Below are 288,358 nucleotides of genomic sequence, written 5' to 3' on the forward strand. Positions count from 1 at the left end.
ATAATAGAGGAGCTTGATAACTAAAGGCTCTGGTTCCCAATCTACTTTTGAGAACTCTAGGAACCACAAGTAGCCCTGCATTTTGGGAACGCAAAGTTCTGGTGGGATAATAGGGTACTATTAACTCTTTAAGATAGGATGGTGTCTGACCGTTCAGGGCTTTATATGTGAGGAGGGGAATTTTAAAATCTGTCCTGAATTTTACAGGTAGCCAATGTAGAGAAGCCAGAATGGGAGAAATATGATCTCTCATGCTGGTTCTTGTGAGTAATCATGCAGCAGCATTCTGGATTAGCTGGAGAGTCTCTATAGATTTACTGGGGCAACCTAATAGAAGGGAGTTACAACAATCCAACCTGGAGGTAAGGAATGCATGGACTAATTTTTCTGGATCTTTCTAACTCAGAATGTTTTTGCAATATTGTGGATGTGAAAGAATGCAGTCTTTGAGATATTCGATATGTGTGTGTTAAAGGACATGTCCCGGTCAAAGATGACTCCTAAATTCCTTACAGTGGAGCTTGAGGCCAAGGCTAAGTCATCTAGCATTGCTATATCACTGGATAATTTAATTCTAAGGTTTTCATGGCCCAGAACAATAACTTCAAGCAGGACCTCTCGGCCCTGAGGAGGGTAGTCCGCTCAATCAGAACAACTTTACCCGACCTGCAGGACATTTACACCAAACGATGCAGGTCGAGAGCCGAGAAGATCCTCAGGCAGCCCCATCACCCCGGGCACTCACTCTTCTCCCTGTTGCCATCAGGCCGTCGGTTCCGCTGCCTGAGAACCAACACTGAGAGGATGAGGAGAAGCTTCTTCCCCCAGGCCATCCGTCTGCTCAACAGTGAGCGTTAATCTGGACAATCCCACTCCCACCTGCACTACATGCACTAGATGTAAATACCATTCATGTAAATACTGCACATTTTCACTTTTTTAAATGTAATTTTAATTTTATTATTTTTCTTTACAAGCGTTCTCTTTTGCAATATTTAAATTTAAATTTTTTATTTACCTATTTTTTGGTAGCAGGGACATAAAGAATTTCATTGCACATTGTACCGTGTATGATTGTGTGTGTGACAAATAAACCTATCTTGTATCTTGTAAAAAATTGCAAGTCATCCAGGTTTTTTATGTCTTTAAAACATGCCTGAAGTTTGACTAGGTTTCATTGACAAGTACAACTGTGTGTCATCTGCATAACAATGAAAATGTTTTCCGATAATATCGCCGATGGGGAGCGTATAAAGGGTGAATAGTATTGGACCGAAGACAGAACCTTGGGGAACTCCATGGCTAACTTTTGTGAGCGTGGACGATGTATCATTAACATGAACAAATTGAAATCGATCTGATAAATAAGACTGAAACCAGCTTAATGCAGTTCCTTTAATGCCAATTAGGTGTTCCAATCTGTGCAGTAAGATGGAATAGTCAATGGTGTCAAATGGAACACTAAGGTTTAACAGTACAAGGACAGAGATAAGTCCCTTGTCTGATGCCAATAGGAGGTCATTTGTGACTTTGACCAATGCAGTTTCTGTGCTATGATGAGCTCAGCTCTTTGTAGGGATGAGGTCTAAGAGGCGTGTTCTTGGCTTGGATGAATATATAAGTGAATATAGCTGATATGGGTCAATGGCAGAAAAGCAGTCAAGATGATTATCTAGTTCTACTGTTTTTTCTAAGATTCCAGTGTTTGAATGTTGATCAGTACCAGCTGAGGTCAGTAAGTGTTGAATGTTGTCTCTGATGTTTAAAATTTTGTCATTAAAAAAGGTTATAAAGTCATTGCTGCTGGGGGTCACAGGGATACAGGGCTTGATAGCACTATGGCTCTCTGTCAGCCTGGCTACAGTGCTGAAGCGAATTCAATTCAGTTCATTCAATTTATTCAATTCAATTATTTCTCAACACTAGACCTATTGACAAGCCACTACTAGCCTCCTTCACACCCACCTGTATCACAGACGTACCAAACACTGCTGCAATTCACTCACACTTACGCACTCACTTTATATATACACAATGTATATATTGTTTATACACATGTACATACCTGTATTTTAAGATTTTAGATTTATACTTATCTTGTTTTGTTTATTCTATTTTTATACCTTTCACTTTTCTTTCTTGGTCGTGAATACTGCAAGTGAAATGTCTGTACGAATAAGAATTTCCCTTCGGGGATAAATAAAGGAATTCTGATTCTGATTCTGAATTCCAGACTCCTCAGTTCTCAGGGTTAGGACTGGTGTTCACTATACAACACAAGACTGCACATTTCCACTTTAGTCTATGCTGTTTAGCACCACCGGTCCTGGGTGAACCCCGCCTCTCGCCCATAGTCAGCTGGGATAGGCTCCAGCTCCCCTGCGACCCTGACGGATAAGCGGTATAGAAAATCGATGGATGGATGGATGTTTAGCACCATGTACCAGTACAACAGAGTGTACTGATTTAAACGTTAATCCTGCAGAAATTGATTCTTTTGTTAATAACACTTATTGTCGGAAGGTGGAAGGAATACTTCGAGGATCTCCTCAATCCTGCTGACGTGTCTTCCGTTATGGAAGCAGAGGCTGAGGACCTTGAGGCGGGTCCATACATTGCCCAAGCTGAAGTCACTGAGGTAGTTGGGAAGCTCCTTGGTGGCAGAGCACCGGGTGTGGATGAGATTCGTCCTGGGTACCTTAAGGCTCTGGATGTTGTGGGGCTGTCTTGGTTGACACGACTCTGCAGCATCGCATGGCAGTCGGGGACAGTGCCCTTGGACTGGCAGACCGGGGTGGTGGTCCCTCTTTCTAAGAAGGGGGACCGGAGGGTGTGCTCCAATTATAGAGGGATCACACTCCTCAGCCTCCCCGGGAAAGTCTATGCCAGGGTACTGGAGAGGAGAATCCGGCCGATAGTCGAACCTCGGATCCAAGAGGAACAATGCGGTTTTCGTCCCGGTCGTGGAACACTGGACCAGCTCTACACCCTCCGCAGGGTGCTTGAGGGTTCATGGGAGTTTGCTCTTCCTGGGGAGGTGTTCCGGGCATGCCCCTCCGGGAGGAGGCCCCGAGGAAGACCCAGGACATGCTGGAGGGACTATGTCACTCAGCTGGCCTGGGAACGCCTTGGGGTCCACCCGGAAGAGCTGGAGGAAGTGTCTGGGGAGAGGGAAGTCTGGGCATCCCTGCTCAAGCTGCTGCCCCCGCGACCCGGTCCTGAATAAAGCGGAAGAAGATGGATGGATGGATGGATGTTAATAACACTGCAGCCACATTGCACACAGTTTTAGATATGGCTGCTCCCCTGAAAAAGAAGGTTACAAATCATAGGAGGCTAGCTCCTTGGTATAATTCAAATATACGAACACTGAAACAAACATCAAGACGGATGGAGAGGAAGTGGTGCTCCTCCAAATCAGCTGAATCCCAGAGGGCCTGGAAAGACAGCATACAAAAAGGCCCTTCGTGAAGCCAGAACTGCCTATTATTCAACATTAATAGAGAAAAACAAGAACAACCCACGTTTTCTCTTTAACACTGTAGCCAGGCTGACAAAGAGTCACAGCTCTGTTGAGCCTTGTATTCCTGCAGCTCTTGGTAGTGAAGACTTCATGAGTTTCTTCACCAATAAAATCAATAACATTAGAGAAAAAATCAATAAAGATCTCCCCAGAATAGCTGATATAGTGCCATCTCTAGAAACCTCTTTTAATCCTACTCCGTCTCTGGACAGCTTCCTGCCCATAGACCTCCCCGAGCTGACCTCCAGCATTAACAAATCTAACCCAACTACATGTCTTTTAGACCCCATCCCAACTAAGCTCCTCAAGGACGTCTTTCCCTTGATTGGCGTTTCCTTCTTAGATCAGATCAACTAATCTTTAACTACAGGTTATGTACCACAGGCATTTAAAACCGCTGTCATTAGACCTTTGCTTAAAAAACCTTCACGTCAAGTGAAGACATCTTTCCAAACTATAGGCTGATATCCAACCTCCCATTTTTATCTAAAATACTTGAAAGAGTGGTTGCAAATCAGTTAATTGATCACCTACAGAGGAACAGTCTCTTTGAAATGTTTCAGTCTGGTTTCAGAGCCCATCACAGTACAGAAACAGCACTGGTTAAAGTCACAAATGACCTCCTCATGGCATCGGACCATGACAAAACTGAGATCATTGTTCTAGGCCCCAAACATCTTAGAACTAGAACAGCTGAAAATACTGTCTCTATGGACGGCATTACTTTGGCCCCCAGTACGACTGCAAGGAACCTCGGCGTTATCTTCAATCAGGACATGTCATTTATCCATCACATTAAACAGACCTCTAAGATTGCCTTCTTTCACCTCCGTAATATTGCTAAGGTTAGGAGTGTCCTCTCTCAGAGTGATGCTGAAAAACTTGTCCATGCTTTCGTTACTTCTAGGCTGGACTACTGCAACTCACTATTGTCAGGATGTCCAAATTACTCTATTAATAACCTGTAGCTGATCCAGAATGCAGCAGCTAGAGTTTTAACAGGAATCAGTAAAAGGGATCACATCTCCCCCATCTTAGCTTCTCTTCACTGGCTTCCGGTAAAATTCAGAATAGACTTTAAAATTCTCCTACTTACATATAAGGCCCTAAATGGACTAGCCCCATCATACCTGCAGGATCTAATAGTCCCATATATTCCCAATAGAACACTCAGATCACAGAGTGCAGGTTTACTTGCAGTTCCCAGACTTCATAATAGTAAAACGGGAGGACGAGCCTTTAGCTATCAGGCACCCCTGCTGTGGAACCAGTTGCCAATCTGGGTTCGACAGGCAGACACCACCTCCACTTTTAAGACTAAGCTTAAAACCTTTCTGTTTAGTAAAGCATATAGTTAGCCTCAAATAAAGTGTGTAGGGCTGGTAGGCATAGTTACACTCACCTCATGATATATAGCCACAGGTAGAATAGGTCTGACTAACTGTTAATCTTTAAATCTCTATCATAGCTAAGCTGCTATAGGCCTATGCTGCCGGGGGACACAAACATGATCCACCAAGAAGTTCCCCCTCCTCCTTTTCCTCTTCTATTCTCTCCCCTCGTCAGATTAACATACAGTTCATTATTTTATGTCACTAACTGTGTGTCCAGTTCTTCTCGTAGTTTTGTCTCTCTCCCTCCCTTTCTCTCTCTCTCTCTCTCTGTATCTTTCTGCAGGTATCTCTCCATCCAACAACAACAACGATGGCGCCGCGGATGGTCGTCTCGGAGTTTCTCTCCACCCTGTGGACGATATTTTTTGTACTTTTTGTTAGTTTTCCAGTAGTCTTCTCATTTCAATACACCAGAGAAGAACTCTTGAGCATAAGAGATACATCTCTACCCAATTTTCCACCACTTTTCCACAATTCTGGAAGTTTTCCGGGATTTTTGGTCAGAGGCGCAGCGGCTCTCTATGGAATTACGCAGAGATGGAGACGCCGTCGGGGAAAGCGGGGGTTACGCACGGCGCTCCCGTCTATTCACCTGGCAAATGTTCGCTCCCTGGCAAACAAAATGGACGAACTGCTGCTTCTAATCTCCAAAAACTCCGACTTTAGGAACTCCGCTGTGTTTCACTGAAACCTGGCTCAGCGAACACATCCCGGACGCTTCTCTCCAGCTGCGCGGCTTCCGGCTTTTCCGTGCGGACCGCAACTCGGAGCTCTCTGGAAAGAAGAGGGGAGGTGGAACGTGCTTTTTTGTCAACGAAGGTTGGTGTAAAGATGTCACAGTGTTAAGGAAATCATGCAGTCCTCATCTTGAGTCGTTATTCATAAACTGTAAACCATTTTATTCACCGCGGGAGTTCTCCTCGTTCATCCTGGTCAGTGTTTACATTCCACCTCAGGCATGTGTAACGGAGGAGTTACAACACCTAGCTGACCAGGTATCAGACATGGAGGCAAAACATCCAAACTCTCTGCTCATCATTCTTTAACAGAGCAAACCTCAGCCAAGAACTCCCAAAATACAGACAACAGATAAGGTGTCCCACCAGGGATGCTAACACGCTGGACCACTGTTATACTGTTTTAAAGGACTCCTATCGCTCTGTTTCCCGTGCTGCCTTGGGACTCTCTGACCACTGCATGGTCCATCTCATCCCAACCTACAGGCAGAAGTTAAAATCAGCAAAGCCTGTGGTGAGGACAATTAAGAGATGGACAGCTGAGTCAAAGCTGGAGTTACAGGCCTGCTTTGACTGCACTGACTGGAGTGTCTTCGAGGCTACTGCCACAGACCTGGATGAACTGACTGACACTGTGACATCCTACATCAGTTTTTGTGAGGACTCATGTGTGCAGACCAAAACCTTCTGCACATACAACAGCAATAAACCATGGTTCACCAATAAACTCGGGAAGCTGTGCCAGGCTAAAGAGGAGGCCCACAGAAGTGGGAACAGGGCTCTGTACAAACAGGCCAGGAACACACTGACGAGGGAGATCAGAGCTGCAAAGAGGTGCTACTCTGAGAAGCTGAAAACCAAGTTTTCAGCCAACGACCCTACTTCAGTGTGGAAGGGCCTGAGAGACATCACCAACTACAGGAGCCCATCCCCCCCACCCTGTGGGTAACAAGGTACTGGCAGAGGAGCTGAACAGCTACTACTGCCGTTTTTCACACCCTTCTCCCACCCCATCCACAACACTCAACCTCTGTGCCATACCTGACACCTCCCCCTCCCCCCTCAACTCAGACCTCCTACCAGCACTGAAGGTCAATGTGGAGGAGGTGCATCGGCTCTTCCAGAGGCAGAAGACCAGGAAGGCTCCAGGACCTGATGGAGTGTCCCCCTCCTGCCTGAGAATCTGTGCTGACCAGCTGGCACCCATCTTCACCCAGATCTTCAACAGATCTCTGGAGCTCTGTGAAGTACCCTCCTGCTTCAAACGTTCCACCATCATCCCGGTCCCCAAAAAACCCACCATCACGGGGTTGAATGACTACAGACCCGTCGCCCTGACGTCTGTGGTCATGAAATCCTTTGAGAGGCTGGTGCTGAACCACCTGAAGTTTATCACAGGCCCCCGGCTTGACCCCTTGCAGTTTGCCTACCGGGCAGGTTTTAAACCGGTCGGTGGATGACGCAGTCAACATGGGACTGCTGCACTTCATCCTCCATCACCTTGACACCCCAGGGACATATGCCAGGATCCTGTTTGTGGACTTCAGCTCTGCATTCAACACCATCATCCCAGAAATCCTCCGCCAGAAGCTCTCACAGCTCACAGTGCCGACCTCCACCTCTCAGTGGATCTACAGCTTCCTCACTGACAGGAGGCAGCAGGTGAGGCTGGGGAGCATCACCTCCAGCACCAGAACCATCAGTACCGGCGCCCCCCAGGGGTGTGTTCTTTCCCCACGACTGCTCCTCAGGGGACCCGTCCGTTAAACTACTTAAGTTTGCGGACGACACAACAGTAGTTGGCCTCATCAAGGACGGCGATGAGGCTGCCTACAGACGTGAAGTAGACCAGCTGGTCCTCTGGTGTGGTCGGAACAACCTGGAGCTTAACCCGCTCAAGACTGTGGAAATGACAGTGGACTTTAGGAAGAACCCACCCACCATACCTCCCCTTATAATTCTCAACAACACAGTGTCTACTGTGGACTCCTTTAAGTTCCTGGGAACCACAATCGCCCGGGATCTCAAGTGGAAGTCCCACGTAGACCTCATCAGGAAAAAGGCCCAGCAGAGGTTGTATTTTCTGCGACAGCTGAAGAAGTTCAACCTGCCGCAGGAGCTGCTGACCATCTTTTACACCTCCATCGTCCAGTCTGTTCTCTGCACTTCCATCACTGTCTGGTTTGGATCGGCCACCAACCAGGACAGAAACAGACTGCAACGGATAATCAGGTCTGCAGAAAAAATCATTGGGACCGACCTGCCCTCTATTCAGGACTTATACCAGTCCAGGGTCAAAAAACGGGCAGGAAGCATCACTGCAGACCCCTCACACAAACTGTTTGATCTGCTTCCCTCTGGTAGGCGTTACAGAGCTCTGCATGCCAAGACTACCAGACACAAAACCAGTTTCTTCCCCCAGGCTGTCTCCCTGATCTCCCCGTAAACCACCTGCCATTGTGTGAACCATCACACTGTTTGCACTACATCATTCCACTGTTTGCACTATATATATATATATATTTTTTTTCTTTTTCTTGTAAATACTTTATTCTTCATTTTCTTCATTTTTATTATTATTATTATTGCTATTTTGTATTTTGTATGGTGCATAGGACAGAGAAAAATCCGGAGTCAATTTCCTTGTATGGTCACACATACTTAATAGCAAATAAAGCTGATTCTGATTCTGATTCTGATCCAGATCTTCATGTTGAACTGTAGCTGGCTCTATGACCAACCCAATGTGTACTGTTGACATCTGCCTGTCATTCATTCTTTTGTGCACCGACTATCGGCGGGGTGGTTCTCTATGCGGGCCGAAATTGAACTGAATAGAATTGATAGGACAGTGATTTTCAACAGCACATAAAACATACATGAATGTTACAGCAGTTCATTATAATTTCAGTCCTGTGAAATGCTAAAACCATATTGAGGTGGTATCAAAATTGAAACTAAACAGTTGAGATTTTGTTTTACTTGTCTTTTTAGTAATGTCGTTCTCATGTTGTTAACTGCTTTCCTGCCTGTACAACATCCATTGCACGTCTGCCCGTCCTGGGTGAGGGATCCCTCCTCTGTTGCTCACCCTGAGGTTTCTTCCATTTTTTCCTGTTAAAGGTTTTTCTGGGAGTTTTTCCTTAGTCGATGTGAGGGTCGAAGGGCAGAGGATGTTGCTGATGTTATGTTAAGCCCTTTGAGACAAACTGCTTGTAAAAATGGGCTATACAAATAAAGTTGACTTGACTTGACTTGACTTTACAATAACTGTCCTACCTGCACTTTATGGTTGTCTCACACACTCCACACAGAACTGTGTTCTGATTGGTGCTGCACCTTTTGCATTTACTGTTTTCTCTTCCACTGTGCATAGCCTTTATGCACAACAGACTCACAGTCATCCAGTTGTCAGAGTTGCAAATTGGGAAGAAGGCTACTGACCCCATATTGTCCCCTGACTCTTCCATTGGTGTGTGTGTGTGTGTTTGTGCATGAATGGGTGTTATTCCCAATGAGTTGGAGTCTGACATTAAGGTCTGGTTAAGATGGGTAGATACTGGCTTGTACTGTAAAATGCCTTGAAAGGCCAGTAGAAAAGTGTTCTATAAATTTGAAATACTGGATTTGCAAATACAGGATTTAAGAAGTTAAAGAACTTTTTTCTATGCACAACATTTCATGTAAATCTAATAAAAACACAGACTCACACATGCTTGCGTGACTATGTCAGAATCAGAATCCAGCCTCTATATGAAGCATATCAAGCAATAAAGCTCAAGTGCTAGCTGCTGGTTAGAGGACAAAACACATTCACTTACAATTAAACTTTCTGTGTGTGAATGTCAGTCTGTTATCAAGCAACCACTGTGAAAGAAAACTTTCCCTGTGTGTTCTACCAAGGTAGTGCACAAAGTGCACTGACAGCAACTCTCTCCCTGCCACTTTCAGGGTAAAAGACTGTCAAGTGGGGAGAGAGAGCTAAAGTTAGAGAAATAGACATACACAAATAGCTTGTTTCCACCAAGCAGTACCGTACAGTTCAGTTCATTACGTAATGGTTTGGTACGGTTTGTGTACAACTGCCAACGCTACCCTACTTGATAGGCGGAGCACATGGTGGATGCCGATTGCTGCATCAGTTAAGTAAGCAGTGCGACATCATTTAAGCGCACAAAGAACATGGTAAACAAAAAGAACAAGAAGAAGAAGGAGAACAAGAACAGGACGGTAAACAACAATAGAGGATTTCATCGTGTTCTTCCTTCTAGGAATGTGGTTGTTTGTCACAGCAAGAAGGCATGCTCTGTATAAGAAAAGGCTGCAGTGTGTTTTTATTGTATAATAGTGTTGCATGGACGTGACGACTCCCCATCGACCAGCAAACAGATGGCAGTGGGTGTGGCTTAAACCGTACCATACCGTACCACTGTACTTGGTACCTCAACAGAAGGGTGCCAAAAACCAGTATGGTACAGTATGATACACAATTAATCGTGTACTATACAATAATGTACTGCTCATTGGAAAAAAGCCAAAAGAGAGAAAAGGATAAAGGTGGAGTGGGGGGTGTGGTGTAGGACTGTTGAAATCGAGGCCTGTTTTTGTGATACCCAGCCCTCTAATCATTTACATCAAGTTGACATTCGGAGAGTTTACTCTGGGGTCTGTAATTATATTCTTTCACCAGTTCTGCATTGCCAACCATGAAAATGAAATCTTATCAACCCTGACCAATTTTTTAATGTAGAAAATGACTTGGCAGGGGTTCAAAAAAAGGGTAGCTACAATTCAAATCAGGTGAATAATACCCCCCTCTCTCCACAACCTTATCATCCCCACCCCCCAGGCACTCTGAACTGTCATATGGATTCATGCATTCTAATATGTATGCAGACATAAATACCAGTGTTAATCCTGTACGTGTGCAGGTTTTTTCTACATGCTCATGCTGGGGGATAGGAGATGCCTGGAGGACTTGTTTTAGCACAATGGCACAAGGTGTATATGGATAGTATATCCAAAAGGCTGCACTGGAATTAGAGGACAACTCTGGTTTCTTCAACTTGGCTTTTTGTCCCAGTTTTGTTCATCATTTCTCAATTCTGATAACGTTGTACTGACTAGAGTAACTGCTGAGATTTGAAGCAAGTGAGGAATGCTGGAGGGAAGCCAGTGTGTTTTCTTAACACTGCAAAGTAACTGAAACCGTGAATGCAATGTACAGGGCTCCTCACCATACATTAATGATAGAGGTCCACTGAATTTGATTTATTATTATTATTGTTTTGTTTTTTTAAAAAATTATTTTACCTTTACTCAAACAGAGACATTACCGGAAATTTGGTTTAAGTGATGAGAGGTTACATTCATCAAAGTTTTCTGGCTGGACTGGAACCAGATGTTGTAGAATAAGATAAGATAAGATAGACCTTCATTAGTCCTGCAGTGGGGAAATTCTCATTGTCACACCAGCACAAGGATATGGTACAGATAGATAGAATAAAAAATATACAAAGTAAAAAATACTGGGATATTTACACCTTTTTTAAAAAGAAACACACACAATATTTATAATATTCCACTGTTTTTAAATTACTAGCAGTAGAAACTGTATTGCACTAGAAGACAGGGGTTTATTGCACAATGATTTATTGGAATTCAGTTTGTTGTGGAGTGCATGGGGTCTGCCAGAAGCAGTGCTGGTTGTACAATCTCATGGCAGCAGGGAGGAAGGACCTGTGGTAATGCTCCTTCACACACTTGGGGTGAAGCAGCCCGCCACTGAAGGGGCTGCACAATGCTGTCAGAGTCTAATGCAGGGGTTGTGGTAGTTGTTCTCCACCAGAAAGGATAGCTTGGCTATGATCTCTCTCTCCCACCACCAGCACTGGGTTGATGGGGCCCCCAAGGACAGAGCAGAGCTTCCTAATGATTTTGTCCAATCTCCTACTGTCTGTAGTAGAGATAATGCTCCCCCAGCTGACCACTCCATGGAATAGGGCCGATGCCACCACAGAGACAATAAAGGTCCTGAGGAGTGCCCCCTGCACTCCAAAGGACCTCAGCAGATACAATCTGCTCTGGTCCTTACTGCGTGCTCCAACTTGCCCCTCAGCAGCGCAAGCTGTATGGTGTTGAAAGCACCGAAGAAATCCAAAAACATGATTCTCACAGTGCTCCCCTGCCTGTCGAGGTGAGAGAGGCCCCTGTGCAGAAGGAAGGTAACTGCATCATTCACTCCAATGCCAGGCTAGTAGGCGAACTAGAGTGGGTCCATCGATCGGCTCATCAAATGGTGAATGTGTACGGGAACCAGCCTTTCCAGAGTCTTCATGAGGTTGGATGTAAGTAGCTGTTAAGGTCCTTGGGGTGTGGTGTCTTCAGCATTGGTCCCACATAGCATGTATTCCACAGCTGTGGCAGTCTCTCCAGCTCCAGACTCATGGTGAAGATGTTCTCCACGATCCCCTGTAGCTGGTTGGTGCAGCACTTGAGGAGTCTGGACCTGCAGCCTTCCTTGCCCTTATTCTCCTAAGCTCAGCTGTTTGTGCTGAGGGACATGTTGGAGCATGAAGGTTGTGTCCTGGAGGGAGAGGGGGGTGGGTTTATAGCAGATGAAACAGGCGAGCTGGTTGTGAGCTAAAAGTTGTGGAGAGGTGGCTGGGGCTGGGGGTGGAACAGTGATTGGAGTACAGGGTTGGGGATTGCAGAAGATGGCTGGGTGGGAAAGGGGAGGTGACCAATCAAACCTGTTAAAAAAGGTGCCCAGCAGCCTGGGTCAAGTCAGTTTCTTTAAAGCCTCAGATGGTTTTTAGACATTGGACTCCACTGATCTGTTCTGTTGCAGCTGCTTCTCAAGCGTCTTCCTGTAGCAAGCTTTCCATCCTCATCTCATTTTTGGGGGCAGTCGTGGATCAGCGGTTAGGGTGTCGGACCCGTAACCGGTGGATCGCTGGTTCGATTCCCCGTACCGGTGTCCATGGCTGAGGTACCCTTGAGCAAGGTACCTAACCCCCACTGCTCCCCGGGCGCTGCACGCGGTCGCCCACTGCCCCGGGTTTGCTGTGTGTGTGCACGTCACTTGGGTGGGTTAAATGCAGAGCACGAATTTCGTTGGAGTGAGTTCCCTCCAATGACAAAATATGTCACTTTAATCTTTAAATCTTAATCTCCCTCTGAACAGCCTTCAGCTCCTCCTTGTTTCTAGACTGAAAGGCCCTCTTTTCTCCTGAAGTAGGGTTTTTTTTACAGGAGTGATCCATGATTTGTTGTTGGAGAAACACAGCACAACACAGTCCTGGCAGGTACTGTGTTCTCCACACAGAAGTTTTATATATATATATATATATATATATATACATATATATACACAGTATGTATGAGATATATGAGGATCACATAGCAGAATCAAAATAGTCTTTCAGAGGGCAGGTGACGTACTGGCTGAAGGTGAGCAGAGTGGTGGAAGGAGAGGCATGACTGAAGTCCCCAGAGATAAAGGTGAGGGCCTGTGGGTGCCGAGTCTGCAGCCTGCCTGTGACAGAGCGGAGGACATTGCAGGCTGCGTCCGTGTTAACCGAGGGGGAACGTACATAGCCATCATGATGAAATGCAATTCCCTCAGTAGATAATATGGCCTCATGCTAACGGCTAACAGTTCAGTGTTTCTAGCTTGCCCATCTTCCATTGGGGAGAGATCTTACATTCCATATGATGATAGATGGGAGAACGGTCTGTGCTATCTCCTGTTGGCATGGCATTGAGCTCCAGCATGGCTCGCCCATTTCTTCCTCCTCAGCTCTTGGGGGACATCGGGTCTTTTTACCACTGTGTTATGGAGTGCTAACAGCTGCTGTGCACTAGTAGGAGCAATTTGGTTATTGGCAAAAGAGTCAATGATTATGGGGAATAAACATTAAAGCAAAAATCAGTGTATGCTTTATACATGTAAAAATCGGGGCACCACCCTGTCACCAGGGACCAATAGCCAAATTAATTAATAGGAAATAACAATCTCTTAAAATTATGAAGGATGAATCCGAGCACTGACTGTCATGAATCTAGCTGTTATTACAAGTACATGCACAATAACCACAGAAAACGACAGGTTAAACTATAACAGGATTTATTAACCAGCAACAACCATCCATAGATAAGTATCACTTTGTAATAAACACTACTATAATCCAAGTTTTATCAACACACATTAACTATTAACTAGGGATAACACAGGTACAGCAGCAAGAGTATATCTATACATAGGTGTGCATAGGAGTGTGTGTGTGTCTGTGTGTGTGTATATATATATATAGGTATACTACATGTGTGTGTAAGAGGGAGGATTAAAAATGACGGCAGACAACAAACAAGATAGAGGCTAACAAGCTAGCAAGATGGCGGCTAACAAGCTAGCGGCTAAAAACAAACAAGATAGCGGCTGACAAGATAGCGGCTAACAACAAACAAGATGGTGGCTGCTCACGTGAGTGGGGAAACTACAACCAAAATGGCGAATGGGGAAACTACAACCAAGATGGCAACTGACTACATGAGGGGAAATCAGCACACAAAATGAACAACCACATAAAGGATGACTCAGCAAACAAAGCAGCAGATGAACACACAAGAGATGACTCAGCAAAACCCAAATGGCTACAGAAGAACACGCCGGACATGTTATTCAGAGCCAAGGTGGTGATAACCCATGGGGTGTGGCTTACATGTCCACAGAAGAGAATAATGGGCGTGGGCCTTTGGGCGCCACGTACCCCTTTGTTACAGTTCGTGATCACGTACTTGGACTTTCGCCTCACTGTTCAGAAAGAGGAGTTTGAGGAAGAAGATAGAAATGAAAGAGCAGGAAACACACCCAATAAGAAAAAGAATCCACTCCAATTCTTTAGAGTCTCGCGTATCACCACACAATAGCGGAGTCAACAAACCGGAGCTTATCTGCTCAGCTATGGTCCTTACCTAACCGGTGACGCGTAGTCTCGCTGAACTGGCGGAAATGGATGATCGGTAACCCAAAATCAATAAATGCAGCACTTACAAGTTATAGAAAACATGTGTAAACAACCCTACTTTACACTATCTCTGCCCAGACATAAGCCTCTTACTTTGCATTGCTCCGATACTTCAGAGTTTGAGAGTTAATAATCCGCTTAAATGATCGCAGCGTCGTCCTCAGCGGGATGCTGACGATCCGTTATTTCAGGCGATGTGGGGTATTGATCCCTCGGCGGCAGCGGGGAAAATCACCGGTGAAGAACTTAACAAACTTTGTTTCGTCCTTAAGAAAGTCGGTGCGTGGCTCGTTAACGTGCGATCAGCTGATTGCCCAGCGATCCATGTCAGAAAAAGAAAAAAAGGAAAAGTTACAGAAAAAATACAGCAGTCTGTTTCTCGGCCTGCGAGTTGCAGAACTGTGACCCGGGATCTAAAATGATGATATGTTGCTCCCTTTCGGCGACTTGGACACCTGGAGAGCCTGGAGCAGCTCTCACTGTCACAACACGCACGGGAAAAAGCCACGACTGAGGGTCGCAGTGAACTTTTATTACCGTATTTTCTGCACTATAAGGTGCATCGGATTATAAGGCGCACCTGCAATGAATGGCCTATTTTAAAATTCTTTTCATATATAGGGCGCACTGCATTATAAGGCGCATAGGATAGAAGCTACAGCAGTGGTTCGGGTTGCGTTATGCATCCACAGCATGGAGCTGCGCTAAAGAGAATGTCAACAAAACAGTCAGATAAGTCAGTCAAACTTTATTAATAGAATACAAACCAGCGTTCTGACAACTCTGTTCACTCCCAAAATGAAACAGCTGTTTTATTATTTTTCCCGAGGTAATGTCAGCAACGTAGTATTTTTGCGACACAGTTTATCTTTTAACAACAGCAAGGTATAACAGGTAGTGCAACATTTTTATCACGTAGTGGACGGGAACTTTTCCTCGATTCAATAAACACGTAAAAGAAACAGTCTGATACCGTTACGGTAAATCAAACGTTAGTGCAATAACAATATATCAATAACTCAACGTTGTTCAAACGTTAATGTCCATATTCACAATATTACCAACCTTGTTCAGTTGTGAACACACAAAAGAAACACGTAAAGCTCACTTTATCAGTTCATTCCTCATCCACGAATCCCTCGAATTCTTCTTCTTCAGTGTCCGAATTGAACAGTTGGGCGAATACGGCATCCAACATGCCCGGCTCCGTCTCGTCAACGTCGTCATTATCCGAGTCAGTGTCGCTGCTGTTGTCTGGCAGTTCAGTGACGATTCCTGCCTTCCTGAAAGCTCGGACCGCAGTTGAGACTGATATATCAGCCCAGGCATTTACGATCCACTGGCAGATAGTGCCGTATGTTGTTCGGCGCTGTCTCCCTGTCTTGGTGAACGTGTGTTCGCCTTCCGTCATCCACTGCTCCCATGCAGTTTGCAGTCTCGCTTTGAACGCCCTGTTGACACCGATATCTAGCGGTTGGAGTTCTTTTGTCAGTCCACCTGGAATGACCGCAAGCACTGAATTAGTGTGCTTCACTTGTTTTTTGACTCCATCGGTGATATGGGAGCGCATGGAGTCGCAGATCAATAGGGACGGGGCTGTGTGAAAAAAGCCACCCGGTCTCTTGACGTAAATTTCTCTTAGCCACTCACTCATCTTTTCTTCATCCATCCATCCCTTCGAGTTAGCTTTGATGACGACGCCGACTGGAAAGTTTTCTTTTGGCAAGGTCTTCCTCTTGAAAATAACCATGGGTGGAAGTTTCTGGCCATTAGCCTGGCAGGCAAGAACTACAGTGAAGGACGACTTCTCATTCCCTGTGGTGCGAACATTCATCGTACGTGCTCCCATTTTATCCACAGTGCGGTTCACAGGAATATCAAAAGTGAGTGGAACCTCGTCCATGTTGATGATGTTCTCTGGCCGGATCTTTTTATCAGCGATCTTGTCTTTGCAGTATGCGCGGAAAGTGGCCAGCTTTTCTTGGTAGTCTTTTGGCAGTTGCTGCGAAACACTAGTTCGTGTGCGGATGGAGAGATTACGTCTTTTCATAAACCGATAGCACCAGGAAGGACCACCTCTAAATTCACTGATGTTAAGTTCGCGTGCTAGCACTGTTGCCTTCACTCGAATAGTGACTGTAGAGACACTTCTACTTGCTGCTCTCTGTTCAACAACCCACTGTTCGAGTTTGTCCTCTAACTGTGGCCATCTTGCTTTGTTCCTTCGGAAACTCTGTTTAGTCTTCTTTACCTGGCGCAGGTCATCTTGCTGCTTCGTCCACTTCCGCACCATTGATTCGTTAATGTTGAAGTGTCTCGCTGCTGCTCTATTCCCATGTTCGACTGCATGACTGATAGCCTTCAGCTTGAACTCTGCGTCGTAAGTGTGTCTCTTGCAAGGAGCCATTTTGGGGTCTTTACACACACACAAATGGTGTTGTACTGGAATTCCTCTTTACCGTACCGGTACTTAAAGCTGTTACTTCAGCCACGCCTCCTGACTACGGAAGCCACGATTAACCAATATTGATCCATATATAAGGCGCATCGGATTATAAGGTGCACTGTCGCACCTTATAGTGCGGAAAATACGGTACCTGAGTGACGTTGCCTCGGAACCCTGTGGAGATGGCTGACACACCAATGTCAATGTCGCCAATGTCCGTGCCGGTCCTGAGTTCAAATTCAGGATTTTATGACTAGGTGTACGTCATGGGTGGGGGTCTCTAACCGACAGTCACTCTAACTCAGGCTTTATAGTGTACATGGTGGCCGCTCTATTGTTCTCCAGAGCGCATGGCCAGAGATCCCAACACAGCTGATCCCTTCTATAAACAATAGAGCTGTGCCTGCACAACACGGTCTCCAAATGTGACGTAATTTTGGTCTCCATGGTGCAAAGAAACTTAAAGTTAAGTTATGAACATTGGACAGAAATTTAAAAAACAAGTACTTAATACTTAAAAAATACATTTGTATGTAAAAAAAAATTAAAAAATAATAAAAATAGGAGCTGCCACTCATGCAAGCACTATCTATTGGCAAAGGAAAACCTCTTTCTGATATCACTCACTGCATATTTGAAATGTAGAAGAATTGTTATACGTAATCTTTGCAGACCCTGTTTGGGAACTGTTTCTGACTTCTGTAGCAGCAACTCTACCTTAAGTTGCTCCTCCACCTCCAAAATACTGTTCTCAACTCATATCCCATCTTTTAGGTTGTGGGTCTTAAACCTCTGAACAGCAAAGATTCATCACTTCTGTATTCCAGTTCTGAACTCGCAATGGGACATGAGGGATGAAAAAGGGACAGCATGGGGAAAAACAAAGGGAACAAAAAGAAAACCATACATATGCTACAATTGCAGCAGTAAAGATTAAGTAGAAGCTAAAGGCATCCTCAGTCATACTCATGGAGATAATTTCTCTTTTTTAAATCAAAATTAGATTTGGAGGTGAGGAACAAACACAGGGTGAGACTTTGGCATAATATTTTAATCAAATTATTATGAGTGAGTGGATACAATTAAGGAAGCTGTCAGTCACGAAGGCAGGGACCCTGTTGTTGTTCAGCTAGTGAAGAGGCTGAGGGGACGGGGGGGAGGATGAACCCTGAGTGGGAGTGGACAGTAAGTGAGAGGGCAATTAAACCACCCTCACCAGTCTTCCATCTGGGTTGAATGGTAATTGGCAGCTCTGTGGTGAGAAATGTGAAGTTAGCAATAAGGTAGCAACCACTGCTAGTCCATGTAATTTATGCTATTTGTTGCAACAATTTCTTGCTAACAACTACTTAGAACGAATGGGGTAGATTATAAAAAGATTAAGAATAGCATAACTTATAATTTTGTATTTACATAAGTTGTTAGCAGCAAGTGTAGCCAAGGATGCTACAGGTCTGGGTTAATGAAGAGGGGGATTTGTGAATTTTGTTTATTATTTATTATTTACCCATCATGCACGTCTCATCACAGCAATGAAACACATTGGTCTCATGGATCTCATCTCTGTACTCGTATTGTAAGACCGTAGCGCTGCATTGGACGCCATTGACTATTATATTTTATTACACAGATTGAAACACTTAATTGGCATTAAAGGACCAGCATTAAGCTGATTTCAGTCTTATTTATAAGATCAAACACAGTTCATTCATGTTAAAAATGAATCCTCCATACACACAAAAATCAGTTACAGAGTTCCGCAAGGTTCTGTGCCAGTGTCAGACCAATATTAATCACCTTATACGTTCCCTTTTGGTGATTATTATGGATTATTAGGAAACACTCCATACATTTTCATTGTTAGGGTTGATGAAGAAGATGAAGCCAATCAGCTAACCAAACTTCAGACATGTCTTAAATATATAAAAACCTGAATGACTGGCAATTTTCTACTTCTAAACTCAGACGAAACTGAAGTTACTGTGCTGGGCCCTAGACATTTTAGAAGCAAATTATCTGGCTACCTTGGATGGCATTACCTTGGTGTCCAGCCCAACCATAAGAAATCTTTTGATCAAAATATGTCCTTTAGCACACACATAGCTCAAATTTCAAGGACTGCCTCCTTTCACCTTCACAAAATTGCAAAAAAAATGGCACATCCTGTCATAGAAAGATGTAGAAAAAACAGACCATACATTTATTACCTTCAGACTGGACTATTGCACCTCAATGTTAAAAGACTGCCCCAGTAAGTCCCTAATGACTCTCCAACTAATCCAGAATGCTGCTGCGCATGTACCAACAAAAACTCATATTAGAGATCATATTTCTCCTGTATTGGCTTCTCTACGCTGACTGCCTGTAAAATTCAGAAAAGAGTTTAAAATTCTCCTCCTCATATACAAAGCCCTAAATGGTCAGGCACCATCTTATCTTAAAGAGCTCATAGTACCTTATTATCCAACTAGAACTCTAGAACTCCAGAGCCTTTAGTGATCAAGCTACTTTCCTATGGAATCATCTCCTGCTTTCGGTCTAGGAGGTCTAGGAGGCAAACACCCTTTCTACTGTTTAGAGTGGACTTAAAACTGTCATTTTTGATAAAGCTTAGTTCTGGCCTAGGTTAGTCCTTCGTTATGCTGCTATAGGCTTAGACTGCTGGGAGACCCCCATGATGCAATGAGCTTCTCTCTCCTCTAGCTCTCCTTCTGTACACATTCATGTCCCACTAATTCATGACGTTAACTTGACTTCTTCCTTGGAGTCTTTGTACTTTCTCATCTCACAGGTTGCCATGGATTGTGTTTTATATAGATAAATAGACTGAATTGAATTGAATTGATATACAGTAACTGTGATTTACCAAATTAATTTACCAAAGCCAATTCATCACTCTGGGAGACATGCTAAAGAGCAAACTGACATGTTAGCACAGACACTGAGGACAGGTATCTCCTTCAACAAGTGGTACAACTAATTCAACACAATGGATGTCAGATTGAGTGATGGAGGCCAAGCGTAATGGTGCACATGCCATAAAAAGTGAACTCAAGAAAAACAGAAAGCGAAGCACTGTGTATCAAAGAGGGAGGTGCTTCAGCTGGCTAGACACTTTCCTCCATGCTGCTCTTTTCAGATTAAGGGCCAAATTGTGATGGCTACACAGCTGGGTCAGAGCATCTCCAGAAGTACAGGTCTTGAGGGATGTTCCTGGTCTGCAGTGGTCAGGACTTACCAAAAATGCATGTGGGGAGCAAAGACTAGACTGTGTGGTCTGACCCGAGAGAAGAGTTAAGAGCTGTAGCTTAAATTGCTGAAAACGTGAATGTCGGTTCCGCCAGAAAGGTGTCAGAAGGCCTATGCATCAAAGTTTGTTGTGTACGGGGCTGCGCAGCCACAGACTGCTCAACATGCAGATGCTCACTTGCGTTCACTGCCAAAAGCGCCTAGAACAGTGCGCATGCGTCGATACGTGTGCAGCCTGTTACAGACAAGAATTTCCCTCCAGGGATAAATAAAGGAATTCTGGTTCTGATTCTGATTCTGAATGGGCACGTGAGCATCAAAACTGGACCATGGAGAAATGGAAGAAGATGGCCTGGTCTGATCAATCATGTTTTCTTTCTTTCTTTTCTTGCCGTGTGTGTGTGTGTTTCACAAATGCAGTTGTGACACACACACCTACTTGGGGAAGACATGGCACCAAGACATACTATGGGAATTTGTCCTATGACACTAAATTTACAGTTGGAATGTAATGTATATTGTGCAGTTTTGAAAACTCATCCATCCATTTTCAATATCACTTATCCATCAGGCCCAGCTGACTACTGGAGAGAAGGCCCTAACAGGCCCTGACACCCTGGACTGGTCGCCAGTTAATCACCGGGCTTACACACAAAGACAGACAACCACACATTCACACCTAGGGACAGGTTTTTAATAATAAGTAATTGTAGCCAGTTATGCTAATGTGCATGTTTTTGGGATTGTAGGAGAAAGCTGAAGTACCTGGAGAAAACTCACGCAGGCACCGGGAGAACATCCACACAGAAGGGCCCAGACCAGGATTTGAATCTTGGAACCCTCTTGCTGTGAAGCAACAGTGCTAACTACTGCACCACAGTGCCGCCCTTCCAAGATTCATATTTATCAGAAATACACTACCACTTCTCCACTAATTTAACAAGGTCTTTAATGGAGCCAACTGATTTCCATGAACGTATATTACAATATGATATAGATCAGTCAAACCACATTTTCACACCCATTCAATGCAGCTTTAGTGCTGTTTGAAAATATTCAAACGCTAATAGCCTATGTTATATATGCTGAAAAGAACATAAACTCTATCTTCATGTCCATCAGTGAAGATGTTGATGATGAAAAGGCAGCTTTATCAGGGTTTTCTTGGGGAATAAAGCCACTGAGATAAAGAAAAAAAGTAAACACATGTGGCATGACAGTAAAATCAAATGGTATATCCACTGCACTTATGCACTGACCCATTGATCAGATAACACACTGCAGACATTCCTTTGCATGTAGTTGATGGATGTGGTGGAGAACTGAAGTGGATGGAACGCAACCTGTTTGGGATGACTTTGTTGATCTCTGATTTTTCACCCAAAGCATCATCAGGTCAAAATTTAATTTTGTTTATGGACAAATATCAGCCTCAGCTGTACATGTTTAGTGCCAATCAGCAAAAATGTTAACACACTAACAGGCTAAACTAAGATGGCATGACATGGTTGACATGGTCAGAATGTCAGCATTGTCAATGTGAGTATGTTAATATTGGTATTTTTATTTAGTTTAAAGCAATTCTGTGCCAAAGTAGAGCCTTACAGAACATCTATCCTGGTTGTAGACTCTTGCTTAAATTGCATAAACCAGATCCACTCTTTTTCCTTAATTTTAACCATGCTTTAATCCTAACAAAGTGTTATAGTTGCAAATTCTTAGCCATACACTTACCAGAGTCTTTTTTTCATACCTGATTACTTTCCCTTAATCATTAAGCATACTGTAGTTGCCTTGCCCAGATATCAAAGAAAGAAAATGCATTAAATCTTGTTAGATTATACTGTTGAGTATGTTAGAAGGTCTGAGTTTTAGTTTTGCACTAAGCGAAGCGTTGGTTCTGTAGAAAGCAAAGATTCAAAGGTAAACAAATCAGTGCAAACTAATGATTTTTTCACGTGTTGAACAAACATCTGCTGATGCATATGTTCCACTTCAGTAATGTAATGTTTTGTAATATTTTACTTTCTCTACTGTGAAATTTACAACAGACTCCCATAACTATAAAAAACACTTTTGTGCAGCATCACAAAATCCATCTTTGATCCATGCTGGTATTTTTACATTATGCATTGTGTTATCAATAATCATCACCAGACAATATCTCTTTTTATTAATGGGTTGTGCCTCACTGAGGGCCTATTCCATGCCAGTGTGATGTCTACTCATTTGTCTACATCATGGGCTCATGCATCAGGCTAAGCTTGAGCTCCAGCAAAGTTCTATCACTTAATCAACAGGTTAATGCCAGCCTCTGGGGGAAGGGGGCAGAGGAGGATGTTGGCCATATTGGGATTTCAGCCCGTTTACAAAGTGTGCATTGGAAATTACATTACATGCCATTTTTGCCCTCAGAATGCTGTTAAAGTAAGCATGACATGGTGGGGGAAAAAGGTGAGGATGATGACAGAGAGAGAGTGAGGAATGTTATTATGTCCAGAAAAATTATGCTTATCTCACTGTTCCCTGCCTTACATTTTTCCCTGTCTATCCCCTCTGACATTTTCTCTCCCTCTGTCCCTCTCCAATATCCTCCACCTTCTCACTTCAAGTCCTTAACTATCTTTCTTGTCATTCTTCTGCAGTCCCTCAATATTCACTTACACTGTCTCTGTCTTTCTTTCCCCCTCCTTCTCGGTTGTCCCCTTCTTCATCCTTTCCTTTTCTGTCTGCCACCTCTATTTTGGGGGAACATGGCATCCCAGAGCTCCTGTGAAATATAACTGCTGGTATGTTTGTGTGTCCGCTCATGCACACTTGCCTTCTTGCCTGCTCATGCTCTGGCAATATGCTCTCACTCAATCAGATTTGCATAAGCAACCTCTCAGCAGGTCTGCTCCACTGGCCAGGTGCGTTACTCTATTTGCATATAGAACTGTGAGGCTCCCCAGAGTCACTTTAGACTCCAGTGACTGCTGAGTGAGCCCACATGAAATTTGAATTAAAAACCCTCTGCCTGCCCATCTGACACCCTCCTCCACCCCTGCCTATCTACATACCTATTTTACCTCCCTCCATCTCATCCTCACTACTTACATATCAGCCCGTCTGCCTGGATTGCTACCTCCATCTCAGTGCAAGGGCACCCTTCTTGAATTACTCCCAAACACCTCCTATGTCCCTTTTAAACCTCCTAACCTATCTACACAGGCACTTTGATTCAAACTTGTCCATTACCTACAAAAACAAGTACACTATCTCCACCATTCACAGTCTCAATACAAACCACGTTAAGCTAGCTACCAAAACACATCATTAGATTACATCATCATCATTCTTCAAATTAGTCAAAGTCCATTCATTTGATTCTTTCGAAACTTTTGACAGCATTGCGCAGGCTTGGAGTTTGCTCAGTTGTCATGGAACTGTTGTCCGTGAGCTGGAGATGAACCTCTCAGGCTTGGTGTGCAACTGGTCTCAAGTGAAGCTTGATTCAAGTTTGATTCAGCTTTAAATAGACAAAATCTCCAAAACAAATAAGTGGATGGACACTGTATTGACAAAGTTTTGTCAATCTATCTGTGGTTAGGAAAGGGGTGTATGATTAGGGGTACAATCTGTAACTGAATTTGCTCTTCACGTTTCTTTAGCCTACCAACAGTCAGTATTAGGCAGCTGAAAAAAATCTGTTTTGTTGTTTGATTTTGTTTTTGATGTTTGGTTTTCTGTGATAATTAATGTCTGTAATCCCTACTGCCTGCCCAGTGCGAGCTTTAAAGACTCCAGTAATATTTAGCCATTATTAAAATACCTCATGCTGCATTGGCCCTTCCCCCCATTTTAATTTAAGTAATTTGCATTTACTCACATTTGTACACTCTCTTTCAGGACTCTTGCATTAAGATAAATTATGACCTTTTAAAATTTTGAAGTTGTCTATCATTCTCATCACACTGACTATTAATATATATTATGATATATATATATATATATATATATATATATATATATATCTCAAACATATAAAATATAGTTAATGTAATGAGAATAATATATATGTATTATTCTGATTACAGTGTTAAGCACTGTTGCCTCACAGCAAGAGAGTTCCAGGTTCAAATTCCTGTATAGAAAATGGATGGATGTATTGGTCAATAATTTGATGGGTTCAGAGTCATAGCTATGTCTAATCCATTACCAACAAAACTAGAGAAAACTCCAGGTGAGACAATAAAATGGGGCTACATAAGAGTTATTTCTGGTGCATCTGTCAAGGTTAATGGAGGACAACACAATTTTCTTCAACCCTGGGTGAGCATATGTAAAACCATTTTATTCAATAACCACTGACACTATAAAATCTTAACAAATCATTAGAGACAACCATTGCAATACTCCTCCTTTTTCTATTGTAAATGCCAGAAAGATAATATTGATGTATGCCCCACACTTTTCATAGGTTACAGCACCACATAAACAGCATAGGTGACTGTAAATTGGCTCACTGGGTCTCAGTGGTGGCCCATTTTGGGGAGGATAAAACTTGTAAAACAATTCATTTTAATACATGGAGAACTCACAATTTGCTTTAGACCAAGCGAGAATGCATAATTTCCATGCTTCTTAGGTTGACCTTGACTTAAGGGTGTCCTTAAATAAGGGCTATTCGGTGAAAAACCACTGGCTATACTCTATGTCACTTGTTCTTTGTTATATGTTAATACATCCAGGAATTTATTCAAAGACACTTGGAGAAAAAAAGGTAACACCACAAGGGAATACCGATGGATGAGCAATATCCTTTTTCTATGAACAGAGGAAATTGTTCAGTGACCCTTTGAGGTCTAGCCCATTTGAATATGTGTGTTGTCCCTGTCTCTAGCCTAATCAGAATAGATTGGGTTATAGTCAAAACACAACAGTGGTGGTACAATAAAATGAAATGCATTTGTTCTGGTCCTCTCCATACAGATTGAACCAACTAACAAGTTTGCAATTCATAATTTTCAAAGAAGAAAAAAAAGAAATGTGAATATTGCATAATAGAAGTCAACAGCGAAAGTGGATATACAAGAGAAAATGAAGTGATTCTGCAGCTAGGGCTGTGGTTTTGAAATACTTAAGATATGTTTTATGCAACTTTTGTTGAAGTGGCTTCCTTTTGTCTTACAAGCACTTCATTTGCATCTATTGTTTATCCCTGACCTTTCCCATTCATCCTCTTTCTCTTCAGTTTATCTCAATTTCCCATTATACCAAAGCCATTCTGTGGTATATAATAGTGGGTCAGTCAACCTGCTGAAGACACATGAAAGGACACTTGTAATACACAGAGAGTGCAGTGTTAGACACTGGGCAAAAATATAACAGTATAAAAAAAGGTGAAAGCAGGCAGGAGGGCAAGGTCTTCATCTCTCATGTATAGAAATTGGAAACGTCTGACCAGCCGGGGGTTGCTTATCTCAGAGGGCAGATAGCATCACAAAACATGCCTGTAATGGCCACATGCTCCACTTGATAATCCCCTCCTTCCCCTCCCTGCCACCGTCTGTCCGGAGATACGAGGCCCCCGGTCGCAGGGCTTAGAGGCTTGGAGAGCAAGGAAGCATTACCAATACAAAAGAAATGCAGTTAGACTCTTCCAGTGCTCCGGCAAACTGGGTTAACATAATAGCTTCCCTTCCTTGCCCCTGGTCTTGTTTTTGATTGATACTTTTCAATTACAGTCCACTCTAGTCCAAGCCGGCCTCGACACATCCCCTGCCCCCCCTCCCCAACATTCAGAATGCTATTTTTCCCACTGTGCGATAACTTCAAACATTTAGGGGGTACAAGAGCACTGGCAACCCTGTTTAGCTGGTGCAGTAAATTGGTTCCGTGTTCAACATAATAACATTGACAGGCTTTTGCTAGGGAAATCAGTCCGGCAAAGGGACATGCCAACGATAAGACATCCAGCTTTGAAATTCTATTTCTCCGTATCAGAATTAAATCTGGACTTTATATTTCTCTTTGCCTGAGCACAGGCTCTCTCTAGTAGCTTCCCGGCCTGTGCTATTTGATCATTGGGTGACAACTAATACTTGCCCCTGAGATCCTTTGCTCCCTCCATTTTCTGGGATTTTGGACCCTATTTTTTCTTTTGCCTTGTTATTTTCCCCCCTTTTTTTCTACATTGGCAGCAAAATCTCAGATGATTTGTCCATCCCTGATATGTAATGCTTCAGAACATACGCTATGTGGACAAAAGCACTGGGATGGGGTTGTTTTTCAGAGGTTGGGGTTGGGCCAGGCCCCTGACTTCCAGTGAAGGGAAATCTTAATGCTTCAGCATACTGTTAGATCAATTCTTTAATTGGAAACCCAAGAACTGACCAGAGAGATCTTCAGCTCACAGAAGTAAAATTCATTTAGGTCACAGGTAAAGTATGGCAGCGCTGAGCTCAGAGCGACGGAGTTCAGGTTCTCAGTCAGAAGGAGCCTGGATATCCGACTGTAGTTTACATTTATCTTCTTTGGCTGGGTCTGCCCGTACAGAGGTTGGACTTACTCGCAACCGAGGGTCATTGGCCAGCTATCTTTGAGGTGAACAGGCCAACCACTGTTCATGTGAACTTCCTGAAATGTGATATCAAACATGTGTGGATGTTGTTATTGAGCCATGTATGTACTGTAACAGACCTAGAAAGATTAGAGGATCTTGTGGGTACATCAAAGGACACACAGTAGGTTACATGAGTTCAAATGAGTTCAAATACAAATCTAAGTAGAAAAATACAAATCTAAAGTGTACACAGTAAAGGCCAATTATAACAGTACCAAGACATTTTGGATAATACTATACTTCCAGCTTTGTGGCAACAGTTTGGGGAAGGCCTTTTTCTATTCCATTCTATATCTTCTACATTTCCATGCACAAACGAAGGTCCATATAGATATTGTTGGATGGGTCTGGTGTTGAAGAATTTGACTGGTCCGCACAGAGCCCTGACCTCAAACCCCATCAAACATATTTGGGATGAACTGGAACAGAGATTGTGAGTCAGGTCTTTTCGTCCAGTGTCTGTTCCTGATCTCACAAATGCTCGACTTCATGAATGGGCAAACATTCTTACAAAGTGGAAGAGTGGAAGCTGTTCCACCTGCAAAGCTGTCTATGTCATTAAAGTCCCTGTTGGTGTAATGGATCAGTGTCCCAAAAATTTTGCCTGTATATTGTACTCTTTGCTTCTGCAAAGTTTTAAGATATTGCCTTTCTGAACACAACACTTCACAATGGTAGTATGAAGTACTGTTAAAAAAAGCAGTTTAATGTGTTTGATGTTAATACCATGAAAGTAGTACCCAGTTTAGAAACTAAATGTAGGGCTCACTGTGATGCAGAACTGTCACTTACTGCTTTTTATATATACTGTATATATATATAAGCACCACCTTGTGCCACAAATCTCTCTAAACATATTCTGAAGCTGCAGCAGTGCTGTAATCATTAGCAGAAGGAATGCTTTCCAGTGGTATCTGGGCAGATCTGATATCCATGTGGTTCCCAATGACAGCACCAGGCCCTGCAGATAATTAATCTATTTAGCTGGGGGGAGGTGGAAAGCCACCCGTTGCTAGGTCAGATAAGTTTGTGAATTTACACATTTTGAAGTCATCCAGTCCCTCAATGGCACCAAACTGTGTGATATTCTAATGCCATTAATTACTATTTCCGACTGGATGGTTTCAGCTGTGTCTGGACCAGCTGTTTCATCAAGCATTTGTGCGTGTATGGTGGCAGTGTGTGTGCTTGTGTGTTAGTGAAACACCCATTCCCAGATCACCTCACATGCATCCTTTTGTCATGGGGTGTCTGTTATTGTGTGGTATTGTAAAGATAGCTAGCAAATAAACACAATTTTTATATAAATGAGAACTGCAGCAAATTAATTACTATTCTTACTGTTATTATTGTTGCTGTGTTTAAGATAGTAATGTAATTCTTAAATGTTAAACATGTATTGATCTCCACTGAATTGCTGTTTCAAATAATATATATAAATCTGTAGCCGCTATACATACACCAATAAAATAAAGTAGTAGTAGGGTTTTTTTTCTGTATATGTTCAGCGTGACTAATCAAGTTAGTGCAACCAATATTAATTCTACTGCTAACAAAGAAATGCTTAAAGTTTAAGCTGCCTTTTCATATATATATCATAATAATGTATTTCCAGAAACCAATTACAGCAGATAATGTCAAAATCAAATCAAAAAGTTCATATAAACAATTGCATAAATGCTATGTATAATGTGATGAACTCACATTATTCCCATTATCAGCAACTCTGCAGTGCCAATAAACTCTTGGCCTACAGAAGATTTTAGCATCTTTTAGCTTTTAGTTCTGTGAGTAACAGCCAATGACCAATAGCCAATGCTATTCACCACACATAAGCTGGATGACTGAGAAGCTACACAGCTAATCACCAAAGTTTATTGCAACTTTGTTATTGTTCATTTTTGTCATTTACTCATCAATTGAATTTGTAAGGTCTGAGAAAACACCAAAGTTCCCAGTATTTCAATATGTCAGATATTACTTTGGCGAGTACAATATTGCCCGTATATACAGTATATAGCTATCATTACAGTTTTCAAAAACATTTGTATCAGTTACATATCTAAAGTTTAGTAGCCTTGGCTTTTAATATGCAGTCTCCTTTAGCTTCTGTTCACAAAAATAAAGTGGATGCAAAATTTGATGAGCAGCCATTGGAAAAAAATGAAGACCAGTTTCACATGAGACCTTTTTGAAGTCCCTTGCAAAAGCTCTGCAGTTGCATTCTGGGCTACTTGTAAACGAAACAAAAATGGCTCAGTAAGAAAGGTGAAAAAGAAGTTGAAAATGTGCAGAGGCTTGAAACATGGTTTGACTCTCTGTGGCTTAAAATGCCAATGAAAAAGTCCCACTGGGGCATAGTTAGACCAAATATCATTTGGCAGTCACGTATTGTTGACAATTTGGTGATGCACTATTACACTGTCATTTACAGTTGACTGTGAGATGTATAAAGTTAGGCACATGAGTTGCTGCTCTGAGACATACAGCCCTATTGTATTCTTCTTCTTCTTCTTCTTCTACAAATTATATTTCTTTAGCACTTAAGTCTTTCAGAGAGATAATTTGTAATTTGGTCTCATTTGACCACAACGCAACAGCACGGTTTATACAAAAGAAAAGTGTATGTGATTCTTTTAAAAATACTAAAATATGATGGTATTGCAATTCATTTATTGAATTTCTGTGCATTTCATCATGCAAAGCTAGGTAGTTCATATTGTGCTGTTTGTTTATACAGTGAATACATACTGTGTCTATAGTAGTATCAACATTTGTATCTTTTATAGGTGTCAGTGGAACATGAGCAGCTCAAGATTTACACATTCCAGGCATGCAAAGGGGGTGTGGGGGGTTGGTGAAGTGCTCCTGGGTTTCATTGTGAGTGTCAGACTCCAATCACTTTAATCAGAGCAGGGATATGCATGATAAAATGGATAAGGGACTTTAATCAAAAAAATTCGCTGGTCTGGAAACGTGACACACTCTGACAAGCATGCCTCATTCCGCCCCCCTCCATCTCTGACACCCCCATCTCCCTAGCCCCCAGTGTCACTGCCACCACCGTCCCAGTCTGGGCTTCCCATGAATATGCATGGCCCAACCAAGGGTTAGGTATAATATTAAAATGGACAATTGTGTCTTCAGTTGAGGAGGAAATAAAAAACATAACATCCGCAAACATACATCATCTACTTGTGACTCCCCTCCACACACACACACACACACACACACACTCCTCTAGCCCAAAAACAATGGCTGCATGAAAGGAATTCTAGATTTTAGGACTATGAAAACAGAAAAAAGTCTACAACCTCCTACTCGCTCCTTAGGATTGAACTGTGTAGCAGCTGTGGTTCCTCCACATTCCTTCACACTTTATCAAGTGTTAATGGGCTTCATGTTTGCAGTTACAGACACATGTTACTAGCTGCTGTTAATGCTACTTTGTACTGCTGCTGGTTAATGACAAATTACACGTTGTAATTGACATGTGGATACCTGCCCTGACATGAAATAGAAATATACTCATGAAGTTCATATATTCAAATGACATCACTGCTGACACTGTGGAGACACGGTATACAGACACCCAAATGTACGGGAGCACCTATATTACATACATAAATGCATGTGCAAACACACCATGAGTCGCTGGTAAATTGATGCATGTTCTATCTATCTATCTATATATCTAATTTGGTGCTAGTATACTAGGGTCCCAGGGTTGGTTAAAAGATCACTCTCAATTTGGCTTAATCATACACTGATTAAACACACTTAAACAACAAAAATCAGTTAAAATCAGGCTTAAAACTGGCTCTGTCATCTTCTGTATGCTCAACAGCATTCTTATTTCATAGGTAGTGCTTGACATCAAGTGGCAACCATTTTGACCTGTCCAGTTTCAGAAAAACTGCTCCCATTTCCACACATCAAAGCTAATGAGGTATGTTCAAGAACCACAGAAAGACTAGTAAAACAGAGGGAGAGTGTATTTATGTGTTGGTGGGGGGTGTCAAAGGGACCACATCACAGTATAATTGCTTCCTGAGCTATGCTAATTACTTAGCACATACATGCATTTCTGATAGGGTCATACATGCCGAGCCAGATGGTCTAAAAGAAAACATGTATGTGCACTGAGTGCTATCGCGGAGTGAATAAATGGTACATAGCAGGCATAGCCACTGACATTAGCATAATATATTGGTTGCAGCACTGCAGACAATAAACATAATTAACTCGGTGATAGTGGGGATACTTCCTGAGAGGCCACACTACAAAGTGGAATGAAAACTCTGGCACGCTTTCCACTTCCAACACTTTTGGCTCGGTGTTCTCCATTAGCTGCTTGTATTGTCCACAAGCCTCTTGTGTATCAGCAGCTTTTTTTGTGCTTGTGTGTGTCATATTTTTAAAGTCCTCGCTTTTTCTATGTGCTAGTTTGGGATTAAGATTTAGTTTTAATATTAATATGTAATGGTTCAGGATACGATTTGTGTGGCATTATGGATGTGTTGGCACTCACATTCATTGTTTTTCTCACAAAATATTTTGCTCCTGTCAGGTTCAAAATTATGGTGAATAGTAGTTTTATTGCAGGACTTACTTAGATGGAGCATGGGTGAAATCCATTACTGAACAGAACACATGCTCTCCATCACTGTGATCAAAACTGCCTACAAGTATACTTGAACAATCATGAAGATTTAAACTTTATTTCAATCTAGATGACTATTTAGTATAACACCCACAATAATAGTATGGTTAGACAGCACATTAAAGAGCTAACACGAAATGAAAGATTTCTAATGGCTTCTTTGGAATAAGGGATAGTATAAATATAAATAAGGGATGGCCTTATTGACTATTTTAGCGCAATTACTCATCCAGATTTGTTTAGTTTAGCTTTTTGCTTTCGATTTTCACACTTCAGGGCTTTATTTGAGGAAGCTTTTGCACCATGTCAGTCTCCGTTTTGTTTACATCTGCCTCAGCTGCGTCACTATCCTTACCTGGCTATTGCTAGAGCATAGCCAGGTAAGGAAATTTACTACAACTATAGAAATGATTAATATGACATGTGCAGTAAAGTCTGGAATCAGGCATAAAATAGTTCCTTTTAGCCTGGCATTTCAGTGGTCTTTAACAAACACAAAATGTGTTCAGTGTGTTCTGGATTTATTTTACATCTCTGCTTTGTTCATGGTTCAATTTGTAGCCATGTTTTAGTTCTTGTGATAGTGCAATCTTCTATTGAAACATACTACGCGTATCAAACTTTTATGGGTTCCTCAGATAAAAAGCTGCTATTCAGAATCACCATTTCTTTAAATTACCTTCATTAAAAATGTATAAAAGTCACGTAATAAGGAAACGTTTGCTTAGTCCTTTACTTGAAGGTGTAAGTTTTAGTTGGTTTATCTCTGTTGGTGACCTTAGAGTAATTAAATATCACAAAATTGCTCCTCCGTTAATTTGGGGTTGGAAGGCAAACATCCAAATGTTGTTCTTTTCTCTGTCAGTCTCTTTTGAACTTCTCATCCCAGTTACTAGCTCACCATCCAGAACAAATCCCTCTAATTCTGTGAATGATCATTTGGAGGGCAAGGAGCTTGTTAGCCTAATGATTAAGATGATTAAGTTTAACCAGCCTTTTAAGAATATATAGACATGCTTCAGCTGAGCGGAACAGTGTAATGGTTTGGAAATAAGACAGAAAAGGGGGGTAGGAGGTAGAGAGAGGTAAAAATATGGCTTAGTGTGAAAAAGTAGAAGAGGATAAGAAGGCAGAAGAGGAATGAAGGTGTGAGCATCTACTGCTTCTGTTTTTTCTTTCTGCTCCTACAGATCAGTATTATTCTCTCCTATGGGATCCTGTGCATCGATACCAGAGGAGGAACGGCGAGCAAAGGCTTGTGAAATTCACTGGAAAGAAGGCCTTTTGTTGTGTCTGAAAAGCAGTTTGCTTCAGAAACAAACAGTTGAAAGAAAAGAATCTGCCTTGGCATGTATGACTCTTTCAGCAATCCATGTATGTGCTAATTAAATAGCATAGTTCAGGAAGCAAACTTTCAGTAGATAATTTTTGACCACAGTAGGAGTGAATGATTCTAAAACAGCCCTGTGGGAGCACTGCTTTACTGTGTTATGACTAATAATGTTAGCTTCTACCTAAACTAAATGGAATCCTACCGCAGCACCTTCAGTCGTAGACTGAGACCACCGAGGTGCTCCACAGAACGCCACAGGAAGTCCTTCCTCCCTGTGACTATCAAACTCTTCAACTCATCCCCTTTCTCCACGTAGTACAATAACAATTTATCCTGCACTACAGTTAACACTTTTCTGTTTTTTGTATATTATTATATTTTGTGGGGAAAATACTTTCTACTTTTGTATGCTTCTTTGTATTGCAACCCTGGCACAACAATTTCCTGCAGGATCAATAAAGTTCTTATCTTATCTTATCTTATCTTATCTTATCTTATCTTATCTTATCTTAACTTAGACCCCAAAATGAACAGACACTCACAACTACTGAAGAAGTTGGAATAAGTCTTTACCAACAGGACAGAATATTTACAATATTTACAAAGTCTGTAAACAGATGTGGATAATGCAAAAGTCTCAAGGGAAATGGTCCTGAACACTGAGTGCAGATGGCAGGTGAGTGCACGTGGTCAGAAAACAAGTTAGTACAAATCCAGAGGGTCCAAACAATGAATGAGTCTTCAGATAGGAGACACAGGTAACAAGACTGGACCAAAACTGGGCAGGGAGGCAGAGGCACAGATATGAACCTAAACGCAAGAGACAAAAGTTAATTCAAAAGTTACAGAACAAGCTTGACAAAAGGCAAAGAGTTGGCCTGCCTTTTATACCACAAACCTGACAGTTATCTGATGAAGGAGGAATGAAGGAAAAACGCTAGGAAAAGATACACAATCCTCACAAATAATACTGTTGGGAATGCAGACTACAGGGGAAGAACCCAAATGCAGACAAAAGAGAAAGACTGGTACAGCTTAACGATTGCACCACTCATCTGCTACCTGGTGCCTGGAATGTAGCAATAGTTGATGGCTGTTAGTCAGAGAAGGGTGTGACGCAGGTGGACTGTTGGGGTGAACAGTAGGAGGCCAGTGATCAAAGATCTGTGGTCGGTGGTCTGGGTGCCCAGGCAGGACGTTAGCAGGTATGTCTCACTCAGGGTTTGGGAGGCAAGCAGAAAAACAAAAAACCTTCTCAACATATCTAGCTGTCTAGCATCTGCAAGTAACATTGACATCTCGCTATTTCTGATAAGTGCAATATTTACTTTGCTTTAAGTTCTAGTTAGACTTCCATCAGCTCTTGAGCTGCTTTCTTTTTTCATTGTTTTTCTCACAAAATAGGTGATGCTGAAAACTTGATACTGTAGTCACCACTTGCATTAACAGTCACTGAACTGTTAATGTGTTTATCCCAAAAACATGCACTGGCTATTCTACAGTGCCTGTAAGTGTGGGTGTGTGAGCATGTAACCCTAATGGATAAAATAAGAAAGAGTAACTGGATGGATGGACCAAACCAGTGGGCAAAGCCATCAGGAACTCTCTCTCTGTCTGCAACTTCTCCCACCACCTGAGGTCTGAGCCTCAGTTTAATCGGAGATCAGTGTTGTTTGTTTTATTCAAGATGGTAAGATAACTACATTGGTGTTTTGCAAAGGTTTTTGCTATATCATTTCACTACATCATTGTTATCTGAGGAGATTTATGGAGAAAAGATATGAGATGAATCTTGTTTCACAAACACACCATTAAAATTAATGAGAAAAGGTACAGGGGGCACAGGATGGGTGGGTGGGTAATAGCCTTCTTAATTTCTTTCAGTTTGTTATGACAAAGAAATAGATTGAGAAGGAAAAAGAGAATATATACTATTGATGTTATCAGAGTATGTAGCCACTGATTACACAGATTCCATTTATGTGATTTTAAAGAGTCCTTTAATTTTAAATGGGGTCTCTGATACCATTACAGATAAGAGTGAATGCAAAATTACTAAATTAACAACCTGTGATGTGAATTTATGTTATGTAAATACTGATTGTTGGAATGTTTATCCACTTATGTGAAGTATATAATTTATCCATAATCTGTGGATGTAGAAATAGCAAAGGCTGCTTTTCTATCATCATTTGGCAATGTCAGAAAGACATATGCCCCAGTATTTTATTTTGACAGAACTAAAAGAGGAAGTCAAAATTCTACAATGGCATACCAGATATGAAGCTTAGCGAAGTCAGTCCTGCAACCCTTTAATTCCAATTCCATGTCATTCTTCCCTCTTCCAATCACAGCCTGTCACGTTTCTCCTGCAGCCAATTACTGACAAGTTGTTAAACTTTAAAAGTGGCAGCCGTTCAGCTGAATATTTGCATTGCCGCTTCATCGCTTGGAGTGCGAGGTCCTTTCAATGACATTGTCTTCCCCGTCTTCCCTCTTTTCCTGCTAAAGTCGGCCCGCTCCCTCAGTTCAACATAAGCGTCCATGCTGTGTCATCAAATTGGTGCTGCCTCAAATGTTTATGAGTTATTACTTCTTTATTTTAGATCCGAAGGGAATTTCTCCAGCTGTTTCATCTCTCGAGACGGCAAGCCTGATTTTCTGCAGCTTTTCCTCTGTTGCTTCGGCACCTTTTACAGAAGAAACACCAGCAGCAGCCGAGCCTCAGCACAAGGAAAAGAAGAATCAGCTGATCTTCATCCCAGTAGACTAGGCCTTCCTCTTTCAGCATTGTCAGCTGCTTCTGCATGCCGCCGCCACAGCCACTCATATCGCACCTCCTACACCAGCCACGCCACACCTTGACGTTTCCTAATCGCCTGCAGTCTGGCAGGTTCACTTCAAGCCACAGATTCCCGTCTCCAGATGCTCTAAAATGCTTCAACCCCTACGGCTCCTTTGCTCCTCAGTTTAATCAGTTTAGGTAAGCTTTTCGCTCCTTTGGCTGCATCATCTCTCCCTGGTTAAAAATAAATAAAAAATAAAATTCCCATTCCCTAAAATAATATCCCCTCATTCCCTTCTCAAGGAGGAGTTGAAGAGTCATTTGGTTTGAGGGACAAATGCAGAACAGTTACAGCAGCCTGTTGCCGGATGTGCTCACCTGCCTACTTATGATAATCTAATTAATTTGGTTCTGCCAGAATTTCATTTCATGATTTTAACTTTCCATCCCAGTCATTATATTTATTCCTTAAACATTCCAAACTCAAGAGTCATTGCCCCTTCATTATCACCCCACTGATTCAACCTTTTCCTTCAAGGCTATGCTACAAAACTGCTATTTAACACCTTTTTATGTTTCCATAAGTCTTGCATATAACTGGTGGTGGTCCCTCTTGCATTTCTATTCTTATCTTCTCCTTTTGTCTGAATTTTTCCTTTTTTTCATTTTGTGATCCCTTGTTAACATTACATACCTCACCATTACATCAGCTTTTGTACCTTTCTGCAATACCTGGCTATTCCACTGCATTAACAGTCATTTTGCCTGTTGTGTTTCCCCTGCATCATTCAGCTCTAATGCTGCATCAGCATTTGCCCCATTTCTGAAACATATAGCTATTCTCCCACATAACAGCCATATCCCTATGTCACATATTACCCCCCCACTCTAATTACCCCTGGTTTGGTTTTCTGTTTAACTTTTCATCCCTGCATCATTATTTGCATTTCCCTATATCATTTTGGTATTGCTTCTCTGGTTAGCACTCCTGTTTTCTCAGCTTTTCCCTCGCTCTTGGCCTTATTCCCTGACATAGCTTTCATTCTTACTTACTTGAAACTTACAACTTTTTAATTTTTCTGCATCTTTCTAACTCAGAATGTGCCCAATTTTTGCAATACCGTAGAGATGAAAGAATGCAGCCTTTGAAATATTCGATATGTGCGAATTAAAGGACATGTCCTGGTCGAAGATAACTCCTAGATTCTTTACAGTGGAACTTGAGGCCAAGGCTAAGCCATCTAGCATTGCTATATTGTTGAATAATTTGTTTCTAACATGTTTAGGACCCAGGACAATAACTTCAGTTTTTTCTGAATTTAGAAGTAAAAAATTGCAAGTCATCCAGGTTTTATGTCTTTTATACATGCCTGAAGTTTGACGAGCTGAATTGTTTCATCTGGTTTCATTGACAAGTACAATTGTGTGTCATCTGCATAACAATGAAAATGTATGGAGTGTTTCCTAATAATATCACCGATGGGGAGCATATAAAGCGTGAATAGTATTGGCCCAAGGACAGAGCCTTGGGGAACTCCGTGACTAACTTTTGTGAGTATGGACAATGCATCATTTACATGAACAAATTGACATTGATCTGATAAATAGGACTGAAACTAGCTTAATTAGTCCCTCCAGGATTTTGCGGGATTTTTGGTGATTGTTGTGGCCCAACATGCCTGATTTCGCGGCAGTATTTGAAAAAAATTGTAGTGCATGTTGCAATGTTTTAAGCTACCTTGTTGCGATTAAATTGCGGGAAATAGTGAAAATTGCAAAAGAATAGTTGCAGTTTTGTTCTGAATAATTATTTAAAAATCAATCCTTCCTCTTCCTCCTCCCCTCTTCAGACATCTCCAGGCCAGCAGAAACTACCACCATCACCTGGCCATCACAACGCCAGCCCCCTCCACCACCATCAACCCCCCCACCCCCTACTGCCCACTCCTTTTCCCCTCCTCATCCCAGCACACCTCTTCTTAACATCAGACAAGGTGAGGAGAGAACTGAGGCAGCTGAAGAGCAGGAAAGCTGCAGGACCAGACAGGATCAGCCCCAGACTGCGTAACTGTGTGTCTGAGGTGGTGGTCTGCAGCACGGGGGCCCCCCAGGGAACAGTACTCTCACCTTTCTTCTTCACCCGCTACACCTCGGACTTCACCTACAACACCAGCAGATGTCACCTCCAGAAGTTCTCTGACAATTCAGCCATTGTTGGCTGTGTGTCTGAGGGGAATGAGACGGAGTACAGGTCAGTCATCGTGGACTTTGTGGACTGGTGCGAGTGCAACCACCTGTGCTTAAACACCAGTAAAACAAAGGAGATGGTGATTGACTTCCGGAGAAGGACACTACCACATACACCAGTGAACATCCAGGGCTCGGACATCGAGATTGTGGACAGTTTTAAGTAGCTGAGTGTTTCCTTCAATAAAAGTTGCCTCCACCTTCTGAGGACACTGAGGTCCTTTGGAGTGTGCAGGCCCCTGCTAAGGACTTTTTATGACTCTGTGGTAGCCTCTGCTGTTCACTATGCTGTGGTCTGTTGGGAATCAGGCAGCACTGACTTAGACAGGAAGAGACTGAACAAGCCGGGCCAGCTCTGTCCTGGGCTGCCCACTGGACTCTGTGGAGGTGGGTGAGAGGAAGATGTTAGCCAAGCAGACATCCATCATGGACAACACCTCTCACCCTCTGCATCAGACAGTGGAGGCTCTGAGCAGCTCCTTCAGCGGCAGACTGCTACACCCTCAGTGTAAGAAGGAGCTACAGCAGGTCCTTCATTCCCACTGCTGTTAGACTGTACAACTCAACAGCTAATCCTCATTTTCTCCCTATCCTTACAGAACTGATTTGCAATACTTACGCACAATCATCACCTTCCATCACTATGCTGATATGTATGTAGCCTGTATAGCAGTATATTATACAGTGTTTGTTTGTGATATAATTATTTCATTTTGTTATTTTAGCTACTTTTTTGTTATTTTTACTACTTTTATTTTTTAAACTGTTTTGCACACTTTTGCTTTTTGCACTCTATTCTGTCTTTGTGAGCTGCCATAAGTGAATTTCCCTGCTGTGGTATCAATAAAGTTCATCTCATCTCATCTCATATGGAAATATGAGCCTGAATTCGAGAAGTTGTGTTATTATTCTGAGAAAACTATTACATGCTTTACCAACTACATCTGATTTGCCTTTTATGACAATCATGCTCACATATGTTCACACAAATAGCATAGGGATAGTGCTGCACCCATGTTTGTAAAAAGTGTGTCGGAATGGGGAATGTGCGAATGTTCTCATTAAGACATCCAAACCAGTTCATAGAATTTGGAACTTTTAATCATTATTATATACATATTGTTATTGAGTGTGCGTGTGTGTGTTTGTGTTTGCTGCCCTCTTAAGATTAAAATGGAGGAGGTGGGAAACAGTTGGTGACAAAGGATCTTTGAAGCAGGTTACCTTCTGAAGTAACCTGTTGAAGAAGACAAAACACCCCTGGTGCCACTGGCTTCTTCTGCAGAGAGTAATCTGAGTCTCTGTGATTCTTCTTCTGCCAATTATGAAAGTAGGAGCAGTGAGTATCCTATCATCTGTTGGCAGACATCTTAAAGCAACATTGTGGTAATGGCCAGGGAAATGGCACGCAAATTAGAACTAACCAATAATCCTTAAGAAATGAGTACAAGATGGCAATTTAATTTGCCCTAAACTGTTTCTCTTCCTTTTCCCAAAATATATTTTTTTTAATTTCCCTCCCTGAAATCCCAGGTGCCAGAGTGAAGATCTGTAGCTTATTGGCAATATGTATTAATTTAACAGGGGCAATGTTTTCTTTCTTTTTAGAGATTTGGCGAGAAATGGTTTTGAAGGATTTGAGAGGGTTTTTTTTTTTATCCACTCCGGAGATTAGTAGGAAAAGTAATGAATTTGAGACCAAAAGTGGCAAAAGGCATTAACAAGAACTTCATAAAGATTATTTGGGAAACAGATAAGAGGCCCTTGAGAATGCAGATTTAATGTGTCATTACTGTGGAGGAGAGAACATGGCTTCCGAGAAGGAAGCAACTTGTTCTGTAAGTTTTTCTGCATCCTTTCATATGAAATGATTTTTGTGTTAAGGAGATGATTCATGTGGAAGGGGTTTACCCATCTAATAAATGAATGGTACATAAAAATATTGATACTGGTACTGTTTTATAAAAAGCTTTAGCCCCATAGCAGCCAGTGTTTGATAATAGCTTACTATGGTGATGTGAAAACATCATTTTTTTCAATTAATGTTTAAAATATTCACCTGCAGATGAAAAAGTCTGCTCCTAGTTCAATCTTCTACCCTTTGCAACAACACTAGCTGCTGTCCTTGATCTTTCATACTTTCTCTTTCCTCCATCATCCATGTTTGCATCATCGCTGTGACTGAGATCGGGCTCGATGAAGCAATCTCAGATGCCGAAGTCAGCCTAGACAACTTTGCTATCCTCAGGTTGGACAGGTGAAATAAGGGAAGGTAGAGTCTATGAAGGAAGGACTGTCAGTCTTTCAATTTTCTCAGGAATCACTCAATCATTCAGGTGTATTGCTGAGGACCCAAGAAAGTACAGTGTTGAGTGTGAAGTACTTTGGATGATCTTTAACCAATTAAACAGTGAGAATTATTACATTTTGATGAAGCAATTCTTTTTAAATAGTGCAGCTTTTCTAGCCTTTACTGCTAGAAACTAATATCAAATAACTCCACACGATGTACCTCAGCCAAACAACTCGGTACAGTCCAATAGCAAAGGTGGCTATCCCGGTTCGAACATGGATTAAGGTGCAGCTCCAAAACCCTGCCCCAAGAGTATTTTAGACACATACCCAACAATGTTGTGCTCTGTCAGCTCTGCAAATATAGCTTATGTTTTACCATGGCTCACCTTTTCTGAAGGGAACAGAATGGTGTAACATTAGTTTAAGCCAACAGGTAGAACTTATGTTACAGAGTCTGTTCAGTTATTTTCTGTCCCCACACTGATGTAAAAATAAATTTGTCAGTGATTACTTAGGCATATTTCTCAAGTGATAAAATAAATCCATGATGTTGATGATGGTTGAATAAAATATTAAGGTATTAATACAACTATATATTGATATTTATTAATATTATATTAATTGTTTTATCAAGTGATAGAAATACTTTTAGTATAGTCAGTTGGTCAGTGCATCAAAAAAGGATCATTTAGTTTATTGAATGAATTAAGTAATAACCATGAAACATTACATTATGTTATTTCCAGAACCATGAAGAGAGAGTTAACCAACGTCTCTATCAATTAATGTGAAATATAATGTTAACGTTTTTACTTCAAATCCTATGAAGTGTGTAGTGTTGAGTGTAGTTTAGATGCTGTTCTTACGACAGCTGCAAGCACCAGTACCAGAGGCTAAGCATTCACCACATTCTGAACACATTTTGAATGAGCACTGCACTAGTCTAAGCTGGTGGACACTTGAAAATGGACTGATCAAAATTAGAGAACAATTTCAGATACCTCTCAGCTATTGGTGTCAATCTGGCACCTGGTGCTAATTCCTTGATTATCTGACAACCCCTATTTAAACAGCATTCCTGTTTGGATGACGTTCCAATTTTCACAGACTTTGCAAAATGGCAAGCCGCTATAAGGTTACTGAAACCCTGCAACAGCAGGTTGTCCAGATAAAGGCCAAAGAGATGACCCTGTCAGCTAATGCCAGAGACGCTGGTCATTCTAAGTCTGTGATTTTTAGAATACAACACCTTTACAATTACACTGGCCGGTCATCCACATAAGACAAATGCACAAGTGCGTAAAGAAGTCAGTGAAAGGTGGAGGAGGATGCATCATGGTTTGGAGGATGTTTTCTGCAGCAGGAGTTGCGCCTCTATTACAGCTACATGGCAGGGTGAGTGTAAATGTTTATCAGAACCTCCTATGGCAATATGCAGCTCCTTCCCTGCAAGTATCTCCCAATCAGCCTGCAATTTTAATGTAAAACAATTCCCCTGTCACACTGCAAAGTCACACTGCAAAATGGGCCAGTTCCTTGAGGCTAAGAACACTGAAATACTAAAATGGGCAGCCCAGAGTCCTAACCTAAACCCGATTAATCTCTAGAAATCATCAATTCATGGTGACGAAGTCATGACTAAGAATCCTGTGACCGTTACCACACTGTGGTAGAGACTGGAAACAGAGATTAAGAAACCAAGACCAAGATCACACCAGACCTGTGTGAGAAACAGGTTCTGTCCTGCGGCCGCAGATGTGCCAAAGTCATTCAAGCAAAGGCCTCTACATTTCCTTCTGATTTTTGACAGCTGTAACCATCAAAACTTTTAGTTGTAATCTTCTTTTGTGGTACAGTGGTGACTGTTCTCTAATTTTTGTCAGTGTGTTTTCCAGACAATAAAGGTTTTTGTTGAAGTGCCTTGGTTATTTTGTAAAACATGCTAGTAGAACCATAGTAAACCCACAGCTGTTGTTACTCCAAATGTTGAGCGATGAAGATAAACAATATCTCAGAAAAAATCAAGTGCTTCTTAATTTTGATTTCCATTGTATGTCAGTTATTATATTTGATACCTAATTTACCCAACATCTATTCCCAGTTTCCTAGCTCTGACATTGCAGGTAGAGGAAATGTGAATAGTGAGGAAAACAAATTGAAATGAGAGTAAACTTTCTTCTGGTAATCAAGTATGAAATAATCATTGAGCAACTGCCACTTAAGTCACATTATGCCACATTAGGATCCAAGTTTGATAGAGTTGACAGTAATTTACACCCTGGATTTCCAAACATCAGTATCAGCTTTAGAGGTGGTAATAATTTTGCAAAGCAAAACTTGAAGCACTACTTGGATGGAACTTGGAGATTTAAGACTTAAACAAGAACAGTGAAATCTCACCATCCACCATCCGCTCGGCTCTATCCCTGGCATTGCACCTAACATACCAGAAGGCACCTGTGGACTTGCTGATTGAGGGCCCTGGAAGCCTTGAAGCCCATCTGCTGACCCATTCCAAACTCACCCTTTGAACCAAGCCTTGGCACCAGGGGAAAGAGGAGTGGTGGTGGTGGTGGTTATGGGTGGTGGGGGCAAGGCAGTGAGTGGCTGCTTCTGCAGAGCTAGAAGGTCTGGCACTGGCTAGAGTATCCAGGCTTTGGCCCAGGCCTGGGTGAACATGTCACATTGATTTACGTGATGCCTGGCCCTGTAGCTGACCTCAGGCTGGACTCCACCTGTCCCCCATCCAACCAGCCACTGCAACCCACTTCCCTTTGTTCCTTTTGGACCCAGTAACCGCCAAATGCTGGAGAAAGTGGAGAAATGGGAGGAGGGGTAAGGAGGGCAGAAGGTGAAGTCAGCTGCTCGAGGTCATCGATCAGTATTGGGCTATGGGTTATAAGAGGGGAAAGAACATGGAAAGCAGATAAGAGAGTGAGAGAAGAAGGAGAAAGAGAGAGACAGAGAGAAAGAGAGAGAGGGAGGGAAATAGTTCTGGCCTGATGAGATGCTTCAAGAACATGAAACCAAGAACTGGCCAGAGTGAGAGTGAGCTCTTGCACAGAGGTATTCTGCACAATCTTATAACATAGGCTCCTCTAAGACTTTTTAAGGCTAATTTCATTTTTTATATTATGAGTCTTATTTTGATTGTTGTTCTTAGAGGTTGGAGAAGCGGCTTGTGATCGGAAGGTCACCGGTTCGATTCCCCCACCGGTCGGGCAGGAAAAAATTTGGGTGTGGTGGAGTGATTAATGCGAAAAATGCCTCCCCCCCATTAGCCGGCTGATGTGCCCTTGAGCAAGGCACTTAACACACCAATTTGCTCCCCAGGCGCTTGATGCTGCCCACTGCTTCTGTGTGTGTTTCACTGCATGTAATTTGCCGGGTGTTGCATGTGTGTGTTCAACTAAGGATGGGTCAAATGCAGAAGACGAATTCAGTGTGTGTATGTAAAAATATATATACTGTCAATAAAGCTGATTCTTCTTCTTCTTCTGATAATAATGATAAATTATAATCTCTGAGTAAATTCTAGTAGCATTGTTCCATCACTATAAAGGTCAGATGGTCTTAAACAAATCTCAGGTTTTGATCAAACTTTCTTGGAAGAGTCTTCTTTTGCCATTATTATCCACATTTCAAGTGTGCTCACTTTTAGTTTTTCCTCCAAGTAAAGTGATTTACAGGATATCACATTTACAGGGTGACTTACACCCCTCAGGAATTTTCTTGGGAACCAGTAATATATTTCAGGAACTATCAGGATGAAGGTTATAGGGCTCATTGATTAGTCACACACACCTGCCATGACAGTTAAAGCTTCACAAAGTAAGGAGGAACAGGGTGCTAATTGGTCTTATTTGTGTATGTTAAGGTAAATAACAAATTTTGACTTTGTTATGGGCATCCCAAACAAAAGAGTGTGATAAAGAAGAGCATGTGAATGAACTGTGCAAGAGAAACAGTGGGTGAGAGGTAGTTAATGAAAGCTAATCAAAGTCCCTGGAATTTCTGGATCAAAAAGGGTCTTAAGATTTGCCTAATCTTGATCTACTCTTGGCTTGTTTACAAGCTTTCCAATCGTCACTTTTTTGCTGATTTTGTTTTAGCGACAGTGGCCATGTTGCCAGATACTCACATTTGGTGAGTATAATGATATAATAACTGATGGAAAGAATGGCCAAAATCATAAAAAATAAGACTCAATATTTCAGAAATCACAAAGTGTTGTTGTTACTCTGCTGTAAATCTTTCTCTTTCTCTCTCCAATTTTTTTTTTTTTTTTTTTTTGATTTGGTGCTCCATCACCCTAAGAAGTTGATCCAATTAAATGGGGATGGAAAGAGGCAGTCCATGATAGTTCGTCCTGGGGTGTTGGGTCCCCGCCCTCCCAGCAGGGGATGTGATTGGGTTGTTGGGGTGTTCCCGTGATGCGGCCAAGTGGAAAGTGGCAAAATGGAGTGGATCGTTGGCCATCGATACCCAATTATATGACTACAAGGGGTACCAAATACTCTCAGTGATGGCCTGGCGTGGGGTATGTGGGGCCCCCCTTTGCTTTATGATAAATTTGTTTTTCTGCAGGATTATGGTCAATGTAATTATGTCCAACAATAGCAAGTCACAAAATCATTCTCAGAGTCAAGCTGTGATGTTCTTATTGAAGAACTAGATTTAATTTATATGCCTTGATTGCTATACGTTCACATGGTAATTTCAGTAAAGGTCTTTGCACCATGTAGGCAATACACTAAAATGTGGTAAGAAGCATCTTTAGGGGTCAATCTCTAATGTAAATCTAAAATTTTAACTGACAGCACATCAACTAACCTAAAATAGCAAATTTCAAGGTATTTATTAATATAAATGTTACATTTCTTGTATACATTTTAGAGTTAGCTCTGTTTGTGTGCATGATTTACATCACTGTGATGTTGTTTTTAATACATTTAACTGGCAATAATTTACCTACTAACTTCTACCTTTACCTATGCCTATACCTACCTATATTTAAAGGGCAGTTCTGGTATTATTTAACCTTGGTCCTATATTTACAAATTTTGGTTTGAGAATGATTCATACTAACCAGAAGCTTTGGAATTGATCCAGTGGATTATCTCATCTGGCGGATGTGACACAGCTGCAGTGGGTTCAGTGTAATCTTTAACTTTAAACATCATGAACAGTGCTTTTTTGCTACTCATAGGGTATGATTGTTACCCAAAGTCTTGCTCTGCAATTCCAACTGATGAAATGGTTTTGTCATGTTTCAGATATTGTTTTTAGTGTCATCGTACCATTGTGAATTACTATGCATTACTATGAATTACTATACTATAATATAGCATATGTGGAAAATGATGAATTGTAATCATCTTTACTGAGCCAGCACTCTTTGATTAAATGAATGGAAGTCACACCTGAAATTTGAAACTTTAAAAAGCTATATTTAATGTGGATCACCAAAATTTAGCCAGTATGGACATACTTATTTAACTCTGATCTACTGAGCTGGTGAATCTACTCTGAGGTCATTTTATTAGTTTTCACTTTCACTCACTGCATCTTAGTTTGTGAATATTTTTTAGTTTACAACCATACATGCTGAAAAAGCAGTATTTAAAAAAAAGTAAAATAATTTCACAGTTTGTCTATCATAGAAGCAGATTACTGCTGCAGCCATCACAACAGAGTGGTGCACCGGGTTGCTCATAGTGTGTACACGTGGTTATTTGTATGCTTTTCATTTACACATCCCTGATCTGCCACACATATTATTAAATATCATCATATCAGAATGGTGAAAGTAAACTTCATTAGGAGTGGGTGTGACATGTACGGCCTCCGGGCTTCCGCTGTAATAATTAACTCAGGGAGTTTTTACTTCAGCTCTAGTCTCTCTGATCCAGGTCGGTACTGACAACCTTACACCCCCCTTCCTCTGCCATACACATGTCATAGACGGCTGCCCGGCACCCTGAGGTCTCTGTAAATGTGCCTGTGGAGTGATGGGCGGGCATATCTCAATGCCACATTCATTTGCACATCCAAGGCAGACAAGGAAGCTTTGACCCAATTAATGCTGAGGAAAACAGATTAAATAAAGTCTGCTCCCTCATTCTTGGACATCCAGTCCATTGTGTGTATGTATGATTGTCTGTGTAGATTGATAATAAAGTCATGCAACCGCCACAGGATTAAAGTAACAACCAATTACAGAGGGCGTGGAGAGCAGAGGGAGCTTGGTTCAGAGGCGCTGTTACCAGGTGACACTCACATTGCTGTCAGCTTTCTTTAACTCTGCAGCTGACTGAATCAGAGGAAAGGGAGAGTTCTGTCTGGTTCTCTATGCACCCTGCACCACTGTATTTAAGACTCAATACAACACAACTAACCCCAGCTTTGATTTCAATATTTCAGGCCTAAACCTACCTTGAGAATCAAAGTTGTAGTTGTAGTTGTTGTTTTTTTTGTTGTTTTTTTTTTTTTTGTTAGTTTTTGTTGTTGTTTTTTTTTTAAAACTGATTCAAGGATGAGGTTGAAAACAGCTATTTACTGAATAGTTAACTACAGACAGATCAGGTGACTTTGATCACATACAATTCCTGATGTCTCCTAATGAACTTCATGTGGAGGACTCTATGCTGAGTAAATCCACAGAAGGCTGCTAGGCCAGACAACATTCCTGGGAGAGTGCTCAGGGGATGTGCAGACCAGCTGGTGGATGTTCCCACAGACATCTTCAACATCTTCCTGAGCTGTGCCATGGTTCCTACGTGCTTCAAGGAAACCACCATCATTCCCTTGCCCAAGAAGTCACCAGTGTCCTGCCTTGATGACTACCAACCCACTGCACTCACATTCACCATCAAGAAGTGGTTCAAGAGACTAGTCACAAAGCACATGAAGGACTGGCTGCCCCCCACCCTGGACCCTCTGCAGCTGGCGTATCATCACAACCGCTGAACGGGCGATGCCATAACCACTGTGCTCCACCTGGCCCTCACTCGCCTGGACAACAAGGACACTTTTTTTTGAATGCTGTTTAAAGACTTCAGTTCAGCATACACATCATTCCTCCCTCGGGGGCAGCCGTGGCCTAGAGGTTGGAGAAGCGGCTTGTGATCGGAGGGTCACCAGTTCGATTCCCCCAGCGGACGGGCAGGAAAAATTTGGGTGTGGTGGAGTGATTAATGTGAAAAATGCCCCCTCCCCCCATTAGCCGGCTGATGTGCCCTTGAGCAAGGCACTTAACCCCCCAATATGCTCCCCAGGCGCTTGATGCTGCCCACTGCTCCTGTGTGTGTTTCACTGCATGTAATTTGCCGGGTGTTGCATGTGTGTGTTCAACAAAGGATGGGTCAAATGCAGAAGATGAATTCAGTGTGTGTATGTAAAAATATATATACTGTCAATGAGAAGCTGATTCTTCTTCTTCTTGAAACACCTGGTTGAAAAGCTCGGCCTGCTCCAGCTGAACACCTCCCTCTGCAACTGGATCCTAGTCTGGATTGGCAGCAACATCTCCAGCACCACCACTCTTAGCACAGGAGTCCTACAAGGCTGTATGCTCAGCCCTCTGCTGTTAACACTGCTGACTTATGATTGTGGGGCAATGCATAGCATGAATCACATCATTAATGTTGCTGATGACACGACTGTGGTGAGTCTCATCAGCAAGAACGAGTCAGTTTATAGAGAGGGAGTACAACGCCTAATGGACTGGTGCAAAGTCAACAACTCCCTGTCCCTGAACGTCAACAAGACCAAACAGATGTTTGTGGACTTCAGAAAAGCACAGAGTGATCTCTGCTTAACACTGATGGCTCCACCGTGGAGATCGTCAAGAGAACCAAGTTCCTCAGAGTTCACTTAGCAGATGACCTCAGCTGGTCCCTCAACACCATCTCCACTATCATGAAAGCCCAGCAGCAGCTCTTGTTCATGTGGAAGCTGAGGAAAGGCCTCAAACATTCCGTATCAGGACCATGCTCTGACCGGTGCTGCTCCTTGTTGTATCTACAGTCTCTGTGTTTAGTATGTATAGTCTTGCGTCGGTTTGCACTATATACAGTGTGTGTTTAAATTCTAGGGTAGCACCTGGTCTCCAGAGGAACGCTGTCTCGTTTCACTGTTCAGTGTTACTGTAAGAATTAGAAGAATCAGAAGCCTTTATTGTCATGGTACAAGGAATACAACAAAATTGTAACAACCTTGAAGTGGTGTTATTCTAAATATACATTTAAGTATGTAAAAGACAAGACAAAACAATTTCCCATTTTTACACGCAAAGGGATATATATAATATCATAGCGGCATCCCCTGCCCTTCCACCCTCACATCGACTAAGGAAAAACTCCCAGAAAAACCTTTAACAGGAAAAAATGGAAGAAACCTCAGGGTGAGCAACAGAGGAGGGATCCCTCACCCAGGACAGGCAGACGTGCAATGGATGTTGTACAGGCAGGAAAGCAGTTAACAATCATGAAAATATGGCAGAGATGGGGAATGTTCAGTCAGGGGAGAGCTGATGTCGAGATAAATAAGAATAAATAATATTTTTAAAAATAGAATAAAATAAATAAGGTGCAAATAGTAGAAAAATAATGCAAAAACAGAGTGTTAATATGGATATAAATATTGTCTATGGATGGATGCAGAGCTGTATTGCACATTGCCATATTGCACACATATCAGGTCAGGGTGGTGTGTGGTTAGTGTATGTGTGTGTTCGGTATGGTGACTGCTTGTGGATAAAAGCTGTTCCTGAGTCTGTTTGTCCTGGTCCTGTCCATGGACCTGCATCTCCTGCCAGAGGGCAGCAGGTCAAACAGAGGGAAGGCAGGATGGGTGTAGTCCCTGATAATGCTAGTCACTCTGTAAACAGCTGAAATGACAATAAAAACCTCTTGACTTGACTTGATGTGCTATGATCAAACAGTTTCTAAATACTTCTGACATTGTTTTATCGATTACATTTTTTATTCTTCTTTCTTTACAGACAAAAGTATGTGGCATTGGACCATTTTATTTCCTCAGCTCTTGCCATCACATTTTCAGACATTTTTGATAAGACTCTAGACAGCAAAGTAATTGTTGAATTGTGGCAACACATTGTAAAAATAGGTTGCATGGGGCAACAAATCAGCAGTCACACAATCAGACAGGTTTTTAAGAGTTCTTTTAATATTATCTACACCAAAAGGACCACTGGTTTGCTAACACAACTCATTAGCTATGCTGCCTCTTTTCCCCATATTTCCTAATAGGCTTTGCATAAATAACCAACCTATTTTTATTACCAATGTGTCAAATACCATTGTTTTGTCACCTCCCTCAGCATATCATCCAGATGAAGAAGGTGCCCAAAGTCCCAAGAGGGGTGGAGGTCGGTGTTGAGTGGAGGGCCACACACAACCTTAACCGGGCCGGGTGAAGGAGGGGAAAGAAGAGGTAGACAGGACAGAGAGGATGAAAGAGAGAGAGAAAGAGAGAAACATACATCATAAATTGCCGCATGTTAAAAAAGCATTGTGGCACATAGATGCTAAAAGGTACCTTGTACATATGGAGAGTACACAAGGCACCAAAGCTGGAAAGCAGCAGTATCTCATGATTTGGGATGAGAATGCATACATGGGATGTGTCTGTGGGCTCAAGTCAGATAGAAGAAATCTAATGGAATGAGACAATGAGAGGAAGAAAGAAGGAGAAAAAAAGGAAACAGAAAACAGATATCACACTTAATGGGAAAATGGGAGTTCAAAAGAACAGCAGAGAAAGGGGTAGAGAAATGAAGAAAGAAATTGATAGCAATGAAGAGAGGAGGAAAAGAGGTGGAGTCTGGGATCCATGCCTTGTTAGATCTATCATCACTTTAATTAATAGTGCTTTTAGGAAGACATCTGAACTGTGTCATTTCCATTATTGGAAAACCCAACGCGATTAATTAATAAATTTCATTTTTGATCCTTTGTATCATGCTAGTTGATCTCCTTTTTTCCGCACTGCTGAGTGATAGCATCGTTTTCTGCCCCTCGATCAAATTTAATTTGGCCCCCTATTATATTACACTGTTGTGACTGAAGTGTCAATTTTTGTCAGGCAATTAGAAGCTATAAACTGTGAAGCTAAGTTTGATAGGCATTGTAATTGGATTGTTTCAGCAATAACTTGAAACATTTAAAGCTTTTCAACATCTCTCTCTCTTTCTACCTGCCCTCCCCTCTAAGTTCTCATATGATTGTGATTTTTGATAGGGCCTTGGTCTATATATCGAAATTCAGAAATAACAAAAGACAGCGGCAAAAAAATGGAAGAGGGGGAGAGTTACTAAGGATGCACAGTGGAGAGTGACTGTCTGTGCAGAAAGTCAGCATTCTTTGCACGGATGTGAAATGTGCCATTTTGTTCCACGTGTCCTGCTGCAATGGCAGATATTTGTCTGTTTTGAGCCTTTCAAATTTGCAATTTTTCAACTGAGAGAGGTCTAGAAATTAGAAACATGATGAGGATGCAATGGTGCAATGAGGTCCTACATGAGCACAGCATTATCTGTAGGCATTTCACAGGATTTTTTTTCCCTAACGCCCATTTTATTTATTTTTTTTTTGGGGGGGGGGGTTCTTCTTGAAGTGTGTAGGGCTCACACATCAATCAGGATTCAGCTACCATTTGAATTCGAATCTGATAACAGTAGGTTTGCTGACTCAAATTTGATAAAAACTACACCCCCACAAAATCCTACCAACTTTGTGAGTTTTAAACATTTAATAAATAAATTATATATTTTTTTTCCTTTTTTTTGTGTTTCACTGTGAGGAATTATCAGTAGAGGGTCTCTGAGATCACCTTCAGTCTTAGTTTGAAACCTGGACATGCCTTTACAATCTCACCAATCACAGTGAAGTTACACAATGTGAAGTGAAAACTGTACATGTACAATAACATTGACATAAATATTGTAGATTCAAAGTAGTCTCTGGCCTCTTGTGAAGTCATAACTCTCTCTCTCTCTGTGCATTGACTATCTAACTTACATTCTCTCTCTGACTGAACAGTTGTATTGGGTCTACACACAATGAGGTTGTTCTCTTCCTTTTGCTTCTTACCTTGATGCTATTGAAGCTGTTTTCATATAGCAATGTGGCGTATGTTGATATTGGTGAAACTGCACTGGTGGAGTGGGACAGTAAACAGATCATGTCACAGTTCGATGCATAAATAAATTCACAGGCTGTTTTGTGATGTTTGTTAGGTTATTAGGAGTGTTGTGCACAGGTAGGGCACATTTGGTTATGAGCACACTACTTCGTGATTATCACCAATAATCATTAACAAGTTGCTGACAACTAATTTCAATTACGGGAAGGGAGGAGGAAAAAAAACTTGTCTTGGTTGCTCAGTTGGCGAGTTAAAGATGTGTGGCCTAAGTATTAAGGGGAACACAAGGCAAATGATGACCAGGCTTGGACTGGGTGCTCCCTTTGGTGGTGGGGTCACAGGGTAGAGTCAGGAGTAGCTCCGGTAGTAACGGTGTCACATGGGGAAAGGCAGGAAGGTGTACAGTCATCGGAGGGGTCTGGGGTGTCCAGTGCATCCCATCTAGTGAGGGAGCAGAGTTTGAATTCAAACTAAACTTCACAACTGATGATGAGTGTGATGAGTGAGGTTCTGGCGTCCTTTCCGACAAAGGGTTGTAAAACTCTTATTTAGGCCTCTTGGATGACATACACTCCTATGAGATGGTGTATGTGTGTGTTTTCCTGAAGCTGTTTCACAATCTGGCCATAAGAGTCTGAATGCTTCAGTACCTTTTGCCAGATGGCAGAAGAGTGAACAGTTTGTGTGATGGGTGTGTGTGGTCGTCCACAATGCTGATGGCTTTGCAGATGCAGCGTGTGGTGTAGATGTCCTTGACATAGGGGAGAGAGACCCTGATGAGCTTCTCAGCTGTTCTCACTACTCACTGCAAGTCTTTGTGCTCCGCTGTGGTGCTGTTACCATACCAGGCAGTGATGCAACTGCATAGGATGCTCTCCCGCTGTAAAAGATGGTCAGGATGGAGGGGGGGGAGATGAGCTTTCCTTAGGAAGTGGAGCTGCTGCTGGGCTATATGGATATATACAACACACACACACACACACACACACACACATATACTTATGTATGGGTGTGTGTATATGTGTGTGGTACTTCAGCTTCCTCCCACACTCCCAAAAACATGCACATTAGCATGTGTAATTGTCTGTCTTTGTGTGTCGGCCCATCGTTTGACAGGCAACTGTCCATGGTATACCCCACCTCTTGGTCTCTTTCAGCTGGGTTAGCCCCCACACAACCCTGTTCAGATAAGCAGTATAGACAATGGTTTGGTGGATGGTCAACATATTATAATACTTACCCAGTGACGGTGGTCAGCGCAGCTGTCAGCTGAAACACACAGAAAAACAGACTGAGTGGGCTCACCAGCTGTTTCTCAGGCAGGAGATGCGGGTGTCTTTGTTTCTGATACACTGGAAGTCTTAAAAGGTCCCACCTTCACATGTGATTACCCAGTTTTCAGCAGGTAGTCATATATAACAGATAATCACAACAGTACTGTGTGGTATAGGAAGGGGCAGAAATGATACATTTGCTAAGGAAGTTTTACTGGTATGGTGTGGATTCCTTGTGCTTCATGTGTTGAGCTCCTCGTTGACCTGGGCAGCTGTGGCTCAGAAGGTAGAGAGGTTCATCCACTCATCAGAAGGTTGGTGGTTCAATCTCCATTCTGTAGGTGGAAGTGGTGGAAGTATCCATTAGCAAGACAGAGAAGCCCAAATTGCTCCCAATGCTGCATCATCGGTGTGTGAATGTGTGCAGATATTTAGATTACTTGTTGTTATGGATAGTGTAAAAGCCTTTGAGTGGTCAGTACAACTAGAAAAGCGCTGTGTAAGTACAGTCCATTTATCATTTTCTATGTCTGAAATGTTGTGTACATGATGTACTTACTAACTAGGTGGGTGACCACACGTTTTAATCATGGACTATGTGGATGTAGTATAGTATATATACAGATATAGTATATAGCTGGAATTTTTAAAATTTTAGTCCACCATTTTGGGAAATATGTTTAAGAATATGCTGTCTAATAACTCACACAGCAAAGGAATGTAAAAAGAGTTCTGTGCACAAGCTATGTTTTGATCAATAAAACTTTGTATTCTCTACCTAAAACTTTAAGAACTTTATTTTACGGTTATTTTATGGTACAGCAGATCTTTTCATCTCACTATTAGAAAAAAAACAAACAAAAAAAATGTTAAATAAACCTTTAACAATGACTTCCATTAACATCTCCTAAACTTGAGTCCGGAAATACTAGCTATGGAAAATAGCAAATCAAAATTTATCGTCAAAATGTCATATTAAAATTCTCAGTTAATTTTCGGCCTATTCAGTACCCTTGAAACTTAAGTAGCTCCCACAACAGATTTGGCACTATATAATAAATTGAATTGAATTGAATTACAGCAAGTAAAACTTGTTTCAGTGCTTTTATGGGCAACTGACTGAGACAGGATTTACTGTAAAGACAAGAAAACATGGGAAAGCTATCACAAAAGCCTGAAAAAACTTTCGTTTTCAGTCTTCATTCCTAAGTTGTTAATCATCTTGCAAGCCCTTGGGAATTTTTAGTGCACAAATCAAACCTGCCATTCTAACCTGTAAATGAAAATGTAGCGTAACCAGTGATGATCTGGCTTGGTTCAGTGTTTACACTGCACACACGAGCACACCTTTACCGCCCCACATCAGCTCGGTTTAGAAGCATGTGCAGTAGTCAGCCTAGCTATTGCAAGGTGTTGAAGGTTGCGTGTAAGTGGGCGGGGGCACATGTTTGCATTATGTGTGTGTGTGTGTGTGAGAGAGAGAGAGAGAGGCTGTTTTGCTCTATCCCAAATCTCAGAGGAATGTTGACTACTCTCCCTCCCACTCCAAAACCCCCATCGCTCCTGGCATCACCCGGGGTGACAAAGGCTCTGTTGGCACCCTAGGGTGATGGTGGGTGGTAGTGATGGTTGGGCTGGGGGTGGGGAGCAGGGAGCGGCCGTGTCACTCTTGTATATACACAATCACAAACAGATGCGGGCACACATAAACACTAACAAAATGAATGGTTGAGATTTACGCCCCAAACCCCCATGGGAAGACAGGCACCTTGTCAGCATCTCAGTAGGATCACACACACACACACACACACACAGGAAGTGCACATACTCACCATAAATGCTGCTAAAAAATATCCACATATGTCATCAGTACTTTTACATCTATGCTTTAATACATATAGCATCATAAAACGTAGTCGTGCTTTATTACAATATATTAATATGTATTTTTCATTAATTAATTAATGGACATGCTTGATTTTGCCTCTTCAACCTACATAATGACTTTCAGTCTATGACAGTAAAGTGCTGTATTAACTTTATTTCCCTATATGCAAAATATTCAATGACCTCATTTATTTTGAGCATATCATAAATACTTATTATGCCGCAGAACTAAATTAAAGCAAACTAATTATGCTTTACAGTCAAAAAAAGTCAGATGAATAATTGTAATTTTAGGTAGACCCACATTACAAATCACCTGCTTCCCAAGCTTGTTTTCTCTAAACACACTCACTCCAATCACACACACACACACACACACACACACGCACGCTTTATTTTTCTTACTGATTTAGTTTAGAAAAAAAAGGTGCTCCTGAGTGAGAGTGACAGAGTGAATGAGCAAGTGTGTGTGTGTGTGTGAGGGAGACCCTTCTTCATACCAGTGGAGGGCAGAATTACATTTTCTAAATTAGAAGCACAGAGTTTTGATTAGAATGCAGGAGGAGGGAAAAAGGAAGAGAACAGAGAAGGGTGTGTGTGTGTGTGGGGGGGGGGGGGGGGAGCCTTTCATCTGCTCTGATGGACCTGTCCCCCCCCATTTTCCCCTTCTTTGTCTTTTGTTTCTATATTGTGGTGAGACAATGATGACAGCAAGGTAGAAAACTGAAGAAACTGAGCACACAAACATTTTGTATTTTCATTTCTAGAGTTGAAAATTTTGACCATTTGTCGATTTCTCAGGCTTACCTTTATAATGCGTCTTAACACATCGGGGGGGTGGCTCACCTGCAACGCCACCTCTCCCTCTTTCGGGGAAAGGACTCTAAAATGCTTTTATTATTTTCACACTTTATTAACTCAGTTGAATGTTTTTTGCATTCCCTTTATCAAACACATAAATCTTTTTTGTAAACAAATACTGAACCATTTAATTATCTGCTTATTTTTCTGACCAAAAATAGTCAAATTTGACTACAATGTAAGCAAAAATTTGGGAAATTTACTTAAGTTAGCAACCGCAATGTGTCTATTTTATATTACACATACTGGTTCATTTAAAATTCTCAGTTTCTTGCAACTTGTACTCTTTTTTGTTTTTCTTTGCATATGTATCCTGGGGAAAAGAGAATTGCAATTGTGCCTCCCCAAAAGACAACCCCACCCAGTATTACAGTCAGCATGTAAATATAACATTTTCACAGCATGCACAATTTAAAACTCCCAAATAATATAAATACTGACATGTCACAACCTCTGCACATTGCTAAAAAAAGCACAGATAACAAGAAGAATGAATAAAAGAAAAATATCTAACTATCTAAATTAATGATCTAACAATATTATTTAAATTTACATGATCTGTTTTCTGCACGTTGCCTAAATAAAATAAATAATATCCGATGAAGTGTACTCGTTACTCATTTACTGGACTAAATATTGTGAAATTTGAATATAATGAGTAAAAATATTGGAATTAGCCTATAAAAAATGGCAACTATACCACACACGGTGGGTGATTAAGCTGCTTCTATATTATATGTATTCAATGTGCAGCATTAAACAACATGAGAATTCTGCATCTTGTTACATCTCCCTGCTTTTTGTTTATTGTGATTTATTAGGGAAATCGATGAGCAATAACAGCAAACCCAGATTCACCTCATCAATACAAACGTTTTCCTGCAGTGTCCAGGGATGAACCTAAATAATGTGCAGCTTTGTATCATCACATAAAGTAGAGCATGGTGAAATCTGTGCATTAGGATTAGCTCCGGGTGCTAGTAAATGAAATGCTATGAAAACACATTAGAAATAAGGTCATGCCTCATGCAGGATTTCCTGTGTATGCAGCCTCCTGGGTGAATGTGTGATTAGCCTAATCCCAGTAGTCACAGCTCTGCTCCCCTGATGTGGATGGAAAGATTCTGATGGTGATACGCTGCCACTGAGAGAAGCCATGTCAGAGCTGCTGGCAAAATAAATAAATAAAGAAATGTCCTCCGCACTGCAGGAAGGCTTTCATTCCAAAATACTACAAATCAGTTCGGAGGAAGAAAAGATAGCTGACATTCATCACTCATTCACACAAGCTGATTGTTGTTGTTTTTTGTAAGCAAAGAGAAACTGGGATTTGAAATTTGAAAAAGGACATACCTCAAAATGTCCCCTTGTAATTTATGTAGTTACATTTTCAGAATTATGGAAGGAAAAAAAAATCACTTCTTGTTACATTTGCCCTTTAAAATTGAAACCCGACTGTCCTTCAGAACCCTCAATGCTCGTGTTAGGTTTTAGAATAGAAACCAGAGTTTTATAATGTCAGATCTTCTGTGCTGACAAGTCCAGATTCTCCTGTTCCATCCTAACCATCTCTCCTCTTCACACCAAACAAAATTAACGATCAGGGTAAATAGAGAGACGCCAAAATTGAAATTTCAGCCCTTGAATTGTCTCTTTTCCTACATTTGCTCTTCCACCATAACAGGAAACATTTTGGGTGTTCAGTCTGCATTAGTGACAGCACCTCTAACCCAGGAAAACTTCTTCTTTACATTCATACTGGCTAATCTGGAAGCAAACTGCAGAGAAACACTGGCTGCATGGTAATAAATAGAATATGCCAATCAAATTAACAGTGCACAGTGAGGAGAGTGATCTGCTATAGGTGGAGAACAGAGGCCAGCCGTACCTCATTTTATAGGTCATTGGGCTCATTTAAGATAAGATAAGATAAGATAAGATGAACTTTATTGATCCCAATGCGGGGAAATTCACTTTGAAGGCAGGTGTAGACGTCCTGTGAGGAGGAAGAGGAACATGACTGGGTGTTCAAGCACAAATGAAATGCACTTTCTTGAAGGTAGCTGCTCTGTTTGGTATTGGTTAGTTTTGAGGAATTTGGGGATAAGTTTTTAAATGAGTTAAAAAGGTAAAACACAAGGCTGTCAATATAATATTTGTTTTGTCACCTTTGCAGTGGTTCCTAAACTGGGTTTAGGGATCCCCGGGGGGCTGCAAGTTAAATAATAATTTTAATAATAATTTCAGTTGGTTTTATGTGTGCTGCATAAAATCACACGTAACAAATTTGCCTGAAAGGGCTTTATAATATCTATAGTTTTCTATTTTTTTTGTCATGAGTGATTTTTCAAATCCCTAAATTTAAACAGTACGAGAATTAAAAATAGTGCTGTTGGGGAGAACTGCTTGCTTTTCATGATACCTGTCTGCGATGAGGGGTTATGAGTTGCCACTGCTCGGGCTCTAGCCAGGATTTTATCTGAAATAACCTACAGTACCAAATACATTTCTGATTAGCCGCTAAAATTTCTCTGGTGCACTGTTTTCGCAGTTTGTCCTATTTTTACTTTTTTATCTTTACATTTATGGAGTGGAGTCATTAGGGGTGAATGAGTATTTTTCTTTTTATCATATGCATCTTGGTCTCAATTTGTGTAAATGACTTTATATACAATTAAGCTACCAGTAAAACATACCATTAGAGTTCTGAATGAGCGATAAGGTGTTGGAGTGGCCGTGTTCAGGAGGTGTGGAAGCTAGTCCAGAATCGATGAAGGCGATACAGACATGCTTTGACTTTTCATCTCTATACTGATCACTTTGTGTAATGAGTTCCTTCAGAGAGATGAGTGAAGCCGTGTCCATTTTCTGAAAACAAGCTGATCCTTCCTTGGACATGGCGGCTTGGTAGATCCAAAGCTACGTGCTAATGAGACAGCGAAGAGAGCAGAACTAAGAGAACGTCTCCACAGTACTGAGCAGTGACTTAGAAAGGCCTTCTTAGCACCTGCCAGGCACTTTGTGTTCCCCTCTTACCTGTCACTGCTGAATGGATGATGCCACAGAGCCTTATTTATATGAATATGACAGCATATCTAAAGACAATGCCATCTGTCAAACAGTAATTGAAAAACTGCCTCCTCAAACAAGAATAGATTCCCTTCTAAGTCCGTTGAACCACTTCTTAATGAACCAAGCAGTCAAATACTGATTTTTAGATTTTTATGACATCAGCAAAACTAAGTTAATTATTTTTAATAGATCAGCTTTTTTTTTTTTTTTTTTTTTTTGGTGCTTCTGCTGAGACGTTGATGGCGGTGAAGAGATGATATATGGGTGCATCTCGGTGAATGTCATCCTCGCCACAGACATATGATGACTAATCTCTAGACTCCAACTGGCCTTGGCTCATTAGAGATGCGTTAAGCTCACCGGTTTGGTTTACTCCTACGAAGGCAGGGGGAGGGAAGTTGTGTTGTGGCTCCGAGGCATGTGAAAAATAGCGGGAGTGACAGATGAGTTGCAGAACGTGGATGGAAGGAGACTGGCAGCAAAATGGAAAGGGAGGATCTGTGGTCCAGCTATTTTAATAGAAAAGAGAAAAAAAAACGATTGTTCAGACTGACACGTCAAGTTGGTTTGTTAATTTATCTGAGCTGCGTAGACAAGTAGTGAGAACAGAAACATTCATACAACACGTCTGCCTGAGAAAAGCAGCTACACCTCCATTTTGATTACTGGAAAGGTGTGAAGATGTGATCCAAACCTGCAAATGTCAATAAAACTAATAATTAAAGCTCAACTGAAAGGAAACTGCATGATTTTCGTAAAGCATACATATCTACATACCTGCTATTTCATTTTTGGAAGATGAAATTAAAAAATAAAACAAAACATATTTGAACCCCTTAAGATCACATAGTCATATTATACACGTATTTAACAGTATATGGAACAATTTCTTACACAGAGCTAAGACTTTATCTCACCAGGACAACCCAGTAAGTCCTGCTCCTTTGTTTCTTTCCTTTGTTCATCTGGCTCCGCAAACCACCAAACATTCAGCATTAAGATGCGTCATTAATGTCATTTTATGGGCAAGAGAGCTAATGAGTTTGCCAGCTGTGGCACAGTGAACAGCTTCAAAACGTGGCCCAAACATTAGATGTTAAACACCTAATGCTGTGTTTACGTCAGAAGAGAAGAAAAGAGTCCATGCTTTCGACTTGTCCACATCATCAGGACACTTGTATGACCGTCAGTTAAGCATATGAGGTTTACTCACTATCTGTTCATTTCAGACAGACCATAGACTTTGTCTCACCATGTGGTTTCCATATTATTAAAGGCCCTACAAGCATATTTTAAGCAACATGTGAACAAAAAAGAACCAGAGTGTGGGTTTGAAGCACACTCCCACAGCGAGGGTGAAGCGCATGTAAACGTGCATATCAGAACTGGTATGCTGGTATATATTTTTTAGTACTTTATCTTGTTATTATTTGTTCATTTATTTATATTTTAACATTTGTGTTTATCACAATGTTCATTATTTTTCTACATGTATTTGTAAAATGCTTACATAAAACCTACAGGGTACCATGTTGTGAACTACACATAATCTTATCTTAAATTAGCCACATTTCCTTTAGCCACATCAACTCTCCTTTAATTTTGTTGCACTCAGAAACACTTTGAGGAACGCGTGTGATCGACGCGAAGCCGTGCAGCTATCCTTCTGCTTCGCATAACATGTGGCACGGGCCTTGAAGGAGCGAGCAGTCATCAACTTCAAACAAATAAGAAGACAAGAGGAGGCAGGGAGACAAGAAACCGGGCTGCGCTTGTGAGTTCTGCCGACCTTTCATAAGCGATACATATGATGACAGTACATGAGCATATTCAGTGGGGACGCTGCCTTTCATAAGTGACACCTTGTGCTCTTATCTGATGGCAAAACAGGAAGACAGGAAGCTCGCACTGGGCTGTAGTGACAGTGATGGTGGCAGGAGGGATGTGTGTGTGTGTGTGTGTGTGTGTGTGTGTGTGTGTGTGCTGGGAGGCATTGAGGAGAGCAGAGATGTGCCCATGATGAATCAAAACTTCCTCCTTTGTTTACGGTAACTAGGACACTAAGTCTGCTAGGCTCAGCCACCCAAGCTTTCCATTTTTCTGTCTGTCTGTCATTCTGTGTCAGTCTGTGCTATTTGATGACCTCCACCACCTCTCAGAATCATGGCTTTTTCTTCTAAGCCCCCCCCCCTCACCTCCACCACCACACACACACACGCACACACACGATTTCCTGTTTCCTGTGTGGCTCTGTGCCTCGCCACCCACCAGTGCTTGTAGCCTGACTGTGCTGGGGGGGGCGTGGCCACCAGAGGGGAGACGGTTGAAGCGAGCAGGAAGACAGTGACAGAAAGAATGACGGGCTGCCTTCCCCCTTTGTCACGTACCTTCATCTCTTTCTCCTCTTCCACACCTCAGCTGCACAGACAGTAACAGAGAACGCAGCACGTTTCCTTCTTTCATCCCGCTTTCACTGAGCGCTTCTCACAGTGCCGCTTGCCTCCAGATTTGAACTCTTGGTGTGTGATTGTGAAAACTAACAGAAACAAAAGAAATAAAAAGTACTTTCATTTTATCTTTAACTTTATTAATCACTGAATCAAAAAACTTTCCAAATCCAATAATAATCTTTGCTTTCATTAGGTGTAATTGCTCAAATTGTTTAAAATAAGTACTGATTTTCATTAGTATGAATTAATTATGTCTTCATAAATGCTTTAAGTGAGCATGAGACAAAAAAAAAACAATCTAAAAAAAGGAGCAGCAGATGATAGCTGTTTGGGGTGTTCATTAATCATACCATAGCTACCTATGGAAGAATGCTTTCAACATATTTCTTTTCACAATGTAATTATCATCATACATCTGAGTGCTCAGTTGATTTAAATCACTTAAAAGAAAACTTCCTCGACAGTTGACAATTAACTCCAGCTGTGTGAGGCTGCATGTGTGTGCGGAGCTCCACAGAGAAATGTGAGGAAATTATGACAAATAAGGTCGCAAACATACTCATCTGGTCTATGTATGTGGGATAAGGGGGGGCCTTCCCAATTAACAATGCTGTAAACAAGACCAACAAATGCCAGATTTGAGTAAGAGTGCGTCTGAGTCAGGGAAGTCACCAGTTTTTGGTGTGCACAGAGTTTGCAGCGATCGTCTCCTTGTTCAACATCAGAGGAGCTGAATGCAACTCCTGCCTGCAGCACACACATGCTTACATGCTCGCTCCACGTCTTTCTGATAATCCCAGCTTCCTTAAATAATTCATCAAGTGTGTCAATACCTTTGTTTTGGAATAATTCCTTCACAAAGACTCTTTCAATCAGAGGAATAAATATAAACCTGAAAAAAACTTGAAAAACAACAGAAAAAACAAAGGTTTGATACATTGGGATAAAAAATATATAAATTTTACTATATATATATATATATATATATATATGTATATATATATATATATATATATATATATATATATGTATATATATATATATATATATATATATATATATGTATATATATATATATATATATATATGTCTATATATATAGAGAGAGAGAGAGAGAAAGAGAGATGTTTATAATATATATATATATACATAAAATAAAAACATAATTTAGTAAGAGAAATTATAATTTTGAGAGTGGCAATTTGGCAATTGCACAATTTGCATCAGAATGTGAAAGAATCACACACGCACACACACACACACTCTCACACACACACAAACTCGCACATCGCACATAGTTTTATGGCTCTCTTCATCAGTTATGTCTGCATCTGATTGATTTAATTAGTGCAATGTACATGTTCATAATTAATGCCACATATCAACAGTTCTAAATATATCTCCAAACATCTTGAGTGCACAGTTATTTTCCAGGCACCCTGAATTAAATCATACTTATAGTATTTCTTCCTGTGCTTGAAAACAGCAACAGTGAGGACAATACAATATTTACATCACATGGAATGTTTTCAAATATGTTTTTCAAAAGAGTTTGCATAGTACAACATAAATGCAACAGAGCAGAGGACACCAAGCAGGAGTTATAATATCAAATCAATGATTTTATTTAATTTCTGTTGTGTGATTTTTTTTTTCCATGAATGTAACAAGTGTGACCTATCATTTACATGCAATCCATCTGAGCCAGATTTCAGCCTGCCGTTTTTGTTTTTTTTGTTTTTTGGGATGTAAAACCAGAAAAGTGCATTGTGTTGTGTTGTGAAAACTGTGTCATTAAAATCTGTCCCTGTAAACCTGTAAACTCTCACTCAGGCCTGCACAGAATCTCCCCAGTCGATGGTAACTTCCCACATCACCGTACTGCCACAGTCCTGCTTGGTTAATTATTATTAAAAAAAACAAGCATTAAAAAATTGTCTGGAAAATCTTTGTCTGGAAAAGAATTTTTTTTTTGATGCAGCAGAGATTGAGGAATGAGGAAAACAGTCAGTCAGTCTTCAGTCAGCTTTTTGTTCGTTTCATAGCAAAACACAAATGCACTCAGGAACTTAACCTTCTTTCCTGACTCCCACCAGTCCTCACCCAAAAATGTGTTTGGTGGTGAAGATAGGCACGGCGGTTAAGGTTCTGCTGATTTTTATGTGACTGGCAGTCGTAACACCTGGCACTGTGAAATTAGCACACTCTGGGGAAACAAATTGCTTTGTTGATGCAGAACATTACAGACAAGGAAAAAAAAAAAAAAGAAGTTCCAGTTTGATGTTGGCTGTGGATGCATTTGTGTTTGTGTTTTTCAGAACTCTTAGTCAAACTTAAAGAACATACACGACTTGATCTCTTGTGTGTACATGAAATGTTTCTGTTGACGACTAATAAACTGTTTTATTCTTTTTGTTCTAAACTTAAACTAGTGTTTATGAATCATACAAAGAGTGGTAATTACAATTATCTTCATTGAACTGAAGCCTGTCTAGCCTGCTTAGGCCCCTCAGTCAATTCTCAGTCAAACTGCTCTGTAGAATAATTAGTTTCATCCTACGGTATTATAAATTCACATTAGAATATGACTATAATAAAACATATGGCATGTAGAAAATCAGCCATAGTTGTTTACATTTTACTGACTTGACAGACAGGCGTGTGAAATATATCCACTGGATTGCTGCTAAATGTACATACAGCATACTGTCCTTTTAAAAGATCAAAATGTTGATTTTTCAAAACATAAATGAAAACAAAACTAGGTTGACACGTGGAGTAAGGCTCAACTGTGTGTGCTCGTTGTGCTCTTGAGGACACATATGAACATTATTTGTGTCAGTTCATTCTGAAAGAGAAACTGCAACATTGAACCCACCTGTGGTGTAAACTCATGTAAACATGTAAAAGTAAAAGTAAACGACAGACTTTTACATTTAAAATGGAAACACAAAAGAACAGGTTTTCAATTTTCCAATAGATCTCATTTTTTAAATTATTTCTCAGATGTTAAAAATCATCAAATATTAAAATATTTCATATTTAAGAGGAGGAATATTCAAAACAGGGAGGCACGATTTTAGAAATATTTTGGTAATGAGTACATTTCTTATTATTATCTTTATTAATGGTGTCTGATGACTGCTTCAAAACTTAATAAATCTACGCGTGCCTTTGACCCTTTGCTTAGTGACATACGATGCAGGGAGCCGAGCTACCTCCCAGAGGTCCGTTCCCTTCCAAGCCGAGCAGCAACAGAGGCATATTTTAGAGATTTCTCCCTCTCCACTGAGGCATCTTTTTATCCTGTCAATCAGCAGCCCGCCTCCACCTCGGCTCTGCGCAGGGCTGAGCAGCTTGGCGGAGATGCATGGTGATGATGAGAACTCGTCACAACCTAGCAGGGTTTCCTCCTCATCAAGCTCAGAACAAAGGGGGGCCAAGTCCGCTTGGCTGCTCTAAATACAGCCTGCAACATGGCCCAGCCAACTGCTGAACACACTTTGCTTTTATATGCAAGCATCAAAACAGAAGTGTGGATGCCAAAATAAGTCACAGGAAGAAGTTTTGTTGTGTTATGATGTTGGATGAAGTGATTTGTCAAGTTAGAGACCCATGAACGGTTTCAACCCTTAAAAATATTTGCTGTATATAATAAACATTTGAAGTCAGAGAATGTGTGTCTGAACTGAAATGAATTCAAAGTTAAAGTTGAGAGTTAGACAACAGGAGGAGGGAGGTTCATCCAAATCCAACACAACATTTTTTACAAGTGACTCAAATCTGTATTACAGTTTAGGTGATTTTCGGTAAAGATTTCCCACTCTGTGAGTTTGGTCTAAACGTGCTCTAATTGGAAAGTGTTATGAGACAACCTTTGTTGTGATGTGGTGCTATTTAGATAAATTGAACAGAACTGCATTGAATTTTCAATTGATTACTGATTACAGACACCAGAAAACAACTGCTTGAGTCGTTAGATAAGATTTTAGTGTTGATCCAGTGTACCTTCAACACTACGCACTGATTCAAAGCACATGTTGAGTATGTAGCGTTTTACAGTTAAAAAGGGACTAAATTCAGTATCCTGAATAAGGTCAGACTAAATTTGCTTGATTTTTGAGGTTTTAAGGAAACCGAGAAGCTGTCACAATGTGAAAATTTGTAACTAATAATGAATGTTGACAGGACAACAGAAGAGTAAGATCAGTGGAAAATATTTTGCTTTCTCTTTAGCTCCAGCTCCAACAGTGTTTCTGCAGATAGCAATTCAACATACTTTTCTGTACAGTACAGACAAAACATGGAACTGTTTGACACTGTCTGACAAAAGTATTTTTCAAAGATTTGCCATTTGAGTTAGTACAAAGGTGGACCTGAAAAAATGTGAACCTTATTATTTAATTGTTTTAAGTCGTGAGCACCTCCATTGAGTCCGTGTTACACTGCACTGTAGAACAACAGAACCTGCATAAAATCAAAGCCCTGATAAAATTCAAAGCTGAGGGGGACCGTGCAGTTCTGATAATACTACAATGGGTATCTGTATATGGAACTGTGCTTCACACGTTTTGAGACTGCGGGCAGCATCCGAACATTTTAGGCTCCGCCCTTGCATACATGACCGATGACAAAATGAGGATCCTCACAGCAAGGCAGATGTGGAAAGTGTCTTTTAAGCTTTCATATGCACGTACTGGGATGCTGCTTTGGTGAACTGAAATAACTGCAGTGTCATCCCAAAGTTCATCCTCTATTACTTTCATTGATTACTTGTATATTAACTGCAGAAATGGATACCATGACACTACATACGTTGTACATAGTGTATGCTGTGAGTTTGTCGTAAGGAGTTTTGAACTTGCATTGATATGGAAAACAGAAAAACAATCCCTTAAACTATATTTACGTATAAAGGCAGAGTCTGTAGGCAAAGGACAAGATTTTGTGTTTCCACGGGTTCCATTTCTGGTCTGTTTGTAGTTCTAGTAGTGTGGACCAATCACCTTTCAGTGGGCTTTGGGTGCATGTAGGTAAACAGTTTGCATGGAGAGGAAAGAGACAGAACAGTTTGGCCAAAGGGCAATCTCAGAACCCAGTGGCTATAATCTCTCAACAAATTTATCTGGATTCATATGCTCATATCTGTTTATAGATTACTCAAAATGTCTCACAGGGCAAATATTGGCCTGGATATCTGCTGGCTACAACACAGCCCTGAGACATCTGCCATTGACCTAAGAGGCTAAATCATTACCAGACAATAGCAAAGGGGTTCCAAGATTCATCAAAGCATGGTCATGGTCACGATCAGAACAGATCACTCAAATAGACTAATATAGACTATAGTATATAATAGACTAATATACTAATAAATTAGCAATATTCTGTGAATCTGCAATCATTTTCTTTTTTTTCTTTATTTTACTTTTTGTCATAGCTGCAAACAAGACTGATAATAGTACTGAGATTTAATGAAAACAGTGAAACAGTAGACCAGAAATCAATACCAGTGAGCTAAAATACTCCATAGGACTGAACAGTAGTTACCTGTGGTTTGATGAGGAGCACCTTACACAGTAATGATAGTCCTTTGATCTGTTGTCAATATAAAAGTAAGGATTATTATAGTTTTAATATTACATAGAAAAAAATGAACATGAAGATTTTTCATACAATGTTCTCTGTTTTTGCCCTCCCACTGTCAACAACCTTTTCCTTTAAACAAAACATTTCAATCTGAAATTTTTCTATCCACAAACAGCAAAGCAACGACATGTTAAAGTTCATCTCGTCCTGTCTGTCCTGCTGTTAATGTGGAAAGGCATTGCTAAACAGCCCAGCCCAATGTTGGACATCATCATCTGTTAAACTGTCAAAAACCATTCACCACACGCACACGCGCACACACACACACACACACACACACACACCTCCCTTCCCAGCTTAATTGCTGCCCCTCCTTTATCCGTCCTGTCTGTTTTGCTCTTGGCTGGGGGAGCCGGGGGGGGTTTGAGTGAAGCCACCGTGACTGGGACAGACTTCACCTCTTCCTCCTCTCTCTCACTGTAGGCATATTTCTCTCTGTGTCTCTCTCCAGGGCAGCATGTCCCCTCAGTTTATGTCTGTCTGACTAACACTAGAGGAAAGAGCGATGAAGTGTCACGTGCTAAATGGACATTTGTGCTAATCTGGATACAAATGTAAGTCTGAACAGAGACGAGGTTGTGGGTACAGCACACGTCACATTGGCTGTGTCGGCTGTGTTATCTCCATTATGGCCTGCATGCTGCAAGGCTTGTTTCTGTCTACATCACATTGATTTGTATGAAACACATAAACAGGCCACTTTTCTGTTTTCTGCTGTTAGCCCAGGAAGACAAGCTTTCAAAGCATAATTATATTACTTCTGTGCAATTCAAAACAAATCCAGTCAGCCACTGCCACAAAAAAAAATATCACTAATCATGTGGACATCTTTCTTTTTTTCATTTGGCATTGAAGTTTTTATTGAATTCAAAGCAGGAATGTGACTTTTAAGACATAACACCACTCGGTGTAGTTCATAAGCACTGAAATCAACCGTTACACAATTTAGTACACCAGAGGTTTAGCTGATACTGCCCTGTCAGTCTGGTATTACCAGTAGCTTCTGGTGGCAAATGTTAACTAACTTTAGTTAGATTCTGATATGTAACTTAGTTTTTGTTTCTTAGTTTGCTGACTTTATGGGCTTTATGGGTCTTTATAGACCTTTTTAACAGCAGATACTGAAAAGCACAGGTGTTGTGTGTTATTCTGGTAATATAGTCTGGAGCCTCTAGCCTACAGCAGAGATGATGAGTGGGCCTACAGAGGTCTGGTAACTTCACTTCTTTCTAAGTCCATGCCCTCAGATTTATACCATTAGTATTTAGTATTTAGTCAGGCTGTTTTTTGATTCTAATTTTTGTTTCTCTTTGCAGGTTCACCTGCCTGCCAGCTTCACTCTGGCGCTGGATTTCTGGTTTGTCTTGGAGTTTTTGAACACCACTTGGACCCCTGGATTTCAGTTTATCATGTTGAGTTTTGGATTGCCGAGTGCTGACTTGTTGCCTGGTTTGTGGGTTGTTTTGTGTTGGACTTCTGGAACTCTTTCAGTGAACTGTTCGTATTAAATACCCCCCTGCCTCATTCGCCTGCTCATTTGGGGTCTACCTTTAGTCTAAAACTTAACAATATCTCTTGAGGGCTGCGGTGGTCCATCAGGGCCAGCAAGGCCTGCCGTGCTGCACAGTTGACTGTAGCCAATCAGATCTCGATACTTTAAGCCTTCACCAATCATCAGAGCAAATGTTATTCCCTTTTCCTGTTGGTTGAGTAAATATCTTTTCAGGTACAGGTTAGCAGGTGCAGGTGTCAGGTGCATTTTTGCACAGATGGTAATTAAAACAGTTTGCTAAACCCATCAGTACTTGCAAATAACTATTTTATCACAATGGAAGACACCATTCTCTGTTTAGCTAGTACTGGATAAAAAAACAAACAAACAAATAAACAAACATCCACTCTAAAACAGACAAAAGTTTAATGGCTGATGTGTAGCAGGAGCAAGTCTTATTTATATTTCTTTGTTGGAGCTCTTTCAATGTGCTGGCAGATTGAAGCATCTGTTGGGCGGCCCAATCACATAGTGGATGGCCTGAGTGTCAGCGGTACATACCCAGTGCCCCTCCCTACATAACATTAGACTCAATCATGTTTCTGAAACATCTGTATAGATGGTGACTGGAGGTAATGCAGTGAAGAATTCACAGGTAGTACAATTAAAAATCCTAGATAAAAGATAAAATATAACATTTACAGTAACTTTATCGGGGTAATTTAAAATCAAGATAATCATTTTAAAGATAATTTTAAGAGTGACTGGCAAAGAGTTCAATTAAGACAGCCATGTAAAACTCTTATCACATGTTAACCACATGTTGTCCTTATATACTTTGATTTGACACTCAATGGGGGCACAAGTCCAGTGCTGTCTCCTCCCTCCCCAAATCCTTCTGAAGAACCCGGAAGTCATTAGCGCTTTAGAAACACTTGATTAATGATTTATAACACAGTATAATAGTTTAAAGTAGCTCTAAAATTACTATCAATAACAAATAAATGCAGAGAAGTAATTTCCCAGCTTGGGATTAATAAATTAAATTAAATTTAAAAAAATAATAAAAAAATAAATAAACTTTAAAGGACAATACACTCATGCAGCTGCTTGTATACCATTATTTCCCATTATCAGCTGTTCAGAAAAGCAGCAATTTAACATTCACTGCTCAAATCAACACATCCTACAGATGGATTTAAAACTGTTTTGAAAATGTTATAGCTTATCGAGACATGTCAGGATATATGATTCCAGTCAGTCAAGTCAGACTATGTCAACAAGCATTGATTAACTATAAATATATCAGCAAGGGCAGCATCATAGAAGGAGTATAAAATAGGTGTGGCAAAAAATCGTCCTCAAAAAGGGTAGCTACCTGTTTTATTTTTCATTCGGGCTATGAAAAGAAGTGATAAATGCAGGCAGTGCTCAGGTGGAACTGTCATAACTGAGTTGCCACGGGAGAAATTTCCACCCGTGATCAGCTCACGTTTCAGAAGTAGTCACAACCTACCAGTGGGTCTTGCAAGTCTGAGTCAGCACAATTAAGGGTGCAGGCAATATCCCCATTACTATAAAACGCATAACAGTCTTTCACTTCCAACTAAAGACTGGAGCAGAGCATAATACCATGGAATGTTTGATTCAAACATAACACCAAAAAATTTTAGCTACACGTTAGATTGCCATGTGGTGTCAAGTCTGAAGTCGATCTGTGCGAGCACTATGTGTAGCGAATCCGAATTTGACTCTCTTTGACAATTTTAACCATTTAACATGCAGTCCAGTCCTCCCCTCATGCATGACTATCCACTGTCACCCATCACTCACCCACTTCAAATCAGCCTTGGTCCTCTTGGTCCACCAATAAAAAACTGACTGCAAGAAACCTATGTGTTACAGTATGTCACAAAAGTGATTACACCCTTCACATTTTTGTAAATATTTTATTATATCTTTTCATGGGAGAGCACTAAAGAACTGAAACTTTGCTACAATGTTAAGTAGTCTGTGTACAGATTGTATAACAATGAAAATTTGCTGTCCCTTCAAATTAACTCAACACACAGCCATTAATGTCTAAACCGCTGGCAACAAAAGTGAGTACACCCCTAAGTGAAAATGTCCAAATTTGGCCCAAAGTGTCAATATTTTTCGTGACCACCATTATTTTCCAGCACTGCCTTAACCCTCTTGGGCATGGAGTTCACCAGAGCTGCACAGGATACCACTGGAATCCTCTTTCACTCCTCCGTGACGACATCACGGAGCTGGTGGATGTTAGAGACCTGGCACTGCTCCACCTTCCGTTTGAGGATGCCCCACAGATGCTCTATAGGGTTTAGGTCAGGAGACATGCTCGGCCAGTCCATCACCTTTACCCTCAGCTTCTTTAGCAAGGCAGTGGTCGTGGAGGTGTGCTTGGGGTCGTTATCATGCTGGAATACAGCCCTGCGGCCCAGTTTCCGAAGAGAGGAGGTCATGCAGAGAGGAGGTCATACTCAGTTTCTGCAGAGAGGAGGTCATACTCTGCTTGAGTATTTCACAGTACATGTTAGCATTCATGTTTCCCTCGATGAACTACAGCTCCCCAGTGCCAGCAGCACTCATGCAGCCCCAGACCATGACACTTCCACCACCATGCTTGACTGTAGGCAAGAGACACTTGTCTTCGTACTCCTCACCTGGTTGCCGCCACACATGCTTGACACCATCTGAAGCAAATAAGCTGATCTTGGTTTCATCTGACCACAGGACACGGTTCCAGTAATCCATGTACTTAGTCTGCTTGGCTTCTGCAAAGTGTTTGCGTGCTTTCTTGTGTATCGACTTTAGAAGACGCTTCTTTCAGGGACGACAGCCATGCAGACCGATATGATGCAGTGTGCGATGCATAGTCTGAGCACTGACAGACCGACCCCCCCAACCCTTTCAACCCCTGCAGCAATGCTGACAGCACTCCTACGTCTATTTTCCATGGACAACCTCTGGATATAACGCTCAGCGCGTTCTTTGGTTCTTCTTTGGTCGACCATGACGAGGCCTGTGTGGAAGCTCTACTCTACCGTTGCATGGTGTTGGCCACCGTGCTGCAGCTCAGTTTCAGGGTGTTGGCAATTTTATGATAGTCTTGGCCATCTTTATGTAGAGCAACAATTCTTTTTTTTTTTTTTAAGATCCTCAGAGAGTTCTTTGCCATGAGGTGCCATGTTGAAGTTCCAGTGACCAGCATGAAGAGTCTGTGTAATAAGACCAAATTTATTTCCCATCTTCTTCCCATTTACACCGGAGATCACCAGGGAAAATGGCTAATTGGGCCAAATTTGGACATTTTCACTTAGGGGTGTACTTACTTTTGTTGCCAGCGGTTTAGACATTAATGGCTGTGTGTTGAGTTATTTTGAAGGGACAGCAAATTTTCACTGTTATACAATCTGTACACAGGCTACTTAACATTGTAGCAAAGTTTCAGTTCTTTAGTGCTCTCCCATGAAAATATAATAAAATATTCACTGTTGTCACTTTTGTGACATACTGTAACACATAGGTTCCTTGCAGTGAGTTTTTTATTGGTGGACCAAGAGGACCAAGGCTGATTGGTGTTTGGGGATGTGGAGGGCTAAACAGTATGATTTCTGTTTTTGAATTGTTGAATTGAAGTGGGTGAGTGATGGGTGACAGTGGATAGTCATGCATGAGGAGAGGACTGGACTGCATGTTAAATGGTTAAAATTGTCAATAAAAGCCATTTTGTGGAATGTACAGGTGGACTGGAGCCAGGTGTGCAGGCTGAGGATCCTGCTTCAGTACCACAACTAAAAGAGAGAATAGGACCAGAGTCAAGGCTGGTTTTCCACAGTCTTTCAAAACGGAAAGAAGCCTGTTAAAATCATTTTCTGTCTGTTCAGACTCCTGGCAGGATGTGTCATTTATGCTGATGTGAAACACTGTTCTTTCAATGGAGGCTGAGAGTAAGGGGAGCAAGTCCAGAACGGTAGTGACGGTGGCACCAGGGAAACAGTGAGAGATGGTTTTTATGAAGTAAAAAAAAGACATAACACAACTCGGTGTTGTTCATAAGCACTGAAATCAACCATTACCATACTGTATATTTGACTGAAACCTCAGCTTTCAAAAAAAATTGTCCAGTCATGCTTCATCCAACTGCATATGATCTTAAGACTAAAACCACTCCTCCCATGGTCAGGTTAGTCAGGTTAGACTACTGCAGCTCTCTTCTGTCCAGCAACTGCTACAAGTCCCTCTCATGCCTCCAACTAGTTCAGAGCGCAGCAGCTCGGCGTCTCACTGGTTGTAACAAACGACATCACATCACCCCTAGCCTAGCCTCCACTGGTTGCCAGTCCATTTTAGAATTGGTTTTAAGGTTTTACTGATCACTTTTAAAGCACTTCTGGGTCTGGCTCCAGGTTATATAACATAGTTGTTTTCCCCCATGAGCCTGCCTGAGATCCTCGAGTGGGGACCTTCTGGTCATTCTAAAGTTGAGATTAAAAACTAAAGGTGATTGGGCTTTTGCTGTCAGAGGCCCTTGGCTTTGGAACGACCTTCCCAAGGAGATGAGGCTTGAAAGGTCAGTGTTCTTTTAAATTACTTCTCAAAACACACTTTTACAGGCTGGCTTTTACTTGATGTTGCCTTTTTACTGTCCCCTTTAACTTATTGGTTTTAAATTATATATTTCCTTAAAATCTATTATATATGTTTTCATTTTTTTCTTTTTAAATTTAAATCTTAAACCTTCGCCATCTGTCTATTTATTTGTCAGTTTTGTTCCTAATGATTGTTAAGCACTTTTGAAACCTGGTTTTTGAAAGGTGTTGTACGAATAAAGTTATTATTGAATTCAAACTTTAAATTGTTTCTTGGTATAAATACAATAAAGTAATCCTGTATTTTGCACTATGACATTACAGTAGCCCAAATTCACTTTGTGTACAGGTGATACCATGTGCTGAAATGTCACTGGAAGTGGATAAATTCTGAAAGGTACATGTGGAAATGAGGATGCTATAAAAGGAATTAAAGAATGAATGGATTTATGGATTTCTTATGCGTTAGGTCATGCCAATGAAGCCAAGTATTTTGGTTGGGAAATAAAGAAGAAATCTGGATGAAGAATTGAACACACTGTGTTTTATTTGTATTTTACAGAAATTTCTCTTTGTTAGTGTGATAACAGTTCTGGGACCCATAACAAAGGAATTAAGTTTCTGTTTGGCCAGATTACTGCTCTTATTACAAATCAGTCTGTGAAATCAGTTGTTTGCTCTCATATACGTTTTCTACCATGCCCATGATTTCCTCCAAACATTTATAAAGCCTGTGTTGCAAACTGGAGGTGTACAATTTGAAGACATAGGCAATTACTAGACAAAGATGTTTGAACAATAGAACGTTTTAAGTTGCATCATTTTCACTAAATGATTATCATAGCCAAGTAATTTTGCAATAATGATACTACCGAAATATGTATGGAAAATGAAACTAAATCTGTTAAATCTAGTTTTGCTAATTGTGTGTTTTCTTACTTTTTTGGCAAAAAAAAAAAAGGAAAAAATCACTCAAAAGTGTAGGGAGATCGTGAGTCAATCTGTAAAAATAAGAAGGGCGGAGAAGAAATAGAAAGGAATAGAAGAAGAAGAAGAAGTATCCATCACAATTTCCTAGAGTCCAGACTGATATGTTCATAGTTTTCTTGTTTTTTCTTCCCCTCAAAATCGTACAAAACACCAAATGTATTCAATAAATCTACATAGCTGAGAAAATGGAAACCGTATGCTTGGTATTTTGCCTTTTGCCTTAAATTTAAGGTTTACATTATATCTATGTTTTAAAAAATCCCCATGTGTGACCTTAAACTATACAATGTAAACTTCATGTCAGGACCCATATTTCCACAAATAAAATACCAGGAACACAGCGTCTTCAGTGTTAGCTGTATCTCTGTATTCTTGCAAGACTCTTCAGTGTTGATATCCTGAATGTGCTGCAGAAATAAGACTTTGAGATGAAGAGTAAAATAGGGCATTCCAGTGGTGATGTAAATCTCTTCCTCACGTGTCTCATTCATGTACTTTGTCACCTGCCAATAAAACATTTCTGCTGCTAACAATCATGTCTACTGTATTATATCACAGTGCAATCCTCTGCCACTTTCCCTGGTGAGAAACTACTTCCTTGAGTGAAACAGATTTCCACAGTCTAAATAAATTGTCCTTCTATCCATCTTGCCTATATCCTCCTACAGCCTTCCCGTCTTGCAAAGAAACTCACACAGTAACCCCACACTTGAGATGTACAATTAAAACCTTATCTCTGCTGAAGGAAATTAGATTTAATGAGCGGCAGGCTGTGCAACAACAGATGGTTCATCTTATTGGAGGCACAAAGATAGACTGGGTGTTTGAACGGCTTCAGATCAAATGCCAGTGTTTATCAATTAGGAGCTCCTGACAACATGAAACAGAGCCGAGGCCTCGCCGCTGTGACCCTCATCTCTATTGCTGGGAAGGAGATGTTACACTCACACTGTCACTGGGAGAAGAGATAGAGCACTTCCACATGCTGGTGTCAGAAACCATATAAAAGCCCAGATGTTACATAATGTTGAATGAGAAATGTGACCTAATGAATAAAAAATGTGTACTACAAGTATTTCCAGTAATTTTAACAGCCAGGTATATCAGGGTGGAACATTCATTTTTAATTTTTTTTTTTTTTTTTTTTTGTTACCTGCACTGGGAGCCCTCTCACAGCAAGGGAGTTGAAGTTTTCCATCATGTACTTGCCAGCCAAAATTTATTCTTAATCATACAAAAATTAAAAAAATAAGAATAATTAAAAGATGCACAATTTTGAGTACTTTTGGGAGCAGCTACTTCTATATTGTCGTTCTTGCTTCAAAGAAAAAAGATAAATGATGATAACATTAAAAGTGAACTAATTAAAGAACGCTTCTTTTAAGAACTCATTAACTGCAGCCTCATTTACATAATGATGCATATTAATTAAGTTTTAATGGATCTGAATTTCCAGCAAGCTGCATTTCTTTGGCTGTGGAACAAATTGAACAAATTATTTAAAAGTGTTCTTGAATCTACATTTCACACCAAAGGGGAGAAAGAACGCAATCATTTGTAGAAAATCTGTTCCCATCTGTTTATTATTTTTAAATGTAATCATTTACCCTTTTGTTTCGGCCCCTTCCAAACGGATTCCTGAGGTAAGGGAATGGTGCTAAGTACTGCAGAATGTGTAAAAGTCAGATGTGTGATGATGAGGCCGATAAAACACAGTGTTTTTGCTTGTTATGTGGGATGTGAAGTCCTCAACACGGCAGTGGACTCTCTGTTACTCACTAATATATGGTATGTTACTGTCTATACAAGCCATCTTACTTTGAAGTCTCTATGTTTCTTGTCATTTACATCCATCCATCCATTTTCTATACCGCTTATCCGTCAGGGTCGCGGGGGAGCTGGAGCCTATCCCAGCTGACTACGGGCGAGAGGCGGGGTTCACCCTGGACTGGTCGCCAGTCAATCGCAGGGCCAACACACAAAGACAGACAACCACACACTCTCACACTCACACCTAGGGGCAATATATATATAATTAACCTAATGTGCATGTTTTTGGTATTGTGGGAGGAAGCCGGAGTACCCGGAGAAACCAGACCAGGATTCGAACCTGGAACCCTCTTGCTATGACTCAACAGTGCCAACCACTGCACCACCGTGCCGCCCTCCTGTCATTTACAGACATAACTAAAAATGTCTGAATATTTAGGAGAGTTAGCTAAAAACAGTATTAGCTCAATACTCACTAAAAGCAATCTACCAATGGAGATTATCAGTAATATTTTCTCCAGTGATACTGGGGTAGCTAGTAGATGTCATAGCATCAGGGGAAACAGTAAAAACACTGAAAAATGCCAGGGTATGAGAAACACTGAGGCCAAGAGATCAAGATTTTGGGAACAACAATATTAATCATCAGAAACCTTGAGTGACTTCACAGGTGCTACATTCATATTTTATACAGTCTGCAGCCTTGCATGTGTGAGTATTGTCCAGTGTCAGACACATTCTCATCTACTTGAAGTTCTACTTTATTAGGTGAGGATTGGAGCTTGGATAGCCTGCAGGAAGAGCAGGAGGACTCATTTGTAACAATGGCCGCTTTTGCTGGATATCAGTACTGCATGTATTTGGACGTCTATGTAACATCAGCTAATAGCAGCTCCATGCAATATTGATAACAGCCTTACATGTTTGCTGTGAATTTCTCTGAACCATGACCTGCTCACTTCACACATGGGGTTAAATGGACTTTGTAATAGGGAACTGGCAGGGTTAACAATGAGCTTCTGGATTGGGCTTTAGTAGGTTAGCTTTGTGCTAAAATCACCTACTACCATCTACTTCTATGAATAGTAGACCCCCCCATGTAAAGATGCCCTTGTTCTGCATAAACTCCACCCATCTGGCCTCATGGTACATCAACCCACCAAGCCCCCCCCAAACACACACACACAAATACATACACCAATCAGCCGCAACATTAAATGCACCTGTTTCATGCATCATTTAGGTCCTGTGCACTGAGGGTGGGGCCTCCAGGTGGGAGCTGTTTTCGAAATGTGATAGGGTACATTGTCCAGCTGGGGGAGGCTGCTGACGAGAAGAGGGTGGGTGTGTGTCAAAGATCATTGACATGATTGCCAGAGTCAAAGCTTGTAAACAGATGATTCAGGTTATTCACTTCATTTGTCAGTGTTTTTAATGTTGTGGCTGGTCAGTGTGTGTATATGCTGATACTTTCACATTCTAGAGGCATTTTTTCAAATTTTCAGGATAGAGGAAATTAAGCCAAGACTTTGGGGTTTGGTTGCCCCCTGAAAGACTACATTTCCTTTTCTTCACTATCCCTAATTTTCTCTGGAGTGATGGGAAGATTAAAATTCATTTTACCATTGTTAATCTGTTTGTGATGATTCAGATTAGGAAGACTAAAAACACTTTGGAGCCATACTAAGCAGTAGATTGTATCTCTCTTACTGATACTGCATGAAGTCAACAGCTGCTGTTATTTGTAATGTTCACATGGTGTGCTTTCAGGCAGAAAATACAAAAAAACCAAACAACAAAAGAAAACAACTACAAGCCCAGCCTTGTTTTCTAGACACACACACACACACACACACACACACCTGTTTACCTGTGCAGTTTGGGAATAGGACAGAGCTCTGGAGATAGAAGGAGGACTCAGGGTCCTTCATGGATAAAGGCAGGCCGATGCCACTGGGAATGCTTGAACCAATAGCAGCTTAACACAAACAGTGTGCTTCCTGCATTGGCTGTCCCATAGGATGATTGGCAGAGAAGTCTCTGTGGTTTTAGAACCCGCCCACACCCTCCCCTTCATCTTCCCTGTGGTAAGCTGGAGGCCTCAATAGAAAAAAATAAACCGTTGATGGCTTTAGCCAGGTGCTTCTTACAGTGAATGCCTACCTCGGGGGAGGTCAGAAGTCAGCGATTCATACGAGACAAGCTGGCAGCGCAGTGTAACCAAAAATGGAAAGCAGATGTTCATTAATTAGGGGAAATGTGACTGACAAGACTTGGGTGTCGAGGTACATGAGCTCACCCAGCATCCAGCAGCTGTTGTTACCCGATTTCATTGTCAGTCTAGTACACAAGTCACAGCTTCCCCGCCGAGCTGGGCCCAGACGCTCAGCACCCACAATAATCAAAATAGAATTAAGCTTGATTAATTGAGCAGATTTTCTGCTGAATATTTTTGGTGTATTTGTCTGTGTGTGTGTGTGTGTGTGTGTGTTTGTATGGATGAGCAACCATACTATCTTCTGGATTTTGTTTTTGGCTTCTTCCTTCCCTTTTTGTGCTGCTCTTTTGTTTCAGTCAAAAAAGAAAACAGACTCGTCATGGAGGGAGATCATGCATTTTCCTGGATCTACATTTTCACTTCCATCAAAATATACTCATTACTCATGAACAGTGGGTGGTGACTAGGACTGCTCATCTGCATTTTATAGCTCGTGTGCTTGTATCCTGAAAATCTACAATACACAGTGCAGATGCTGAGTGTTCTCTGGTGGATGAGTGAAGTGGATTTCCAAGGAGGTATTGATGAGACCTTTTGACTGAAATTTAAACTCAGTTTTTTTTTTATGAGATTAACTAATTAGTTAACTCATATTATTGTGAATGGTTTCCATATCCACCACATATGTCTGTGATTCTGAGAGGCACACCTGCACACACACACCTCTGGTCAACAACATAATCCTGTGAAACTGATGAATGGCTACACATTAGGCTCACTAATACAGCAAATGATGATTCATGTCACATGAGCATTATCAAATCGTTTGCGTCAGGGAACAGAATATGAATGACACAGATTATGTCCGATTTTGGCCTTCTGCTTTCAAACCCCACCATCCTCCAGGCCTCCAAGCAAAACTCCTGGTTAATGCAGGCATGTCTGTCTGTGTGTGTGTCAGAAAAGTGCCATTATGACTGCATGGAAGAAGGATGATGTTTCTGCAAAAGCACATAGAAGCCCCTTTGGACCAGGAGAATGGTGCCTGATGGGAAACAGAGCTGGGGCTCTTGTGGCTATATTAGAGGCCGTTAGCGCTTGGGTGGCAGCGGCTGCGAACAGCTGTTGCATCTCTAAACATACAGCTTGATGGTCTCAAAAGAACCCAATAGACATTGTTAATCCCTGCACAGCACTGTTTTTGAATTCATTTGATTTATTTTGTTAGCCTACTAGATAGCAGACTGCAGGCCAACAATTTGTTGCTGTCATCACATAACCTGTGATCGGCACATGAGGCAGTGATTAGCACTGTTACCTTCCAGCAGGAAGCTTCTTGGTTGGAACTTTAACCAGCACTGTAATAAGATATGGTTTAAATCTTTAGAGTCCGTATGTCAGGATTTGAAGTTTATGTTTAGTTTGTTTCCTGTTTTATTTTGTAGATTTTCTCTTTTTGTATCCTGTTTAGCTTTTCATTTCCTGTCTTTGTCTGTTTTCCCTCCTTTGTTGATTGTTGCCCTGCCTTGATTGTGCTCACCTGTGTCTAGTCACCCCTATGTTAATATACCTGTGCTCTCCTTGTGTGTTTTGTCAGTGTTTTTGTGCTTCCTAGCTTCAACTCCTGAGTTCCCTTCTGTTCCTGCGTCTGATGTGTTTTTTGTTTTCCGTGATCCCTGTTCTTCCCTTGGTTTGCCTTTTGGATTAATTCTTTATTTGAACAATAACTACTTGGACTCCAGCCAGCCTTCTGTTGTTTCTGTTCTTTTGAGTAAGTTCTTTTAATTAAAGTTTTTTTTTTTTTTTTTTTTGCACACCTATTCCTTGTGTCAGAGTCTGCATATTGAGTCCTCCATTTTACAATTCACAACATTTCGTAGACAACGTGATTCAGATCTAGAAGTAACTTTGACACTGCAAAGCCTTTGTGTACTGAAAAACAAAAATTCATCAAAAAGTTCAGCTATGGATTGATGCCATAGATATAGAAGGAAGGAACAAAACACAAGATATAAATTTAAAACATTTTTACTACTCAGCAATGTGTTATGTACCGCATATTACAATATGAATAAATTGTCCTTAAATTTCTGAGCAATTTTTGGGTTCCTGTTATTAAATATTCATCTCATTGAATATGATGAGCATATGCACTTTTCTCGGTCAAACTCTCATATCACCCTTCCCACTTTTGTTTAGGTCTAAACTGATTTTATACCGCACACAGCAGACTTTCCCAGGGCACGCTCTTGTACTGCTCAGTTAAATCGCATCTTCACAGCTGTAGTGAATAAAAGATGGGCAGGAGTTATTTTTATTCTCTTTGCCAAAACAAATTGAAGGAAGAACAACCCTCTCCCAACTCCTACAACAAGCAACGTTCCCGGAGGGATGCCACATAGCAAAACAAAGAGGAAAAAAAAGACATGTTGAGCATAAATTTGAAATCATGTCCGACTCCAAAGGTGTTGTGCCAACAGCCACCGCAGTGCTGTAATTAGATCAGGTAAGACACGAGGAAAAATTTTACTTTGTGAACCTCTTTGTTTTTAATCCCTTAATGCCTGTGTTTCTCCTGTTGATGAATTCTGAAACTGTTCTCAAGATTCCAAGTGAGTAATGAAGGTGTATCAGTGACAATCAAATGCAGGGAGATTCATAAGCTTTCAGCCAATAATTGACTACAGACTAACAATATCTATTGAATCTTTTGATGTGGAGCAGCCATCTTGCTGCTATGATGGGAGTAGAGTTGACTTTTCATGTGTCTGAAGGTGCTGGCTATCTTTACAGTTGCCCTTCAGGGCACAGTGCAGTATCAGGCATGTGCTTGGCCTCGTTATTCCAGATGCAATAGGATCAGACCACATAGCAGCTGGATGAACATCACATGATTCGCCGTTCATGCCTTGGCTATCTCTTCAACCCCCAGAGTGCTATGTGAGGTGTCAGACCTCCGCTGGACATTTGAGTCCTCAGTGGGGAACAGCAATGTGGCTGTTAGTAGGGGTGGGCGTCATCTAGTCTTCACAATCAGACAGCTGGACACAACATAATAATCATCATTACATCGTGTGCAAAAACATTTCTTTATCTCAAACACTGCCTGTATGTGTCTCAGCCATGCCTTGACCACCCCACGGCAGTGCACTCCACCCCTCAACCCCCTCTCCAGACAGGCCTGGCTGTAATGGGACTAATTGGGCCGGACACCACGGACAGCAGCAAATCTTCTATGACAGGAGCCCCCTCATACTTATTAAAAATCTGCAAAATATGGTTGGAAAATGCGGTTCCTCAATTAGTAACAAGGTCTGACCAATGACGACAACTCGTTTACAGATCAGAGAGTAAAGTTGTCATGTCTTAAACAGCTCATCACAGCTATTGTGAGTGTTTGTGTGTGGATTTGTGTGTGTGTGTGTGTGTGTGTGTGTGTGTGTATGGATGATGATGTTATCATTCCTGACTATTGTAAAGTAGAATGGAGGCTGACCTTAATTGCAGTAATTTAGTTAGTAGACATACTGTATGACTCGGCAGTCGGATCGCAGCCATCATTCATCGACATCATACATCCTCCAGTCAAAAAGTTGCTCCGATTATGCTGTCCAGATATGAGGAACCAATGAACATGGCAAAACGACTTTTGTTATAGCTTTTGTTGTGGTTTGACACCATATAAATAAATAGAATAGAATAGAATTGCAAATTGGCTGTAGGTCAAAGGGTAGAGCAGGACAAAGTGTCAATACATGACAACCTGGGATGAGAATGTGTTGGCTGTACAATGTTTTCTGTGTTTTTGGCAGAGGTCTGTTAAGTCTGAGAAAATAATTCTGATGATGACATCAGGATTTCCCAGCTTGAGTTTAGAATGCACCCCTGTGCACAATTCAAGGCACAGAACAAGTCCAAGAAGTCCAGCCCTCCTCCCCACAACCAGGTGCTACATCTTGCTACAGCTGAGGGATTTGCAGACCAGTTAGTGGATTTTTCTCATAGACATGTTCAACATCTCCCTGAAAGGCTTCATTGTCTTAAAGTGCTTCAAAGAAACCACGATCATTCCAGTGCCCAAGAAGTCACGAGTGTCCAGTCTCAACGACTAAAGACCCATCACACTCATGGCTACCACCCTGATGTGCTTCAAGAAGTTCCCCCAGACCCCTGCAGTTTCTCCCGCATATCGTCCCAACCGCACAGATGACACTATCACCATTGCGCTCCACCACATGTGGACAATATGGATACTTATGTTTGAATGCTCAGAATTCAACACCATCATCCCTTGGCATCTGGTTGGAAAGCTGAGCCTGCTGGACCTGAACACCTCCCCCTTTAACTGGATCCTGGACTTTCTAACTGAGAGACCACAGAATGTCCAGATTGGCAGCAACTTCTTCAGTACCACCACACTCAGCACTGGAGCCCCACAAAACTTCAGTCAGGCAAGTCAGCTTCCAGAGAGTGAGAACAGCCTAGAGCTCTGCATCAGGGACATTTACACCATACACTGCATCTGCAAAGCCATCAGGATTGTGGATGACCCATCACACAGACTCTTCTGCCATCTGGCAAAAGATACCCCTGTCACAAGCCACCATTCCTCACTACCTGAAATCAGCAACAACAATCCCCGTCCCTAACTCCACAAAGATCAGCAGCCAAAGATCAGCAGCCAGCATCAGAGAATCCTTGGACCTCAGTAAGGATGCTTTTCATTGACTTCAGGTCAGCCTTTAACACCATCGTCCCGGATATCCTCATAGTCAAGCTGGTCGACTTCCCCCCTACCACATGCACCTGGATCAAAAATTTCCACACAGATCATCCACAGTCTGCCAAGATTGGAAACAGCCTGACACTCAGCATTGGCTCTCCACAGGACTGTATGCTGAGCCCTCACCTGCACCATCTACACCCATGATGGCACTCCCACACATCCCTGAAACACCATCATAAAATTTGCCAATGACACCACTCTGGTGGGGCTCATCACAAAGGACAATGACACAGCTTACAGAGATGAGGTCAAACGGCTGACAGAGTGGTGTGTCAATAACAATCAATCCCCGCGTAAAAGGTGACTATGTGGAGAGGGTTCCCACCTTCAAGTTCCTCGGGACCCACATCAGGATCTCTCCTGGCCAGCTAACACATCTGCCTTAGTCAAAAAAGCCCAGCAGCGCCTCCATTTCCTGAGCATCCTGAGATGCAACAGGCTGCAGGCTGACCTTCTGGTCTCCTACTATCTGGCCACAATCGAGAGTGTGCGCCATGCCATCCCTGTGTGTGGCCAATAGGAAGAGACCACAGAGGGTTATTAGAACTGCAGAGAAGGTGATGGTGGTCGCCATTGCCAGTGCTAGGTGTCTCACCAGAGCCAGGACGATCATAAAAGATCACCTTCATCCTAACCACCACCTGTTCAACATGCTGCCCACTGGGAGGAGGTTACAGGTACAAAACAAACAGAATAAAGAACAGCTTCCTCCCTTGGGCAGTCAGAACGTTAAATGCACTGGGACAATGATATTTTATTTTTCTTTTGTTGTTTCTTATTTATTATGCTCACACTTTCACTTTGTCACTCACTTTCACCTTGCACCTTTGTGGCCTTGCTGTCTAATTTTGTTGTACAGGCAACTGTTCAATGACAATAAAGGTCTTGAATCTTGAATCTTGAATTAAGACTAAGACAATTAATTAAAATTGCTGCTTAGAGTAGTACATGCAATTCACTTCGATGTTCTGAAGAAAAAAAATGAATAAAGCTGTGAGCTGAATTTAGGCTTTCTATCAGAGCAGCTACATAAACAGTTTTTTTTAGTGTCAGTGATAGTGGGCTGTTGTTTGGAACACAGTAATAAAACTTAATAATGAGCCGAATTCAAAGACATACTTTTCATTGTGCTGCTCTCCCATTCCAACTGCAGCCAATCAGGCAAACAAACAAACAAGCCCCATACACAGACCAATAACAAGTCATCTATGCTCAATTTTCACTGTCCTACTCCTTTCTTTTCCTCTAGGCAATCTTCCACTCCTCATATACATCTGTACAAATTGATTTCCTCTTTACAAGGGAAGATAATGGCTATGGCAGCAGAAATACCTGTAAGTGAGGGATAATTACACTGCAAGACACCACCTGCTGTGTCCCTTTCTCCAATCTCCCAACAACATGAATTTTAAGCTTCAATAGCACTCAACACCGTCACACCATTGAGGCTGAGATTTGATTAAAATTATAGTTCCTTTTGCTCCTACTTCATCTATTAAAATAAGCATCTGGTTTAGAACATTTTTATATACATATAAGGACGGCCAGCTATAATTTAACATTTCTACCCTGCTGTTAGACATGAAAAGGAATGTGTTGGGGTGAGCTACCTGTACAAAGTTGCTGCTGACAATTGTGGGCAAAGCAGTTCTTCCAGCAACTCTTTCTTTAACAAAAGGAAAATAGTCAGGTGTTGTCTTGCCAACAAGATGATGAAACACTGTTTACTCCTTTTTGGTCTTGCACATGGAAAACAGAAAGCTCACAAACTGAAGGAAAGCAATGCTAATGCATGAGTGCAGCTCTCTTGTGCAGCCACAGTGCAGAAGTACAGCAGATATGTTCACATGCAGCAAAATTGGAATTAAATGTTGTAAGCTATGGAAAGCAAAAACTGACTGCACATACTGTATATTGCACTGAATGAATGCTCTGTGGCAAATTATATCTAGCACTTCATAAAAAAAAGTATTATGCCATTGGAAATGTGTGGTGATGAACACTGGAAAATAATTACAACTGCTGTCTTAGAAGAGCATTGTCCTGCTCATTTTGGTTGTTATTACTGCTTTTGGAAAGATTCCAACTGTATTTTTTTAATTGTGCTTGTTATTGTGTTTGATCACTGATTATCACTGTCACTTATTAAGTTCAATTTGTTATTGTACAAATGATGAAGTGAACCAGTTCAAACAATGCCTGAATCGGTAACAAAAGCCTCAGCTCTTACAATGACTATTTCCACACATTAGTAACCATTTCTGAAATCTAAATCAAAGCAGCTCTTTCAACTTTCACTTGTTTTCCTGAAAGTCATCAAATGAGCGCCGAGAACAAGTCCCAAACTTCCAAAACAAGTCTCTTCATGCAAGCAGAAGGAAAATAGATAATGAAAAGGTAAAACACAATAATAAAAAAAAAGGACAAATTTGTGTATTGTGGGGTAAGAACTAAAAGGTATGCAGACGTCTTCTCATCCTTTCCCTTCCCAGGTGGCAGGTATGTCAGGACCCTGAAAGCTCTTGCAGTATAATTACAAATAAATATCTCTAAGTACAGGCCCCCTCCACCTCAGCCTTCACACCCCCCCCCCAACCTCAACCATACTTTCAAGCCATTCTCTGTTTCTCCACCCAAAGGTTTCTGAAGTTGTCTTCTTCTTCTTATTATTGTTATTATTATTACCATTATCATTATTATTTTTGTTGTTGTTACTTAGTAAGGTAATGGTTTGGAATCCAGGGAATGGCATCTAAGTATAATGATGAACATCCTGAATGTCCCTCAAATCCCATTTTCTGTTTCTGAGTGACTGGTCTAATATCTGTAAATTCTCTTTAAAGGGAACATCAAACCAGGAGCTTGTAGAGAGAGGAACGTCACATAACCAAACAAGAAGATGCGGAGGATTGGTCAGAGGGTTCAGCCCATCACTGGATTCCAATACTTTGATTACTTTGAGGCTTGGTGTGTATGTAAAGTCGTGCGTCATCAGCATAGCAGTTGAAGCTGAGGTTATGCAAAAGAATTATGTCTAAGTTGGAGGATATAGATAATGAAAGGCAAGAACTGAGCCCTGGGGGACACCATGGCTAAAACTATTAATGGGGACAAACTGTTGTCAAACTGTTAAGTAAGATTTGGACCAGTATAATGGAGTCAACTCAAGGGAGACCTTCTTTATCTCTGATTATTGTCTCCTTCAGCATCCTACAGTAATCTCCTCCTGTGCTGGAACAATGAGCTGCCTGTTAAGTACTGGCCACAAATGGAAAAGGCGCAGCAGCAACAGTAGGAGTCACAGGCAGAGTGGGCTCCAGACTCGATAGTGGAGTCCACCAACAACAACAAGAGCATCACTGTGTTGGATTGAAGCCTCATCCAGCAGGATCAGGTGGTGGTTTCATAGAGTTAAGGGAGACTGAGGGGAAACCTCTACTAATGCTGCCTTGGAGCCACAATGCATCACCTCTGTCAAGGACTGCTGACTCAATATGGTGTAGAACTGTGAACTGGTCCCCTTGGTCTAGTTCCTGTGGGTGTGGACCCCTGGATCATCTGGTGGTGTCAGAGAGACCTTTAGTGGTGTGGTGGTATCCAGGTCAAATGCAGCAAGTAGTTTTGTCTGCTATTCCCGTGACCATCTCACACTCAGAGAACTGGCTACTATCCTAAGCTACGTGGGCTGACCTGTAGAGTGCCCACTGAGGCCAGCAAGGCATAGTTTTTGGTCAGTTCATCCTTGTTCTGGAGCTTAGACCAGGTGGTGGATAGCATCCTTTAATTGAGTAGATTTGCAGTCCACTTCTGTTAACACTGCTGTTAAAATGGAAAACCTAAGACAGCAAGGTAAAAAGTAATCCAGCAATCTATAAAATTAGTGTTAAAAAGGATGAACGTGACCAGAAAGATATGTTATTACACAAACAACACTTGCACGACCATATTTTTGCAACATGTCACATGTTATCTTGCAAGCAGCCAACCATATCATAAGCTGTTGTCCTGAAATCTCTGTCACCTTTGGATTACTTGCTTCAATAAAACACCATGAGCTGGTTATTACCTGTCTCCATTAACATTGGAGTTTCCAGCTACAAGAAGAAAATGCAAGTTGTTAATTGTTACATTACAAGCCACATAATCAGAAACGTGGATGAAGCACTGAGATGAGATTAAACCATCAGGTGATAGTACCTGGGGGAAAAATCAGTTACAATGACAATTAAAAGTGATATTGAAATGTTGAGCAAAATGTAAACAATATAATCAGATAATTAGAACATAATAAGAAGCTTTAGAAAATAATTAATGATATAATCATGATCTCACAATAATTTCCAAATATTATTTCCAATGTCTGACTGTAGATTTCAGCGTTGACCCAGAGGCACAATTGTGCAATGGGCCCCAATCCACCCTTGCCTTTTTTCACTCTCTTTATACTCTGTGTGTGCTTTTGCCTTTAAGTATCTACAGTCTACACAAGACAGCATCATTATATTTTGCCCACAGCACCAGAAATCAAGCTCTGTGTTTATTTTGTAATACCCCAACCCAGGTTTCCAGTGTGTCATTTAGAACATGGTAATTTGAATATACAGGTATTATAAAAACCAAAATAAATATTTTAAATCTCAAATTTGACCCAATTTTTGGTTGGTGTGCTGTGCATTTTGCTGTGCTATGCAATTAAATGACCTGACCATTGTGGGTCTTGCGCCCTGGGTAGCTGTCAAATGTTGCAAAACCTATGCAGGCAAAAACTGTGAAGGTGGTCTAAATATGTATAGTAAAATGTATGAGACCACCTGAACACAGTATTGTTCAAATACACTGGTGCTGACTATGATATACAGTGTTATGCCATATCAAGGTTAAATTACTAAGAACTGTAAGGACAGGGTGTCCTGACACCACATAATCACAAATTTCCTGGATCAATACAATCTATGCTGCATGCATTAAAGGAAAAATGCAAAAGACAAGAACATTTAAAAAAAAAAAAAAAAGAATAACTCAGTAAGTACTAAGGTATACCATGTAGAATTGTCCTAAAAATTTCAGGAAACAGTATAAAACTGTGAATATGAAGGGTATGAGTTGTATGAATATCTGATGTGTGCAGTGTAATAAAAAAAGAGGCAAAAATAGCATCACTGTGATTGTTACAATTGACTAAATTGGGTGGAGGATTTAAAGGTTCCAGGGATGTCAGATAAGTCAGGTTTGAATATTTCAATCAGTCAAAACATCACATAATTTAAATGAAGAGCCAAAAGAAACTAATACAGAATAGCAATGTAATACTCTGTACTGTAGAACAACAATTTTAACAACTTTAAAAAAGTTATTTGAGGTGAAATAAATTAGGAAAAAATGATTTAAACATATCAACTGTAGAACACCAGAAAAACCTCTTTCTAACAAAAATCTCCAACTGTTGAGCACTGAATATTAGCATGCCTTGTATGGCTTACCTGTCCTAATATTTTAAAGATAATCTTCAAAAAGGCTGCAGAATATGGAAGATGTAAGGTGTGCAGCACTATCTAAGTAGGTCAAACTATCTGCAAGGAAAGCTACTTCACAAACTTTCCATCACTGATCCCATCACACCGAGCGTGGGGAGGGAGGGATTAAAAACAATTCACTTGTCACAAACTTGACACCTTTCTCCTTTTCCAGAGGAGTAGGAGGAGGTGAGGGGGAAAAAAGAAAGAGGAAAAAAAAACCTCAAACTCCAAAGGTGTCTTTTATTGTTTTTAAGTTTCCCTCCCCTTTTGCCTATTCTTGAAATCAACACTTACTTTGTCAATGACAACCAAGCAAATTGTCAGACATAAGGGGTAGTGCACAGGGCCTGAAGCGTGTATATGGATGGAGGGTTTTTGTTTTTGTGTCTGCATGCGTGTGACAGGGGGTGACTGTGTTATGCCTTGTCCCAAGGGCAGTAAGCAGGATGCTAAAATAGCTCCTTGCTTGCTCCAGCTCCAGTGCAGTATGGAGCTTTTGTTAAAATTGTTCCCATTTCCCAACTTGCGCAAACAGGAGCATGTTTTGTCTTCAGGGATCCCATTACAAAGCACATTGAAATTATCTAAGCTTGATTAAACTGACTTAAGTTCTTAGACAAAACAAAAAAGACATCGTCCATAGTGCAGAATTTGGTAAAATTATACAGCAAAGAAGAATGACAAAATAAGCCAACTGCTGTTTTTCAAAATGTCCTTACATCTCACAATGTAGCATTTTTGCTGTCTGTAAAACTCATCTGATACTTTTACCATTCCACACGCAGCATATGATGCTCCCTCCATGGAGGAATAATAGCTGCCATGGCAAATTAATCTGTTTTGCAATGATATTACATTTCTTGTCCAAAACGTTGGCTCTCAAATGTTTTTTGATACATCGATAACTGTATCACCATGGCGTTTTGTCTGTATTCTCAAACTTCTTTCCTCTCTATGTATGGAAATTTGCTGAAGGTCCATGTAAATCCAGCAATGCTGAAACAGACAGGAGAAAAAATATTAGAATGGAAAAAAGCGCATGTTTCTGATTTAAAGCAATACATTGGAAGCTTGCATGAACCCTGTTGTTTTATAGAAAATGGACGTATGGAACAAAATCTTTTGGTGCTACTCTGTATGAGATGATTTCTGAAAACCAAATAGCAGTCTAGTTAGCATGAGGTTAGGGTTAGGCTTTAGGGAATCAGCATGCTTAAACATTTAGCTTGGTGATTGGCTGGTCGGCATGCAGGAAAAATACAAGCTGTTCATGTGCTGAGATGAGCAGCAACTCATTTTAAGCACACAGCTAGTTGTTCCAAACACTCACAAGATAACAGATTCAACAAAACAAACAAATGCTTCATTTTGGTTGAAAAAAAAAACCAAACTGAGCTCTGATCATGTATAGCTATGGTACAAAAGACACATCAACAACAGCATCATGTAAATTGCCAACTGTTTGCAAACATTCTCATCTCGTCTTGTTTTTTACTGCTTATCTTGGTCCGGGTTGTTCCTACTTTCACCAGCTCATCTGTGGGGACACTGAGGTGTTCCCAGGCCAGGCAAGAGACATAGTCCCTCCATCATGCCCTGGGTCTGTCCCTGGACCTCCTCCCATATTGACATGCCCCCAGGGAGATGTCCAGGAGGCATCCTAACCAGATGCCCGAACAACCTCAACTGGCTCCTTTCAATGTGGAGTAGCAGCAGCTCTATTCTGAGCTCCTCCTGTGTCTATGGCTCAGCCCGACCACCCTGCGGAGGAAACTCATTTCAGCCACTTGTATTCGCGATCTTGTTCTTTTGGTCACCACCCACAGTTCGTGACCATAAGGTTGGAACGTAGATTGTCTCACGAGAGTCAATCAAGAGTTTCACCTTGTGGTTCAACTCTCTTCACCGCAACAGACCGGTACAGCGGACGCTGCCCCAATCCACCTGTCAGTCTCCAACGCCATTTTTCCCTCACTTTTGAACAAGACCCCATGTTTGCAAACACAGGGATGCTAAATGTTCCTGGTGAGTGTTGTGCTTTCTAACAGAGGTTTCTGTAGTCAGCCTTCTGTTCACATAAGTTACCCTGGTGTCAATCAAAACCAATGTTTTTCTCTCACCCCACAAGCGTTTCATCCCAGCTTTCTAAACTATCCTGCCAGAAAAAAAAAATGCCATGTGGTCACAAACAAAGAGAAGAAACTCCCAAAAAAGCTCAAGGCACACTGCTTTACCTAGGAACAAAAGTATTTTTTTTAAAAAAAATACTTTTGTTTATATGATCATACTGTCATCCAAACAATGACATACAACGATTCAGGTGGTTTCAGTGGCTTATAAGCATTATTGGATGTAGACCCCAAAAATCTTACTTTGCAAAGGCACAGGGATTTCTGATGCTGATAGTCAGTCTGATACGTACTTGTTTGTAGCATACTGACACTTTAAGCATTCCCAGAGAACTTCTGCATTGTCAAGTTTTTTAAAAAGCTCAGTTTAATTTGGTTTAATTGGCCACTATGCCCAAAAATAGCTGTAATAGATGTGACTCCCATTTTCCTTAACATTTGGCTTTTCTAATTCACTCACACTAATGAAAGGGTGGCATTTGACTATATAATTCAATGGTCTGACTATATAATTCATTGGTCTAGTCCTCTTTTCCTCCCTTATGAGGGCTGTATATAGCTGTATATTGTACTGTGTTTACCGTACTTTGTAAATTGTTAATTTATTTTACTTCTATATTTTTTGTAACTGTTTTTGCACACTTTTTGCTTTTTGTACTCTTTTTCTGTTCTTGTGAGCTGCCACAAGTGAATTTTCCCAATGCAGAATCAATAAAGTTGATCTTATTTGAAAAAAATGATCCCTGGGATTCAAACACAGGATAACCTATGGCAGCCAACATACTTACCACCAGTATAGCATACCAGTCTGCTTCTAATAAAGTACATAAATAAAACATGCAGATTTCTCATCCAGCTGCTCTTGTCAGTTCCGCAGAGCTAAGTCCCGATCAACAAACCCAACACATCCTCTGTCAGCAAAAAGGACCAGAGTCTTCACTTCCCTAAGCTCTTTCCGCACCACATTGCTCTGCATTCATTTCCATTCTGACCACTTTTGCTTTAAAAATCTTTACAATAGTGGCCTCTTTTGCATGTGGCAACTATCCCACACACACAGACACACACAACCTACTACACTCAGGAAAGACACATACTGCTGTCCATGTGCTTATTCAGAAAGAAATGGTCTTTTGTCTCTGCTGCTCCCTGTCACAGAAGGTCACGCAGGCTTACCCCCATCGAATAAAGTCTCGGCCATTGTTATAATTTGCATTGATGCATAGAGAGAAGACATAGGGGCGGCAGAGGGCGATTGTCTCTGCGTGTGTGTGTAGTGGTGGTGTTGGGGGGGGCTTGGTGGGTTGATGCGCCATGAGACCAGGTGGGAGGAGTTTATGCAGAGCAAGGGCATCTTTACATGGAAATGTGAGCAAAGGATGAACGCTGTATTTTTATTTGGCTCCCCTCAAACCCCCAGCTCCCCCACTCACCCACACGCACGCACATACGCACACACATCCACAACACCCTCTTCACTCATCCTTGGGGGAACGAAGGCCCACTCCCAAGGTCAGTGTTAAGGACAGAGCAGGGCCAATTAGTATGTCGATCAGGGGTGTGACGTCGTTTAAGGGTATTGCTCTGATGCAATCACATTAGTTAGGCCAGGGAAGAATCCCCCGTCTGACCTCAATCACACAAGGGCCTCAGAGAGGAAATGATGGGAGGAAGAAAGAGGAAAAAGGCATGGATCAGCTGCAGCAGACTCTATCACTATCTCACCTTCATTCTTATTTCTTTTTCTTATCAATGAATTCACGTGTGAAAGATAAACAGAGCTGACATGGTGTCATTTTAAAGAAAATATGAAGCTACCTTCACATTTTGAACACATTTTTGTGGTTTTGAGGCAATATAATTCACAGTTTGCATAAATATAATATGTCTTTGGATCTCAAAAGAATGTTTTTTTTCCCTTGAAATAGTTCTTTTGTAATTTTTTTTAACAGAATAATAAGATTAATATTGAACTCACCCGTCTGTGGAAATATTTAGCTTTGCTCTGTCCAAAGTTCAAAATACATATACCTGCAACCATATATCTCACTATTTGGCCACGTGGTTACTTTCACACTTCTGTTGATAGAAAGGTTAAACAAACAACATATAGTATTTAAGACCACTTTAGAGGCTCATTCACACTTGAGAGAGTCAGGTACCCGTATTGATTGCAGTTTTTTTTCCCTCAAATGCACAAAATTTTTATTGTTACAACTTACAAATGTATGTACCTGTGTGCATTGATTATATCACCCATGATAACACTGTACTCACAAGTCACAAGCAAGTTAATTTCTAAACGGAGTAAGCAGCATTGCCATATGAGTTATAAACGAGCAGTTCAACCAGATTATCACTTTATGTGGAATCGAAACTGACAGCGATTGTGTAAGATAAGATAAGATAAGATGAACTTTATGCGCCCCACAGTGGGGAAATTCACTGGTCGTGGCAGCTCACAAGAACCGTATAGAGTGCAAAAAAGGAAAAAGTGTGCAAAAACGCCTACAAAAGATATAGAGATAATAAATTAACCATTTACAAGTAAACACAGTACAATATACAGCTATACATATGATGTTTCAAATGCACCCAATGCACAGGAACTCTTATTACAACTACAGTACTTGAGAAAGCTGATCTGTGAACTGTAATAGACATTTACAATTGACAGTTTGGGTAATTGGTAATTTTACTATTAGCTTTAGTTTACAAATAAGTTCAGCTATAAAAGAATCCTTCAGTACAAAGAGATGTGACTTGTATCAGTCTACTCATCTAACACAAATGCTTATATTTCTATATTCTTTAAAAATTTTGACCATATTTTCTAAAGTGTTTGACAAATGTAATAATTGCTGTTTTGTGTTTCCCATCTTCTCTACCATTCAAATGTTGCTGTTATCGACTGCATAGGTTCTGGGTCAGAAAATCCTCCTTCACAAGCTGAATGCTTCAGCCTCTGAGGAAGGAGTGTAATTTGACTGCTCCAACAACAGCCCTCTGTCTTGTTTTTTTGAGAAATCTATGTCTGAGCGGTAAATTTCCTCCAATTCTTCCTCTTTCACTACTTCTGTCTTTCTTCCCCTTGTCTGAATTAATGAGATGGGGTTTGATCAGGGCAGCCAAGTGTTCAGTGGAAAATCTCACAGCCGCCTGTGTCCCGTAATAGAATTTGCATCTAATGCATACATAAATCAAACATCTTTCTGGACATTTTCATATGCATAATGTCATTTCGTCCTGTTCCTTTCCAAGTGGGAAGCTGTGCTGGGCTGAGGGGGAGGTGGGGGAGGGGTGGTGGGTTGTATGTAGGTGGCAGTGGGGGATTGTAGTTGGTGCAGAGAGGTTATTTTGTTTCTCTGTTTTTTTTCTTCTCTTTTTCTGTTTCCCTCAGTGTCTCACTTTTTTTTGACTTTCTCTTAATGCTTTCAGGTTATTTTTGCTGCCTGTGTGGCCAAGGTGTGAAGTCGTGCATTGGATCTTTGGGGTTTTGGTTGCCAGATACTTTTATTGAGATAAAAAAAAGAAAGAATAAAGAAAGAAAAAGAAAATACATGTGGATGTGTGTGTGTACACACCTCCATCTGTGTTTGTAAGTGTGTCTAAGGCATGCTGAAAGGTGTTCAGAAGCAGTAGTGGAGGCTGCTTCATCGCATCTGTACCTTATTCTTGGGGGCTTTGTTATGTAAATGCAAGAGAAAAAACTAGCAGATTCAAAGTGCTTTCTCTTCACAAGGAGGTAGGAGATAAAAAAAAGCAAGTGACAAGGTGTCTTGATTGTCCTTAGTGCTTTGCTACATCTGCGCTAACAAGACTGATATTTTAGAAATTCCATTTGCAACTGTCTCAATTTGCATGTCTTGGACACCGAATATGTGCACAATTAACTTTTCCTGCTTCCAACAATGCATAGAGAAAACACATTTGAAGCTGGACAATTAAATACACTAGACCAGGGGTGTCCAAAAAAATAATTTTGATAATCCTAATTGACCTAAAACAGGAAAAGTTTAATCTGATTTAATGTCAGACAGTGAGAAAGAAAAAGATTATGTCTTTTTATACAGTGTAAACTTCTGGTTTCAACTTTCAATATTTGCTCTAAATTTTGTCGTTTTAAAATAGGGTGTTATGGAGATTGTGACTCAAGTGGCCTTTAGAGGACATACAGGCATTTTTTTGTTTGCTTTATTTTCAGTGCCAGAGGTTGCCACTTGTAGATGAAAGCATTTCCCCTCTTATAACACTGAGGCTGCTTTTCTGAGCTCATGACTTTCTATTTACTATTCGTGTAACAGCCATATAATTATATATATATATATATATATATATATATGTATATATATATATAATTACCTGGATAATATTAAGAAAACTTTCAACTGGATATCTTGGTACAAAATATAAATCAGAAAATGATCATGACTCTGGAAATGACTCTTACTTTCTCTCTGTTAACCTCCTTATTTCCTTATTTGCTTGAAAGCACTTGTGATGTAGGGAGAATTCCACTCTCCCAAGGCTGAAGTAAAGACAATTTAGCATGCGGGACAGTCCAAGACAACATGCCGTTAGTACGGAGTAAGAGGAAACAGTTCAGGAATTTATTTATAAAGGCAAGATTTATAGATTTATATGCTGACAGGCAGGGTTTGGGTTGTGTACTTAGTTCCTTTTGTCTTCCCCTTCTTCCCACCATTTGCCCTGTTTGTTTTTACCTGTGTGGGTGTGTCTGTGTGTCACATCAGAGCTGGGGCTGACACACTTTTCTCCTGCCAACTCACCTGCACAGCTACAACTGATTTCTACAGTCACCTCCACCTGGACCTTGTAAGAGAAATTGACACTTCACCGACACCTCTCACTGAGGACACACCCACACACCCAGGCATCGCCTTTTCACACTTCACAGACACCTCTCTTACTGTGGTTAATTCACTCAGGACAGACAGACACCTCTCATCCTTTGACTCACACAGAGACATAAATACGTTTTGCTCTCAAATGTTCTTGATCAGTCACTTTTGAAATGCTGATCCTCGTGCAGGAGCATGACTATATGCTACCCTACAAACAACATTAAATCAAATAAAACACTTCCTTTGTCTCCGTTGTTTCTCTTTGCCAGACTCAAGGAGATCTGTTTTTTCCACCACAGACCTCACTTGCCTGCACTTCCTGGATCCTTGTCTTCTTCATCTCCTTCTCCTTTCATCGACCTCACTGCTCTCATCTGCCGCCCAGGGCCCCACTCCATCTGGGACTCTTAAGTATCCTACATTCTTTGGACTATCTGGATTCTCTGTGTATTAAGATACAAGTCTGCTATAGTAAATATTATAAATAAACAATATGAATGGAACTAAAGATAAGGATGGTCTGGATAATGGAGATCAGCAGGACAGAAAAACTCAGGCAAGTGTCCAGGGGAATGAAAGTGAGCAAACGGCTGACCTCAAGAAAATCACGAGACTTGGGCTGTAGGCTATAGACAGGACCACTCTGGAGGACAGTGACATAGGACAGCTGGATGGCTCAGAAGTCGGCAGCATAAGATAAGATGAACTTTATTGATCCCGCAGTGGGGAAATTCACCTGTTGTGGCAGCTCACAAGGACAGCAAGAGGAGTGCAAAAAGCAAAGAGTGTGCAAAAACAGTTACAAGAGAGTGTAGAGGTAAAATAAATTAACATAGATGAGATTGCTCTAGAGCAGGGGTCAGGAACCCATGGCTCACGAGCCAGATGTGGCTCTTTTGATGGCTGCATCTGGCTCGCAGATAGCCCTCATAGCAAACTGGCTTTCTAGTCGCAATGGCAACGGTAAACAGTCACCGTTGCACGCTACGGTGGATCTATCGTCCGGTCCGAGTCTATCTATCTATCTTTCTATTTTGCTGTCCAAGGTGGCGGTCGATGTGCGCATGCGCAAAAAACAGGTCGTCATGAGGTCAAGCAGTAAAATTCCCTTCTTTTAACCTAATAGTCAGCTAGCTAATTGCAGAAACCCTTTTGACGAAGAAGATGGCTAAAGGAAAAAACAGATGAGGAGTATCATAATGTTCAGCAGGAAAGGACAGAGGAATTCGCCTTTGTGGAGAGAGCAGGTTCTGCAGTGTGTCTAATATGCAATGATAAAATTGCATCCATGAAACGGTCAAATATAAAACGGCACTTCGACACCCGCCATACTACATTTGCATCGAAATATCCTGCGGGGGACAGCAGGAAGAAAGCATGTCAAGAGCTACTGTGCAGAGTGCAAGATAGTCAGCAGCAACTCCGTGTTTGGGCCCAACAAGGTGACTTTAATTCGGCTAGCTTTGCTGGTGCTTTAGCAATTGTGAGAAACGGAAAGCCAGAGCATGCCCCAGAGGCTAGCAGTGTAGCACTGCAATAGCATCTTCAATGGTTGCTCATGGTATAAACTCAGGCCATACAAAGCAAACATGGCCAACTGAAGATCTGCCTGGGTGCTGGCAGACAGCATTTCTCACTCCTGTTCAACTCTATTGTGCATGTCTTATAGTTTTTGCTGTCTAAAACAGACTTACCTGCTCTTGTTTTCTGCTTTGTGTGCCTCGGTGCTTTCTATCTGTGTCAGACACAAAGACACAGACATCCCCTCCAGCTGACTAAAAGCCTTCCTTACACTGAATAAAGTTGCTGCTCTGAGTTGCTGCTCTGAGACAACCTTATACATATTGAAGTTCATCAGGATGCCAGTGCAACAGCAGGCAGTTGTGACAGGTTGTTATGTGACCAAACAAACAAACAAACAAAAGTAATTCATCTTAGATTATTATTATTCATTCCCGGGTGAAATAGTTAATTTGGAAAAACAAGGTTCATTTCACTCTTTTTCATTACTATTAGTCTTGTTCATCATATTTAATTTCATTATTAATTGCTAGTGTGTGCCAGCATGTTTATTGTTAATGTACGCAGCCAGTCAGGCAAGGAGACGAACAAAGATGGGTGATGCAGAACCTCATATGAGTAGGTTGATTATTCTGTGCTCTGTTGGTAATGCCTTAGAGCTTTGGATAGGTAGATTGATTGCTCAGTGATCTGTCAAAGTTCTGTTTTTTATATGCATTATAACTCAGTACAATGAACGACAGAGCTGCGTGTGTGATTTTCCTCTCCCACTACTATTCCCCTGTTTAAGAGCACAACACAGTCAGCTGTGGATGTGTGTGTTGATGTGTTACATGCTGCAGGATCTTCCTGCTGACCTCGACACAGCCCCGCTCTCTAATATAATTTGACGAGGATGTGTCCCCTCCCATAAATTATGAAAAGAGCTGGCAGCCCCATCTCTGTGTTCACATGGCAATTAGCTGTTGACTCCCTTTGTTTTGATCTTAATTAAAAAGTAATCCATTTTTATTTATATGGCTGTTACACGAATAGTAAATAGAAAGTCATGAGCTCAGAAAAGCAGCCTCAGTGTTATAAGAGGGGAAATGCTTTCATCTACAAGTGGCAACCTCTGGCACTGAAAATAAAGCAAACAAAGAAATGCCTGTATGTCCTCTAAAGGCCACTTGAGTCACAATCTCCATAACACCCTATTTTAAAACGACAAAATTTAGAGCAAAAATGTTATGTATATATATATACAGTTGAAACCAGAAGTTTACACTGTATAAAAAGACATAATCTTTTTCTTTCTCACTGTCTGACATTAAATCAGATTAAACTTTTCCTGTTTTAGGTCAATTAGGATTATCAAAATTATTTTTATTTGTTAAATGCCAGAATAATGAGAGAGAGCATTTTTTTTTTCTTATTTTTTATTACTTTCTTCAGTCAGAAGTTTACATACACTAAGATTGCTATGCCTTTAAACAATTTGGGAAAGCCCAGATGATGCTGGCATGTCTTTCTAAGCTTCTGATAGGTTTATTAACAGTATCTTAATTAGTGACACACCCGTGCATGTATTTTAAGGCACACCTGAAACACGCTGTTTCTTTATGTAACATCATGGGAAAGTCAAAAGAAATCAGCCAAGATATCAGGAAGAGAATTGTGGACTTGCATGCAAGTCTGGTTCATCCTTGGGTGCAATTTCCAGATGCCTGAAGGTGCCATGTGCATCTGTTCAAACAATTATATGCAAGTCTAAATACCATGGGAATGTTCAGCCATCATACCGGTCAGGGAGGACACGGGTTCTGTGTCCCAAAGATGAGAAGTGCTTTGGTACGAAATGTGCATATCAACCCAAGAACAAAAGCAAAAGACCTTGTGAAGATGCTGGCTGAAGCTGGTAAGAGTGTGTCGTTATCCACAGTGAAACGAGTACTGTACCGACATGGGCTGAAAGGCCACTCTGCCAGGAAGAAGCCGTTACTCCAAAAGAAACATAAAAAAGCCAGGTTACAGTTTGCAAATGCACACAGGGACAAAGACCTTAATTTCTGGAGACATGTCCTGTGGTCTGATGAAACTAAAATCAAACTGTTTGGCCATAATGACCATTGTTACGTTTGGAGGGAAAAAGGGGGAAGCTTGCAAGCCTGAGAACACCACCCCAACTGTGAAATCTGGGGGTGGCAGCATCATGTTGTGGAGTTCTTTTGTTTTGCTGCAGGAGGGACTGGTGCACTTCACAAAATAGATGGCATTGTGAGGAAAGAACATAATGTGGAAATACTAAAGCAACATCTCAAGATATCACAAGATGGCGGCGCGGGTGTACGCAGCGGCTCGAGGCTCTCGGCTTTTTGTGTATTTTTTCTTGTTTTTGTCTGTATTTTCACTACTGTTTTCACCAGTCAAAGCATTAATTCAGTACGGAAGGGCTGAATTGTGGGAATTGGGGAATAATTACGGACTGTTTGCACCCCCAAAGCTGGATTTTATCCCACCAGAGCTGCAGCGGACCACAGAGGCTCTTGCCATCCCCCCTCTGTGGCCTCGGAGACGGAGGAGACAACGTAAACAAAAGCGGGGTAAGCGGAGCGGGCTGCGTGCTAGGCTACATGCTAACCCACACAGACCGGCTCTGCCCAGTCTCCTCCTCGCCAACGCCAGGTCACTCGTCAACAAACTGGACGAGATTCGAATGAGGATCGTCTCACGTAAGACGGACAGCTGTGTGGCGATCTTCACCGAGACCTGGCTGGATAAAAACATCCCCGACGCTGCGGTGGAGCTAGCAGGGCGCTCGCTGTTCCGTGCCGACAGGACTGCAGTTTCAGGCAAGACCAAAGGCGGAGGTTTGGCGCTATACATTCACAACTCGTGGTGTACAGCAACGAACATAATAGGAACTTTTTGCTCCCCCGACTTGGAATATCTAGCAGTGAAGTGCAGACCGTTTAAACTGGTTAGAGAACTCAGCTCGGTCATGATCATAGCGACCTACATTCCACCGAGGGCTAACGCTAAGCTAGCGCTAGAGGAGCTATACTGCCTGATTAGCAGCCAAATGGACGCTAATCCAGAGGCGGCTGTGATCGTGGCTGGGGACTTTAACCATGTGGAATTAAAGGCTGTTCTCCCCAAATTCCACAAATTCATTAACTTTCCGACCAGAGACTGCAATATACTGGATCAGGTATACTGTAACATTCCAGGGGCATACAAGGCTGTAGCAGCTCCTCACTTGGGCATGTCAGACCACATCTCCGTGGAGCTGATCCCTGCCTACAGACCTCTGATTTGCAGGACCAAACCCACCACCAGAACCATCCAGGTGTGGACTGAGGAGGCTTCCTCAGCCCTACAGGACTGCTTTGAGCACACAGACTGGGGAGTGTTCAAAGCAGACGCTGACCTGGACGAGTACACGTTAGCTGTGTTGTCCTATGTTCACTTCTGTACTGATGCTGTCCTACCCACAAAGACAATCACGGTTTTTCCTAATCAAAAACCATGGGTGGACGGCACAGTGTGGCCCCTGCTAAAAGCCCGGGATGCAGCCTATAGGTCAGGAGATAGGCTGGCTTACAGCAGGGCCCGGAAAGAACTGAAAAAGGGCATCCAGCTGGCTAAACACAGGCACAAGCAGCGCATTGAGGAGCACTTCAATGACAACGATCCACGTAACATGTGGAAAGGCATCAGGACCATCACGGACTACAAGCGGAATGACCAGCAGGTCAGCCATGACCCGACCCTACCTGACACCTTAAACAGCTTCTTTGCACGCTTCGACTCTCCGAGCAGCAGAAGAACTGCACACCTTCCTCAGCCAGAGGTGCAGCAGCAGCCTCTCGTCCTGCAGCTGCACCAAGTGACCTCCGCTCTGAGGAGGATCAACACCAACAAGGCTGCAGGTCCAGATAAGGTGTCAGGGCGCACACTGAAGTCGTGCGCTGACCAACTGGCAGGAGTCTTCCTGGACATCTTCAACCTGTCCATACAGCTGTCCACGGTCCCGGTGTGTCTGAAGTCCTCCATCATTGTGCCTGTGCCAAAGAAATCAACCATCACATGCCTCAACGATTACCGACCTGTCGCTCTGACCCCGGTTATCATGAAGTGCTTCGAGAGGATCCTCCTGAGATACATCAAGGACGCCATCCCCGTTGGCCTGGACAGTCTGCAGTTCGCCTACAGGGAGAACCGTTCTACGGAGGATGCCGTCTCGGGAGCACTTCACACGGCCCTGACTCACCTGGAGCATCCTAACACCTATGTCAGGATGCTATTTGTGGACTTCAGCTCGGCTTTTAACACTGTCCCCCCGGACATGTTGGCCCTGAAACTCCACAACCTGGGTTTGTCAGACTCACTCTGCTCCTGGATCAGGGACTTCCTCACCAACAGGCCCCAGGTGGTGAGGATAGGGGAGTCTACATCAGCCCCACTGATCCTCAACACTGGCACGCCGCAGGGTTGTGTACTCAGCCCTGCCTTATTCACACTGTACACACACGACTGCTCTGCTATCCACCCCACAAACATGGTCGTCAAGTTCGCGGACGACACCACTGTGGTGGGTCTCATATCTAACAATGATGAGACCCACTACAGAGATGAGGTCCAGAACTTGACACAGTGGTGTTCCAGGAACAACCTCATCCTGAACATCAGCAAAACCAAGGAGGTCATAGTAGACTACAGGAGATCCAGGAAGACTGATCACGCTCCCGTCTGTATACTTGGGGAGGCGGTTGAGCGGGTGGACAGCATCAAGTTCCTGGGCATCCACATCTCCTCTGACCTCTCCTGGTCAGTGAACACCTTACACCTGGTGAAAAAGGCCCAACAGCGGCTTTTCTTTCTCAGGAAGTTGAAACGGACTGGACTGTCTACTCAGCTGCTCGTGAACTTTTACAGAGCCACGATCGAAAGCATCCTGTGTCTCAGTGTGACTGTGTGGTATGGCAGTTGCACAGCACAGGACAGGAAAGATTTAGCCCGGGTGGTGAGGACAGCACAGGGGATTGTGGGCTGCAGTCTACCAGATCTGGACTCAGTTTACACTGCCCGAGTCCAGAAGAAGGCAAGACGCATTGCCACAGACCCCACCCACCCGGGCAACAAACTGTTTGTACCGCTTCCATCAGGAAAGCGGTACAGGAACATTAAAACCAGCACCAACAGACTCAGGGACAGCTTCTTCCCCAGAGCTGTTAAAGCAATAACCCCCCTACAGTGAAACACTCATACACATAGTCTGGCACTAGTGCACTTTGTTTTTATCTACCTCACTCTGTATTCTGCATTTTGTACTTTGTATTTTATATTTCTATATTTTTATATTTTTTTTCTAAGGTGTGCAATTTTTTATTTTTCCTATTTATAAGTGTGTTTTGAAGCTGAGAATCTGCACAAAATTTCGTTATGCTTGCATAATGACAATAAAGACTCTTGAATCTTGAATCTTGAATCTTGAATCAGCCAGGAAGTTAAAGCCTGGACGCAAATGTGTTTTCCAAATGACCCAAAGCATACTGCCAAACTGGTTACAAAGTGGCTTAAGGACAACAAAGTCAGTGTTTTGGAGTGGCCATCACAAAGCCCTGATCTCAATCCTATTGAAAATGTATGGGCAGATCTGAAAAGGCATGTGCAAGCAAGGCGGCCTACAAACTTGGCTCAGTTACACCAGTTCTGTCAGGAGGAATGGGCCAAAATTCCTGCCAACTACTGTGAGAAACTTCTGGAAGGATATCCAAAACATTTGACCCAAGTCATACAGTTTTAAAGGCAATGGTACCAAATTGTATGTAATGTAAATGTATGTGAACTTTGAACTGACTTTGACAAAAGTAATAAAAAATTGTCTAAAAAATTATCTCTCTCGTTGTTCTGCCACTTAGTGAATAAAAAAAAAATTGGTAATCCTAATTGACCTAAAACAGGAAAAGTTTAATCTGATTTAATGTCAGTCAGTGAGAAAAAAAGATTATGTGTCTTTTTATACAGTGTATGTAAACTTCTGGTTCCAATTGTATAGCTAATTCCCTTCATGAGAACTGTACTGGGGGTGAATTTTTATATCACTCAATTGTTTGATATTCAGGCATGAAGTTATACATATTTAAGGACTTTCAGTTGATTTGACTGTTGACCAGAGGGGAAATTTTCTTTACTTAATTAACATTCAAAGAAAAGAGGAAAAAACTCAGAGACATAATAACAGAGACATCTCTGGTGAGTGGTGAGCTTGTGTCAGCTTTATCCACGCTCCATGTGTTTGCCCAGTTTTGGATCAATCAGCAGTGAGTTAGATGAAGTTAGGTGACTTATGGGTGACATCACAGTGGCCTTTCTACTGTATACATACATACATATATATGTATATGTGTATAGAGAGAGGGAGAGAGAGAGAATCCCTCTCTCACCCCCTCTGGGGAGGCTCCTCTCTCTTTTGGCTCAGGTATCTAACACACGGGGACTGCATGCACCAGAGTGACATATATGTAATACATAAACAGAACAAAATAATAACTGTATGTACCTGCAGAAACAATAGAGAATATCTCACAGCCAGCTTGTCGTAATAAGCTGCACAGCTTAAAATACTAGAATACTGTTAAAGTGGCCTTCTATTCTTCATTTTCCTCTGCATATTGGTACTTCAAAACTGTCTTTTTGAATTTCAAATCAAATTGCAATCTGATGGCTGAGACATCAACACACATACACCCTCAGAAAATAAAATGTGGATGATAAGCCTTTGTACAAGTAATTCAAAGTGTAACAAAGTGCAAATAGCATGACGAGGTAGAAATGTAATAGACACCCTTGATCCACCCTTGTTACCTGGCCTGTATTTGGGGGTCAGTCTTTGTATTTTTTCTTGTCAGCCATGACCCCTAGTCATTATCAGAGGCCTGGCTTTTACCTTTTCACCTTGACTACTACCTAGTTTTTGAGTAAATATGATAAGTTGATGCTGACACCTTCAAATGTCTTTTTTGTCTGACCAAAAGAAGGAGGAGGAGAAAAGGGAAAAGGTGAATATACTGCATATGGAGTTGGATGTGCTGGACATGTTCAGCTGTAGCTTTGTTAACCTGGTTAACCAGTGTTGTTTGTTTGCATTGTGTTATGAATTTCACGTGGCACATGGGATCAACATGTGAAATCGATCTGAAGCATCTGAGCCACCTTTGCCTACTTGTGTGGACCTTCTTTCCGCACCCATGCTAGAAGCTCTCTGAGATTGTATTAGGCACAACAATGCACTGTGCTAAATGCTGAACATGCTAACATGCTCACGGTGAAAATGTTAATATATTAATGCTACTTTTTGTTAGTTAACATTAAACACAAATTAGAGCTGTGGCATATGGGAATTTCATTAATTTTGCAGGTAGAACTATTCGGACATAAACCTATTGGAAATGTTGATGCTGGCATTCGACAATCATTCAACATTCAACAATCCATCTAATAGTTATTAAGGACATTCCACTGAGAAAAAGAATAAAATCCAGGAGATGCACTGGAAACTGTAGCTCAGTCCAGCTATATCATCATTCCCGCTAGACACAATATTAAAATGCATATGGTGAACAAACCACACGTTTCTTAAAACAAGACAAAAATGCCCCACATGGTTATATAAGTGTTAAGGTTTTTAACTAGGCTGGTATCCTAAATAAGCAGAACCAGGTAAAGTTTTCCAGACAAGGAGGACAGGGACCAAAACCTGGGCAGGATGGGTAGAGGTGAGGAGATGAACCACTGAGTAGTTGGTACAATCTGGCAAAGTTGGAACTGATTGGGGTGAATGCAGAGCAGGTGTGCAGGTGAGCAGATAACAGGTAAGTAAATTACTGTAGGTTGGCTCTCAGTAGGATACAAACACAAGACCATATAACACAGTGTGCACTTGAGCCATGGCTTAAATATATTTCAAACTAAAACATTATGCATTCACTGACTTCTGTCCTAGCAACCTTTTTCCCGAATAGAGGTGATTAGTACAATTCCACTGACACTCAGAAACTATTTGCCTCCTACAAAGCACTGCTGTAATCTCCTCTGCCTCCACCAGCCACTAACTTGTCAGCTGATATCCTTGCCTTCTTCTTCACTGACAAAGTGGCAGCCATAAGCGACCAGTTTTCTGATCCAATCACAAAACAACCTGTCTCCCCCGCTATGTCCTGTCAATGGCGCTACCCTAGCATGCTTCACTCCTCTCACAGAGGGTGAGGTTTCCAAACTCCTAACATGTAACAGTTCTACTACATGTCCGCTTGATCCCATACCCACTGAGTTACTTCAAGCTGTTGCTCCCTCAGTCACTCCAGCAATCACGCATGTGATCAACACCTCACTGGCTACTGGAACATTTCAAGCTTTGTTCAAACAATCCAGGATAACACCCCTGCTTAAAAAGCCTTCTCTCAATGCTGCTCTACCTGAAAACTACCGCCCAGTCTCACTGCTTCCATTCCTATCTAAGGTCATTGAAAGGGCTGTTTTTAACCAGACCTCCAATTTCCTAATCCTGAACGGGCTACTCAACCCTAAACAGTCTGGTTTCAAGAGCGGTCACTCCACCGAAATGGCACTGCTGTCTGTGACTGAGGCCTTGAAAACTTGAGCTGAAGGTCAGTCCGTGGTCCTGATCCTACTTGACCTCTCAGCTGCCTTCGACACTGTTAACCACAGCATCTTGCTAACTGTACTCTCAAACATGGGCATCTCAGGCAAAGCACACGTGTGGTTCAAATCTTTCCTCTCTGGGCGCTCCTCCAATGTATCATAGCTGGGGAAAACTTCTACACCCCACTTGCTATCCACAGGGGTCACCCAGGGCTTGGTGATGGGGCCCCTTCTCTTTGCAATATACACCACTTCCTTGGGGCCTATGATCAACTCACATGGGTTCTTATATCATTGCCATGCTGATGACACCCAGCTCTACCTGTTGTTCCCACCAGGGGACTCCACTATTTCAGCTCGAATCTCCTTATGCCTTTCTGACATATCTGCCTGGATGAAGGCACACCACTTGCAATTAAATCTCTCTAAGACTGAACTCAAAGTTATTTCAACCAAACACTCTATCCAGAACGATATCAACATAACAATTGCTTCCACCTCTCTCGCTCATACTAAGGTGGCAAAAAACTTGGGTGTCATCATTGATGACCAATTGTCCTTCTCTGACCACGGTTCTGTCTCTATGTGCTCTACAACATACGTAAAATCCAACCTCACCTTTCTCAGTATGCCACTCAGCTTCTTGTACAGGCCTTGGTTATCTCCCACTGCAGTGCCCCTGTGACGTGCCTCCGGGTATGTGCGGTCAAACCTTTACAAATGATCCAGAATGCGGCAGCGCGTCTGTTTTTTAATGAACCCAAGCAGACTCATGTCACTCCATTAGTCATCCAACTACACTGGTTACCTATGGTAGCCAGAATCAAACTCAACTCACTAACGCTAGCTTACAGAGTGACTTTAGGGTCTGAACTCAGCTACCTGAGCGTTCTCATTCAGGCTTACAACCCTTCTCGGTCTCTGCGTTCAGCAAATGAACGTCATCTGGCTCTGCCACCCCTTCACACAAGGCACTCCCAAGCCAGGTTTTTCTCCCACAGCATTCCAGCCACAATAAGAGCAGGGGCACCCCTCTCTTCCTTTAAAAAGCACCTGCAAACTCATCTCTTCCAACTGCACCTTCTTCTCCTAACAGCCCTAACTCTCTAACACCCTTTACTCTTTCATGTTCTCCCGCTTTCCAATCTTGCTCTTCTACTTAAGCACTTTTAATAATGTTTTAGCTCTGTGAGAAGGTGAACACCCCCCTTCTCACTGACGCGTTTTGGTAACGTGGCCTGCGAGGCAGCGTCGGAAAATTAAAAGACTTTTTGGACTTTGTGGCGCATGTATACGCGGATGCGTGTGCGCATACACACACACGCACACGGAGAAATGGACTCTGTCGTCAGTTTATTCATATTTTAAATGCTTGGTGACATGTTTGGCGTGGCGTACGCAATGGACGTGTCGGCGCTGTAAATTCAGACCGCTGCGTCGCTCACTCACCACAACCACAACTAACCCATTTCAGTTTTCTCCCCGGTTTAGCATCCAGGCGTGTAGTGAGGTACCCACTACTCGTCCACCTCTTCATTTCAGTTTGTAAAGACTCTGGTTTGTCATACACTCACAGTCACCTGCACTCCCGGTCCAGCTCTACTGCTCCTCTGCGGAAGCGCGCGCCGCTGCAGGGGCGGACTTTATTGAGCACGGGGCAAAGGGGCACGGCCCATTGCACTCAGGGATGTTTATATTTTCTTATGGTGTTGGCTATGTGGTGTTTGTGAAAAATTATTGTATGGTGTGTAAATATTTGGTGTGTGGATAAATTAAATAATGTATTATTTATTTTTTTTGTATTTATTTATTATGATTAGTGTATTGGATGGACCATTATGTTTGGTAATCCCCTCCATAATGGTTTGGACCATTTGGGCTCAACAAGCAGCCCTATTTAAAGGAGCCTCATTTTGCTCTTGTTGTTCCTAGGGAGAACTACTATGTGCTGCTGTGATTGTTTGTTATCGGTGTTTAGTTCCTGCATTATTCCTGCATTTTGTCTGGCTGTGAAAACCTTGTGTTCTGGGAGAATAAAAGGGCTTTTCCTGGCACCTCACGCTTTGCTGCCTCCTATTTTCAACCTCTTCTGCCTGAATCCAATCTTGCTGAGATCCCGTTATTCGGGGAGACCACTCTGGTCCCTCAAAAGCTCTTATTGCTTTAGTCTAATTCTATTGTACTGAAACTTGTTATTACTCATTCTGTAAGTCGCTTTGGATAAAAGCATCTGCTAAACAAAGTGTAATGTAATGTGTAATGTAGTACCAATTTGTAAAATTGTGTATGTCGACATCCCTGAAAGTTCTTAGCAGACAGATAAATAGCTAACTGGCTAGCTAAAATAGATAGATAGATACATTGCGAGTAGAAGCAGAACATTTATGCACACATATAGTGTTTATGTATGTATACATAGTTTAGTTTATATAGATATATTTGGTAGGTTTCAGCCCAATCATATGACCTGCACAGGAAGCTCTCAATGGTAGATAGAGTTTGCTCTGTTGATATTTTTTTATTGTGTATCGAACATTCCCAAAGTTTGTGTAAAAGTGGATTACTTGAACTTCCTTCTTTCTTTCAGGCATTACCCGGACATTTGCACACTGCCTAAACAGCCCAAAATCTGGGACTCTGAAGTGTGTTATTCGCCACTGTAACCCTTCTTCCTCCCACAGTTCTCATCAGAAAAAATTGACAGCTTTGATATTTACATCCTCCAACTGACCAGTGTACTTCCTTGAGTCAATCCCTCAATGGGCATAAATTTTATAGGTAGGTTTTAGATCAACTATTTAAAACTAGACTCCATATCATCACATAAGTAAATTAGCTCACATAAACTAAGGCCAAGATATTGTTTACCATTCTGTTGTTGTTTACCATTCTGTTGTGAAATCAGACACAAGCAGCCACGTTTAATGTGCAGTCACCCTCTTTCATTTCCAAAGGCAGATATGAGCATATTTAGAGAGTTGTGAGCCTGACAACTTGACTAGTAGAGGTTAGATTTTCTATCAAGTTGTTTGAATTCAGTGAGATGGAACTCGAGCAGAAGCAGCTGTGAAAGCAGGTGTTGGCCACCATGGCGGATGTTGACGTGCCATACCTTTCCTCAGTCAGCTGCTGGAGAACATCTGGGATTTGCTGGTTGATGCTATGCAATGACTTGAGTAGTCTGCGCTGGACCACTGTTAAATGTTGGGTGGCTCCATAATGACAAAGAGGCATCTGTGCGATTTGACCCATTAATGTTCCTACAAGAGTTCAACTGATGTGGTTTTTGAAGGTTTCTTAGTGCAGCTGCCGATGTAGTAGCTGTGCGTGTTTTATACTAGCACTCAAGATACTGCATTTAAATGAATCAGTCTCATGCCAAATAATAACAATATCTGACTAAAAGTCAACTGTAACACATTTATACCAAACAATATCCATCCATCCATTTTCTATTCCGCTTATCCGTCAGGGTCGCGGGGGAGCTGGAGCCTATCCCAGCTGACTACGGGGGAGAGGCGGGGTACACCCTGGACTGGTCGCCAGTCAATCGCAGGGCCAACACACAAAGACAAACAACCACACACTCTCACACTCACACCTAGGGACAATGTAGAGTAGCCAATTAACCTAATGTGCATGTTTTTGGTATTGTGGGAGGAAGCCGGAGTACCCGGAGAAAACCCATGCAGGCACAGGGAGAACATGCAAACTCCACATAGAAGGGCCCAGACCGGGATTCGAACCTGGAACCCTCTTGCTATGAGGCGACAGTGCTAAGCACTGCACCACCGTGCCGCCCTCCATCCATTATCAATAACCTTTAATCCTTTGAAAGGTAAACAGGGGAAATAGAGCAGGCATAGACCATGCACTTTAATATAGTCTTTACATTTAGGTCCATATATATTGGGATAAGTATGATTTTTTTTGGTAATTTGGCCTCTGTATACAACCACATTGAATTTTACATGGAACACTCAAGATGTGAGAGAAGTATTTGACAAAAGTGTGGCATTAACCATTCAGGAATTATACAGGACAAGAACTTCAAGGGAATGATGGTGGCTTCTTTGAAGCATTTCGGGACAATAACACTGCTTAGATAGATGTTGAAAATGTCATGAGAACAACAACAGTGCTGCTCTGCTGTTGCATCATGTACATCTATCCATCCAGTCTTATAAGCTGGAAGTCTAAGTTTCCATTTTCAGGGGACTGAAGTAGATACAGACATTAGGTTGTTTGATTATTTAATCTTAATCCACTTCCTGTTACAGATATGAGATGCAGTTGAAAGCTCCAAAAATGTAGTAATTGTTCTTTTAAATCTGTTATGTTATGCACAGTGTTTTCAAGGTCTAGAATGAACATCTTTACTGAACAACAACTGTTTTGTCAGCCACATGGGGATATTTTTTAAAATGTTCTTTATCATACACTGGTGGGAATATATGACAACACTACGATCTTAGGTTGCATAAAATATTCTTAAGTCCACTTATTGTAATGAACTCATTTTGTTAAGCCGTGATGTAGCGAAATTCCAGCAAAACAAGGAAAAACTTTTATGAATGTAAACAGTGGCCAGTTGCATGGAGACACCAGTATCAGCCGAGGTCCTTGGCTTTTCTTCCACGTTGGGAATAAGAAAAATCTCATTCCATCGTTTTTTTTTTTTTACCAAAGCGATCATGTGAACGATTGTGGCAGTTAAAGACACAGCACGTTTGCACCATGTTTTATCTTGTTTAAACAAAACAACAGAACACAACAGCAGCGTCACGCATGCAGCAGGCTTAAACACACTTTTCAGTTGCCCGCAAAGTCCAAAATGCATTGCGGTTTTCCCACTCTGCTACGCCACACTTTCGAGTCCTATAGCCTTCTAAGCCGGGTGTCTCGGTTTGGCTTTATGAGTCGGTAGTTCACCCATCGCCGCAATATGGATTGAGTTGATGATAGATGATGGAGCATGAAACCACATTAAAAATTGCTGCATGCAATAAAACAAACAAAAGCTATGGTCTCATACATTGAATTTTCTTCTGCAAACCTCAGTCTACATTGAATTAAAATAAGTACAATCATAAATACATTTTGTTTGAACATATATGCACATTACATCATTTGCAAATAAAGTGAGATATAGGCATTATGTCTGGCATATATGCAAAAAGTCTGACATATATGAGCTATATATAAGGCAGTATGTATGACATATATGCACCTGACTGTGGCATATATGTGAAAATATATAAGTCATTTTTGATACATATATTTCCTATATATCCACATACATGCACATATATAAGACCTCTGCCCGACACACACCGGGGATATTTGTGTACACAAGATTCAGTATGTACAGTTTATTTTGCACTTCCTTAGCGTTAATAAAGGGCGGAATATACACTATGATAATGAGTAGAGTGGTGAATTCCCATGGAAAATAAAATGGCCAACAATGAATGGAGACTAAAACAGAGTTCTTGCACCAGTCTTTGTTGATGTAGATACACAGACCACTGCCCCGAATCTTAGCGCTCAGAGTTGCATCTCTGTCGGCCTGGAACAGTTCAGCCCGTTCAGCTGGATGGTGGCATTTGGTTCTCTCGCATGTCTCAGTGAAAACATAGAAATAGCAGTCTTGCATTCCTTGCATTCCTTGCATTCCCACTGGATGGTTCTCTGAAGTTAGATGAAGTCCAGTGTCTTTCCACCCACTTTCCATGTTTCTGCTTATACCCACACCAGTTCCGGCATCTCTTCCCCCAGCCAATGGCCTCAGGTGACGCCGAGGATGGAAGGCCTGATCTCTGTAGCAGGCCAAGACTATATAGTGTTTCCAACAGGTCGCTGTTCAGATCAAATCTGTTCCAACATCCATGTGACCGGAATCGTGCCACAGGCTGGGCTTAGGACACGAAGTAGCACCATGATAGATCCAGAGAGGCCACTGCGTGCTACTGACGTGCTACCATCTTGATTATCTCGCTTTCTGTTAAGTGTGATTAGGGCTCTATCACATTTAATTGAGAATTAAACTGATTACATCTTAAATGTGTAATCCAGCCATTTCTCCTTGTCCAGCTGCACAATGGACATATTCACTTTCTCTTGTCTTAGACAGGAGATACTGATTTGAAAATGATTCCCAGGCAGGCAATTTTTATCATATATCCTGACTTTAAAGGGCAACTTTATTGAAGATATCTTTCATGGTGGCTTCTCCGCCAGGCTCCCTGTGTAGACATGATAAAGTAGATTCATCAGTGAAGGCCCAGTAACTGTAGGCAGGGTATCATGCATGTTTTTGTATGGCTTCTTTAAAAAGAAAAGAAAAAAATTATACTGCCTTTACATTTTCTTTCACATTATTCTGCACATTTTTCATAGGTTAGTATATGTTAGTACAGCTGCTCAGACAGGGCTAATAATGCCATGGTGAAAGTACTACTCTGGCTTCAACACATCCTCTCTCTCTGCAGATGGTGAGCGGAAAACTGCTGTTGCACATTTTAGATAAAAAAATTGTTACTGCAGAACATTCACCCTGACGCACCCTGAATCTTTACACATACATCCCCAGCATGTATTGTGTGAAGCCTGGGCGCCAACTCGAAAATTCAGATAACATTTCTGTTATGCTAATTCCAGCATACAGACCACTCATGTCTAACTGGTTCTGGAGCAGGTGAAAACCTGGCCAGCAGGACCCATCTCTGCCCTTCAGGACTGTTTTGAGCACAATGACTGACACATATTCAGGGAGGCTGCAACCGATGGCGACTCTACCAACTTGAAGGAGTCAGTGACGTGCTACATCAGAAAATGCATTTTTGATGTGACAATCTCCAAGACCATCACAACACACCCCCACCAGAAGCTGTAGATGACTGCAGATGTGTGTGAAGACCAGAGACTCAACTTCTCAACTGTGACAGGGCACCTCTAAAAACAGCAAGGGCCAAACTGTCCCAGACCATCAGAGTGTCAAAGCGTGCATACCCCCAGAGTATCCATAGCCACTTCCAGGACAGCAGCCACACTCTGCACATAAGGCAAGGCATCAAGGCCATCACTAACTACAGAGTAACTCCACCTGCTTGTGACAGTGATGCCTCCCTTCCGGGTGTGCAAAACTGCTTCTGTGCATGGTTTGAGGTCCACCCCTCCTCCCTCTGTGGCTGATGTGAGGAAAATTCTGTGTAGAGTTAACTCACAGAAAGCTGCTGGTTCAGACAACATTCCTAGACATCTCCAACATTTCGCTGAACAGTGCCATCATTCCCACATGCGTCAAGTCATCTACCATCATCTCCATGCCAAAGAGGTCTCCAGTGTCCTGCCTCAATGACTACTATCCAATCACACACACCCATTATCGTGAAGTGCTTCAAGAGGCTCACCATGAGTTATATCAAAACCCTGCTGCCCCCCTCTCTGGATACCTTGCAGTTGGTGTATAGTCCTAACTGCTCCACAGATGATGTCATTGCCACCACCCTTCACCTGGCACGATACATCGATACATCATCCCACAACATCTCATTGGCAAGCAGAGCTTGCTGGGCCAGAAAACCTTCCTCGGCAATTGGTTCCTGGATTATATATTATTATTTTTTTTATTATTATTCCTGATGGGACACTTCAGACGGTATGGATTGGGAGCAGCAGGGATCCTGGACTTCCTAATACAACACCTCAGACTGTCTGGATCAGGAGGAGCATCTCCAGCACCGCCACACTGAGTATTAGGGCCCCACAGGGCTGTGTGCTCAGGCCACTGCTGCTCGCTCGAAAAGATGCAGAAAAATTAGACCATACATTTATTGCCTCCAGGCTAGACTATTGAACTCTCTATCAGACTGCCCCAATAAGTCCATAAAGACTCTCCCACTAATCCAGAATGATGCATGTGTACTGGCAAAAATTCATATTAGGAGAGCATATTTCTCCTGTATTGGCTTCTCTACACTGGCTGCCTGTAAAATTCAGAAAACAGTTTAAAATACTCCTCTTCACATACAAAGCACTAAATAGTCAAGTGCCATCTTAGCTCAAAGAGCTTATAGTACCTTATTATCCAACCAGAACTCTACACTCCCAGGATGCAGGGTTGCTTGTGGTTCCTAGAGTCACCCAAAGTAGAACGGGAACCAGAGCCTTTAGTTATCAAGCTCCCATCCTATGGAATCATCTTCCAGCTTAGGTGCGGGAGGCAGATGCCCTCTCTATGTTCAAGAGAGACTGACCTCTTTCACATTACACAAAGTCATTTGACTAGTCATATTTACACGTGGAGTGAAGTAGAAACATGCATTACTTTTAAGTTCTTGCCAGACAAGTTTACACAATGCTGATTAAACCAATCATAGCCAGATAAATTTCTGTGTATTTCACAGTTCACTGGAGTTTTTAAATCTGTTGAATGCTGATAATTTCCCCGCACTGGCACATTGGTGATGAATGAAACGTAATTATTGAAACTTGAACTTTTACTTTTACAGATGTTTTTTTTTTTTTTTTTTTTAACTGTCATGCCCTTGCACCACGAAGTAATGCTAAATATGAAAAAAGAGAAAAATAATTAAGAGAAACAATTTTACTTCCAATCTTTACAGAAATAGCAAAATAAAAATGATATTCACAGATTTATTCTTTTTTGTTCCTATGGTTTTAATTAGTAAATAGTTTGGACTTTGATCAAGCTTTTAATCTAATCATGCCGCTTTCTATGTAGCATGTCTTGTGCCAACTGTTTCAGCAAAATATGTGCTATTTTATTGGTCGTAAAACTGGGATGTTTTGTATCTTCAGCATTATTATCCTTCTGTTCATAAGTACAAATGGATTTCTGCAGTTTTCCTTCTGTTCATAATACAAATGAATTTCTGCACTGTTTTACCCAGCATGGCCAAGTCATCCATATATGGCTTATTTAAATGAAAAATCTTAAAGCAATTCTCTGGTTTTAGCTCATTTTTATTATTTTTCTTTGTGAAATTAAACATTCTATTCACTCCATAAATTTTCAGATTTTGCCCTCTGTGACACTCAGGGGTGTGAATCTTTTATAGCAAAAAACGGTCTAATAATTGTGGATCAGATGTAAATGTTGGAGAGTGGGCTCCACTGGAGTTCATAAAATGCAATTAGCATGTTAGCCTTGGCCTAGGAATAGAAAGGGAGGGGTGACTCCAGTGTAAAGGAAGAGTGGAGGGAGAGTGAGTGAAATTGACTCTTTGGCAGGGATTAATAAGGAGTAGTGCTCTGGGCAGCTGAGGAGGTGAGGAGCAATGGCAGACAGGAATTGGAATTGTATCTACATGGTATCTCATAAGCACTGAACATACATGTGCTCTGTATGTATGTATGATAATATTAATCTTTATTCAACAATCTCAGCCTTTCCTGTCACCCAGGAGTCTCATGACTAAAGTTTAGAGAATGGAACATTTAAAGAACCATACCCTACTACTGCCAGGAAATCTCAGAGAAAAAAAACACCACTGTGGATATTTTCTCCACTCACCATCATATTATCATACATACAGTGTTTCATAGTAGATAGAGACAAAATTCATTATACTTTGTCCTCAACTCATACCAATCTATCTTCAATTACAAAAGCTTTAGAAATAGCTGCAGGACCGGATATTTATCCTGACTGCTTTTTCAAATATAGTATACCCACCCCATTGCAACATGCCTCTAGTGATGGCATTGTCTGTTGGTCAGTCAATTGTTCCACCACTTTGGATCAGAACTCTCAACAAATATTGTTTTTTATTGCTGTGAAATTTGGTACAGGTTTTCATGGCCACCAGAGGATGAATTTTTAAGACTTGGCAGTCCTTTGACCTTTCCTCAAGAAACATGGGGATAACTTTTGTGAAATTGACTTTAAAGTCTCATAAGCTATTGGATGGCCAAACTAATCAATCAGAATCAGAATTCCTTTAGTCCAGTATAGTCCTTATTTTGGACAACATCCTCATCTCAGACACCACTGTCAGAGAGTCCAGTTCCTCTCCCACGACTGGCCTTCTTGATGATTCTATTGAGTCTGTTGGTGTCCCTCACCCTCAGGCAGCTGCCCAGCAGGCAACAGCATATGTGATGGCACTGGACACCACCGACTCATAGAACATCCTCAGCATCGTCCTGCAGATGTTGAAGGACCTCAGCCGCCTCAGAAAATAGAGGAGGCTCTGGCCATACGTTGATGAATATGGTAAATATTACTTGATAAACATCATCATCTTACTTTTGTCACAAGAAACTGTAATTAGCATGCCGATGTTTAGAGCATTTACAGTAGCTTAAAGCACCACTGTGCCCTAATTGCTGCCTCACAGGGTTGCTAGCGCGGCTGCAGACTCACACCTGGCTCATTTGGAGCAATTGTTTTAAAACTGGGAGAGTCCCCCCCAAAGATTGGTTTATTTGGCTATATGGGTACACAGCAATTTCACCTGAATGAAGGACTAAACAAACCAAGATCGCCAAGAAAGGATGGCCTTGGCTCACTTCCAGACAAACACTGGAGTGATTAGTTGTGTTGTGAAAGCAAATGGAACCACCAGCATTTTTTTATAGTAGTCTACATATGTTTTTGATCTGATAACATGTTTCGTCTAGCAGTTTGACTGCTGTGTTCACATATGCCCTTGTGAACTGATACTGAGGGAGAAACATTCACAACATCTGTGACACCCTTAGTCTTGTCTTTATCACTTATTATCCCCAACTTTCAATGTTTTTGCCACCTTCTAATACACTAAGAGGATTGAACACATGTGGGGAGCTAATTTTTTAAGAAATATTTTGCAATCAGTTTTATTATTTACTGAGTGATGAGCTCTGGGAGATGGCCACCCAGGACCAAAGCAAGTAGTAGAGCAGATCACTGAGCTGTTTATATCTCATGCAACACCACAGTTTCCCAAAGACTCATGGAACACAAAGCCACATACAAACTTAATAAATACCAACAAATTCAAAGTGACTGTGAGATCAAGGTTCAGCCCAGACTCTGGGCATTTCACTTTCCTTCACCATCATGTCAAGATGTAGTCGCTGTTGCTGTGATGTTGTCTCACACATCACAGCAACATCAGCGATAGCCGTGGTATTTAAATAAACTAATGTCTGTGTTTTGAAAGTGGATGGTGTTTACAGTCTTTTGGAGTGGATACCACTGGGTCTCTGTTGTGTTGCTGGCATCACTCGACTTGCTTCATCCGGTCCGTCTTGACAGTCCCTTGCCGACTGAATAATTTAACATTGACTCACGCCTAAACGCCTGAAGTTTGACCTCAAGATTTGTTTTTACTGTGAGAGCTCAAAGCAAATCCTCTCTGCAAGGCATGGAAAGGCAGTATGGAAACTTATGTGTCCCTCATGTTTATACAATGTTCAGCATAACCTCTTTTTCAACCCAATTCCCTCTTTACTTGCCCACAATTTCAGATCTTCTGGACTGCAGATGCCTTTCATACATTAAATTGTGGTCTCTTTTAGTAGTTTGCTCTCTGATTTTGTTGTGCGAACTGATTATTCTGAGCTTACAACTCTGGCCTTGCAACAGGAATACTCTTTCAAATTGACAAACATCACATTCATTCAAACCATCACACACTTTGAACAATTACAGCACCATTTATTCAGGCCTCTGAAAAGCCTCCTGTACCTTGATGAAGCTCTTTAATAAAAACCCACTTTGTATGATATAAATTCACTAGCTCTTAATTATACGTGCATGTGAATAATTTACAGTCTGAAAATAAATTGATAGTACAGCAGTCCATCGGAGCTGCACAAAAAGACAGGAGGCCCCTTTGATTCAAATGTGTGTGTTTGTACCTCCCACAGAATACACAATCACCTCTGATGAGCCTAATCATCCCTTTTGTGGTGCTGTATTAGACAAGGGCCATCAAGAACTAACTGATGCACTGTAACCGATTTATGCAGCTGTGTAGAGACATGATATCAATATTTAAAATCTTTGCATGCATTACGGCTTGTCCAACTTCATTAAGGCCATTCCTCATTCCTCAGGGTGAGGCGTGTTCCGTCCAGAGTGCTTGGTTGTAAGATGGGAATCTTCTTATGTACATGCTCCCCAGCTAATACTGTATTTATGTCCATTACAAGAAGGCTTACAAAGTGTTATTTCGATACACATCCTGAGCTCGTGTTGTGCTCCACCATGGGTATGTAACTAAAGCTTTTAAATACACATGTACCAAAGACCTCTCCAATACCATTTGCACACATTACGTTTATGTTATTGTACTTAAGACCTTTTTTGAATATTACTTTCACAACAAGTTTGGGTCAAAGTAGAGACAGTCTTAAGTTTGTTAAATGAACAAATCTCTTAAACAGATTACATGTTAATTCAATTAGTTCAACCCTTTTTTTTTCAAATACAGCTAAAATAATATGATTACACAAACTAAGTAAAATTAATTTAGGTTTATAATATAATAATGAAGACACACATGAGACAAAACCTGGTTGAGGTGCTTTTATTGGAAAGCAATACAAAAGTCCCAACATTATCTATGAAGTGCAGCTTACATTGTTGTTTTTAAATGTTAAAACTAAGAAAACATCAAGATGGAACTCAAGGAGGTCTTTGACAGTAAGCCTCAATGACAGGAACACTCATTTTATTAAACACTGAACACTGGAATACACACAATCCTTTTTTTCCAAAAAGTTTTTTTCTTTTTTCTTTTTTCAAATAACAGTTTAAAAGGGGAGTTACTCCTGATCAAATGCTCTCGAAGTAGTACTCCCATCACTGTTTGCACTACATGTACATATATTTATATCTTGTTTTTTTTCTTTTTGTAAATACTTTATTTTTTATGATTATTTTGTATTTTGTATGGTGCACAGGAAAGAGAAAAGTCCGGAGTCAGATTCCTTGTATGGTCACACGTACTTGGCAAATAAAGATGATTCTGATTCTGATTCTGATATAAAAACTGGTGAAAAATTTATGTCCTGCTATCACAAATCCCCCAGAGTTACAAACAACAAAGAAGACACTATGAGGGTGAATGCTTTGAACTGTTCTCCAAACAGGGGACATTGTTGGCTGGTTTTGAAATCACAATCATACTCAATCGTAGAAAATAAACAGTTTCTAACAACCAGAATACTAACTGAAGTACAATTCAAATATCAGTTATAAAATATTTAGATGCATTATTCTCTGTATAACTCCGTATGAAAGTGAGTGCTGAAAAATAAAGGTGTATAAAGCATTTCCACTTGGATAACTGCACCATGCAGGAAAATTAAGATAAGTTATGAAATCTGATGGATCGAACATTGAACCCTTGCAGGCACAAAGTCTTACATCTTGTGTTAACATGAAACATATACAAGTGGAAATGGCAAAATTTAGCTTAACTACACTAAATTGTAAATGTAAGTGAAAAACAAAGTCTTTCACTGTATTTGGTACTTACATAAGTGTAGTGTAGCCCTTTGCCTTGAACCTACCATTGCAAAAAAGCAGAAAAGAAATCCCTATAATACGGATATACAACCAATATGGCATATGCACAATTTCCGCTGCTTTGGTCTGTCAAGAGCGGCACAGCTTTGTTTTCTTTCCCTGTAGTACAGATGGCCAGGTCCATTTCAGGCCCAGTTGAGAGTCACGCAATTTGGCAACAGGTAGGAGGAAATGGGTGTGCCTGTTGACAAAGGTTAACAGCAGCTTGAGAAGGGTGAAGAGCTGAGTCCCACTCAAAAAGTCAGGATGGAGAGGTGAAGCGGGAGAGGTGAAGTGAATAGAATTCCAATCCTAAACCCCCATCAACTATAAATGGGAGGAGTAAATACAGTAAGTCACTCAACTCCCCGTGGCTGCATATCATACATCCATCATACATCCAACAGAGGGGGCAGTCGTGGATCAGCGGTTAGGGTGTCGGACCCGTAAGTGGATCGCTGGTTCGATTCCCCGTCCCGGTGTCCATGGCTGAGGTACCCTTGTCGCCCACTGCCCCGGGTTTGCTGTGTGTGTGTGCACGTCACTTGGGTGGGTTAAATGCAGAGCACGAATTTCGTTGGAGTGAGTTCCCTCCAATGACAAAATATGTCACTTTCATCTTTCATCAACAGAGGTTTGCAGTGAAACTTAAAAATGCAGTAAACTACAGCACAATCACATTCTGGTTTGCATGTGCAGCTTAATCACTTCCTTCAAAATGTTAGAACAAGGAAAACATCCATAAAGCCATTGATTGTTGTTGGTGGTTGACTGGGCAGAAGATGAAAGTGAAAAAATGAATGAAAACAACAAGATCTGATGAGGAAACCTGACAATGAACTGTCAACTGGTGTTGACCTGTTATGCCAGGGGTGGGCAAACCTTTTGGCCCAGGAGCCACATTGACTTTTAAAAATTGACAGACGGGCCGGGCCAGAACCAGATGCATACATATCAAACATAAACATATAAAAGTTTCAGGGTCTTGTGTGAAGGGACATGACACTCAGCTCAGGGAAATTGTCAGCTTTCTCAAGTAGCTCCAAAAATGTGATAATCTCCTGTTTGAGCTCCCACACTCGTTGACATACTTTCCCCGAACTTAACCAGCAGACATTAGAGTGGTAAAGCAAGTTAATTAACAATAAACATATTGTGATCAACTTAACAGATATTCCTTGAAGAAAGGGTGAGGATCTTCACTGAGGTAGATGACAGGATGCACTCCCTCTTGGAGTTGATGTCATTCTAAAGCAAAAGTGACAAATCACAACAGAATTTAGCCTAATGTGGGTGGAGTGGTGGCACAGTGAGAAGGTTGTCTGAAAATAAAGGGTTGCATCTGTCGGGGTGTCAGTAAGAAGGACACCTAAACCCTAAACATCTCTAACGAGCTGCTAGTTGCCTTGTGTGGTTTATACAGCTGTTTGTTGGTGTCATTTGGTAAATGAAATGCAAACACTGTACATTGCTTTTGATAAAAGAAGGCCATTCGATGTAAGCAAGCCATTTACCATTGATCAAATGTGTTTAAATGAGCAGCTATGGACAAGAAACCCTGCAATAATCACCCAAAGACAATGAAATGTCAATGTTCTATGCATTTCTGCTAACTAAATCTTTGGCAGCCAGGATGCTCTTGATCCTTTGTGTCTTCACTCCTCTTTGCTTGAAGATCAGTAACAGCTTGTCTGAGAAGTGGTCCAGCTGTGACTAGAAGATGACTGTCATGGTAATGCTGATCAAACTGCAAGGTGAGATAAATACGTATATTAGAGGTATGAGTACGAGTGCTCAAGTGTTCCTTCAAAGTTCACTGACAAGTCAAAACTGCATTTGAGCAAACAGATGAAACATTAATATTTAGAATGGACTAGTAATCATTTTACAGCAACAATGAAGCCAGATCAAATCATGAAGATCAAATCATGAAAGCATAGCAAATTTTGCTTTGCCATTGTACTAAAATATCAAATCATCTTAATAATAACTGTTATCTTTATTTCATCTTTGTGGATAACATGCAGTTTGCAAATGAGGTTCAACAATTTGTATATAAATGTAGTCACATCCAAATATGTCTTTCGTTAAAACTGCAAATACTTTTAAATACTACATTCATTTAAAAGGAGAAATACTTGTGTGATCATCAGAAATACACTATATTGCCAAAAGTATTCACTCACCCATCAAAATAATTGAATTCAGGTGTTCCAATCACTTTCATGGCCACAGGTGTATAAAATCAAGCACCTAGACATGCAGACTGCTTCTACAGACTTTTGTGAAAGAATGGGCCAGTCTCAGGAGTTCAGTGAATTCCAGCATGGTACTATGATAGGATGCCACATGTGCAGTCCAGACGTGAAATCTGCAGTGATATAAAGCGCGTCACCACTGGACTCTAGAGCAGTGGAGACGCATTGTCTGGAGTTACGAATCACGCTTCTCCACCTGGAAATCTGATGGACAAGTCTGGGTTTGGTGCTTGCCAGGAGAATGGTACTTGTCTGACTACATTGTGCCAAGTGTGAAAAAATACTTACCAATTAATGCACTTCAGTGACTTAGTGAACTTCTTGCAGAAGTAGGAAATGGTGAGCGCAAAGAGCACGCGAGCTTGCACATGTGTAAAGGGCAGTTCCCAATTGAACTCATTTTTCTGTCATTTATGAATCTCACATGTGAAACTATGAATGCATTTTAAGTTACATCCACAAAATATACACACATATTGTTTAAATAGATTTATTTAAGTACAGTAAATGATATTTAAATGTGTCACATCTAAGAGAGGCCTTGAATCATTTTTTTCAGTATATGTGTTAAATTCATATGCCATGATATATGAGATATTTTCAGTTAAAACCTTAATCTAAACCAGTATGTAAGGTAAATAAATGCATGCATGTACACTGAAGTGTTCTGATAAACAAAATAATGGATTTTGTATTCTGTGCCTCAGTATTGCCCATTATTTTGAGAAATAATGTGTTTATGCACATATTCCTCCTCTGAAAACACACAATAATAAACACATTAATGTGATTAGTCCTTATTTGTTTTTCCTGACAGAACAGATAAAACAGTTTTAACTGATTGACTGGATTTAATGAGAACAAAAACCTTGAAGTTGGGTCACAAACAATGAGCTGACAGAGGTTAGAAACCTCCGTAGTTGGTTGATAATTGTTTGTGGATTCATCACTTCAAACAATCCAAAATGATTTGCCCTGCCCAAATTATGTCTGACAGTATTACACAATAATTCTTATTCTTGCACATTAGAATATATTTCTAAATTTCCTGATTAGGCTAGTTGATGGCTAATGCCAGGCTGAAAGCTTAATGGTGAGACTAAAGCCTTCACTCAAGTGTGCTGGTGTGAGTGAATGAATGAATGAATGAATAAATAAGTAAATGAATAAGGTTGGCCAGGCACTTACTATCACAACAGAGTTTTATGCAACGCTTATAATCTGCTGGTGGATGAACAGCTTAAATTAAATTAATCTCCAGTCCTCCATTCAGGGGCTAATTGACTGGCCCGGGTTTGTTAAGGGAATTATAAGTATGTGCTTAAACTGGCTACTGATGGCATTTGAAGAAAACAGCAGGAGGGTATTTCACTTTTAAAGGCATGGCATGGTTAATAATAGGTAGAAATATTACACTGACTAAAGATGACATATAAAGTGGGTAATTTCAATTTCACCATGCATTGGAGTCCCAGATTCAAATGAAGAGGAAATATGAAATTAAAAGGCATTAGGGTCTGTGTATGTGCAAGTAATTAACACTACACACACAAATGACTCCAGGATCAGATCTGTGAATACATGACACTCAGCTCTCCAGGTACTCCAGCTTCCTCCCACAGTCCCAAAAACATGCACATTAGGTTAACTGGCTACTCCACATTGCCAGCAGATGTGAGTGTGTGAGTGTCTGTGATTGTCTGTCTTTGTGTCAGCCGTGCGACTGACTGGCAACCAGTCCAGGGTGTACACTGTAAATGGAATGTACTTATATAGCACTCAGCCTGACATATCACCCCAAGGGCTTTACAATGCTGGTTCATCAACCATTTACATGAACACTCATACACTGACGGAGCACTCATTGACAGATAGATAGATAGATAGATAGATAGATAGATAGATAGATAAATTGATAAGATAGATAAATTCACACATTCCAGCAGTACCCACAGACTTAAGATAAAAAAGCATGCAATAAATACTAAGAAAGGCACAGTAAACAAAGATTAGAAGTAAAAAGTACAATGCAGAATGTATAATATTTAAGGTGCATGGTGAACAGTGTGTGCTACAGATTCCAGTTCAGAACAGTGAGGACAGTCACAGCAGCCTGTCACTGCAGTTGCTCCTCTGCCTGCAGATGACGCTGTGCAGTGGAATGTAGTGGATTGTCCATGACTGACAGGACCTTGCTCAGCACTAGCCTTCTGAGGATGTACTCCTCCTCCTGTCCACTCCTGATACAGCCCACGGCAGCAGTGTCGTCTGTGAACTTTTGCATGTGGCAGGACTCTGAGTTGCAGTGGAGGTCCGATGTGTACAGGGTGAAAAGGACCAGAGAGAGCACGGTCCCCTGCGACACTCCTGTGCTGCTGTCTATAGTGTCAGACCTGCAGTCCCCCAGTCGCACATACTGAGGTCTACCTCTCAGGTAGTCTGTAATTCATGCTACCAGGTGTGAGCCTACTCCGCTGTACCTCCTCAGTCACAGCTGGGTTGTTCAGATAATGGTGGATGGATGGATGGATAGTATTTTAAAGAAACACAGCAGCATGTTAGTTAATGATCTTTAGATGTGTTGGTATGTGCATTTTTTTTAAATGAAAAAGTACAGCATAGCTACTGCAGCTTTCTGCAGTCCTCATGCTGGACTAGGCTAACAATTCTTCAACACTGATCTTATTATGTGACTATTTCAAAGATAGGTGAAAAAAAAATCCTAACCGTTGAGTTATTTCTGTTACACAGATAAGAGTATTCCATAACTTGTGAGGGTATACTAATACTAACTGCTGAGTAAAATTATAATGATATACTGTATATATCACAATATATTAACTTATTTCTAGCCAAATAAATTAGCTAAAGAAAAGGAACTGCATTTTGTAGCAGAGAAATAAAACAACAGACTAAAATTCAAAAAAAGTAATCCTTTAATGCACCCTGACTTTATGCAGGACATGTTTATGTTTTTTTTTCCTTCTGCTTTTCTCTCTTTCTATAGTTGCTGTGTGGCATCTGTGCTATATTGGAAACGGTCAAAAAAGTAATTTGAATGAAAGATGAGAAGTAGCAGGGCTAATGTATGCTTGGAATAGCGGCTGGTTTATAAGCCAGCTGATAGAGGAGGCGAGTGAATGGGTGAAAGAGAGGTAGGAGGGGAGGGAGAGAAGGATGAGGACCAGAGATGATACCCATATGAAACAGAGAAAAGCCTGTCACAATGCACTAAGAGGCAAGTCAGCACAGCTGCCACTGGAATTTTGTTTAGGATTTGTTGTATTTTTTTTCTCCACCACACATCTTTTTTTTTAAACATATAAAGCACACTCCCACTTGGACCTCATTCACCAGCCAAAGGTATTTATCTGTGAGTCTTCACACACATTTGCATCAGAATTACCTCCAGAGGTACTGATGTTAAACTCTGAAACCACTGATTCTGCCGACCACTTAAGCCCTAAGCTTATCTGGGTTATTCTAATTTTTTGGAAGGATTTATAAAATTATGTTTCATGAGGGAATCTTGAACTGCAGACTATTGGCAAGGTGTTATTTCCAGCATGCGCATGCAGGCACACATGCAAGCACGCAAGCACACCCTTGTTTACCTATTTGGTGGCTTGGCATTGTGGAATGAAGTATGTATCTTCCTTTCTGCAAAGCTGCTTTACTCTGTTTATGGATACTTCTGTAAATTGTCCCATTGCAGATGAGTCTCAAAGTTTAGAAAGCTGATCACTAATTAAACATTTATTTGTAGTGTCAAAACTTAAAAAAGCTAAAGTGAACCAAGGTCAAACAAACTGTGTTTAAAGAAAAATGCTTTTTTGTCATTGCAGGGGCACAGTAGGTGATATGTGAGTTGCTATACAGACAATATAAAGATCTGGAAAGATATATAAAAGACTATATTTCCATAAAAGTTTAGGTGCTCTACCAGAGGCCTGGGAGTTTGAGAGTTCTGCGCAATATCTTAGCTGTTCCTAGGACTGCGCTCTTCTGGACTGAGACCACCTATGTTGCACCTGGAATCTGCTGGTGCAACTCTTCCAGTTTTTACTCTCCGCATCTCTTCTTGCTCCTCTTTCAGCCCTTGGTATTTTAAAGCATCTTGTGTTCCTTCTTCTTGATGTTCTGTTGCTTGGGATTGCTGCATCTATCACTACTGCCCTCTTCCATTGTGTATCGACGACCACGATGCACGACTGGTTCTCTATCAGTCTTTTGTCAGTCTGGATCTGAATATCCCACAGGATCTTAGCTTGGTCATTCTCAACCACCTTGGGAGGCGTCTTCCATTCTGACCCAGCCTCTATTGATCTTGTACTGAGTGCCTGTTCTTGTGCTGCCATGATTAGTGCTTCTGTACTGTCCTTCAAACCAGCTTTCTCTTGTCATTTGTCGATGGAACATGCCGTGTTCGCGTTCATAGTGGATAGTGGCTCTGACACACACTAGTCCTCAGCCTCCATTTAGTGTACATTCTCAAGGTGCCGGACTTGGGGCAAAACCCTCAATGCATTGTGAGGAGCTTCCTTGTCTTGATTGTCTTGTCACTGATCTCTATCTCCAACTATGGCCAATTTCAATTTATTATGCCAGCAGGGTATCTGATGACTGGCAGGGCATATGTGTTGATGCCCCGGATTCAGAACATGCCTCACTCTGTGTAGGTATTTGACTGCAGCTGACTTCTTGCGGCCTCCTCATGATTTCCATTTGCCTGTGGTATTTATAAGGTATTTGTAGTTGTCCTGAACATCTGTAATGTTGCCTTCTGGTAGCTCAACCCCCTCCATTATGATCAGCTTCCCTCTTTCTGTTACCATTTGACCACACTTATCCTGTCCGAATGACATGCTGATGTCATTGCCGTAGATCCTGGTGATGTGGATCAGCGAGTTAGTGTACAGCTTGATGTCTCGCCCTTGTGTTCAATATATCCCAGAACTTCTGCATGTATCCTGTCTCTGGGATTGCTTGTGTAGTATAGGGTGTGTTGCAGCAATGATAAACCCTGGTTCACTGCAGAACTCAAGCGGCTAAGGAGGTTCAAGGAGGAGGCGTTCAGGAGTTGGGGCAAAGAGAAGTACAAAGAGTGAAAATACAGCTTTAGCAAGGCGGTGAGAAATGCGACTCTCTCTATCACAGAGAGAGACGTGAACAGGCTGTTCAAAAAACAAAAACTCTGAAGCACTGCAGTGATGTGAAGTCTGCTAGAAGATGTGAATGCAGCACTACATATTATTTCTACTAAAAACACAACAGAGAGACCACTGAGTTCATGTACACCATTGTGATCCTAGATATGCTTGACTACAAAATTCACAAGTGAATTTCCCCACTGCGGGATCAATAAAGTTCATCTTATCTTATCTTATCTTGAGAAACTAAGTCTAAACCTGAAGCCCTGGAGACTGCCAAACAAAGATCGACAGCTATGGCTGCCCACCTAAAGTGATACACACAAGAAGCAAACAGGACGTCCTCCACTAAACCATCCAAACTGTACTCTTAGTGGCAGGGCAATAACACAAGAACAGATCCACCCAGGGCTGAGACTGAACAGTACTGAAGAACATATGGGAGAAGGAGGCATCACATAACACCAAGGCTCATTGGCTAGTGGATCTAAGAAGAGACTACAGCAATCTCGCTGAACAAGACTGAGTAACTGTCATAATGACAGACATTCAACAAAGAGTATAAGGCATGGAGAGCTGGAAAGCACCGAGCCCTGACATGATCCACTTCCATTGTCTAAAAAAAGCTGCAAACCACAAATGCCTAGCAGCACAAATGAACCAGCTGCTGATGAATAGGACTCACCCTGAGTACTAAACCCAAGGAAGACAGTCCTGATCACGAAGGACCCTCAGAAGGTAGCAACTCCATCCAACTACTGATCATTAACCTGCATCTGCATGACATGTAAGCTCCTGACAGGCATCATAGAGGCTAAGATAAGTAGGAACATGGCTTAAAAGATGAGCGGGGCCCAAAAAGGAATAGGTAGTAATACCAGGGGAGCCAAGCACCAGCTACTGTTCGAGTAGTCAACAGCAAGACCAAACAGATCAACCTATGCACTGGCTGAATTGACTACTATGACTCTTGGAAATGTACAACATCACGCTAAGACCCTTTAACATGAACTCAGTGGTCCTGTGAAAAACAAATCTAGATCTAGATTGACTGTAAGTTGTGCTGTTGTTTGAGTGCCCTCAGCCAATGACGGACAGAGGTGACTGATGGAGCAACCATCTCCATCAACCATCACTTTTTTTCTACATTGATAACATCAACCTTTATGCGACAGTGATTCACTGATCCACATCACCAATATCAACAGCAACAACATTGGAATGTCATTAGGACAAAGTAAATATGGTTGGATGGCATCAAAAAGAGTGAAGATCAGATTTAAGGGTGTTGAACTGCCAGAAGGTAACATTACAGATGTTCAGAACAGCTATAAATACCTTGGGACCCAACAGGCAAATGGAAACTTCACTTCAAGCTTTATTGTCAGCATATTTTTCACATTCGCTAAAATTCTTGTCTGCATTTATCCCGTCACTGGTTAAACACACATGCAACACAGCACACATACATAAATACACATCCCTCACGCACATTTTTTTCCTACAAGGCGAACCGATGATCCTCTGGTCACAAGCTGCTTCTCCAACCTCTAGACCACCCCAAAGGATGAGGTCCCAACGAGATGAGGAAGATTAGCCACAGTCAAATACCTACAGTGAGGCAGATCTTGATACATCAGCTGATTGAGAAGAACAAGAAATGTTCAAAAGGTGCACACAAAACTAAGTCCATATAACTAACTAACAAAATTCTATAACTACGACTCTAGGAAAGCCGACAAGGTGGGGCTGCAGGTGAACGCATGTGGTCTTGTGGTCTTGGTCGATGAACTGCTAAGAGTATATTTCAGACAGTAGAAACCTGATGATGATGGGGAGACCAATGACAGATCAAATCAGCTAGTCAAGCTTCAGGCATGTCTTAAAGACATAAAAACCTGGATGACCGGCAACTTCCTACTTCTAAATTCAGACAAAACTGAAGTTATTGTTCTGGGCCCCGAACACCTTAGAAACAAATTATGCAGTGATATTGCATTGATAGATGGCTTAGCCATGGCCTCAAGCTCCACTGTAAGAAATTTAGGAGTTATCTTTGACCAGGACATGTCCTTTAACTCGCACATAGCAAATATTTCAAAGACTGCATTCTTTCACCTCCGAAATATCGCAAAGATTAGGCACATCCTGAGTCAGAAAGATGCAGAAAAATTAGTCCATGCATTCATTACATCTAGACTGGATTACTGTAACTCCCTTCTATCAGGCTGCCCCAATAAATCCATAAAGACTCTCCAGCTAATCCAGAACGCTGCAGCATGACTACTGACAAGAACCAGCAAGAGAGATCATATTTCTCCTGTTCTGGCTTCTCTACATTGACTACCTGTAAAATTCAGGATAGATTTTAAAATTCTCCTCCTCACGTATAAAGCCCTGAACGGTCAGGCACCATCCTATCTTAAAGAGTTAATAGTACCCTATTATCCCACCAGAGCTTTGTGTTCCCAAAATGCAGGGCTACTTGTGGTTCCTAGAGTCCTCAAAAGTAGATTGGGAACCAGAGCCTTTAGTTATCAAGCTCCTCTACTATGGAACCATCTTCTGGTTTCGGTCCGGGAGGCGGACACCCTCTCTATATTTAAGAGTAGACTAAAAACTTTCCTCTTTGATAAAGCTTATAGTTAGGGCTGGCCTAGGCCGGCCCCTAGTTATGCTGCTATAGGCTTAGACTGCCGGGGGCCCTCCCATGACGCACTGAGCTCTTTCTTCCTCTCCCTCTCCTTCTGCACACATTCATGTCCCATTAATGCATATTACTAACTCAACTTCTTCCCTGGAGTCCTTGTGCTTTCTTGTCCCGCAGATTCCTATCGATCATGACTGGATCTCCTGCTGCGGTCCTGCTGTCGTCCTGCTCAAAACCTACTGCAATTACTACTGTTTAGTCATAATCTGATTTAAATCTGTTATGACTCAGTACAGCTACTACCATTATTGTTACTACTATTGTTATCAAAATCACCGTAATACCTTCTGTATACTTCATAGTCATTATCATTATCTACATTTCCGATACTTCTGGTATTATTACTGCTGCTATGCGTCTCTGCTTGTGTGCTCCTTCTCTCACACCCCACCCCCTCTGCCTCTCTCCCTTGCTCTCTCTCTCTCTCTCTCTTGCTCTCCTGCTCTCTCTCTCTCTCTCTCTCTCTCTCTCCCTCTCTTTCAACCTAACCGGTCAATGCAGATGGCCACCCACCTTGAGCCGGTGTCTGCTCCGAGGTTTCTGCCTTCTAAAAGGCAGTTTTTCCTCGCCACTGTCGCCAAGTGCTTGCTCAAGGGGGAATGTTGGGCTCTCCCTATTTACAATTTAATTAAAGAGTTTGGTCTAGATCTGCTCAAATTGGAAAGTGTCATGAGATAACTTTTGTTGTGAATTGGCGCTATATAAATAAACTGAATTGAATTGAATTGAATTGAAGTCCCAAGATCAGAGTGGAAGATACTTCCCGAGGTGGTTGAAAATGACCAAGATCCCGTGGAACTTCCAAATCCAGACTGACAAAATAGTGATGGCGAACCAACTGGACATTGTGGTGGTCAACAAAGAACAGAAGAAGACATTAGTGATAGATGTAGCAATCTCAAGAGACAACAACATCAAGAAGAAGACTCATGAGAAACATACTAAGGGCTGATAAAGGAGCTAGAAAAAATGTGGCCAGTAAAGGCAACAGTGGTGCACTGGGGATTCTGACCCATACACTGGAATAGTGGCTCTGGCGGATTCCAGGTACAGCATCGGCAGTCTCTGTCCAGAACAGCACAGTCCTAAGAACAGCTAAGATACTGTGCTGAACCCTTAAACTGTGCATTGCCTATTTGTCTTTATAGAGTCAGGCAACTCCCCCAGCTTTTATGCAAACTTGACAAAACTGAGATATTTACCTTGAACTGGATATTTTTATAATTTTGCGACTTGAAAGTTGGGCAGAGTTGCCCCAGAGGCCTTCCAGGCTCTTTTGTCATCTGTTGTAATGTCCAGAAAAGGGGTGTTTTCTATCTGGACTATTTTTATAGCCTAGCCTAGAATTGTATTTTATTTATTTATTTTAATTTATCTACCTGACAATTTAGATCAGATAAAATTGCTTCTCAGCACTTCAGTGATACTGGAATGACTAAGTGGTACTTATCCAGATGAAACATGGTTAAGTTTGTATGAGCCATTCAACATGCAGAATTATTTGAAAATGTAATTCTGTGTTACTTCTGTAGTTTTGAAAAGCAGAACTCGAGAAAATCCACAGCAGTAGTTGTTTGGTTAAATACCTTCTGTCTGACGAGGTTAGATTTAGGCTTAGATTTAGAGGCTTTATTTGTCACAGAAGCTGTAAAATGTAATTGCAACATTCTGTAAAATGTAATTGCAACATTCCTGACTGTGCAAGTGAAAGTAAGGTATAAGTAGTATAAGAAAGTCTCTTACAGAATGGTAAGTTTGTGGTAGAATAGTATGTTAATAAACATAGCCTAGCCAAACAAAATTATTAGCTATTAATAAATAAGAACAAAACACATTTTCTCTCTTTACCCATTAATAGTATTTGTCTGTTTAGTCATATCAGACTAGCACCCATCCTCCACACTCTATTTATTTATTTTTATTTATTTATTTTATTTATTTATTTCTATTTATTTTTACTTATCTGTTTATTTAATTTTTGTTTTGTGAATAGAATTTCATTTAAAAAAAACACACTGCTGTCTATGTCCTGGCCCAACCATACGTTCACTACCTGGCCTACAGATGCTTTGTTTCCTGGTGCTGGTTTTTTAAATGTGTTTAATGTGTCTTTATCAGTTAAATACACTTTTAATAAATTTCATTTAGCAGCTTTTGAGTAATGATGTGTTAGTATGGGTCACAACTAACTTTTTTAAACTTAAGATGGGTAAGTATAGCACAAGGATAAGCTGAGGCAGTCAGGGGAACACAGAGATGCTTGCATGTCAAAATCCTGAATCTAAAATTGAAAAAAACTGTTGGAACAGTGTAATTCCATAATTCATTTAGTTCATAGTTCACATTCTTTTCACATTTTCCAACTATTTTCTGACACATTTAATGTGTTTTGAAAAAAATTTGGAATTTGCTTTACACGGAATATAAATGTTCATGGCCCGTATGGCTTGGGGGAAGAAGCTTCTTCTCAGTCCTTCAATCTGGGCCTTCACTGAGCAAAGCCACTTCCTAGAGCCATTGAAACAGTTGGTTAGGTTAGTGAGTTTCCTAGATAATCCTCTGCCTGGCTCTGTATTGACGGAGGTAGTTGCTCTTGAAATCAGGCAATGCTGTACCGCTCATGCATTTGACACACTGGATTACTCTGCTCAGGTACTTGCTGACCCGGGAGCTGCTGTTACCATACCAGGCTACAATGCTCCCAAAGACAACAGACTGTATGGTAGCTGTGTAGAATGTTGCAGTAACGTTGCAGATGTTGAATTTCCTCAGCTGTCTGAGGTGGTACAACACTGTCAAGCCTTCTTCACTAATGTGGAGACATGAGCTGTCCAGTACAAGTACTCAGAGATAACTATCCTAAGGTACTTGTAGCCGCATACCTTCTCCATCGGCACCCCTTAGATCCTGAGTGGTGTGTAGTGAGACCTCTCCCTTATGAAATGCACTGTCATCTCCTTGGTTTGCACCAAGGTAGTACTGCCACTTCATCCAGGTAGGCTGGCTTGCCATTGTTGTAGATCAAGCCTACCACCACTGTGGCATTTCCAAATTTGAAAATGGTGTTGGAGCTGTGATAAACTGTCATGGGCGTACAGATAGTAGAGCTGGGTACTCAGGACGCAACATGGGGGAGGGGGGGGGCAGTGTTTAGGGTAATGGTGCTTGAGTAGCGTTGTCTGATCTTTACCCTTTGGAATCTGTCAGGCAGGAAGCTCAGAACCCAGGGGCATAGTAAATGACATAGCCATAGATCCTTGAGCTTGGCATAGTCAGTGCCTTTGTTTGGCAGTGGGCAAACTGCATGGGGTCTAAAGAGTTCGAGAGATGAATATCTGAAGTCATATACCAGTACCTCAGTGCACTTCATCACCACTGATGTGAATGCCACCAGGCGGTAGTCGTTTAAGCAGTCCAGGTTTGCTTCCTTGGCAATGGAATGATGGTAAATCTCTTGAAGCAAGTGGGACCTATAGAGTGGGCTAGAGACATGTTGAAAATGAATGTGAACATTGGGGCTGGCTGATCTGCACAAGTCTTCAACACTCTCCCTAGTATGCCATCCAGGCTGGCAGCCTTTCTGCTGTTCACTCGTCTTAGAGCTTCCCTTATGTCATGCCCTAAGACAGAGAGAGGGCAGTCTTCCCCAGTCAGCTCGAGATTAATGCTGTTTCCTATCCTCAGTAGTGTCATGAAGTTATAGGAAATCAGTGCAGAAAATGAAATGCACTGACACCTACACTAATTACCACATGGTATCTCCCAGACGGCAAGTAACCTGTATACACTTATTGTACAATAAAGGAACACATTCAAACTAGCATTTGGCAAAGGTTATACCACCATGACCACATGTTACACTAAGATTCTAAGTTTGTCTGTCTTTGCAGGTTAAGACTTCATTCAGCCTTGCCTGAGAAGCACCTCCCACATCCACAAAATAAACACCATTAATGCATGCCACAATTCCAATAAAATATTTAATGCTTCTGATTCTTGTCTTATTTCTTTCACTATTACGTATACACGTTCTGTTTCAAGTACTAATGCTACAGAATGAACTGAAATGTTCGGATCACTGGCAATGAAGAGAGCCTTCATTACATGATCTTCATTACATGTTTATAAAGGAGATCATCCTTGGTTTCTTGCTTCCTATCCACACTCCACAAAATGATCTAACATTAGGCAAGAAGACAAAGGTCTTAACAAAGTAGTTATTCTAATTAGGAATTAATCCAATCTGCTGCATCAATGTCGTTACAGGCCTTATTAGAGGGCTCGTTAGAGCTTAGTTTTCGGCCCCTGATTGCCATTGTTGGTTAATTTAGGACTCATAACAGAGCCTTGGACAATTGCTTGCAAAAGTTTAATTTCAGTTTTACTGGTGAAATGGAGGCCATGGTGGAGTGTGGCAGGGGGAGCTGAGTTGTTGCATGCAGTGTAGACTGGCTAGGCAGACATAGGAAGCACCGGGAGGTAGTCGACCACCTTGGCAAAATGAATGACCCATTGATGAGTGACTGAAGAACCAGCTGATACATTGCCAAGAGTTGCAGGTGAGTAGCTGTGAGCAGGTGTAAACAGGGTGGACAGCAACCAAGAAGCTGGACCTCAACACAGACAGACACCTATAATCAGAAACTGAGAGGGGTCCACAGGAGATACATGTTCGGGGAATTAAAGTTTCAGGTTTTCAACATACAACAGATCCCCCATTCTCATAGTCAGTCTACATGATTGCGGTCTACCAGGAGGGAATGGTTGTGTTCATGTAAATGGTTATCCTAATTAAATGCCATCCTAATGAGCAGGTGGCACGTTGCTGTGTATTCTCTGTCACTAGTCTATGCATTGTGTGTGAATGGGTGAATGTACTTTGAGAGGTGTGTCAGACTAGAGAAACACTCTACTATGCACTACACTGTAAACACATAAATACATGCCATTTACTGTTTACCACATAAAGTTCTTGGGTTCTTAGAAAAATCCAATCAGGATAGAGATGTAACATTACGTATCCTCCACCTCTGATGCAAAACCTGGTCACTTCTGGCTCCTACAAAACCAAGATGAAGACAAGGTTTCAAAACCATAGACCACAAACTAAGTGGCTTCATCCACTATTTATAATTCTGAACATGCTGAAGAAAATGCCTGAAAATGTATGACACCATGGAGGTGAGCCCACCCGACCTGCTGTGACAGCCACTGTTGAAACCCAATTGTATCCCACCTTCCTCTGCTCTCAAGCACAATTAATAATGCAACAGGGATCAGCATTATCCCTAACTCTACTGTGCCTGTCCAAGAGGAGACCGATGCTTTTTATCTTATTTTAGCTTTTTTAACATGGGGGTACCTGACTTAATTAGTGGTTATCAGGATGAAGCAGCAATGGATCGGATTGATGAGAAACATTCTGAAAGATTGTAAAGTGGACCAGATGACATAACATTTTCAGTAGTTTTCAGGTTAAAACAACAAAAAAGAAAGTGGGTGACTGCAAAGTAAAACCTGGCGTTTTAAGGGTTGTCTGTATTAAATGCCTGTCTATATTAAGGAGCTTACTCATCATTATATCCAGTTACTGAGAGGTTATTTCAACATTTGATACAGTGTAGATATTGATTAACTGCTAAGTGTAAGCCCAATGAAGATTTTGTGTTTTGTTTGATATTGCAGGTAGGATTTTCCAAAGTTACCTCTATACATTCAATGTCTAAAATTGTCATTTATACAGTATAATCCAAATACAGATATAATCACTACTTGAAATTAACTTTTTGACTTGCCAGCCAAGCATTTTTTTTTTTTTACCAATCAAAAGGTTGCCATATAAAATTTTGGATTTTCATTGTTAAAAAATGTTGTTTTAAAATAATTTGAAAATGATCTCAGAAATACTTGGGGAGCGCCCACATGTTTTGCCATACAAAAAAATGTAGCAGAGACATTTTGTTACTTGAATATTTTGTTGCAAACATTTTCCTGTCAGTGAAGCAGACAGCCTTGCATTTTACACAATGAAAGGAAAAGCTACCCTCGCCTGGCACTTGGAGGATGCTACTTTTTGCCCCATGGCATAATACCATGCCAAAACTTAAAACAACAGCATAATTTTATAAATCTAAATGTTACATGTAACTATAACAAATTTCAAATCAGATTATGTCCAGAGCTTGAACCTCAAAGTTGATGCCAGTAAGGTGGTCTAATGCTTAAATCCTTTTGCAAGTATATAGATGGGAATAACACTGCATACATTTTTACATTTTATTTTCAGTTCATCATTTTGGCGAATGAGCTAGCTTTGCCAAGCTTACTACAGACATTAAATTCATTCAGCATTTTTGTTGTCAAAAGTTGTTAGTTAGACACCAAGTAATTTTGACATTTTTACACATTTTTGCACTTTTTTACACTGCACTTTGAGTCACGGCTTCACAACAAGCTGAGCATTTTTTGGAAACAGGGCTGCTGCTTCCTAAAAAATCTGTTTATACACAACCTATATTCAATTCAATTCAATTCAGTTTATTTATATAGCGCCAATTCACAACAAAAGGTATCTCATGACACTTTCCAATTAGAGCAGGTCTAGACCAAACTCTTTAATTAAATTGTAAATAGATATATTTATCTATATATTTGCAACAGCAAATATGTTTGCAGGGAAATGTCAACAAATTATGTTTTCTATTAACAATGTGGACATGTTGCTAATTACTAAATGTGGCAAGCCACAAAAATGTGGATGTCGAACATATCAGTAAAATATTCACTGATGACATATTCTTTTGTTGCCTAAACATAATCACAGACCAGAGTCTGGACTTCAACTATGGCTTCTGAAGTCCTGTACGTTGAATGTAGGCCATCCACCCTGACCAGCTTCTTGTGACTCTGGTGCAGCACTTAAATGAATCAGTTAATTTTCCCTTATAAAAGTATTTGCTTTTACAAATTAGTGGTAGTTAAACTCCTGAGGGGTATAACTGTATTTTTAGCCAATAAACGCTGTCTTCATTGGTTTGTTGCTATCTCCATCTTCCTGTTATATTCAGTTGTGGGCAGGTGTACCATAGTTGCCTGCTGCTGGAAGCAAGAATGACAAGAAGTGTGTGCTATAAAACCAGAACAATGAGCTGAAAGGTGCTAAAATGCTTTGTAGAGCTGAGGAGAATTGCTGAACTGGTGATAAAGTCTGTGTTGTACATAAAGTCATTTGGGTCATTTCTTCCATTAAAATGCTGATTCATGCAGCTTTAAAGTTAAGAGTTAAGTCTTCATCACGGTTGAAAAAGAAACTTGAAAAAGCATTTGGATTTACCACTGTTTTTAAAAAAATATGTGTAATGAGTCAAGAAATGTTTACCTCCTCTTAATATCATTACCTCCTAACACACTATTTCAGCAAATGCAAAAAATATTTATTTTACTTCAGGCTCATATGATTTGCGTTCACTTAATTCATGGAACTTTGCTTAACATTAATATTTAACATTTAATATTTCACCATCTTCATAGTGGGCGGCACGGTGGTGCAGTGGTTAGCACTGTCTCATAGCAAGAGGATTCCAGGTTCGAATCCTGGTTTGGGCCCTTCTACGTGGAGGTTACATGTTCTCCCTGTGCCTGCGTGGGCCTCCAGGTATTCTGGCTTCCTCCCACAATCCCAAAAAACATGCACATTAGGTTAATTGGCTAATCTACATCACCCCTAGGTTCAGTTCTGAACTGAAGTACAGGAACTGAAGAAGCTTCTTGGATGAGAGGCAAAACATCCAAGTCCAGATGCCCTAAGAATTTACAACACATAATCTTCATAGTTTCCTTAAATGTAAAGGCAGGAAAATAATCCACAGGTTAACATCTGGGTGGAAAATATTCAACTATTCATGTAAAATAAAATAAAATAGAATAAAATAAGCCCTTGGCAATACTGCTGCTATGTTACTTAATTCCTTTCTGGCATCAGGTGAGGGCCAGGGTCCAGCATCCTTATTTAGGAATGTATTCTGATTCAGTGAGGAAAACACAACAAGGACCCCCCCCTCCCAAAAAAAAAAAATAAAATAAAAAATCCCTCACTCCCTTTGACATTCGTTCTGTGCTACAACTCCATCAACTCCATCAGGTCCCAGCTCTGAAAATTTGCATGTCTCTGAATGTGGTGCTTTGAAAAAAAAAGAGTAGGAAAGAAGAAGGAAGAGAGGCTGCAGACGAGGAAGAAGGAGGAAGCAGGGAGGGGAGAAGAAAAGGGGGAATTTGGGTGGTGTGTGTGTGTGTGTGTGTGTGTGTGTGTGTGTGTGTGTGTGTGTGTGTGTGTGGGTGTGGAGGGGGGGGGATGATAGGCACTAGATTAAATTTTGCCATCTAGAAAATGAGAAAAAGGGTCCCCTCTATCTCTGGGAGTCTACTGGGGAGATCTTTATTCTGATTCTTGTTAGAATTGTTTATCACTGAGACAGAGCAGGCCGGGGTGGAGATAAAGGCAGTGCTCCATCACAGCGTTGACAGTGGTAGGACATGCGCTGAAATGAAAGGAGTCAGGGAAATATTATTAATAGATGCTGACTTGATTTGCCTCGATTGCACGTCAAGAAGTGGGGGCGAGGGCTTGATTGCAGCCCTATGAAGTTCTGTCCAAAAGGGAAGCTATTTTTCATTAAGTGATAGAAGTCTCCGCTCTCTCTGTCTCCTCCTTTTTTTTCATGCAGCTGCCCTCCCCTTATGTGTTGCTTTCCAAGGAGCTGATAACTTATGCAGTTTATTCTAAGCATGCTGATTTGTGTCAGTGCAGCAGAGACGAAGAGGAAAGGATGGAAGGATGGAGGAAATATGGTATGAAAGAAGGGACTTATCTCACCTTTCACAAAATAGCCTGTCTTACTGGTACAATACTGCTTTTTGGTAAAATGTATAACCACAGCATTCATAACTGGCCTATCACTGCTATCTATACACCCATGCAGAGCTGCAGCAACCCAAATCCACAGAGACGACTGCAGAACTCCCCTCCATCCCGTCTCTCTCTCTCTTTTTCTCCCAACAACAGATAAAAAAACAAGTATATAAAATGCGATTACACAGGCAACATGTTCATAGGCACTGATATGCCAGAGAACGGTTTATTTTTAGTGTGTTGCATTACTAATGGATATACAGGAAGATGAGCTTTTACACCCGCCCACATACAATGCAGGCAGATATGAGCAAGCAGAGTCTATGCATCACATTTATGTACAAATCATAAAACAAAGTCCTCTCACCTTTTCTATCGCTAAAAAAGGGGCAAAGAAAAGAAAAAAAACACCTCATGGGGGCGGGGGGGCAGCTTTTTTTGTACAGTATACAAACCTCTAAGGCAGAATTTAGGAGAGGTATATTAGAAAACAGGTAATACTCTAAATTTGAGATAGCTGATAAGAATGTTTATGTGTGTGCATGTCTATGTTTATTCCTCAAGAAGAATTTCCAGGCTGAAGGATGACAGGAATCAAGAGAGAGGATGCCTTTAATACTGAAAAAAACCCCAAATTCTCCCTGTTTGCCCGCAGCTTTTTCTTTTTCTGTCTCGCTACCTTTTCATTTTTTCATGAGTAATTAATTAAGTTTTATTTTTGCAATGAGTTTATGCACCAATATAAAGTGTTTGGCAGCACACAGTTTCGGCGTAAACATTTACAGTATGAAATTTTAGCCTGGCAAATATTTCCTTCGGTATATTGTATCAAGTGCTTCTTTAACTTCTACGTGTGACATTTTGTGATATTCAACATTGAAAATATCCAAAATCAAATGTTATCAAAGAAGATTTTACGTTGTTTTTTGTTTTTTGTTTTTTATCTGTACATTTAATTTTCTACAAAGAGAAGAACATTTTATGTAGATGAAAGTGATGGAACAAAAGCTAAATGTCAGAATGTTTCATAATGACTTTTAATGCAATTATTCTTTAAGTATAATTAACTCTAATAATTGATGTTTAAGCTAAAACACCCCTCTCTCTCTCTCTCTTTCTCTCTCTCACTCTCGCTCTTTCTCCGTGTGTGTGTGTGTGTGTGAGAGAGAGAGAGAGAGAGAGAGAGAGACGAGTGCATGTGTGCAGATTTCATTCAGCCCGTGTACATCTGACCTAATTCACCGAGAGCTCAAATGGGCTTGTTCTGTTAACTGGGGTCAACGGTTTCAAATGAGTTATTAATTGACTGCTGAAAGTGACAAATCTTGAAGTGCAATTTGAGAGCCTCTTTAGGTGTGACTTTCTCTCCCTTGCACCCTAATAACTCTCCAGATATGTGAGAATACTATTAATTATGCCACTTAATGCTGCTGTGACACACCCAGTGCTTCACTTATTGCCTTCTCTAATCCTCTGAAGTAGGTGGCAACTTTCATTCCAACGAACAATTGACAAATATTCATCAAATGTCTCATTTCATTTTTCCCAGTATCATTTTCCTTTTTCTTCTCTCCTCCCATCTCTTGTTCTAAAATATGTCTTGCTAAATTGCTGCAGACATGTCTGAATATTTGGTTTTCTGTAAAATATTTGATTGCTTCCTCCATTAAGTTTGACAGGCTTTGTGCCCCCCCCCCCTTTTTTTTCTTTTTCTGTCTCTCAGTAGTGGAGATATTGAATAATTGAACAGCCTTTGAAAAAAATCAAAAGAAGAGATATAGATAGATATATCAATTATATTGGACTGTCAGCCAGAGAATGCAATGCATCAAAATAAATTGAAAAATAATTAATTAATTAATTGATTAATAAAAATTAAGAAAGGAAATAGTGGCAGCGTATTGTTCGTACATCATCAGCCAAAACAACACTAATGCAAGATATTTTCGTGTCTTGGACTGCAGCAGCATCAGAACAGGATGCTGCAGGTAGAAGTACGATCAGCTGTTTTTCTGTATCATAAAGCAGGAGTTTTGTAGTATGTGGTCAGCCGAAAAAACTTGCAGCCATTAATTACATATTGTTGATTGTGTTTTGTTTTTTTTTTCATGGAAAACTAAATGCTGATTAAAAAAAAAATGTTGCCGCAGTTCCTCAGGCATGATCAATTTGTATTTCAGTGCTATGAAGAGAATTTGCCCCTGAGAAGCTCCCATTTGACTGTGAAATGGTTAAATTGTGTAAAGAGTGTTTCCACTCCACTCAAGTTATTAGGTGGCTGTATCCATTATGTGTTATTGTTGCCTCCCCTCTGTGATCAAAAGTAGAATCTGGGTGTAATTCTGTTGGTGGCTACAAAGCATACTCAGAGGAAGAAGACATAGCTTAGTCTGACAACAAAGGAAGAAAAGTGCTGTGTTTTTGTGCTTCAGCTTATCTCAAGTCAAAAAAGACTGACTTCTAGATGACTTCCATGAATTCAGCATTTGTCTGTTCTGTTGCACAAAGTCGAAACACGTAAATGTAGACAAGAAATAGCTGTAACAACAAAAACTGTGAAAATGAAAAACAATGAAATTAGAAAATTTGCAAAAAAAAAGAGGCTAAACTCTTAAGCTCTAACATGAAATACATTTAAAAAATGAACTAAAACCAGTTCTGCTGAATATTAATTAGCAGTGTAGCAGTGCCCATACCACCATACGCAGATTACTTTTTACTTTTCAGGTATCTGGATTAAAATTTATGAGATCTTGCTGATTCAGTTGGTTAGGAGTGAATTGGTCACTTAATGTGATTTTAGTAGACAGATATAGTGGATAGTAATATTTTTGTTTTTGCTTCTATTTTTTACCAGCTGAAGTTAAGACTCAAGGATGTGAGAAACTGACACAGCTTTTTGGAAACTTGTCATTTGATTGCGTCTTGCACTTGAGAAGCGTTCTCTTTGCAAAATAGGTTTTCACTGTACTGGACAGTTGGCACGCAGCGTGTATGGCATTGTGTGTGCCATTGTGTGTGAGCAGGCACATTTTATTGATAGCAGTGTTAATGCACAGCTATGACTACCGCCATTACCCCATGTTGCAGCAGCGTGATCATTTAGCGGACTTCCTGGAAGCTGGAAGTTCCTGCATGGCCTGCATACTCACCAGACATGTCTCCCGCTGAGCGTGTTTGGGATGCTCTGGTGTCACGTGTACGACGGCGTGTTCCACGTTCTGCCGGCATACACTGACTCTGCACATTGAAGCAGAGTCAGTCGACATTCCACAGGCAACAGTCAACACCCTGATCAACTCTACGAAAGGCAGATATGTCACACGTTAGTGGTCACATCCGATATTGACAGATTTTCTAGTCTTTAAACAAAATAAGAGTTTGTTGCCACATTAACGAAAAAATAAAAGATTTCTTAACTGTCAAAATGTACAAAATTACATCTGTAACAATGAGTAAACAGACTTTTAGATATATATGCATAAACACACACAATCACATACACAGGCAGGCACATTCACAATGACAGTTCCCCGCCCCTGTAAAGAGGCAATGAAAGGTAAGCGGTTGTAGAAAATAAGGTGAAAAATTCACTAGTGTGTCTCCCATTTTGTCTGCGCACAAAATTCCATGGGGCCCTTCTCCCTAACTGGGACAAAGGACTGAACTTGGATGGATATCAGTTTGTGATGGTAGCCTCTTTACCGTTGTGGTGAGAGAAAGAGAGTGTGAGAGAGAGAGAGGTGACCTTAAGGGGGTTTTTTGACTGTCGCTGCCCTGTGAAAACCCCACTCACAAAAGAAAAAAGCAAAATTGAAGAAGACAAGCAGGTGGAGGGGGAGGGGGTTGTTTTTCTACATGTTATCTCCTCACTCTACTGCAGCTGTCTCACTGTAACGCACAAACACCTGCCGGCCTTCTGCAGTACCAAGAGAAAAGTCAGTTCTGCCATGTGATAATATGTCCTCATCTGTGCAGCAGGAAAAGAGACCTTGTGGACGTGGTTGAGATGCTATGACATCTCTCTTTCCCTGCTTCACTCAACCACTCAGCCTGTTTCTGCTTGTTTACTCAGTATTTATGATTTGATTTTTTTTTCCTCTCTACACACATGCCTTTCTTTCCTCCGCTGCCTTTGATCTGGGCTTTCAGTAGTGTTTTTTGAAACGCCCCCCCCCCCCCCCCCCCCACCCCCCACCCCTTCTGTCTTTTTTTCCTTCGCTTCGCAAGAGGAGTAAAAGTGTCCAATTCTGTCACATTCCTGTGTCATCTTTGAGTATGTTTGTGCTGGGGTGTGTCTCTGTGTATCTGCCGTACTGTACAGGCCTTTGCAAACCGGCAGAGAAATCGACTGCACAATAGGCTTGTGACTTTACAATAGCTGCCGTGGCATTATCTTGACAGCAAAAGACAGGTCCCTTTTGTCTATGTCATATGTTTCAGCTGCAAGGACTCTGTGTCCAACAGTTCGGCTTCTCTGTGAAGGACTCACATCTGAAGTTTGAATAGATTTTTGAATTCTGTTCAACATATGTGACATAGCACAATTGGAAAATATGAGTTAGTAATAAACAGAGGAAGGAGGGCCAGAGGTCACATGACCTTTAGCTGATACAGTAACTCTTGTTGAGGCTCTTCAGAGTGCTAGAGCCCTTCCAGCATGTATCAGCCTCTGTGATGTGCTGCATGTCTAAGAAACAAAAAAAAATAAGTGACAGTAAAAGCTTCACCCAGACAGCAGGAAAAGATGGAGAAGGTTCACACACAGCACCAGCAGGGAGAGGTGTTGTGACCACAGTGAGTGCGGTACATCTGTATGCGGGTTTTAATATTGCATTCACAGTCAGCCATCAGTCAGGGTGAATGTCCCTTTTGTAATGGAGGAGATTTTGTGTGTCAAACAATGAAAGTTGCAAATAAACTTGATAGACCGACCTTAAATTTTCACTGTCTCAGCCATGCCAACACATATAAAGAATTTGACTCAGTTTCTTAGGAGCTGGCATTGTACTTAAAAAAAAGTGAAAAGAACAAACATACAGGAAGGAAACAAACAGACACGCAGCTATACAAAGATAATAAAGCTAGACAAGAATAAAAACCATAGCTGTAGCTATTATCTATCACAGTAGATTTAAATGATGAGTCTGTATAGGTTAAACTGTTGCTGTGTGCGATAATGGGCTGGTTTAAGGTGTAGAATTAGCTAATAAGCAGAAGTTATGTCTTTCAAATAACCATCATATAATACAGCTAGTCAAAATCTCCTCTTAAAGGTTCTTTGGTCCAAACATATAAATTATGTCTTTAAATACATCAACAACAGGTAGGGGAGGTTAAAATAAATAACATTTTACAGCTTTCAGATCAGATAAACAGGGAAAAAAATCAGCCATGGCTATCAATCATTCACCTCTTGCTCCCTCTGGATTAACTATGTATAATCCCAGGGGTCAGATCATGAGAGCCATTGTCCTCCTAAGTGGATAAACTGGTGTGCATTGGATTTTTAATGCTATTAGTGGCCCAGGGAGCAATGACCAGTAAGAGGATTGTAAACTTATGGGGACCGCTGAGAGCAGATACAATTCTTTAATTATAACACCTCAGGAGAGTGTATGAATGGGTTTTCTCTGACTTCCAACTTTTGAAAATTTTTGGAGAAATGTGAATAACATCACGCACTGTGGAGGCAGTGAAGTGGCTAGACTTTCCTCTCCACTGTCACCTTTCCTCTTTTCTCTGGAGCATGTCAGTCAATGCCATGGAGCAGCCTGAATTTACCTCTGACTGGTTTAACAGCTCTGCTGATTGGTTTAGCTGGATTATAGGCTCAAAAAGAAGTCTAATCAGCTGCTCTCACATAGTAAAATAATACATGTAGAAATGACTCAGAGCAGCAGTGACATTGCAGCTTGAACGATTGAACTGTGAGGAAGGGAAGGGAAGGGAAGTAACCAGTGTGTACACTAGGGGAGTCCTTCTCTACAAAAGTACTCCTACAGCGAGGGAACAGACGGTGCATGAACACTGCGAGATTCAGCTCACAGCCTCCTCAGCCCAGACAAAAGACATTTTAGTGTTGTGACATGAAATGAATGATTTGCCTTAGAATAAATGTAATGGACAACAAATGAATTTATTCATTCAAATTATTATTTAATTATTCAGCCTCATTTAAATTGCTCTGTGTGTTTTTTTTTTTAAAGAAAATACTATTTATGACAATTTATCTTCATTCTTCTTGTAGTTATTTTACTTTGAAGTATTATGTGAGTGGCAAGACCGTGTCTCACTCTACTAAGCTCCTGTATAATGACAACAAAGTTGAAATCTAATTTAACCCATAAGTGAAATACTCTTTGTTGCCATGAAAAATGGCCTAATAGACAGTTTAATATTATTGTATTTTTTTTTTATTACTTTTGCTTGAAGTGAACCAAAATAAATGAATTTCAGATTTTTACAGCATATAGTGTCCCTTATAGTGTCAGGGCTGAATCTGACACTGAGCTACATATACTCAACACAGAGGTGCTTATTGTACTGGCATTTTTCAACTGTGACCAAGACAGGTCAACTAATCATACGGGATTGCTTGTTCATATGGTGAGTGGTGATAACATTTCAAATTTTCTATAGGCCTAATCTATGCTTCTCATGATATGTTAAAATGAGCAATCTGCAGCTACACATTCCCGTGACTCATCAGTAGTGTTCTATTTTTGAGCCATCTTTTAAAGCCAGCTTTTAACGATTACAAACTGATGTGACTGACTTCGGGACACTGCTGCCTGATCAGTAAAGCCATAGAGGCTAATTAGTGGATGTAAAACTCTATACACAATTGATTAACAATTACTTGGTGGTGCATGCATAACCTGCATTTTTGCCACTTTGCCACGCGTATTTTATTTTGCAGTCGTTTAGATTAGTTTTCTTTCTTCACAAAGCACACAGAGACAGGCTCCTTTGTGCGCCACCAGTCACCTGTAGGTGTGCATTAGTGGTAATCATCAAAAATAAATAAATAAAATGCAAATACAAACAAGAATCCATGCAGTGCAGCATTAAGTGGTAGTTAAAATAAAATACCGTTTGGCAGGCAGGGAGGACAAAAAAGATAAAGAAAATATATATTTTCTGTTGCGTTCTCTGACAAAAGAGGGCAGTATGATAACATTGACTAAGTAAGCAAACTTTTCATTGTGTGTGTGTGTGACAGTGATAGAGAGAGAGAAAGAGAGAGACTTTCTTCATGTGTATGTGTATGGTGGTATGTAGGGAGGCGTGTGTGTGCGTGTGTGTGTAGTGTGCCTTCGCCAACATGCTCAATGTATGCAGTTTGTGTGTGTGTGTGTGTGTGCAGCAGTGATATTTTTTTTATTATTATGGTATAAGAGCAGAAAAAGTCTAACAAGTGATTTGTGCTCCTAATTTTCTAATTTGCCTCCAAACAAAAAGTGAGTAAGAGAGTAAGTGCAGATTTATTGTGCCAAAAGTGACTTTTGGGAACAAAGTGTGAAAATTGTTTGGTTTGTGTTGTTATTATTTAAGTGCTGGAAAGTCATTGACCAGGGTAACCCTGATTAGCTTTCAACAATCATTTGTGTCTGGGATGAAAGACTCACTGAAAGCCAGCCTGCTAATGATAGTATACTCAAACAATAATGGCAGAGCACACATTGGACCCAGTCTTGCATAATGACAAACACCAGTCCTAAATACGATGGCATCGATGCTGCATGTTGGAATGGGCTCCTAGTGTGCAGCGCCAACTCGGTCTGTCACTGCCAAGCATTCTTCAGATTGCATTAAGTAATAGCTCATTCATTATCAAGGCTGGGACAAAGGTTGCAGCCCCTATTAAATCCTGATCACACACAATGCACTGGCACGCGCACATGCTACAAACACATGTGCAGCGGAACATAATTGTCACAAATAGGTGGTTCTTACCGAAGGAATGTTTTACCCACCACAGTGGCTAAACCTCCCCCGGGCCCCTCCCTGGGTCTCTTTACCCTCCAGTGAGCACACTTGCTTGGGGACACTTTTTTTCCCCCTCTCTATTGGCCATGTGTACAGGCCCAAACAGCTGGGCTCTGGTTTCTCCTGCTTTTGTCTGAGTGTGTGTGTGTGTGTGTGTGTGTGTGTGTGTGTGCAGGCACTCAATTGTGAATGTGTGTCTGTGCCTGCATGCATGACTGAAGGTCTTCCTGCGTTTGCAAGAGTGAGCCAAAAGGATGTCTTGTACACACAAAATACACAGATCTTTAGCGTTTACATCTGGATGTGAGGATGGGACTGATGCAGGATACTGTTAAACACTGGCAGTCAGTTTTAAGATATGATCATTTTTAAGGGAAACTTTCAGCATGAATTATGATCTTACAAAAATATGTTTATAAGATTTTTCTATGACATTAAAAATTGATGACATAATAAGAAAATCTAAAATCAGATAAGGAAAAAACTTGCTATGTTATAATATTGACTTAGAAATCCATTTGATAAAGCAGATGGAAACATAAGTATGTAATTATGTATAGCAAAACAATCCCCATCTTCAAATCACCCAGAGACAGAAAAACACAAAAAGAATCTCTCTCTTTCTCTTTCTCTTTCTTGTGTGTATCTGTGGACGCATGCACGCATGTACATGCATGTACGCTATACGGACAAAAGTATTGTACCCTTACACCAACATGGACTTTCATGACATTGTATTCTAAATACATAGACAGCTTTGTAGCTATAACAGTTTTCATTCTTCTGGGAAGGCTTTCTAAAAGTTTCTGGAGTGTTTCTGTGGGAACTTTTTTATGTAACCATTTTACACTGTGTGGACAAATAATAATAATAAATACAATTATCAGCAAATGATTAAAAATGTTAAATGTTATATATGTTAATGTTAAACAAATAAATTAAACATCAAATGCTAAACAATACATATCAAATCTAAAAGGTAATTAAGATAATAAAAACAAATAGTGGCTGCAGATACTGAGGTTGCAAAGTGGAGCAACCATCAGTCACCTCTTCTACATGAATGACATCAAGCTGTATGCCACGAATGAGCGAGGCATTGACTCACTGACCCACATCACCAGAATCCACAGCGATGGCACTGGAATGCCATTTAGATGAGATAAATGTGGTCGGAGAAGATCACTAAAAACCGAAGGCGGTTGAAAGCAACATCACAGATGTTCAGGACAACTACAAATACCTTGGGATCCCGCAGACAAATGGTAAGTTCCAAAAAATTCAGCTGAATGGGAAGAACAAGGTCTGAGCTATCAACACATGCCCTGTCAGTCATCAGAAACCCCACTGGTATAATAAGCTGGCCAAAGGAGGAGATAGAGGTCACTGACATCAAAACAAGGAAGTTCCTCACGATGCATGAAGGGTTTCACCCAAAGTCCAGCACTGTGAGATCGTATAGTCAGCGGGAGGAGAGAGGTCGAGGACTAGTGAGTCTCAGAACCAGTGTCCAGGATGAAACAACAAGCATCCAAGAATAAATCAGGGGGATGGCCCCAAGGATACCCTGCTACACGAATACCTCCGACAGCAGAAACCTAATGATGATGGGGAGGAACAGGAGGGCAAACCATCATGGATGGACAAGCTCCTGCATGGTGTGTTCCACTGACAGATTGAAGAAATGGCTGATAACAAGAAATCCTACCAATCGCTGGAAAAGGCTGGATTAAAGGACAGCACAGAGGCATTAATCACAGCAACACATGAACAGGCACTTAAGACAAGATCAATAGAGGCTGGGGTCTACCACAACAGACAGGTTCCCAGATGCAGACTGTGCAAAGGTGCCCCTGAGACAATTCACCACACAACAGCCAGTAGTAAGATGCAGCCAGGGACAGCATATATGGAACACCATAACCAAGTGACTGGCATGGTATAGAGGAACATCAGCATTGACTGTGAGCTTTGGGTCCCAAGATCAGAGTGGAAGATACTTCCTAAGAATGTTGAAAATGACCAAGCTAAGATCCTGTCCGACAAACAACAGAAGAAGGCGGTGGCTATCAGTGGATTGAAGCAATCCCAAGGGACAGCAACATCAAGAAGGAACATGAGAAACTTTAAAAATACCAAGGGCTGAAAAAGAAGTGATATAAAATGTGGCTAGTAAAGGCAACAGCGGTGCACTGGGGGTTGTGACCCATACACGGGAATATTGGCTGGAGCATTTAGCAACTAAAGAGCCGGGAGTTGGTGGAGACCAAAAACAGGGCTAAACCTTAAAATGAATGCAAATGTTGCGGTGTCTTCTGTGGTATGTGGACATATTATCTATATCAACTTAGAAAGTAAAAACACCTTAGATGTGTGTGAAGAAAACTAACTAATGCAACAATGTACTGATTATGACACAATGGGTCATTTCTAATTTCCACATATCCAGGATAGGTTAAGATATTGTTTAGCTAATTGATAAGAAGTGAGCTGTTCTAGCCTTGTTCTACTGGGACTCGAGGGCCTGCTATCGCCTAACTTCTCTTTAACCTGAGAGCTAATACCAGGAAACTACTGCAGCATACATACATGTTTTACTCATTGTCTGACCATGAATACAATATAAATACTGCTCTGAATGGTTAATTTCCAATTAAATTCAGGCAGCAGAGGGGATGTGTGGTGGGATGTGAGTGCTGTTTGAATACGGCCAAGTGTGACCATGGCCACAGCCTTTTAAATGGATTCAGCACAGGAGCCCCTGGGGTTTCCCCGAGAGAGCCCTGAGTAATACATCATATTGCTCTTAAAATAGCTATTAACCACTGTGAGGAGAGATACAGAGAAGAAGGGAGGGAAAGAGGAAATTAAGTAGTGCTCAATGTCATTCTGATACAATAACTCACCATTAACCTAAGCATTAAAACTCTCTCTCTTATGGGTGCCTTTAATTGATTCTCCTAATCCCTTTGTGGGCTGGTGAAGGAACAGAAAAAAGAATGAAGAGGAAACTTGCAGATAAGGCACAATTCTTTTTTCTCCTTTCCTTCCCTGTCAGTGCCTGTAAATTACCAAGTGGATAGCATATACACTATATAGACAGAAGTACTGGGACACCTGACCATTACACCACAATCTAAATACATGGATATTAAAATGGAGTTGATCCCTTCTTTGCAGCTATAACAGCTTCCACTCTTCTGGGAAGGCTTTCTACAAGGATTCTGGAGTGTTTCTGTGAGAAGTTTTACCCACCGATGCAGTCCAGCATTTGTGATGTCAGGCACTGACTTTGGACAAAAAGGCCTGGCTCACAAACTGTGTGTTCAACCCAGAGATGTTTCACGGGGTTGAAGTCAGGGATCTGTGCAGGACAGTCAAGTTCTTCCACACCAAACTCATCCAACCATCTCTTTATGGACCTTGCTTTGTGAACTGGGGCACAGTCATGTTGGAATGTAAAAGAACCTTCCACAAACTGTTGTTAGTTGGAAGCGTAGCATTGTTCAAAATGTCTTAGTATGCTGAAGCATGAAGATTTCTCTTCACTGGAAGAAAGGGGCTTCGACTAACGGCTGAAAAACAACCCCAGTCCAAATACTTTTGTCTATATAGTGTATGTAACCATATCCCTCTCAAGTTGTGCACATCCAAAACCTATTCACAAACTTTATGTCCTGTGTATATCCAATTAAAGATCAGTATGGTGATGATAGAATCAGCTGAAAGTGAGATAAGCAGTGCTAATCTGTGGCTGTGAAGGATGTTGAGGGGAAAGAATGTTATCCACCAATATCTGTAATTGCTGCTGAAACTGTCCTATATACCACCTAAGGTTAATGTACTAAACAAAAACAAACAACTTTTTGATGAAGTTTGCTTAAGATGGTGATGATGATGATTGCTGTCCCATCCTTAAACATATATGCAAAACATATTTTTGATGAAATACTCCAAACATCATGATTTAATCTTGACTGGGAAAATGAAAAAAAAGTTTTAATTAATTTTCCCAGTTAAACCTCATCAACACTTTGAATGGAGTGTAATTAGGATGCCGCCTTCTTCTTTTGTCAAGGGCGAAATCAAAAATCAGTCATTGTTATCACATTTGTAATGTAACCAGTGCATGAGATGAGGCCTTGATAAATAAGCAGACTCCTGATTTTCTGACTTAAAGTGAAATAATGCTGGTAATTGGCACATATTCTAATATTGATTAAATTAAATGGAAAACACTCCTTTCATTAAGGCACTACGACATAGCCTAATTCTGATCATCTTCTCTCTGTCTTCAGGATTACCAATTAAATGGGCTTTGTGGAAGTTTGTCAAACTGATGGGTGAAAGAGTGCTAAATGAAATTACGCCTATAGTACGCCATATCCCTCCACACTGTTTACCAAGGACTGTGTTTGTGTGAGAAGTCATGGTTAATGATGTATTCATCCTTTCTCGCTGTGGAACTCCGAGCCCAACTCAAAGTGTATTGTGCTCAATTATGTGAAGTGGGAGAGCTGATAATGGAAACTAACATGAAGCTCCTGAGTGGATCAAGATGTGTGTGTGGGAGATAAAGAAAGAGAGAAGGTGTGTGTGCTAGCTGGCATAACCGTATTCCCTGTCTTTCATCATGCCCCGGCAGAACCACAACTCCTTACTGTTTCTCAAATGAATTTCAAAGCCTCCAAAACTTTCAGGCTCCCTCCCCATCCAGCTCCCCCAAAGCAGCCGTCCACTTAAGGGTATAAGGAGGCTTAGAGGGGGATAAGACCATGTGAGGTGCTTGAGGTGAGATAACCAATTACCCATGATCACTTTTGACTCTTCTAATCTCCCCGCTGTATCATCGGGATTTAACTGCAGCAGCACCTATGAAACCTGGCCATCTCTAATCTGCCGCCATCCGCCTTTGTTATTCTAATGTCAGCCACTTGACTCCTGCACTTCAGTCAGAAGGGATAAACACCTGCTGGTTGGGGAGGGGTGCTGAAGGGAGTGACCCTGCGACCTTCCAAATAGACAGGGTTGATTGGTAAGTGGGATTTGGTCTGAGACTCTGAGTTTCATCAGATCATTCTCTCTGAGGAATCAATGACAAAGCACTGCTGTCTTTCCCATGGAAACAGAACGACACACATGGAGGCTATAAAAGCCACATGTCACTGCAATGCCATCGTAGCAAAACTTGTTTTTCATTACGTCCACAATGAAGTGTGCTAGTTCACAGATTGGATCAGTTGCAAGTCCAACAGATTTTTCAGTTTCGGCATCTGAAGTTTATAAGAACTTAAGCTGCCACTCTCAAACCAGTGTTTAAAATGCAATCAAGACAGCGTGCCTTCATGCTTTTCTTTGCCATCATATGCCTGTTGGATGACAGGCGGAGACTTAAAAACTATTTGTTCCAAACAAACACTCTGATCCAATTGGTTCGTAGCCCTCCAAACCACAATCAACACTGATGCATCATTTCTTAGTTTTTCTTCACTTTATTTATTGACCTTAGTTTTTTACTCCTGCCGTCAATCATGAAGCCTGAGGTCAATGGGTTCAGCATTTCATGAACTTGATTTATAAATGTAAGCAGGTCTGGGGAAATATAAGCGAGAGTCTTTGACCAGAACTGATGACTTTTTGGATGAGGCAGGTCCTCCCTCTCTCTGAGACAAACTGCTTTTAAAAATGGGATATACAAATAAAGTTGTCTTGTCTTGTCTTGATTTTTACAGACGACTGAATGAGTAAAAATATTTTTTTGCATTCAAACAGGCAACTATAAGTCATGCCAACATACAACTACACTTTTTAAAAGTTTTTTGTTTTTTGTTTTTGTTTTTTTTTTTCCCCCAAAATCCATGAATTAATGCAAAACTCCATGAAACTTACATGAAACTGTTCACAGCAAGGTCTGTGGATTATCTTGTGTAACTCGATCATAATTTTGTGAAAAGGCATCACTTGATTTTTCAAATGTATTTTTATGTGAGCAAATTATAACAAGTATGTCATTAGTTGATGGTTTGATTAATGTATTCCAGGCTCTGATTTAAACCATCCCTACTGGCTAAAAAACCTAACTGCACTCCAGGAGCGCCTAGCAGCACAAATGAACCAGCTGCTGATGGATGAGACTCTGTTATCAGAGGACAGAGCGGTCAAGGCAACCAATGAGGAGATCTTGAGGCAGAGATGATGTACTTCAAATGATTTTATTTAATTTCCTCCAACACCAGGTTTACTAACACCCACATGCACACACACACCATACACAAAATGCTTGCCTTTTATACATGACTCCCTGCTGATGGCTGATTGGCATGTACCATCATAAAATGAAACCAATGAATGATCCCACTTGAATATAAGATATAAGATATTAAAAACCACAACCAAATTATAAAAACATTATCAATAAATATGTACACACTATAACTCAAATAGAAAATACCTGTTAATCATTTACATATTTATATTAAAACAAGAAACTAGGATTTCTTTTGTTCCGACACCCTGAGAGGAGGTAGGTTTAGGTAAGTTTATGCTTCTATCAAACAATTAAATGTTCACAGTTAGCTTACTGACTCTTACTCTATTCTATTCACACAATTCACCACTGTGAATGATGCATTTTCCTTTACCATTGTTTATAGGCAAACCTGGATTGGAATGGTCTGACATCCCCAGTATGGACCATGTGCTCGAGCTAAATGCCACCCCAAGACACAATAAACTCACACACAAGCAAACAATTTTCATCTTAAAAATAAAACTCTGTGTTAATTTGATTAATGTGTACATTCATATTTTGTCCTTTCTCATTCTAAATATAAACACAGACTTGACTAGTAATGGCAGTCAGTCGTTACAGACTCACCCAGCGGGGCTAACCCAAGAAAGGACAGTCCTCATCATGAAGGATCCTCTGAAGGGACCAATTCCATCCAACTACCAGCCAATATCCTCCCTCTGCACAAAATGGAAGCTCTGTCAGGCGTCATAGCGACTAAGATAAGTACATGGATCCATGGATCACTCAAGACTGCAAGGCCAGGCAGACCAACCTATGCACCGCCTATATTGACTACAAGAAAACCTACAACTCAGAGACACACACGGACACTGGAATGCCTGAAAATCTACAACATCAACAGGACACTAACAGCCTTCATAAAGAACTCAGCGGGCTGTGGAAGACAACTCTAGTGATCCACTCAAAGCCAGCTGCACAAGTTACCATCAAGTGTGGCATATACCAAGGTGATGTGCTATCCCCGTTGCTGTTCTGCATAAGCCTGAAGCTCCTCAGCCAGTTCATCAGGAAGTTTCAAGGTCAGAATGACACCTCCCAAAGGTGGTCGAGAATGACCAAGCTCAGAACCTGTGGTGCTTCCACATCCAGACTGACAAAATGGTGATGGCAAACCAGTTGGACATTGTGGTGGTCGACCCCCAAGCTGGAAGACTGGATGAGCGCAGTCCTACGACACACACACATACACACACAGACACAGTTGGCCATAAAGTTTGTAGATAAGCTCAGATTGTGATATAATAGTTATTGAAAGGTTGTGTGTTGTGTTTGCCATGACAGAAAAGAGAGAAAAAGTCAGTGTTCGCTTAACATTACTACGGCAGTCTTCTTGGAGTCTTCATAGCAGACCATGAGAAAGAAGTTAGCAGCTGTGAGCCAGGTTAAAGTAAATTAAAGTAGCCTAAAACTGGAGGTCTTTCAAAGATGGTTCAGAAGAAGCTGGAAGGCCGTGACAAATGTGATCAGATGATTGTTTTTTCTTATTTATTTTTTTATTATTATTATAAATTTTTTTTGTTTGTTTGTTTTTTGACCAACAGAAACTAGTGGAAACACTGAAAAGTTAACACCTGACCTTAAATGTGGCAAAAGAATGCATATGGTGCTGTTATTTTTAAAATAGGCCTAATAGTAGCACAAGTGGAAAAATTTATTAAAATATAATTATTTTAAATTTTGGTACAGCAGCTTGATGAAAAATCCATTAAGAGAATCAAAAAACAATTAAGTACATTATCATGGTTGTCTTGGCATCTGGTTCTTTACCAGCCTTTAAGAAATGTCTTGTGCAAATAAGGCATATTTTCAAATCTTGAAGAATGTCCTTTAGGGCATTCAGGAACTTCATGAATACCAGAGGCTTTAGGGAGGGAAGTGGATAAGACGGAGAGCTTCAGCAACTGATGTAAGTGAACAGTTCTATGGCCTGGCTCAGGATTTATGAAGAAATCTGAAGGGTTTGTTTTTCAAATCTATTGATTAATGTCTATTGATCTTGTCACTATTTAATGAACTATCATGATACTGGCCTGAAATAAGACCCCAGTTGTGTCCTTTAACTTCACATTAAACCCTAAAAGCAATATTATTTTTGTGTACCAAACATGGCTCTCATTTTGTTCAGTGGCTTGGAGTGACAACAAAAAAATCACATATCACCTCTTTAAGGCAGAGTGTGGATTCAGATGTTACACTCTCTGCCCATTTTTCCCCCACACCCTTCCAACAGGGAAAATCTGATCCACGTAAGGATTTGCAAGCCAGATAGGTTAATCTAATGTGCTCCAAGATGACACTGCTGCTCTCCTATCACTCCTTTTTTAAATATTAATAAGCTGCTCACTTGGAATTGAGTAGATTCAGACAATTTCACCGCAAAAACGGGCCAATTCAGTCTCCTTATTTTTTCAGTGTATACAAGACACTGATTTTCTCGCCTTGGCCACTACAATATGGGCCAGTATCCATGGACTCCCTTATTTTTTATTCGTTTTTTCAGTCAAAATCTTCATTTACTGGAAATAGTTTTTGTCAAAAATGAAAAAACAAGGTCTCTATTTTTCAGCAAATCAGAAATAAAAAAAATTAAATATGTTCTGACAACATTACATCAGATAATTGTGCAACACAACACACCAGTGAAAGATAACAATTAAGACTGCAGAAATTCAAAATTACCTGGAGGGTCTAAACACATTACAAAATTCAATACCTGTGACTGGGTTATATTTGCTGATGGTGGCTAAGTTAGCTAATGCTAGTAAACCGACATCATACAGACACTGGTATGTTACTGACTGATTTTAGGAGTTATCATGTGTTATTGCCAGGCCACACCCCATCATTATTTCTCTCATTTCTTTATCGTTAAAAAGGCTGTGTGTCACCTGTAAACAGAAAACCCCTGCTTTATTACATACGAAGCTCCAGGAGTGCAGTAGCTGATCGTAACTTGACCAGCGAGACAGTCGCGACAGCAGCAATTGAAGCAAATACTCATCCGAGACTGGCTAAGTTATGACAGTGAAAATACAATAAAGGTTATGCAATAAGGCTTGCTCCAGAGGCTAACACACATTAGTTTTACCAGTGGCATGAGTGAGCTGACCTTGTGGCTGTTTTGTTACGCCACAAATATAAATGTATATACCCCAAATGTAAATGTTCAATGGATTATTATTGTGTATGTTACCAGGTTGCACCCATGGTGTGTTGGTTGGGTTGTTTACATTGTTTATTATAATGTAGTTGATTGAAATAGTGAACTGTGGCTCTGTAAATCTTGTGTAGAAGCAAGTAGCTGGTCATAACTTAGTGGGACAGTCGAGGCAGCAGCAGCTGAAGCAAATACTCATCTGAGATTGGTTTTTTTTCTGCTGTGTTTGCAGTGATTTACACTACAAATGAAATTTTTGGTGGCACCTGGAAAATACCTGTCATCATTAAGCTTGTAACATACTACTCATACATTACATTTTAATATTATTCAATAATGATAAAGTTAACAGCACAGGCAATAAAATCTGTGTTTATAGGAAAGATAATGGCTTATGCATCTAAACTGCAGCAAGCACCAGAAATGGTTCATCCCAGGGGTGTTCTGTGGGGTTGAGGTCGGTGCTCTGTGTGGGCCAGTTCGGTTCTTCCACGCCAGACTCACCATGTCCACCACTCGCCATGTCTTTGTGGAGCTTGCTTTGGGCACAGGGGTGCAGTTGAGCTGGGGGATTGGAGTGGGGCCTTCCCTGGGCTGTTGCCATGTGATTCAAGCTCACATTCACATGTTTATGGTACGGAATTAGGACTCAGGTCCCGGGAGCAATAAGTAGACCATAAAAATATAAAAGTAGGAGGTAAAAAGTTGAATAAAATAGATATATAAGCTAAATAAAAATAGAATATAAAAAGAATATAAAACTAAACATTTAAATAAGCTAAACATTTAAGTAAAGAAGCCGGTTTTAGCATATAGCAGCATAAATATGCATGTGCAAGTGTGTGCAAGTATGAATTAGTCCAGAAACTAGTCCAGAAAGTAGTCCTTAATATTGCACTTGTGATATTGCACTTGTCCCCATAGCCAGAGTGTTTGTTCGGGATTTGGGTCGTCTGGATCCCCGTCCACCGCTGTCGCCCAAACCACAATGCACCGGCCCCTTCTGAACCCTCTCGCGGGTGGTGGGCCTATGAGAGAGCGGGCCCACGTCGCTTATTCGGGCTGTATCTGGCCGGGTCCCGTGGGCGGAGACCAGACGCTCGCCTGCAAGCCACAATCTCCAGGGTGAGGCCCAGGTAATGCCAATCTGGGTGACGTACACATATCCGGGTGGTGGAGGTGGCTCGGGCATTTGTTTCGGATGCCCCCTGGACGCCTTCCTGGGGAGGTGTTCCAGGCATGCCCTGCCGGGAGGAGGTCCCCTGGGAAGACCCAGGACACGCTGGAGGGACTATGTCACCCGGCTGACCAGCCCGGAAGAGCTGGAGGAAGTGTCTGGGGAGAGGAAAGGATGAAGCGGAAGAAGATGGATGGATGGATGGTATTGCACTTGTAGGATAAAGTGTTTGTAGTGCAGGTCTGTGTTGTCAGGGGTGGGGGTGGGTCAGGGGTGTGTGTGTGTGTGTGTATGGGTGGGGCGGGGGGGGGGGGGACTACAGGGCATGGCTAGAGTTCAGCAGTCTGACAGCTTCGGGGGAAGAAGCTGTTTCTGAGCCTGGTGGTCTTGCTTCATACGCTCCTCAGCCACCTGCCTGAGGGGAGGGGTTGGAAGAGTCCATGTGCAGGGTGGGTGGAGTCCTTCATGATGCAGAGGGCCCTCCCCCTGCATTGTGCTGTGTAGAGGTCTGAGGTGGTGGGGAGGCTGCCCCCCATGGTCCTCTGTGCAGCCTCGTACGTCAGCAGAGTGAACAGGAGGGGGCTCAGCACACAGCCCTGGGTGGAACCAGTGCTGAGGGTGATGGAGGAGGAGGTGGAGTTGTGGATCCTGACAGTCTGAGGTCTGTTGGTCAGGAAGTGCAGGACCCAGTTCCCAAGTGTTTGACTCAGACCCAGGGTGGAGAGTTTCTGTACCAGGGTCTGTGGGATGATGGTGTTAAAGGCAGAGGAGAAGTCCAGGAAGAGCAGGCGGACGTAGGAGTTTCTGCTCTCCAGGTGGGTGAGGGCTGTGTGGACCACTGATGAGATGGCGTCATCCGTGGAGCGTTTTTTTCAGTAGGCGTACTGGTGAGGGTCCACAGTGATGTCGATGGAGTCTCTGATATGTGTCATGACCAGCCTCTCAAAGCACTTTGTGACTACCTATGGGTTGGTAGTTGGTAGAGGCATAGCGTTGTCCAAAATGTCTTGGTACGCTGAAGCACTAAGATTTCCCTTCACAGGACATAAGGGGTCCAGCCCGTTTCATTCGTCTCGTCTTCTTCCACTTATCTACAACTGAGGATTCTCAGTAGAGAAGCCCAGACTGCCATCTCCCTGGCTACTTCTACCAGGTCATCTGAGGGAAGCAACAAAGCTTTCTCAGGCCAGGCGAGAGACATAGGCCTGCCAGCATTAAGTTCCTGGGCATCCACATTTCTTCTGACCTCTCCTGGTCAATGAACACCTCACACCTGGTGAAAAAGGCCCAACAACGACAACGGAAGTTGAGGCGGACTGGACTTTCTTCTCAGCTGCTTGTGAACTTTTATCGGGCCACAATCGAAAGCATCCTGTGTCTCAGTGTGACTGTGTGGTATGGCAGTTGCACAGCACAGGACAGGAAGGACTTAGCCCGGGTGGTGAGGACAGCACAGGGGATTGTGGGCTGCAGTCTACCAGATCTGGACTCAGTTTACGCTGCCCGAGTCCAGAAAAAGGCCAGGCATTGCCACAGACCCCACCCACCCGGGCAACGAACTGTTTGTACTGCTTCCATCAGGAAAGTGGCACAGGAACATTAAAACCAGCACAAACAGACTCAGGGACAGCTTCTTCTCCAGAGCTGTAAAAGCAATAACCCCCCTGCAGTGAAACGCTCACGTCCCACCCCCCTACAGGACTTCACACATGCACCCTCCCCCTTTTAGCCACATACACACACCTTCTCACACACACACACACACACACAATCAAACACCCACAGCATACAGTAGACTAGACTCAAATTATGAGCTCAAATTACAGTGATATCATCAGTTATAATTAGATAAACATTGTTGAAAACAATTCTAATGTCCTAATGTCAGGGTGCCACAGGGTGCTGGAAACTATTACCTCCTGAACATGAAAATATTTTAATATTTCTTTCACATATTTTGCTCAAGTGTTGTTTGAGGTGCAAAGATTTCAGGCTGACCACTTTCTGCTTCAATTAACTCTATATCATAAAATGGAGGTTTAATGAATGCCTTCAGCTAATCTTTTGCACCAAGTGGAAACAAAATCTTAATTTCTAAAATATGAAATTTGTGTTAGTAATCTAAAACATACCATACATTTACCATAAAACCTGGTGAACCCTCAGAAAAAAAATCTTGTCATGTTTTCAAAAGACAGTGCTGAATATGTTGCCAATCCCAAAATTACTTTGACAAATTGAATTTCAAAAAGTTCTGTGAGGCCTTTGATTGAATACTCATTTAATACATTTCTTGTCTAAATTGTCCAATGCAGTGATGGCCTCAACAAAATAGGCTCCAGCTGGATGCATTGGCATGCAGAATGTTGTGATGCTTCTAGTGCATTTAACAGTTATGGTTATGATTAAAGTATGTTTTCATTATATGGCTTTGATGTTATAACTACTACACTTCTGTAATAAAAACACACAGCAAACTATTAACTATTTAACCATTCAGAGGCACATGAAGGTAAACTAAGCCTAACAGCCTAACATGTTTTTTCCATTTTAAGGGCAGCCATTAGTACACTGCATCATGTTTTGTCTACTAGATAGGCAACATAGAGGGGGTTTTATCACATTATCACAGTGTTCTTCAGACTGGCCTGACAGGATTTGATCATCATGTAGCTCTGAGTTACTGGAGCTAATTCCACCTGACATTACGGTTTCCATGCACTGGTCAACGTCACAAGTGATCTTTTACTTGCATCAGATGAGGGTCTTGTCTCTGTACTCGTATTGTGAGACCGCAGTGCTGCATTTGAGACTGTTGACCATTATATTTTATTAGACAGATTAGAATACTTAATTGGCATTAAAGGGACTGCCTTAAGCTGGTTTCAGTCTTATTTATCAGATCAAAATCGGTTTGTTTGTGTAGTGATGAATCCTCCTCGTACATTAAAGTTAGTCACAGAGTCCCCCAAGGTTCTGTGTTTGGACCAGTATTATTCACGCTATATGCTCCCCACTGATGACATTATTAGCAAATACAATACATTTTCGTTGTCATGCAGATGACTAACAAATATATTTATCAATGAAACCAGATGAAGCCAACCAACTAACCAAACTTCAGGTACGCCTTAAAGGTATGAAAACCTGGATGACTTGCAATTTTCTACTTCTAAACTCAGACAAAACAAAAAAAAAGTTATTGTACACATATTCATGTCCCATCAATGCATGTCACTAACTTGACTTCCACCATGGATCATGTCTGGACCTCCTGCCATTTCTGCATTATTATTATTACTACTATCAAAATTATTATTGTTAATACTGTCCTTGTAATTCCAATACTCGTTGCAGCGTTGTTATCCCTGTTTCACACACACACACACTTGTTCTCTCTCTCTCTCTCTCGCTCTCTCTCTCTCTCTCACACACACACACAACCCAATTGGTCAAGGCAGATGGCTGCCCACATTGAGCCGGGGTCTGCTCCGTGGTTTCTGCCTTCTAAAAGAAACCACGGAGTATGCTTTTTTTTTTTTTTACCATGCAACAAGACTCAATAGGTGTATGAAGTGTGGCAGTCCGGAGCTGGATTGTGTTTTAAAGGTTAAATGTATATGTTTTTCATTATTTATATCTTGTAGGCTGATCAAAACTGTATCATATTGTATTATATTCAACACAAAAAAGCTGTTCAGATTCACCTGTGTTTAACTCTTGTCTGGGAATGGGAAAAATCAACTACTCCTCTTTTCTAATGTGATTCAGCTATTAATTAAGAGTGTCTGACTCAAGGCTTGACAAGGGATAAAACAGTGTTGTAAAATGTTGGCCCACCCCACATCTGTAAGGACGAAATTCTAAGATGAGTGTGATGAATTAAAGGTAGACGGGTGATGGCAGAGGAGAGGTGCCACAGTGGAAGGTGTGTATGTGTTTGAAAGATTATTAAAGCACAGTCGTATTAAATACAGTTTGAAGTTTGATCTTTCTTGTTCAGTCTTGTCATTTCTCCACACATGCATACATACATAATGTACACATAAACGCACACTTTGCAGGTTAAATTTTCATTTTAGCATGTGTGTTACAAGTCCTCACCTTGGGACAATCATATCACTTTCTCGGCAATGCTGTCCTCAGTGCTAGCTGCCAGGTTGGGACTGGCAAAACAAAGTTGTGGCCCAATACATCTTCTACAGTTTACAGGAATGTGTCAGCAGTAATCTTTTGGCAGCCATCTTTGGAAATTCAGACCGACACTCTAATGAAAGCATTGTGATGCTCTGCAGCAGAAGGAGCCTGCTCTAATTGTGTCTATTTAAAGCAGCTGTTTTCATAGCTGTCTGACTCGGCTGTGGCCAGAATTCTTCTCCAGTGACTTCATCGGTCACGCTGGATGTCAATTTATTAGAAACTTGCCATCCATTTTTAAGTAAACGGAGGTGGCCAAGCCCAAGCTTTAATCACCCTCCGTGGTTTCAATTAGGTGAGCGTAACTTGGCTTTCTCTGCAGTCAGATAATCGCTCCCTCATCCCCGGGTCTTTTACAGCTGCTGCCAGCCAGCCTTGCCAGAGCAGCGCATGAAATCAAATTTGAATGCTGACCCCTCTGGAAAATGGGAACTAGTGAAAGGAGGACTAATGGCAGTTCTAAAGGGCTAAACGTCATGTTTTCTCTGGAGAGTGACTTTGGAGTTGTGTGCCAGCAGTAGTGTAAACCAGGCTATATCAGAGACATGCATGGCACAGGATGCTCTGAGTTTACTGCCTGGGTTTTTTTAACATATGTATTGTTTTTACAATGACTTCTAAATGATGATTCTTCTTTTTCTTCACACCAATTCTGGTTTGACACAGGACAGAAGCCTTGATGTAATATTCACCTTCCAAACCTCCTCATACCCATGGCTGTGATTGTTGTGTGTTGGCCGTTACACTGGTCTGACTTGCCACAAGTTGGGGTCACCAACCCTGTTGTTTGCAGGCCACAGGCTTCTGTTTGAACCATGGGTCAATCAATCGTTTTGATTCATGTCAGCCGCCAATCACAGATCAGAAATCGCCTGTGGCATTACAAAAGGTCATGCCTGAAATTCAGCTTTGGTTTGTTTAATGTACATGGTTCAGCTCTTTGTCAATGTCATCTCAAATCAAACCAGATAGTACTCGGCAGAATTTTCACTTGGCGTGACTTATACTGGTTATATTTTTGTTGTTTCTTCTGCTGTTTGCCAACATTTTGAGCATACATTTATAATATTTACATCTGTCCCCATCTAGTTTAAAATATTGTTCTTTTTTATTATTATTTTATATTAATAAATTCTGTGTTGGTCCATTTGTATGACCTTTTTTCTGAAGCTGGTGAAAAACTCCAGCTTCGTTCAAGCACCAGCCAGAACTTGTTTATCTCCTCTCTGATGGACCGTATGAGTGTGTTGCACATTTTAGCCTGCTTGCTACAAGATACTTACACTGAATGAGAATGGGTGACTGCTGGTTTGTGTTGGTCAGTCAGGCTAGAAAAGCATTATATAGTATAGTCCATTTACTTCATCACAGGTAACCATTTTGCAAACCATGCTTCTGTGTGGAAGAATATTGAAAGTATTTGTCAAGTAGTCGATTTGCTCGTCAAATTTGAATAAAAGTTCTATTACTGCATGTCAGAACCATATTTTAGTTTACTGTATTGCTATAATAAGATATCTCACTAGGCTGCCATGTTAAAGATGATGTCATTCCACTATGTCTTTATATAGCAAACAGATGTATGCTGCTGTATTAATGATCAAGATCTCATACATTTAACTTGTAAAAGTAAATCATATTTCTCATATATCCTCTCATCTTACATAATACAACATTGAACATTTAACCTTACAGTGTCAAATATGCTATGACATGCAATGATGGTACTCATGCTGAATCATAAAATTCAAGTTTTTCACGTATGTTTTCACATAAGCTCTCCATATATGGAGAGCTTTTGTACTTACATTTCATGACACATGAAATAAGTAGAGTTCTTACACCTATGTCCTAGCAATACCTTCCATATAAAAATCAAACACTTACAACCACTCTTGACTCTTCAGCAGTCCCCCAAGAACTGCTGCTATTGAAGCCCAACAGCCTAAACGTAAGCTCCCCTCATGTCATTAGGGGAATGTGGTGAGGACCCCATGAAAGCACTGCCAAAAAATCTCCTTGAAGATTGAGGGAAAGAAAAGCAAGGGGTATTGATCCGTCTGTCCACGGATATGATACTTGAGCCCTGGTACTGAGAGTGGGAGAGCCCCTGGATCCATATCTCAAAGACTTTAATCCTGCCCCCTCTTACAGAAGGATTGGCCTTCGCCTTAACCTCCCGACAACTGCACCTGCAGATCAGCTATGGAAATTTTACTCTTCTCACAAGCTGCTTCAATCCTCCTCCTGCTTTCTCTCTCGTGCTGTTCTCACTGGTCTGCAATTATTAAGAGTGCTGCCGTGTGTTCCCACCCAATTTAGTAGTGAGGTGAATTAATATCTGATCCTAGTTTTCATCATCAAAAAAAAAAAAACTTATCATCATTGTGTTGCAGCTGAAGTTGGAAGAGAAACTTGAAGGAAAGAAGCAAGCATGCATGAGCATGTGTAAGCCAGTCATTGGCTGCTGTGGTTAAAGGAGATTTAAAGAGAATTTTGGATAAATTAATTTGTTATGTCCATCCATCTAATATATTTCAATGGTCCAAAAAACAACAAAGATGCAACATCTCTTTTTAAAAGAAATAAATAAACATCACATTCATTTTAGGATATAAGCATAATTACTGTAAACAATAATCATCAGTGAGGTGATTGAGGACCAGGGCTGGTACCTGCTCTGAATCCATATTGTTGTTTTTTATACTCCTGGATCTGTAAAATTACTATGGATGTGTATTAAGGGAATGATGGTCTGCATTCCAACACGGTAGTTTGTTCATTCCAACAAAAAAATTTGACTATGTTGTGCCACAGTTTTCTTAGATTCACATCACAACCACTTATGTTATGTTTTTTTGTTTTGTTTTGTTTTAAAATAATAATAATAATAGATATGAATAGTTACGTAGTAATACATAACTTACTAGGGCTGTTAAAACGTTAAGGCGTCAGTGCATTAAGGCTGTGCAAGTCAAAGTGTTATTATCGTGTGAACGCGATTAATTAATTAATGCTGTTAAATTATTATTACAATTATTATTTTTTATTTTATCACGCATTAACACAGCTTTTTTGTGAGCAAGTGAGCAACGCTTAGATAGCTAGTGAGTAACGGAATTTAAAAATAACTGTGCAATAAAATAATTGTCAGCATTAATTAATTATTGCATTAACGCAGCCCTACAACTTACATTATCTATGTGTGAGGGTCGAAGGGCAGAGGATGTTGCTATGATGTTATGTAAAGCTCTTTGAGACAAACTGCTTGTAAAAATGGGCTATACAAATAAAGTTGTCTTGTCTTGTCTTGATGAGTACATCACAACTGAGTTGTCTCCTGGGTCAAAGTCCTGTATTTGTTGAACACACCCACCCACCCTGTCCTGCTCCCTGTGCTGACTTTGTCTCTTTGTCATTTCCTTATTTACATAAACAGTTGTGCTAAGCTGCTTGCATAGGCAACCTCTTTTCTGAGGATGGCCTGTTATTTCCACATTCAGAAGTGGCGTGGTTTTTGTGTTGTTTGAGTGGCATTTGTGTCTACCTGAAAAATGTAACTTCAACAATCAGTCTCTGACTTGAGAGAGGCATACAATTCAGTCAGTCATCTAAGTAACTTTTGATTTATTGCTTTTTATTCCACCAAGTGACATCATTTACAATGAGAATAACAAGGGGGCAATAATTGAGCCCTGTAGTACACCAAACATTATATCCTGTTTTCAGAAGTTTAACTAGTTTAACATGGAACCAACATAATCTTCAACGTAACTGAAAAAGGATATTATGGTCTGTGGTATCAAAGGATGCACTAAGATCAATTAGCACAGTATTTACCCACTGTCATGTTGGGACATAGGGGCATATATTGGAACACGTGTACGTTTTTGGTATATGGCCTCACCACAATGAATTTAAAATTAAACACTAAGGATTTGATAAAAGTGTGGCATTAACCATTTAGGAATAAACTTTTTTATTATTATTATTTTTATTAAGCCATTTTTATAAACCCACCCCTTTTTGGTGGCTCAGAAATGATGGAACAAACAAACAATTACAAATAAAAGGACTGTTGTTAATACTCAGATGAAAATCATATGTAGTCAATGACTGCCTGGAAGCATGGACATGACCAAACGCGAAGTGTCCTCCTTTGAGATGCTTTGCCAGGCCTTTACTGCAGCTGCCTTCAGCTGTTGCTTGTTGTCATTGTTTCTGCTGTCAGTCTTGTTTTAATAAGTGAAAAGCATGCTGTACTGGGTTGAGATCAGGTGACTGATTTGGCCAGTGAAGAATATCCCATTTCTTTGCCTTGTGAAATTCTTCGGTTGCCTATTTTGGGTCTAAACACTTCTGAATTCAACCTGCTAAATTTATGAACAGTCAGATCATCAATAAACACCAGTGACCTGGTTCTTGGCAGCCATACATAATAATACTTCAAAAAGAGAACAATGTATTTAAAGATGTTAAAGATTAAACTAAAGAGGAAAATGCGCTTTATCTCTACATCTGTCATGCTTTTTAAGCGTTTGTAAAAGCCCTGGAAAGGGGGATGTTCATAAGAAAGATGTGCAGATGCAGTCTTTCCTCTGCTCACAAGTGCAGTAACCGACATTTATATATATTTAAACACAACTTAGTACAGTTACAGCACAGCAATACAAATACTTAAGTGACATAAAACGGGCTACGCTACAGCGCATGCTAAAACCCCTTGGGCGACAGCATGGTTAACATCATAACATATGGCTTAACAGAACTGCTCACAAACCAGAACATGGAAATGTAGTGTGGTTAATAGTGAGTTTTACTTGCATTTTCAAATGCATACTATTCCATCCTTCACACATTCACATGTTCTTCGTGTTCTTCTTTCAATGAGGAGCAGCTTGCTTGTGTTCATGTCATCCTGCCTGTGTGTACATTTGTGTACAATTTAAATGCATCACCTACATTAATGTTGGTTGCGCCGTGTCCTTGTAAAGCTGTGCAGGTCAAACACTTCCAGATCCCTGTTGTGTCTGTATGCATGTTTAGATTTGGTTTCACGTGTGTGTGTAAGATAAACACCCAGGCTATAAGTCACTTTTCTCTAACCCCTCCCACAGACAATCATGGCACATTTCCATTCAGATGCCCCTATACATGACCTTTAGGGACCCTTGCAGTGCACATCAAAACAGGATAGAAGACGTAGAACAGGGAGTGGATTAAGGTGAGTTTCACAAATCCAGCCTCAGTGTTGTGTGTGAATGAAGTGCAGGCTAACTGGACAGAAATGGGGGCTCTCTCTGTCTATGTGTCTCCCTTTCCAGCCATGGCCACAACAAATAAACAATTCACCATCAGGAGTTGCCCCTCTGGCAAAAAGCCCAGGTGACTTCAGGACAATTGCGCTCATCCTTGCAGAATGGGAAGGGGATGAGAGCGTGTTCCTACTTGTTCCAAGATGGCCACCATTGTCCCTGTACCTTAAAAGTCTGCAGTGTCTCTTCTAAACAATTACTGCGTCACTCACAGCTGTTCTGATAAAATGCATTGGGAACAGAGAGAACCTTATTCTTCAGAACATTAAAGACAACATCCTAGTCAGTCTAGACCTTCATCAGTTTGCACACAGAATCAGAAACAGATCCACAGAGGATACTACTCACTATTCCCCACATTCAGTCTTTTCACACCTTACAATAACAATACCTACATCATAATGTTGTTTGTTAACTTTAATACAGCTTTTAACACAATGTTTTCCATGAAACTGATAGGAAAACCTAACCTGAAGGGTGCTATATATGTGGCAATGGAAACCATGAGGAGGGCGCTAGGAAGTCAGCTACAGTCACATACCTGCACAGAGTGAGGCAGGTCCCAAGAAGTCAGCTGAATGGTAAGAACAAGGTCCTAAGCTGAATGAGGGAGGCAGAGGACTAGTGAGTGTCAGACCACTGTGCAGCAGAAACCTGACAATGATGAGGAGGAAGAGGAGGATGAACTATGATGGAGGGACAAGCCCCTGCACGGCATGTACCACTAGAAGAAGTGACTGATATCAAGAAATCCTACCAATGGCTAGAGAAGGCACATGACAGCAGGGTGTAAGATGCATACAAGAACAACATACATGGAACGCCATAACTAAGTGACTGGCATAGTATACAGGAACATCTGCAGTGAGTATAGGCTGGAAGTCACAAGGTCAGAATGGAAGACGCCTCCCAGGGTGGTTGAGAATGACCATGTTAAGATCCTGTGAGACTTCAGCAACATCAAGAAGAGGGAACACGAGAAGCTCAAAAACTAAAACTAGGTCTGAAAGAGGAGCTAGAAAAGATGTGCAGAGCAAAGCAGCAATGGTGCCAGTGGTAACTGGGGCACTGGGGGCTGTGACCCCAAGTTGGAAGAGTGGCTCCAGCAGATTCCAGGTGGTTCCTGTCCAGAAGAGCGCTATCCTGGGAACAGCTAAGATAATGAACCCTCAAATTCCCAGGCCTCTGGTGGAGGACCCAGGCTTGAGGAAGACACTGGCAACTGCCAAACCCAGACTCGTCCATCAGATTGCCAGATGGAGAATCGTGAGATTGTGCTTTACACACTGCATCCAACGGTTTGCATTGCGCTTGGTGATGTACAGCTTGGATGCAGCTGCTCGGCCATGAAAACCCATTCCATGAGGCTCTCTATGCACTGTTGCACTGCTGTCATACACACACACATTATGCAGTTACTATAGACTGTATAATTATAGCCATTGTGAAGTTGAAGTGAAGCTTTAAATTTGAGATTACGCAATAATATCAGTTGGGTGTGCAGAACCCCCACCTTAGGCTTTGATAGGTGAGAGCGTCTGCTTCACCATCTCCAGACCAGAGCTCAGGGGAGTTCTCACCAAACCTCCCATCTAGGGTGATGCACTCACACACACACCTCACCATAGAAACACCAAGTGTAAGGTGAATAACAAGAACATTTGCAGGAGAAAGGAAAGAAAAGGGAACAGGCTGGTGACAGTTTATGGAAATATGTGAGGAAAAGGTGTGAGACTGTGCTGTGGCTCCCCTATTGTTTTCTCATTAGTGAGCTGTATATGTGACTCTGGATTCAAGCTGTTCCTGTGCAAAGAAGGCTTGGTGTATGCACCATCAGTATGCAAGGCCTATAGGGAACAGGAGCTTACTGCTTATTACTGCAGTAACACCTAGCAGATAAATTTTGAATATGCATGAAATGAATATCACACATCACACCAGTTTTATTATTATGATTTGTGGTCGGATGACGTAAATAACGCAGTGTGAGTTGTAGCATGGTGGATCTATTTCATTTCTGCATTTAACAACTGAGATAAAATACAATTTAGATTGTGGATAGTGTTTGCTTTTTTTGCCAATTAAACTGATAGTGACATTTTTTGGCTAGATCGCCCATCCCTACCTACATCAGTAAAATGATATTTGAAAGTTGTATAGTTTTATGATTTCTAAGAGCAGCATATTTCTTCATTTCTTTAGCACAAGTCACATCAAGTAGTTCAGTTCAGCAGTTAAGATCTGAGCCTGGAAAGAACAGTTGATAAATTTTGAAATTTTCAGTTCAAGGTCTACTCGATTAAAGCCGAAACCCTAGAACAAGTGAGTAAGTGGACTTACTTGAGATTGTTTCAAACCCTTAACATGGACTAGAGACATATACTACAAAGCAAGTTCGACATAGTCAGGGTTTCTTTGTGCACTCTAGCTTTATAAAACCTAAAACCCCAGTTGGGTGGTCATCATCATTCTTTGTTAACTCACTGCCTCAAGCTCTGTGCTCTTCCCCACAAAACGGGGCATTTGATGCATCATGTGACTCTTCTTCCACTAACTCTCTCTCGCTCTGTGTGTTTCTCTGTTGTGTAGACATCAGGTCTTCATGTTCCTGTGCTTTACCACACAGACTCTGGTGTCATTCAGGGTCTGGACAGATGAACTATTTTTAACGTGGAGATGTCAGATATAAACGGGTTCTCTGTTCGAAGGTGGTACCACCATGATGGCCTCTGGCGCCGCACTGCCTCTGACCACTGGTGCCATGTTGGAGGCACGGGGCCAGTGCTGAGGGGCCCTCAGATGACAGCAGCGGGACAGCACTTCCACTCGGACCATAACATACTGATCTTCCCAGTACTGTATATCAAGAGGGGAAAACAGCAATTAACAAAGTACAACACACTCTGATTAACTTCTTCTGCTCAGAGCAAAAACCCTCTTACTGTTTCCATGGGTGAAGTTCGGGTGTGTGAATCCTCATGATCCTTTGATGCAGACAAGGCAGTGAGTCCATAGAGCTAATCAGTGGCAACCGGCGGCTAACCTCCTTGGCGAGGCGGTGGAGGGATAACAGTGTCAATATGAAGAGGAATAGATTCTTCTTCTTGGAAAGATGTTGCACAAGTTAGCTTGTCTTTTCACATCTGTAGGCATCTGACAGTTGGATAGGGGACAGTTCGCAGCTTTTGTTGTCATGAATCCCGATTCATGAGTTAAGCAGTAGCTTTAATGCACAATTGTGGACATTTTTGTTGGCCATCTGAATGTCATGGGGTCTCTTGCTTCTTTGGCACAGAAGATGGACACGAAATCATACAGGATCCTGTACAGACAGAAGAAGGAGGTCTGTCTATATGGAGCCAAATCTGACCCAAAAGTTTCATTAATTTGAAAAAGCGATTTTTTCTTAAGGTATACAATAAGGTATGCTACAAAAATTTCCCATCACCACAACATTTGGGATAATTTCTCTATTCAAAAATAGCCAACATTTGCCAGGCCTGCCATAGTGCAAGTTATCATAAAAATGAAACGAGTAAAAATCCACTGAACATTTTTGTTTCCTTCTCTATGGATGCCACAGTTTGATGATTTAGTTTACAATAGCTTGTACGGTGTTGCCAGTTTCTGCTAAGTAAAGCACCAGAATGTATGCAAGAACAATTTAAAAAAAAAAAAAAGACACACTGGATAGTGGCTACTGGCCTTGCTCCTCTCTGATCTTCTGTGGTGTGAAACATGATCACTGACTGAGTTCATTTGAGACCATTTAGCACCTTTAGCACCTCCTGCCTGCATGCAGCCATTAAATGGATAGATGTGCATGTGTGTGTGTGTGTGTGCGTTGCCACAGTACAGACCGCTGGTCTCTAAGCTGCAGGGTCAAACTGCCAAAGCTCCATTCACACAAGAGGTGCTGAGAGGTTGAGCATGTGCCACAGATCCTGTCTTTGTGAGGACCATTTATCACCTCATAAAACTGCGTCACAACAAATATGCATATGAAGGCCAGCGGTCAGGTTTAATGCTTTGGCTATTTTTTTTTGGTGAAGGCTTGAGTGTGGCTCCTGAGGCTTTAATATTCTAATATGATTTGAACCTACACGAGAGCTTTGTTGTGAGTCTCAGTTTGTTTACTGTAGCTTTGAAATAGCTGTTAATAATGAGCTTGGTGGTCATTCAAATGCCAAAAAGAGTTACAGCCTGTGTAGATTTAAAAAAGTGTCTTAAACAATGCTAAATAAAGGATAGTTTAAAAAAATATATTTACTGTTGGTTGGGTTGCAATGCTGCAAAAATGCCATTGTAATTATTGCTGTTCATAGCTGCTGACAGGTGAAATAAGACCAGTCTATTTACTTGGAGTGTCTGACACTGAGGGTGGAGTTGAAAAGTTTAATGGCAACAGACAGGAAAGATCTCCTACAGTGCTCTTTGATGTATTTCAGCAGAATTAAATGTACTGAATGTACTTTGAATGCACTGAAACCATGACAACATCCTCTTCTCTGACACCTTTGCCAAAGAGTCCAGCTGCACTGTCGCGTTGTCACTGAGGCCGTTAGCTGCTGCTATCTTCAACCCCCTGCCCCAGAACACAACCGCAAACAGGATACCACTGGCCACCACAGACTCATAAAACACCCATCTTTGCATGTTCTGATCTGTCATGCCTATGTCTATGGTGCAAAAGTCACACGCTGTTACATGGTTACATTTTGCCTGACATATTCTTGGTATATCAATAGCTGTGGCCTTGTCATGTCATGTCATGATGCTGTGATGCTACTTGTGCAGCCATCTTGACCAGGACTCCTTGATCCTGATTGATTTTGTATCTCAATGGGACCTTCCTGGCAAAGTAAAGGATAAATAAAATGTGCTGATGGCCAAGCACTTTTGGTAAACAGGATATCTAAGGAACTACATATGCATGAGCAAAAGCAATTAACAAAAAGCAAAGCAGTCACATTCACTGATGGTTGGACTGCATTGCTGTAAAAATGTTACAGCACTCAAAGGCAGCATGCTGCCAGCTCCAGCATTTTAACTTTCTTGATGCTTTATCTTCCCCTTTAGGTGAAATAGAAAATTGCTGTGATGTGTAAAGTCATTTCAGTCCACACCAATGACTGTCTGCCAGACATAAATTCTTAAGGTAGAGCAGAATCAGCCGATTATTCCCTTTTGTTTTACTTGCATCCTTCAAATCCATCCTCCATCTCTTGCCAACCCCTGAGAGAGTCTGTTGTTTACCATGGAAGAGAGAAATCATATTCAGGAGGGCTTATAGCCGAGGCCTAACGCTCCCAGAGGAAGAGCCTATTACAACAGTAAGAGTGGAATAATTAGAAAGCGTCTCGGCAGAGCCATGCTGAGAACCTGGCTTGTTCAAAGGGGAGACATTAATCGTCTCTCCTCACACAGGGAACAGGCTTGGCCCCGGGGCCCCAGTGGCCCAGCCAATTAATAGGGCTGTAAGTACAAGCCCACCTGTTTGACGCTGCACTACAGCCATTTTCAGTATGAAAAGTGAAGCTGTTTATCTGCCTACAAACACAAGTAAGATGCTATGTGAAGGCCTGTTCTGCTAGGAAAATTTCAAAATAGATGCGACATTGAAAATAACAAAAGCAAAAATACTCTGGTCCATCATCAAGAGTAATCACTAGAGCGAGTACATTATGATGACATTTTACCTTGAGTATTTGTTGATAGCACAAACCACCTGTGACATATGGCAAACAGTTTTGTGCAGAATTAGGTGCTTGCAACACATAGGATTAAATCTTACGTGGACATTCTATATAATAGCAACCATATTGCTAGTGCCTCAGCTGAAAAAATGCTGTGCTTCCAAAGCACTCTCAAGCACTCCCAGTTGGGGTTCCTGTCTGAAGACATAATACCAGTTAAATAACAGTTCACTCGAAGACACATTCATTGTGTCACAGATGATAGCTCCTGCCAATTTATTTTGAAAGAGCAATGGCAAGTGGAAATACATTCAGCTCATGAATTTGCACTAACTATGTAACTTTGTCACACTACTCAGTCAACTTCAGAAATCAAAACTGACTTGTAATTATGACTTACTGCTTTGACTCAAACATTTCTTTCACATTGTAAGCATTTGTTTACAATGTAATGATCTGCAGGGAAACCTTGGGTTCTGGCAGTCATGTGGATGTTCTTTGACACACAAAACCCACCTAAATACTGCAGACCAGATCGCAGTGGTCCTGACCTGATCGAGAATCTGAAGGTTGCATTGGAATATGCGAATTCCACCCTCCCACCTGAAGGCCCCAACCTGAGTGTCCCCAAAATATCCAATATTCTGATGCCAGTGACCACAATACCCCCAGCGGTCCTGTGTCCCTTCCCCTGTCAGATCAGAGCTGTTTTGGCAGGACAATGGGAACCTACAAAATGTTGTGAAAAGTCATAATTTAGACTTATTATCTTCATATGTTGACTAAAAAAGGAAGTCTCCTAACTACTATTTTTTTTTTTATTCAAACTTTTATATCAATTTATTTTTTCAGAAATTCTCTAACTGTTTCATAGTTTTGATTTCTAATATGTGTGACTTGCCATGGACAGTTGTATTTCAATATTTTGTTACTTTTCTCAATATTTGTTTTCTTTCCTGGTAGAAATGGGGTTCCACACAGAAATGAACAGTTATGAATTTTTCTATTTGATGTATTGTATAGATGTATTTTTTCCACCTTTGGTTCTTTTCTCTTTGCTTTTACTTTCTTTCTGTGGACAGATAAATGTCATTGTCCACTCCTCTGTGTATTTTCTGTTTGCTGACCAGTGTAACATTAGGAGGGGTGACAGAATGTAATTCTCCTTTTGAAAATATGAAAAACCTTTTTCTTTTTCTTAATATTGACCTTGACAGTATATGTGTTAGTAAAGGGAATACACTGAAAAGCTAGAATATATGAGCTGACAAGCAAAATTTCAAAATTCTCAGCAGAATTCAGTCAGAATTCAGAATTCTTGGCAGCCAATGCAAAGCTTCAGCATTTGAAGTAGAATACATGTCATCTTTTTTGTCATTAACACAAGCCTGTATAGTATGAGCAGTTTGCACTTGTTGGCAAATTTCCCCTTTCTCCTCCACCTTCTTTCCTTTCTCTTTCATTAAAGACTGCAAGCCCTCCTGCCAAGAGCAGAGCAGGCAGACAGGCAGATACACAGGCAGACACTGACAGACCTAATAGAGCCACTGTGACTGAGCTGCACTGATCTGAAGCCAGTTTCAATTCTCCATGGCAGTAATCTATACACAGGAGCAAAGAAGGTGAGGAAATGAGGGGGAATGTGAGTGTGATAGGGGTCTACTGGAAAAATAAGGAGGTCATGGGATGAAGTTTCTCCATACGGTGATGAAAATCAGGAATGTGTGCCACTAATCTTTCGCTGAGAGGTGAAGCAGCTTCACATTGTAGTGGTGGTAGCATGAACAGGGGTGGACAGGTCAGAGGTGAAGCCAGACTTACGCAGTGTTCCCTGGGTGAAATGGGAAACTCAGAAGTCATATGTGTATCAACTGCCAAACACTAGTTCAGTATTGATGTCTTCTTTTTATGACAAGTCGTGTGATTTAGTTCATTCATTGTGTATTGGACCTACTGCCGATAAAGACTATGACTTAGAAGTAGATGACAAATTATGAAGAAATGGTGGCAAAAATGTCAGAGTCAGCAAATTTTAAGGCAAATAAAATACTGTTGTATACTATTGTATGTGTCAAATTATGTTAGTGATAAACCTATAGTAAAGTGTATGAAGCCTTTCAACTTTATAGACTTACAAAAAATCTTTACTCAAGATCCACTTACTGGCTTGTTCTAAAGCTTTTCGTGGTCTCTGGTAAATCCTTGTCTCTATTCAAATGATCTCTTGTGTCAGATTTGAATCTCCTTCCTAATCTCTCTTTGGCTGTCCACCAACTCCTCGTAGATGTCCTTTGATCTCTTCCAATGGATGCTGTGAGTGGTTCTGATATGGCGTTAAGCGACAGATGATATCTGAATGAAGAAGTCTGATGACATAATACAGTCTTCCTGCCGTTAAATTGTACTAGCAAATATATTAAGGCGTTGAATAGTTGGGTAAGCCCTGAGACTTTGTGACTTGAGTCTAACAAGATGTGGATCTTCACCTAAGAATTTTTTCCTAACTAGATTCTGAAATCAGGAATTGACCTAAACACTCAATGGTGGAATGTTTTAACTATTTAAATGCACAATAAATAATTTCTTCCACTAGGAGTTTCAAAATAACACTAAAGGTGTAGGTAGCATGGGATCATGGGAGTTGAGAATTTCACAGGCACCACAATTGTTAATGAAAATACATATGATGTGACTTGTGTTCACAACTTCCTCACACTCTGACTCTCTCCTGGATGTTATAGTGGCAGCTGAACAAATGAAATGCACCTATCTACCAGTTACCTTGAATAAACAAATTACCTGAAAGAATTTCCCCTCGGGGATAAATAAAGGAATTCTGATTCTGATTCTGATAAAATAAGAGATTTCTCTAGGTTTGAACATTGTTGGCTTTGAGATAATCAAACAGAAAAAAGGTGTAGTTGTTTTCTATTCTGGACATTTTAATGCAAATACACGTCACATGTCTTTTACTGAATTCTGCTTCATTAAGTTGTTAGCTTTCATATTAAAATAGTAGAAATCAAGAAAAAAAATTCCATGCTTTTAGACACACAAGAACCAGCTTTTTTCCACCTTGTGCTGTGTGGCAACTCATACAGAAATATTGGCTACCATACCACCAGACTATAGAGCAGCTTCTTTCCTCAGGCTATGATACGCCTATATTCACCCTCTGCACTCTACAAATAATAATAAAAAGAAAAAAATAATTAACTAAATGTTGCATAAAGGGACTACACTTTCCTAACTGTGCGATCCTATGTTGTAAAATGGCAAATGAACTTTGAACCTTAAATAACAAGGTTGCATTAAGGAACTTTTTCAAACAGCTTGTAGTAAATCAGGACAGAGGACATTGACATAGAGGTGTCAAGCCTGAAACAAAATTACATGTGAGTACAGGACTTCATCACTCCCCAATGACAGAAAAGACAGTATTAAACAGAGTGAGAACCCTCCCTGTGATGTCATACTTTGAAAAGAGAAGTGAAAAGGTATTGATAGGGATTTTACATCAACAGCCGCAGATCTCTAGTCCAGTGAGCCACTGTATAACCACATTTCTCTCCCTCCAGCATCACATATGTCCGCAAAAAATATTCTGATCGTTCTTACCCTTTCTGGGTCCAAAGGTCTCCACTACTCTTCCACCCTGCAAAAAGCTGTAGGTCAAGACAGTTTGTGCTGCTGCCTGATTCCTTAAAGCTTCCATCATACAGAGGCTCTGCCCCACTGGCAGGGCAATGGCAGGAGGACAAGGGAAAATGAAGAGGAAGGGGTGGAAGGGCACCAAGGAGTGAAGGGGTTTGGGTTTTTTGACCCCACTTTGGTAAATAGAAAATCTCTGTGTACTTTTGTAACAACCATCAAAATTTATGTAATACATACATACATAATACAAATATAGTAATGATAAAAATTTGTCATGTACTAAACACTGTTTTTCCTCTGTGACCTGTCAGCACCTGTACTGACTTCAGAGCCGATTCTCTGCTCATTAAAGTGACGGAAAAGCGCGAAGAAGAAGTGCCAAGTAAGAGAGTCATGCAAGTGTTTGGTGAGACCGAGAGCTCAGAGAAACCTGAGAGAGGATAAGTGTGTGAGAGGAGGCGCAGCATCCCTGAGTGTGTTCATTAGCAGAGCTGGATAATTGTTGATTTAACTTTGAAACTCCAACTGGTTTTTTGCTTAGATCCTTTCATAGAGCATGTGAAGCCTTGGAGGCGATGGCGAGCCAGACCTGCGGAAGATGTTTAAGAGCCTTCAACTAGACTGGCCAGCTGCTGTAGGGTTCTCACAGAGAAGTCATCTCACAACACCTGGGATTTCCAGATAAGAAAAGACACATACACTTATACCTACCTGGGGGTAGTGTTCATCAGAGACAAACAACAAAAGAAACATAAATAACACTTACTGGTACAGCAAGAACTGGACAATGAGAACTGAGACTAAAAAAACTTAATTTTAATTTGTTTATTATTGTAAACGTATTTGTTTGTATTCCGGAATAAAACTGTCAGTGGTTTACATATTATCATACTCTTCATTACTCCTCAGAATCTAGTTATCAGTAGCATAAATCGGCAAGTCAGACACAAGTGCTGCGCAATTGTCTCAACTTTAATTTTTTAAATAAAACTAATTTTATTTTAACTCCTCTCTGTGTTAAGACATTTAACACTTGAGACCTTCGGCTTACTGTTTTGTGGATAGCTTGCTTATGTCTCTGCAAATATAAGTGATTTAAGTATTTTGAAACTTTTTATTTTGGAAGTGTTTGAACAATGAAATTACACAATCCTTCAAACACAGCTATTTGGGTTCATAGGATTATGGAGCCAAGTTGAAGGCACTACTGACAGGGAATGATCCCTGCAGCAGAGTTTTGCTGCTGAGTGGCATGAGGAAGAAGATAGTTTTCTTCAGCTTTGTTGATGGTTACCTGATCAATAATATTTTCCACACTCATGCTGGGAATTCACTGATTTCACCACCATGGTACAGGATAATTGGATCAATTTCAAGGAAATTTTGTACCAAGTCTTATGAACTTCAGAGGATGAATTTAGTGTTCAGTGTTTTGCCCAAGGACACCTCGACATATGGATTGCAGGGTCATGGGATTGAACCACTGACCACTCTACTTCCTGAGAAACAGCCACCGAACATTAAGGTATTCCTGGTGAGGACTGTCTTTTACATTTAGATAGTGGCACAGAACACTCAAAAAAGTTATAAACAAAAGGGTATTTTACAGTCCACTGTTCATATAAAACCATTAAAAGCATCCACTTTCTTAGGAAAAAAATTCTGCATAAATAAATCTGCTAGGTCATTCCCTTTCCTTGGTTGGATTCACCTTGAAGACACAGTCGCTCCAAATACTGCAGTTATTGCAGATCATTCCAAAGCAAGGTAGCTCAGTGGACAAATTCACCCAAGGCAAAAAAGAGAAAATAAGAAAGATAAAATTCACGCAGAGCAAAGAAAAACGGGAAGAGAAAGAAAAATAGGAATACATTAATGTTCATTTCTTTGAAAATAGGAAATACAAAAAGGTTTAGAGAAAGACAGAAAGGCTGATTCAATAAAAAACAGTAAAGGATTTGTCAGGAGAATAAAGGAGATAGAATATCCCAAATCCCCCACAATATTAATGTCTAAATTGTAATTAAAAAGCTGGTAAGCATGGCCAGAACCAGACAGCGATGAGAAAGGACTCTGTACAGGAAGGTAGCAGACAGGCATTGTGAGATGGGAAGGCCAGATGATGACGGAGGAGAGAGCAACTCCAATTAATCTTTTATGTATCCTGGTATAGGTGGGGTCTGGTGTAGGTGGCCAGCACAATCAGCTGCCCTGCCTTTCATGAAATGACAGTTCAGGTTAAGTTTTAGGATCAGTCTTAGATTTAGGAGATGGGGAATGAAATGGTCATCCTCCCAGATGCAAGTGTGAGTGTGTGTAAGTGTGTAAATGGCCCTAAAATTCATATTTGAAGTGTGACTTTGCAAGTATACATGGTAAAAAACAAAATGAGCCACCATGAGACCAAAATGATTCTTAAATTTCCGCATAACTGAGGTCATGATTTAAATTGTAAAAATTGTGGAGGAACTAAGAAGTCTGTAATGAATGAACTCTTTTCATTTGCACTACTCTGTCATTTGCACAATACTGCAATACTGTTGTAAATATTATTGTCATCCCAGACACTGTTTATATTTTTTTACTCTGGTTGTTTTTATATTTATATAGTGTTGTTTTATATTTGTAGTAGTTACATATTTTGTAGATTATTGGGCTTATACCGGGACCAGGGAAACTAAATTTGTTCCACCTCATGTTTCTACATGTGTGAAATGACAATAAAACTCCTTGAATACTTCAATCATTTCGGCCTCACTATGTACAGATTAATCCAGTGGTCAACAAGACACACCCTGCAAGTGAAAAACTGTAATTAGAAACTACTGCAAAGAGTTAAAAACAGCAAATATCTTTGCTTTCATAGTACGTTAGGTTGGCAAGCTACAAAGATTATGGACAGTTCTCCAAGATCAATCAGTTCTACAGTTGAATATTAAACCCACAGCAGTCCTCCCAAAAGGGTTTCTGTGACAGAATTAAAGCCAGTAATGTAATGTGGGTCTAACTCATATGAAAGAATTTGAGAAGTCTTGGTCTGGAGCATCAATCAATTCGATTAAACATCACCCCAGAGCCTGAACTCCACAGCGACTGTTTTGTCCCCAGGAAATTCTATTGCCCTTAGCCAAATGACTTGTTCAAACAGAATACTCCCCCTTGATCAAAGCACAGCACCATCCCACCAGCCAAAAATATTCTGTTACATGCTGACCTATACACTGATTAGCAAATCACTTACTTTCCTGCTTCAGAAGTCCTCTTCAGCACCTCTCAGGGTGGTGACTTATGAAAGTGAATACACAGTGCAGGCCATGCACTGATCTCAACGCTTTCCTCTTGGCTTGCAAAATCAAAATGCTGGTGGCAATAAGGATTTCAGGTCGACTGAATCAAACCCTGGTTGTAAGGAAATTGTTTTAACTTCTCACCCTTCAAACAAAAGGTTCACCTGGGTCACACTGACACGCTGGCGTGGGGGACAGCTGGAGAGTCGGCTGATACTAAGGCCTGGACAATAGCAGATCATTGGACCCTCACTGTGCAAATCTTGACTCTGTCCTGTTTTGTTTATTTCACTAGTGGAGTAGCTGCTCAGTCCCTTCCTTATCATCTACTTTGGGACTTTTTGCCAAGAATGGGTGTAACTATCTTGAGCATTTTCTAAGTTATATAAAAGACTAGTGTCGGGGTCTCTCAGGCCAGAACTGGGTGACACTGCACACAGCACTCTGTACTAATGACTCCTGATTTTCCTTGAGCTCAAGTTCAGTATATCTTCCAGTGTCATCTAGGTCGAGCATCATTTCTTCACCACTGCAGTACTGAGATTTTCTCCCTAACAATTAGCATCACAAACAGAATTTCAACAGAATAACAGGAGATAACGACAAAATTTTAATTCCTGCCTTACCTTGACTGTATCTGACAAAATTGAACACTGTGCCGTTTGAATTGGGAGATGGTTGTAGTTGATTGTGTGGTAGTAGTAGAAGTTCTGTGTGAAAGAAAGTTCTGTTTGGAAAAAACAGTGATGAGGATGAAGAAGGTTTAAAGAGAGTGGCACTCCACCTGCTCAGTCATTACAGGTGACGAAAGGAGTTTACAGGTACACTAGGCTACACTAGTAAGGCTGTAACCTGTCATATTCTTCATACCAGCACCACTGTGTAGGGCAGAGACCTGGATGCTGTAGAAAGTTTACTGAGATGTCCGTGTATTTGTCTGTCAGTTGTGTTTAATAAAATCGGTACCAATCTGTCCAAAGCATTAAAAAGACCTGAGCCTTCAGCAGAATTGGCAAACTCAAATGAAAGAGGCAAACAAAAGCAAAAAGTCAACCTGTCATTGATAAGTATATTACATGCAATCTAACATCACAGACCAGTGCCCATTTTCAGGAAATATTTTCTCCACTAGGACCAGCCGGGTTGGTTGGGACACTGAGAGGCTGGAAATACATTTTCCTTTTTCATGGCTTATGCATGAATGGGCGAATGGAGAGTGGCCATACAAAGGGTCTTTTGATGATGACAAGCTAAAAGTACCTGGGGTGAATGTTATTTCTAACATGGAAATGCTTTTTGGGATTATTCGTATATGAGAGAATGCATGCATGTGTGGCTGACTTGCTAATCAGAAATGTATATATGTATATATAGATCAAATAGCTGAATGTGTGTCTGCCAGTCAGATGCCACTGATAGAGACAGCGTTACAGACAAAAGCAAGAGAAATGATGAAGATTAAACAGAAACATGCAAATAACACCAAGGCAAAGGCGAAAGCTATGCTGTATGGTTGGGTGAAGAGACAGCCTAATAGTACCACGCCTCAAGAGCTGCTTTAAATTTTGCGAGAGACTGGATTAACGTGGCCAAAGCTTTCAGGAAGCTCGAGCTATGCTAAAAACTTCCCCAAGCTAAATACAACTGCAACGGAGGATGCAACTGCCTAACAGCGGCAGCAGCCAAGAGAGTTGGGAGGGGCTGAAGCCAGTGTTAGAGTAGGACAGATGGAGGAGGGAGAGTCTAGGGAAGTGGAGAGTAAACAAACTACGAGCCACATAACTGGAGAGACAATCCGCCCTAAGATGTCATCTGGAACATGGCCTCTAACCCCACCTTCAGCTCCAACCCTGTTCTCAATGCCTGACAACACACAATGCACATACTGTCATCTGCACCTGAAAACACATTCCAATCTAGAACATAGGGAGAACAAGGAGGTACAGGATCAGAACCCTCAATTCCAGTTCAGGCAGCAACAATCCAACTTTCCAGTAACCCCCATGAAGATTCAATGCTGTTGGTTCAAGTAAACAGTAATCCTGTTGAGATTTTGGTTGATAGTGGTGCTAGACTATCTGCAGAGAGAGCTGAAGAACATCTATGTATATGTTATTATGTGTTGCATGTGTATAGTGGGGCTGCTGTCTCCTTTTGCCTGGATTCCGCCTGTGATTTTGACATGGTAGGTTGTTGCATTTGTGCACTAGTTGAATCTCCTTGTGCTGATGCTGCCTTCTTATCTGCAGCAGTGCTGGTGATGGGAGCAGCTCACCTGAAGTTAGCGTGGCTACAAAGCGTAGCTGCATGGCGTGGCCTCATGGCGTGGCCTCCTCCTGTCAAACATGACACGTCCTCCCTCCCCTTCTGTTCTGGTCCCGAGTTGTTCTGGTCCTGAGCTGTTCTGGTCTCGAGCGGCGTTCGTTCAAGTGGACTTTTAAATGATCAGAAGTTTTAATATAGCAGCAGCCACTATTTGGTGGGATTGTGTTGATTGGGATTTGGGTTGTTTTCTTGTGTTTCGTTTACCTGACTACTTGTTACTTTGATTTATTGTGTAGGCTTAAGTCTCATTTTCCCTCTAATTTGCATTGGGGTTGGGTTATATTATTTTGTGTGATTTGTATTTACATTTCCTTGTGATTACTTTCATTTTCTAGGTTAAATTTTGTCAGGTAGTTATAGTTACTGGTTTATTTCTTTTTATTCCTTTTTGTTCTTTTATTAGAGTGTGTGTGTGTGGGGGGGGGGGGGGGGGGGGGGGTATTTTTATGTTGCCATCTTGTTGATGTTGTTGGGTCCCTGTGATTTCTGATTAATTTTCTTTTGTTTTGCTGTACAGGAGCTGTGGCCTAGCGGTGGAGGTCCCCTTTCCCTGGTGGTGGGTTTTTTTTCCACATCCTTATTTCATTGGCTTGTAGTGTCACAGGTGTGTAGGTTGCTCCCTTTTGGTTTGTCCCTCTGCACTTGGTAAGCCCTGTTGGTTGTTAGTTCTATTTTCCAAGGCCTCAACTAATCTCATCAGGCAACCGATTTTAGTATTTAGTATTAAACTTGACCTACTGTTGGATACTCTTCTTCTTTTTTTGTAATTAAATAAAAATTGTTTAATTGTACATGTTCCTTGCCCTGTGTGTGATCCGTATCTGTGTGCCTGTTCATATTTCCTGGGGTTGAGACAGCTTTCCCCCAGGTGTCGTTGTCAGCAACCTTTGTCCACTCCCCACTTCCCTCCTGAACCCCGTCACAAGTAAGTGGTGTTTGTATTTTGGTCCGCGGGGATGTGCTGTCCCTGTTCAGTTGTCCAACTCACAAAGCACATTGTTTAATATGAAAGATTGACTAAATGTTGTGCATTGAAACTGATTGTGCCAGCCACACACACAGTCAGTAACACATCTGTGAGACTTGAAAGATGGTGGCGCAATCAGATGCAGCGGCCCCTCTCTCTCATGACTTCATTGCCTGTGTTTAGTGCCTATAAATGCGTGTTTAACTGTATGTTCGTGTGCTTTATGTCTATGTACGTGTAGTTCACCTACAATTTTAACAAGATATGGTCACCACTGCCTTCTGGACATAGGAAATAAGACCAAACATCACTTCTTGGACCAGAAAGTCACAGAGGAACTTAGGGGCCTGGTACTTCTCCACAAGACCACCACATCACCAGACTCGCCTGCTGTATCTCACCTCGAGAGGCTGCGCCGAAAGCGGTGTAAGAGAAGACAGCAGCGTGGCAAGTGAGGAGGCATCCTGGCTGGGCTAGTCGCTAGCCCACACAGACTCACAATACCATTCCTCATTCTGGCCAATATACGCTCACTTGACAACAAAATGGACTACATACCTGAGATCTGCGCAGTGTGATGTGAGAGACTGCTGTGTTTTAATTTTTATGGAATCCTGGCTAAATGACAACATCCTGGATTCCACTATCCAGCTAGCTGGGCTAACATGCTACCGCACCAACCGTGTCTTTCTTGAATTTCCCTCAGGATCAATAAAGTATCTATCTATCTATAGAAGGAGGTAAGACTCGTGGCAGAGTAGCATGTGTTTACATCGGAATGTTACTGCTGTTCTCTGCTGGCAGAGTTTATTATAATTAATGCCTTAAATTCAATTCAATTTTATTTAAAGTGCCAATTCATAACAGAGTTATTTCAAGACACTTTCAAGGTGTGTTGCTTTCAAGGGCTGTTTTAGCATTACAGACTGGGACATTTTCAAACATGAACAGCCACTTACAATGACCACACAGACATAGAGGAATACACTGAGGCTGTTACAGCATACATTGCAAAATGCATTGATGATGTCACTCACAGAAAAACTATCACTGTTCGTGCTAACCAGAAGACTTGGCTGACAGGTGAGGGTCATAGGCTCCTGAGGGCTCGGGACACTTTCAGGGCCGGTGACACTGCAGGACTACCAACAGCCAGAGCCAACCTGTCCTGCGATATCAGGGACACTTCAGCAACACCAGGGATACACAGTCTCTCTGGCATGGCATTCAAACCCTCACAGACTACAAACCCCCACCACAGACCCATGACAGTGACATCACATTGCTAAATAGACTTCGTTGGCTGCTTTGAAACACAAAACAAAACACTGGCACAAAAGACTAGCCCTCCCTCAGATGAACAGGCCATATGTCTGGCTCCTGCCAGCGTGAAGAGGACCCTCTCCAGGATCAACCCATGCAAGGCAGCTGGACCAGACAATATACCTGGTTGTGCTCTCACAACCGTGTATCAACCCACAGTACCAACTACAAGTTTGCAGACAACACGACTGTGGTGGGTCTCATCACTAACAACGATTTGTCTCTCTTGGCTGCCGAGGCTGTCTACCTCCCCCTCTGCCCCCAGACTGTAATAAACCCATTTACACAAGGACTTACCTCAGCTGTTTTGCACATAAAAGACTCAGCACATTCACTGTGTGTGACCCTACGTGCACTACTGCCGTAATTGTACATAGGTTAGATTTTTGTTATACTTTTATCTTTTCTGTTTATTTCTGACTTAATTGCGTGGCATTAGCACTAAGGTGAGAGAGAAACAGTATTTTGATTCTCCTGTATGTCCATCACATACAATAAATCGACAATAAAAATCTTTGAATCTTGAGTCTTTGAATCTTGGAGAAGATTTGTATATGTTGACCCTGGAGGAACACGTTAATTTGCCACCGAGCACTTTTGTTAAACAAAAGCCACCTCCCCCGCCACAGTATGGAACTGCTGCAGGACTCAGAACTCTGAGGTTCCATTTATATTGTGGGCCAAACACAAAAATCATGTGGACCTTGTAACTTCAGTTACACACCACCAAAGGCAATTGCAGGCACTTGAGGTGTCATTCAGTCCTTGATGGATCAAGGTGCAACAGTTCCAGCCACTAGCCCACGTAACACTCCTATACTGCCCATTCCCAAGCCAAACCGCCTGAATGAATGGCCATTTGTTCAAGATTTTCAAGTCATTAATAACATTGTTGTTCCCCCCTGCAGAAGTTGTCCCTGACGGCAACATCATTTGGACTTCATTGACATCTAGCTCAACATACACACACACAGACTAAAGTTCAGCTTTCAATTTCTGCATCCAGACAGTCAGCATCTGTTTGCATTCACATTGAAGGGCAGGGAGCACATCTGAACCCAGCTGCCGCAAGGCCTGGTTTCAAGCCCCACAATTTACACGGCAGTGGTGAGATGAGATCTAGACAACCTCCTTCTTCCTGGTGGCTCCACCCTCCTGCAATATGCCGATGACCTCCTTATTGCTTCATCAACAGAGGAGGCATGCTGCACAGACTGCATCTTGCTACTGAAGACTGACTGAATGTGGTCACAGGGCTTCATTGGCAAAAATGCAGTTTTGCCAGGCAGAGGCTACATACCTGGGTCATGTGTAAAGAAATGGAGAGTCGCCAGACCGTGTGAAAATGTCCTGCCACCAGGAAGGAGATGCTTTCATTCTTGGGCATGACTAACTACTGTAGACATTGGATTCTCATTGGTCTTAAGAGCTGCTACACTGCAGACAGCACCATCAAAGTGTGACAGGACGCAATCGGTGGTCCGATCAGTTTCAGCTGGGTTGGGATTTTGGCCAATCATTGTGGGAGGAGATTGCTTAAAAGCGGATAGAGAGCACCTGCCTTCCTTTTTTTGGCTTGTCAGAGGCTGGGTCGTAGCACTTCCTGGCATTCCCGGCGTGGTGGTAGAGGCCGTTGGGGGTGCGCTATGCTCCACTGCTGCTTTGCCTCGTACCAGAGATCGTTGGCTGTAACAGCGACTAACTGCTCTGCCTCATACCGGAGATTGTTGTTGGTGACGGAGATTGACCGCTTCCGCTTCACGCTGGATACGGCATGTCGTCAGAGGGATTAACGGCTTGACTTGCCTTGGGCTTGATTCCTTCGCCCCGGGCGCGCGCCGTTCCACTGTAGCCGGCTTGGCCTCTGGCTGGCCGTTCGGCGCTCCCGTGGTTGGTTGGGGCTTTCTCCCTGTGGTGTAGCCGATATATATTCATATGTATATGTTTGCGTGCACTACTGTGTGCGTGTGTGTGTATGGCGAAGAGTGAGTAGCGGGAGATTATTCAGTTGTGTGTGTGTGTGTGTGTGTGTGTGTGTGTGTTTGTGTGTATATATATAGTTTCTTTTTTTTCCTTTTTGTTTGTTTTGTTTTCTTGGTTAGTGGTTGCTTGTTTTTCGTTTTTTTATAACCTGTTGATTTTTGTGGTTTCCCCCATTCAGGTGCTGAACCTACGGTGGTGGATGGTCCTGGTGGCGGTGTCCCTTTGTGTTGTTTGCACGCCAAGTGGATTTTGTTGTCCCAGTTTTGGTTTGCTTCATGTGTGGTGTTCCAGGGGTTCTTTTTTTTGTTTGGATCAAACCCAGGAGGTTCAGCCCTGATTGGTTTTCTGTATTATTTGAGTGACAGGTTTGTGTTTTTTTTCTGAATTCATGTATTTTCAGTGTCTGGTTTCTTCTTTTTTTTATTGTAAATAAAATGATTATTTTTACAAGCTACGGGCTCTGCCTCAGCTGTGGACGAACCTGAGTGTCACCTATTCTTGGGGAGTTAGTCCCCTGGAAAGAATTCCCTGGGTGAAATTCCCAGGGTGGCGTTGTCTGGCAACTAGGATTGATTTCCATAGCCCTTTTTCTCTAGCACGCGGCGGTCCCGCCCTTGTGCCGCCACAAAAGGTATAATGGACTGAGGAAATGCACAAGGCATTGGAAAGTATGAAACAAGCCCTCAACACTGTTCTAGTAACTTGGCTGCCAGACTGTCAGCAGCCATTCCAACTTCACGCGCATGAAGAGTGTCCAAAATGGTCCAAATGCATGGGACTCGCTAACATCCCATTGCATATTACTTGCGTCGCTTGTTTACTGTTTCTGCATGAACCAAAAGAACTCTATCTCTTTGAATATCCAACTGAAAGATGTGCTGTTAATGACTGCTACATCGCTCAACCTACAGTTCCTTACAGGGTAAAAGATTGCTGGAATGTGTATGATTTAAAGTGTTACCCCAACAACAAGCCGTGGGTAACCAAGGACATCAAAGCCATCCTCAACAACAAGAAGAGGGCTTTCAGAGCAGGCAATAGGGAGGAGGTGAGAGCTATTCAGCGCGCCCTGAGAACAAAGATCAGGGAGGCAAAGGAGAGGTACCGGAGGAAGCTGGAGTGGAAACTCCAGCAGAACAACACGAGAGAGGTGTGGAGTGGCATGAGGACCATCACAGGTTACGGGCCAAACAGCGGAGGAGTTGATGGCAGTGTGGAACGGGCGAATGAGCTGAATCAGTTTTTTAACAGATTCGACACAGGGACCCCAATTCACGCTTCAAACGACTCCTCAGCAGTACGGTTGCAGCAACCAGCCACTCCAGCCTCTCTCCCTCCACCCACATTCCATCTGGATGGCCTCGCTCACACCTCGTCCCCAGAAGCCTGGGTGGACCACTCTCACCTGGGTACCACAAGCACTCCTCTCCCACCCATCACCCCAACGATGACCTTCACAGCTGACCAGGTGAGAAGACAGCTGCAGAGACTCCGTGCAGGCAAAGCTGCAGGCCCAGATGGTGTGAGCCCCAGGGTCCTGAAAGCCTGTGCCCCCCAGCTAAGCGGAGTACTCCATCATGTCTTCAACCTGAGTCTGAGTCTTCAGAGGGTCCCCGTGGTGTGGAAGACGTCATGCCTCGTTCCTGTCCCGAAGACGCCGCGTCCCAGCGACCCCAAGGACTACAGGCCTGTGGCTCTGACGTCACATATCATGAAGACCCTGGAAAGACTCGTCCTGGAACAGCTCAGGCCCATGGTCCAACCACTTCAGGATCCCCTTCAGTTCGCCTACCAGCCCCGCCTTGGAGTGGACGATGCCATCATCTACCTGCTGAACAAAGTCTACACTCACCTGGACAAGCCGGCAAGCACTGTGAGAATCACGTTCTTCGATTTCTCGAGTGCGTTTGACACCATCAGGCCGGCTCTGCTGGCTGAGAAGCTGACAGCGATGCAGGTGGATGCCCCACTGGTGTCCTGGATCGCAGACTATCTGACGGGCAGACCGCAGTATGTACGCCTGAAGTGCTGCCTGTCAGATGAAGTGATCAGCAACACCGGGGCTCCACAGGGGACTGTCCTCTCTCCCTTCCTCTTCACGATCTACACCACAGACTTTACGCACTGCACAGAGTCCTGCCATCTTCAGAAATTTTCTGTTGACTCTGCAGTGGTTGGGTGTATTACTGGGGGGGATGAGAGAGAGTACAGGACGGTAGTGGACAACTTTGTCACATGGAGCGGGAAAAACCACCTACAGCTCAATGTGACAAAGACCAAGGAACTGGTGGTGGACCTGAGGAGGACTAAGGCTCCAGTGACCCCTATCAACATCAAAGGGGACACTGTGGAGGTGGTGGAGGAGTACAAATACCTGGGGGTGTACTTAGACCACAAACTGGACTGGTGCAAGAACGTGGACATGGTCTACAGAAAGGGCCAGAGCCGCCTCTACTTTCTGAGGCGGCTGAGGTCCTTCAACATCTGCAGGACGATGCTGAGGATGTTCTATGAGTCGGTGGTGTCCAGTGCCATCACATATGCCGTTGCCTGCTGGGGCAGCTGCCTGAGGGTGAGGGACACTAACAGAATCATCAAGAAAGCCAGCCATGTTGTGGGAGAGGAACTGGACTCTTTGGCCCTTAGTCTGGTGATTGATTTTGAACAAGAGCAAGCATTGAAGAGCACAGCCTCAGTAATTGTTGGTTGTGTCAAAATATGCCAACGTCTATTAATTTGCCTGTATCCAATTCAGTTCTCTGAAGCTGATTATAAAGAGTCTAATTTGAATGATTTGGCTACATGATTGGACGATGACACTGATGCCAAAGAGAATGTGTAGTAGAATCAACTCAGAGATGCCAAATGACTGATTGTGTTTTATTTTTCATATTGGTTGCAACTTCAGAATAGTCTCTACTGTGATTTAAGCTGATTTCCTGCTTCTAAGTAATTAGCCTTAATTGCACATGTTCATGCTGTTTAATGATTTAGATTAGGGTAGCTAATTTAATTCCAATCACCTGCATGTTATATATTGCTTTTTCTCAATATTTAAGTTTATCCAGTTTGAATCATTAACAAGCAGTGAATCATGTTTGAATTACTGCAGTAAAGTGAACTGGGGACAAGAGGGGTATCACACACCATCAACGCATGGAAAAGTAGATGGTGGCCATCATGCCACAACACGTTAGAGTGTGAGCAACCTCTCCGTGAAGTACATGGATGAAGAGCAAAAGAATACATCAGTTGATTTGTTGTAATTAAAGTTGATTTGATGTTTTTGTTTTGTGTTTTAATTATCATATCAGTTGATTATTATGCTTGATTAATGCATACACATAGATCCCTCCTTAGGTGGGTTGTTATAGGATGGGGTCTTTTTCCCTCCCCACCATAAAGGGTGGGTTTGGTGAGAGTTTATTTTCAGACATCTAACATTTCTGCTCCCATCAAATCGACTACAGATTATGTCATATACATCCAATATTGTAATTTACTAGACTAAGCTATATAAAGCCAGATACAAAAAGCAATCATTTCACAACTTAAGCATTCTTATTGCCTTCTCCCATAGTCTCTTTGTTATAGTAATTTGACATATAAGTGGTTTTGCATATATATTAAAGCTGTCATGTCGTAGAAATTACTAAATTACTTGCTTTAATTGTTAGCTAAAAATAATTGATGATGTGTTGGAATTGTCAGCTAAAACGGATAAATGGCTAATGACTTACAGTCATAGTCATATACATGCTAGATATTGACAAATATCTGGCACTTCAGATGGCAGCACATGCTAACAAATGTCTAAACTGTCCTAATGCAGGAAAAATATTTTTATAATGTCCACTTTTATATCATCAAACAAGCAATGGATAATGATAAGAACATATTCAGAACATGATAGGCGAGGTCTGAAGAGGTGCTTAAGTTTAACTGATAAACCTACTGTATGGACTGTATAGACAAAAGGATTCAGAGCCACAGCTATAACAAAGTACTCATTGTGTTGAATCTTAACTGTTCTCCGGTGCAGTCAGCTTGTCACAAAATCAGGCCACAATCAATTGAACTCTGATGATTTGCCTGGAGTTTAGCCTGACTTTCATCCCAAACAAAGAGGGGCAGCTGTCAGTTTGGCTGGTGGTAAAGAGTGACCAGAGCAAAGTCAATCAGTAGGGAGTTATGAGTGGAAGGATAGATGGATGAAGGGAAGACTGAATGGTTGATAGGGAGGTGACAGGTTTGGGCATCATTGAGTCCCCCTGTTTATTTTGTTGTTGTTATGTTTGTTGTGTATCAGGTGGTGTTGTTGCGGCATGGCTTCTAGGACCTGACCGCAGAATGAAGACGTCAGTCAGTGGACAGTGACAGCAACAGATAAGAGCTTGGAGGGACAGGACGACAGATGGACCTTGACCTTCCCCCTATCTGTACCCACCCCCACCCCTTCTCACACACAAACACACACACAAAGAAAAAAACATGACATGATTTGTGATTCACTGGGGGACTGTGCCCTGAGTACTGTGCATGGAGGATACAGTAGCCTGATGGGAGAACAAGCTGTGGTCTTTGTCCTTCAGAGAACAAATACATACAAAACATGTACGAAACCATCAAAAATGATTGTGCATGTGTTTGATGTTAAAGTAAAAAACCTTTTTTCTTGGGACCAGTAGTTGGACATATTGCCAAGTCTAGAAATCTTTTATTTAATTTGTGTTTTTAAGAAAACATGTCTTTTATTGCCTTAAGTCAGAATTTCATTTAAGAGTAAGCAGCAATAGCCATCAGGGGGGTTACCACAAAGCAAGTTTGACATAATAAAATAATAAAAAAACGCCTTCTATGTGGATTTATATAGTGTAACAGCAACAGCACAGCTGAGTTACACTGTGCACTCCATAAATGCATTATTAGCTGAAATGAAACCTTCATTGTCAGCTGAACCAAATGTCATAGCTGTGGAGGAACATGTATGCAAGGTTTCTTCATGATGTCCTCATCATGTCTTATTCACATAATGGTACGACTCTAAAGCCAGATCTAATTTGTGCTTCTGTAGTTTAACCTGATAATGTTAGAATCCCAGATATGCTCAATGCGTGACATGTCTAGTGAATACACAGGCCATGCAAGAACTGAGATGTTTTCAGCTTCCAGGAATTATGTGAGATTCTTGCAGAATGGACCTTTATATTACCATACTGTAACCTGAGTTGATGGCAACAAATGAATGGTGCACCAATGGGTCTCTGTGTATTCACATTATAAAATGTGCATTCACATCAATAAAATGCACCTGTGAGCATATCTGTCACTTATGTCTGCCCATACTATAGTGTCATAGTGGAGACACTTCACACACTGTATGTCATCTGCCTGGTACAATATAAACTGTGAATCAGCCATGAAGAGAACACTTCTCCAAAGAGTGCCAGGCCCACTCAAGTTGGTTACCACGACAAACTGCAATCAGGTCAAGGCTCTATCAGATTCAAACACTCAATTATATATATAAATAAGTGGATTATCTTGGTAAAGCAGTCACTCACCATATAATTTGTGCTTAAAGTTTGAGCACAATAAGACTTTTTTGTGCACGTGAAAAAAGTCTCAAATTTTTCCTTTCTTGGTCCAAAGGGTGGCATTGTCCAATTGCCACCACTGAACCCCATTAATAATACTTCAAGAAAAAAGGAAAATGAAAACAAAAACATAGAATTTAATACAAGTGACAATGATGAAGACAGTAGCACATCAAGAGCATTGCTGACATCCATTCCCTAGCCCTGCTTGTTAGAGGTCTGGTGGGCCAGACTCATAATGGGACACAGATTTGGGCCAGTGTCACTATGGAATTCAGCAGCACGGGTGGTGGTGGTGAGGGGGGGAACCCAGGAGGCTGGCTTCATCTTCTGCCAAGTCCAGCAGCTTAGCAGTGTCAAGTCAGCAGAACTCTGCAGACACAGGAGCTCCATCCACACCCACAGAATATGAAATCTCTACTGTTGGGCTTCTCTATCTCCTCTGGCATTGGATCAATCATTTCATGATCCCCATCCACAGTTTGATTGGTATTCACAGTAAGAACTTAGCCTTGCCCTTTAACTACAACCAGAAGAAGGACTAAAGGTATTTTTGAGGCAAAGGACATAAAAGAACATAACTTTTGCTGTAACATTCATTCACCAGTCCCATAGGGAAACAGATTTTTCTTCCACTGCCAGCATCCTCAGTAAACCAGAATGCAATGCAGCACAATACATTGTACATACACTCTCATATAACAAATGATGCTCACATTTTCTTCAACACAAAGCCTATGCCTCTAGTATCTCTCTTTGCACACAAAGCCCCCAGCTGAATGCAACATGTTCACATCTTTTCTCGTGGGGCTGCTGACAGGCTATGTAGAAAGTGAGGCAGATTAAGAATCACAAAATCAGTCTAATGACAAGGATTCACAACATAATAACTCCTCAAGTAGACGACAATAGACTAGTTTAAGTGCAGCCTATCTGAAATAGTTGAAATCAGCCCTCATTTATCCAACATTCACATACATCTTCCATCAGTCAGATTAATTATGCTAGCTGTAATAAATCCCATACTTGATCATTGTAGAAAAAAAAATAACAGGAATTAGTCAAACTTTGACAAAATATCAGATGAACTTTTGAGGATAAACTTACTTAATTACTTTACTTCCAACTTTATAAGAGTCAATATGATCTCAAACTAAATTAACTAAATTGTAGGAAGCTGGCTTTAACATTTTTTTGCAAATCATGCCTATTCTCAAACTTTAATTGCGCTGTGCTTGTCAGGATGTAATAGACAACATGAAGGCAACTACAAGAAGAGGAGCATTTGGAAAACATGGCACCAGTCTTTGTCTGGGGTTTGATAGGGTTGAACATCAGTGTGTGTCACATAACAGGAACACTTTCTACTCTACTCTTCACCTGCTTAATTCGAAAATGTTTCAAATCATGCTGTCACCTACCAGCCAACCACAGAGCAGGAAAAAAAGGCTTGATATTCAAGTCTTTGCCATCTCACCTTAAATACAACTGCTTCAGCAAGTTGTCGAAGAGTCAACTTCAAAAAGACTGGTTAAATACAGTCTAGGAGTTGACTCAACATTAGTTTGGCAAATAAAATGAAGTGACTGTGAGTGCTGGCCGTTAGAACATATTTCTTATATACTGTAGCTGAGAAGAGAGGAAAGACTCCAGGAAATGAACAAACATGTTGGCCATGCTGTTTGCCATGCTCTGTCAACCCATCAAAGAGTGGTCATCCATACGTGTCACAGTTATTGTGACTGCAATAATCTGTAGGTCAGTTTTTTAGATAGATAGATAGATACTTTTATTGATAGATAGAAACTTTATTGATCCCAAGGGAAATTCAAGAAATTTTAATGCACAAAAGAGGAACACAGTTTTTGATTTAAATGTACAGCATGTGAAAACTGTCCAGTTTCATTTGCACTAATTGGTGACACAGCTTACACTTTAAGTAGTACTAAACGTTATTTTTCAAATGTGGTTATGCTATAGTAAATGCACTTGTACAATTTTGCCTCTCAGTCCAATCGCACACCAGCACTCACACAATGGCAGCAGCAGTTAGCCCCGAAGGAACACTTTTGAAACACTGGGATGGAACTGCCTACCCTGTGATCACTGAACATCCCAGCACATTTATCCATAATGACAAACACACAGACCTGCAACTCTGCACTTTCTCTTATCTCAACGAAGTGTTTTAGCATCTTTCAGCTGTTAGTTTTGGTTAAATGACAGCATCAAAAAAAGAAGGAGAAGATCAATCAATGCTGCCTTGGTGTAACAGAATATAAAACTCTCTCAAAACTGATTCTTGTCATTTAAAATTAAATATCTTCACAAAATGTAAGAACTCAACAGTAATTACAATACCTTCTTAAAATTAAATGGCTTTTGTGTTTGCATGTTCACCCGACACACATTCAATATTCATCAACTCCTCTGCTGATTAAACAGTGTGATTATTGCTAAGGTGTGCCTTGGGCTGTTCACAATAAAATGCCACTTTAAAATGTGAAGTTTAACACAACACAATGCCACAGATTTCATATGTTTTGTGGAGAGTGTGCAATTTTGGCTGTAGGATTGTCCATCAGAGCTATTGTCCATAAATTGAATGTTCAGTTCACATAAGCCATCTTCAATCAGAGAATTTGAATTTGGTCAACTGACCTCACAACCTCCGATCATCTTCACCTGATGATGATTGTCTGAGACCAGTCACCCGGACAACTAGCGCTAGCTTTGATTTGCACAACCAAAGAATTTTGGAAACCATTTCAGGGGAGCTTATCTGCATACTTGTTTTCTTATCAGGATCTCGACCTGACTGCAATTCGTCATTATAACCAATTTTGGCAAATGCTCATCTTCAATGGCATCTGGCACTTTAGAGAAATATTCGCTTCACAGATTACTCCAGGCTTTCACTGTACTAGGTGGATGGCAGCATGTATGGTGTTGTGCGGCTGGGTGATTTGCTAATGTCACTGTTGTGAACGGAGTGCCCCATATTGGTGGTGGGGATTATGGTATGGGCAGGAATAGACTACAGACAATGATTGTGGGTGCATTTTATTGATTGGCAGTTTGAATGATTCTGAGGTATGTTGTTGTGCCATTTATTTGTCACCTCATGCGGCAGCATGATAAGCCACAGAACCATGTTGCAAAGATCTGTATGCAGTCCCCAGAAACTAAAAACATCCCAGTTCTTGCCTACATAATCACCAAGGAGATGTGTTGGTTTCCTGATCCATGTCCCCTTACCCAAGAAGTGCATATCTGTAACCCTGCTCATGTGAAGTCCATACATCAGTGCCCAGTACAATCTTTTTTTTTTCAAGATAAAACTGCACATATACATAATGGCATTTTAGTGTAACCCATCCAATGTACACCTGTGCAGTAATCATAGTGTTAAATCAGTGTCTTGATAGGCCACACACACGGATGGATTTTCAAAAATCTGTGCTTAAAATCTGAGAAAAATAAATATTTTGTTCTCATAAAGTCTCGTTGTGACAAATAGGAGCAAAACAATAATGTTACTGATTGTTTTCTATTTTATCATAACAGGTACATCTTACATGATGTACACCAAGAATTCTTATATATCAAGGATCTGAGTAAGACACGAGTATGAGTAATTTTGAGTGTGTCATTGCCCTCTGCAGTGAGCTCAGTGCAGTCAGAATCATTTCACTTTGTTCCACATTCACAGTCCATAATGCAAGGTGTTCCTACAGAACGTCATCCATCCATCACCTTAATAGTGTATGTTTGCCAATATTGATGCAGCGATTAAAGCATTTTAATATGCTATCGGTTAAGAAGGCTGATTATAATGAAGTGTTTTAATGTCTCCATGAATAACCTAGTGTGAGGAAACCCAGGAAACTTAATAGATGACAAAACTTTGCACGTGTAAATAAACTCATTGAAGACTGAGGGAAAAATGTGGTATACTAGTTTTCTTCATAATGTAGACTCCAATTCTCCTCATCATATACCAGGTTGTCTATTTTTGCTCTACACAAATGACGTTTTCTATGTGTGTGTGTGCGTGCGCCGAAACAGCATTCTGCAGCATTTCCCCACCTCTCCTCCTCAATCCACAGCCTCTTAATAAAGCATCAGTTAAAAAGTAAAAGGATCAATTAGGCAATTTATACAGCTAATCTTTGGATGGGCCCACCTTTTTGATGGTGCCATCAAAGTGAATGAAAACATTGTTAATGCATCCAATAAATAAGAAGGGCTGCTTCTGCTTTTCACTCCCAAATGATTTGTAATAATTTGTTTCTCTTTCAAGGGATGGAAGGCAGCCGGGACTCTCCGTCACTGGCAGTCAGCATGAAAGCACTTTGCCACCAACTTCTCCCCAATATTTCCTCACTGGAATCAACTAAATGGCTATTAGGCTGTGCCTCTTGCCAACACGCTCTCCATAATCACAAGGAAGAAGAGGTATTAGTTTGGATGGGGTCTTTGTGGGACAGCTGTGTGTATTTGGTTTGGTAAGTACATTATGTGTGTGCATACAAGGCATTAGCATGTAATATAAGGGGCTGTTACAGCCTTATGTGTTCTTTTGTGCTTTTCATACCTTCACCTCCTGTCTTCTCTACCTCTGACCAGGTGTGCTACATCTTAATTGTTCAATGAGGTGCACCTGGCCTGGAAGGGAAGTGTTCATAAAAGCGCCTTTGCAAGCATCTGAAGTGGAGGCTTCTGGAGTGGGGACTGCTGGTATTGATGCCTCTCAGCCTGGGATTTTTCAGTGTTGTTGTGTTTGAACTTAGTGTCTCCATTAGAGTTAATTTCATGTTTTGATTGTGTTTGTCATGGTGTTGGCTCTTTTAAAGGTGTCTGTTCTGTGGTTCTTCTGGGTCAGTTCTGGGAGTGCCTTTGGCCCCATAAGGCAACCTGAAGTGGGGGACATAACAAGGTCTTTTTGGGAGCCATGCCATACTTGTGTGACTGTGACATCAGTGGAAAATGTAACATATTTGTAAGGTTCTGCTGTACATGTACACATCCTCAGAGATTTGACTGCAGTAGCATCTCAAAGAAAAGGAAGACTGTGTAAGTTTAAGCTTCCAAATGCACTGATGGAATGATGAGTTTTATAAATATTACTGTTGGATTTATAACCAGTTCTGACAAAGCTATATATGAGCTATGAAGGAGAATTCATATACAGAAGCCAATGGTATGGCTTCCTGTTAAAATGTTGTTTAAGGCCCATACGTGTTGTGAAGTGGTGCCACAACGGCAAGACAAAGAGCTGAAGTGAAATTAGAATTTTTTACAGTGAACACCTCCAGACAACAAGACTGGCTTATTAGCCTGGACGCCAGGCTCTCTGCTCTCATTTGTCCAACCACATTTAATGTATTTTAATTCCAGGAAGTAGTAGACAGGATTGTTATGTTAATAGTGATTTTGTTAATAGTTGTGAATTACTTTATGTTTAATTGGATCATTGGCTGGGAGGGGGGTGTCTTATGGGGGCCTGCTGGCTGGAATGTTCTTCTCCTCTTTACCTCATGCTGCCAGAAAGACACTTAACAAGCTGGCAATAAAAATCGAAGTGGGCAAACAAAAAAACATGATTATTAAAACCCTCTGCCAGTGTGTGAGTGTGAGTGCATGCCTTGAGCCATGAGTGTGCCCATATGTGGCCCTGGACTGACCCCTGTAACAGCTTCTGTGTGAATGCATATGCCCTGTACAGTGTGCATATTCAAGTCATCTACATGAATTCTTGACCACAATGAATCCAACCACTCCCCCAGTGCAGTGGGTGGTAACTTTGGGTGTTTCTGACATTTCTCATAAAATAATAATCACAATAAAAAATACATTTTATTTATATTGCACTTTACATTTTTTCAAAAACAAATCTCAAAGTGCTAACATGAAGGGAAAGATAAGAAAAACAATATAGAATAAGAACAACAATAACAATAATATAGTTAAAAACATTCATCATTTAAAAAGTATAAATAATTAAAAACAAAAGTCTATGTTACAAGGGTTTTATTTGTTTACTTATTTATTTAAACCAGAAGGTTTTACTAAAAAGAAATGTTTTCAGCCCTTTTTTAAAAAGCTTTCTGTGGACTGTGGTGCCCTTAAGGTGTCGGGAAGGGCATTCCACAGACGTGAAGCAGCAGCACAGAAGGCCGTATCTCCCATGGTTTTAAGTTTAGTTTTTTGTGTCAGGAGATGGTTTGGATGAAAAGAGCGGAGGGAGGTCGTGGGATGAGAAGCTCTTGGAGATAGGGTGGGGCATTTCCATGGATGCATTGATGAGTAAGCAGCGAATTCTTGTACCCATCCTTGTGGAGAAGGGAAGCCAGTGGAGTGAGCGTAAGGTGGGTGTGATATGTTTGTATTTCCACACTCTCATCACGATCCTAGCTGGAGAGTTCTGCATGTACTGGAGCCTCTGGATGCTCTTGCTAGGAATCCCAATGAGAAGAGAGTTACAGTAGTCCAGTCTGGAGGAGAAAAAGGCGTGGATCAACTTGTCAGCATCTGAAAAGGTGAGAGCCGGGGGAAGTTTTGCAATATTACAGAGGTGGTGGAATGAGCAGGTGAAGGGTTTCATCCTCTTAATGATGTGCTGTACCTCTTGCAGGGTGACTTTGGGAAAACAGTTTAGGGGTTGGGTGATGACAGACAGTAGATGTGTTGAATGAAGTGTATGGGTTGGGGGGACAGAGAGGGCAGAATGAATGGATACAGTCTTTTAAAGAAATCCATGAAATTATTACATTGTTGTCTTGATAGCATCTGTTTCAGTGGGGAACAATGCAAGTCCATCATCCACGTAACAGCTGACAAACTCTCTTGCCCTGGGAGTAAACTCCGTTGCCTCTGAGGCAGCTTGTCTTAGGCTGTAAATAGCAACTACTGGCAATGGACTGTTGACAAATACGTAAACCGTAATGCAAAACTATTTCACTGGTTTCTGCAGGTCATTGTGTTCATACCATAAGAACCTCAAAAAATCTCAATGTTCCTCGCAGACTGTGAAGCAAAAAACCATCTGCTGCACATCTGCAGCAATAATAATCCCTGATAAGAGGGTTGTTCAGGTCAGGACCACAAAGGAGCATGTCATTAAGAGAAACTCCTTCATACTTAGCATGTGCTCACTGCCCTGGTAACTGTTCAGGTCTTTGTGGTCCATCTTTCTCCAAGATGTCTGCTTCCTTGTGTGCAAAGGAAAGCTTTTCTCGTGCAGCTTCAGCCGTTGCCCTTTCCCTGGCCACAGCGACAGATGATGAGGTGAGTTGACTGGAGTGTTGAGAATTGGATACTCTTGATCTTGTCTCCATTGTATCTCCTTTGTTTTCATCTGCAGAAGTTGCCATGATTGACAAGTCTTCTCTGATGCTTTAAACACTTGCAACGGTGGAGCAGTCTGTTTCTCAGCAGAATGTGTCAAGAAGATGAATTTTTACTATTCTGCCCTCCCTGAACATGCCATGTTTAGTTTGGCAGATAGCTAACAGGCAAAGTCTTCTTTCTTCAAGGATTTATTTGTCACTCCCAACTGAAGTTTATTGTAAAAGCCACATAGCAAATATTTCAAAGACTGCATTCTTTCACCTCCGCAATATCGCAAAGATTAGGCACATCCTGAGTCAGAAAGATGCAGAAAAATTAGTTCATGCATTCATTACCTCTAGACTGGATTACTGTAACTCCCTTCTATCAGGCTGCCCCAGTAAATCCATAAAGACTCTCCAGCTAATCCAGAACGCTGCAGCACGACTACTGACAAGAACCAGCATGAGAGATCATATTTCTCCTGTTCTGGCTTCTCTACATTGGCTACCTGTAAAATTCAGGATAGATTTTAAAATTCTCCTCCTCACTTATAAAGCCCTGAACGGTCAGGCACCATCCTATCTTAAAGAGTTAATAGTACCCTATTATCCCACCAGAACTTTGCGTTCCCAAAATGCAGGGCTACTTGTGGTTCCTAGAGTCCTCAAAAGTAGATTGGGAACCAGAGCCTTTAGTTATCAAGCTCCTCTACTATGGAACCATCTTCGGGTTTCGGTCCGGGAGGCGGACACCCTCTCTATATTTAAGAGTAGACTAAAAACCTTCCTCTTTGATAAAGCTTATAGTTAGGGCTGGCCTAGGCCGGCCCCTAGTTATGCTGCTATAGGCTTAGACTACCGGGGGCCCTCGCACTGAGCTCTTTCTTCCTCTCCCTCTCCTTCTGCACACATTCATGTCCCATTAATGCATATTACTAACTCAACTTCTTCCCTGGAGTCCCTGTGCTTTCTTGTCCCGCAGATTCCTATCGATCATGACTGGACCTCCTGCTGTCGTCCTGCTCAAAACCTACTGCAATTACTACTGTTTAGTCATAATCTGATTTAAATCTGTTAAGACTCAGTACAGCTACTACCATTATTGTTACTACTGTTGTTATCAAAATCACCATAATACCTTCTGTATACTTCATAGTCATTATCATTATCTACATTTCTGATACTTCTGGTATTATTACTGCTGCTATGCATCTCTGCTTGTGTGCTCCTTCTCTCACACCCCACCCCTTCTGCCTCTCTCCCTTGCTCTCTCTCTCTCTCTCTCTCTCCCTCTCTCTCAACCTAACCGGTCAAGGCAGATGGCCGCCCTTCTTGAGCCGGGGTCTGCTCCGAGGTTTCTGCCTTCTAAAAGGCAGTTTTTTCTCGCCACTGTCGCCAAGTGCTTGCTCAAGAGGGAATGTTGGGCTCTCTGTATTACAGTTTAATTAAAGAGTTTGATCTAGACCTGCTCAAATTGGAAAGTGTCATGAGATAACTTTTGTTGTGAATTGGTGCTATATAAATAAACTGAATTGAATTGAATTGAATAGATCAGGGGAACACACAGGATGTTCCAAAAAAAGAGTTTTTTTTGTTTTTGAAGACCTTCAGTCTCAAATGCTGTCTGATGGTTATAGGGCTGCAGTAACGGCCTTAATTGGGGTCGAGGATCGTCCAGTGAGCCAATCTGATCCTCCGACTCAGTGCTGGTGAATTTTTCAAGTGGTCTTAAACTTTTGATCAGGACTGTATAACTTATATATATATACACATATATGCCACAGTCAGGTGCATATATGTCATACATAATGCCTTATATATAGCTCATATAAGTCTGACTTTTTGCATATATGCCAGACATAATGCCTATATCTCACTTTATTTGCAAATGATGTAATGTGCATATATGTTAAAACAAAATGTATTTATGATTGTACTTTCAAAATTCAAATTCAATGTTGTTGCTGTTGTGTTCTGTTGTTTTGTTTAAACAAGTTAAAACATGGTGCAAACATGTTGTGTCTTTAACTGCCACAATCATTCACATGATCTCTTCAGTAAAAAAAAAAATGATGGGCTGAGATTTTTCTCATTTCCAACGTGGAAGCAAAGCCAAGGACCTCGGCTGATACTGGTATCTCCATCCAACTGGCCACTGTTTACATTCATAAAAGTTTTATATATATTTGTGTGTGTGTGTGTGTATATATATATATATATATATATATATATATATGCACACATATAAAATGTGCGTGCATATATGGATATATATGTACATATAGTTGAAAGACATATGTAGGGAGCCAATTTTGAATATGTGCACATATGTTGGAAAATATATGACATAGATAAAAAAATATATATGATAATATATTTTCTTTTCATGTGGGGAATCCAAGGCAAATAGAAGGCTCAGCTTTTTCACATCACCAAGAATACACTATTTATTAGTACCTTTTCCAGCTTTTGTTGCTAGGCCTTTGCTGCTACAGGGATAAAGAGACCTGATGCCGAACGGTAAAGGTGGTTTTTGGTGCTCTTCTGCCACAATATGATTTTCTTACAGTCCTTCTCCTTGGAGATAGCATGCAACTTATTGTTATTTGTTGAAAACAGTTTGATTAGTTATTTTCTATTGCTGGAGTAAGGTTGAACAGGACTAGCCATGCTGTAAATAATTTAAAAACTACATTTTTCAAATGATCTTACCTTTACATAAATGGCACACATCATAAAAGTGGTCAATGCCTGGTTTCTGTTTCGGGAAAAAGATTTGAAACTAGGTATGTTGGTCTGTTACTGGATCAGTCCTTCCTTTTCCATACGACCACTTCCAATTTCATTGTTCTGTGTATCATAAACAGACATTTCTTTTAGGTATAAAAGTGATTTCTAATCTAATAACTGAATTACACTTGGACACAACCAGGTCCCTAGTGACATTGATACACTCAAAAAATGCATTGACTATTAGTACCATGCCAAGAAAGAAACATTTTTGCCCTTTCTGTCTGCACACAAAATGTCTCAAAACAGTTATCAAGCTCCCTTCCAATGGATTCATCTTTCGGTTTCTGTCCAAGAGGCAGACACCCTGGCCTCTAGCTATGCTGCTATAGGCTTGGATTGAGAATCTCCCATGATGCTCTCGCTCCTGCACTAATTTTCGAGTCTTTGTGCTTTCTCGTCTCGGAGATTCCCATGGATTGTGTTTGGATCTCCTGCTGTGATCCTGCTTGACAATGACAACTGTTTTAATCAACTGCCATATTTCTACATTATTATTATTATATATACTATTACAGTGCTACTACTACTATCATCATTGTTATTGTTATTACTATTTTTTTATCGTTCCAATATTCTGTTATTAGTGCTGTTGCTATGATTTCTGTCAGGGACTCACGTAGAAGTGATTATGGGTGAAACTTCCAGTGAGCCAGCAGAAGTAGCAGTACGCCCTTTAGATAATAAAACTATACTGATCATAAATATACTAAACATACACTAAATAAACTAACAAATGCTACATAAAGTATACTAAAGTGCAAAGAGATCAGGTCGACCAGATTGACTGATTGATTGAGTGTATTAAAACAAGAGACCAAAAACTAGTGTGTACTGTGATTAATTGTGCAAAACATATAAGGTAAGGTACAAAATGGAATAAATATTCTCAAATATTATGCCAGATGTGACTCAGGCATATCGCTGGGATTGTGACCTCTGCACACCCAGAGATGTGTTGCAGAGTCAAATAGCCAGGAAGACAAACGAGTTCCTGAGTCTGTTTGTGGAGCAGGTCAGAGACAGCAGCCTGGTGCTGAACACACTCCTCTGGCTGATCAGAGTCCTGTGCAGAGGGTGGAAGGCGTTGTCTAAGATAGATTGAGTCTTATCCAGGGCCCTTTTTTCTGCTACCGGCACCATAGAGTCCAGCTCTGTGCCCACCACAGATACTGCCCTCCGCACCAGTCTGTCCAGCCGTGTTGCGTCCCACTTCTTGATACTGCCTCCCCAGCACACCACAGCATAGAAGAGGACACTGTCTACAACAGTCTGGTAGAACATCAATAGCAGTTTTTTGCAGATGTTAAAGGACCAGATGTTATGCCAGACAAAGCTAAACTTGTGGCTGCTCCGAAAATGAAAAAGGATTGTTACTATGACCAACAGTTCCGGTCTTTTCACCTGCTGACAGATGAGAAATAACAAAGAACATGGCCAAAAAGCCTTAACTTTAAGAGACCGTCCAATACATTATATGTGTGCTCATTTCATTTAGTTGACAAAAAAATCAAAGGAGGACAAAAGAATAACAACATCGAGTATGATTTCATACTGTATGTAGCGAAAATGTGTGTAATGAGTGCAAGGCAGCACAAAACTGAAAATGGTGAAGTGCTGAAGTGTGGTTATGTGTGTTTAAGATAATATGTGTGTGAAAAAGATAAAATAAATCCAATGTCAAAAGATCAAATGAAAATAAAGCCATTAAATTAAAAAAAAGATGAAAAATACATATTTAAAGTTGCAGCTCACTCTTGTCTTCCTTGATTCTCTGACTGTTTAAACTAATCAGCAGCCAGTGAATCAGTTTTGAAATATTACTCTGATTGGCTGAAGACAGGGGATTCTGAGATTTTAAATTTAAACCCTCTCCACATATAAATCTAGATGTTGACTCAATTATCGGGGGGGTAATCCTGCAGACCTTTTTAACCTGGAATGTACCACAGGGCCAGAAATAACCTTGCTCCTCAGTTAAGAAATCAAAGACAGGTAATTAAAATCATAATGGTCCTAGTTAAGATGATTATCATCGGGCCTCCAGATAAGGTAACCTCCAGCAGATTTCCACCTATTTTAAATATTTATGGAATACGATTAGACTACAGGGCTAGAACCATGTTAAAAGGTTTAAGGATGACTTGCAGATCAAGAAATGGAAAATAAGCATCTTAACACAGCGAGAAAATGGGAACGGAAATGTTGAAAGGAGAGAGACAGATACGAAGAGAGAAAGGGAGATGGAGTGACCAGGTGTGTATGTCTGTGTACACTGCAACCTGCGTGTGTGTGTGGAGAAGAGCCAGGTGTGTGTCCCTAAGGCCTGGGCTCAGGTTTGAGAGCATTAACACAGAAGAAGAGCCTGAAGGACAGAGATTGGATTATAATCAGACAGGGTTATATTTGAACACATGGCTTCATGCTTTGCTTTTGATATGTATGTTTTAAACATTAATATTCTACAATAAATGACAAGTCCACTCTATCTCTTAAAGGTGGAAGAAAGAATGTCAGTGCAAAACTGAATGAGGACAGACAGATTCAGAGTTGTTGGGCATACACATCATCAACAGTTGACGGGGACACTGGCGAGATTGACGCTCTTCCGTTTGGCTTGTTTTTGTTTGATTATTTCATGTTTTCATATTTAATTTTTATTTCTATTACTGGCAAAGTTGATTACATTTTTAAACTATTTTCCAGCTATCTATTGCTGCTATTTTCCTGCATTTTTACCCATTATTGGATATTTTTTGGAGGACTAACAACCTGGACTGTGTTGAATGAACTACTCACTGTTGCAAGTTGGATTTTGGCTACATAGTGTCTCTATCCCTCTCCTGTCTATGGGTTGTCAATGAACTGTGACTAATTTCTTCCCACCTGATTTATTTGTAATGGCCTTGCTGCAAATCCCGTTCCTGGCACTTAACTCAATTAAGTTATTGTTACTGACATAAATAATGGTCATACTATACCTACAGTGTAAATAAACAAAATTATGCATCCATCTCTCTTTCCAACTCAGCCAACTGTAAGAGACAACTCATGAGAGGACATGTTAACCTGAAAGGACTTGGATGCAACGCAACAAACTTCAGTGAGGACAAGACACTGTTCCTTGTCACTCCACACATTGACTGCAGCTTATTATGAAACCAGTTGACCACAAATGACACTCTTTAAAGGAGATATTACTAAACTATGTCTGCATAATACCAAGCTGGCCAACGTGTATGATTCACACAGAAACAGACTGCAAACTGAGGTGTCTGTTTTGTAAAGCAATTACCAACAAAAAGCCAGGCTGAATATCTTAACACCTGCCTCAGGCCTGTCTGATATCAGCCACCATCATCCCCAGATCTCCTCCACATGGCCTCCAGTGCTCTCTCTCTCCATCTGGGTATGATGCCAGAGGCCTCACAGGCCTGTTCAAGTCAGCATTTCAGCAATCCTGCAACCATCCTTCCTTTTCTGCAGAGCTCTTCAGGAAAGTGTGGCTTGAAATAGGGGGTTTCATGCGTGTAGGGCTAATTCTAAAAGGACCTCAGAGGGACAGTTGTCATTGACATTGAAGACCACCTCAAGACAAGACAACTCCTCAGCATTGCACTGGATTGTGCCAATCAAACCCTTGTTAGTTACACTGGGTCAAAGAGAGTTTCACATCTGGGGCAAGAAGATAGTTTGACTTTCCAGCTTCAATGTAATCAATTTTTGTCAATTCAGCTTAGAACTCTAAACCAATGTTTACTGATACTGTACATTGCCTGTTTTAAATAAAGGTAAACTTTATGAACCCATGTAAAACCCACTTGAATTTGTATGTCTTCGTGTATTATACAACAGTGTTGGCAGTACTATGACATTTTTTCTTTGGTCCATCATAACAAAAAGAACCCCCCAAATATGGGTGAGAAATGCATCTCTCTTCAAATAAAATGAAAGAGTATATAGAATGGAAAGAGTACACCTAACGAATTCCATCCTTTTCTCAGTAGGACTGTGAAACTTACGTGGACTTATCATTATTTATTTTTAGTCCGTTTCATGATATATGAGTGGGGCTGTGATGAATCTTTCTATATGTTTTCATTTCAGATAAGACACAGGTTGAGACAACTGGACTTTAGACCTCTAAGTGGAGTGGTCCATTACCAGCTCTGCTAAAGGACAAAGCCAATGCACAAGTACTCTAAGATGTTTAACAATAACAACTGTGAGATAGTAGCTCCTCCACAACTGGTTGTTTGAAATCTTAAACACAATATATTTCTCATGGGGGATTACCTTATTTTTCGGACTATAAGTCGCACCAGCCAAAAAATGTAATGAAGAAGAAAAAAACATATATAAGTCGCACTGGACTATAAGTCGCATTTTTTGGGGGAAATTTATTTTATAAAATCAGAGATCAAGAACAGACATTTCATCTTGAACGGTAAATTATAGTAATAACAATAGATTAGAGAACAACGGGCTGAATGGGTGTCAGTTATGTTAATGTGACACATAAACAGATATTCAGGTAACTATAACATAAACAACATAAGTTTACCAAACTGTGTTCCGAAAAATACGGTACTTAATTTGAAATAAATTCATTCAACTAATTCCACATACTAATAGTACATACAACATCATACAGACAGAATAAGTACACTTTGTATGTAGTAGGCTAAATGTGCTGATCTGGGGAGCAAATATGAGAAATAAGATTTCTGCTTTTCTGAAGAGAAGACTTTTGTTAGTTTTTGGGAGGTTAGGCAGTGCCAAGTTATCAAGTTGAAAGGTGTCACCATGGATTGACCCACTCATCAACCCAGATGTCTTGATAGATGGGGACTCACTGAGACTCAAGTTTGACGGCTTACATTAAAAGCCTATCCCAGCTGAGTACGGGTGAGAGGACTGGACTGGACGCCAGTCAGTCGCAAAAATGTTAATTTATTTATTTATTAACCATATACAATTTAACAATAAAAGTTAAATGATGGGTAGATCTGATCATGGAGGCAGAGTAAATTTATTTTGTATTTAACTTTATTTTTAAACCAAAATATTGCCCCACTGACCAGCTACAAACTGCTGTCGCAGTGAGGGAATGAAGAAAACTGGAGGAACCAAAACAGAGTGAGCTTTCACACTATTCAACTTCATACCAACCTATTGTGTCATATGAGAAGCAGTGCAAATTGATATTTTATCTTTGTTTCTTTAAACCTAAACCCAAGTTTTAAAGTGTCTTTTTGTACAACTATACTGTATGTGATATAAACTGCATGTTGCCAATTCTGTCTTAATGTTTATCTGGCAAAATCACTTTTAAGATGGCTCCTTTGTTTTGTAATTTGTAGATTTCAACATTTTCTATTCACCCCTGCAGCTTTGAATTGACTGAGTGCTGGTTTATGTTATATTCAGAATGTACAGGATATTTTTCATGGTTCATAATTTTAAGCGCTCCACAATCTTTCTCAACTAAAACATATATATATAGTGATCTCTAAGGTCAATAAATATAGGTATGTCCATCTAAATTGTTGTGCACATGCAGGAGTTAAGTAATCATTAACAGTCATAAAATTATTAACAATGTAAATTATGGGACACCACCCTGTTGCCAGGGAGTCTCAGTCTGATGTTCACTGAGAAGTAGCAATATCTCAGAGACATTAACAATAATCAAGTGAACAGTGAAGGGCAGAATCTGAGCACTAGCTGCCAGAATCCAGCAACTGTCACACCAATATGCAAATAATCACAAACAAGACAAGTTAAGCTATAAAATAATTGATTAGAATTCAATAACAAAAGTAGGTTGTGGGTGTCTATAGTGTGTGCACCTGGGTTAGTAAAAGAGGGAGAAGAAAGAAAGAGAAGAAGAAGAAGATGAAGCAATACGATCAATGCCACACAGCCGAGAGCAAACTGTCTGCCAGCAACTAACATGTTGTGCAGTATTTAACAACAAAGGACCTACAGTAACCAAAGGACATGTTGGTCTTACATCAACAAAGCACAGTTAACAATAATCATTTAATAAACGCTAGCTAGGTCTCTGCCCAGGCGTGAAAGGCGTGCGACACTGCAAATTTTGCTATGGACCAATAAATACACGGACAGTATCACCCAAACCAACACCAATACTGATACATACTGATACATTTTACTTGTAAAAGCAGCTTATGTACTGTTGTATAGGTGAGAATGTGTCTTGATTTATGAGGTAAATGCCAGATTTTAAGCAAAGTTTTTAGGAACAAAAAAAAATTGTAATATGAATTGGCAAAATCTTAGAAAAATTAGAAATCTGCACAAAATTTTTACAACATTTTAATCTAATGTTTTTGTTCAGAAACAGCAATATAATAACAAAATGTAATTTCTCCCTTTTGTTGCACTCCTCTGGCTTTTGTTTAAAATGAAAAAGTGCACAAAATTATTATGGGAGAATGAATGTTTTAAAACTTCCGCAGCTTCCACCAATATCCATCCATTTTCTATACCGCTTATCCGTCAGGGTCGCGGGGGAGCTGGAGCCTATCCCAGCTGACTACGGGCGAGAGGCGGGGTACACCCTGGACTGGTTGCCAGTCAATCGCAGGGCCAACACACAAAGACAAACAACCACACACTCTCACACTCACACCTAGGGGGCAATGTAGAGTAGCCAATTAACCTAACTCCACATAGAAGGGCCCAGACCGGGATTCGAACCTGGAACCCTCGTGCTATGAGGCGACAGTGCTAACCACTGCACCACCGTGCCGCCCGCTTCCACCAATATGCTGCAGATAATGTAAAGTGTTTCTAATTTCTTTCTACTCCATACAGGGGTCGGCTCCAAGTTTACTGCCCTTTAAAAGGCAGTTTTTCCTCGCCACTGTTGCCAAGTGCTTGCTCAAGGGGGAATGTTGGGCTCTCTGTATTTACAGTTTAATTAAAGAGTTTGGTCTAGACCTGCTCAAATTGGAAAGTGTCATGAGATAACTTTTGTTGTGAATTGGCGCTATATAAATAAACTGAATTGAAACTGAATTAAAATATTCAAACATTTTTATCAAGGATGCATGAAACCAAGGAGAGGTGAGCAATATGAAGCTATAAAAGTTGTGGTAGTAGTACTGACAAGAATTCAAAACTACTTTCATCACTGGACACTGACTTAAATATTACTTGTACCATTATATAAACTACCTGTACTCTTTTCTTCACTGAAAGGACTTTGCCTGTGACCTGTCTCTGTGGTGGGGATCTGGGTCTGTCTGAGGGATTTCCCTCCTCTTCTCTTTGTTTCTTTTACAGCTTGGAGTTCCCATTTTCATCTGTTTGTATAGATTGGTGACGTTGCCACAATAGCAAATAGCTTGTTTACAGTTTGCAATGTTTTCATTTACAGATGTGTAATATCTCCACACGATGCTCCTCTGTCATTCAGCCATGCCAATGCTCTCACTGACTGCAGCCTACACGCATCTGTCTGCTTACTGAGCACAGCTGAATCACGTGACAGCATGACAACAAAACAAAGCAGAGCTGGGGAGGAGGAGGAGCAAAGTGTGCACGCAAAACATTAAAGGCATGGCGTTTGCACAGACATCATCTATGTTTTGATTAAACGGGAGCAACGCAGCAAATGTATCAATCCCATCATCCGAGTATCAATCCAATACCAATAGCAACATTGGCATTGGTACCAACATTGGTGTTGGTATTATTGATGTTTGGACAGATACACCCGCAACTATCAGCCTCTTACTTTGTGTTGCTCTGATTCATTGTGATTGGAGTGCATGAGTGGAGTCCTCTCTCGTGGCTTCAGGGCAGTCCTTGGCTGAAGTTGACAGAAAAACAGTAGAGTTGAATTAATTGGGAAAACGGTGTAATAATGCTGTTCTCTCATGACAAAGTCTGTTCGTCCTTCCACAGGCAGCGAGTGAGATCAGCTGATTTGGCACAGCTATCTCTTTGGATACAGGTAATCAAAAGAAAAAAGAAAATAAAAACACTGGCTCAACCAACCACTGAGTTAAAGGCTGGAAGACCTAAATCTTGAAATAAAAGAAAGGAAAATAACTAAGCATGATTTGAGGTGCTCCTTTTTAGCAACTGGGACACCAAGTAAAAACAAAATAAAAATAAATTCAATCGAATTGAATTCAAGGAAAGCCTGGAGCAGCTCTCACAGTCGATGGCGCACAGGGAAAAAGTGTGGAGGAACATATCTGGGATGCTTTTATTACCTACATGACATCACCAAAGGAGGCCAGGTATCCCTGGGGGTTCAGGTGCGTTTCCTCCAGTGAAACCACAGAATTTGAATTTAAACCAAACTTCACACCTAAGTGCAACTAGTGAGGTTTTGACACATAAAACTCTGGGTCAGGCTTCTGGGACTCAGCACATTGCACAACATCCCAACAGTAGCCATCTGTAGCTATCGATCTGGTGTCACCTAAACTGTATATTACATTAGGTAGACTGTACATAACTGTACACTTTTTTGGATAGGAATCATCCCTATGCACTATGAAAACTGATACAAACTCAATTAGTTTTTCAGAACCTTTCATGGACCAAATCATAATGAAACAAGAACAGAAAGGGGTCAGCAAAATAATTAGAAATCATCTTCTGTAGACTATCAATGCCTGTAAAAGAATTCATGGATATATATTTATGAAGTAAATGTATTTATAGCTAGCATGCCACACATACACCTCTTCCATCCCTGATATACATCCAGGATCCATCCCTCATTTTGTCCTTTGTATCAGCCTTCTTTTACTGCAAACTCATTATAGTCTGCATTTTCTGTGCTGTGTGTCCAGATGGCAAGGCGTCTTGCAGACATAATGCTGTGGTAATCCCTCCTGCACATGATGCCCTCGCTCCAGTAAATACTCTTCCTATTGTTTCCTGGACTTCCTTCATACTGTCAGCCCCCATGGTACTACTGTGCCTACTGCTTGCAGAGCTGGACAGGCTTCTTACTGTACAAACAGGTCCACCTGTAACCCTCTCAACCAGTCAGAGAAAGCCTTGTCTTGTAGTGATATGATGATCTATGATGTTTCTATGGTATATTAAGAAGTTTTGTTACCTTTAGCTGTCCCACACTGGAAGACATTCTTATAAGCGAAAAGAAAGCAAATAAAAGCAAATATTTTGAACTATTGATGCTCTGCATGTCATTGGTATATTTATGACGGCTCAAAGACATGGCTGTGTGCGTCTAATTAAAAATGTGAAAGGGTTAGCTGCCTGCCGCTCATTGCCAGCTCTTGGCAGCTCTCCTGTCAGGCAGCCAGCTGTTTAGTCCTGCCCTGAATTATTGCCAGACCCACCGCCAGGCATTGTGGGATTGGCAGGTTTGAGCAAAGAGCTATTGTGTTCAACCAGTGAAGGAAACAGAAAAGAAGACGAAGATGGAAGATGAAGTATTCCTCTTCATAAAGTTCCCAGAGATAGTCAAGCAGATTTAGCAAGAGGTACTTATGCGGCAAGAATAAATTCATCAATAACAATTTAGTAAAATTAACTTTCTGTCTCTGTTATGCTATAGCTTTAGGATATTTTAATCCTTTGTTTATTTATTAAAGTTTGAAGGAATTCATCATGTTGTCATTATTGTCAAGTTGTCATTTGTCAAGACATGAATACTATAATCGTGTTTACGGTGCTCTGATATTAATCCACAACAGCAAATTCCAAAACCATTGGGCATGCCTCAGTATATTAACACTGACACTGTGGCATTTCATGTGATGAATTTCAAATACTGGCATAAAAAATTCAGGGCACACTGCAAGCTGACAAGTGAATACAATAAGCACAGAACTGAGTCACATGAGACCAGTGTGCAGCAAAATTAGGCTCCCTTATTACAGTCCTAGATGTTATTTCTGGGACTTCAGGGGGTTTAGTAACCTTGGGACTTTGGTATTTATAACAAAGCTTTTTTTTACAGGCAGAGAAACAGAGGTACAGCTAGTAACATGAACAACACCATTCCATTTAGGTGAACTGATGTCAGGTGAACTGTGGTGCTTGCAGGGTCGCTGTTGTGACTTACTGAGACACTGCCTGAAATAGTTACAGTTAACAAATGAAAATTTGTTTTACGTATTCCTTTCCTGCTGAGAAAAGTCAAAAATATCTGCTGGGAAATTACTGACAGGCAGGTGTTCAAACAGCATTTAAAGTTTACATGTTGTGAAATAAAATGTTGCACTTTATTTTATTCAAATAATAATAATAAATAAAAAATGCAGCGAATAATAAATTAAAGATGCAGATATGTAAAGCGTGCCTAATGTATAATACAGAATTTCTAAAATATCCAGATTTACTCAGATTTACTAAGAGAAATAGAGATAGGGGGAGAGAGAGAGAAAAGAAAAAGTCGTAACTTAAGTTGGTTAAAATCTCACAGAAAAGGTGAGAGCTTGAGCAAAGTCACAAAAAGAAGAAAGCAGATATACCCAGTAAAATAGGGTGGAACTGTCCAGAATAAAAACACAATAGACCAGTCTACCACATTAGGGTATATAGAGTTGACAGTCAATGATAGTGTGTATCTTTGTGTATACCTTTTTATATCGTCATCAGCTCAAACATCATTCCACTGTAATTTCCCAGCTGTAACAGGCCCAAACGCTGGCCTCCCCGGGTCTCTCCTCTCCTCTTCTGCTTCGTCCCTTCCCACATTGTTTGTTTTATAATTCATTATTTTCACTAAGCATATAGGCATTGAAAGTATTTCATAAAGCCCGGCACTTCAAATGCCCCCATCCCCCACCCCACAGCCATTGTCACTGCAGCTGCCGCCATCATCACCTTCCACTAAGCTCAGCGGTGTGTTTCCGCTGACTTCAAATGGCACTTTTATATCTCACATTCTGTGTGGATGAAAAAAAAAAAAAACAGCACAAAAAAGGAAGCTAAAAATGACAGTGTGTGCTGACAACAGCTAGCTACAATAAAGATTCCCCTACCTATTCCTGCTTCTTCTCCCTCCTCTTCTATTCTCTTGTTTCTCTAAAAGGATGTATTTGTTTGTTCTCCTTTTTTGTTTTGGTTTGGTTTTGGTTTTTGCTCTGGAGAAACTCAAAGGCTCATGATCATTTCAAAAGGTTCTTTCAATATATAATAATCACTTTCTTTCTCGGTTGCGAAAACTGCATGTGCAATGTACAGAAGAATTTCCCCTCGGGGAAAAAAAAAGGAATTCTGATTCTGATTCTGATTCTGATAATAAGAGTTCTGCATTGTGATAAACAACATGTCACAGTTAGAGCATCAACATGTGCACGCACATACGCAAAGCACTAAGCTACGTGCCCTGTGACCTACCTGTCTTTTGTATTTTTGGTCCAATCACGGAGCAAATTGAAAACTTGGTATGAAATGAGCTACTAACTGTCATGTCATTAAAAAGCTTCTACATTATTTATCAAAGCTCACCTGATGATATCGGTAATATCCTGCACTTCCTACTCACTTGTATTAATTTTGATGCACTCAATTAAAGAAAAAGGATTGCGTAAATTAAAACAGAAATGATGATTAGTCGTGTCTTTTGGTCAGAAATGATGCCATATTCACGGGTGTGTTTTTAAGCTGTCCAGCGGATGTTTTGACTTCAGAAATGGACAGTAGGACAAGCACACTTGTTATTATTACTTGTTATAATAACATTAAGTGTTTCTGTTGTTGCCAAGACCGTGACAGTGAGACAATACAGGGTCAATTGATGTAAATGAAATTCAAACGTCAAACATCATTATTTACAAATGTGCTTTTCACGCTGTCATGTGGAGCATTGGAGCACTACACTTGGACTTTTTCACTGGCTGCTAATTTGTAGCTTCTCAGTAAGCTAAGATGAAAACCCACTAATATCGGGATTTTATCTTCAGGGAAAAAGGGTACAGTCGGCATCCATTCCACGGTCAAATGACTCTGCAGTAGTCATAGGTTTTTATTAGTAAATGGAAATATGTTTTTTCCTGCATGGTTGTGCATGTTTAAATTCTGGATATTGTCATGTATGTTGTTCATGTATTGTTCCATTCAAGCAACACTCAAACATCATTTAGTTGGCAATCTATGCCACATAGTGACGGACACAACCCCCCCCCCCCTTACTTGAAAGATTATGCATAGTACCTTTCAAAGACTCAGTAAAACATAAAGGTATTTGTGAGGACTAGTAACAACACTCAGAGTACAGCCTTAGCTGCTAAACGATTTCTGTTGAGCCAATAACCAAACATTCTAACATGTCACAAACAAAGGAATACCACATATTAAGTTTTCTTAAGTGGCTATTTTGACTCCAGTGTAATACAGTAGAATAATGGAACCTAACATAATCTGTCTACTAAAGTTTAAGTCATTACTTAACTTGACTAGGCAGCGTCTCAGGAACCACACATTTTAAACATTTCGCACACAGGCAACTGTGGCATTTGACTAAGTTCTTAACAGTCCTTAACCCAACTGAAAGTCCATTAACCAAGCAGGGTGATGTTAGCCCAACTCTTTAATTCGAAGGCCAAGAACAAACCCGAGAGATCTTCATTTCACAGAAGAATGATTAAGTAAAATAAAGTATGGCAGCGCTGGGCTCGGAGTGATGGAGCTCTCACAGGATCTCAGTCAGAAGGAGCCCGGATATCTGATTGTAGTTTACATTTATCTTCTCGGGATGGGTCTGCCCAGTACAGAGATTGGACTTACTCGCAACCGAGTGTTTTTGGCCAGCTATCTCTGAGGTGAGCAGGTCTCCTGAAATGTGATATCAATATGTGTGGATGTTGTTATTGAGCCATGTATCTACTGTAACAGACCTAGAAAGATTAGAGAGGATCTTGTAGGTGCATCCAAAGACACACAATAAGTTACATGAGTTCAGTAAGAAAATGCAAATCTAAAGTGCACACAGTAAAGGCTAATTGTAACAGTAGCAAGCCAAGTAGCAACTCGAGTACTCCTTCTCAGAGTCACTGGTGCTGTATCAGCTGGCTTTACTTTCGGTGGTCCAGGATCCGCTGGGCAGCGAGTCAGTTGTGAAACATTCCACTTTTTGTTATCACTTAACATGATTGTACCTGACCTAATCTGTCTCTTAATGGACAAGGGTGGTGTGAACTTTGGAGTACCATTGTGAACGTGGTTGGGCTTTTCACTCTCACCCAGTCCCCAGGTTTGAATGCAGGTGTTTTAGTGCCTCACCATTTGTCAGTGTACTTCTTTGACTTATTCTGTTGTTTTTCCCACTGTACTTCCCACAGTGGTACACTTGTCACTTTTGTCCTTAACTGGAAAGATATCCAACTTAGTTTCCATTCTTCTGTTGTGCAACAGTTTTATCTCGTGTAAAGTTCAATTTGACTCGTGGTTTCTTAACTCTGCTCAACCCTGATTTTTAATAAGGACCTGTGGTTTGTTTAAACAGAGTCCTAGGCTCTCAAACCTAGGTGCCGTTGTCGGCCTTTCATTTAATACATTTTACCTAAATGATATTTTTAATTAGAGGTGCTGATCAGCACCTCTAAATCTGAGGCCATGGTTCTCGACCTGAAAAAGATGGTCTGTCCCCTTCGGGTTGGAGGAGAGTTCCTGCCTCAAGTGGAGGAGTTTAAGTATCTCGGGGTCTTGTTCACGAGTGAGGGAAGATGGGAGCGTGAGATTGACAGGCGGATTGGTGCAGCGACAGCAGTAATGCGGTCGTTGTACCGGCCCGTCGTGGTGAAGAGAGAGCTGAGCCGTAAGGTGAAGATCTCAATTTACCAGTCAATCTATGTTCCTACCCTCTGGGTCATGACCAAAAGAACGAGATCTCGGATACAAGCGGCTGAAATGAGCTTTCTCCGCAGGGTGGCAGGGCGCTCCCTTAGGGATAGGGTGAGGAGCTCTTTCACCCGGGAGGAGCTCAGAGTAGAGCCGCTGCTCCTCCACATCGAAAGGAGCCAGTTGAGGTGACTCGGGCATTTGTTTCTAATGCCCCCTGGACGCCTTCCTGGGGAGGTGTTCCAGGCATGCCCCACCGGGAGGAGGTCCCGAGGAAGACCCAGGACACGCTGGAGGGACTATGTCACTCGGCTGGCCTGGGAACGCCTTGGGGTCCACCCGGAAGAGCTGGAGGAAGTGTCTGGGGAGAGGGAAGTCTGGGTATCCCTGCTCAAGCTGCTGCCCCCGCGACCCGGTCCCGGATAAAGCGGAAGAAGATGGATGGATGGATGGATATTTTTAATTAGGAATTTTCCATCCTCGCCACATCAGCACGGCACCCAGGCTGTAATCTGACGTATCTGTAGTCACAAAAGTAGGGAGAGAGGGGTCAAATAATGCTAGCACTGGACTGTCCAGCAGCAGCTGTTTCAATTCATGAAAACTGTAGTCTGTAGCTTCTCTCAACAACGCTCTCATCGGCTCCATCACTGTCCAGACATACTATTATTATTATTATTATTTTTTTATTTTATTTTTTTTATTATTATTAGCATTTACAAGGTGCCTGCTATTAACAAGTCTTAACTGTGGGTAATGTCTTTATTTTAAAGTGCTAGTAAGCACCAATATAACGTCATTGTTATTAGTTGTACTGCTGATTAACCAATAAACATTGTAATGAAGAAATTGTAAAAGTATTTTTTTCAGTACTTCATTTAATTTTTCCTACTAAATTCATTAATATTCCAAAGGCCTTACTTTTCATTATTACTTGAATACACCAACAAGGCAGGTAAGCAATATGAGATTATTTCTTCTAGGATGGCAAAAGATTTGAAATAAGAAAACATTCCTGAATGTACCTGGTGACAAGTCTACTTTATGTTTCATATGATTCACTCTGTATTTATTAATATGTATTCTTTTTTGTATTTGGAAAGAAAAATGTACTTTGAAGGTATTATCTATACAGAGTACCAGGTGTAATTTTAGTATTGCCTGTACAGTAAAAAAATTATTATGTATTATGAAAGTGAATTGAACCTCTTTTTTTTAATGTGTGTGACCTAAACAGTGCTAGTATTTGTAACAATGTCAGTCTGCACCACACACATAAAGACAATGGTGTGTGCACTTGCACACAAACACACACTCCTCTCATGAACCCTAACATTTCTTCCTCCATCTCCACTCTCATTTCCAGTTATGATGCTAGCAACTAAAGTGGAGAAATTGCTTGTCAGTCGTTGCTGGCTGCTTGTCAGAAGAGAGGGGGAAAACAGGTAAAGGGTATTTTCCTTCATCTTTCTTCCTTTCTTAAAGGAAGCACATCGTTATTGCATTCAAAAAGGTCTGTAGAAACAAAAGGGTCTCGCTCTGTAAAACCACATCACGTTATCTGGAGAAATCTCTGGATAGGGCCGAGTTATTCATCCAAAAGGCAGGGCACTCATTCAGGTTTGGTTTTTCATCATCTTGCTTTTTAAAATAGATAGATAAATAGATAGATCATTGATCAGATTATTATAATACATATGCATTTATTGTCTTGTCCACATCTATATTTATATTTACAATACAGTGTTACTGCTCATACCAGTTTATAGTTTGTTTTATTCCACAGAAATCAAGAAAATTTTTCGGCAGATCTGTCCACATAAAATGTACATCTTTTTCAAGCAGATACCAGACTAAATATAAAATATATGATGTGACATCCTAGGATTTTCAACAGTTACAATTGAACAGAATTGATCAAACATAAATAGTAAAGAGATAGCAGAGAGACAGAGTTGTGAAGTTAAAATATCATCCATGTTAATCAATACAGAATATACAGAAGTGTCCTTGCTATATACAGGTAGATAGTAATTTAGGTTTATGTTCTATTCTACATATTTATTGCATCAGTTCGGTATACTGGATGATGTAAATACTTCAATACATATCAGAAATCAATCAAAGGTGTCACACCGTGAGGTCTTGTTTTGTTTTGGGTTTATGTCTCTTTATCAGAGTGATTTTTTTGTTGTAAGTTTCTTAGTTCAGGGTTCAGCCATAGGATAGTGTTTAGGATTACTCTTTTATTTTTTCTTCTGGAGTGATTTTTGGTTACCTCATAGATTATTATAGCTGATAGTTTATCCTCTGTTATCAGGGTGATTTTTTGTTCCTTGTAGTTTTTCCCTGTCGTTTTTCGACCTCCTATTGGAGTGATACTAGTTTTAAGATATAGTTGATTATTTCATTTGTAATTTCCTTAGCTTTTTGGTTTCTTCTCTTCAGAGAGTATTACATTTCATAGCTGTGCATCTTCAGGTAGAGAAGACATGCCTTAGGAATTTTCATAGCCATTTGTTTTGTCACTCTGCCAAGAGGTATTACCTTGCTGCCTTATTATAATAAAGTCTGCTGAAATTACCACCTGCTCTGCGTCTGAGTCCTGCCTGAGCTCGATCCTGACAAAAGGTACAAACTCAGGAAATCAGGAATTCAAAATGCGTTAATCTAACATTTGAGAACAAATTTTATCACCATAAGTGCTGAATTCTTCCCAAATTGAACCAGAATCTCAAAGTGAAACAATTTAAATTCCAAATGCTTCATCAGTTTTGTATTAAGTGTAATGCATAGCTCCTGCCTTTTATTCCTGGTGCAACTGGATCTTAAAGAAGAGCATATTATACATGTCTGAGTACTTTCTTTTCCAGACTGGGGAGCAGTACTGCACATGAAAATGTTGTATAAACCTTTAGTGTCTCCAGACTGAGCCATATGAAGTGTGATAAATGTTTCAAGTGGTGTCACTAGAACTGGGGCTGAACACTTCAAGTTTGAAAATGAAACACTCTGTCAGTTTGGAAAAGTGTCCTTACTCTTCATCTCTGCAGCAAGCTCAAATAGCTAAAGGTTACAATAGTCCCTACCAGCATAACCCCGCTGAAACTCTGACCCAGCCATTTGATCTATTTGCATTGTGGGTAATATAGTTGCCATGTTCTGACAATGAAAGGAACTGTGTAAATTGCAGACTGGGTCTGAGGAGAAGAGCTTAAATTGGGGCAATTGACTTCTTTTAAAAAAGTGAAGACATTTCACCTCTTATCCGAAAGGCAGTTCTGATTAACTGGTCGAGAGTTCCATTTATTAAACCTAGATGGTAGTCCTGCCCACCCAACATGAAGATGGGCAGCAGAATCCTGGCCAGTGGGGTCAGCCCTCCTGTGTTGGGACATGTGCTTGTAGACTTGTTGTTTGGTCTCCCTAAGGTACAGGTCATTGAAGTCCCCACTACATTGATATATGACGTTGCTTTGAAGTGCAAATGAAAGCCTTCAAGATATTTACAGAGGGCTCGCAGACATGTTGTAGGTTAGACTTAGAGTTAAGGTGGTGCTGATGTTGTGTGAGTGTGTAAATTGATGGTACACAGTGTAACCAGGCTTTGCGATTGGGGGTTAAGACCAATTTTCTCTGTGGTGTCTGGGGCTTTCTCTCCCTCACATACACAGAGAGAAAGAGAGAGGGAGAGAGAGAGAGAGAGAGAGACTGTACAAATGATGTAGTGCAGTGCTCAGTAACCAGTTTAACTGAGTACTGGAGATGAATGTCATATGCTACTCCCATCCAATCCCATATGCCCATTCTCACTGTAAATTCTCTAAGGATCGATGCATTTAAAATTATTGAAGAAAACTGAGACAAAATCAAGAGTTAACAGCTATGCTTAGTCACAGCTTGTTTAATTTTAGCATGCTAACAAGCTTGCAAAGACAAAGCTAGCATACTGATGTTTCGATGTTTCGCAGGTGTGGTGCTTACAGGGTTTGTCAGTTTATTTCACTTTAATTTATCTATATATATGCCATACATAACAGAGCGGCTTGGTGGTGCAGTGGTTAGCACCGTCGCCTCATAGCAAGAGGGTTCCAGGTTCGAATCCCGGTCTGGGCCCTTCTATGTGGAGTTTGCATGTTCTCCCTGTGCCTGCGTGGGTTTTCTCCGGGTACTCGGGCTTCCTCCCACAATACCAAAAACATGCACATTAGGTTAATTGGCTACTCTACATTGCCCCTAGGTGTGAGTGTGAGAGTGATGTCAGCAAGACCAAGATGGCGATAGAGTGGCACGCAGGACGTGCAGCTCAGAGCCAAGATGGCGATTGCCCACATAATGTGGCTGACGTGGCAAACAAAGTCCTCGAGCGTCACGTGTCTCGCAAGGAGATTCGTGATCGCGTGCTCGGACTCATGCCCATGTAAAAATGTGTGAGAGAGATAAAGATAGAAGAGGAACTTAAAGAATTAAGAACCCAGCAAAGATCACCACCTCAGCTCTTTTGAGTCTCACACTATCACCACACAATAGCGGAGTCAGTAAACCAAAGATTATCTGCTCAGATGTTGGTCTTTTAAATGGTGATGTGCAAGCTCACGGAACTGATGGATTTGGATGATCGGTAACAAAAATTAAATGATTGCAGCACATATAAGTTAAAGAAAATCATGTGTAAATAACCCTACTTTACACTATCTCTGCCTTAATAATCCGTCTGCCTTAATAATGCCTCCGCCCAGACATAAGCCTCTTACTGTGAGTTGCTCCGGTCCTTCGGAGTTGGAAAATTAATAGTCCACTTAAACATTCGCTGCGTTGTCCTCAGCGGGGTGCTGGCGATCAGCTGTTTCGCTCCTTTAGCGATGCGGCGTATCATTGTGTGTCCCTCGGCGGCAGCGGGGAAAATCAAAAATGAAGAGAAACTAACTTTGTTTCGTCCTTAAACAAAGTCATCACGCGGCTCATTAACGTGCGATAAGCTGATTGCAGCGATCCACATCAGCAGAGGAAAAAAAGGAAAAGTTACAAAAAAAAACACAGCAGTCTGTTTCTCGACCTGCGAGTTTAAGAACTGTGACCTAGGGTTTTAAAGTGATGATAATAATCAAACGTTTGACTGTTGCTCCCTTTCGGCGATTTGGACACCTCGGAGAACCTAATAGCTCTCAATGTCACAGCAAGCACAGGGTAAAAGGGACGACTGAGGGTCGCAGTGAACTTTTATTACCTGAGTGACGTCATCTTGGATCCGTGGAGATGGCTGGCCCGCAGCCAGTGATGTTGATGAATGTTCTGAGTTCAAACTCAGGAATTTACGACTAGGTGTATGTCATGGGTGGGGTCTTTAACGGTTAGTCACTCTAACTCAGGCTTTATGGGTTACATGTAGGCCTCTCTATTGTTCTCCAGAGCGCATGGCCAGAGGTCCCAACAAGCGCCAATTCACAACAAAAGTTATCTCATGACACTTTCCAATTAGAGCAGGTCTAGACCAAACTCTTTTATATTTATAGTGTTGTTTTTAAAATTTATGTCACACCTTGTGTTTAAGTTATGCTTTGTCTTTTGGTTTTTAGTTCATGTGCCTAGTTCATGTCATCTTGTCATGTGTTTCCTTCGATTAGGTTCTAAGTTTTTGTCATGTCCTGTTTTATTTTGAAAGTGTCACTTCCCCTATGTGTCTGTTTCATGTAACTTTGGTTTATCTTGATTGCTTTCTCCTCCCTAATGTGTTTCATCTGTCTCTCGTTATGTTGTCTATTTAGTCCTCGTTTTCCCCATCGCTCTTTGTCAGATTGTTGTTTTGTCTCCATGTGTCCAAGTCAGGGTAATCTTGTCTCATCTTGCTAGGTTTTTGTCACAGGTTTTTGTAATATTTGTTGATCCTAGTGCCACAGAAAGAGTGTGCCTTTTTGAGTTCTCTTGATTTATATTAAAGATTATTATTTTGGACCTCCGCCTGCCTGCCTTTTTGACTCTGCATCGGGGTTCAGCTCTCTGCGTCAGCCAGCCGTATACTTTTTGATAATTTATACTTATTTTACGTATTCATAGGTTATTGGGCTTATTACCAGGACCAGGGAAACTACAGCAATTTCATTCCACCTCATGTTTTTACATGTGTGAAATGACAATAAAGCTCCTTGAATCCTTCTAGGTTTTCATATCTTGGAGTGCAAGTCCCCAGGTGGTGTTGTCGGCTCTTAAATTTATCTGAACAATCAAAATTAAACACCACTCCTTGCCACAAATACCTGAAGAAAACGCTCTTTTTCCATAGCTGATTGTACAGTTTCAATGCAATATATACACAGCTTGAGACTATGTTTGGGGACCTGTATCTTAGGTAAGGAATAAAGTTTTTTCAGTGATGGACACACACACAAGAGAAACCCACCAGCGTTAACTTACATCCTATTAGGTGTATTTATATGTCATGCTGTAAAACTAGTTTCAATAACCTGAATGAGTTGTAACTACAGCGCTGTCTCTCTCCCTCTCTTTCGTCTTACATTGTGCTTAAAGCAATTGTATTTAAGTTATGTATTAATATATGAGAATGAAATCACAGTGCATGTTTGCAATATGTGGCTGGCTGCTAGTGTCGGTGGGTCTGTGACTTTACAGGAATTCCACTGACAGGTTTTAATTAGCCTCCTACTCAGGTCTTGGCAGGTGATGTGGAGATGCTCATTGAGGACCATAATGTCAGGTTCTGACTAAGCCACAGAGCAGGTTTGAACAAGTGCAGACTTTATTAATGACAACCTGAACTTCTCCAAGGCAGAATGAAATAAACACAAAGGCTACAAAATTACTCTTAAAGAGTGTCTCCTCCATTAAGAGATACTCCACTATGAAACTTTAAGTATCTCAAAGGAGACGAAAACAAAAGGATATGAAAATTACAAAAGAAAAGAGCTACTACTCTAAATAACTCAAAATCACTCCAAAAGGAGGCAAAAACAAGACTAGGGTAAACAACAAGGAAAAAAAAACACTCTAGAAGAAGATAATCTTTATGTGAAAATATATGATCAAAAGGGAAACCAAAAATCACTCCTACAGAGGAAAAACAAACAAAAGACTACCTAGAATTCCTACACTATGAAAGTTAAAACAAAAAATCACTCTGTTAGAGGAAAAAACAGGAACAGAAAACAAGGCAAAGACAAAACTGTGGCAAGTTTTGTGGGAGGAAGCCGGAGTACCCGGAGAAAACCCACACAGGCACAGGGAGAACATGCAAACTCCACATAGAAGGGCCCAGACCGGGATTCAAACCTGGAACCCTCTTGCTATGAGGCGACAGTGCTAACCACTGCACCACCGTGCCATCCCTGTTTCTTTTTCCAGTTAAAGATTTTTTTCCAAAATTATAATGTCCTCTGGTTCCATAAGTGAGCCTACTACTACTACTTTCAGATGCACATAATCATATAGATGAATTGAATTCTGATTTTATCTGAAAATCGGTAGTTGTAAAAGGTATCAAGCTGTAATGACCTGGCAAGGAGGGGATGAATGCTGCAACTTAAATACTTGAGGCAGAGTTTATGAGGGAATCAAGTTCTGCTGTGTAGGTGAGTTGGTGGAAAGCAATCTGAAGACCTTGCTCTGCTCTGGACACGCACACAACAAAGACACACAGAGACAGGGAGACAAACGAGGACAAACTGAAATGCAAAGCAGCTGAAACAGCGGAAAACAAAAGGAATGATGTGGAGAGACTACAGAACCCTCATCTGTGACACCCAACACACAGAGCCTTTGACATTTGGTTAACGTTAGACACAATAACTACGTGGTTAATTTATGGGAAAAAAATCAGTGCATTGCTTAACATGAAACATCAGTTTGTCACAGACATTATGTGATTAGCTTTAGGAAAAGATCTGTGATGTGTTAGCTTCTGCTTAGGACACAAACTCCAGTCTCAGTTGCTCTTATTGTCTGACGCTGACGCAGATATTTGTCCGCTGGACGGCTGAACAGACTGAGAAAGCAGAAGAGTAAGAAAATGGAGAACCAGAGATTTCTGTAACCTGGTAGCTACATTTTTATACTTTTTTAAAGAGTCCTGATGTAACACCGTTATTGGCTTCAGTTCATTTTTATTCACAGTTGTCATTGTACTGCACTGAATGTATATTCAGTGTTCTGTGATTGTAATGTTTTGATTGTCTGAGACCTCAGGGTGGGCAAAGACTATGATATATTGTATAATGCTGTTGTGTCTTACTTTGTATGTTTATTTTATTTTTCATCATGGGACAACTGGTTTCAAAGGCCTCAGCTGCATCAAACAGTTCTACTGTGCAGAGTACTGCTGTGCTCTTACAATCCCAGTCCTGCAGTGAACTTACTTTACTGAAATGGTTGATGTTGTTTTGCAGTCAAGGCCAACAGAGAAAGTCATGTGATGATAAATGTTTGTTTATTTACATGGGAACAGAATACAGATGAAAGTTCAGTGTCAATTATTATTATGTGTCTTCCAAACTTCCATAACTTTTTTTCTACTCTTCTTGTTTTGAACTTTTTGTTGTCATCCCTATTATAATAGTATGAGATATTTATTTGTTTTTTCGTTTTATGTGATTGTATATGCTGGCACAACATTGTGCCATTGTAAATGGTAATGCATATCCCGGTACTGGGATGTTGTTAGCAAGTCTGAATTGGGTGTAAATCAAAACCATTTGGACCCCCTGGATGATGTTCTCACATGAAGACTGTGGGACACAGCCTATCCACCACCACAGACATTTACACCTCCAGGTGCAGGAAAAGGGCCTCCTGTGTCATGAAGGACCCCCTAATTTCGTTCCACTCATGTTCTACGTGTGTGAAATGACAATAAAGCTCCTTGAATCCTTGAATCCTTGAATCCTTGATTCTTCAAAGGCCTATAGAGAGCATCTGGTGGTCTTGGTCCCCCTGGATAACGTTCTCATTTCAGTCCCTTAAAGACGTGCAGAGATCTTCCAGTTTTGGTCAATAGAACTTTCTGGTGTGTTTATTAATAGCAATCAATGGCTTATTTAGTACTACATATAATAGGTGAGCTATTTATTATCATATATTTAAATTACTGCATTGCTGAGACTCATTTTGTTAGGATTAGGGTTAGGGTTATTATCATGGGTTTTTCTGTCTTTGTTCTTGTTTTCCCCTTTGTTTTTTTCTTATGTGTCCAGCTGAGCTTTTGGTTGCCTGTCCAATCCGGAGTGGAGCTGGGTCAAGTCGTTTCCTGCATCCAGTCAGTCACCTGCCTGCACACCTGTACCTCATCATCCTCCTACTACTCATCAAGACCTGTGGCTATTTAAGACCGGCTCTCCTTCCCCACCCTTGCCAGATTATTCAATTTCTGTGGTAGCAGTCAGACTCACTTTGCTCTTTTGTGTTGTTTGCTTTGAGGAAAGTAATTCTTTTCTCCCTGTTCGAGTTCACCTTCATGCCTCAGTCTGCTCTAATCTGCTCTGTCTTCAGTTTGGACGAAGGATATCCTGTCCTTTGAAGTCGCCTTCGAGCTTTGGACACTTCGTTTGGATTTCTCTTTGAAAGTCTCGCACTCACCTGCTCCCCAATTTTTTGCCTGTTTATTTCCTGTTCTTTTGAACTCAGTTTATTGTGTGATTTGTATTGAGCATACAATTATTCAATAAAAACCTTATTTAACCATTCCTCTGAGTCTTTCATCTGCTTTTTGGAGTCCTCTTTAAGCCCTGAACCTAACACGTTTTTATTAAGCTTTATGCAGCAATTAATTTAAATGTTTGTAAGGCAATGAGTTAGCGGTTATTTTCTCTATGGTTCAATTATGTATCCCACTGTTAACTGCATGCTCAGTTTGTAGCAGCTCTCAACTCAACCCATGAGTCAGTAGAACATAGAGGGGAAAAAAAAAAATTTGATTCAAACTGAAACTGTAAATGCAGTCAATTATAAAATTTGTCTCATTTGTATTTGTATGGACTATTGCATATTCCAGTACTCACAGAGGAAAGTTAACAACACTAAGCAGCAGAATGTGAAAGTATCATCTCTCCCCATGAGGTTTTGACAACAATTTCAGAAACTATAATTGATAAATTGTCATGACATTAGAAATGATGAATAATTAATCTTTTCTTGACAAATGTACAATGAACTCTTTCATTCAACCATTATATGTAAAATTCAAACTAAGTCGTTTGCTTTTACAAGTGTGCAGCCTTACCTTCTGCCACTGACACCCACCTCATTTTTTAAAACTTTAAGACTTTTGCTTTTTGTACTGTTTTCTAAACCTTGTATGTGCAATAAAAATATGCTGATGGAAAAAAGCAGACATGTATTGCATCGTTCTTCATTTATTGGGGAAAGGTTAGAATGAGGCACTTCATCAGACCATGAATCTTGACCATGACTGAAGGCTATCCTGAGACGGAGATTGTTGAGTAAGGCATGAAGAAAGCTGTTGAACACACATATGCAAAATATGAAATTATACATGACTGAAAATCAAGGCTTTAATCAACAGATTAATGCTCGAATAAAATTTAGTGTATCAATTTCTTGATACACTAAATTTTATATCTACTTACCTGATAGGAGTACTACATTTTTATTCAAATACTAACTAAGCATTTTAATCTATTAAGCAAGTACTTCATAACTCTACAACAGTGATTCATTTGGTCCTGTGGACACAACACTAGTAGTGTTGTTTCTGGTGTAGTAATGTTTCTGGATGTAAAAGTAAATTGAAAAACTGCTCAATATTGGTGAGAGTCTATGCTCTCCAAGTACAGTTGTATTCAAATCAATAGCAGTGTTTTTTACTTGAGTAAAGCTCAAAATCCTTCTAATATTTTATTTCCATTCATTGGGAACACTGCATATTATATTTTACATCAAAACATGAAGAAAAATATATCAATATTTTAATTACTGTACAGAAAATGCCTGATATTGGGCTGATCAAAAAAAATAGCAGTGTTTGCATTTTTCATGACAAACTCAAATATTTACTCAATAAACTTGAAAAAAAACATTAATATTTAGAATTTCTGCGAATCACTAAACTAATATTTAGTATTTTGATATAAGCAAATTGATCCATGATCCCTGGTATGCGATAAATAACCCCGACACCATAGTAAGAGCTACAGCCCCATATCATGATGCTTGCACCACCATGCTTCACGGTCTTCGGAGTGTGTACTGTGGCTTGAATTCTGTGTTTGGGGGTCGTCTGACAAACTGTCTGCGGTCTCCTTGGACACGAAAAGAACAATCTTACTTTCATAAGTCCACAAAACGTTTCTCCATTTCTCTTTAGGCCAGTCAATATCTTCTTTGGCAAACTGTATCCTCTTCAGCACGTCTTTTTTTTTAACAGTGGGACTTCTTACCGATAGATTAGCTTCCACGAGCTGTCTTTGCAGATTTCTCCAGAGCTCCAGCCACCAGAGCCAACCTCCACCTGCATCACATCCGTCGCTCTGCTTCTACCCTGCCTGCCGCCCCTGCTCATCAACCAACCTGCTGCTCCTGTTTTCGCTGTTCACGGCCCAGTCTGCCCACCACGAGCTGCCTCAGCTCCCCCCTGACTGAACATTCCACATCTATTCCATATCTCATGTTGTTAACTGCTTTCCTGCCTGTACAACATCCATTGCACGTCTGCCCGTCCTGGGTGAGGGATCCCTCCTCTGTTGCTCACCCTGAAGTTTCTCCCATTTTTTTCCTTGTTAAAGGTTTCTTCTGGGAGTTTTTCCTTAGTCGATGTGAGGGTCGAAGGGCAGAGGATGCTGCTATGATGTTATGTAAAGCCCTTTGAGACAAACTGCTTGTAAGAATGGGCTATACGAATAAAGCCCAGGTCGTACTTATCCCAGAAGAAACAGACTACCTCCTGATAGATTGAATTGTAGTCTAGTGACTCATTACACAGGGGTAGAATAATGCCCTTTGGGATCAGTCTGGATTGAGGTAGTCTACCTTCTCTCCGTAGTTCAGGCAACAGTCCTACAGCCATTACATGTTTGTTAAAAGTGAATAATTTTTTTTTGAAACAAAGACATTTAAAAGGGACTACAGTAGTAGTGAAATGTTTTACTTTGGTTAAGGGAATATCAAAAGTAAAGGGGAAGGGATATGTTTTGTATTGACTGCTTAAGTTTGTCCCTTATGAGCTAGAGCATGCCCCTCTGTGTAACGTGTTGTAAGTGACGTGTTGTTGTTCTTCCTGAGTTTAGAAGCAAGTGCACCTGTAATTCTTCTTGGTCTTCTGTTTCTTCATTATTAGTTGTAGTACAAACAATACCCATAGTACACAACATAGACTGCTTATCCATGCAGGGTTGTTGGGGGGCTGGACCCCATCCCAACTGATAGTGGGTGGGAGGTGGGGTACGACCTGGACTGATAGTTACAGGGCCAACACACAAAGACAGACAATCATACATGTTCACACCCTGGAGCAATGTAGAGTGGCCAATTAACCTAATATGCATGTTTTTGGAACTGAGGGAGGAATCCGGAGTAACCAGAGAAAACCCATCCATGCCAAAGGAGAACATGCAATCTCTGCACAGAGGGGCCCAGACTTGGCCTCAAATCCGAAACCCACCTGCTGTAAATTGACAGTGCTAACCCATTTTTTTTTACTGTGCTGCCCATTTTGTTCCTCTACAATTTAACACTGCAAAGACAGCCTTGGTACCAAATTAAAAACGCTGAAAGAAAGTAACACTTTGTATTCGTGGCATATAATCTGTTTTTTTTAACAATTTGTGTTTTGGCATTTTCTCGAAATCGAAATTTCACACATTCATGTTGAAAAATCAGATAGTTAAATGGCCAGCATATGCAGCTATTTGTGCAGCTACTCTGGACAACAGTCACTTGTTTTAATGCCACAAGACCAGAAATTGTTAAATGTTTGGGACAAGCTTAAGGTACAGCCACACTGTTCTGTGAAAATATGCTCTGTCAGATTCACTTAAGTATGGCAAACTGAAGAATGTATGTTGTATTAAGGTGTGAGTTGATGGATGCAGGTTAGAGTTTACTTTTATTTCAACTTTGACCTTTGGATTTACCAGTGGAAATAAAAAGGCACTGTACTTAGCGAAATGGAAGTAATGTAATGTAATGGTTAATACAATATAATCAGACTACAAACAGCAAAATTGTTCTGATATACTGTTTACACTTTATGATTGCTCTGGTCGATTTCTTATCCTTGTCAGAACTGATATAACATTGTTCTTTGTGGCTGAGGGCAGGGACACTTGAGTGAATTCTAAATGAATTGATCTCTTACATTCTGTTCTCTTACAGTTAGCATCCATGACTTTATCTGACCCTCAGAATGTGAAACCAAGCATTGCATTCATTTTTACACTGGTGTTAAAATGCATAATACATCAGTATTATTTTATGTTTTCCTGCCAAATGGGGTGTATATTACACAAGGTGAACTGTAAAAGCATGGCAACCTGAGAGCAACAGTGAGTTTAATGAGAGCACTTCAACATGATCTGACCTGCTTATTTAAAAAGCTATTACGAGCTATTCAGCTAATCAGTTGATTAGTCCTGAACTATAACACCCAATTTATCAAGTGGCTGAAGCTCCCATCTTACTTCACACTCTGCTTCCATCTCATCTTGGCGTAGGAAACCACTGCTTGGTGAGAGATGGTATATAAATAAAGAGAGGCCTCTGCAAAAGAATGTGTTAATTACTAATTAGAGAGCGAGAGAGAGAGAGAGAGAGAGAGAGAGAGAGAGAGAGAGAGAGAGAGTTTGCCTGAAAGCTACATTGCATTTTTGTGTGTCTTTATGTGTTGTGTGGGTGGGTGTATGTTTAATGCTCATTCTATTCTGAGCCATACACTGATAGTGCCACCAGGACAAAACATTTCAAATCAAATGGGGGAGTCAAATGAACAATGAACAATTATAACTCACTTTCTGGCTTATACACTGTTTTGGACTCATCAGTCTGCAAACCCAAAATACACAAGGTATGTTCACATGATGCAAATATTCTACAGGAAAGGCTGAGAAGTGATATACTCTGTATCACCCATAACATCCTAAAGGTATGCTAGGAGGTCTTAGAGACTGTCATATGCATAATACATCATTGCTGCTTCTTAGAAACACCTCAGTGATGATTTCCTTATTTTACATCCATGCCAGTAGCGCAGCTAAGAATTGTAAGCTGAAGTCAGTGCCAAAGGAAAGACCTTAAGGTCAATAAAATCAAAAGGTTTTACCACAATCAAACAATTAGGTTTTGATTATAGAAATAGATAGAAATGTAGATATTTTTTTTTCACATTTTGAAATGCTACAAAGATGAAGATTACTCTTCAAAGATACATACATGTGCAAAGAACAATTCATGCAAATGTGGTAATAAATTTTCCCCATACTCATAAGCCAAAGCATTGGTCAAGGTGAAATTTTGACCTGATGGTCACCTAAATGTTAGGCATACCCATATTTATTTAGAATCATTCTCAGGGGATCATGAATTAAAGATGTTCATGGGTCTACTCCGTTCTTAGTATCTAAGACTCAACTGGGCAAGTGATTCAGGATAAGCCCAAAGTATATGCAGTTGGATCAGGTCAGGAAAGGTACTTTTGTATTTCTGTCAATGTAGATGTGTCAAAATATCTCAGGTGAATTCTAGTGGACCTCCATCTGGACTGATCACATGGTGTATCAGTGTCACCACAAGAATAAAATGGGGTCTTGATGCAAGAGTGTGACTTCTGAAGTTCAGGGACAAATGGTATGCTGTTTCAATTTATAGATTCTTTTTGGCATTATACTGCCACCAGTACTGGCTTTTTCTATATATTATTATTCAAAATTGTGGTCTAGTTACTACAAACAAACAAATAAAATGGTTATAGGCCAGTATATTAGAGAGATACAGTCATAACAACCATGACAGTCAAGAATGTATCTTTGATACATGAGCAGTGTTCCTGCCTTTTATCCTCCTGATGCTGGTTTTTCTTAGTCATGAATGTAATCATTATTAATCAAAAATATTCAGTACAGCATTTTATAGTTTATAATTCATACATATGTAACTTTATCTTTATTTATTTGGCCAGTCCCACATATTCACCTTCAGTTCACCCCGAAGCAACTTTGAAAAATATTGAAACTCTTGTATAAAGTAAATAAGCCTTGCCATCCCGTTAGCATGGAGGATATTAGTTTCTTGAAAAAGTGGACTTCTCTTGCTCATTTTTCAACCTGCCATTATTTGTTGTCATATTATGAGTGTGTGTGTGTGTGTGTGTGTGTGTTGGAGGTAATAAGGATAAGAAAAAGGATTGAAATAATGGGTTTGTGGGGTTTCTTCCCTCACTTTGCACTCCCCCGGTTGACTGGCTTGGTGCCAGTTTGGCGAAGCGTCATCATTAAAGATGGCATATGCAGCCGACGGGTCCCTGAGAGTAATGCGAACTTCTGCAGCCTGTCTCCCCAGACTCAACCTTCCTACATCCCCACCACGCCCGCTTGCCTTCCTCTCTCTGATGTTAAAAGAAATCTTTATTGTCAGTCACATATCCTATTCACTTTGTTCACCTGCACTGACAACCCTGAGCTGTGTGTGAGAGAAAATGCGTACAGGTGAGTGTATGCTATCCATGAGTGTGTGGGTTTCACATGCAGGAAAGAATCTGTAAGGATGCAGGCTTGTAGGTTTGTCTTTTACTGTGTGTGTGTGTGTGTGTGCGCGCACCCAGTGTTTTATAGTAGCCTAACTCCCTGCACTCATCTCCACCCTACCTCCCTTCTTATTCCACCTCTTTAGATGTTGGCATCCCTGAGTTTCTAAATGCTCCCTCATTAGTTGAAATCTGTTTGAAATCTTCAAGTGAGAGGCTGGTTTCGAAGTGGTGCCAGTTCCATACCTCTATCCCCCAACGTCTGACAGGGGTGGAGAATGAGAGGTGGGGTTAGAATTGGGAGGAATGTTTTATTTGAGGATGAGGGGGTAACTGTAAACCTTCAATTTTATTGTATGGGTGACTGTGCAATGACAATAAAGACTATATTGTCTTATCTTAGCTGAGGGAGAAGGAAAGGAAGCAAGGGAGAAAAGGATGTTGGAAGTGGACCTCAGTGAGATGGAAGGCTGGGTAGAGGGGGTTGCCGCTTGCTTTGAGTCTTTTCACCCAAGAAAGGCTTCATGTGTCTAGCTACTACTGTGTGACTGCAGCATCTTGATGGAAGAAGGATGGCATGTCCCTGTAAATTATTTAGTTGTGTCAGCCACTGAGTTTCCCCACACTTCATTATACCTGATTGCCTCCTTGATGGGGTGAATCACTTAAAGGAGCTGGACCAGTTGCAGAAATAGCCTTTTGAAGAAAACAGCGAGTTTGTGATCTTTCCTAGTGTAATGGGGAGAAAGAGTCTAAATTCTAGACAATTTTGGCTTTGCAATAAGTGGCAAGTGGTCTGGCAGCTAAACTTTTAATAATGGGGCTCCTTCAGCTGGGTCTATGCTGCAAATATGCTAGTGACAGTTAACCCTCTTGTTATGTTCATTTGTCAGGAACAGCAATAATGTTCCTGGGTCAGTTTGACCTGGTGCATGTGTAATTATCCTAAAGATGTCCGAAACCAAAAAAATCCTAATAGGCATTGTTAATATTTCATTTCAATACTCCATTACTAACTATTCTGTCAATATTTAGTACAATGGTGTTCATTACCTCTCACAGATAATGGTTCAATTAGGATAATTTACTCGTTTTTCATAAAAAACCTAAAATAAAATGTTCAAACTATTTTTTAATTGTTTCACCACTTTGTTACTTTTGAAAGACCAACATATAAAACACAATAGTTTTGTATAACACTGAAACATAACATTTACATTTTGTTTTACATACATGCACTGTTTGTGAACCAGAAATGAACAAAATAACAAGCAATAGCAATATGACCGAGGTGTGTGTGTATGTGTGTGTGTATCTGTACATCTACAGTGCACACAAGTAACATGTAATCACACTGTGCTTTGTGCAAATGAATTTTGCACATTTCACACAGGTCCTGCTTGTCTTGAGATCATCAGATGGCCTGCAGACCTGACACCTCTTCCTCTTCCGTTTTCCCCCAGCAGCAACCTAGAAACAACAGGACCATGATTACTTTACTATGGTGTCTTTTTGCTGATCCCAAGACACACACAACGCACTCTCATACCCTTATACACACACATGCTCACACACACACTTACCTCCCAAACTGGTGTACTAGGTGCAGTCCTCTCCTGGATCTCCCTCACTGTGGCTGCAGCGGCTGGGGTCCTTGGCTGCCCCCGTTGGATGTGCGGTGTCACAAGCGCCTTCCCCAGCTCCTCGAGGAAGATGCACCTGTTGTACAGCTTTGACACATTCCAGTCAGGAAAGATCTCAGTCCAGATGACAAACGCATTGTAGCACATCGATCATGTTATAAAAGTTGACCAATGGCCAGCGTGCAGTCATTCGCTTGGTGCTGTAGGACCCTGGTACTTTGTCCAAGTTGTCTACCCCCCTTTGCTGGCATTGTAATCCAGGATCATGCTTGATTTCTGGTCCTCTCTTGTTCTGATTTCAGCATTTTTGTGCAGAGTGCTCATGAGCACTGGGGCAGTCGTGGATCAGCGGTTAGGGTGTCGGACCCGTAACCGGTGGATCGCTGGTTCGATTCCCCGTACCGGTGTCCATGGCTGAGGTACCCTTGAGCAAGGTACCTAACCCCCACTGCTCCCCGGGCGCTGCACGCGGTCGCCCACTGCCCCGGGTTTGCTGTGTGTGTGTGCACATCACTTGGGTGGGTTAAATGCAGAGCACAAATTTCGTTGGAGTGAGTTCCCTCCAATGACAAAATATGTCACTTTCATCTTTCATTGTTTGCCTTTTTGGGGCAGTAAGACACTAGGGCTGTGGTGTCTGTGAAGGCAAACAAGGAAGAGGCAGGCTCAGCAGGGAGTTCAGCCCTGTTCTTTCGGACAGTTCCGACCATTGTGAGCTTTCTCTTTAGAAGCTCCTGACCCCAGTTGTAGTTTGTGAAAAAATTGTCACAGGTTATGTTGAGCCCCTGAGACCCTGTGCCATGTCGAGCACGACGCTTGTGCCCTGATTCTTCTCTGGGGCTCCTCCAACCGGCTTTCCAGTGTAAACCCACATGTTCAATGCATAGCTGGTGTTTGCATCACATGCTGCCCAGATTTTTATCCCATATTTAGCTGGTTTGGAAGGCATGTATTGCCTAAAAGGGCAGCAGCCTCTGAATGCCACCAGCCTTTCATCCACTGTGATATTAGGGCCTGGGTTATAGAGTAGTGGTAGTTGCTCTACCTACTTGTCCCACACTGTCCTAATAGCTGCCAGCTTGTCTCTCTCCCGTCTACCAGGCCTTGTCTTTAGATTATCAAATCGGATTACTCTGGAGAAAATGTGAAAAGTCTCCAGAGACATTGTGGCTCGAAATACAGCCCTGCCTGTCTTTGCATCGCACAGACTGGATGTCGATTCATCCTTCGACTCATAGACCCCAACCAGGATGAGGAGCCCCAAATACGCATCTAAATGTGTTTTGTCCAGCTCCTTCCACTTCTCCCCAAAAACGAGCCTCCCTTCTAGATTAGTCATTTCCAGAATGACTTTCTGTATTGAATTAGGCATGACCAGCTCAAAAGCTGACTTGATGTCTGTCACACGAGTCACTGCCATCCTAGTGGGCCCTGTCACTGTCTTTTATATGTCGTTTTCTGCAGACAGTTTTGCCTGACAGATATTTGAGGATGAAGACCACTGTATTTCACCATATTTTGACATGAAGGTCTTGCTTGAAGGAATAGGAATATCAGTTCCCTCATCTGGTTCAAAATCAGAATCATTATAATCAGAATTTAGCTCAAGATAGTCTTCATCTTCAGACACATCCTCCTCTGTTTCACTGTCATGATCAAAGATGGCTTCCAGAGCCACCTGGACTGTTATCTTTTTGCTTCTGCTGCTCATTTTGTAAAGGTCTGCCTGACAGAGTGTAATGTTGGTAGGACTGCTATGCAGAGAATCTTTTATATGTTTTGCCCCTCCCCTGTTGAGTGTCCACTGAATATGGGTGGAATTTTCCCATGAGATCATAAATGGGTCCCGTCAAAAGGTGTAACACCTGCACCTGTGTATGTGTGTCTGTGTGTGTGTGTGTGTATGATTGGGGTGAAATATGTCTCACAGTTGCAAAGAAAAAAATAGTCTGACATTTCTGACACCCTTTTACCTACAGTTTGGGTGCTGGGTCAAATTGACCCGAAGAGTATCTATGTGATATAAACATGCAGGGGGTGGTTGCAAATATGTGAGATGAACCATTTTCATTTTATATGTTGATTACACTAATTAAGGCAAGCAGAAGAAGTTTCATACTGAAAAAAATACTTTTAACTATTTTTCCTAGATCTTCAAACTTTAAAACGGGTCAATTTGACAGGAGGGTTAAACTGAGAGACTGAGTGCATAGACAGTGAATGGTTACTTGTAATTTATTAAATGCACTATTTATGTAAATTATTTTTTTCTGCAGAATTATTTCTTTGCACAACTCAAGTGTAACTTAACTCAAAAACTGGAGTAACTCAGCTGTTTGAGTTAAACTGAGTTGTATTCAATTAAATTTCTCTTTGAATAAATTTGCTTTTAAAATGTATAGTGAAATCCATTGAAAGGCAAGTACCAACAAAATAGCAGCAAAAATAACTGTACTAATTGTGGGGAATTTAAACTCATCAAGGAGTTATGATTGGCAGCCTGTCCGCTGGAGAATTTCACAGTGATTGCTTCACCCCAGGTGAGACAGTGGGACCTACTAACTGTTTGGATGGAAGTATCATAATCCTCCAGGTGATGAGCAAAGAAACGCCTGGCATGCCATCTGTCTGCTGTCTTGTGACCCCCGACACCAGAGCTGATAAGATGCTGTCGTGTGCCTTGTGAGTTACCTGGAAGTGAGAAAAGTTTTTAGTCTGGGCCTTATGGAAGCAAATTGAAACTTTTTCACCTTTTCCTCATCTGCAGCTGTTCTTTTCTCACCAGGGAAAGATAAGAGTTGATGTTTAGAAGGACTGATTGTTCCCTAAAATAAACAAATATGGAAAACCATGTCTATGAAGCCATGACAAAACTTCCATCACCACTAATTTATTAGTTGGTTTGCATCGGCTCATCTTCTTTCATTTATAAAGTATTTGAAAGTGAATTAGAACGCAGGTTCATAGTCATCATAATTCCTTCCAAAGTCAAACAATTCTAAATTGCTTTAGGGTTAATAAATTTCCATGCAGAAGACATCTAGTGCAAACTCAAGGAAAAGAAGTCCTCTTCTTTTCAATGACTGAAGAGTATATTTTTGTTATGGTGTGCTTATCTGTATAACTACGTAGAAAGAATTAAATGAAGACGTTGAACAAAAGTACAAGAAGCTGGCTCATTTTCAATTAACCAAATTATATAGAGTCAGATGCTACCTGCAGTTAACTCAGGTAGCACAATGGATAACACAATGATAACACAATGACTGCATTATTTTCTGTAACTCTATGAGAGTGTATATCTCAGTTATAGACAAGTGGAAATGTGACCCTCCTTTTGTTTCTTCTCAGCAATGACCTTTGCCAGAAGTTTTACTTCAATGGTCAACAGTCAGGAAGTGTGACTTTACACAACCTATAATGGATCCAGGCCGATGTTTGGCCTGTAGGCAAACTTGTGTCCATCGCTGTACTCACCACAGTGCGAAGGTGACTGAGGATGAGCCTCTCCATGGTCTTCATCAGGTGGGAGGTCAAGACCATGGAGAGGCTCATCCTCAGTCACCTTCGCACTGTGGTGAGTACAGCGTATGAAATGCATGATTGAGAAATCAAAAAAAAAAAGATCTTCACATAGCATCCCAGCTCATCCAGATAGGTGTAAGCCCGCTGCGGCATGTCTCTGTCAGCCTGGCTACAGTGCTGAACAGAAACCTGGGATTACTCTTGTTATCCTTAATTTTGAGTAGCTGCTCTGACAGTCTGTAGTGCTGTCCTATAAGATCTGAGGCTATCTTGCCAGATTGAGTGAGATTCAACAAGTTTGGAGGAACGCCATTTCTTTTCAAGTTTTTGCGCATTTTGCTTTAATTTCCGAACCTCAGTATTATACCATGGGGCAAGTCTCTTTTGCTTAAATTTAGCCACAGCACCATCAGGTGGTATGTAGTCAAGTAATACAAACTCAAAAGTTATTAAACAGTGGTCAGATAAAAGAGGATTTTGTTCAAAGACTATGAAATGTTCTACATCAATACCATATGTCAAAACAAGGTCAAGAGTGTGACTGAAGCAGTGAGTGGGTTCATGTACACACTGACAGAAGCCGATTGAATCTAATAAAGAGATAAATGCTGTGCAAAGGCCATCATTACCAATGTTCACACGGACATTGAAATCACCCTTAATAATTAGTTTTAAGGACTAGACACGATAGTAATTAGTAGAAAGTAGAAATTCAGAGAATGGACCAGGAGCGCGGTACACTGCATAAAAATTGGTTGTAATGTTTTCCACGTTGGGTGTGAAAGACTAAGAATAAGGCTTAAGAATGAATGGTAGTCGACTTTAGGCTTTAGACTGAATGATAGCCCTGGGTCAAAAATGGCTGCAACCCCACCTCCTCGGCCTGTCTTGAGGAATGTGAATATTAATATTAATATGACATATTCTTCTGGCCAAAGCCAGGTTTTGGTTAGACAGAATAAATCTATATTATAATTCTAATATTAATTCATTTACTAGTACAGCTGTAGATGAGAGAGATCTAATATTTAACAGTCCACATTTAATTCTCCTCTTTGTTGTAGCTGTTGAGGTGTTGGTGTTAATCTTTATTATTTTTGTCATTGGAGGGAACTCACTCCAATGAAATTCGTGCTCTGCATTTAACCCACCCAAGTGACGTGCACACACACAGCAAACCCGGGGCAGTGGGCGACCGCGTGCAGCGCCCGGGGAGCAGTGGGGGTTAGGTACCTTGCTCAAGGGTACCTCAGCCATGGACACCGGTACGGGGAATCGAACCAGCGACCTGACAATTATTAGACAATTATTAGATTTTTATGTATAACTCCTCTTTTGCATCTGATTTAATTAATTTAGGTGGTCGTGGAACAGACACAGTCTCTATGGGATTTTGGGTTGGTAACTGTCTTAATGTAAGTGTAGAGAGGCTTGTGGGACTGCAACTCTGCCTCCTGGTCTCAACTCTTGGATGTCCCGGTTTTGGTTTAATAAGAAACTCAGTCAGATTTCTAGATATGAGAGCTGCTCCATCCAAAGTGGGATCACTGCTGTCTCTCCTAAAAAGACCAGGTCTTCCCCAGAAGGTCTGCCAATTATCTACAAAGCCAACATCAACAGCCAATGATTGAATGATGACATGCGACTAAACATGTCACTACTGGTCAGATTGGGCAGAGGTCCAGAGAAAACTAGGGAGTCCAACACAGTGTGGCGGTACGAGGGGGATGACAGTTTATTGTCGCAATCTATACTTATGAAACCTAGAAGGAAAACTGACAATGCCACCCAGGGAATTTCACCCTAGGAAATTCAATATAATTGTCAGGCACGCAAGTAAGCATTACAAAGAGGGGCAAGAGACGTGGTTCAACATAGCCAACATAGAAAGTTTATTTCACTGCTGTGTCATGAGGCAGAAGTCAGGTTATAAAAAGCATGAGACTCCGAAATAAAAAGACTACTCCCTTGGCCGAGGCTTTCCAACGGTGAGGGGAATATGGAGTGAAGGAATCCAAAATAATGAGAGCGCCCCACTCATACATGACACACGACAAAAAGGTGAAATACAAAAGAAATCAAATCCTGGGGTCACAGCACACAAAGGGGAAACCACCACCTGGGACACCACCACCACCGTTGGCTCGCTGCGGCTATAGGGAGAGGGAGAACACAATTAAGCCACTCAGTAATTCCTATTACTAAGCCATGAAAATATATAGGCACAATAATGAGAAAAAAAAGTTATTAACGGCCCAGGATGGGTGTTTGACAAGGATTATAGGACAAAAGTCGCTAAATCAGTACATCCCAGCAACTTAACAAATAAACATACAAACAAAGAAAAAAAAGGGAAAAATCTCTGGCCAGAGTTATTAAATCCACAAATTAACAGAATTAAACAGTTGTTTAATTAAAGCAAAAAACTAAATAATACATAACCAACCAATTCATAAAAAGAATCCAATACACCCAAAACATAATTACCGGATTCCCATGCAACACACACACACACACGCGCTCTTACATGAAATCCGAACTGAGCCACCACCGCTGAAGCCGGCCGCTAAGGGACGAGGCCAGGCGCCGGAAGACCGAGGCCCTATGGTGTCCTACGGCGGACAAAGATGGTCTCCGCCGTTCCCTGAACCACAATGGCCGGCTAAGAAAACACCAAACTGAACCATTTAATAGGAAAGCTAATAGAAACTAAAAGAAACAGCCTGCAAAATGCTTGGAGAACAAAGGAGGAAGCGGAGGGCCCTCCAGCCAGGAAGCGAGAGGGTAAGCGGGAGACGCAGCCTCCTTTTATCCCTCGCCCTTCGCGCTGATAGGCTGATGAGCCCGCTCGAGTGCAGAGAAGCAGACTTGCCTACGTACAGCCAGAGCAGCATATCGTATTGCTACAACAGTCCTTGCGAATGTACACACAGATTCAACATTAATTTTCGTGACCTCCGACTGGCGCAGTCGGGTGTCATTACTGCCGACGTCTATTACTATTTTATTGTATTTATGCTTATCCTTAGCCAGTAGTTTTAGAAAAGCTTCAACGTCACCCGCTGTGGCCCCAGGAATGCATTTCACTACCCGTGGGCTTGTGCTTAGGACTATGCTTCCTCCATACAGTCACCCAGCCTCCTTGGTTTCTCCTTGGTTGGGGCAGGCTAGGAGCTATACTTGATCGGTCTGCACTGGATAATGGGAGCTGGCTAACTACAGCAGCTAATGACTTTGTTTCCATGGTGCGGAGCCACGCTTCTAATTCACTAAGCCTTGCCTCCAGCGCTGCAAATAAACTACATTTATTACAATTACCATTTTCACTAAATGAGGCTGAGGAATAGCTGACCATGTGACACACCAAGCAGGAGAGAGTGAGAGGGAGACAAAGAAGCCATCACACAGTCTTTTAGGCGCTTTGAGCACACTCCATCTGGACCTGCTGCTTTCCCTGGACGCAGTCTCGTGATCTCTGTCCTCATTGGCTGTGAATGAAGGGGGCAGATGGCCAGGTGTGGTGGGTGTTGCAGCTGCAGTGTCGGGGGACTACTGCACGCAGAAGACAGTGGAGTTGAAGCAACAACTGAAGTGGTGTGAGGGGGGACGGGTGCTGAAGTAGGGCAGACATTGTCGTAAAACTAGTTGAAGTTGTTGGCCTTGTCCGTATCACCGTCCATGACTTGGCTGTTCTTCTTGGAGTAGCCAGTAATGTTCCTCATTCCCCTTCACACCTCTCTGATATTGCTCTGCTTCAGCTTACTCTCCACTTTCCCTTTCCACTTTTGCTTGTTTCAGTCTCTTCTTCAGCTCATGTTGTACTCACCTGAGCATCTCCTTGTCTCCTTCCCTGAATGCCTGCTTTTTCAGGTTGAGGAGCTGCTTGATGTTATTGGTAACCCATGGTTTATTATTGGGGAGCAGGGTACTGTCTTTACTAGTATCACAGCATCCTAGAATTTCATGTGCTCTGTGATGGTGTCCACCTGCCTATCAGAGCTATATCCATATTGTTTTCCTGTAGCTCCAGCAGTACACTCCATCTGTGCACCCAAAACTGAGAGTCTAGCTGGCCTGCAGAGACCATTTCCTGAATTCATGGGTGGCAACAGGCAACAACAGTTTTATTTCACAGGGTTTGTGTGTGGACTGGAGAAAGACCAGATTGTGATCTGATCTGCCAAGTGGTGGTAGTGCATATTTATATAGCACCTTTTACAATCAAAATTGTCTCTATAGGTGCTTTACAGAAACTTAGCCAAGCTGACATCCATCATGCACAACACCTCTCACCCTCTGCATCAGACAGTGGAGGCTCTGAGCAGCTCCTTCAGCAGCAGACTGCTACACCCTCAGTGTAAGAAGGAGCTACAGCAGGTCCTTCATTCCCACTGCTGTTAGACTGTATAATTCTATGGTCTAGTCCTCTTTTCCTCCCTTATGAGGACTTGTATATAGCTGTATATTGTACTGTGTTTACTGTACTTGTGAATCGTTAATTTATTACTTCTATTTTTTTTGTATACTGTTTTTGCACACTTTTTGCTTTTTGCACTCTTTTTCTGTTTTTGTGAACTGTGAAAAGTGAATTTGCCCACTGCGGGATCAATAAAGTTCATCGTATCTTATCTTATTATGATTATTATACACCGTTGCTGCTACCATTCTTATATACTTATATACTGTAGTATATAATGTTATTATTATATTTTAATATTATTATCACATATTGTTACTAGTAACATTACCATCATCAGTAATCACAATCCGACCCTCACTGACCTAGCCTAGGTGATGTTGAAGGAGTATCCGTACAACTGACAGGAAGGCTAAAAACCATGTCAGATGCTGGGGCAGAGAGGAAGGAAGATGCAATCCAAGCACCAGGAATTGTTGGGGAAAAAGAAGACTTTAACAAAGACAATGAATGCATGATGAATGGCAGGAGGTACAGGCCAAAACAAGATGGACTGTATTTGATGTTGCCACTGATAACTTTAAAGGACCAGACAAAGAAAATATGTTCCCTGATCCTTCATGGACATGATGGGACTTGCTGAAAGACTTCCACCCTTACAAGTGGATCACAGCTCTGGAGGAGAATACAGCATGAGTCAGGGAGATATTTTAGATAATGATAATGATAATGAAGTATATAATATCACAGATGGGGATCATATAAAGGGTGAGAAGTATTGGTCCGAGCACAGAACCTTGGGGAACTCTGTGACTAACTTCTGTGAGTGTGGACAATGCATCATTAACATGAACAAATTGGGATCGATCTGATAAATAGGACTGAAACCAGCTTAATGCAGTTTCTTTAATGCCAGTTAAATGTTCCAGTCTGTGTGATAATAATGGTCAATGGTGTCAAATGCAGTGCTAAGGTCTAACAGTACAAGGACAGAGATACATTTCTCATGTAAGCAGAAGGTCATTTGTGACTCTGACCAATGTTGTCTCTGTGCTATGATGTGCTATAAAGCCAGATTGAAAATCTGCAAATAAACTATTACTATGTAGAAAGTCACGTAGCTGATTGGCAGCTGTTCTCTTGAGGATCTTGAAGTGGAAGATCAGTCATAGTTTTTTAACTGTATTAATACTATGACTACAGCCACTACCATAATTATTGTTATTACTATTGTTATTATAATCACCATAGTACCTTCTGTATACTTGATCATTGCTGTCCAGTATTATTGCTGTTGCTGTGCATATGTTTTTTCTCGCCACTGTCTCCAAGTGCTTGCTCATGGGGGAATGCTGGATTCTCTCTGTATTACAACATTTAATTAAAGGGTATGATCTAGACCTGCTGAAGGAATCAGCCTTGATCTGTGGTCTGATGCATTTCCCTCAGAGACAACAAGGTAAGTCTTCCAGGAAACACTGACGCAATCAGGAGCATGGATGTCAGAGTGGAGACTGAGCAGAATGCAGTCAGCAAAAGTATTGGTGCATTACGACCCAGAGAAGGACTTTGTGTTATCATGTGAGGCATCACCATATGGCATAGGTCAGGGGTCGGCAACCCAAAATGTTCAAAGAGCCATATTGAACAAAAAAAACAAAAAACAAATCTGTCTGGAGCCGCAAAAAAATTAAAAGCCTTATATGAAGGGAACACAAGCTGTAAGTGTATATTAGCTATATTAGCTTACCAAAATGACTAATTTGATGAATGAATCCTTCATGTACTCACCATCTGTGAACGGTTTTCCACGCGTTATTATCTCCCGGGTTGCGACAAAACTAGCAGCAGAAGTGGAGTTTGGAGATGCAATCCACTTCTTAAATCTATCTTTGCGCTCCTCTAATTTCTCCAAAAGTAAAGCAATCGCACTTTTCCTCTCACTCCCAACTGGGTGGTCTGCTGCAAATTTAGCATGCCTTCCCTGGAAATGTCTTTCCAAATTACTCTTTTTGTTATTTGACAACTTCTCATTACAAAGCAAACATGCAGGCAATCCTTCCGCATCGGCAATGAAAGTAAATGATTCGGTCCATTCTTCCTTGAATCCTCTGTTCTCATCAGCCATCTTTCGCTTTTCCCCTTTGGGATCCATGGCCCATGACACACACGCCGGTTTGTTTACAACAGTCACCTGCGTGGCACCACCGCGCCGCGCTGAAACGTGTGTCGCAGGCTGTGACGCACATCGTCGTTGACAGAAATGTTGAAATTTAATACTTATTATAAACATTTTTACAGCATTGGAAAACGTTAAGAATGTTTGTGTCATGTTTGTCCTCCTACAGAAACCATATTAAAACAAAATATATATTCCCCCCTACTTTTTTCCATTTTCATACATTTTTGAAAAAGCTCCAGGGAGCCACTAGGGAGGCGCTGAAGAGCCGCATGCGGCTCCAGAGCCGCGGGTTGCCGACCCCTGGCATAGGTGCTGTGGTGTCACAGTATACCAATACACACCAATACGATTCACCTCACAAACACTAAATGCAGCTGAAAAAATGACTCTCAAATGGATAAGGATGAACTAGCAGTGATGTTTGAACACTTTCACAAATACATTCATGGATACAAGTTCACCATAGTGACTGATCATAAGACCTGTATATCCCGCAAAATAGTGTACAAATGGGGAAATACCACAGCAATGCAGATGCCCTCAGCCGCTTGCCACAGCACAAAGGAGAGTTCTCATGCTGGAGAGCTTGGACATGACACTGGGGACAGCTGATCAAGTGAAAACATAGACTGACCAAGATTCAATACCCTCAAAGGTGTGGGATTCGATACTCTCAAAATTTTGGGAGACACAAAGGCTGGTCATCAGAACAAAGGGGGATGGAATTTGCCTTCTACGATTAATTGCGCCCAAACCAGGTCAAGAAAATGTAATGAGGCAGCACAACCAAGGGCACCTAGGAGTGTAAGGATGTGTAGAATGAAAGCATTGGCTAAGAGTTATGTGTGGTGGACAGAGAGCTGGAGGAAACTGTCATATACTGGGAAACATGTCAGGAACACTGAAATATTCCACTCCCTTGGGAATGGCCTGAGTGGACAGGTTCACAGTCACCACCAGAGTTCAGAAATCATCAGTAAGGAACGACATGCTGCCTAAGCTCAGCTAAGTCAGGTCGACAGGAAGGAAGAGAAAGTTATGCTCAGTGGTGAAAGTCAGAGAAGTGAACAGAAACTGCCAAAATCTCAGAGATAGAACAAAGAACTGAGGCACAGACACGTCCAGTAAGAAAGTCAAAAAGAGAAAAGAAATTTCTAAGCTGCCTTAAAGACTTTCAGATGGATTAGAGAGGAACAGATTAATATACATGTAGAATGTTGGTGTTCATATACTGTACACATCTAGAAAAAAATCCAAAGAACCCACACGGAAAGGAAATATATGAACATATATCCAAATATATGCAGAATATATGTTGCATATATGTCATATTTAGGGTCATATATGTGCATGTATGTGGATATATAGGAAATATATGTATCAAATATATATATATATATATATTCACATATATGCCACAGTCAGGTGCATATATGCCATACATAATGCCTATATCTCATTTTAAATGATGTAATGTGCATATATGTTCAAACAAAATGTATTTATGATTGTATTGTTGTATTGATGTATTTATATTTTAATTCAATGCAGATTGAGGTTTGCAGAAGAAAAGACCATAGCTTTTGATTGTTTTATTGCATGCAGCAATTTTTAAAGTGGCCTCACACTCTATCATCTATGATCAACTCGATCCATATTGCGGTGACGGACGAACTACTGACTCAAAGCCGAACTGAGACACCCGGCTTAGAAGGCTATAGGGCTCGAAAGTGCGACATAGAGGAGTCGGAAAAGAGGAAGCAAAGCCAAGGACCTCGGCTTATACTGGTATCTCCATGCAACTGGCCAGTGTTTACATTCATAAAAGTTTTTCCTTGTTTTGCTGGAATTTTGTTACATCACAGCCTAACAAAATTAGGTAATTACAGTAAGTGGACTTTAGAATATTTTATGCAACCTAAGATTGTAGTGTTGTCATATATTCCCACCAGCGTATGATAAAGAACATAGTGGTGTATACATACCCACCATTACACCAAGAGGGATTGCATTGCATTCAAAACACAATCAGTCAGCTTTGCAGCTAAAACAGCTTCTGGGAAGGCTTTCTACAAGATTTTGGAGTGTTTCTGTCCATGTGAGGTCAGGCACTAATGTTGGACAAAAAGACCTGTTTCATTATCTTTATTCCAGCTCATCCCTTAGGTGAGGTTTAGGTGAAGGATCTGTGCAAGCCAGTCAAGTTCTTCCACACCAAACTCATCCAACCATGTCTTTGTGGTCCTTGCTTTGTGTTCTGGGCACACTGATGTTGGGATAGAAAAGGGCCTTCCCCAAACTGTTGCCACAAAGTTGGAAGCACAGCATTGTCCAAAATGTGATATGGTCATGTGTCATGGGCAATCTTCCCTCTAATTTTTCATGTATCTGGGCATACACACAAGCTCCCTGAGCAAACTGAGGACCACTGTGAGTAACATCAGATATGCACACTTTATTTTTAAATAAGTAATTTGGCCCACTTAAAAAAGGACAAAAATCTGAACAATGGGATGTGTAGATGTTATATGTGAGAGTCCTGCTTTGGCCATGGGAAGAGTCCTGCTTTGGCCTGGCTGAGGGTCCTGTTCTGAAGATATGAGACATATAAACCAGACATAACATTTTGCTCACATTAAAACATTCACATTTCGCACAATGACTTGTGCTGTAGCTTGTGATACAGTGCAAATTCCTGTAACACTTTGTCTGTAAAATATCTAATTACACAGTTTTTCTTGGCATTTCTACTACCCATAAATGATCTAATAGTAACAACATTTAATGGTTAATATCCATAAAGACAAAATCTTAATAACTGTCACTAGAATATGCACAAATCTGACTTAAATTTTACCTTATTTTTCACGTCTGTCCTTCTCACTTCTCCAATGGTTGTACACTTTGTCCAGGTTGATGGCTTCGTCTGCTTCTTGCTTTGACTTTATGCGCATCAGCTGGTCCAAATGTGTCACTTCAAGACGATTTCTGGATTTTGTTTTGATATGATTCATTAAACTAAATCCTCTTTCACAGTCGGCACTGGAAGCTTGAAACGTAGCACAAATATCCACAAGCTGTGAGATCTCCTTTAGTTCCTCACATCTAAGTGTTGCACCAATCATATCTGAGAATGTGCTGATTGACCCCTGTTTAAGTTTTTGCTTCATTATGTACTTTAATTCAGCATACTGACTGTTAATGATCTCCTGTGGGTGGTGGAGAATGGCCTCATACTTCTTTGCTAATGTGACAATGTCTGCTGATCCATAGTCAAAACTGATGTCTGAGCTCAATGCTTCAATGTCAAATGTAGACCACTCCTTTAATTCATCCTCTGGAAAACGAGCATCCATGTGATCACACAGTTTACTAATAAAAAGAGTAATCTCACCAGTATTTCTGCCATCAGCTGATGAGGTCCCCATTGCCTCTTTGACACGGTCGCTCCACTGTACATCCTTCTCCTTCATGTATTGGGAACGCAATTTCTCAATTTTTGCTCTAGCAAAGCAGTGTCCTTCCATCACAGTCAGGTTGCGTCTTTGTAAAATGAGGAAGAGTTGTGCTAGCTCACTCAAAACATCTCCCAGAGCAGTGACAGTAACGAAATTTGAATCACTCAGCTTTGTGTAGCAGTACTTTGCCAGTGGATCTCTGTTATCGGTGAATCCTCTTTTACAGAATTCTGTAAGCACAGTGTAGTTCCTCAGAAGAGCATTGACAGCTTGGTGCCGCGACAGCCATCGCACTTCGTTCAGAGGCCTGAATGACAGTGTATCTTCATCAAGAATCTTTCCCAGGTCCTCCATTTTGCCCCTCTTCACAGCGGACCGAGAGAAAATGGAATAGACAGTTCTAAGAAGAGTTTCAACATCTCACATCAAAGGCACATTTTTCCAGGCATCATCAATGCCCAATTCCTCTCTGTGGGCCACACAATGTTGTTCAGTTAGATGTGGTATTTGGCGCTTTAACAAAGCTGCAACTCTGTTGTGTTTTCCTAGCATCACTGAGGCACTCGGTCTTTTGCGCTCTCCCGCAATAATGTACCAATGCCCTGTCCCATCTTGAGTCTTCGTACAATTCCAACAGCTTTTAAATGATTTTTCTGCTGAACGTGACGCTTGAGATAGTCCAACTTCCATTCAGTCCACATTTTTCCCTCCGAAAACTCACCTGTTACTTTGCCATCGCTGCATGTTTTGCAGAGTAGACCTTTCTCACTCGAAAAAGAAAAAATTTCACTCAATTTCACCGCTTTTTCTTCAATCTGCACATACTCCAACAGCCATACCATCTTAAAAAAACTGCATTTCTTTTTTACTTTGGCTTGGTGAGTGGATGTGTCGCTGCCTGTTCGTTTCACCATGATACAGGGTTTGTATTAGCATCTCTTAACTCAGCCGCATTGTTGTTTACTGACCTGCTAACCTAACCTGCACGGCGCATATAGGCAGGGCACAGATGCAGGCACTGTCAATGCCATGATTGGCTACGTAGCGTAAGTGAACCGTATCGGATCATTGGCTGGACACCTGTCACTCACTGAGTGAGAAACAAAAAACAATATTATTGGGTGAATTAATTAGACTAGATTGGGTCTAATATTAGATATTAATTAATATGTTTATGTTGATTTTGTTTATGCGCTGGATAGATTTTCTTGTGCGCTGAGAATGTGCGGGCAGTGCTTAGCTTAGAGGGAACATTGGTCATGGGCAGACAAGACTTACTGATGCAGGTGGAGAATGACGAGAAGAGCTACTGTAGCTCAAATTGTTGAAAATGTTAATGCTGGTTCTTAAAGAATGGTGTCAGAACACACAGTGCATTGCAGTTTGTTGCGTATGGCACTACACAGCCGTATAGCGGTCAGGATGCTCTTGATGACCTGTATCTACCGCCAAAAGCACCTACAACATGCTTGTGAGCATCAGAACCAGACCATGAAGCAATGGGAGAAGGTGTCCTGGTCTGATCAATCACGTTTTCTTTTCAAACATGTGGATCGCCAGGTGAGTGCGTGTTGCTTACCTGGGGGAGACATGGAACCAGGATGCTTGCCAGTGTGATGCTTTGAGCAATGCTCTTCCGGGAAACCTTGGGTCCTGTCAGGTCAGGGCTCTGTGTGGGCTGGTCAAGTTCTTCCACTCCAAACTCATCCAACCATGTCTTTATGGACCTTGCTTTGTGCACCGGGGCACAGTCATGCTGGAATAGAAAAGGGCCTTCCCCAAACAAAGTGATAAGCATAGCATTGTCCAAGTTATCTTGGTATACTGAAGCATTAAAGTTTCCCTCCACTGGAAGTAAGGGAACTAGCCCAACCCCTGATAAACAGCCCCATCCCAGTACTTTTGTCTATATAATAGTATATGTTGTTTTTCTATTTGCGCTATTTTCACCAGAGTACCTGGAGAAAGTCTTCTCATTCACAAGGAGTACATGCAAACTCCACACAGAAGGGACCAGACCAGACCCAGACTCAAACCTCCAACCCTCTTGCTGTGAGGCGATAGTGCTAACCAACCACATGGGGAAATTAATATGGAATAATTGATCTTACATGAATTAACTTTATGATGTTCTTCATGAAGGGCGGCACGGTGGTGCAGTGGTTAGCACTGTTGCCTCATAGCAAGAGGGTTCCCGGTCTGGGCCCTTCTATGTGGAGTTTGCATGTTCTCCCTGTGCCTGCATGGGTTTTCTCCAGGTACTCGGGCTTCCTCCCACAATACCAGAAACATGCACATTAGGTTAATTGGCTACTCTACATTACCTAGGTGTGAGTGTGAGTGTGTCTGTCTTTGTGTGGTGGCCATGTGACTGACTGGCGACCAGTCCAGGGTGTACCCCGCCTCTCGCCCGTAGTCAGCTGGGATAGGCTCCAGCTCCCCCGCGACCCTGACGGATAAGCAGTATAGAAAATTGATGGATGGATGGATGTTCTTAATGAAAAATGTGTTTTGTTCAAGTGTGTTGTTCATTTAAGTCAGAGTACTCAGTTAGTCATTGTCTGCAATAAACCAGTATTGCCATGAAAACCGTACTTTTACTAATAAGAGTGAACCTTCAAAACCTGCTATTTAGAAGTTGTCTGTTTTGCCAGGTTCTTCAATTGTCAGTTGTGTTGTGGATGAATCTGCCTTTGTGTAGCATTACAGCTGTTATCTGACCCACAGTACATTACTATGAATGATGATACCTCATGTGAGCCAACAAAACAGACATTAGAAGACATGTATTTAGACAAACAACTTTGGACTTTTCTGAAATGTGCATTCTCACAATAATTCACTGTTGTGTCACTGCTGGGAGAATTGTAACAATCAGACTTCATTCATGGATAACTTAATTGTCTTGGCATGTGCAACCAGCCTACAACATAACAGGATTTGTGATTATTATCGTTGCACAGGCACCTCACTTCATCAGTATCACTGATGCGCAGTAGATGGGTACCAATAATGGCCCATGCCGTTTAAATCACCCCCTGCTGAGCCTTCCCTTCTTGAGTTCTGCACATCTTATGCTAGTTTGTGATATTTCCAGTCAGGATGTTTCGATTGTTCCTCTGCTAAAGCCAAGTTTGCACAGAAATTTAGCTTTCTACAATTTCCTTAACCCTCTGAAGTCATGTATAATTGTCAGTTGTTGACTATTTTTGATTCTAATTTTATATTTCAACTTAGAATTTTTTTTATCTTGCCATTTTGGAATCATTTTTGATCAGCACAACCTCACAAGTGTGATTTACTGTTGTTTTTTTCATTTTGACATACTGTATTGACACACTGGACCTAAAATCACACAAAACTCTAAAATCCGACTGGGGAAAATGCGCTGAAATGCGCTGAATGAAGTGCGCTCAATGCGCTGGTGTTTACTGCGTCTTCTTGCATAAAATGCGCGCCCCAAACGCGCACCAAACGTGATGGCAATGGTCATGAAAAAAACAGTGCGTATATTTTTTATCATAACTCGGGTTTTACTTGACATATTAACAAAATTTAAAAACTGGTATATAGTTTGAAGTGCCCACTTTCGACACAAAAAAAACTGAGATTCAGCGAGGCTGCGTCGTCTTAAAGTGGTCTTGTGATAAGGACGCGCCGGCGCGTCTGTCGACTCCTGAGGGTTAAGAAGCACAATTGTTTCCAAGCTTTCTTTACTGGCTGGACGTGTGCCAATTCTCTGTTCCTCACCTGCTCCACCTTCCACTGTGTGTCTTTGTCTCCTTTTTTCTAAAATCAAGAGTCAGCTCCTTGCTTTTGTTGACATTCTCTGTGCATCACTCTCTCAATACGACTCATCATAATTGTAATCCAGCTGGGGATGGTGGTGTTATCTGCAAATGTACAGAGTGAACAGGAGGGGACTGATAGTGTCCAGCACTATAACGAAGGAGGTGCAGGAACAATGGTGGCTATCTCAAAGTTGATGGGAACACTCATCTGTGACAGTCATATGTTGAAATGTCTCCAGAAGACCCACTGGTGACTTAAGTAGAGAAAAAAACTCAGGTAAATGTAGCTACCTTGCAAAAGATGAAGATGAAAGATGAAAGTGACATATTTTGTCATTGGAGGGAACTCACTCCAACGAAATTCGTGCTCTGCATTTAACCCACCCAAGTGACGTGCACACACACACACAGCAAACCCGGGGCAGTGGGCGACCGCGTGCAGCGCCCGGGGAGCAGTGGGGGTTAGGTACCTTGCTCAAGGGTACCTCAGCCATGGACACCGGTACGGGGAATCGATCCACCGGTTACGGGTCCGACACCCTAACCGCTGATCCACGACTGCCCACAAAAGCAAGTACTTAAGTAAAAGTAAGTAAGTTTCCTGCGCACAGACTGACAGGTCTTCAGGGAAGCAGCTGTCCGTGCCTGCTGTCTTTTTTGATCCTAGTTGCAGTGGCGGTCCTAGCCTGAATGGCGCCCTGGGCGAACAGCCCCCCTCCACTCTGGCTCATGCCCCCATCAACCCAAAGAGAACATCGGGTGAAAAGTATATGTATAAACTTTATTATGATAGAAATACAATAAAACAAACTAAACATTAAACAACCAAATTAAAGTGCACAACCATAAATATATGCAAGATATATATTGTTTTTAAAGTGCTTTATAAATAAAGCTGAATTGAATTGAAATGAAAGAAAATACACATTTCACAAGCATAAGAAAGCACGACAAAGAAATAAGGATAATTGAATATAAATAACAACAATAAAAATACACACAGAACTAAAACCTGACCCTTCTGGTGACAACATCTCCCATTAGGGAAAAAGAAATCTGATGCCACCTAACTTGGCCCTCTGTGTACCAACTCGGTCCTTACGCTGTCTGTCACAGGTGATGGCCAGTCATCAGGGTCTGTTGAAAGAAGCTCTTCTCCAGTGGAAGATGAACTTTGTGGGGGTTCAGGCATTTCTGTAGAACAGCACATTTGATTTGGCACATTATTCAAAGCACACAGCAGTGGAACAAAACATGGTTTTAAGAAATAGCAAAACTGGATTATCACAACTAACAGGAAAAAATGTCTACAGGCAGGTAAAATTCACAGATAAAACACACTGCTACTTCTATCTTCACACACGCACGCACACACACACATACACACACACACACACACACACAACAGCAAAATACCGCCCACCTATAGGCTCCTGCTGAGGAGAAGCAGCAGTAAACTCTTCATGGCCTTCCTGAGACATGGCAGGAGATGCCATAGAAGCCATAGCAGCCGTAGAGGTGGATAGGATCACCTGATCCTCTGCTCTAGATGAGGCCTCTGTTGCTGGAGACTCATCCTGGGCAGGAGGCGCTCCAAAATATTTTAGCAGTGCCCCTGGAAAAGTGCATCAATGTAAACATGCATGAACGGCACACTTAAATACATTAGCTATCACTTAATGTCATTTACTATTACATGCTATTAATCTACAGATTAACCAACGGGGAGAAATGCTTCATTGACTAAATTCTATTAACGTTATACTGAGTGTGAGCGACCAGAGTCGTCTCCCCGAATAACGGGATCTCGGCAAGACCGGATTCAGGCAGAAGTGGTTGAAAATAGGAGGCAGCAAAGTGTCAGGTGCCAGGAAAAATCCTTTTATTCTCCCGGAACACAAGGTTTTCACAGGCAGACAAAAGGCAGGAATAATGCAGGAACATATTTCCTACAGTTGGAATTACTTTTTCTGGAGATTGCTCTACCTGGCCGAAGGAGATCCTGCGAGACGCGGACAATAACAATGGATCTACACCTCCGCGGAAAAGCAGGAAGAAACACCGAGGGAAAAGGGCCGGAATACGCAACAGACTAAGAGAAAGCGCACATCGCCAACCGCTGTCCAGTATCCATCCATCCATTTTCTATACCGCTTATCCGTCAGGGTCGCGGGGGAGCTGGAGCCTATCCCAGCTGACTACGGGCGAGAGGCGGGGTACACCCTGGACTGGTCGCCAGTCAATCGCAGGGCCGACACACAAAGACAGACAACCACACACTCTCACACTCACACCTAGGGGCAATTTAGAGTAGCCAATTAACCTAATGTGCATGTTTTTGGTATTGTGGGAGGAAGCCGGAGTACCCGGAGAAAACCCACGCAGGCACAGGGAGAACATGCAAACTCCACATAGAAGGGCCCAGACCGGGATTCGAACCTGGAACCCTCTTGCTATGAGGCGACAGTGCTAACCACTGCACCACCGGCTGCCCAGTATCCTGCTGGCTAATGTCCAGTCCCTGGACAATAAGCTGGACGAGATCAGGGCCCGAGTGTGCTACCAGAGGGACATACGGGACTGTAATGTTCTTTGTTTCACCGAAACATGGCTGACCCCCGCTATGCCAGACCGCGCCGTTCTTCCTGACGATACGTTCTCCGTGTTTCGTATGGATAGGACCAAGGACTCTGGTAAAAGTAAAGGGGGTGGCGTGTGCTTCATGACCAACAACAACTGGTGTGACCCGAGGAACATATCAGTTCTGTCCCGTTCCTGCTCGCCGCATTTGGAACATCTGGCGATTCTCTGTTGGCCCTTCTACCTGCCCAGGGAGTTCACTTCAGCCACCATTGTTGCTGTCTACATCCCACCACATGCGGATACGGACACTGCTCTGGCTTCACTACACGATATCATCAGCAAACACCCGGACACTGCCCTCATAGTGGCGGGGGACTTCAACAAGGCGAACCTGACAAAGGTCATGCCGAACTTTTTCCAGCATGTGACATGCCCAACCCGGGGTATTAACACGTTGGACCACTGCTACACCCTCCATAAAGACAGCTACAAAGCCACAGCACTACCGGCTTTTGGTAAAGCGGACCACGCCGCCATCTTCCTCATGCCAGAGTATAAACAGAAGCTAAGGGCGGTTGCTCCGGCAACGAGGGAGGTCAGGCGCTGGACCGACCAATCAGAGGCCATGCTGCAGGACGCGCTGAGTGACGTGGACTGGGACATGTTTGAGAGGAGCTCCGGAGATGACGTCAGTTTGTTTACGGAAGTGGTGACGGACTTCATTGTTAAGCTTATACATAGATGATATCGTTCCCGTGGTGACTCTGAAGGTTTTTCCTAATCAGAAACCGTGGGTCGATGAAACTATTCGTGAGGCTCTGAAGGCTCGAACCACTGCCTACAATGAAGGACTCATCTCCGGCGACATGGTCCCGTACAAAGCAGCGTCCTACGAGCTCCGGCGGAAGGTGAGGACGGCGAAGCGGCGGTACAAGGACAGAGTGGAGGCTACACTGGGCGACCGGGACAGCAGACGGATGTGGCAGGGACTTCGGACCATCACTGACTATAGAGGACGGAAGGATTCACCGGCTGCAGCGGATCCTGCGACAGCGGAGGAGCTGAACTCTTTCTTCGCACGCTACAACACCGCTAGCGCCGCGGCTAATGCTTACGCGGAGGAGCCTGGCAGTAACTCCGGTGAGTCCCGCTTGCTGTCCGTCTCAGAGCACAACGTGAGGACAGCTCTGAGACGCGTGAACAGCAGGAAAGTTGCTGGCCCTGATGGCATCCCCGGGCGTGCACTGAGGGCATGCGCAGATCAGCTGGCTCCCGTCTTCACCTCTATATTCAATATGTCCCTGGCTCACTCTGTTGTCCCTGACTGCTTCAAACGCTCCACCATCATCCCCGTACCCAAAAAGCCCAACCCTGCCTGCAACAACGACTACCGCCCTGTTGCCCTCACCTCGGTGGTAATGAAGTGCTTCGAAAGACTGATAAAAGACTTCATCTGTACTTCATTGCCGGCTTCTTTCGACCCCCTCCAGTTCGCCTACCGCACGAACAGGAGCACCGACGACGCCATCAATCACGTCCTCCACTCCACCCTCACCCACTTGGACAGCGGTCTGGGGAACTATGTGCGGCTGCTGTTCATCGACTACAGCTCCGCATTCAACACCATAGTTCCCCACAGACTGGTCTCTAAGCTCAGGGACCTGGGGCTGAACTCCTCACTCTGCTCCTGGGTCCAGAGCTTTTTGACCGACAGGTCACAGGTAGTGAGGATTGGTAAACACACCTCCAGCCCACGCACCCTCAACATCGGCGCCCCCCAAGGCTGCGTCCTGAGTCCTCTGCTTTACTCCCTCTACACCCATGACTGTAAAGCCATGTACCCCTCCAACATCATTGTAAAGTTCGCCGACGATACAGTGGTGGTAGGTCTGATCTCCAATAACAGGATAACGGCCTACACGGAGGAGGTGGATGCTCTGGCATCATGGTGTCGTACGAACAATCTAGACATGAACGTCCACAAAACCAAGGAGTTGATTGTGGACTTCAGGAGGGAGAAGCAGAGGAGCCATCATACCCCTCTCAGGATTTATGGGACACTGGTGGAGAGAGTCAGCAGCTACAGGTACCTCGGCGTCCACATCTCCGAGGACCTGACATGGACCACCCACATTTCCACCCTGGTGAGGCGAGGCAGCGGCTGTATTACCTCAGGCGACTGAGGAAATTCAGGGTCTCCACAGCGCTGCAGAGAACCTTCTTCACTGCAGCCATACAGTCTGTGCTCACTGGGAGCATCACTGCCTGGTATGGCAACTGTACGGCACAGGACAGGAAAGCTCTGCACAGAGTGATCCGCTGTGCTGAACGGACTACCAGGACAGCATTGCCCTCCATGCAAGAGGTGTATGCCAGCAGGTGTACATCCAGTGCACACAGGATTTTAAAAGACACAAACCACCCGCACAATAGACTCTTTCAGTGGCTGCCATCGGGGAAACGTCTCCGGTCCCGCATGGCCAAAACTGAAAGACTGAGGAAGAGTTTCTTCCCCCAGGCCATCAGGACACTGAACTCTCTTTCCCCCACTTAACTCAACCCCCCATACACACACATGCTTACTTGTATACTATGTATACGATATGTATATTTATGTATATTTACATTCCCTCTGCCACTGAGGTTAGATCTCTATCTTTATTTTTTATTCTATTCTATTCTATTCTATTTTTTAACTTTTTATCTTTAAAAAAAAAACAAAAAAAACAATTCTCATGTAAATTGTATTTTTATTATTTTTGCACAGTTGTAAAAAGGAGTGTTGTTTTTTCATTTCACTGTGGATGCACGTCCACATGTGACAAATAAAGAATTCTGATTCTGATTCTGATTCTGATAACAAACTCTCACAACAGCATATAGTAGTTCTCCCAAGGAACAACAAGTGCAAAATGAGGCTCCTTTAAATAGGGCTGCTTGTTGAGCCCAAACGGTCCAAACCATTATGGAGGGGACTACCAACAAACATAATGGTCCATTCAATACACTAATCATAATAAATAAATACAAAAATAAATAAATAATGCATTATTCAATTTATCCACACACCAAATATTTACACACCATACAATAATTATACACAAACACCACATAGCCAACACCATAAAAAATAAAAACCCCCTGAGTGCAATGGGACGTGCCCCCTTGCCCTGTGCCCAATAAAGTCCGCCCCTGCAGCGGCGCGCGCTTCCGCAGAGGAGCAGTAGAGCTGGACCGGGAGTGCAGGTGACTGTGAGTGTATGAAAAACCAGAGTCTTTACAAACTGAAATGAAGAGGTGGACGAGTAGTGGGTACCTCACCACACGCCTGGATGCTAAACCGGGGAGAAAACTGACACTGGTGAGTTGTGGTTGTGGAAGGTGAGCGACGCAGCGGGCTGAACTTTCAGCGCCGAAGCGTCCATGGCGTACGCCACGCCAAACATGTCACCGAGCATTTAAAATATATACAAGCTGACGACAGAGTCCATTTCTCCGTGTGCATGCGAGTGTGTGTATGTGTGTGCGCACACGCATCCGCGTATACATGCGCCACAAAGTCTGAAAAGTCTTTTTAATTTTAATTGTCCGACGCTGCCTTGCAAGCCACATTATCAAAACGCGTCCCTCGTGGGAGACAGTGAGAAGGAGGGTGCTCACCTTCTCACACTGAGACAGAAAATAATGGGCGAAATGTGGGCAACGTCCGTCTTTTTAAGGCTTGCTTACTGCACGGAAAATCCCGACGGCCAAATACAGTAAGCAGCGATAACCAAATGGTCACAAAGCAATGACCGCAAAGGTGCTGATAGCTTAAGTGTAGACAGTTATTGGGATGTATGTATGTTAACTCAGATAATGTTCAGGTAAACTATAACTAGCACACAAAACAGCAAACAAGCTAATGACCGCTAAACAATTAATGTTAGCCCCTTTTGATAACATAATTACAGTCGTACGCCACAGAGGAAACATTAGCTACTTACCTTTGGTTTTGGACCGTTTCTCCTCTTCTTCTTTCAATCAACAGGCTATGCTGATGCCAATGCCCTCTGACGTGACGGACAGCAGGGGTCAGGACTAAACCAACACATTGGTGGTGTACAGATAGTCTCATTTTTGAATAGTAAGGCTGTATTATTGGCCTTCGCACAACCCTATCAGACGAAAACAAGAGTGTATGGAATTTGAAATAGGCCTACAGTAGGCAACTATCTAGTGTTATGAATGAAATTTACTTTGAGTGCTTTTTGATTCCATAACTGTGGAACAATTAGGAGGATCCCCGTTCCCCCTCCTCCTTATTCCAGTGGTTTGACCTCGCCAATTATTAATTAATTATTTAAATATTTTTTAGCTTTTTTTTTTTTTTTGGTGGGTGGGGCGGAGGTCCTCACATGCCGCCCCCAGCAAAGTGCCGCCCAATTTGCCCATATGAGAAACTGCTACTGCCTAGTTGCTTTTATATTTATATAGTGTTGTTTCATATTTATAGTAGTTATGTATTTTGTAGGTTATTGGGCTTATACCGGTACCAGGGAAACTAATTTCATTAGACCTCATGTTTATACATGTGTGAAATGACCATAAAGCACCTTGAATCCTTGAAATGTTGGTAACATCAACTAGCTCACTGGCACGTTTTAGCACATGGCTAGAGATGTTAACAAGCCTAGTAGCTTTACTCAAATTAACTCTCAGTAGGATATTACTTAAATCTGTCTCCAGAAGACCAGCCATGGCAGAGTAGACTGTACCGACACTGGTGGCTAAAATAGAGAAACAAAAAATCAGGTAAATGTAGTTACCTAGAGTATGAAAGTTGTTACTGAAAAGATTATTTCAGTAACTTAAGAAATAATGAAAAAATAAAAGAAAACTCTCCCAATCCAGTCAGGCATTCTGTTTGGGGAATTAAATTATTTATTTATTTATTCTTTTAGGTCATTACATCATCAGCAAATCTGATCTGTATGATGTCAGTAAAGATGTAAAATCCCAAAGACTGATATGGCAGAGGAAACAGGGAAATATGGTCTCATTTACCAAAATGAGGATGGGGTGGACAAAGTTTGGTGGGTCCTGCTTTACTCCTTAATATCAGTGTGCTGTACTGTATCCGAAGACTTCTGTGGGATTTGTCAAGGAACTTTCTTTGATTGTCTCTCCTTTCTTCATCATATTCATGTCTTTTCCTGCTCTCTCTTCTGTCTTCCCTCTCCTCCTTTTCACCATCAAGCATGCATGCTGTCATCCCTCCCTCTTGTCCCTCATCGCCAGCCCACCACCCAGTTGCCATGACGTGGGGGGGGGTTGCAAATGTCCTGTTTATGCAATCCCCCTTGTTTTGAAGTGACAGGCTGGGGATAGATATGCAATATTAAAGACAGGCCTTATGAATTTTTGACATCTAATTAGTTGCTTCCCCGTTAACATATCATGGCTCACGGGGGCATGGAGCGCTCCGTCGGGGCCCCTCTGAAGTGCAAGAAAGAAAAAAAAAAGGGGGTCCGTTGCCACCTCTAATGTATTCCCCTCTAATGTAAGTAGTAATCATAGCACTAAAGTTAATTAATGACCCTCAGAAGCCCCGCTTTCCGCAGAATACCACGGCTGTGGTATCACCAGAGCACCAATTAGAGGCTTTTTCCAGCTTCTGACTCAAATGTTAAGGACCACTGTTTCAGGGCCACACAACAACAGAAAAGAGGTAAAATGCTGAGGTGACTGTCGTAACACTTTATGGATATTGCCCAGGCCAGCAAAGTGTGCCTGCACTGTGGCACAAAGCTGCATAAAAGTATAGTCATACACAAAAACTACATGATCAAAAGTAAACCTTAAAAAAGAATTCTCGTGTTTCACAGGTGTTATGTGTTTTAAAGGTGCACTTTGTGCTGCTTTGTTACACAAAATGACCATAAAATGACCACAAAATGAAGTCTGTAGGGCATTGACAAGGTTGTTAATCAATACCATTGACTCAGCAATTATGTGTCCAGCTGCTAACCCAGTGGGAAATAAATATATTCATTCTCTTTTTTTGTCCGTCAGTCATCCATGATGGAACAAAACTGACAATGCCAACAAAGGGCCAACAATTCATGAATCTGGAAAATTTAAATGCAGTTCCAAAAATCCAAAAATAAATGTTCAGAATAAAAGCAGCAGTTTAAAGGAGAGCTCAGGAAATTTACTGCATGTTGATGAAGTTGGGACAATCACTAGAGATGAAAACATTCCGGATTTAAAAAAAATACTGGAGCCCACATTTCCCATAATGCAACCAAGAATCTTTTTTTTTTTAGATGCTCCCTATCTTGTAAACAACCTTTGAGTCTCCAAGTCAAAATAGTAGTGTTCACATTGTTATGACATTAATGGGGCTATTAAATCAGCAGTGCAAGAAAAAAAAGAAGACAAAGAAAAGAGATTAGTAATGAAAACCATTATAATGAAAATGAATAAAATCTTTCCTTACTCCAAGATGGAGGCTCTCCCTCTCGATATTACTCTCAGTGCTGCTATTGCTTCCTGGTGGTGGTTAAGCAAAATCAGGAGGTCACTGGATTTTACAACCCCAGGTCAGTGTTAAAAAATTTTAAATTACAAACAACCAACAAGGATAGATCCCATGCATAATTAAACACGTGTTTTATTCTGTCCTGAAATGCTGCAATAGTCAATTTAAATATATTAATTAAATAAAGGATTATCTTATCTTATACGTACTCTGCAAACCTGCTTTCTCAATACACCTACCCATTGTTATGTGGGTGCGTTTTAGTTATGAAATGTATTTTCAGAAGGTTGTCTGACAAGTGTTTTAGAGGAAAGTGACAGTTTTTTGTGTCCATGATGCAAGACGTTAAATGCCCAACAGAATTACTGCTCAGACATCACCAGCAGCAGACTTTGGGTGTACTGTGTGAAGTACTTTTGGAAAACTGCAATAACAATCAAAAGAAGGGTGTGCATCTACACACACACACACACACACACACACACACACACTGTCACTCACAGTTCAGCTTATACTCAGTCCACATCATAATGACCAAAGTAAAAAGGGAGTTGCTGTGTATGTGGAGCTTCTGTAGCACTTTGAATTTGAGATGTCAGCGACTCCCACACTAGGTCTCTCTTGTCTTTTGTCTGATGCAGTCCCTCTGTCTCTCTCCTCTATATGTATGTCTCTTCTCCACTTTCCTTTGTTCATATTTGATTCCCATGGGTGCTGCAAGTGGAATAGGCCCAGGAGGGTGGCCCCAGCAGTGGCTTCTCTTAAATAGTCATGCAAAGTCAGTGGATGTACACATACTACACACACAGAGACACACATACACGCACACATGCATTGGGACAGCAGACCTTTACACTAACAGAGACTTTAATGACATCTCATTCCAAAGACATAGACAGTCTTGCAACTAGCTTCCATTCTTCTGGGAAGGCTTTCCAGATGATTTTGGAATGTTTCTGTGGGAATTTTTGCCCATGCAGTAGAGCATTTGTGAGGTTGGACGAAAAGGCCTGGCTTGCAATCTCTGTTCCAGTTCATCCTTTAGGTGCTCGATGGGGTTGAGGTCAGGGCTCTGTGCGAGCCAGTCAAGCTCTTCCATACCACACCTTGGGCAGCCAAGGCTTACAGATGCAGGTTTAGAACAAACAGAAGAGGTATTGTAGCTCAAAGTGTTGAAAATCACAAAGATTCTTCTGATAGAAAGGTCTCAGAACAGTGTTGCTATAGCATAAATTTTATATTATATTAAACAATAATTTTATATTATTTTAAATGAGTATTAACAATGGAATAATGGACAAAATTAAGTTGTTATTAAGGTACATATGTAATGGATTATTAAAAACCAAAAAATAAACTTTAAAAGAAAAAAACCAAACTAAATCCAAACTTGACATTTAAGTAATATAGATCGCATAAGGGATATGTAGGGTGCCCATGCTGACTTGTGTCCACCACAAAAACCACTACTGTGCACAGGTAGGAGCAGCTTTGTTTATTAGCAGATTATTAATGATTATCAAAAATGTTAATTAATAATCTGGGAAGACAACATAATCCATTTTCTCCTAACAAAGTATGTCGATCCTTCTGCGAGCAGCCAGTGAGATCAGCTGGTTTGTTGCAGCTGTCTTCTTGGATCTGGGTATAACGACAAGAAAAGAAAAAGATACCAAGACAGTCTTGTTGATTGTTGGCCTTTCTGTTCTTGATTGTTACCAGTGGTTTGCACCTTGTTGTTAAGCCTTTGTATTTTCATTCATGAAGCCATCTCTTCACTTTAGACTTTGACAATGACACGCCTTCCTCCTCAAGAGTGTTCCTGACTTGACTAGACAATGTCAAAGGTTTATCTGCGGTGACCCACTTTAATTTTCTCCCCTGGTCCTCCATGCCTTTTGGTGTTGCTGAGCTCTTCTCTCATCTCGTCTTCCCAAGCCAGACAAGAGATATAATTCCTCCATCGTGTCCTGGGTCTGCCTCGCGGATTGATGGCCCAAAACAATTCCCCAGGGAGACGTCCAGGAGGCATCCTAACCAGCTGCCCGAACCACCTCATTTGGCTCCTCTCAATGCAAAGGAACAACGGCTCTACTCTGACCCCCTCTTGGATGTCTGAACTCCTCACCCTATCTCTAAGGCTGAGCCCAGCCAGCCTGCAGAGGAAGAAGAAGAAGAATGGATTTATTGGCAGTATATATATATTTACATACACACACTGAATTTGTCTTCTGCATTTAACCCATCCTTAGTTGAACGCACATGCAACACCCAGGAAATTACATGCAGTGAAACACACACAAGAGCAGTGGGCTGCATCAAGCACCCGGGGAGCAAATGTGAGCCTTGCTCAAGGGCACATCAGCCAGCTAATGGAGTGGGGGAGCATTTTTTGCCTTAATCACTCCACCACATTCATATTTTCACTCCACCACATTCATATTTTTCCTGTCCATCCAGTGGGGGAATCGAACCAGCGAGCTTCCGATCACAAGTCGCTTCTCCAACCTCTAGGCCTTTGGTCTGCCTCCAAACTCATTTCCGTGGCTTGTATCTGCAATCTTGTTCTTTTGGTCACTACCCACAGCTCATGACCATAGGTGAGGGTTGGAACGTAGATTGACTGGCTCAACTCTCTCTTCACCACGAAACACCGGTACAGCGTCCCCATCACAGCAGATGCTGCTCTGATCCGCCATTTTACCCTCACTCGTGAAGAAGACCCCGAGATACTTAAACTCCTCCATTTGGGGAAGCAACTCTCCTCCAACCCGGAGTGGATCCACCCTTTTTCCACAAAATCCACCCTTTTCTGGCTGAGAATCATGGCCTCGGATTTAGAGGTGATGATCTTCCAGCTGCTTCACACTCAGCTGCAAACCGTCCCAGTGCGAACTGGAGGTCATTGTTCGATGACACCAAGAGGACCGCATCAGCCACGAAAAGCAGAGATAGAATCCTAAGGCCACCAGTGTTGCTGAGCTTACCAGTTCATTCATTCTTTTTAAGAAAGCCTTTAAGCCACTTCCTTGGACCTCATATTGAGTATTCCAGTGAACAGCAAATGTAAAACTCAGAACCAACACCACACCTTTCCAGTCGAGCCGTATTTGTTTCTCACATACAAACACATGTCCTGAGACCTACCGCAAAACAACCAGACTACAGACCATCTTATCCCATAATACTGATACTTTCATTGCAAAACAAATGAAAGCTTCCCACATGTCACACCTACACACAAATGACAAAGGCACATGCTATCCCAAAAAACTCTGCCAGCTGACTGATTATTCCTAGCATTAACTGATGACTTATCTAATTACCAGGCTAATTATCATGTCTATTTATGTTGATCAGGAGATTCCTATCATGTGCTCTCAGCCATCATATAAGTGCGCACACACACACACACTCATGCACACACACACACTCGCTGTTGTTCACCAAAGCCCCTCATAGATAGATATGCTCAAACACAACTTTGGGTCATACCAACAAGTAAAAAATGTTGATGATGTGTTTCAGCTCCTTCTAAAAAGTCCACTTCTTTGCTGGATTTAATGTATTGGCTCAAAGTCATGTAAATGTCTTTACATTTTCAAAGTCATGTGCAAAGACAGAAATATACATAGAAATATATAAATTTATTAATAATTTAACAATATATAATTTAAGATAATAATTTTATATTATTTTAAACAAAATTTTCCTGAATAATGGACAACATTTTTAAAATTAAGTTGTTATTAAGGTACATATGTAAGGGGTTATTAAAAGGCAAAAAAATGTAAATGTAAAAAAAGAAAAAAAAATGGCATACATTGCGCGAGGGATATGACTTTCTCTTATTTGCATATTACTTTGCTGCTGCTAATACTCACGTTAGACTCGTGTCAGAATTTTCACCTTAATTGAAAGCATATAGTTCTTTTAATGTTTTAAACTGTGGGATGAAATTTGTTTCCTGATCAGTGCTGCAGTATGTTGCCCCTTACACCTGTTTCAGGGGTAACATACATACAGTGGCAATGTAAAGTATCTTAACACATTACAATTCATTACTTTATTCATTATCAATCAGCAGCACCTTTGCAAATAATATGTTGATCAATGTAATTTTAAGGTCTGAAATTAAGGTATGTGGTTTTATAGAATAGGCCAATAGAAAAATTTGTTTGGTTTTAAAAGTAGTCAGACCAACTCAATAACAATAAGAGTTGTAAATTGTTTTGGGAGTCAAATGATTTCTTGACATTCTCTGACTTAGGAGGATAATTCATTGTTAATCACTGTATGCTTTAATAAGAATGTCATTCAAAGCTCTGTACACTGTTAGTGTGTTACATCATGTCAGATGCAGGGCTGAAGAGCAGAGGATTGGAGCTGTATTGTGACCTCCAAACACTGACTGTTTCCTGAACACTCACCTCATCTGATGCACTTCCTTCTCTCTGCCATAATATTCTTTTTTGTTATTCTCTCTCTTTTTTTCAATTAGAGTCAATTGACCTGAAAGAATTGCTGGCAATTAAGTGAATTTTGTAATGGTCCTGGTCTAATTTGCCTTGGCTTGTCAGCTGTATTATATGTTGCCAACCCCCCACCTCGCTTACTCTCTCTGGCACATAATAGCTTATAATTTCCAAATCTTTACCCTCCGCTTCCTTCTCAATAAATTGCAATTACAGGAAGTTGTTAGAGATGCCTAAACTCCCACTATCATCCCCACCCCTGCCACTTTACTTTGTGCTGTCAGAGATATTTTTATATTTTTTATGCAATTGACAGAGAGGCAGAGAGCCGCAGAGGAAATCTATTTGTTTGCAGAGCCTTAAAGTAATCGCACTTCATGTGTGTACACTGCGTCTAACTCTCCTGAGCTCCAGCACATGGAAAAGTTTACTCTCTCTACATTGCTCATTAAGAATATGATTTTCTGGCAGCTGGTCTTGTGATGGAATATTGTTTATTTCCTCCCAAATGGAGGATGTTAAAGGTGGATCCTCTTGAAGATTCTGGGTTGCCAGAACACATTGTGACTAAAACCCTGCTGAAACAGAAAGGCAAAGATCAGTTTATGGTTTTTGCTCTTTTTTGGGACATACCAGTGTTTTGGAGCCTTGGCAGCAGGAGCCATTGAGGGAGTTCACCCAACTCCTTCCAAACCTGATCCCACTTTACTCCTTGAAGGCCTTCCATCAGTTCAGAGAGTACCCCACCTACACACACAGGTATACCCCAACACTAATAATCTCTGGTGGGATCAATGCATTGTCATGCTAACACTTACCTAATTTTTTTCATCTCAAACTTAGAGTCTTATTAATTTTTTAGTTTAGAACAATAGCAGGAGAGGCAGCTAAGCAGTGGATGTTTTGATGCTCAATAACTCCATTTCCTGACACAGTTTTATTTCAGTAAGCATAACCATACTGATACTGGGTGCTAATGGCTGTGCGTGCTGTGCTTAACGCAGTTTGAAATGAATAACCTCACTAACAGTTTCATAGCTATTACAAGCAGGACTTAAATGATCATTTGGGAGGATAAAACCACTGATAGCTTTTTTGAAATTATCATAATATCATTTTCAGTTTGCCTAAATCATTCTAATGAGATGTGCCACTTAGCGACCATGTTGCAGCTGAAATAAGACTGTGTTTCAGCTGTGTCAAACACTCTATATATAAATGGTTGCAGAAATATGACTGCCTACTGCTAAAATAAGTTAAGTTGGCTTCACTGGGAAAAGTTGTGTGCTTGTGTGTGAACAATTCCATCCACCTTCATTTATTATATGGATGGTGGCGATTCCTCAAACCAGAAGATCATTTTTGTTGTTGTTGTTGCTGCTGATTGAAGCATTTTATTTTCTAAGGAGCACCCACACACATGGAGACATGCACAGATGTGCTCAGGAGTGAAAGAGAGACGAATCCCTACATTCAGTTGGATCAACAAATAAATTATTCAGAGTGATATGACAGCAGATGTTTGGGAGACCATGATTCAGTGGTGGTCTCTGCTGCAACTTTTGATCAGAAATTCAAAAACAGGCCCTCTGCGGCCAACAGACGTCTGGATGAGAGTCTGTGCTCCACCCCCCATCCCCAACTACAATCTACTCATCTCATATTTCTGTGCAGTTTATCTAGAAAAGACACTTCACACTGTGGAGCAGTTCTAGACCACAGTCAGATGTAAATGTCTTCATTGCAGCTGTGACAAGAAAACGGTTGTAGATGAAATATTGTTAGATTAACATTAAGTAAGGTAAAGGTCAAGAGGCTTTTTTTTATTTTTCTTTCAGCTGTTCACAACAACAGGGAACAGTGAAACAAGACAGTGTTCCTCCAAGGACCAGGTGCTACACTAGAATGTACACAAGAAGGAAGGCTGACACATTCGTTTCTTTAATAGGGATATAACAAAACTTGAATTGATAATGTCAGTCATTACAAAGATCTGAATAACTTCATCTTCTTTGTAATCAGAATTATATAATGAGTGTGTGTGTGTTCTCCACCAAACCATCCAAAGTGTACTCCCTGTGGCAGGGCAATAACATGAGAACAGATCCACCCAGGGCTGAGTCTGAACAATACTGGAAGAACATGTGGGAGAGGGAGGTATCACATAACATCAATGCTCAGTAGCTAGTGGAAGAGCAGACCACAGCAATCTCCCAGAACAAGATCCATCACAATGCAGACATCCAACAAAGAGTGTCAGTTATAAAGAGCTGGACAGCACAGGGCACTGATATGATCCACACCTACTTGCTAAAGAAGCTAACTGTACTCCATGAGTGCCTAGCAGCACAAATGAACCAGCTGCTGATAGATGGGACTCAGAGTGGCTAACCCAAGGAAGGACAGTCCTCATTATGAAGGATCCTCAGAAAGCTGAAATTCCATCCAATTACTGGCCAATAACCTGCCTCTGCACAACATGGAAGCTAGATAGATAGATAGATAGCTGCATAGAACTGAACCCCTTCAGCCTGAGCATCATAAAGAGTGGTCATGAATACCAATTCCAAAGTGGGGCAACTATCAGCCACCTCCTCTACATGGATGACATCAAGCTGTACACCAAAAGTGAGCATGACATTGACTAGCTGATCCATATCACCATGATCTACAGCAATGACATCAGATTGTAATTCCAACTAGATAAGTGAGGTCAGATGGTAACAAAGAGAGAGAGGATGATCAGAACGGAGGGCCTTAAACCACGAGAAGGCAACATTACAGATGTTCAACACATGTACAAATGCCTTGGAGTCCCACAGGCAAATGGAAACCATGAGGAGGCTGCAAGGAAGCCAACTGCAATCAAATACCTACACAGAGTGAGGCATGTCCTCAGAAGTCAGCTGAATGGTAAGAACAAGATCCGGGCCATCAACACATGCGGTTCCAGGTTCGAATCCGAGTCTGGGCCCTTCTATGTGGAGTTTGCATGGCCTGTGTGGGTTTTCTCCGGGTACTCCGGCTTCCTCCCACAATACCAAAAACATGCACGTTAGGTTAATTGCTTACTCTAAATTGCCCCTAGGGGTGAGTGGTTGTCTGTCTTTGTGTGTTGGCCCTGCGATTGACTGGCGACCAGTCCAGGGTGTACCCTGCCTCTCGCCCGTAATCGGCTGGGATAGGCTCCAGCTCCCCCGCGACCCTGACGGATAAGCGGTATAGAAAATGGATGGATGGATGAGTTATGCATCTGAAGAAATGTAATATTCATGACTTATAGTTATTTTGTTTATTTCCCTTTTAGTTTCACCTTTACTTCAGCAATAACCCTGCTACAAAGATAATACGCAGAGTCTTGTTTGGACTAGAGCGTTTAGCTGCTTATCAATACATGGATGGGACGCATTGAGGACATAACATTTTTTTTTTTTTCTTCTTCTTATTTATTAGTGCCCAACAACATGAAAAATACAAAAAAAATGTTTTCATTGTTTTGTTTGTGGAGTGAACATCAAAGGGCTAAGACTGATAGGGAGAACTTTTGTTTAAAAAGACTAGCATACATCAGTGCAAGATTCATGCTATATTGTCAAGCCAATATGCAAAACATTGCAAGCGTTTGTATCTTAACATGTGAACTCTGATGATCTTAAAAGTTACAGCATGTTAACTTGGAGTATACTACCCTGTTAAAATGGTACATGCTAAACATCTGACTATTCTTAACAGGCATTTCAACAACTCCCTCATGATATTGATTTTAGTAGAGCTGAGTCTGACAAGAGTCTGAAATTTTATAAAATGACCACCATTAAAAGGGTACATCTTTTTGATTTAGGTAACCACATAACATTTCATTACATTCTTACTTGTAGTAAGAGAACTAGAAATTTATAGTAGCGTCCATTTAACAATTGTCTTCTGTTGTGCAACAGTCTCATGGGCTTCAAGGTTGCTTATAGACACAATTTAAGCTTACAAAGAACAGAACAGGGCAAACTTGAGGTGGTTGGAATCCAGGTTAAAATCACTCTGAATGAAGAAAAATCTAAATAACACAGGGAATAAAGCAAACTCAGGGGAGTAGATTAACATTGGAAACACAGACTGTAGAGCTCACAAGGAAGGCAGCAAACAGAAAGCAGGGATTACAAAGCAATGCAGAAAAACAGCAAAGGAACACAAAGCACCACAGAAAGCAGGGTTTGCAGGAAAGTCAGAGAAACCCCAAAGCACAGAAACACAGACAAATATTTCTTAAGGAAGCTTCATGAAGCAAAAGTCATGTGTTAGTTTCTGGTCAACTGAATGGTAAATTCCACAAAACTGTAAATTGTAACTGTTTGTACACAGCCCAAGACGACATCACTGATAATAATAATAATAATAATAACTTAATTTATATAGCACCTTTCAGAAACCAGGTTTTAGTGATGTCACTGAGGTTTCTGTGCAGAGTCTGAAGGATAAAATACAATACAAATACAAAATACAGCATCCACTTCAACCACAGCGTATTCACTCTGTTGCTGTCTGGCAAAAGATACAGAAGTATCTACTGCCTTACTACCAGACTTCTCTTTCCTTAGGCTGCAAGAGTTCTCATGTAGCATCATTTCCTTTTTCTGTGGCAATGTGTGTGTGTGTGTGTGTGTGTGTGTGTGTGTGTGTTTGTGAGAAAGAGAGCGACATTAGGGATGGGAGGAAATGGTTACAATGTGATTTAGTCATATTTAACTCACAATTGAGGGTCCCCCTACACCACTTCCTTCACCCACACACCTTTTTCATACATGAGTGAACCATTCATATTCCATCTGTTCCAGCTCTCACTCTTTGGGGAAGCTGTCAATCTCATGGACTCATGTGATATGAGTGGAGTTGCGGGGTAAAGGGGGGAGGGGTCAAAGACAAAGAGAGAGGAGTTGTGGAAGCAGAAACACAGGAGATCAAGTAGAGTTAAAGAATGAAAGCTCAGTACTGGTGCTGAACTCCTGGGACCTTTTGAGAAACGTTCAGTGCATCGCATCAGTGTTCTGCCTAGCTCCTGCCATGAAAGAGAGGACGAGTGAGGCAATGGAAACGGGATAAAAAGAGTGGGTGTAACTGAGTAAGTGTGTGAGGGGTGTAAGGGTAAGAAAAGGAGTAAAACAATTTAATCAATGTCTGATAAAAAAAAAAAAGGGGGCAGAGTGGAAGGAGAGAGGTGAGCTGAAGACTGCTTTGACATGGTGGAAATTTTGCCACAGCTCTTGAGGAATAATAACCCCAAAGTCTTCCTACATATAACAGAAAAAAAGCACAATGTAGTTCTAATTGAAAAAATTGGCCAAATAATTTCCTGTTGTTTTCTTTCGTTGTTGTTGTTGTTTATTTATTTGTGTGTTTTTACCATTTTGAATCTGGATTTAGTTATTTTCAATGAATCTTTCCTGTCCTATTGAAGATGGGAAGAAGATACTTCTAGGACCTTAAGTTAAGGTTAATCCGTCAAACTTTCCATGGTCAACATGCTCAAAAGGAAAATTACTTTGCAAGGGACTATTTTTAATGGGGGACTTGATTGGAGGATACCCATTTAATGCTCTACTGGACCAGGACAGCGTCTGTTGGATTGACTTAATAATCTGAGTCTCAGCTTGTTGAAGAAAAATAAAATATCATCACCTTTATTCTTTTTAATTGATATAATTTCTTGTAAACAAACTATGTCAAAAGAAAGATATGCTGTACAAATATTGCTATTTCTAAACACACTATCAAAGGTTCAATAGTACGCAAGAAAGATGACTGATTGTTGAGTCAACAGTCACCTGTGTTTTTCCAGAAATGTTGATGCCCAAAAATGTCCTGCCCACAAGAAAATATATTAGTAACAAGTAGAAACCCTGTTTCTCTGCAGTTACAGATACACTAACATCTTGTTTGGCCATGAGTGTACTTTTTGTACAGTTTTTTTAAGGAAAATTCGGCAAACAAACACACACATATATATTTCAATATGCTAAACAGTTAAAAGTTTTATATTTGGGCTTTCATCGTTGCTTAGATAAGTATAAACATACTGTGACTTTTATTAAGTTCTTTGACTGATCGCAGTGGGTCAATCACAGTTTACTCTTCTTTTTCATTCTTATCTGACAGAGACAGCAATTGAATATGAGGAAGAGGGAGAGGTGATGAGAGCGCAGGCAAGAGGAGGAGGGAGTAAGGGAGGGAGGAGGAGGGGGGTTCTGCATGGCCGGAAGGCAGAGAGGAGGCAACACATCTGTCGTAGTATTAACTTTCAGCTCTGTGGAGCCTCGGTGTCAACGCTAGCCAATGTAGCCCAACTCCAGTCATTCTGGAGCTCATATAATGAAACAAAGTCACCCGAAAAATAACACTCTACAGAGCCCAACCTCTGCGCTCTGTCGAGATGATGCCCAAGTCCCTACTCCTTTGAAAACATCCTATTACAGTAGCTACTGTACCAGTCAACTCCAATCCATGCCCTCTACAACACTATCCCATCCATACATCACCATTCGGGAATGTTGCACAGTTCTGAGGTTATTGCCTTTCTCTTTAACAAAATAAAACAGGCTGTGACTGTGTGTTCTTACAGCAGTAAAATCATTGACACATTTGTCCTCAGAATTTCATATTGGGAATGTAAGAAAAGTGCTGCAATTTATGACAGATGTTCAGGTGATTGTAGTATTATAACATTTGCAAGATTTTTTTCTGACTTGTAATGGTAGATTGTAATGGTAGACTACTTCAAAAAACTAAAATGAGGAATAGTCAGTTGCTCACACAGCATATTTAAATAGGTGTGGCTTGTCTTTAATCAGAAGATTCTTTCTTCTTAGAATATTTTTAGTTCAATTACATCAGCTTGGCTTAAACTCTCTTTCTAAACTGTACCTGGTTGGTGATGCGTTATAAACTGTGATTCAGACACAATTTTACAAAAATTGTTCTAAAACATCCGGAGGCATTTGGACAGGACTGTACTAACTGTAGTTAAGTTGTACTAACTAACAACTTCTGTATTATACAAAAACAGGATTTGAAACATAATATTATAAATTTAACAAGAGAATCTAACTGGAATCAATAAATTTAAATATTATTTATAAGGCCTAAAATTTAGATATTTAAAGTCTTTTTAGGACACTGGTGGATTAAAATTAGAATAGAGTAATCTAAGTAAATAGATGTGAATTGGTACTGGACATACTCTTTACTTCAGCCACACACTGACACACATATAAATGACGTTGATCCCTAGGTCTACTAAATAGGCATTTATTACCCATTGGCCTAAATCCCAGTCTCTTATGAGCAACATCCGAGCATCTAATCTCTAATGTCATTATGGTCACTTTGTCCAGGGAACGATCCCCAGTGCCTCAAATCAATAGAGTCTGTTTAGCATTCAAACTCAGAGGTGCTTTCTGGCCAGACAATGGGGATTTGTTCTCCATTGTCTCCAGGGCTAGGAGGGCCTGATATGGCCAAACTGACCCTGGAGCCCTGTAGCCCTCAACTGGCAAAAAGCCTCCTACACTGGAGGTCCTTGATGAGTGCCCTCAGGGATGCCAGGGCCTCCAAGCTGCTGCTCCAAGCACTAAGCTCCAGCTGCTGGGGTTGTTTTTGTGTAGTCTGCTGCCACTGTTGTTGTTGTTGTTCAGTGAAGTGGTGTCTTTCAGCTCACTTCTGTCATACCCCCCTCCCTCCTTCCTTATCTTTCTCTGTCCTGCAGGGCATAAAGAAGCCCCATGAATTAATGACGATGAGTGAGGTAATTAAACGTGGTGGTGATGGTGACACAGATCCTGGGAGGGTTTAAGAGGGACAGGAGGTCCTCATGGGGCCTCGTCCTGCGTGCTCTGCTATTACCCTCCTCCCCTCTGTCCCCCTGGTCCCCAGGTTGCATGGCACACAGATATGGCTTGATTGGCCTGCTGGGCATGGGGAGGAGGAGGGCTGGGGAAGTTGGCACCCAGGGGAGGTGGAGGGAGAGGCAGGATGGAGGGGGGTAGATTGAGCTCAGGTCTCACCTGTGGCCCCGGAGCCCCTCCCTGGATCCCTCCCCTGGCGGCCAGGTCACGCTTCGTGGTCCAAACACCCCCTGCCTCGGGAGGAGAGGAGGAAAACAACAGCATGGAGGGAAGGGAGGTGTAGAAGGAGGATGGAGGGGATAAGGGAGGTAGGGCAAGAACCATGGGGTACTTCCAGGGATTATGGCTCCACGCTGGCCCACTGGGGTGCAGCCTTGATGGACGTCTGACTGCCAAGCACTTGCCCTTTTATTTTATGTGATGCTTGTGGACCACCTTGATGCTGCACAGTCCAGCAGCTGGAGGAGGCCAGCAGACTGCAGCTCTCAGTGGCCACTCATTATCAAGCATATTCATTTATTTTATTAAATCATTATTATTATTATTATTATTATTATTATTATTATTATTATTATTATTGTTGTTTTTTGGGTTTTTTTTTTTTTTTGCTTTTATTCTTTAGAGAGATAAGGTCTGACCAGTACCAATATTGCAGTTATCAGTGTTGATTTATTTTTCATAAATATTTTTTTTCATATAAGGTTTTTTTTTTTTTACAATATTATTATTAATATTCAATAAGGTTGTGTTCTTTTAATCATTTTTTTTCACATTTCCAAATTTTTTTGTGCAATATTGATTATCAATCAAACTAGTGTTTATTCATCTCAAGCATGATTTTTATCTGTTACAAACCTAATCAAGATTTAACTAGCTGAAACAAGTTCATTAGTCAAGGTAACATTGGACTAATCCAGTTTATTACTATGCTCTTGGAATGCCCTGGAAAGGAGGCAGGGAAAGAATATGAGATAATCAAACCTTGGGTTTAACCAAACATATTTGTAAGGGAAAAGGATCATTATTTTTCATCACCCACTACAGTTTACAAATCAATTGCTTCAGGTTTTACTTTCCATACTTCCCACTATTGTGTTAGCAATAAGCAATGAGTAATTACTGCCAAACTTTTAGGTCGCAGTCACCTCAAACAAAGTGGTTTCGATAATCTGGCTACTGTTGGTCTAAGCGAGTTCCCTCTCGTCTGAATTACCACCTACATGACAGGTGTGTTCAGAGTAGGGCTGTCAAGTGATTAAAAAATGAATCTAATTAATTACATCCTCCGTGATTAATTAATTGAATTAATTGATCACACACTTGCTGTGAAAGTATTTAAAAATGTTTCTGCTGTTTATTGCAATCCATTCTACAAGGGAGTTCGTACTTCATCGGTCACACCCTTGTTCATACTTGTTCAGTTTGTGTCTGAACACCTGGTCTAGTGGCTTGACAAGGCTCGTTTCTCGTGCTAGGATCAGGGACTGCGCTAGCTAGCTTAGTATAGTACATATAAGTATATTTATTTGATTCAATCACAAATTACTCATCATAAGAAAGTGCAGTATGTGAGTACCAAATTTTGATGGTCAAGTGTTATTTCTGAAAAAATGAGGTAAAATGAACACATGGATTTAATGATTAACCCCAAGGTGAGGCCTTAACATGCTGCTCTACTGGTCCTCTGATTCATAGCATTATTAGAGGACTCAGTGGGCTTCAGAAACAGTTTACTATTTGACTTACTCCAGGATCTTCACCCAGGAGAGCTCACAAAACCTCCTCTGTGTTTATTTGTTATCAGCTCCTTTACCAGTCTAATTAGACAGGCCTTAACTTTGGTCTTGTGCCATATTTCTGCCCCAGAGGTGGCAGGACAAGCTTCACTTACTCCCATCCTGAACCCCAGCCCCCACTGAAACACGTGTCTTCCTAACAGCTTCTGGGAATTTGATGCCATGAGGTGGCAGGTAGGATGCTTATTTAACCACAAGTTACCATTGCACACACCCACAACCCCATCTGCCCATAACCCTCCTATCTTCCTCTCATACCCTGTCCCCCTGCACATCTTCCCCCATGTCCCAAGATGCTGTTTATCTTCAGTGACCATGGAGTTCGTTATGTAAACAAAAATTTAACCCTAATTAACAGAAGGGAAGTGTTGTCTTGGGAACTGAAAGGGAGGAGCCAGTGGCCTTTTGTCCCTCCTATAGCCTGTCTATCTATTTATACATAGAAGCAAAGAAGTCTCCCTTCATCGACAAAGGAGTGCAGAAATGCACTGATTACAAAAGGGTGGGGGATGAGGGGGTAAAAGAACAGGTGTGCTATGGATCCCCTCTATGGACCACCAACCTTTGGTCTTTTGGGGGTGGGGTACGAAGTGGTTCGAAGGATATGAGGTGGGGGGCAGAAGGAATGGTGGAGAGGGACAGAGGGCCAGTGATTAGCTGATTAAAGTGAGTTTGCTTGTGCTAACTAATCTTCCCATCGGGATGGGCCTAATCATTGCACAGGGACCAACAGCCAATTAGAGATGAGCTGCAGAAAGAGAGACTTATTTAGCATCCACCCCTCCTGTCTACAGCCATTACCCACAATGTATTCACATCTGATCATCCTGAAACAAGGGTGACAAGTGGCACAGTACTGTCCAATCTAAACATCTAAAACACATTCAGCATCATGATTCATGATTTAATAGAGCTGGTGTTTTGATAATGATTACACCTTTAACTTTCATCATTCATGTGCTGTGAGGGATGTGGGATTTTCAATTTACATTATGTATCATAATACTGAGAAACTAATTATAGTGAATCTTATGTGCATTGCAGTGCTGGAAAAATATCAGATCCAGATCCTATCCATATCTAGAAGAAACAGGGAACTGGGATGTGAAAATAGTCTATTACAAATTAAAGCTTTGCATCCCCCCTTTTTTTCTTAAGTAGTAGTACGAATGTGGTAGGTGTGGTTGACTCCAGGTGGTAGGAGTTTATTTAGGTGTGTTGTATTGTATATTTTACAGTTCACTATTCACTTTTCCTTTCCTTCACTTTTTGAAAACTTTTCCCCCCAAGACTGGTCTTTTGTCGAACTCACATTCAGATTTGTCTTTCTTTGTGTATTGTGCTGTAGGGAGCCGCAGTGAGTGTGGCTGGTTTGACTGCAGGTGGTTTGGTGGTGGGGCTCTTCACCTGCACTCCACACCCCCATATTAGTGAACGGATGATAATTTGTGCACACCCTTCACTTCTTGTTTTTTCTCCCTTTATTGTTAATTTGCTGTGTGAGTGTGTGTATGTTTGTAGGGCACGGAGGGCTGGTGTGATGCCCCTCCCCATGGGAAATATTTCCGCTGCGGCCTCTGGCCCCTGTTGCCAATCCCTCAGCGCTCTCCTGGTTTGCTTTGTATATATTTTAACTTTGTTGTACATTAAAGTTCAGATTTTTATATATATATATATATATATATATATATATTTGTTTATTAATAAAATTGTAATCTTGTGGGGGGAAATCCTTGCCTTGTGGCCCTCACTGGATCCAGAGAAACTTAATATATTCTTTTATTTGAATTTATTGGCTGAGGTCAGTGTGAAATCTGGGACTGGAGCCCAGTTGACTATGGACGAGAGGAGGGGTACACCCTGGACTGGTTGCCAGTCAATCGCAGAGCAGTTAAATCTTTACTGCATGGTATATTCCCAAATATATTTGAGATTCTGCCATCCCAGTTAATCATGCATTTATTATCACCCGAAACTTAGATAACTGATGACAACGTTACAGTCATTTTCTCACACTTGATAAAGTTCCTAAAGAATGACAGAAGACAAAGTTAAGTTGAGAACCAACACTGAGAGGATGAGGAAAAGCTTCTTCCCCCAGGCCATCCGTCTGCTCAACAGTGAGCGTTAATCTGGACAATCTCACTCCCACCTGCACTACATGCACTAGTTGTAAATACCACTCATGTAAATAATGCACATTTTCACTTTTTTTAAATTTAAGTTTAATTTTATTATTTTTTTCTTTAAATTAAACATTTTTTATTTACCTATTTTTTGGTAGCAGGGACACAAAGAATTTCACTGCACATTGTACCGTGTATGATTGTGTATGTGACATCTTGTATCTTGTTACTTGAGTTATCTTTTACTCTGCAAGGTAACTAGTAATTATTAACCGTAACATAAATACAGTGGTGTAAAAAGTATAATATTTCTCTCTGAAATAGGATAAAATGGAAATTTGGTATATTATGGTATATTATCTTTGTTATTTTTGTTACTTGTTATTTTGTATAAATGTTGCTATTGCACCAGGCTGGTTTTAGTCACTTACCTCATATTTAGCATTTTGTATTCCAACCATCTTATTATTTTTACTATTATTTTCCGTAATAACTCGAATCAGTGCATGGTCCTGACCTGGTGTCTTAGCAATTTGTAATTTAATTTGTCCTGTAAATAGTGCTCTGCAATGTGCTCTTTTAAGCAATATATATATATATATGTATATGTATATATATATTTTTCTTCTTCTTGTAAATACTTTATTCTTCATTTTTATTATTACTATTGTTATTTTGTATTTTGTATGGTGCACAGGAGAGAGAAAAATCCGGAGTCAAATTCCTTGTATACACATACCTGGCAAATAAAGCTGATTCTGATTCTGATTCTGATGTTGGTCAAAAAAGCTTGACTCATAATCTGCGTTTCAATTCATCGGTGTTTCGATGGGGTTGAAATCAGAACTCTGTGCAAGCCAGTCAAGTTCTTCCATCGGTGTGGAAGAACTTGATTGGCAACCAACCATGTCTTTATGGACTTTGTGCACTGGGGTACAGTCATGCTGGAATAGAAAAGGGCCTTCCCTAGTTGGTATACTGAAGCATTAAGATTTCCCCTCTCTTGAAGCTTCTTGAAGTAAAGTATGACTGGATATTTTTGTTTATTACTTGTGTGATGTACTTATAGAGTAAATTTACATAAACGTGTTTACTTTAAATTATATGATGATTTCATTATGTTCATGCTGTGAACTGCTCAGATGATGAGTTTGTGTTCATGTGATCTGTTTTGACTGATTGTCTGCAAAATGAAAGACTCTTATTTCAGGTATGTGGCAGTCCAATCATCGTAGGCTTTTTGCCGCTTTTCATACTATTTTATTGTTTTGACAAGTTAAATGGCTATCTTCTGAGTGATAATTTGCTAGTATTAATGAAATTCAGTATGAAAAACTCACCAGAATGACTTCAGAACTTGTGAGATGCCCGAATCATTTAGAGAAGGCTACGGACAAGTGGTTTGGGGGTTTGAACTGTTGCCATAAAACCTTTATACATTTTATGCTTGACAGTTAAAACAATTTTTCATAAAATTTAATCACATGTTGAAAATGCAGAAAGGAGCAAGTTCACCAAATTTTCTCAGCTTGGAAGCACACTATGTGCCTCTATCCACATCCATGTAACATATCCCTATGTCAGCTTTTACATGCCACTTCACAGCAATGAATTTAGCTTGACTAACACGATGAGATGACAGACAGGACATGAGAGAACCAAAATAGCAAACAAAGCTGGATCTTGTTTCTGCACAGACAAAGAGCACTCCTGGTGAAAATCTGCTGTGATGGTGCTGTCAATATCAGGCATCTCTTGAGTACAGGGAACACTCCCCCAAAGAACATTGTAAAGCGGTATAATACTGCTAAGACATGTGACAGCCTGACTTTCAGCTTGAGCAACATCAAAAATAATTGCCATTTCCCAATGATTAATTTCAATGTAATATCTTAAATCAAAACCTAATTAATTTATATACTGTTTTGATGGTTTTCTGTTACTAATGCACATGTTGTTAATTAGATGTAGCCCAATGTCACACCACCCCTCCCCTCCCTTAATGTAATTAAAGCAGAAGATTAGCCCATGTGAACTAATTTTTTACAATCAAGAACAGCAGGTGACAGCAAAATGTGATTTGTGGCAGAGTTGGGAATGGTTATGTGTATATACCTATACAAAGGAACCATACCATCAGCAGATAATGGTGTGGCAATTTCATCATACCTTAGAAAAATCCATCTATAGATGAAAAACAAAAGGTGCAAGTGAAAGCTGTGTGAAAAGCAACCAAGTGGTCCATAGGTTGAGCTAATTTTGTTGCAGTTCCACCAGTGTGCCATTAGGGCTTCATTGACCTTCATGAAATATATAGGGCAAAGAGCAATTTAGCTCTGAGGTTGAGTTTACCAACTTTCAAGCACTGCTCATGGTCTTTTGGCTGGAGCTGAAGGCATGACATGACTTAAGTACTGAACAACAGTTAAGTTTCAGTACTTTGGAGCATATGGATGATATTATAAATGTAGTGTTCTGGTTTTTGATTTGCTTGGACATTACTATATAGAGAGTATGTAGCAATTGTTTTGCCATGGGCAGTTCTACTGGGCCCCATCATACATGGTGGATGAATTTGTCTTGAGTGAGCCAATCTTAATTTAAGTCATGTTAATGTCAGTTGAAGCACAGATTATAAGGAATGCATTATTTTTGTATAATTTGTTGTTTGTGGTAGGCCTACCTTAACTGATAATTCTCAGCTACAAAGGTTTCAACTGGCCAGGCGTGCTTTGTAACATACTGCCTCTCTACCAGGAAGAATGGTATATTTAAATTCACAACAAAATTAAAGCTGAAGAACTTTGTATCCAAGCAAAGCAGTTAAAATGTTAAATATTAATTGATAACCATTCAGGAAGGTAAAACAAAGAATATGACTGTGAATGACAATGTATTCTGATCCTGTTCCAAAAATCATCGCAAGCAAACCCCTCCTCCCTCATAGTTATAAAATGAGTTCCATGTGACAGTACCATGATATTATTATTATTATTAATCACTCCAGCACACCCACATTTTTCCTGCCAGTCCAGGGGGGAATCGAACTGGTGACCCTCTGGCCACAAGCTGTGTCTCCAACCTCTAAGCCACGGCTGCCCCCCCTTTTTTAAATATAATATAATAATAAACAAATAACACACTACTAGAATTTTTTTTTTTCACATTTTTTGTACATCCTCAAAAGTTTCATTCATTTTAAAATGTATAAATCAGATTAAAGTGTTGTTTAATTTAAGTTTTTATTGTATATTTATTAATGTTAATTTGTGCTTTTCTTTGTAGATCACTATGCAGGTCAGCATAATGAGACAGATTAGGACTCCAACCCATCCCCGTGCATGTGAGTGCATGCATGGTGTTTGTACAGGGTGTGCTTGACTATGTTCCTTGAATGTTGGTGTAGGTATTGTTTAAAAAGTAGTTTCAGGTCTAGTTAAGGTAATCTGGGCTTCAAACAGAGCTTCAAACAGCTTAGTACAAAGGCTGAAAACAAGGGGAAGCTCCTAATTTCATTTTTCACTTTAGACTTCTTCTATTATGGTAAGCAAATCCTGACTACATACAAGTTCATCAAGTAAACTTTTGGAAAACACACTTATTTGTTATTTTTTTCATAGGGGGAGATCACAAAATTGAGTTTCTTCATATCACTGTCTCTTTCTGCAGAAAGGAGATGGTTATATTACTTTCTCACAAACATTGGGGGGAAAAAAAGCCCACCAATGTGTAAAAATACACATCAACAACTCTAAACCTCTTATCTGTCGTTTGTCTCATTTTCTTCAACTTATCAAGATCAGGGTCGCAGGGGCAACAGTCTCAGTAAAGGGAGCCCAGACTGTACTCTCTCCAACTACTGCCATGAGCTCGTCTAAGGGGATAACAAGACATTTCCAGGCCAGAGGAGAGATATAATCCCTCCCTTGTGTCCCAGATGGACATGACCAAAACAGCTCCCCAGGGAGACGTTCAGGAGGCATCCTGGCAAGATACCCATACCGGGAGGATCAGCGGCTCTACTCTTACTCCTCCTCACCCTATCTCTAAGACTGAGTCCAGTCACCCAGCAGAGGAAACTCATTGCATTGGTTTGTATCCATGAGGTTGTTGTCCCGGTAACTACACACAGCTACTGACCAGGGTTGGGACGTAGACTGACAGGTATATCAGAATCAGGATCAGAGCAGGGACACTTTAGACTGCAAGACTCTTCTTGTGTCATGTGCAAAAAACAAACAATGGGAGAGGGGAGTATGTTAAGTGCAAGAGAAAGTGCAATGTAGTGTGCAAGTTACAATGTAATGGTAAGTGTGTAGTGAGTAGATATAATGTGCAAAAAGGGAAAGAAGCTGTTCCTGTGTTTGGTTGTTCTGGTACGAAGGGATCTGGAGCACCTGCCAGAGGGAAGGAGGTTAAAGAGAGTGTGTGCAGAATGAGTGGAGTCTCGGCAAGAGCATAGATGGAAGACTATGCAACATCAGTTTCAGCAGATTCAGATGCAGGTGAATGAAATATAAGATTGCAGATATGAATTTTCAGAAGAAGTGCAGTTGCAAAGCAGAACAGATGAAATTAATGACCCAGGAGAAGGCACAAGCCAGAGAAACATCAGACCTGAGAGGGAACCACCTGTCCACAGAGAACCAAAGTTGCTCCCACTGTCCCCAACTGATGACATTGAACACTTTTTAACAACAGTTGAAAGAATGACCCAAATTTGTCGATGACCAGAGAAAGAATGGGGTGTTCGCTTTGTGCCCTTACTGACAGGTAAGGCACGTAGTGCTTATGTGCTCATGGACATGGTAGACTCTGAAGATTATGAAAAAGTGAAAGGAGCAATATTGCCAAAATATGAAATCACAGCAGAAACCTACCGCCAAAGATTTCATCGTCTGGACATTCTTCAAGGAGAGACCCCGCGGGAGCTGTATGTTCACTTAAAAGACATGTTTTCTAAGTGGGTCAAGCCTGAGAAATCTACAGTGAAAGAGATATCAGAGATGATCATTCTTGAACAGTTCCTAAGGATGGTGCATCCAGAGCTCGAGAATATGACCCTAGCACTGCAGAAAGAGCTGCAGAACTGGCTGAAGTTTTTACAGCAGCCAAGACAATAATTTTTGGCCAAGACAAAGTTGCCATATGCAGTCATTCTTGGCAATGACCATTCTCCTTGATCTGCTGCAGCAGGCAGATAATGACAAACCTATCAGAAAAGCAGGGAGGCCCTATTAGCAGAAGCTGCAGTGGGTCATGTTACAGGGGCATCTAAACCTCTTGTTACTACCAGGGCTCAGAGTGCAGGGGAAATTCTCAAAGAGTTGCCATTCTTCGAAGTGGAGTTGGAGTCGGGACATGTTAGGCCTTCTAAGTCTAAAGTGGAGAGGAGGAGAGAGAAATTTAGGGGTACAGTTGAGAAAGGGGCAGAAGGGTTTTCTAACCCAAGCCATCCAGTTGATCTGGACCTTCCACCAGATGTAGGATCACTGCAAAAAAAGACCCCACTTTAAAGCCTTGGCTTGATAAGGTGACAGAGGTGGAGGGAATCAAGCAGGGTAGCCCGGGCTGTCTGAATGATGCTACCTATGTGGTGAAAGGGAATATTCTGTATTAGTGCAAGGGGAATGTGGAGGCTTTAGCATTAACACAGCAGTTCAGACACACTGTGATGGACTTAGGTCATTCAGTACCATGGGCAGGACACATGGCATTTCAAAAAACTTTGTGCAGGATAGCCAGTCGTTTTGTTTAGCTAGGTATGTATAGTCAGATCTCTCAGTTCTGTAACTCTTGTGAAAGATGTCAGTAACGTCAGGATAAAAGGTTCCACGGACTCAGCTACAGGTGGTGTCATTGGGACACCATTCGAGAGAATGGGCTTGGATGTAGTAGGTCCATTTGAGAGGAGTTCATCGGTAACAGATATATTTTGGTGATTTGTGACTATGCAACTCGCTATACTGAAGCCTTCCCCCTTAAGTCAGCGAAAGCCAGAAATGTTGCTAAGCGCTTATTACAACTGTTCTTTAGGGTAGGCATACCTAAAGAAGTCCTGACTGACTGCGGGACAGACGAACTGGTAGAAAGATATAATCAGACACTAAAAAACATGCTGCGCAAGTTTGTTTCTAATACAGGAGATGACTGGGACCAATGGCTACCTTATTTGATATTTGCTTATCGGGAGGTGCCACAGGCTTCAACAGGCTTCTCACCATTTGAGCTGTTGTATGGACGCCAGGTAAGGGGGACATACTAAAGGACTACTGGGAAAGTCCTACATCAACAGGAGAGAATATTGTGGCGTATGTGGTCAAGATGAGACAGAGGCTGGAGGAAATGTCAGCACTTGCTCAGCAGACTATGAGACTTGCTCAACAAAACCAAAAAAGGTGGTATGACCAAAAAACCAGAGAGAGTTTTTGAACCAAGGTTTTTTCAAGGTCTGGAAAACAACATCTCAAAATTCCATATGTTTTAAGACCTTCAAGACCTGTGCAAGCACCCTGTGCATGGGGTCCAGGGTGTCTGGTATACTGTTCTGAATGTGGGCCAGCACCACTCTCTCAGAACACTTAATAATAATTGAAGTAAGAGCGTCTGGTCTGTAGTATTTCAGGCAGGTGGGTGGGTTCTTCTTTGGAAGGAGGTTGACGGTTGTGGTTTTAAAGCATGAGGGAACAATGCTCCGGCTGAGGGAGAGGTTGAAAATGGAGGAGAGGACATCAGCCAGTTCATTGGCACTCTTGTACTCTGTGATGGGCTGCAGGCCTTGCCACATCCACCTGGGGTCAACAATAGAATAGGAATCCTCCAACTTCTCTCTGTACTGCCTCTTGGCTGCCGAGATAGCTTCTTTCAGTCCATACTTTGCAGCTTTGTACTCCATCTCATTGCCTGATCTAAATGCAAGAGAGACCGCACCTGACTATTTATCCAGGGCTTCTTGATTTGTATGGCGGGCATGATGTTATCAACAGTGCTGATGTACCCAGTCACATATTTTGCATAGTCTTGTATGCAGACAGAAGAGTCCTCCAGAGTGGCTGCAGCTTTAAACACATCCCAGTCTGTCAGGACTCTGGGATCCAGAGTTTAACTGATTTGGTGACAGGATTTGTTTGCATCAGTCTTAGTCTGTAGGCCAGGTACAGGAACAAAGAGATGTGGTCAGAGTGTCTGAAGTGGGGGCAGGGTGCAGCTCTGTTAGCACTGTATGTTGCTGTCAACATGGTCCAGTGTATTCTTATCTCTGGTGGGAATGTTCACATGTTGATAGTATTTGGGGAGCACAGTCCATTGCACTGGTTGAAGTTGCCTGCAGCAATAAAAACAGCGTCCGGATGAGCCATCTATAACGCGCTGATGACGTTGCGGAGTTGGCTCGCGGGGAGATGTAAACAGCAGTCAAAAGCATAGCACTAAATTCCTTTGGTAGGTAGTAGGGACGGCATTTCAGCAGTAAAAACTCCACATTTGGCGAACAGCGCATGTAGACAGTCTGTTCTGTCCATAAAGGTTAAGGACAGAATTGAAGATAAAGGGCAACCCTGGCAGAGTCAGGGAGCAAGTTTGACTTATTGCCTGCAATGCAAACCAAGCTCTCACCCCGACAATACAGAGATTGGATGGCCCATTGCAACAGGCCATCCACCCCATATTCCCGGAGAACCCTCCACTGGATATTTCTGGGGACATGGTTGTAAGGCTTTCAAAATCCACCAAGCATATGTAGACTGGTGGGGGAAACTCCACCAGCACCCTTGTGAGGCTGTAGAGCTGCCCCAGTGCTACAAGGCCAGCACCCTGCTGTAGACTTTCCTGGGGAGGCTGAGGAGAGTGGTCCTCTATAGTTGGAGCACAGCTTCTGGTCCCTCTTTGTGAAAAGGGATCATCACCCTGATCTGTCACTCCCAAAGCACAGTCCGTGATGATCACACAATGTTACAGAGGCATGTTAGCCATGACAACCCTACATCAGAAACCTTAAGGAACTCAGGGCAGATCTCATCAACCCCTGGGAAGTTATTGAACTTCCCATTATTGCCTCAACGACTTCTGCCGCAATGATGGGAGAGTCCATCTCCCAGGTTTCCTCCTTGGAATACTTGTTGGTGGGATTAAAGAGGTCCTCAAAGTATTCCTTCCAACATCTGACTATATCCTCAAATGAGGTCAGTAGCTCCCCCTCCCCACTATAAACAGTTCAATTCAATTCAGTTCAGTTTATTTATATAGCGCCAATTCACAACAAAAGTTATCTCATGACACTTTCCAATTTGAGCAGGTCTAGACCAAACTCTTTAATTAAATTGTAAATAGAGAGAGCCCAACATTCCCCCTTGAGCAAGCACTTGACGACAGTGGTGAGGAAAAACTGCCTTTAAGAAGGCAGAAACCTCGGAGCAGACCCTGGCTCAAGATGGGCGGCCATCTGCCTTGACCGGTTGGGTTGAGAGAGAGAGAGAGCGAGAGAGCGAGCAGATTTCTAGATATGAGAGCTGCTCTGTCCAAAGTGGGATGAACGTCTCTCCCAATGAGACCAGGTCTTCCCCAAAAGGTCTGCCAATTATCTACAAAGCCCACATTGTTTGCTGGACACCACCTCGACAACCAGCGATTGAATGATGACATGCCAGAAGACATTCTGGCAAACCATCTTCAGAATTTGGTCAGAAAGGCTGACCAAAGGTCTTTCTGGTCTTATCAAATTCCTCCCACATCTGGGCTTTTCTTTCCGAGACTGGTCGAGCCACTCATCATTTGGCCTGCTGGCAGCTGTCAGCTGTTTCAGGAGTCCCACAAGCCAACCATGCCTTGGAGAACAACTTCTTCAGCTTGAAGGCACCCTTCTTCCTCAGTTTCCACCAGGCAGATTCAAAGATTGATGCTGTGACTAGCCCCAGCAACCTTCTGACCTCAAGTCCAAACAGCCACCTCAGCAATGGCAGCATGGAACTTGGCTCATTTGGATTCCACCTCCCCCACCACCCCTGGATGCAGTCGAAGCTCTGCCTTAAGTGGGAGTTGAAGGCTATCCTGACAGGGTCCTCAGCCAGAAGTTCCCAGAAAACCCTCACTGTTCGTGTAGGTCTACCAGGTCTATCTGGCATCCTCCCCTGCCATTTGATCCAACTCACCACCAGGAGGTGATCTGCTGACAGCTTGCACCTCTCTTCACCTGAGTGTCCAGAACATACAGTCACAGATCCAACAATATGACTATAACATTGATCATTGACCTGCGGTCTTGGGTGTACTGGGGCCACATGCCCTTGTGGACACCCTTATGTTCAAACATGGTGTTAATTATGGCCAAACTGTGACCAGCACTTAAGTCCAATAACTGACCACCACTCAGGCTACTACTAACCCCACACCTCTTTGTCTGCCTTCTGGCTCTAACCTGGAGCAACTACAGATAAAAGGGAAGAGTTCAACCCCTCTCAAGGAGGTTGATTCCAGAGCCCAAGCTATGTGTAGAGGTGAGCCCGACTATATCTAACCAGTATCGCTTATCCTCAGGCACAAGCTCAGGCTCATTCCCCATCAGTGAGGTGGCATTCCATGCCCCAACAGATAACTTCAACAACTGGGATTGGACCGCCAAGATCTCTGCCTTTGTCAGATGCCTAATCCACACTTCACCAGACCCCTTTTCCTTTTGCACTCTTCTGGACAGAGATCATCGATGTTGTATTGATCATCAATGTTGTATTGAATTTTCTGGAGTCAAACTTCCAGTTTGGGTATCACAGCCCCCAGTGCTCTGACTGGTACCACTGTTTTTTCTCCCCATATCTTTTCTAGCTCTTTTTCAGTCCTTGTTATTTTTTTCATAACTAGATTTTAGATTAAAAGGGAATCTGTTTCACCTCTCATCCAAAAGGTTTCTTTTGTTCTGATTAACTGGTCCCAGGTATTAAAGCTAGATGGTAGATATGCCCAGCCAACATGTGCCTGTAAGGGGGTTGAATGGGTTGCTGTTGTGTTGCTGTGACTTGTTAGACTCTCATTTGTCCAGGTGTGAACGTGCCCAATGCCCAGCAGCCATGGTGTGGCTCGTTAACGGGTTGTCAATTCACAATTTCATCATGTGACCTGCAAGAGTCACATGATTCCTGGGGGAAAGTCTCCTGGTGAGGGATCTCAAGGCCGTTCTGTGGGTGGTTGACAGGCGGTGGCTATCTGTCTAAACTGAACTAAACTATCTGTCTTCCTTGTCCAAGATGTGAACATTATTGTCCTGAAATGAATGTCCCTTAACATATAAATGGAGTGCAGAATCCTGGCCAGTGGCGTTGGCCCATTGCAGTCCTCACTAAACTGGATCGCGTATACGAGAGGATTGGGGAGTTTTGTTCTTAGGATGAGCTAGTTGAGGATGAGCTGAGGGTGTTGACAAAGTGTACTGGCATGTCAGGTCTGAAGATCTTATGTAATCTTTCAGATACTCCAGCCACATATGGGACATTAATATTTTTGCCCTTCATATATGTTTCCTAGTTGATGGTAGTGATCCTGTTATTTCTCTGGCATTTTGAAGATTTGATGAAGGCTCAGTTGGGGTACTTGCAGCTCGCAGCAATTGCTGTCTTGATGTGTATGTGCTCCTCCTTTATGTCCACGCCTTTCGCGTGAACTTGGTCTGCCAGGTGGTGGAGGGTTCTGATGACTTCCAGTTTGTGTTTCAGTGGGTGGTGAGAGTCAAAGAACAGGTACTGGTCCATATGTGTTGGCTTCCGGTACACCTCGATTTTATGTCCTGTGATTTTATGACCTCATTACTGCACAGTCCAAAAATGGCAGCCTGTTATCTTCGACATCCTCCCATGTGAACTTGATGAACCAGTTGCTCGGTGTTGTGCCCTTACAGGAGTTCAAAGTTCTCTGCTCAAGTTCTTCCATGTAGAGGTTGACCACAATGGGAGACACAAGATATCTGACCCCACTCTGTTTGTGCAGCAATGTGGCAGCAGGGTGTGATTTCCACTCTTTTTGCAATATAGATATAAGCATTAAGTTTGGTTTCAGGTACACCCTTTTTTATCATTTTGCACATATGCAGGGTTATTTTCTGTGAACCAACTTCTGTCCATTAGACATCTCGGTTACATACACTTTGAAAAAAATTACAGTGATGACAAGATTACAGTCAAATAAGTGGTGACCAACTGGAACAAAATCATCATCAACCAATTTAGAAAGCATTTTTGGATACTTCGGACTATTGCACCCATAAGCTACTGACAATGCTTGTGTTATAATTGACTCCCACATCCAAATCAGTCAGTTTCTGTATTTCTAATGCTGTGTAATGTATACAAGAATCCATTTTGCCTGTTGTTGTGGCTTTTTGTTGTTGTCCCACTGTCCAGCTCACTGAGGCGCTCCGTCCTTCGTGCTGCCGCTCCTTTTGACTGCCACTTTCCCAAGAAAAAAGGGTTACACCTGCATCTACCAGCTATGGCTTGTTGCCTAATTAGTCTGCTGTCAAGGAGACCCTGTGTGTAGTTCAGGGTTGGTCAGGAAAAGAGACACTACATGCAACACAGCAAAAACAACACAACATACAGCACTCTATAAATCATAACAAGGTAAGCAAAACAATAAAACATGCAACATTAAAACAGACCCCGCCCCATCTACAGTGCAGTCCCCTGCTGAATGTTGTTTAAGGTGGGACAGTGCATCATGGGCAACAAAATCTCCATAACCAGGGCAACAGTGGCATTGTTGACAGACAAGTTGCTTCTCTTCTCCACTATGTCTTCTAATACTCTTGGTTTTATTTGTAGTGAAATGATAGTGGATGCATTACAATAGAGTGGGCATGAAAATACTAGACAAACCCTTTCACTTGTTGATTCAGTAAGGAACTGAATCCCATTGTAAGGGATGGGTGGCAACCCTATCTGAAACATTTTGTCCTTTTATAGATTCCAAGCTGAACTTGTCAAGTTGGTCAGCTTCACTGATGCAGAAAAAGGCTGAAACCTGATGCAGAGTCAAAAAAAAAGCAGGCATGTAAGGCAGCGGTCTAAACTAAAAGTCTTTATTAACTCAAACTCAAAAAGCACACACTTACTGTGGCAAGGGATCAACCAAAAACAAGACAAAAAGGTTTCCTGGCATGAACAGAAGACAATACAACACTGACATGGAAGACATGGTAAAAGTAACACTCTGTCAAAAGGTGGGTGGGAAGACAAGAACTAAATAGACACAACAACGAGACACAGGTGACACACATTAGGGAGAAAGCAATCAAGAAAACCAAAAGCAAAGCTACCTGAAAACAGGACACACAGGGGAAGTGACGCTTTTCAAAATAAAACAGGACATGACAAAAACCTTGAACATAATACATGGAAACACAAGACACATATGGAACATGACAAGGACTCAAAAACCAAAAGACAGAACCAAGACGTGACAGAAACCTTGAACATAAAACATGAAAACACATGAGAAACAAACATGAAACATGGCACATGGACTCAAACATAAAACATGGAAACACAAGAAACATGACACATGCATTCAAAAACAAAAGGACAGAAAACCAGAACGGGACCAAAACCTGAACTTAAAACATGAAAACACATGAGAGACAAACATGAAACATGGCACGTGGACTACCAAAATCAAAAAAACAAAGCATAACCAAAACACCAGGCATGACAGAACTAAAGTCTATCGAGTTCAGTCTACCAGTTAAATTAACGTATAGCTTTAGACATAGACATTATTGTGTAACTTTAACAGCAACAATATCATTGTGATTCATTAAGTCATTAAGGTCATTTTTCAGTCATTGAGGGTCAACTCTTTTCCCCTCCACCCCATATCTTTATCACTAATTTATCTTTCCTACCCCTCTTTTTTGTTTATTTAGTACTCTCATCCTTCAGTTTAGCAATCCTTTTCCCACAATCTCCTTCATCCATATATTCCTCCCTAACACTTGCCTCCTCTTAATCATTCCTCTCTCCCTCACCCCATCTGTCTTTTCCTTCCACTATCTCTTCCCTTCCTCTCCTCTTTTCAGAGAACAGAAGCCAGCTTAGAGGGGGAATAGGCAAGAAATCAATAAGGCATGATTTATTGATCACTAAAAATGATGGCACTCATTAGCCCCCCAAAGGGACCTCAGCATTAAGCAGATGACAAAATGTCACCTCACCCCACCCAACCTTGGCCACCCCTCTCAACAAAAAAAGAATGTCTCTGGCCACCATCACATGCACCTCTCAGCTCCCCTCTTCCCCCAGCAGCTGATTTGATTTATGGGATTGAGAACAGAAAGATTCAGAAACGATAACTAGTAAAATGTTAAAATTGCCATTATTCTGATCTGAGTTCACTGGTACCTACAAACATGGTGTTCCTTTTAACTTTCACTATTTTTTTCTTTTTTTCTGGCAGTTTGAAAAACCTCGCCAAAGATTTTAAGAGCTTGGTAGTGAGATAAAAAATATACCTCTGCCAGCAAGAAAGAGTGAGAAATTTAGTGATCATAGAGGAACTTTGTGGTTCTTCACATGAAAAGCAAAAAGAGGAAGTT

Source organism: Scatophagus argus, chromosome 15, assembly GCF_020382885.2.
Source record: "Scatophagus argus isolate fScaArg1 chromosome 15, fScaArg1.pri, whole genome shotgun sequence".
NCBI classification, from domain to species: domain Eukaryota; kingdom Metazoa; phylum Chordata; class Actinopteri; family Scatophagidae; genus Scatophagus; species Scatophagus argus.